Source organism: Amia ocellicauda, chromosome 20 (assembly GCF_036373705.1).
Source record: "Amia ocellicauda isolate fAmiCal2 chromosome 20, fAmiCal2.hap1, whole genome shotgun sequence".
In the NCBI taxonomy this organism is placed as follows: Eukaryota; Metazoa; Chordata; class Actinopteri; order Amiiformes; family Amiidae; genus Amia; species Amia ocellicauda.
The window spans coordinates 18,354,491-18,628,330 of record NC_089869.1 but is presented as its reverse complement, the minus strand read 5'-3'; the positions used below and the strand labels follow the sequence as shown (position 1 = coordinate 18,628,330).

The following is a 273,840-nucleotide window of genomic DNA, read 5'->3' as shown; positions in this document are numbered from 1 at the left end:
GGAGGAGGTTCACCCCAGTATTTACATTTGTGCATTTATTCTGAAATATTCTGGAACAGCATATTATCTTTTTTTTTTTTTTTTTACATAAGCTAAAAAGTCTAAACATTTGATTGTGCCCAAACTAAATGTCTTCAATCATATTTGTTTGTTTTTGTAATCTTTATTAACAATGAAAGATAAGAAACTCCCCCCTTGTCCGAAAGCTCTGGTCTTATGAATTATTATCAGCAGCGGATCTGCTGTGTTGATCTATACCATGTTATATTAAAATGTAAGTCATAGTAAGTTTGCCGGTAATTGAAACTAAACAGAAGTTACATGGCTGGGTAATATGCAAGACTCTTACCAGATTGAAATTTCCTCCACTGAGATGTTTGAAACATGGATTTACAATGTACTTTCAATGTACACAGCAGGGTACTGTGGCACTTATAAAAGCCCTGTAGGTGGATGAATACATACATACAAACAAACAAACATCAGATTGAAAAGCCTTGTGAATCATCAAGAAAGATTCCTGGTGGAAATATTTTTAGCAACATCTCCACATGGCCTGATAACCTTACTACAGGGAACAGAAAAAGACAGATTGTGGTTTATCTGAGGTTCCCCTGCCTAAATGAATTCAGAACACACAAATCACAATAAATCATTTCTAATACAGGCTGTGAGAATTTTCTGAAGATACAGTTCAAAATAAAAATAAAATCAGAGACAGATCACTTAAGAGAACTAGAGACCCAACCTGCGATATCAAATCCTGGTTTGCTTTCTTAATGTGCATTTATTATCATGCAGCTCAACTGAAGTTGAGTCATCCCATGCATATTCCTATGAAGGCAATGAGAATAATGTTTGAGTCAGTATATTACATATGCAGTACATGAAGGGGGTTATAGAGGCTGAATTTCAGACACACTGGGGAATGTACACATCTTTATATGTACAAACACACAAACTGGACATGATATAAAACACAATTGGAATATAGTGGAAATACATGAAAGGTTAATATAATCTGATTCCTTTTTGCATGTCCAGTAAAACATCTGAGGCCAATATGTCTGACTCAGACAATTCTACAGCTGACCTATTAAGATCTAGACATGTCTAGACCTCCCCCATTGTTTTCATAGCTACTACAATCTACTCACTAGAGAGCTATTTGCAAGGATATAGAAGAGGTTCCAGGATAGTTTAATATCTCTGGGCTAATATATTAAGGAGTCAAAAGTTATTGCCCTGCTAAAAAATATAATAAAATATTAATTTTAAGTGTGTGAGGTTCTCTAAAAGTGCATTTTAGTGCATGCAGCTTACATTGCCATTTATTCTCCATACTGTCATATAAAAGGAATTATATCCAAATTCATACAACACTGGAATGTTTTATCCCATGTTAGAAAATAGATTTTGTAGTTTTACAAAAGAAAGACCATACATGATACCCAGATAATAAACAGATCAGAAACATAGTGACCTAAACAAAATCTGGGCCATGTGGAAAATTCTTTAATCATAAAAAAGTGAGACAACAGATTATATAACCATTATTCTCACCGAACAGGTAATCTCAATATTTGTTTTCTGGTATCAACTTTTTTTAACCAGTTTTTGAATATCAGAGAAAAAGAAACTCGGATCAATGATGTGTTTCATTTAATCGTATTTAAAAATAATATTACAAATGATATGTTCATCAGCTGAGTACCTCACCTTACTGGAAGTACATTAATAATGAGATTACATGGAACATCTCAGAACAAACAATCTGATCCTCGGGAAAGCTAATTAAAAATCTTTTTCCTTTACACAAGACCTTTCTTCTGCTAAGGAGAACATAAAGCTGAACACATAGCATACTTACATTTCTTTCTGAAGTGACTTTTCCCATCATTATTAGTGTAATTAAAACATTTTGTTGTTGTTGTTGTTGTTGGCTTGTTATTGTCTTAATACAAAGCTTTAACATCTGGATTACTAGAATAGAATAATAAATATATAATATAGCATCCATTACAATACATATACACACATATATAAAAAACATATTAAATTAATCTTAATTCACTAATATACACAGCATAGGCTAGATCACTGTTTTTCAACATGTTGGTGGGTATTAGTTTGATTATTATATTTCTTAGCAGACACCCATATCCAGGGCAACTTACAAATGTTACAATAAATCACATTATTGTTTACTTACAATTACCCACAAATACAACTGGGTTTTTACTGGAACAATCTAGGTACAGTACCTTGCTCAATGGTCCAGTGGGTTAGGGATTGGGATCAACATCAGAACTCAGCGGAAGTGACATATGTTAGGATGCATGGGAGTCATACATTAATTCATTAAAAATTGGTGCCCATTATCACACTAAGGACATTTCTGATTATCCCCCAAATTGTGACATATAAAAAGGATGAACATTCCATGTGCAATAAGCAACATATTATTATTCTCAATGTTGATTAAAACGAAAATATAATAAATCTGTACTCAATACATGTTTTGTTGGCGGGTGCCGTAAATGACTTTATGAAGTGAAACTTGTGTGTATCCTGATTTTTAAGGTGAATGTTTCTGAACAGTTGGCAGTAAGAACACCATATGGCTCTAGGATCATCTAGACAGCTTGGGGGAGTTCAGCATTTTCCCCAAACACATATAATACTAGATCCTTTAAAACTGAGGGGACACCAGGACAATCTTACTGAAATACAACCAAGGAAGGGAAACTGAGCTTACACTATTGAGTAACATGATATAGATAGATAGATAGATAGATAGATAGATAGATATCATCATCAGCAGCAGCCTAAATGGATCTACTGCAGGATGAAGGCCTCCCCAAGATGTTTTGCTTAGTTTTGTTTTGATCTGTAGCAGTCTTGAACACTTCTTCAGCAGTTGACGTGAAGCGGTTTGTAGAGATTGTGTCTTCTTCATCAATCAACATTTATTTATAAAGCACATTTAAAAACAACACAAGCTGACCAAAGTGCTGTACATCTCAGATACCCAAAAAACACATAACCACAAATAGACAGAATACAAAACTCATCAGATGCATCACAATGGAAACTCCATACATCTAAGAACACTCATATGCAACCATTCATGTACTTCTCTGCATTACTGTAGATATATTTAATAAGAGTTATATAGGTTTCCTCAATGTTTAGATTTCTTAGAGCTCTGATGACTGATTTTGTCAGAGAGAATGCTGATCTATCTATCTACCCACTATATATCTGTATATTTTTCATAATGACATTTGATAAAACCGAGGAAAGTAGATTTTTCTTTCTTTAATATTAAGTATATACACATACATTTACATACCCAATCATTAAGTACTTTAATTATGAATTATGATACGTAGATAAATGGCAGGAGAATCACCAGGTCGTATATAATAACCTCAGTTACACAATGTTTTTGCACTGTGCCTTACCTCCGCCTAGCGGGCACTGATCATACCGGCTTCGCTGGGATTTATCACCAGGAATTAGGTCGCTTCCAGCTATTCACCATCTGATTCTTGCACAACAGGGTGAAAATGACAAATTCACAATTGTGATTTATTTGAATAGCTTTCCATGATATATATAATTGATTTAAATTGGTTCCCACCTTTACAGATTGCATCACAATGTTGTACTGGTTCACGGCGGGCGGAACCTTTGTCACGTCAGTGGTTCTACCCCGGCGTGTTTAATGTGACACTTAGTTTCTATTTTGTGCTTTACTTCCTGGTTCTAGAACGACTCGCTTGACAAGCGTGGAGGTGAGTGTCACACGTCAAGATTAGGGTCACATGCCCTGTTAAGCTACTCTTAATTAATGAATGTCAACATGTATCTGTTCATATAAAACGGTCAGTAATAATACATGCATTAAGTCTCTCATCTGGTTTTTAAAAAGATGAAGGCGAGAAGGTCATGTGTTGCATCTGTGTAACCGGTGTGACACAGTGAAGGGACAGGGTGAAATTCGGGCCATTGCAGAGATAAAAATGAAACGAAATATTTGTCATCGGTGAATAAGAAACATTATTAAAATATGAATTTAGTTTGGGCAATATCTATTCTGCTCATACCCGCATACCAGTGTTTTACACGTGGATGTTTTTGAGGGGTTAATAGTAGAAGAGTTCTTGTTAAAAACCTAATTTAAGACACATTTTCTGAAACGAAACCATTTAAATATTTAGCATTAAAAATATCCAAATTATATAATATTTAGAACAACGTTCAAATTTGAGTATCAGAAGATCTTTTGCATTTGACAATATGTTTTACATAATATAATACATATTGTGATGGTAGTGTGCAAGTTAGTGGCAATATTTAAGTTAACAGTAGCATGCATCAGTGATAGTAATATCAGGTAAGGTTAGTGACTGTCATACTATGTATCTAAAAATAGTAGTACTGCAGTATGTAGGTTAGTAGTAGTAGTGTATGTGGGTTACAATCTAATATGTAGTGTAATGAATAACCCTTTATGCATGACCATACTTTTAATACTTTCTACCTCTGCTGCGTACACAAACAGTGCATTAGCTGATGCCCAACTTGTTTTTTCCAATTCCAATTTGCATTTACGTAACCTGCAGCTGGGGTTGATCCTCAGAAAAGTAGTGTAACTGCTAGTAATTTAGTTTGCGTATCTTCCTGTGTTTGTTGCAGGTGACTCTGTATGCTTTTTATTCCTGTTCACCAGCAGATCTTCGGAAGACAATGGTGTTGAAAGAGATTCCCGCTGAGAATTTTACCCGGCCTCTTGGTCGCAATGAAGTTATTGGCTTAATCTTTCGTCTGACAATATTTGGTGCTGTAACGTACTTTACTATCAAGTGGATGGTAGATGCAATCGACCCTACACGAAAGCAAAAAGTGGAAGCACAGAAGCAGGTATGATAACAGCGTTTGTGGTACTGAACAATAGTTTTTAATGATTTTATAACCTCCACCATGGAGCCATGTAAACATTGATTAAATACACTGGTAAAATGTCAGTGTTTAGAGAGATCCAGTCACTAAGATCAATTGTAAATATCCTAATGTGTCTATACATGGTTCATTTAGGTGGTTAAACTTTACTATATATCAAAGATATTTTCTGCTGTCAGAAGAGACCCCTTGTGCCTCCCGATCCCTCATTTCAAGTCTTTTCTTTTGTCTTGCAGGCTGAAAAGCTAATGAAACAAATCGGTGTGAAGAATGTCAAACTGTCAGAATATGAGATGAGCATTGCAGCTCATTTGGTCGACCCTTTGAGCATGCAGGTAACTAAAGGTTTGAAAAGACTTTAAATGTTTCAGTCTCAACCGTGAATACTTTTAACTGGTTTTGCAGTAGCAGAACACAGGAAGCAATGCAAAGGTAAGCAGAAGCCAGCTGTTTACTTAATGGGACATCTCCAAATAAATGCCACATTTAAAACGAACACTGTCAAGGCACCAACGCTAAAGGACATTTGTACAGGTTAACTAATATTGACCTTTTTTTTTCTGAGTAACATACAAAACCAATGGGAACTGAGCCTCAAATATGTTCCAAGCTGAGACTTGTCAATCTATGCCTCCTTGTGGGTGATACGTGGCATTGTTGTGTAGTCCAGGATCTCTGCCAGATAGTGTCAGCAGAGAGTTGCATTAGAGCGGCAGAGAGAATGTATTTAAGTAAGACCAATGTACAGAAAGTTTTAAAAGCCTCGCATTCACTGACTTTGATCAGTATCATCTGTTCAGTTGTTTAATCGATCATAGGCCAATAAGAGAGTGTTAATTGAATACAGTCTTATCTGGTTCCTTGAAAACTGAAGAGTGAAATTGCAAATGAAATCTGTTCTCAGATCACTTGGAATGACATAGCCGGTCTGGATGATGTCATCACCGAACTGAAAGATACTGTTATACTTCCCATCCAAAAGAGGCACTTGTTTGAGGGATCGCGGTTGCTTCAGCCTCCAAAAGGTGGGAAGAGAGATGTTTTCAAAATCAAATGTATTTATTTCTCTGTTTATGTCTCATTTTGTTGGGTGCAGTGGGCACAAGCCTCACATGGCCCTGTATGCCCACAGAGCAGGCGATGTAAGAGTCACGTTCCTCCCTCGTTGTCTCCCAGGCGTGCTGCTCTATGGTCCCCCAGGTTGTGGCAAGACTCTGATTGCCAAAGCCACGGCCAAGGAAGCCGGCTTTCGCTTCATCAACCTGCAGCCCTCCACCCTCACTGACAAGTGGTATGGAGAGTCCCAGAAACTTGCAGCTGCCGTTTTCTCTCTAGCAATAAAGCTCCAGCCGTCTGTTATCTTTATTGACGAGATTGGTAAATATATATATATTTTTATTTCTGTAAGGTAATGCATGTGTATATATATGTATACAAATTATTAAAGCATGTATTCACATTTACTTTGTCGTCACAGTTTAGGAAGAAAAAAAACGTATTTAATGAATAATTCCATTGTGTGTAGAACAGTGAGGGCCAGGTTTGACATCACTTCCTGTGACCCCCATTCTAGATTCGTTCCTGAGAAGCCGCTCCAGCTCGGACCACGAAGCCACAGCTATGATGAAAGCTCAGTTCATGAGTCTGTGGGACGGGCTGGACACCGACTTTAACTGTCAGGTACGTCCTTGATGTTCACCATTAACGCTGTGGCTGGTTGTGCAGGCTGGTCAAATTACTAACCTCTCCATCAGTCAGCAAGCAGCTCAGACTCCATTGTGACAACCCCTCTCTCTGTTCAGGACACAAGGTGGCACAGTTGTAAAACATGATCACACAATAAATGGATTCTGTAGTTAAAGGTTGCAATGAAGTACACATGAAGTGCCTTGTCAGCCCAGCTCCTTGGATCAGCTTTTAGATTTGAAGTCACTCTTGTCTTTTTTTGCTTGTATCACACAAAACATCATGTTCAAAACACTTCAGAGTGAAGAAACTTACATAGGGTTTCACTGTACCTTCACTGTGTTTCCCAGGTCATAGTAATGGGAGCCACCAACCGGCCCCAGGACCTGGACTCTGCGATATTGAGAAGGATGCCAACGCGATTTCACATCAACCAGCCTGTGAGTGCAAGTCTGCCCACCAGGATCTCCACAGAATTACAGACATATCTGTTTATGTTTACCACCGGGTGCCATGCTTAGTGGTTAGAAGGAATGCTCCTTTTGCAAATGCAAACCAGCAGATGTGCAGTCAAAATTAGTCAGCATTCGTTATTGCCTAAGAGCAGGTTACTCTTGGTTATCTATGTTTCTTATTAACTCTTATAAACAGAAAGTGAGCAAACTGTTTGACTTTGCATTTCATTTGCTATTAGTTGGTTATCAGCAACATTTTAGTTTACTTCACTATTTCACTACTATTTCAAAGCCTCTCAATAATTATAATAATAATGATCTTTACAGAATCTGAGGCAAAGGGAGGAAATCCTGAAACTCATTTTGGAAAATGAAAATGTAAGTATACTCTGTTCTATTTTAAGTTAACTTACTATGTGTGTGGAAACAACTTCTGTTCCATTATGATGTTTCCATTTTAAACTCAATCTATATAGTTTGTACATCTGGTAGCATTTTTGTATTATTATTATTATATTTCCCCTCCACCACCACTAGTAGCTTTCTGGTGGTTTCTGTGTTCATAGGATTGCAAGGCTCCCACCTTCTCATCTGCTTAAAAGAGAGCTTCCCTTTACTTTCAGGTGGAATCCATTGTTGACCTGCGTGTCGTCGCGAAGGAGACGGATGGGTTCTCGGGAAGCGACCTTCGAGAGATGTGCCGGGACGCTGCCCTGCTCTGCGTCCGAGACTTTGTCCACAACAGTAGCATTGACAACAGGTACAGTGCTACACACTTCTCAGCCCAGCTCTCTGTCCACTTAGGGAGTGTTGGCATCTGTAGGAGGCACTTAGGAATTTAGGAAACTGGCACAGACCGTTATTCACATATACAAATGACTAGCAATCATCACGGAGGGATATGTGTGTATTGTACTAGATAGGCTTCATTAAAATGCATGCCACTCCAATACTGTTGTTCTCTTTCTCTGAGTTTTTGTTAAGAGCTGTCAGAAATCGTGTTAAGAGTTTTTGATTGATTTCTGTTTCAAATGTGGAATTTGACTCCCACCTTTAGCACCACTTTTTGACACCGTTTGTGTATTTTGGTTTAGTCAAGAAGAGGACTTTATCCGGCCGATCCATCAGCGAGATCTCCAGAAAGCGATCGAGAAGATGAAGAAGTCAAAAACCGCGGGCGTACAAAGTGTTCTAATGCACGCTGCCCTGGATTGAACTGCCTATGCCTGGGCTGCCTCTGTACAGGGCAAATTACACTTTCAGGGCAAGCTTGGGAGTGGGGATGGGGAGGGAAGATGCTTGTTATTTTTAATAATTAAATTAAGTGAACAAAATGTAGTACATTATTGAAGGAAGAGCTAATGAATCAGTGGTGAGGGAGGTACTGCAGCTGCTCCTTTTTTGGACAGTTCCAGTCTTATAGAAACAGGCAGCCGTAATTAGGCCTCTTTTCATGAGCATTTACTTCTGCTGTGAACCCTTTATTCATTCCTTTGAAAGGATTCGTGTCTACAATGAAAAGTACTGTATAGGATGTCACACAATTATATTTGTGAGTGATAGGGTAGAAAAAGGTTATATTTCTTCCATGCCTGGCGTAACAATCACTGTGCAACAGGAAGGAAGTGACGGGGGGGGGGGGGTGCTTATACAGTTACTTTGCATAGAACTGTAGGGTGGTATTGTGTGATTTGTGTATTTGTTTGTTTTGTTTTTGTTTTTGGTCATCCAATTGAAAGATGTTTTGTGTGGAAAGTGTCTAAGATGGCTCCAGTAAAGACATCAAGTATTGTAACATAATTCTGTGGTGTACAGAACTTACAGTCTTGTTTGTCTTGGTAGCAGAGGATTTTATGTTATTGCAACAATAGGAGAAGGTACAGAATTAGACCTCGTATTTCACTGTTATGGTTGTGGTGGTTCATCCGGTATCAGATTCCTGAAGGCTTTTGAAATGCAAGTTAGCATCACTGCGAAATGGCCTTTTTTATTCATGAATTTTTTAGGTATTTTTTTAGGAAGTGGTATAATTTCAGGTAGAAAGTTAACTTTGAACAAGATAATGAGTACGGGTGGGGAGGGTTACAGATAATTGAAAGCTACTGGAAAATGCTTCTCATGCTTAGAAAAATCCTATGCTTTACAGGTTCTGTCTAGTTTCCTCTAAGCCTGGTTCAAAATTAGTTAATCGGACAACAATTTAGGGAGTGTTTCTACATAGAAAATACTTCAGTTTTTGAAGTCCAAGCTTGAAGAGCTCACTAATGTACATACCTGTAAAAAATAGATTGAATTATTTGCCAATTCACTTTTAAGAGCATTGCTAAAACACCTTTTCCCCTTATTTTTTATTTTATGTGAAAGTGAACATTTCATTTGACCGTGTAAGGATGTACTGCTGTTCTAATAAAACGACAGTCGAGCCATGTCCTTTCTTCGTTCTATAATCTACGTGTTACACAAGCAGCATAGCAAGCTTGTGCAGATTTGATTCACAAATCATTGAATCATTGTTCCTGCCAACTCGGGTTTCAGGTCAACCGAGGAAGGTTTTAGTTTTCCTTACATTGTGCAAGTCTGTGTTAAATGACTCTTTAATGAAAGGCTAGCCGGGTCAGGGCAGGTATTTATTAACCTGAATTCTGTACTCTTGTTTTGCCATCTTTGCTTTGTGTGTGTGTGTAGTGTGAGATAGGGCCTCACATTAAAATGGCCCTGCCCTACACAGTGAAAGCCAGAGATATTGTGTATGTGGAACGACAGACTCGGACAAAACCATATGTTCAGGACCATGCAAAGTGCGACACGCTTGTGCCGAGTGGTGATTTACAGCACGGCCCCGAAGCACGGCCCAAGATCATTTTAAAGTGGACGTTTTGAACAGATGACTGTGGTGAACGCCCTCTTGGAGAGCCCTGCTGTATTCGGTCAAAATTGCAGTTTGTTTGCAGCCCACCAGCTGTGACTCCCAAATCATAAATCAAACGGTCACGACTTCACAACTCCTCGCTCACAGTGAGACAATCCCTGCTAGATGAGAGCACAGGGTTGGGCCGTCTCCTGCTGAAACTGAACTGAGTTTACTGTAGGCTTTACTGTTCCCTGTTCATAGTGTTTACAGGCATTAGATGTTTCCAGGATAAACTGAACTTCCTAGATTTCATTGTGTGTGTACAGTTAAAATAATGTCACAGGGAGGCCTGGTGTTCAGTTTTTAAGGGGCAGGATATAATTAGTGTTGTCATTGAGGGCGGCAATTGTTACAGTTGTCACATTATTTGTACATTCAGTTACCCATTTATACAGCTGGGTTTTTACTGGTGCATTGTAGGTACAGTACCTTGCTCAAGGGTACAACAGTACCTGGGATTGAACCCACAATCCTCTGCTTCAGAGTCCTGAGCACTACTCCACATTGTTAGCTTTTTTTAACTGATAGAAGTTTTGTAAACATAGTGACTGAAGGGGTTAAAACGTTTAAAAATGCATACGGAAGTGATTGCAATGTCACTGGGAGTCCATTTTTATTATCAATGCTTATCTGTGTTCTTGTGAAAGGACAGGAACATCTCCTCGCATGAGTGACTGACACGGAAAACTTCCAATGATTATTTTAAATATCTTTATTTTAAACACTGACTTCAGACAGAATACAAAAATCAGACTATGACGCACTTTAGAAAAAGGAAATATTAAGGCACAAAGTTCAAATTAAATAAATATGTTTTTTCTTCATAAGATTTTGGATTCATGTGTAATCAGTACCAGTGATGGTCCCGCTGCACAACAATACAGCACAAGTGGGATATCAGATTTTTTCCCATAGACACTCAGGGGCTCTGTTCCATGAGCCGAATCCGGGTCATCCAGGAGCGAGACATGTTTTTTTCAATACCGTAAAATACCATCTGGTCACAGCTTTGGAAAGCACTTTTAAATACATGAGGTACAGTAGTTATTTTAAAACAAGGTGACATAAAAAGAAATGGACACGTTCATGATGTGTTGAAGGATATGTGCGTTGCCCTTTTTCACATGTTTGATCTGTGCAGAGTTTAAGGGTTCAAGCAGGGAAATGATGGGCAAGATCATAAACACTAATTTGCATAATCTGCATAAGACCGAGCTCTGGGACATGGAAAAGTAGAGGAAGCATAAGTAAGTTACTTTACATTTGTATTTTATATTTCATATGAGATCCCTGTGCTCCGAATCTGTCTGCAGGCAAGAAGGAATGTAAATAAATTCAAGATCAAGATCTGACTGGCTTTCAACTTGGTTTTCAGCAGAACCTGCTAAACCAGCCGTCAACACGTGGGACTCACAAACTAATTGAACGTGTGCGTGAGGAGAAGAAAACCATCTCTCACGCCACAGTGAGATGAGGAATTGTATGCAGTAAAAAAAAAAAACAATTATATTCTAAACGACTCTTGGAAAAAATAAATAATTTGCCGTAGACTAATTTGCTGTCAGACACGTTAAAAAAGAGCAGGATTAATCTGTTCTCTCAACTCCTGTGCTAATGCCTCAGACTGTAAAAAAAACATTCATAGGTACACATACAAAAGACAGAATAATGAAAGAAAAGTGGGTTAAAATAGAGAAATAACTACATAACTGGTCATTCATTACAGTTCAGCTACAGAATTAATCTGCCCACTGTTTTTATATTAAAAATGACTATAAAGGTTTACAAATTGAATAATTATCTGTCAGAGCTATAGACCTTTCTATGAATCGAAAGTTACTGGTCTTTCTCTAGAGAGCTGTAGTATTCAGTCAGGATCTTCCAAGCTTTGGGGGCCATGAAGCCGTCCGGGGGATTCTCGCCTGTCCTCGCCATCTTCCTCATCCGGGTCCCAGAGATGAAATCAAAGTCACTGTGACTGGAAAGACAAGCAGGGTGTCAGTTAATGTTGAGAATCCAGCTGAATGTTTGGACAGTCACCGTACGGACAGTAGTCTACACGCAATGTCTTACCGTTCTTTATCATAGAAGTCCATGGCTTTCTTGCTTTTGTTGTACGCAGCGACTCTGAAGGGGATGATCTCTAGCGAGGTGAGGCCCGGGGCCATGGTGAGCACCTTCCCCCCGTGCGTGGGCTCGTACAGGTCCTTCTTGGTCTCTGGGTGGGGCATCCCCGCAGGGTCACGGCCCACGATATAGAAGTTAGCTCCGGCAATCATCCGGGCCCTGCAGTGCCACTGAACCTGAAGATGAAGCAGAAAGAGGGGTTCGTTCTGTCTTAAGAATGAGGCACTTGGTTGATATATCAGTGCTCTCCTACAGCAATATCATTGATTGATACAGGATGTTTTGCTACTATTATACTTCTTACCTGACTGTAATTAACAAGTACAATCAGAAATAAGAATCTAAATCCAAGTTAATCCAAGCTTGGAGAATCTCTTTAAGATGCTGAGAATAGTCTCCAGGATAACAAGCTTGTCTACATACACCACACTAGAAATACTGCAGAAGCCAGGCATTGTGGTTTTACATTCCATGCCTTGTGTTTTTAAATGTATTAAACCTGCTGAGCTACTAAAGAATGTTGAAGTGAGACCAACCACCTCAAAGGGAACACACCACAATCCTGAAAGTTTATCTGTTGTCACGTCAGAATATCCCTCACCCGATATCATCTCAGAGAAAGGAGTATTAAGTGAAAGTTCAAGCATTGCGTTAGACGTATTAAGACTTCGGTGAAAAGGGACCACACCGATTAAACACATTCCACATGCAATGTTCATGGCTGTGCTTCTGCTGCTGTCTATTGCTCTCCTGAAGCGGCCCTTATGTCTCTCAGTGGCCCTGACACGGCGACTGACCTCGGTCGGGCCGGCGTACATCATGGGCGAGGGGAAGATGGCCACGATGGTGGAGGCGGGGTCCAGAACGCCCTCGTCCAGCACGGCGGCGTGTTGCTTCATGCGCCAGCTCAGGGGCACGTCATCATCTTTTGTCCAGCCCCCCAGTGGGTGAAGCAGCAGCACTGGGTGCTTGTAGCCCCTCTCCAGCAGCCGGCGCCTCGTGTCCTGCATCAGCAAGGCGTGCCCGTTATGAACCGGGTTTCGTAGCTGGAACGCAAAGACGGCATCTGACAGAAAGATAGATTTCTGTTAGGCAGAGCACAGGTTTGTAGGCCAGCCGTGGTATCGATGTAGCCTTCTGCATCTCATTTTACTTTTACGGCTATTGTGTGTCACAATATGTGAACAATTATATTAATAACACTGCAATTTAATATGGTGTTACGTTCAAAGTCTGTGCAAAATCTATTCATTGTGCTGGATTTTGTGGCGTGAAGCCCAAAGAGCCTGAGATCAATTGCAGCATTTTACGGAATGGTATTTTAACTCAGAGAATGTTTTTCATGAAATTGCACGTAATTTAAACTATAAACAAACTGTCTATAAACAAAATCTGCACAAAAGGCGATTCGTTCAATGCACTTTAGATCTTAATTCCCCAACAGGAACTCCAGATTGAACAGGTCTGATTTCCACAGCTCCGCCCTCCTCACAGTACCTGCTTTCATCTCTTTGAACTTCTGCTTCAGTTCTCGCGGAGTCAGCCGGTAATGGTCCAGCCCATCGTTCCACTTGATTCGTTCCAGCACTTCCAGTTCCCCCCCGACTAACCAATCGCCACTTTCCATCACCATCTGCAAAAGGACATGTAAACACAGCCTCATTATCCTCGAGTCCAGGACAGCGGCCCGGTGCTGGGAGTCGTTACCCCGCTGGGCAGATTCTTACACTCCTTTTCCTTGCTAGACAGTTTCACAAAATATATTCCTCAGTAATGATGAAATTAATTTGATAAAGACTAAAATGTACTTCCCCTTTTAAACCTAAACAATGTGCATACCTTTTATTCAGAGGCCTTAAGATTCATGCAAGGGTTAGTAGCATTTTGTGCTAACACCAAACCAATGGGCAGTACCTTGATGAAGGGGTGCTGGGAGCAGGTGGTGCCCCACTGCCTGGCACAGCGCTCTTCTTTCCTGTGTTCATAGAAATCTGGGTTGCGAAGAATGGCCACCCTGCGACCTTTGAACACCAGGGCAATCGCATCACTGCCGCCCAGACTATCTTTGTTCTCCGTAGACACGGGCAGGACAATGGGCACAGAGAGATTGATGGTCCCACCTGCAGATGTAACAGCAGTTTAGCAATGTCTTTTTCAAAATGTACTTCTGGCTGGTGGAAATAATTTTAGAAGAAAGTTGAACCTACAAGCACTTTCAAGTTGACAGTGAAAGCTTTTTAAAAGTCTGAAGTGATCTATATGGCATATGTAAATATGGTAGCAAAGCAAAGTATATTACAAATACATTTTAACGAGTCTTTTAAGGGTATATGTCGAAATTAGTAACACTTCTCTGTAACATACACATTTCCAATTAATTAATCCCAATATTAATCCAAATCGGCCAAAGTAGTAAAATGTAGCAACGGCTGTGGAATAAACAATATAGTTGTAAAGTATAAAATAGAGTAGCTTTATTTGTGCACAGAATATGGACTGCCCCCTCACCGTCCAGCAGCGTGTTGAAGTGCAGGACCTGCAGAAACTCCCGTTCTCTCATGAAGCCCTGCAGAGGAGTGGCCCATCCCTCGGCCAGCACCTGAACCCACTGCAAGTCCAGCTACCAGGACAAGAGAAACCACACAGTCAATGAAACAGACTCGTTTGGAAGACCAAAGACCTCAGATGTTGATACAGAGCTGCACTCGGTCATACGATTCTTAACTCCTTCACACAGTGCAGCTTGGAAACTATTTTGTATCAATAGATAAATCATAATCAATCCATCTGAAAATCTGGGGAATGTAAAAACAATAAGAAAGCAATACAACAGCCAGCAAGCTCTGAGAGTCTGTACCTCTGTGATCTCCAGGGCGGGCAGGGTGTTGGCTTCAGCCAGTGCCAGGTTCATCATGTTCTCGGGCACAAACAGCTCGTTCACTTCCTCGGTGACCCCAGAAGGAACAATATTCTACAGGGACACAAACATGTTTCTTCAATGTCCTCCTCTGGGTTAACCAATCTTACATTAACACCAGACAGGGTCTCCATACTTCTTAAGTCTTAAGCAAACATTAACAGCTCCATTAACAATGTCTTCAGCAAAAAGGATTCTCAAGGACTCTGTGTTGGACACAAACAGAGATACTTTCACAATCTATCTCCGTTCTTTCCCTTTATTTTGGTTCCAAATGTATGCACTTAAAGTTAAATAAAGTTCAAAGACTTCAAAAGGTTAACAGCCCCAAGGACACATCTCTCTAAAAACATAAAGTCCTATAAACTAAGGGAGCTCCTAAACTCTCAAACAGCAAAAGAAAATAGTACAGGGGTAATACACCTATTGATCTATGTTTTTGGCAGCAGACAAAGAGGAAAAGGCAACATATTGAAACAGAGAACATCCAAACTACACATCAGACACAGAATGACAACAACACGCTTTACAATAAACCCCCTAAGCATCCATCAATACTTCCATGAAGTGGGCATTGCTGGACTATAGGAGAATGTCAAAAGGCACTACAGTTGATGGTAGCTCGGCTCATATTCATAGTGTAGAAGGTGCCTATCAGGGCGATATGCATACCTGGTCCTTCAGTAGCTTCACCACCTGCTGGATACACTGATTCAGTGTGGTTTCTCCAGTCTTTAGCACCAGTTCAGGAGACTCCGGTTTCTCATAGTCCGAATCAATGCCAGTAAAGCCTGGATTAAGAAAGACCAGAGTTCAGTCCGTTTGTTGGGAGAAACCCGCTGAAAAGTGTCACCTTCCACACTGGAATTATTTGAAATTCCCCGAAAGTCTCTTATGAAAATTATTCTGTGAGAAAAGTTGCTTGAATGCACAATTAGAAAATAATATTGCAACGATTCCCTGTAATGTACAGCAATTTCATATGTCAACTAACCTTACATGTATATAACAAGTATGCAAAGCGTGTGTTTTTGGTCAGTTTTCATCAAAGCAAATGCAGGTTGCTGCCGCAGTCTCAGTGTTGTACCTTTAATCTCTCCAGCTCGGGCCTTCTTGTACAGCCCCTTCACATCTCGACTCTCGCACACATCCAGAGGCGCATCGACAAACACCTCGAAGAACGGCAGGCCGGCGTTCTCGTGGATCTTCCGCGCATCGTTACGATCCTACACACAGACGACAACAGTACCATCAAACTCAGCTTACGATTCCTCATCACTTACGTGCAGGAGAACACAAGTTTCCACACTCAGGATATTGTGCCTCGGACAATGCCAGTCTTTAGAAAAACTAAACAAAATGCCGGTAAACCTGACCCCTTTGTTCTGGTCTTACCTTGGTGAAGGGGGAGATGAAGCTCGTGATACAGACAAGGCCAGCATCTGCAAACAGCCGGGCCACCTCCGCCACTCGCCTGATGTTTTCCTCGCGGTCGGCGGAAGTGAAGCCCAGGTTCTTATTTAGGCCGTGGCGGATGTTGTCGCCGTCCAGAGAGTAGCAGGGAATGCCATGGGAAACCAGGTACTCCTCAAGAGCAAACCCAGTGGTCGTCTTCCCAGCTCCCGACAGCCCTGCAAGAGTAATGCAAGATCTATAGTAATATATATAATTATGTATTGCCCACTACATCCCCAGCAAGTTCTCCCAATGTTGTTTTCCAGCAGCAGTGCTCGATGCTTACCAGTGAGCCAGACGGTGCAGCCACGGAAACCCCCTCTGGTGCCCACGACCTGGCCTCTCTTACTGCGACTCACATGATGGGCCTGGTAGACAACGTTGGTTGACTTCTGAAGATCCTGAAAGGAAAGAACATCAGATATGGGCAACTGGGTCAACACCAGAGAACTCATTTTACCTACTGGTAAATTTGAACTGTGATGAGAAAGGATTTATGATAGAAAACATAAGGTTGTCTCACAGTTTCAACGTAAAGTAAAATGAATGTGGGTTATGGTGCACCGGTTATGAAATGTGTGTCTTGCCTAGTTTTAGGAGAAGGACACTTGCAGGTATTACATCGTTTAATACATAACATCCACAAATCCACACATCCCAGAGCTCTACACAGTCCAAAACTCCTTTCTACCATTAGTACAATTATTGCACAACTTTTGCAGGTGTCTTCCCACTTGGCTTACTTTCAATGTCTGAAGAACTCAAAATACCAGATGTCCAGATGGTGTGGCTTAAGGAACAACTTTTTATTTCTATGTAAAATATAGTACATTTACATTAATGTGTTTTCAAAATGATCTACACCTAACACCTGGGCGCATAATCCCTGAGGCTGTAAGCATCTTAACGAGCCCTGTGTGATATAATTATGAGTTATGAGTTAAACATTATGAGATTTTATATTCTGTTCTGTAAGACTTTAATGAAGAGGATTACTATATAAAATACATCTGCGACCCATGTTACATGTTTATTCAACTGCAAGTAAAGATGAATTACCCAATATAAAATGTATGACCTATCTGAGAAATACAGAAATGCACACAAAGTATTTATGCACAGTAATGCTGAATATGTAATAAGCTCGGACTGGCCCTGTTTTTTTTTTTTTTTTAAAGGAATTGCTCAGGAGTTTCTTAAACTCACCATAAACTACCAGTATAATTTGGGGTTTGCTTAAAAACACCTTCAAAGATATACACTGGATATGATTGTAGTTATTCCTAAGGCCTATTTTCCAGGTTTTTAAACTAAGAAATCAAAACAGAGAGACGACGAGCGAAACAGTGCATGTGTGTTTCAAATGTGGGCCCTGCCAGCTGTGGCCAGGAGTTTCCGTGGGGCAGCACACGGATGGCACGGCGCCCCGGGGCAGGGTGGGAAGGGGGATCATTGCTTCCCCACTCCGCAGTGGCCCCCGTGGCTGGTCAGACGCCAGCCCGTTCGCAGTGCTATCAGAGGGGACTGTGTCTGCTCCCTCACAAAGGGCCTGCTGTCTGTGTTCTCGGCTCACGACTCGATGATGGAGGATGTGTGTGCTTTGTCCTCACCTCCGTCGACCCAACAGCGAGGTTGTTGCAACCAATAGTCGATTATAATAACTGATGGAGAATTATGCACTGATATGTACATGGGGACCTATGATAGGCATTAAAGGGGAAGGCTTTCATAGATCACGTCGTTTGAACACATTCTTAATCACAGTCCAGCACCAGGTAAAGTGCCCATTTAGTCCTAACACTGGCTCTTTATTGTGCCCAGAAGAATACGACAACGATACGGTGATAAACCAAGGAGTTAAATCCACTATTCTTGTACAATGTAGCTTCTGTGCTGGAGTCAAATGATGATGTGGCAGTTTCAGCGCCCACCCGTCCGCCTGCCCGCCTTCCCCCCCAACTCCCAAATACCCAGTGCCACTCTTTCACCCCATGTACACACAGGCAGCAATTATTTATGTTGGCCCTCACAGCCATTACTCACCAGACAGTAGGCCCGTTTATTTACCAGATTCAAAAACCTCAGCCGTGCAAATTAGAGGAAAACTTTTTCTTTGTTTTTAATGGGAAAAAAGGCCTCAGTATTGAGGTGTACTTCTCTGGCGTATGACAGAATAAACCAGCCCATACACTCAGACCACTGAACAAGGAGGCATTTAGAACAGACAGGACACAGCTACGTTTCTGCCTAGTCAAATAAAATGAACACACCTCTTGTTAAATCTTAGGACAGCATCCAATCTGAAACCCAGGTTGAAAGATCTGAATTTTTTCACTGGAATTCTATTACTACAATGACTGAGTTTTCAGTCTCTTTAACGAAAGGAGATAGTTTTCATCTGACTGCTTCTGCACAACACACAGATTCAGTTCCAATTTGCTGGTGTATTCTTGAGATAACATCTGATGTTAATATCAATATTGTTCTATCAATGACGTTGCAACAATTAAAAAGGACAAATAGAAATAATGGGTGTCTCTTCACGGAAGCCTTTGTTGAAAATAATTACATTAACTGTTAACTAATAACAGAGCAGTTTGGGGGGAAAAAGTTGTACCTGCTACGTCAACATTTTTTGTCATAAAGACCACTAGACATGTTTGATTATCGTTCCACAAACGTAACTATATATATTTCTTTCAAATAAATGATATGTAACATATAGCCGGCTTTCTGTACAGAAGCCTTCATAGGGAGCGAATATTCTACATATAATTTAGGATGTAAAAATCACTCTAAAATTAAAGTCTGACGACCTCTTCAAAAGTGTCACAGCAAGTATTCCTCTTTCAACTTGAATATTTTTGGTTTGGTTTCACATCTGACTGTCATACTACACCACAAAAAATATAAATGTGGGAAATCTCGGTGTGCATTTAAACAGAATGACCATTCTATATTCTTCATGCTTTCTGACAATTGCTTTGAATAAAAAATGTAATTAAAAAGCTACCGTAGTTACTAAACAGTTGCCCAGTGACATACTCTGAATACGAACAGTACATTTTACCTGGACTCCAACGTTAAACTGAAAATTAAAAGGATTATGCGCGGAGACAATGGGAGCTCAGTATGTACGTCTATTTTTCTGTGACATAAAAATTGTGTGTTATGTCTAAATAGAGCTTTGAACCTATGAAGACAATACAACAAAACTACCAAGCTGGACTATTATAGAGCTATTTTATATTTCAAACGAGAATCTACCTCTTTCTTTACCATAAGAGGTGACAGGAATAAGAAAATGAAAATGAACATAAGTGGGAATCTGGGGAAGTTCCTAACTATAGCATAGTAATGTTTGCATTGTAACGGCCTTTAGAAAATTAATACACCATCCTCCAACACGTCACTCCTGTTTAGAAACTACCAAGGGGGCTCCAGCAGAGCCGAGCAACTGCTAGAGCATCGAGGAAACAAATAGGCCCATTCATCCCACAGAGCTGTGGCCCCACAGCAGAGTCTGGGGAAAACTAACTTTCTGCATCACATTTCATGGATCCTTTTCCACTGTAGCAAAGGATATCTAGGCTTCATTCAAACAAATCTCTACATTAAACTACAGATCCTCAAACAGCTACACTGTGCCTGACTATCAGACAGTTTGTATGCAAGCAATCCCTTATTTGTGTGTCCTTTTTCAACGTATTTGGTTATTTTGATAAATTAATGTTTAAAAAATAAATAAGATCTTTATAAGACTTTTTCACAGACGAAACCATGATGTGGATTCTGGCAAACTACAACTTAAAACTCCCGCGCCTCAGTGCAGCAACCTCACGGCATTACTAAAATCCCCAGCCCCTTAGTGAGGTCTCAGGATCGCTACAGAAATAATCAACAGAACTATTGTAAAGTCAAAGTCACTGGGTGCTGATTTAAAGAATCCAAGGGTTCTGGATCACATGTCCATAAGTAGGTGGAAGCCCAGCTGGCACTTACTGAGAAGCAATTATTTTACACTTATTAGGCAAGAAAGCAATGCTGAACAGTACTAATGCCAGAGTTTATGTTTTTCAGCAGGAGAACAATGCTTTCTTCAAATAAATCTTAGCAATAACCAAATCCCATTGACGCTCACTCTGCACATGCTATTGAACAATTCTCTAGGCTGTACCAGGCTCTCTTGTATCTGTACTTTATCATATACCTGCTGCACTTTGATATGTGTTAAATATTGAACGCAGCTATAAACTGCATATAGAGTTGGGGAGCTAGTAATTATCTTTTGAACCTTGAACAGAAGCTAGCGTGATTTATTGTCCCTCAATCATAACATGCCTTATAAACTTCATGGAAACACTTTATTGCAGTTCATGTTTTTCACTGCTACTGCGGTTTAGTCTTTTTCTTATTCTCAGTTCTGTTTTTGATCCATTTGATCACACTGCTAGGAATTATAGGTTCTGCTCCCCTGAGCTTTAAATCATACTGACCTGGAAGAGAGCAGTTTGTAAACCCGGGGGAAATATTCATGGCCGAGTACCTCAATCATATCAGGTGCTCCCCAGGGTTCAGTTCCAGGGCTGATTTTAGTTTGCACTTATGTTTCCATTGGATTAGGTCATTATTTGAAGTAGGCAGTTCATCTACAGGTTTTGTTCCAGCTTTATTTTCATATAATATGAATTGTGCATTCCCTCCCTGGTTATTTCTGCATAGGTTGCCTTATCTCAATCTTAGGAAAGGTCTTGCAAAAATACATGACGCAACAAGGTTTCTCACAGGCCACAATGAGAGTATATGGCCTAAATTTATTATAAAAGCCTCACTTTTATCAAAAACAACTATACAAATGTATGAAACAAATATCCCCATATCCAGGAATAATTATATCAGAATAAAATGACATTCGTATACTTAATAGGATCCTTGCATCACTTAGTTATTAATGAACATCAAACGAGCACGATGGATCGAATGGCTTCCTCTCGTTTGTAAACTTTCTTATGTTCTTAATTCTTTAGCAGGAGTTGCTTTAATCCGATCTCTGTTTTATTTGCTACCACTGAACAAATACCATTCCTCTATTTAATTAGAAAATAAATAGATCTTATAACACAAATTAATAATATAAACAAAACTGTTTGCCCCACTGTCCGGGTTACAAGGATGTAGCAGTTCTGCATTGCAGCAGTTTACTTTGTTCCACAGATGCATCTTTGCACAATCAGGTTACAGATCTGCTGCTCAGCATTCACCTGTTACTGGTAAATCGATATTTAGAGATGAAAACTAGGCAAGAACAATAGTTTACAAAAATCTCATATTGATTTAATGAGAAAACTATTAGCATACTAACCAATGGCATCTAATCCTAAAGGGGAAAAAGCTTTAAATCGCACAATAGCATTTATGTACTTTAAAAACAATGTGCAGCAGCAGAATTTGAATGGATTAGCAAACATAATAACATTCCTGCTTTTAAGAAACAAACTGTCAAATGACATGTAAAATCCAGAGTCAAATTACAAGCTTGAGTCATTGCTTCCTTACATTTGTTTGACAAAGAATTGCAAAACTCATGGTTCATTCATAACTTTTCCAAAACTCATTCTGTTCAGCTTGTAACGTTTTTATTCCGATGTTTACCATAGGGGTCTCACAGAGTGGGGCAAGGGCAAGGTGATTTGTTCAAAGATTTCAGAATTTTAAATTAAAAAGTGAACGATAAAAGCAATAATCAAACAGTGTCAACATGCAATGTATTGATAAAGGACTACAAAACAATATTTCATATCAAGAATCAATAGTGCAGATTGAAGAACGCCCATATCCGATGTCCTTCAGAGATCTACAGCTTTTCAGTAAAAAAACTAAAAGGTCATCTTTCTAATAAATACAGTGCAACTTAAGCATTGCATTACGAACACAATGTCAGTTACCTTACCAATACACAGCAAATTAAGTGAGTTAAAGGCCTAAAAAGAAACGCTCCCAAAAGTCAGCGAAAATAAGTTACAGTCTTCTGCTGTGCATACTTCTCCCTGTGCTCACAGTCCAGGACAGTAAGCTGATGCATGCACAGAGCCGGTCGATGCCAATGAATATCAAATAGGAAATACCAGCACAGCCCGAGGTACCCAGGGGAGAGAGCTGGACTCAATGAGGCTCTCAGACTTGGACACCATGAACACACTGTTAGTCTGGGGCACACCGAGAGCCCTGCAACTCTGCCTGTGACATGGTTTTTAAAATGTGAAAATAAAATAAGTCATATTAAAAAACACCTCAAGAGGTCAAGTGGTACGTTATCTATTAAATGATTGTAATAAACTGTATATCTACGATACTATTGTTAAATCATTAAACCTACTTCTTTCATGCATTAGACTGATGCAGGACAAACAGCAAAACTGTATTCTGCATGTTGCCTTTCCAGATGTTTTCTCTGGAAGAAATGTGAACAAATAATTGCCTCCAAGACGTCAGCCTACAAAAGTGGATTATGACTATTGTTATTTCAGCATTATAAAGGATTTACAAAAGCCTGATATAATTACATAATAAACATTGTGTTAATGCTATATGAATCCTAACTTAAATCTAGTTGTTTCCACAGCTGTACAGGTAAATTAGTAAAGAAAACTATTGAAACTTCACTAGCTATTCTGTATTTCCACCCCCCCACCCCACCAATGATTTGTAATGTTTAGCTGAATAAGTATTCCTGGCATCCAGGAGAGAAAGTTGAACAAAACTTCTCGTCTGCAGAAGTGCATCTCTTTTTCTATTGTATGAATACATCAATAGCTTTCTCTTGTCATGTGATTGATTGTCCTTTTCCTACAGAAGTGCTGTGCATGAAAAGCAGCCAAAGCCACCTCACTTTTTGACATCACTTTCACACACCCAGGTTTAATATTAGTGAGTGCTAAGACTAGTCTGCGAAACCAGGCCACACAACCCCCCCCCCAAAAAAAGAAAGTGTTACAAAGTGTCACAGAAGGAGGCTGGCGATCACAAAGTTGAGGAATTGGACAGATTCCCTCTTTCTTACCGTCCTTTGCTTCTTGACTCCAGACATGTTGCACTGGGCTCTTTCTTTCCCTCGGACCCCTGTACTTCTGAACCGCTGCTCGGGGTGGCTCGCCTGTTGGAAGTGCTTTGATGAGTTGCTGGATGTAAAACGCAAAGCAGAGGGGGTTTAAAAGGCTTCAAGACACGTAGCATTTCCCTCGTCCTGCCTCCATCCCTCCTCCTCCATCCGCCAATCTGCATAAACACAGCAAAGAGTGAAGCCGACGTCAGCCGGGGGGCGGCCGCTTACAACACATGCTCTCTATCTGATCTTTTTTATATTTCTAAGTAATAAAGAGAGAGAGATGTTGGATATTGGATGACACACAGTAGTTACCCAAGTGGGGTGAATAGTTGTAGCTTTTATGGAGGAATTCGTGTTGATCAGCGTTGGTGGCGGCTGATGGCGAATTCCAGATTAGCAAAAAGACAATAAAGCAGCTATTATTCATTCACAGTATACCATACACTGACACAAATACAAGGCAATATGATTTTGGACAGAGTTTGATATGGGTAGGAGTAAAAAAACTAAAACGAAAAGCCGTACTGTGTTTCCTATACTCAGGTAAAGTATATAGGCTTTTATGAATGGACGATAATTACATTGACACAGCAGCTGTAAGTTTGAATGTAATGAATGGAAGAATGCTGCAGTGCTCACTGGGTGTGTTTTGCAAAAGAGTGGTAGTTCACATTTTTGACAATCATGTTGTTATCTAAGCATGTGTGGGCTATCCTTGACCAATCCCTGCCAAAGTCTTTACCGATAATCCAAGTATTACAAAAGGTGTTGCAGCAAATTGACTGACCTTCAAAAAAAAAATCAATTGAAGTCAGTATGAAACCAATTCAGTTGCACCCATGAGGCAAACCCTCACACCCCACTTGCTCCCACCTAAGTAATCAGTAGGTGAAACATCCCATCATTTACCAGATGTTCACAAATAGGAATTTTATAGATGCGGTGTGAGTTTTGACTTCATGGCTTCCACTACCTGAACTAACTTACTACATGAACAGATGGGATAATGGCCTGCTTACCAAGAGCCCAGGCAAAGGTTTTTGATCCTAACTATACATAGCATGGTTAAATGCAAGCTTGTTATTATGTGTACGTGATATTAATATAAGTTTAATAATATAAATACACACTTAAAAAATGAATTTACATTTCTACTGGGGCTTCCCTTGGATTTAACTGGAGTCATCCGACCTTTAGTCAAAAGTGTTTTATTTTTTGTAATGACAATTAACAAACAAACAAAAGACATGCCGTTCATTATTTTATTATGTTATTGAAAATAACAACACAATTCTCATTTTATCAATCCATCACTTCACATCCATCATCTCAGCAGCTGGGGTTACTTCAGATGTGACGCAACCGCCTGTGTGCCCATGATTGTGCAGATGTCGCTAACATGCTGTTGGCTAGTTGTTGTGTACAATCACTCCTTTGATCAGGTTGAACACAATCGTGTTTTTCGTAACACACTTCCTTAATGCTGAAACACTTCATAGAAGGGATGAAATCCATTTCTCAATCACATCAGTAAATTCGATGATTTTGTCTTCTGCAAAAGCACAGCACCCATCTAGTTAACCTGTACTAGAACAGTGACTGTAGCTCTCTACAATTATCAAAAAATAGAACACATCTTCATCAACTAAAACCACTTTCAATACATATTTTTTAAATGGTAAAATATGAAAACTTAAAATGCCAGGTATTCATTTTTAATCATATTGTACTAGCTGAAAATAATGCCAATGACCAAAAAGAAAACAAGGCAATTCAAAATGTGCAGTAATATACTGAAACATATTATGCAATGTAAAATATTCTGTTTTTGGTTCTTTTTAATTGGGCAACGCTTTATAATATGAAAACATAGCCATTTCGTTTTGTATGCCTAAATAAGAGTCACAGTTTTTTATGGAATGTTTTCTTGGCTTTTCTGGTCCAAGATATCTTTATCTGTTTTCACACGACACCATCTAAACCCGGGTGGAGTGGAGCCTGTTTGCATTTACATTTGCCTGGTGCTACAATACACGGGTTATGATTCACATCGAATACACAACGGCTGGAAATCTCAATCCCGGCTTCAGAGTGTCGCCTCGTGTTGAAAATGACATAAGAAAGAACATCAGAAATTTTATAATTGAGAGGAGGCCATTCGACCCATCACACGCGTTTGGTGTCCATTAATAACTAAGTGATCCAAGGATGCTATCCAGTCTATTTAGTCAAAGTGAAAGAGCTTAATTTTCCACCCGGTGTCTCCCAACTAGTGTTTAAGCCGCTTTTGTGTTCAAATGTGTAGTTAAAAGCCTTAAACTGCACTGTTTGTTGAATGTAACCTAAAAAAAAAAAAACAATTTCAATGAAAAAACAGCTCTGGAATATCTGAATATAAAGTGCTATGTGTTAATCATTCACGCATCTGCACCTGATGTTATGCACATGTAAACAGGTTCTTTTGACAGTTTCTGTAAAACGTTACCACTTGAATTATCAAAAAGCCATCTGAAATTAATATTGGGTAAAATGTACTGTGAGGGTATATGTGTTTAACTCAAATAATGTCTCAAACTAAATCAGCAAGTCCACCCAGATTAAATAAAGCACCGTTCTGTGGCTCTTGTGGGGTCAACCCTAGAAACGGGTGGTTTGAATATGGGTGCGTGGAGCCCTAAAAATAATAGATACAATGTTTGTGTGTGTGCGTGTGTGGGGGGGTGGGGTAGAGTAGAGTTTGCCTTGCAGACAAAAACACCCTTCTCACCAGAACAATAGCACATAGCTTTGTACGTTTACAGCTCCCCACAACCAGAGCTATTCTTGCAGGAGTTTGTGGAGAGCTGGCACTCCTTCTTAAAGTCACAGCCCTGCAGCAGGTCCCTGTAGAAGTCTTTGACTGTGTCGTACTCCGGGGCGGGGTCGCTCATGTGCGGGAACGTGAGGGGCTTCTCGTTGAGCAGCAGCTGTACCCGGTGGGTGTCCCGGCAGCGGTGCAGCACAACCAGCAGGTTGGAGGCATAGGGCACGATGCGGCTCGTGCGGAAGGTGCGTCCCTGCTGCAGCGCAAAGTTGTCGGAGGTCAGCGGCATCTCGTCCTTGAAGAAGCCCATGAGGGACAGCAGGGGGAGGAGGGTCTCGGCGTGTCCCACCTGTACGGTGGCGGCCTCGGAGACGTGTCCATTTCTGAGCAAGAAATGCAAGGAGAAATAGGATCATTATCATTGCAGTGGGACTGTTCGGGCAGATTCTCACAGCAGCCGTGCAAGTGTCATAAACATGAGCAGTTTTGTTCGCAGCTCGAATGGAGTCTATTTTTGGTGACCAAGAAAGAAAGAATCGGATTAAATTGACTTTAGTTTCAGAGTTGATGCCTCCACATATTGTGGTATTGACACTTTTGGCTAGCCCACAATAAATAAAAGCACTTTGCACTCACAGTTAAGATTTTTCTCTTTCCTTTGGTTGTGAAAAATAAGGAAATGCTTGAGTTGAGCTATCAATTGATGATACACTTGCCACAAACTGCTTTGTTTCTCAATTATCCAACACCCCCTACCTTTAACTCTTGAGTAATAAAACACATGGGTTATAACACACAATGTGAAATTGCAGTGCAACTTCCTCCTAAACCTACACACATTGTCAATTTACACAACCTAGCTAACCACTTCTGCTTAACACGGTCTCCAGTTTGCCAATGCACTGAACAAAGGATTTTATAGGAGAAGATAAACAGATAATATCACAACAATGCACCTGTTACTTTTTTTGATAATGACCTATATATCTTGGGATAACAATCCTTGGTTTTCTAATTCATCACATTTACAAAAATACATCTAGCAGCTGTGTCAATTTTAAAAGTTAAAGGACGATTATAAATGAAAGTGATATAACAGAAAACATCCGTGGAGGTCACTTACATATTGTTAGAAGGTGTTTAAATGTGACCTTTTAACAAAACTTTATTAAAATATGTAAGTAATTAATTCCACTTGTTGCATTGACCAATGATAAGCAGATAAGAGGAAAATGTCTTGTCCAACACTGAGAAATAAGATGCTAATATGACCAACAATAAAAAGAAACACAATGAAAGCAACTAAAAAGAACATTTACAATATATACTTTTAGTTGATTATATTATATATATATATATATATATATATATATACATACACACACACTCACCTAAAGGATTATTAGGAACACCTGTTCAATTTCTTATTAATGCAATTATCTAACCAACCAATCACATGGCAGTTGCTTCAATGCATTTAGGGGTGTGGTCCTGGTCAAGACAATCTCCTGAACTCCAAACTGAATGTCTGAATGGGAAAGAAAGGTGATTTAAGCAATTTTGAGCGTGGCATGGTTGTTGGTGCCAGACGGGCCGGTCTGAGTATTTCACAATCTGCTCAGTTACTGGGATTTTCACAACCATTTCTAGGGTTTACAAAGAATGGTGTGAAAAGGGAAAAACATCCAGTATGCGGCAGTCCTGTGGGCGAAAATGCCTTGTTGATGCTAGAGGTCAGAGGAGAATGGGCCGACTGATTCAAGCTGATAGAAGAGCAACTTTGACTGAAATAACCACTCGTTACAACCGAGGTATGCAGCAAAGCATTTGTGAAGCCACAACACGTACAACCTTGAGGCGGATGGGCTACAGCAGCAGAAGACTCCACCGGGTACCACTCATCTCCACTACAAATAGGAAAAAGAGGCTACAATTTGCACAAGCTCACCAAAATTGGACAGTTGAAGACTGGAAAAATGTTGCCTGGTCTGATGAGTCTCGATTTCTGTTGAGACATTCAGATGGTAGAGTCAGAATTTGGCGTAAACAGAATGAGAACATGGATCCATCATGCCTTGTTACCACTGTGCAGGCTGGTGGTGGTGGTGTAATGGTGTGGGGGATGTTTTCTTGGCACACTTTAGGCCCCTTAGTGCCAATTGGGCATCGTTTAAATGCCACGGCCTACCTGAGCATTGTTTCTGACCATGTCCATCCCTTTATGACCACCATGTACCCATCCTCTGATGGCTACTTCCAGCAGGATAATGCACCATGTCACAAAGGTCCAATCATTTCAAATTGGTTTCTTGAACATGACAATGAGTTCACTGTACTAAACTGGCCCCCACAGTCACCAGATCTCAACCCAATAGAGCATCTTTGGGATGTGGTGGAACGGGAGCTTCGTGCCCTGGATGTGCATCCCACAAATCTCCAACAACTGCAAGATGCTATCCTATCAATATGGGCCAACATTTCTAAAGAATGCTTTCAGCACCTTGTTGAATCAATGCCACGTAGAATTAAGGCAGTTCTGAAGGTGAAAGGGGGTCAAACACAGTATTAGGATGGTGTTCCTAATAATCCTTTAGGTGAGTGTATACGCACACACAAATACAAATATTGCTCCTTATTAGATTTCTATTTCTTTCACTTTTCCTTTCACATAACTATGTAACTAGTGTTTGTATTTACACCTGTTTTGCACTGAACTTAACTATTGTAATATTTCTGCTTGACCTTTAATGGTCTCTTTATTGCACTACGATAGAATAATGCAGAGTGTTTTGTTCTTGCTTTTTAGTCATGTTTACTCTTATTGGACTAAATCGTGTTCTTGTTATGAAACCATGGCTTGGCATTGCTTCCATGAGACTTGATTATGCTTCAAATACTGAAATCAGCATGACACGTATATATTTAACCTAGTCTAAGCCCCTGGAATATGAATCCGAAGAATGTGAACAGGTAGCATGAAGCTACTGCACTTTGTAACAGTAAAGTGAAGTAATACAAATCTGCTTAGTCACTGTTTGCTTAAGGTTTGCATATTTGTTTGACACTAAACAGGGCACTTCAAGTGTGGCACGGTGCCAGGAAAGGTAACCCATAATGAAAGGTCAATTGCATAATTATACTCTCAACATAATACATGAGCTGGGTGGAGGGATTTACCAATAGAACTATTACTGGGAGCCTTGATGTGTTGCTTAGAGTGTTAAAATAAGGCATTTGTCTGTTTTTACATAAGCAACTTGTATCAATTGAAAGGTTAAGCCTCAACCAAAAAATGGCAGCTTTGAAAGCGCTTAGGGTTTCAGGATATTGTGCATTTTGCTTCCTGGGGAGCAAAACAAAGAAGAATAAAACTACAAGAGTATGGGATTTGTCTTACTTGTGGCAATTTGGGTACGAATAACATTCAGCGGTTCTTTGCATTTACCTGTTACCTTGTGTATGTCTTGTGTTGAGTTTGTGTGTAGAATGAGTTATATACACTTCCTTGCTTTCCGAACCTGCCTATTAATCGGGCCGTGTGTACATCCACACACAGTGCTATGTTTTTTCAAAAATGACATTTTTTCTGCCGTCGACAAATCATAAGTTCAAATAAGCTGTTTATCTTGATTGCTTTTTGTTGTTCTTGTCTCTCTCATATATACATACAAGAGATTGCATTTGATATGTAGAGAAAGTTTCCAAAATGTTATCAAAACACACAAAGAGGAAAATAAGGGCTTTAAATTAGGGGCTGGAAATTAAAGCATCCCCAAATAAAAATGTTAGTTTGAATTAATAGTGATTTATCCTTTAAAAAGGTACACAAAGGAAGATGTTATGTTTTAGTAACAATGTTCCATAATAGAGAAAAGTTTTAATGGGGGGAAAAAATCTTAATATTGCATATGTTAGTACTGGAATATGGTGAAATATCCTTACTTCAGTTCCTAATAATTTCCACTACTGTTGTGAAACTGTTTCTGCTTGGGTGTAACCTACTTCTTTTATTAAGAAAGCCTATAGATGAAATTGCAGATGATTGCTAGTGTATTAATATTTAAAGAATCCATTCCCATCAATAATCCAGATCATAATTTGATTTTAACACTTTGTAATACTGTATTTTATGGTCTTGCAGGTTTCCAGGTTAATAGAACAGTATGTCATAAACAGAGCGTTATCAACAAAAACATTATAATTATCAAGTCGTGCTCATTTGTATAACTGCGTTCTGGTTTCTAAGTGTAAAGAATACTCCACTGAGAACAGCCAGTGATTGAATGGCTTGGTGCCTTATTACATCACACTCAAGGAACTGGTGGCCACACTTGTCTTACTGTGTTGACTTTCACTGGGTGATGGTAATATAAGGTATATTTTCCAACCATGGTGTGTCAATTAGGCCTACGTTCTTTGGCTTCTCAGCTAAAGACACCCTATGCCTATCATTCAATAAAACATTTTGTTTCTGCAAAAATGAAGCTCAAATTCTGGTTCACATTTTACAATGACTGCCCATAAGATGCTTTGTAAATTATGCAATACCCCTGGCAAACAGAAGTTGTCGAGTGTAAGAGCAGTGTCCTTGGGCATGACCACCTGACAAACATTGGCCATCTCGGGCTGAACTGAGGCAACTAAATTACCTTTTAAAAGTCTACACACACACACACACACAAGGTTAATCAGACATTATTTAATTATCTGCTTCAGTTCTCTTTACCTTGGAGCTTTGGTCAAGTACTTTTCGAGAAGACTGCTGTGGAAGAATGTATTTGAAGTAAAATAAATTAAAATAAAAAGAAGATTGATGTGTGTCAAAATATGTACAGATGTATCACTTATATACAGTTGTACCCAACTCACATTCTGCTCTCATTTTCAGCTCGATCTAAGCGTCTGAAGAGGTCATGAAACAGAGGGCAGCTGGATTTACGGTTGATTTCGTAACCATAGCCCCTCTTCCAGTATTGCTTGAGGTCATTTCGATATTCCAGTACCTGGCGTTCAAAAGACAATGAAAAAATAGTCAAAATAAAATGTTTATATGTAGTATGATACAGAAAGAGAGTTATTTTAAACCAAGGAAATGTGTAGGTCAGTAAACAACAACTACAAGACATCAAGGTAATGCCATCTAGACATATTTTAAATCTGTCTACTAGAAACTGAGCACCAATAATGTACAATGGGTTGCTCTTCAGCAGAATGTAATTTAGAAAAATACTTTCACAACACAAACACCTCATAAATGTCTGAAAATCAAAAATAAAACAATACAATGAATGCTTAGAAATCATTGACTAATTTCCACTTGTCCACTTGGCCTTTAAATGTTCTTACATACATACACTATGCTCCACCTGAGGAACAGTCTTAGGGCACACTAGTATATTTTAATACCTTGGCATCTTCCAGGTCAAAAAGATTGCACCACGGAGAGTTCACCTTTTTGATCGCAAACTCGTAGGAACACAAGTGAAAAGCAGCCTCAATCAAATCTGTAGGGAACAATATTAGAAAAATCCCAGACTCGTGACCAAATTTAGTTTCACATGAAGAACAGTGTGGTACTTTAAGACCAATCTTGAATTATGCTGAACACACAATATTAAGCTAAACTCAAAGTTGAATATTGTGAACAATGAAGTGTAACACATTAGTGAATAGCACCACCTAGTGGAAAGCAATAGGACATGACACATTGGGGTCACAAATGCAGTTCAGATATAATTTATCACTATTTCCCTAACCTATACATTTACAGAATAGATTCAGTTACTCTACACATATATTTGTTTTAATTACTTTAGATTAAATTGTATAAAGTCTAATTTTAATGTAACATGTTATGGATGGCAGCGAATTTATAGCAACCTTTTTATTATATTAATCTAAAGATACAGGGAACTGATGAAGATTGTTAAAAAAAAGCTTTGTTGTGGTGAAGAATGGGTTTAAATTAAGTGATGGAAAAAGTTGTGTAAATCAAATCTCTGATGTGTTTTTATTCCAGAAAACGACGAAGTAGAAGCACCAGTAGCAGTGTTTACCAGGGGAAATGTCACTTTCGAGAATTTGCAGCCTGTCTGCAACTTTCTCCTGCACCCTCTTCATTTCTGACTTAGACATGAACAGGTCCACCTCTATCAGAGCGGTCTTGTTCTTCTCCACGTCCTCCACAAACTTTTTGCAGTGGTCGAAGAATCGCATCAGGTCGTCGTCATGCTGAGGCAGGCTGGATGGCGGGATGTCTGCAATCGATATAGAAAAGAAATGGATTACCAACAAGAATAAAACACCCCTGAACAAAACAGAATAAGAATATAGTCCATCATTATAATAATATGGGCTGATATGACTGTTCAGGACTTACTGCAAAGTTACCCATTAACCTATCTGATACACAGTGATCGATACCCCAGAGATAACTGCAGAGAGCATTACTGAGGTTGTGCCAGAGTGCAAAGTCTGCTGGAATAGAAAATGTACACAAATATTTGAGCTCAATGTATTTATTTTGCAGAGAAAACACATTATATTTCCATTTCATTAAATCAGACCTGTCTTTGATATTTCCAAAGCAATTAACATGTTTTATGCATTCATATAGATTTGTGTCCTATTGTGAGACATTGTTAAATGCACATCATTTTTGTATTCTTTTTATTTATGCATTAGCAGATGTCCTTGTGCAGGGCGACTCACAAAATCTGAGCCATACAAAGTGCAATAATACAGTGCAGTTAAGGCATAATACATTTTACAAATTCAAATTTACACGAGTGCACACGAGATATACAGTAAACAATATAGAGGGTCTTACATCCTAGATTGCAAAAGCTGATGAGTGCAGACAAGATGTTAAGTCACAGTCAAAGGGCAGGGAAGGGGAGCATAGGGGCAATCAAAATGCAATACGAGTACTAGTAATGCAATGCAAGAAGTATGACCAAACGTTGCAAGTACTGTCCGAGAAGATGTTGCACCTTCATCTCAATGCACATGACTATGCATGCCGTGTTGCATACCTGTCCCATTGAGCTGCCACAGAGCGGTCAGCCCCTCCTGGAAGGCGCCGATGCTGTCCACACACCTGTGCTTGGAGCTGGTGATGAACCTCAGCCGGTCGCTTAAGAGATTGTCCTTTGACAGCAGCGTAGGAAACACGGTGGCCAGTCTAACAGCCAGATTCCTGTGGTCAAACTGACCCTTCTCCACTAGCTGCCCATCCATGCCATCGTGGTACCACATCTCCCACTTGCTCCTGATCTCCTGCAGCCAGCCCTCGCCAGAGTCCCGGCTCTTCTCCAGCACCAGCTCGTACAGCTGCCGGATCTTACGGACGTTTTTGGCGGTCGGGTACCGTGTGCCGTGCCTAATGACCGCCGTGACGTGAACCGGGGTGCAGTCTCCATAAGGGAGATGCGCCACCGATGTGTGGACGGTCAGTATGTTGTTTATAAGGTCCGGGTTCACTTCTTCGTACCGGGCTTTAGTGCCGAAATATTCTGCAATGGCCGGTATGTCTGGCCTCCTGGAGGTGCCGACCACTGCTGTGTTACAGGCCGAACAAAACCGTGCCAGAGCTAGACCCAAAGTCACCAGCACGGCGCTTCGTTTACACGTCAGAGCCATGTTCGCCGTTTTGTATTAAAGAGAAATACTGACCGGTGTATTACGACCACTGCGTGTTGTTGTTCATAACCGGCATCTCCGCCTGGCGGAAGCCAATGGCAGACGGGCCAGGCGTGTGTTGTGGAGTTGCAGGCTCTGACAAGAATAGGCCAACTGAAATAGTTCCCGGGGTTAGCGTTTGCGGGGGAAATAGGTATTGTCGTATGTATGGGTTCATTAAGGTTTTCGTAAATATTATAGGCTTATACTTCGAAGTGGAAACAACAAGAATAGCACTGAATGATGACGAAGCCAATTTAATGTTGAAAGATCGTCGCCATTCGCTGGGATAACCCAAGAGATACTAACTGTCGGCCATATTTTGAGTGTTTTACGTCTCAGAGGTTCTGCGCATGTGTGTAAGTATAGGCTACATAGCACGCCTGCTATAGGCTTATATATACTTTATACAGAGGGAGAGAGAGAGACAAGGCGTGCTTTGGAAAATAAAACTTGTGGATCGAAGCAAGTGGAAACATCCTGGGAATGCCCTCATCCCATCCAGCAGTGCATCTATGTAGGGTGATCTATATATACTATGGACATTTAAGTAACCTATTGAAATATGGAGCTTATTTCATGCCATTCATTAGAAATAAATATATGTTGTAATAAAAAAATTAATTAATGTGAGAATGAAAATGCAAAGTTTTACACTAAAAATCCCTATCCATAGTAAGTACTGACAGTGTTTGCTGTCAATTGTATCACAGCCCCTGTAGTAATGTCACTGTCTGCTTTATAGACAATACAGACAAATTCAAAATACAAGCAGACCGCATTACTGATTTGCATCAAAACAATATACCTTTCCATTGTCTTAGCATACAGACTACTGGCCTAATCTAAAACCACAGTAGTATCTGCAATGCTGACTTCTGTCCTGAATTCTGAATGACTTCTTGACTTCAGGCTGATCAAAAGAAGAAGTATGCTTCTGTTAAAAAAACTGCTTTGTCTGCATGTTCCCATATGAAGATGTAGTTACTGAACTGTGTTTCTTAATGTATTTCACAATAATTTGTAAGTGAATCACAATTCAAATTATTTGCACATGAACTAGGTGTAAAAGTGTTATAGTCTCTGTTTAACTACTGTTTCAAAAGTGATAAAAAATGTGAAGTGGAGGTGAAGGAGTTGTTAAAAAAAAACATGGTAAAATGACACCTTATCGCTGCTTATCCTTGTAACGCAGTCGCGACTCAAAAAACAAAATCAATAGAATCAATAGATCAATAGAAATAATATCAGGTAGGTTTGTGCCCCACTACGCTACTATATAAGTTAGGTATATGCACTTACAGTTTGTAGTTTAGTAATACTAGTGTATGTAGGCTACAATGCATTAGTGTATCAGTCATTAGTGTATATCCCCTGTATCAGGCGGTATATCAGTCAGTCATTAAAGTGTAAAGGACTGGAGGCATTCCTAGGGGACAATGAGTGTGCAGTCTTCGGCCAATAGGCTATTCCCACTTCAAATATTACAAGCAATTAATTTGACAAAAGTGAAGACATTCATTTATACCTGATTGAAACTGTCAGGAAAACAAAACAGAAAATAATTTTAAATAGTCCATTAATTGTCCATTGTAATTCCTATTCATGTCATTCTCCCTTTGTTCTGGATATGTTAGTTTTACTCCCTAGAAATGAAACAGGAAATTATACTCTATGCAAATTGACCAAGTTGTGGTCACAGTCATCAAAGCTAGCTTACCCAGCTGTTTGTAACTCTTGCTTTTAATAATATTAATAAAAAGGTCTTTCATTGAAACGGGAAAGCTTTTTTGTACAGACAAGGGATGGACTGTTATGATTACTGTGAAGCATTTGTTTGTTTATGGTGAAAAGAGATAGAGTATTGTCAATTGTTTCCATGCACAGCTGTGTGAAAGCATCCCAGAATGTAAAATGGACTTACAAACCAGAGCTAGTAATTATCTAGACATTGCACTATATTGTCCTTTTGCTTGCTTATCTTATCGAATGTCTACAGATGACAGATTTCATGTGATTGTTTTTAGTTATTTTATTTCAAATGTTATATTTTAAAAGTTATGTGGTTTTACAATTCAGACTAAACTGAATTCCTGTTAATTTACACACGCCTGTCTATATTCAGTCATTTATCCAGGCATTCAATAACATTTGTTGTGTTTTTCTTTTCAGTTATATATTTGGTGAAGCCTAGATAAGCAACAGGAAATAAACAAGCATGATAAATTAAATGATTCATTCTCCTCCCCTGTAGTTCATTCCAGCCATATGCAATTGGTTGATTTGTTGTTGTTGTATTGAATGCTTAATAACAAACAATACACTGTGACAACAAAACAAGGAGGGGGGTACCATGCTTATGCAATACAATATAAAAATAACATATCACAAATCCAATATCCCTTCCTAATAAAAACAAAACAGATGGAAAAAACAGGGATTGCTAAAATTAAATTGTCTTAGTAAAACATTTGTATGACTTTATTTGGTGTCATGCCCTAAATTCCAAACTAAATGTATTAATGTTATGAATATGTCATTTCCCTGATATAATTAACAGATATTGCATGTTAATATGTGCAACTAACACATAAGTATATGTTTTGCATATTTGATTTTTAATACAGACAGACAGTTCTCAGCCATGGGTAAGGGCAACTCTTATTAGTTATCCTATATTTATATGGCATGATCCATACTGTATTCCAGTGCATGTCGGTGGAAGAGGACCAGGGAGAGATGCCTGCTGCGGACATGGGAGAGGAGACGTCCAGCTCGGCTCGGGAAACGCGATCGTCTGCAGCAGCACTTGGTGACGTAGCCTCGGCCAGACAGACCCTCCTGAGTCTGCGTCATCGGCGCGGTGGATTGTGGGGCGCGAAGGGAACCCCCCCTACACACCGAGCAGATCCAGCCGGAGTGATCCGCCCACCACATCGATGGACTCCGGGCTGTTCAGCAACACGGCGGCTGTAAAAATAACCCCAACTCTGGAGGTAAACACAGTCCTGTGACAATCCGGTTTAGCGGGCGCTTGGGCGCAGGGGAGAGTGAAGCGGCGCGGCTGACACGGCGCTGATGTGTATGAAGCAGCGCACGGTGAGTGGAGCTTTGATTATGATGAACTCTTCATGTACATATATATGTTTTTATTCAGCTGTACATGTACCATCAGCCCATACACATAACCCGATGTGTGCTCACGATAGAGGAAGGGAATTGTGACCCTTGGTTTTTGGAAAGTAGAGGAAAGCGCTTGTGTTTTTAGAAACTGGACTCTTACTTGGTGGACATGAAAATACTCTAAACATGGACATCGCGACTGAAATGGCATTTTGCAGGGGAGATGTCGGAGCAACACAACTACACGTCAAAGATGTGAGAATAAATGGTTTCTTAAAATAAACGTAGCAGGGTCTTTATTGCATGGGCGCACTGAGCAGATCGCCTGCATGCATCTGGTCGTGTTATCTCTGCACACACGACTGTGTACTGTCAAACACATGCACTGTGTGTCCTGCTGATGGACCTGTGAGGAGACCTAGGAAATCAGCCAGATTGCACCGCAAAGTGCTAAGTAATAATTCACGTGTAGTATTATTATTGTTGTTGTTATGTAATATTTCTTGGTAATGCATGGTCAGTAAAAACAAATGTATTTTCTCGACATGCAACAGTTCCACATGCCTGTGCGTTTGCATGTGTGCGCACTTCAAATGCACGGATTGATTCAGATATGTGTATTGGTGTTTTTATGTTGTTTTTTCCCCCTGCTTTGCAGCGGATTAATACGAGCTGAAACAGGCCTTGAAGCCTGTGGAAATACAGCCCAGTTTCTATGCTGCTTTGATTTGTAATTTGGTGGAGACAGCTTTACTGGTGTATCCTATACACGGCAGTATACCGCTGGAGGTTGCAGTGCTTTAAAGCTTATTTATTATGCATTAAATACTGATGATAATAAAAATATGAATTACAGTGGAGGAGAAGGTCTTCCACCCTAGTTGTACAAAATATATGTATAATTCATTAGAATGAGTCCTTTAATTAGATTTTTTCCCACTTGAACTTTCACAACATATTTTACTTTAACACCCTCTACATGTACATGTATATAAGGATCTAATACTTGTTATATTTATACGAAAAATCAGGATACAGTATATCCTTAATCTGTAATCACACTTTTAAATGTTCCAGTCAACATACCTAGAGGGCACTGTACCTTTTATCAGCAGCCTACTAACTGTTGAAAAGATTTATGGCAGTGGCTGAAATTCAGGTCTGTTGGACCATCTTTGAAGTGAAATCCAGTAAGCACTCAATTATTTGTAACTCAACCAAATTACAGAAGTCTTTTTCTGTCATATGACTTTTAAATCAATTCTTTTTTTAGTTATTTGCTGAATGACTGCTATTACTTTCCAACAACAAAAATGTTGCTTTGAAAAAATAAAGCCTAATATGTAAGGTTTCTTTATATTTTGGTGGGTTGACATTAAAGCTTATTGCAACAAATTTGAAAGATCAGTATACCCCCCCAAAAAACTGTACCAGCCTTTGTTTTTAAAAACAAGCAGTAGAAGTTGAGTGATATTGTTATGACTGTATTTTTTCGTCCAGGTTTATTCTTGCTGAAATAATTAAGTGTAATGTGGGGTTAAAAAAATACAATGTACTTGGTTATTCTTCATTATGGGATTTGAAGTTAATGGTAGCAGGGAATTAAACAGAACTTTAATTGCTGTGTTTCTGAAAATACCTGGTGAAGCATATTGTGCTGGATGCAGTTAATGCACCTAATGAACCAGTTACCAGGTTTGCCTACGTCTCTTGGGTGCTTATCGTCCTGAGTACTAAGGTCCCCATACAAATCAAGGGCAGAACGTAATTGGATTGTGACTGAGCTCATTGAATGTGCTGTACATCTCTACCTGTACACAGTGCTACAGTGAAAAATGCCAAAGCTCTGCGTTTGTGGGGTTGCAATAGCAATACAAGTCTTGGAAATTCCTAAGAGACTGTTTTAGAAATGTGAATGTATAGTAGGGATAAGAAGTGTGGTTTGGATAGGGATTCGAGTCTATACAAGTTATGTAGGGTTTACAATCTTCTGCGTTCAAAATATGGTAGTTGTTTTGGAAAGAGTAATTCAGATCAGGGGTGGTTTAGTCTGTCGATATTTGAGGATGAAAATAACCGCATGTGACCTGGTTTATGCTATATATTGGTTACTGCCAAGTCGCATGAAACTGAATTTCTACTGCCTGGGAATTGGATAGTAAACCATGACAGTTATTTTTACCCTTGGCTTCGAAAGAAGTATGATATGTGGAAAGGGAAAGATGAAGAAAGCCCTGTATGGGTCAGTACAACCAAAGCAATAGGAAGTTCTTTTTGATTCCTTTTGAGAGATGCCATGGTTAAGTTTGCGTCGATGGGATATTGATAGTTTACAGTCCGATTCTAGGGAGAACTGTGAAAGTCTAACATGTGAACCTCTGCTACAACATACATCTATTATTGTTCAAGTCACATTGAGAAAATTGTTGAACAGGTACTAGCCTAATCACTGTGCTTCAACTAATCACTTTAAAGCCTATATAAGGTGAGATAGACAGCTACTATTATCTTCTTAATATAGCATGTACTGGTCAGAGACCCAGCTCTGATTCGAACTTTGTCTTGGGCACAACATTGAGTTCTCCACACCACGTCTTTGCGTGGATTTGTTGCTCTGCTGGTGGAGCTGCGAGGTACGGAGAACTCGGAGTTCTGCCCGGTTCTAATCCGAGCGGGGGCTCCAAACTGCACGCGCTAAACTAGCAAATGGGTTTAAGATTTTCAATCTTAAATGCTTTAAAGCAAAACTGTGTTTGGCTGTTTGTGTTCTCGTTACTGATCTACAGGGACTATACTCAGCTGGCAGAAAGAGTTGTGTGTCTGCTTAATTTGCTGTCTATGATCAAAGACCGCAAGTAAGATTTAATTAGTTCTTCTCTAAATAGTCAATAATGTACCTTTGGGATGTGGCATTGTTGAAGTACCCTCAATGTATTCCTTCTTAATTTTCCATAACTTTTGAGTTCTATTTCAGTTCAGCCTTGCTCAGTGCAGATTTTTTTTGTTTTTTGTAGAGTGCACGTTACTTTTATTCTTTTGCAGATATACAACTTATATCGTATAAGGATAGCCTATATATTGTTTAATCTGCAGCCGTCATGTATTACATCTTGTTTTTGGAGACATAGATGGATATCATACTTGGATATAAGCAGTGATCTAAAATGAATGGTTTAGTTTAGGGTTCAGACTAGACTAAGTGGGATATAGGAATATAACTAGAATTAGGGTCTCCATGTTTTTCATATGGATTTATCGTGTTTTTTTGATTTATGCCTTTTGGACATTATCCAGAGTGCTCATTCTGAACTCGCTAGGGAAGATAACATGATATGGGTTTGCTTGCCTCCCTTCCCTCATAATTGAAAACACATGGGAAATTTCACTACAGCTCACATGATGCGGCCTAGTTTAATTGGGTTTGAAAAAGCTGTACTGTTCACTGCTGTTATATATACTGAGCAAACATAAAGATGGCAACATGTAGGCTACATTCTGTTAGCTATGAAAGTAAATGGTCTGTTGTAATAACTATTTAATTCAATTAAAGGTTGCTTTTCAATTTTCACTAGGTTTTTCTCTATTTTCAATTATATGCCATGATAATGATTGAAGCAGAACTTGGAGCAGCTCACTTTCTGTCAGGCAGTTCAATAGTTTTAGGTACGTTTCAGGCACTTGGCAATCAATAGTATAATGGAGTGGCTTTTTACATTGTCATAGTATGTCTTCCAATTAGATTAGAATTCACAGAGAAATCATTTGTCACCCTTTCTTCTAAGCAAAAGAAGATAATAAACAACCATCGTGCCTCACAAACTTGAAGGAATAAGGTCAACCATTTTGGAATGCACTCTTTCATTTGAACGCGGTGTTGAGAATTGATAGTCATACATACTTTTTCTCTTTTTGATTGTACAAATACAACATTCCTTGGTACTGAAGTGAAAAATACAGCAATTAAATTAATTAATTTAGGCCTCTAGACGTAGGCCACTGCCGATCACTGCACAATCTATTTGCAAAATTGAGTTTTACTTAATCTCTAACTGTGGTTTAGTTTAGTGATTTCTTCATTAATTTGGTATCACTTCTGCCTGGCACTGAGTCACTAGTAATTAGTTACAGTTTTGCTTCTGGTTGGTTTCTTTCTGAATCATCACTGGTCTTTGTCAAGGCATCATTTTCAACATCTGTCACTGCCTTTCATTTCCGGGAGCAGGACAGCACACTATTCACTGCCTCCCCCATGGCCCGATGAGACCAGTATGGCGAGGGTTAGGATTGTTGAATATGAAACATTTATTTCCGCCATAAATAAACCTTTACAACTCAAACTATGTCTGTAGATCTTTTAAATAATACTATACATCTGTATAAAATCAAGATACTCTGTAATTAATTTACATTTGGAAAGAAGTGTTTTTTGTGCAGAATCTTGTGAAATCTTGGAACAGATAAGGTGTCCTCCACTGTCTGAATCATTGCCGAGCTTATATTTTTAAATTTAGAAGTCCTTATCTATGTAGTCATTCAATATTGTTAAATATTTATACTCAAGTGGCATTTGTATGCAATGACACAAGGAAGAGGACAAAATAACCTTGTTGGGAATGAGAATTGGGTTTGGCACTAATGAAGGTATTTACTCCCTGTATGCAGCCATTATATTTTTTACTAATTGTACCCAAAATGTCATTGCCATGTGTCTGAGTGATCAGATGTAATTGCTCACCCTTTCTTTGGATTAGGAGTTTGTGTTTTTGGTGGATTTAGGCAGTTCAAATCCTAGACTCTACTTGAAACTGACACAGGGCAGTTTGAGCTGTGCTAGTGAATAAAGAGATGGGCTCTGCAGGAATATATCCAATTACACAATTGCTTGCAAACACAAATCAATCTCTGGGATAAAACAAAAAATTGCTAGTGATTGAGCCTTATAATCACATGACTTAGCATTGGCAAGAAGGCTATGTAGTGAAATCGGACATGGAAATATTCTTTTCTGAGCCATTGAAACTTGGCAGCTAGACGTAAGGGTCCAGCTTAGTGTCTGTGAGGACAACACAGCCACTGCTTAGACCTGTCATGATTTGGCTCTCGCATACATGGCGTCATATTGTTTTTTGGCCCTAAGCATAAAATGGGCCCTATCTACAGCTGATGCAGCACAGTTTGAATTTGTCATGAGGAGAGGGTTATCCTCCCAATGAGTCACACTGATGTTTGTTTCCAAATTTGTATCTCAAATTTTATTCCATCTTGTATTGGTTCCAATTGTGGTTGACATAAGATTATTTTTTATTTTTTATTGATTTATTCCAATGTTGACTGACTTCATTCTGCCAATTCTGTATTTGCCTCCAACAGTTGCCATGCACATAGACTATTATCTGCTCTATATTGTATATGTCTCTGTTGTAGAGCTTGGAGGAGTTAGTTTGGCTGTTGTTTTTGTTTGGAGCTTCAATAAGGTTTTTATGGCTCTTTGTTTTCCCCCACCATTTGGACCTTCTTCACAGTATTTCAGTATTTGCCTGTTGAACCAATATTTCCAGTAAAAAATGTAAAGGAAAGGGCTGGGTTTATTTCTGAACACAGAGGAAGTAACATACAACATAAATAGGTCCCCTTTTTTTCTCAATTGTAATTCGTCCTCTGTGCCCTATATTTCCCTGCGTCCTCTCCAGTTATAGTAATCCAATTCACAATTAAGAAATCAACACATTACACTTGGACAAATTAGAAAAATAAAAACGAATTATGAAGAGTGTAAAAGAAATGTCGAGAGATATAAACATCAGAGACATCACAATCGCAAAGCATTTCATTAAGTGAATGCATGCAACAATATCCACCTAGTGTTCTGTACACTGACCAACTTGCAGTTTATCTTTGGACCACAACGTTCACAATAGACTGACATTTATCATCAGAAAAACACAGAAAAGGAAAGTCTGAGATTAACAGCTATGAGATGGTGTCCTCCAGTAAAAAAAAAAAAAAAGGAAGAAAGGAAAAGGAAAGAAAGTCATGAATGCTGATAAGACATTTGTTTGTGCTAATATCCCATAATATGTTAAACTACATGCATTTCTGAACAAACATTCTAAATGCAGTTCTAAATTCTAAATTACAGCAGGAGGTCAATTGAGAGAGGAATATCTACCCCAAATTCCTTATTTGCAAGTCAAAAATTGTACTGGTAAAGATGTCTGACAGTGTATCTATAGTTACTGATGAGTCTACAGTTGCAAAAGATCAGTCTATTTTGCACACTTTGTTTGCTCTCCAATCACTATTGAATACCGTTGGACTGAAAGTAATATTAGCTGATACAGTTAATCTGAAGTCTGTGAATTACTCATCGTTGGCGCAGGGTGTTGTGAAGTGTTTAAATGCCTTTTAAGTTAAATTTAAGTTTAAATTTTAATAACGTGACTGGATTCGTCTCAGATAATACCAGTTACCAAGGATCAAGGTATTCAAGGTTTACTGCCAAATTCAATACGTTTGACTTGCAATGCCCGCATAATAGTTCTTGCCAGCAATAATCTTGGCAAATATTTTGGTTTAGCCTAAACATTGTTTTAAACACCACCTGACACAAGCAATCCAACAAGAAGGCTGTGCTTTACAGTTGCCACCTGAGCCGTGCATAACAAGATGGGGCACTTGGTATTCTTCTGCTGAATATCATTGAAAATGCATCTGTTTGCATGCAGGCTTTGTATAAAAGGAAATTAACATCACGCCTATCACTGTAATGTTAAAGGAAGCAAAGGAAATTGCTTAAAGGTGTGCAAAGTTTAAAATTTCAACTCTTGTGACGCATGGAAAAGCACTGGTAGATCTGATTCTGTGTTTCAAAAGCTGTGAATTGATAGTCTATCAAACATATAATAAAGTTACAGAATGAATACATATTGGGCAATGGCACAAGGGGTAAATGGTACAGACGCTGCAGTCTCGGGACGCCCCGGCGCAGAACTGCGGTGCTGGCATGCAAGTCGAACACTAACAGTATTGGCTGAATTTATATTCGATACACGTGAAATAAAGCATCTCAATGTTTATACATTATGAAGCACTTAATCACTTGCAGTAAATTTGGCAATTAAAAAATTATGAAGGGGGTGTCGATGAGGACCGAGAATCTCATCTGTACGTGTATGTATATCCGGTATAAAATATGAGTCGATACAATGTAAGTCAAGACGCATGTTGAAGCAGAAGCGTCTCTATGCGAAACCATCATGATAATTTGAGTAAACCACAAACACTTACATTAACTGTAAACAAGTTATTGGAGAGCTGAGAGATTTCATTACAAACACCAGTTTAATTGACAAGAAATTACTATAGTTAAGGACAATTTATTGTCTCCACATATTACTCGTTCTCAACACAGTATCTGCTTTGTCTCTCCCTCAAAACACCACCACCTAGGAAACCGAATATACCGTAATTACACGTATACATGGAGTATTAGAATAATGAACGTTAAAACACCAACTGCAGACTCTGGGGCTGATTTTTGATTAGGTTCACTGCTTATTTTATATAATTCTAGTGCCAGATACACTCATGAAATAGACAGAAATGCCTGGCAAAGCCCCCTTGGAACCCCCACCAGGGATTCATCCATGGACCCAAAACCCAAACCCCTGGCCTAGGTTGTAGCGCCTTTGGCACTTCTGTTGGAAACAAAACTAACGTGTGTGATGCCCTCTTGCAGCCATGCACGGCATAGCAAGGTTAGCTAGAACAAAAAGTGCACTATTATTTTAGGTATTATTCATTGATTGTGCTGCTGTTCACTTTATTTATTCATTAAATCTTGTCTTTTTGTATTGAGAGCTAAAGTAAACAACAGTGAGCTACTTATATTTCTTTTCAGGTAGCTAGGTAGCTACAGAGACTGTTTTTATGTATTAATAATTTACTTGCACTTTATATTGAGCCTATCAGGGAGCACTATCCCAATATCAGGACTCCAGGTTAACATAAAAACAAAGCAATAAAGGAGTTGTTATTTGAAGTATATGCATACTGTATTGTTTTCTGGTGGGCAGGTTGAGGAGTGTTGCGCATACGCATGCAACAATTTTAAGTGTCTTTAGCTTATGCTGCTGATGTGCTACTCAAAAAAAAAAATTCCAGTGTTGGCAGGACTGAAATACTAAAATATGTGGGCATTTCCCATCTAAATTAAAACATTAGATTTGTGTACAGTTCAAAACCATCATAAAAAGCCCCTCAATTTCCATTGTCATGTCAGCAGACATTGGACCAGATTAAATTTAAGCAATGTATTTTGAAACTATACAATTACACTGACAATTAATTTTTTTCTTCTCTTTCTGAAAGCTAGAGCACTATCTGTCCCTCATTTGTCAGCATGTCTGTGGATCTTTGTGTTATTCTGCTTTATTGTTTCTTTATCTGCCATCTTTACAGTAAAATGTTGTGCAATATAATGGAAACATAAAGCAAAACAAAAACAAAATATCTTTTTCTAAATGCACAGAAAAAAAGCTTAATATAAGCTGCACAAATGAAAATTGGTATATCATGATGGAACCAGCAAACTCTGGGATCATTTAGCAACACAAGTTTAAATTACCATTTATTGTTTATTCGGCTTAATGATCAATTGCATAGAATTGAAAGCAGCGAATTGGAGATATTTAGTATTGTGTACTAATTCTGCAAGTTTGTTGTTAATTAACCCATTATTAATAATAATATTATATAATATACCTAACAATATATAATGTTGACACAAACTCTGAACTATAGAAGGGAGTCTTTTTATTATACTTAACCCAAATGTTAAGGTTACTGTGTTCTGGTGTCTTTAGTATTTACTAATTTCAGTATAGTTGAACCCTGGGGTACAGGCTATTCATCAAGGGGTTTACACCGAATCGTAGTTTCTGACACTCTTTCTGTATTGAATAAAATACAAATTAAATTTAACATGCGTATGTCACCGTGCATACAGTTTATTGTGAATAGTGCTATTACAGGAAGGTAAACATGTTTCATGCAAGTCAAATCAATACATATATATATAAACTGTGTGCCTGTAAAAATAAATAAAAACATGATTACTGTTCGGGATAACTTATTTTAAACTTCAATGGAATGTTTTATCTTGTTTATATGGCTTACCTGTAAAACTAAAAAGTAGGATTGTCATTCAAATCTATATACTTGTAGCAATGTGATGTCATCGATAAGTTATGCAAATTACCACCAACGAACCATCGTTCGGTAATGTGTCCGAACCTTCGAGGGTAAAATCTGAACCTTTGGGACAGCCCTAACTTCAACCCGGATCAATGCAAGATGAAACCATGTGTTATTCAACCAGCTCATAACTTTCTGATGACCGTATGGATATTCAACCCACAACAAGTTTGAATCTGGAAGCCCTCCCATTTTATTCTGCTCCAGGATTTGATGCTGACTGTAAATCAGAAATTGACCAATACTGACCACATGCAAAAGAAAACACTAGTAGAATGATTTTTTTTTTTTTGTTAGTTTTAGATTAAAGCTTAAGCATTATTCCCAATTAACTCAAAAGGCTAAAAGATCATTTGTCATTTGTTATCAAGTTTGTAGATGCTGTAAGAACTTTTTTTCCTATGGCCATGTTTTTACTGAACAACATCCATCTGTGAAAGAAGGCAGAGTTAACTAACTAATGCTTAAATTAAATTGCAAAGTTTAATGCAAGGGACATTTTCTTTCATGAGACTGTAAGTGACGTGTGCTGGCTGCTTGTGAACAACCTTGCACCAGTGTTTGTTATCATTGTAATATGTTACAGCACTGATGTTTTCTGTAAACTGTTTCAGGAATCAGTGCTGTCTTTTTTTTGTACTCTTATGATGATAAATTGTGTTCCTACTAGTAAAGACATTCGTAATAAAGGTATGCATGACGAAATAAATATCCACTTAATTCGTGAATGTGCGTTAATGGAGTGACAATTTGAGATAATTAATGGAGAAGTGGTTTAAGTAAGCAGACTACAGGATCGCTTTGTGGTGGCAGGAATTAATTGCAGCCTAAGAAAGCATGTAACAAGACAAGAATTAAGATCAGTCAACAACCCAGGAAGGGATACATCATGATTTAATGTTAGCATGGAAAGCGTCCACTGTATAGCTAATGAGCAGAAGAGGAGAATTCAGTTTAAGAGATGCTTTTTTGCTGCCATGTGTGCCCTTAAATCTGAGCAAGACTCGCAGCGACGGAGGGAGAGAGAGAGATGGTGATCCTGGCACCAACCCTCCTGTCAGAGCTCTGTCATTCATTTAGCACAGCCAGGGGAAAACCGGTGATAGATCTCACACTAGCACATTACTGCTGAATGGAAATTCTTCAGAGCTCTTCCTGATCAGTTACACTCTGGTGTCCAGGGGAATCTTGTCACAGTCTTGCAGGGACCATAGCCTACCTTGCGTTGGCAGTGTGAGAAGGGCCACCATTACGTAGGGTTTGGACGAGTGTAACTTTTTTTTAATCTGAAAACTTCCAGCAGTTTTATATATATATATATATATATATTTTTTTTTTTTTCCTCTCTCAAGCCTCTGTTCTCAGTACTGTCAGTGAATATTTCCTGTGAATGAAGGTGAAGACAGAGGTAGCTTCTCATGTTCTCTAGGAGGTACATTGAGTTACATTTAGGGTTGCTTAAAGGGTATTGTTCTGAATTACATTTTGAATTACATTCAAGAATTACATTACATTCAAGAATTACATTTTGGTTAGGGTTAGAGCCACCAGTAAACATATGCTTTTGTTAACTGAGTAGAAAAGCAATACTAACCTTAACTGAATCGGGTGTAGATTTGTACAGGGTGGGGTTCGGGCTTTTGCAAGGGCTTAAATTGGTGTAGGTAATTTATTGATTTTGCACAATAGTGTATAGTGCCAAACCCTGGTTGTGAAAGTGTGGCATTGTTCATGATTTAATCTTTTTTTTTTTTTTTTTTTTTTAGGATGCATATCTCTAACCAAATATTGTTGATGTTAAAATAAATGTGTATTCAAATTATTGCATTAGTAGATGGCTTAATTCCAGCATGAAATATTTTTTCTCTAGTTTCTGCTTGTGGAAAAGATGGCTTTTGGATAGCATCGGAACACAAATAAGGAAACAAAATTTAAAATAATAGTCACGCTTGTCCAGATCTAACTTGATGAAATCTGAAATATAATGTCCTGTTAAACAGATTGAAACCTTTTTGCTACAGGTATGTGCCCGTTGCGAAATGCTTTGTTGCATGAAAGGGACCTGTTGAAGCCCCACAAGGGAAGTATTCTCCTGGAGATTGCTTCAGATTAGTGTGCAACTGTGGCCTCTGCTCCGTGGGAGCCCTGATATTCAGGAAACAGTGAAAAGTGGTGCCTCTAGGTAAAGATGAGTCATCCTTGGACAGCCTGGCGTGCAGCCCAGTACATTCTCAAACGCTGTCTATTAAATTCCGCTTTGGTCATAGTTTATATTAAGAATCGGAAGACAAAAGCTTCAACATGGACCCAAATGATTGCCAAAGGAAAGACAATGAAAGTGTATGCTATTTTTCAAGAAGTGTAAAAGAACTACCAACCTTGAAAATGATCAGTATGGGGCAGTTTCTCCATGTTGTGTGTGATGTTGCTGTTTTTACTAGACCAAGGTAAATTGTTTTGTTAGTATAGCTATAAAATGTTTTCAAATTTGTCATTATAGCTTAGGTTGGGCCTAGACCTATTGTTCAGATACATTTGGAAATATAGCCTAGTTTACCAGTTAACTGAAAAGTATTTTTGGAAACAAGGAATTAACAAATAACACTTTCTTTAGCAGTATGACGATTATATAGCCCTGGAGCTCTGCTTTGAATGATTAATAACTAAATTCCCCCCTGTGGAAGAGTCAAAACTTGCCCTTCTCACTGGATAGCCTCTGCTCATGTTATGTCATTTTAACCCAGTGAAACATCTCTCTCTCTCTCTCTCTAGTCGTCTCTGATGTAGGCTAGTAAAATTGTTATAGATCTGGACTCATGAGTAGATCACACTATTCATTTGTTAGTCTTAATGCTATTGAAGAAATAGATATTTAAAATATAATTTTCTTGAAATACGGTTCAGTGAGATGTGAAGTGCTTGAAGTTTGTCTTTGTGGTCTTGCACATTTAATCGATACAGCTATAATACTGTTTTCATTAGTTTGTGTGTTAATTTAGCCCCACACATTAAATATTTTTGTACATATTTATTCCTTATATATATATATATATCTATCTGTATGTAATTGATGTGTGTCAGTGCATGGTTTCCAGGGCTCAAAGGGTCTTCTGTGATCAGTGAGCAAGAGTCTCTCGGATCTTTGTGATGCTGAAATATAGTATTAAACCGTTCTTGTACAGGGCACTACCCTTCCCAGATACATTACTGGTAACCTGCACAGGACTCGCAGGTCTGTTTATTTCTCTAATCGCGTGATGAACTGTCTGTATTTCCAACTAGCCACCGTGGAAGTTGATTGTGTAATTGCGTTTATAAACGGGTATAAAAACTGGTAGATTACGTCATTTAGCTTGTTGAGCTTTAGGCTGAAAGGAGGCAGCTGTTATGTATTGAGAGAGTTAATTCTGGTTCTTCAGGTTATGTTAAATTGAATTATGATAAAGATCCGCTGGAGTGGGCTTACATTAGGTTAAATATGAATATTTAATCAGAGTTATGATGGCATACTGTCAAGCCATTGTAGTGTTTTCCTGCAGTGAAGGAAATGCAATATTTTAATTTGATGAATGTTAAAGTAATCCTTCTCTGCTCATTTGTTGGTGATAGATTGCTACGAACACCAGGCAGTTGTCATGACACACACTGTGGAGTTATAGATGCACATTTGTTTTAAAATCTTGATGTTCTCATGTAAAATATTTGAAATAAACATGTTTTGTTCTCCCCAATGTAATGGGAAACGCATGGCACGCAGAATTCAGTATCCCCACAGAGGCAAAACTAGATCAAATGGCAATTACTTTTTTCTTCACATTCCTTCATAATTAAAAAAAAAACATAGAAAATTTGGCTTTTTATAACCAGGCGTACCAATTTAGAATCCCTTGCAAAATGCATTTGGTCATTACCAGGTGAGATTCGTACTTGGAACATCACCTGAGCTGCATTGAAGTCAGTCCTCCTTCCTTAATCTGACTGCAATCGCTTTCCTAGGGTACTTTATTTACAAGGACAAGGAAATGCTGTCTGCAAAGTAGCCTCTTTTAACTGACAGACAGACCTGCAGGAGAAGAGACATTTACACTGGGCTACTGATTAGAGGTTTTGGTGTTCAAGCACAGTTTCTACATTGATTTAGAAACACCAGGCAGAGACTTTTTTATTTTCCTGAATAGAATAAACTCAATAAATCACTTTTTTCTTAATTTAGTTCTAGGCATTACACTAACTTGTTTTGTATGTCTATCTAAAATGACCAGGCTAATAACTGTGAGATTAGTATTCTGTGTGCGATTATCCAGACTAGCCTACTGGGGCTTCTAATGATCAGTACACAGCAATTTAGAAATAAATCTTTTTTTACTGTATCTCTTTGGTTATCTTCCATTGATTTACCTGCATTTCAAACATAAAATTGAACTGTTGGTTTGCAATAGTTGTCTACATTGATGTAAATATACAAAGATTGAGAGATGCATTGTAAAGCTTTTTCATAGCTGTAGGAAGAAACTGACATATGGAAAACTACCTTTGGACTGTGGAAATTATTAACAAGACTTAGAATATAATGCATCACGAAAATGTATTTTTTTCCATGCTTTTTATACTTTTTAGTAAACCATGCAGGGAAGTGTTCTTTAATTCTAAATGTGTTACACCTTGATTAATATTAAACTATTATATTTGGTGTGTTGTCTCCTGATCTGGTAGTATAGAGGGAGCTAGGTGGATGACCTTTTCACTGGTAGGTGAACGAGCTGTTACTTTAGAGCTTTAGATATCTATTTTATTCAAATAGTAATCATATAGGAGTTGAAACCAGATGTTCTTTAGATGATAGCAGACCATTTGTTATCTTATTCTTACAAATGAAGTGTTGCTTAACAGTAGTGTGGCTATTTCACACTTCTGATAGGCATGCATTCACTAAAACATCCTCCTGAAAAGTCAGCTTTATTTATCAGTTCCTCTGAAGAGCAATGGAGCAAAAAGAGCAAGCATTGTAGCAATAGTTATACTGTGTTTCAGAGTTACGGGTCAAAAATATAGAACTCTCTGTAATGAAATGCTGATTAGGTAGCCTTAGGTACTGAGCCATATGCTTGGATTCTGTATCTGTAATCATTTTACTAAAACATCGGTGGGCTTATTTTATCTTTTCCTTTTATCTGTAACACATTTTTACAATTACCAGTAGAAATAAATTCAGTCTTCAGGGACAAAAGAGGATGTTCTGTTTTTTAATGTAAGAATAGAATTGTATACATTAATTGCAAATGTTATTTAAATTAACAGGGCATTGCAAATCATTGTTTTTAAAATCATACAGCAAAATAATTGTGATGCTAGTCTCTGTAATTACCTTTGGGGAGGTGCTTCTAGAACATTCAGTGTCTAGAACTAGCTTTACCAGCAGCAAGTTCCAATTCTGGTTCGGACTCGGCTATGTGCATTAAAAATATTTACTCTTTCCTTCCAAATGTGAGAAATACTTCCAGAAGAGGAATGTTTGTGACAACATGCGTTTAATCTTGGTGACAGTGGCTTTTGTAAGCAGAACACATAAGTCTCAAGTATAATGTGATTATCAATTGCTGAGAATGAACAAATTACATTGTCTTCTGGAGACATTCAGTGCCAGTGTTTTTAAAGCACTTTAATTGAGCCTTAGTAGTTCTTCTGCCTTGCCACCCAGCTTCAAGAGATTAAAACATTTCCTACAAATCTTAGAGACAGTGTTTCTTATTTAAGGATTGTTGCTGTTTACATAAACAAGGTTGGGGCTGCATATTTAGCTCTGGTTCTCCATGTGTATGGATGGGATTAGTGCACGCCTAATATAGAAACTTTTCCACTGTCTATGGGAGTGGAATATTTGAAAACCTGAATTTCCTCCAGGATTACTCGATAGCTAAATAGTGCTAAGAAGACATCTGTAGTTGGCTATTTACTCTTTCCTGTAAATGTTCTGACCATAACATTGAAATAAATTTGACCTGGGAAATATTGACTACAATTAAGTGGTTAGATGAGTTATCTTTACAGAATCAAACAAAGATATTGAAAAGATGACTACTTATCATGGCAATGGTTTTGTTTAAAAGGTTCTAGGAATTTTGTTTCGGCAGGGAAATAAATACATCTCGTATTGATAAATAAACTCTTTTGATATAGCCTAGATGACAAAATGGAAGCATTAAGCCCCTATGTTAAAAATAAGACATGGATGTTTTTGAAATATGCAATTTTACAGTTAATTTTTTTTTTTTCATCCCAAAGAAACAGGAGTTGGTGTTTTCACTTAACCACCGCTTACTTATTTACCATGTTCAGTTCCCCTGGCAGTGCTGTTTTGCATGGTTATGGTACTTTGCAGCTTGATGGTGCTCCTGATAAGCATTTCTTCTGCTAATCTATATATAACTCTTATGAATGCAATACTTTAGCTAACACACCTAAAGGCTAAGGGCCTTGCAAATTAATAACTGTGCTTTATTCAGTGTAACTGCGTTGTACATCCAATTTCACACCACATGCAATAGATACGTAAGGTCAGCGTCAGTGGTATGAACCTCAAAGGTACAGTGTAAGACTTTATTTATCAGGCTATTTATTACACTACACTTAGCACAATACACATTGTATTGTTCACACTATTACTAATAATTCTGATAAAAACAGTAATAGTTTTAAAATGGCTTTGCAGCTTGAATGATTAAATCTGTAACCAGATCTGTTTTTCATTCCAAAGCTGCCACTCTGTTTTACGTAATGTAAAGAAATACGCCTGGAAGTACGTTATGGTAAAATTGTTTTACAACAAATGTTAATTTGGTGAATTTTAGAGAACATATCTGCATATGATCCCATAAAGTCTTGTTTCACTGCTGTCTCTAAGCACAGATCTTATGTAGATTTATTTAGATGCATTTTTTTTATCATTGCTTATTGGGTACTCTGCCTGTCTGTATAAAGGTATTATAAGATAAAACAAGCATGTCTGTGGAGCACATTCTTAAAACTAATTCAACCTGTAATGGGGGACTTGGTTATTTCCATCTTCCTGTTTTATCTGGTGATGTATAGGTATGTACGTTGTCGTTTCTGTATATTACATTATGCCCTCAAATATTTTTAGGGGTCAGTGGTTTACCCTGAGTATATTCTCTTCTAACCTCTCTTGTTGTTCATCTTCATAGCTTGCCGTATACATATACATATATATATATACATATACACGTAGCTTAACACGTAACGCAAAACTAAAAATGTTCTCTTGTGTGTTCAGTAATTCTTACTATGCCCCCTTTTTGTAATGTGCATTAGCCTACTGTTTAATTATTGCCTTCAAAAGGTAACGTTTTGTATGAATTGACCATATGTAAGAAACTAATTCAGTAAAGACCATGTTTCATTACAATTGTTCTGTTTAGGTTATCATGCTTAAATATTTTCTTTAATGCCCATAGGTTGTGGACCTAATTTACAAATACTCTGCATGTTGTGAAACATGACCCTGTGTTTATAGTGATTGTTGTCATCTTGTCACTGCTCCACGTTTCCTGTATTTATCGGAGATCAACATGGCCAACATGTTTAACAGCACTTGAAAAGCCCCTTCCAAAAATGGCTTGAGACAGTTGTCTCTGAGTTGTCATTTGTCATGAGGATGCACCTGTGATGCCAGTGTCTGCTGAGTACAGACTGGTCTGAGGCTTCCAAGAAGTACTGCTCAAATATGAGGAAGTGAAAATGTAATCATAAATAGTGGTGGGAGGGACACATTGTCATAGAAAACTGACCCACTGTAATGAATGGAAATATTTGAATACCCACAGAAAGATTTAGTTTTATTTAGTGTGGGATAAGAGAGAACCGGAGTCCTGTTCCTCCTGCCGTATCATGTTCCTGGCGGTTTCACAGGGCCTCACAGTGGACTGCTGTTATCCTAGTACACAAGCAGCGATAGACAGGATCTCAGTGTGTTCGCCCCAGGTGCAGATCACATTTATCCTGCCTCTCACCCAAATTTAATCAAAAGCTTGACCAACATGGCAAAAACTAAATCCACACGTCATTTGATGGTGGCGTTACATCGGCCAAAGGCAACAAATGTACAAACACTTGGAGGCTGTCATCAAGTTTTGGGCTTAGATGTTGCAATCATAGGGATGAGTCAATGGTGTGATTTAATCTGGTGTTTTGATTTAGGCAATTTCCAGTATACATTTTGCTGGAAACACATTGTTGTTCTGGTCTTGCTGGTTAATACATTGTGCTTGCTGGTAATGTAACATTTTTATTTCTGGTTCAATTTCAGAATGCCATTGTACATAATAGATTAATTATGTTATTGGTTACTTTAAGTATGAGACTATTATTTTATTTTACATAGTGTTAAACAAAATCACCCTTAAATCTTGTATTTGTATGCATTTAATTTTAATATACTAAAAATAGTTTCAAGTGTACAAAACAAAACGACGCGAAAACAAAAATTCAATTGATTCAGTACATTTCTTGCTTATTTTAATAAAACAATTGGTTATCTGGTGCATTGGTTTGTGGGGCTGTTTTGAGTTTTTGTACCTCCTGAACCTGTCTGCTTTAAAAGGCATTAGTACTCATAATTTATAAAACATTCAGACAGCTTGAACTGCAGTAGCCAAACCATTGAAGTGTTGGTTGTCTTTTTTCGGAGCATTTAAAAAATCTATGTACAGTACTGAGGTAGAAATGTCTTATTGTGTACAGCAAGAAATATATCTCAATCAAGTCATGTAGGCCTATAACTTGCTTTCTGATACCGTAAGTGTGTCGATTTCTAGCCCCTTGGAAGAGAATATGCAAGAGATAAGAACATTGATTCACCAGTAACAGGTTGAATGCTGAGCAGCAGATCTGTAACCTGATTGTGCAAAGATGCATCTGTGGAACAAAGTAAACTGCTGCAATGCAGAACTGCTACATCCTTGTAACCCGGACAGTGGGGCAAACAGTTTTGTTTATATTATTAATTTGTGTTATAAGATCTATTTATTTTCTAATTAAATAGAGGAATGGTATTTGTTCAGTGGTAGCAAATAAAACAGAGATCGGATTAAAGCAACTCCTGCTAAAGAATTAAGAACATAAGAAAGTTTACAAACGAGAGGAAGCCATTCGATCCATCGTGCTCGTTTGATGTCCATTAATAACGGAGTGATCCAAGGATCATATATGCAGAAAGTTTGATTGTCTTATTATACACTTGTATTATTTTGGACATAATATTATATTTAAGGGACATCTTTCTGTGCCAAGCTTGTTGAATGGAAATCACTTGGAAGGACAGGTTAGATTCATAAAATGAAACCCGGACTCTCATTTGCTTGTCTTTCCCCGAGATATTAATCCAACATTACAATGTCAGCATTTACCAACTCTAACTTTGATGAAACCTTCACCTTCCTGGCAGCTGTAGGGCATGGTTTATGTCATTGCGCTGACAACTCCAGACAAAGCAGCACTGCAAGAACATTCTGTGCATATCCTCGGGTCTCGGAAGTTCAATGCGAGTGTGTGCGCGTAATCCAGTGAGTGTGTTGTATTGTCCCTTCTTGTGCATTCAGTTCCAGGAAATGGGGAACACAACAGTGCTACCCTGTTTCAAATGGATATGCAATATGTAAGATGTGTTTGTATATGAGAAAATGTAGAAGCTGCACTAGTGACTTTTTTTTAATGGTTTCGTAGCTTACGGTTTTTGTTAAATTACAGAATTCTGGAGTCCCATAGCAGCAATGTTCAGTTAGGCGGTTACAGTTCCACAGGGAGGCAATACTTTTGCTTTGCTTCCTTGGGGATGGGCATTAATGCGTAATTTGTCTCTCTTCTACAGTTGTTCATGGCACAATCTGACTAGAACACATTTACCTATCTTCCTGCAGTAACCCCCATTTCTTTGGCACAGTGCTTTAGTAAATGTCTAGGCTATTTGAATTTTATTTTAATTTATTCCAATATTCTAAATGCTTCAGATTTTTAGGTTCAAACCATTCTGGACTTCCTCATCCCACCCCTCCACACACACACACACATGTACAAAGACATAACAAACATGTTATTAGAATATTTTCAACTTAAAATGCCTTTTTTTTTTTTTTTTTTTTTTTTTTTTTGCATGAATGTGTCACAGTATGCATTGTCCTCGATGTCACTGTGAAGTTCTCCATAGGAAGAATGTCAGAGGGTGGCATAGTTTGTGGAAATTTATCTTGCACCTCTTCAACGAGATATTCAGATTAGTTAGTCTGTTTTATGAAACTTAAACCACTTTAAACAGTGTGGAATTTGATGCGCATTTCCCGTTGTGCAAGTTAAAGGGGCATTTTAGAAATACTGGTATGTGAGGTAGAACAAAAAATGTAGAATGTTCCGGCTAGACGACAAGATTACAAAAAGATGGAACCTTTAAGCAGACAAGGCAACAACCCATGTAAGGGATGAAGGAGTATTCAGCAGACCACATCACAGCAATTGGCAGGGAGGTGCCTGGGAGGCATTCAAGTGGTGGACAGAGACTATTTTCAGTTTAACATGGCTATGAATTGGATGTGCAACCAGATCTGTGTGGAAGTTAAATGACTTAAAAGCATGACAATTATTATTGACTTTATTGGCCATTTCAGAATAATTAAATTTGTATTTTATTAAATACAATGAAATGAAGATTCTGAATCTCTCCCGAAACAGACCATTGAAAAGCTTAATTACTACCTGGAAAGGCTAATTGCCATCTGTCTGGAGTTGGATAGGGAGATTTAAGTACTTTAAAAGGTCATGTTTAGATAATGGTTTTACAGACTGATTTCTCTGGAGTAGGTTTTATTTTTTCAGCACGGGCTAAAATGGCCTCTCAAGAATGACATTCAGTGCATTCCCACATTTGAACAAGCATGCTAAAAACCGGGCATAGCCTCAATGGAAAAGTGCTTAACGATGTTGATGGTAGGAAAAGGACAGACGGCATGCATAAACATCCTGGTGTAAAATCAGGTCTAACTCTTTCTAATACAATATTCATGTGGCAAGATGGTGGAAATACTCTGACAAAAAAACCTTACCTCCACACCCTTACTATTACACCTCACTCTTTCTTTTTTGCATTAAATATTCATGAGATTTTCACTGACTGCAAAGGGATCTTTCAGGTCAAACTGCTCATCAGCTCGTATCTGTAGATACTGTATTTATTAAAGTTACACATTTAAAAGCCTATTGAATATTGATTGCGTTTGAATGCAGCTTTACATAGAAGGTTGACTAATATCAACCAGTTCAAGACTCTTGCTAAAAACTCCATCTGACTTAGTCAAGGCTCACCTTGGGGTGGGTTCAGAAAATGTTGGACTATTGGTTTCATTCAAGCCTTGGAGAGTGTCCAGAAAGAAATCACAACGCCTTTGGATCATGTTCATGCCATTTTTAAGTTAAAACCAGTTTTGCCTAATGAAGAAAAAACACATGTAAATCATGAAGTATCACAAATACATCAGGATTTTTATCTGAAAAAGGGATAGAGAATTGATGACTTGATATGAGTTTATGAATTTGGCCCTTTGTGTTTCGGAAATCCTAGATGTATGTTTTGAGAGATGGAAGAAACCACACACAGTACACTCACCTAAAGGATTATTAGGAACACCTGTTCAATTTCTCATTAATGCAATTATCTAACCAACCAATCACATGGCAGTTGCTTCAATGCATTTAGGGGTGTGGTTCTGGTCAAGACAATCTCCTGAGCTCCAAACTGAATGTCTGAATGGGAAAGAAAGGTGATTTAAGCAATTTTGAGCGTGGCATGGTTGTTGGTGCCAGACGGGCTGGTCTGAGTATTTCACAATCTGCTCAGTTACTGGGATTTTCATGCACAACCATTTCTAGGGTTTACAAAGAATGGTGTGAAAAGGGAAAAACATCCAGTATGCGGCAGTCCTGTGGGTGAAAATGCCTTGTTGATGCTAGAGGTCAGAGGAGAATGGGCCGACTGATTCAAGCTGATAGAAGAGCAACTTTGACTGAAATAACCACTCGTTACAACCGAGGTATGCAGAAAAGCATTTGTGAAGCCACAACACGTACAACCTTGAGGCGGATGGGCTACAACAGCAGAAGACCCCATCGGGTACCACTCATCTCCACTACAAATAGGAAAAAGAGGCTACAATTTGCACAAGCTCACCAAAATTGGACAGTTGAAGACTGGAAAAATGTTGCCTGGTCTGATGAATCTGGATTTCTGTTGAGACATTCAGATGGTAGAGTCAGAATTTGGTGTAAACAGAATGAGAACATGGATCCATCATGCCTTGTTACCACTGTGCAGGCTGGTGGTGGTGGTGTAATGGTGTGGGGGATGTTTTCTTGGCACACTTTAGGCCCCTTAGTGCCAATTGGGCATCGTTTAAATGCCACGGCCTACCTGAGCATTGTTTCTGACCATGTCCATCCCTTTATGACCACCATGTACCCATCCTCTGATGGCTACTTCCAGCAGGATAATGCACCATGTCACAAAGGTTGAATCATTTCAAATTGGTTTCTTGAACATGACAATGAGTTCACTGTACTAAACTGGCCCCCACAGTCACCAGATCTCAACCCAATAGAGCATCTTTTGGATGTGGTGGAACGGGAGCTTTGTGCCCTGGATGTGCATCCCACAAATCTCCATCAACTGCAAGATGCTATCCTATCAATATGGGCCAACATTTCTAAAGAATGCTTTCAGCACCTTGTTGAATCAATGCCATGTAGAATTAAGGCAGTTCTGAAGGCGAAAGGGGGTCAAACACAGTATTAGTATGGTGTTCCTAATAATCCTTTAGGTGAGTGTATGTCTCAATTTGTAACTGAGCATGAGTTTGAAATGTATTGTTTTCCTTATTAAAACCAACAGATTTTTGAAGCAAACAAACTATAAGAGAATTTGAACCTATATAATGCTTTGCTTTTTTAAGCCAGAGAAAACAATCATACAAAGTCAGACATGAGAACAGTAAATACCTGTCAAAAGTGCAGCAACTCAGACTCAATTGAAGGATATCAATTTTACACTAAATAATTACAAGCTTGATGACCATTGTAAAAGGATCTTGAAGTTGCTTCAATTACTACAGTCACAATATGGATGAGACGTACCAAAAGGATGTCATTGCATATATTAAAATAATATAATGAATATATAATAATACTTTTACTGATGCTTAACACTACCTATGACTGTAATGTTGTTTGAAACCATGAAAAAAGCAAAGGTATATTCCAGTTATGACCATTAAAAATCTACGTTTAAACTTCTTACAGGGATTTTAAAACTGGCATTGTGAAACATTTGTGACACTAAATTGTATTTTAGTTTTCTGTTTAGGTATTTAGTCATTCTTTGTGTACATTCACCATCTTTTGGTGTTTGAGTTTGAACACTAGTTTTTTTAAGATTACCTCTAATTAAAGTTGCTATGTTAATGTTTTGAGTGATCGTTTTTTCTTGTGCGAATGGACACATTTAAAACAATTTTTTTTTTCAGTTTTCTTAAACTGCTGTTTCGTAGCATTTGAAGTGCTTTCAGCCATTTAAACAATCGCGGTCAATTACCAGTCTGAGCTTAGATGCTATGCTTCAGAAAAACTTGATACTTCATTTTAGCTTTGGGTGGCTTTTACTGTTGAAGGCGTGGATGTGTTTGTTTGTGTGTGCATGGTTACATGTATATATGTGTGTGTGGTTAAAAAATTAAGCAGGCATAGGGTTTGTGGTCTGTAGTGCAAAACAGTTGCCATGGGTACACCGGAGTCGGATAGCTGTTTTCACAGTGAAAAACAGTATTTGGACCTCAAGCAGGAAGTGTTACTTCACACAGCAGGGTTGTGTGTGGGGGGACTGCTCTCATTCCTTGATGCAGAGTTATGACTCTAAACTTGGAGTTTCTCAAAAGACAGAAATTAAGCATGTTCCTTGTATTTACCAGTTAATTTAAATTTCTTGTACTTACAGGTCGAATTGCTCACTCTTTCTGAAGTAAGTACGTTTCATTACTGTTCTGAATATGTGTACATTTCATGTTTAAAGTTTGTCAAATCCTCTGCAACAGAAATATTTATATAAGATGCACAAAAACTCTCCCCTTTTGAAAATGGCTTATAGGTTTCAATAGAATGTCATGTATACCTATCTGTCCTTATCCTGTTTATTCCAAACTGTTAGTGTATCCTATACCTTCTAAATGTTGTCTATAATGCAAAACCAGGACAAAGCCAGCTGGTGTTCTTACTTTGGTTTCTATAGTAATAGATAGTAAATAGGAGTTTTACCGACCTGTGATTGCTCTTGTCAACAGCACAATATTCATATGCACTGCATTTGAAGTGGTCACTACAGCGGACTGAACTCTATTTTATCTCAAAATGTGGATCCATCATTTGCACATTTTGTTCCCAGTGTTCCTGTTTTGTTAATCGGATGGAAATGAAAACAAGCGCTCTCTCTTTATTTTTTATTTTTTTAACTGAACTGACCACAGTGAACCCTTTTTAAATACTAAAACAAAAGTGGCCAACTGTTTTTGCATCTGGACCAATGTCACAGATTACTTGTTTCTGTGCAGAATTTAAAGCTTGGTACACACACTCAAAGATGCATGCATGGCACATAGTACCATTGATATCGGTATATAGATTATTTCCTTGTATTTTGAAATATGAATATTTGTGTCGGGCCGAGGATTTGACAAACTTTAAAATATGACAAAATATGTTCAAACAAAACCATAAAGAAAAGCACTTCTGTGTCGGAAAGGGTGAGCAATTTGACCTTTAAGCTGCAGTAAGTGGATGGGACTGATCTTATAGAGCCCTGGCTGTACAAACAGATATATTATATATAGTTTTATTGAAGACCAGGGAGGGGAAATGGCTTGCTCATGGCTGAATACTGTTCTCTGGAATTCAGATTTCAACACACACGCACACACACACACTCACACACGCATGCACGTACGCACACACACCTCTTTTCTTCACGCCTGCTGCTGGGAACAGCCTTCAACATTTCTTGTTATGCAGCTAATCATTTTCAAATACCCATGCCTTTTCTATACTGTTCACTATATTCATTCTACCTGGTACATGCCATTCAGTCATTGTCATCTTTCAAGTACTGTATTTTTAAGAAATGTAAAATGTGTAAAATTTCAGTTTTACATATAATAGCAAGACACCACAGTTTTGCAATAATTTACAAATCATGCTCACTGCAGAGAACAAAATCATGAGTCTTAGCACTGAAATAATTTCACTGGTTTCTGTGGTTTTGTAATGTATAGCCTAGCCAAGCAGACAGTTCACAATGAGGAAATTGTCAAATTTGCCAATTAGCATCTTTATTCTCTATGATAAGAAGGCAAACGTATTAATATACTTATTTTATTATACAGCCATGATCATGTGCATTATACAATGAATAAAATACAATATTCATGTCTAATCGGTCATGGTACGATGCATTGAAGTGCAGCAGTAAAGCAATCTAGACCATCAATTTTATTTTTATCTGAATTGCTTTCCTATATATATGGCTAGAAAATGTATTTTGTTGTGAGCTGTTTGGCGTAGGAGCATGCTTTCACCAGCAAGACACCATTCCTTTTTGATATTATTTATCCACCATCAAATGGTTTGGATGGTGGCAGTGTTTCGTTGCTTTTTTTCAGAATGCTGCTTTGTTCTCCCTGGGCTAAAGTTGTTACTGATGATGGATGTAACAGGATTGTTTGCACCACATATTCTTACTCCACCTCCAGTTGACCAACTGTATGCTACAATGCATCTCATTCAGCAGATGACAAAGAACAACGAAGTCCTACAACAACTACTGGTCCGAGAAACGGCTGCGCGCAGTGTTTCACGGTTTGTTAATGAATAAAGTTTCTTTGATTAACAGTATTGTACTGGAAGCATAAACAGTATATTTCATCTTTGGTAGCAAAATGCTGACAAAGAAACACTTTAAGTACATTCTTGTAAGCAGATTAAATCCTTAGAGAGCAGGTGAGTCTGACAGATAAATGATGGATATCTTCAGTGCCACTGGGAGATGGTAGTGTTCATTTTTGAGGGTGGGTACATTCTGTGATCCAGTAATGAAGGGGCAGCTATGCTAGGATTACTACGGTCATTCCTGCAGGCACTGCACACTTCTAGATCTGTTTGATATCCATCTCCAGATTAATATTTCAATAGGGGATATGAACAATTACCTGAGGCAACTTGTACAAAAATGTAGTAAATTTATTGAAATTAATAATTTACAGCAGTGACGAAAGCACTGACTTGTATACATATTGGCAAATCATTAGGAACGGCCAAAAAAAAAAAAAAAAAGTTTGAATAGAATAAATGGTTTGACATTGTTTAAAGGGAATGTTTATTGCCCATAATGTTTCCTATCCCTAATAGCTGGCAAATTGTTGTGGCTTTAAATTATTAAGAAGAACTCATTAGCGAGTCAATTTTGTGGATTGTTGTCGTTGTTTTGACTGAGGATATTGATTCCCGTCTGGGTAGGAAGACAAGCCCCCCAGGGTTATGGTACAGGAGTTACCTGAGGCTCCAGCATGTTGTGTAATTTGCACAAGCTTTGTGTATTCTCCAATAATAAAGAAAAGTCTTGTTTTATTGGATTTCAAGATCCCCTAGTTTAGCATCATACTGCTAAACTTCAGAATTGATGTCAGACTTTTAGAAAGTTATCTGCCATTGAAAACAGGATAGGTATATTCTTTCAATGAAGATCATACTCTGACACTCAGGTCTCAAAACTGAGTGAAACTGATTCACAGAAAAACTACATGGTTTAATCCTAGTTGGATTATATTATTGACACAATCTCCCAAATGATTTGGATTACACAAGACTTTGTGGTGTCATATAGTCAGACAACCGAAATTACATCAGCATTCTCCGTACTTGTTCATGCTGTGTGCTAAAGTCCATCCAGTGGAATCAATTGATAGATTGTGTTGTAATCATTGCATATAATGTTGTTCTAGTCTTCTGCTTTGATTGGTGTTTGAGAACCACTTCATTTTAGTGGTTTCTAATGACCAGAGCATGCTTAAATGCTTCTTGACTAGTTCCAGCAGGTTTCTACTAGAATACCACTGCTGTGATAATGAGACTAAGCCTACACAATATGTAATTATTATAATTTGTGTAATGCCTACTATTTTCATTGCCAACAGTGTAGATGTCATCCAGCCATTTTGGGATGTGACATCTGATGATGTAGTGAAGTTAACGGTACTTAATCAAGCAGAAAGAAACATACACAGCTCAATACAAAACAAGTGGGAAAAACCTTGGACACCTTTGGAACATAATAGTCTAACTTAGATTTCATGCATACATTTTTTATTGGTGGCACTGACTGTTGGACTCACTCCTATATCATAAACAATGTGTTAAAATTATACTGGCCATTTTTAGTGATCAATCTTGCATATCTTTACTGTTCCTTCTGTTTTTGCGTAAGGCAGGCCTGCTCAATCAAAAACTCCACAATTCTAAGTGCAAGTCGGACTCAATGAGTGTTGGACAGCTCGAATGGCAACTGGATGATGCATTTCTCTCCCAGGTCCACTTTAAATGGTTTGCAAGTGTCACTTAGGAAGCTTCAGATACAAAAAGGATTCTCATTGTGGGATTCTCCTGTGAGGTGTTTATCACTGAGGATCTCTGTTATTGGAGGCCTTTGTATTGCTGTTTTTTTAAGGCAAGTTTGATGCTGCTGGTTTGTTGATCATGTAGAGTGCCTATAGGAAGTGTTCACCCCCTTGAATATTTTCACATTTAGTTGTGTACAGCCTGAAATTGAGATGCATTTAAATGAGAATCTCCACCCCTTTGATTTACACCACCTATTCAACACCTTGATGTGGCAAGACAATCTTTATTGTGAAACATCTGTTAATGAAAACTAAAATGTCTTGGTTAGAGAAGTATTCACACTCCTGAGTTGTTGGGAGAACCAACGTTGGCAGCGATTACAGCTGAGAGTCTTCCGTGGTAAGTGTCTACCAGGTTTGCACATCTGGGTTGTGCAGTATTCGCCCATTTGTCTTTGCAAAAATAGTTAAATAAGTTAAATTCAGCTCAGGGCATGAGAGAGTGCCCATTTTGCATGATAAATTGAACTTCCATCAGGAGGAATTGTATCATGGTCAACATTTGATAAACAACATATACAAACAGAGTGATCCATAACCACTAATACACAGGTAGTTTGATTTAAGATATGGTAGTGCTTCTAGGTATTGATTTTTCAGTGTATGCAAATACATAGATGCTGATATCAATGTAAATTAAAGTTGTATCTCTTGTCAGCTTGTTCTTTTGCAGTCTCTAATATGATATTACCATTGGACTATATCTGCACTAAAAATTGCAGTATTTCTTCCAGGTCAGAAGGCGAAAATGCTTTGTTTTTTAAAAGGTAGTTACTATGATGGAAACTCACCATTGTGTCCTAACCGGGTAAATATTTATCTTGAATGGGAGCAAAGGAACGATTCTGTTGCTGTGGTTTCCTTGTCTACACAAACTGAAGCTTTTGACACCACATCCATTAGGTTACATGTATGTCATTTAATATGCTAATAATAATAGAAAGTTGTAGAATTAAGAGCAGAAACATTTAAATTATGTTTTGTGATTTGAATTCACAACTTATGAGGCATTTATAGGAGCACTCGCGCACTTCTGATTCTGGCACAGTGTACGTTTAATTGTGGTTGTTGGATGGAATGCTAGAGCCATAAAATCCCCATATTCTGTGGGCCTAAGTGTTACGTTTAGTGAGTCGGAAAAGGCATCGGTGCCTTAATAAAAATAGCTAGTTTGTTGAAGAAAATCCTGCAGGGGATGGAGTAAAGTAATACAAACGTGAGTTGAGGGTCTTTTTTGATGGATATAAGAGATGTTCCCATACAGGTCGTCTTTTCATGTAATAGGATCTTGCAGTCGATTTAAATCCTGACTTTCAGAAAGGTTGTTTATTACCGTCACTGGTTGGGCAATGGCTTTTAATCAGTCACCTGTAAAGGTCATATTTGAGAGAGTAAAGAGTTGGCAAGGTTATAGAATAGCTCATTTATGTGCCAAGAGACCCCCCCCAGCACACACACATGACTTTGTCTCAGTTAATGACACTTTTTTTGTTCTTTGTTCTAAAAAAGCTGCCAGGTACACTGTAAGGCTATAATATTGCTTAACCTGTAGGTCTTCCTAAGTCCCAAGTTATTAAGTTTCTATCATTCTTCAATGTGAGTATCTAAATATAGTATATTTGATCAGACATTTCACCTGAATTTTAATTCCATAGTTACCGTTTGTTATTGAAACTGGTTTGAGAACAGAGTACAGGAGAACATTCACTGGGACGCAGCTCTCTGCATCTGTTTCCAGCGAGGAGGCAGCTGTGGCACAATTAAGACCAGTCACTCTCGCTGGATCATGAGTCACGGGCTGAGCTCAGATCGCCTTGTGTTTGCTCATGTGGGTAAATGACAAACTGCTTGCAAGCTGTTTTGCTTGCTACTGTTGCCAGCTTATTTAGCTCCACACAATGATGCTCTTGTCTGAAAAGATGTGCAGTGGGTTTTATTCTTCTGAAATGAGTACAGAGGTGAGGTAAAGTCTTAATTTGACAAAGGGCTGCAAGCATGTTTTTTCTTATTACTGTTCAAATGTGCATGATGTTAAATGCATTTTATCACTGATGTACCCGCTATGTATACAAGAGTTTTGTAATGCCTATTATACTGCCTGATGGGTAAGACAGCTTGTAAACAACTCACTGGCTCCATTCACAACAAGCATGGTGTCATCCGATCAGTAAGTTAATTAAACTATCAACAAAAAAATAAGGTCAGCTGGTCATGTGGCCCAGTCGCCTTCTGATAATCCTTTTCCTATCCACCTCTTTGACGTGCTTTTAGTAAAGCCTAATCGTATTGCAATCTGACAGCTATGAAAAGACACTGGTGCCACGAGATTTATGGGATCCAGTACAAGTGGCGGACATCCAACAGTTTCTCTTCCAAAAGAGGGGAAGAGAATCCTTAGCTTGTTGTCTATTACAAAACAAGTCAATCTGTTAAAAAAAAAAAAAAAAAAACTACATTTGCATCTGTTTATCTTAAACATCATTCTTTCCTTCACTTTCCTTTTTTTAATGATTGCTCAGGATTTGTGTTGCTTCAAGAATGTTTTATACTGGAAAACCAAGACTGAAATGGGATGAATTGCCATGTGACTTGCTACCACTGCCAAGTATCCTTGTGCTCTTGTTTCTAAGGCTGGATTTATGGTTAGTGGCTGTTAGAATGGCATAAAACGCCAAAGGCGGCACTGATATTAAGTGGGCAGCCTCCATGGGCCCCAGAATAGGGATTTCTCATTATCCAAGGAAAAACTCACTTATCATTCACTGCCATCCTTTTTCAAAGACATTGTTTAGGGGCAGATAATGACATCAAGAGCTTATTAATTCCTTTACTGTTATCGAGAAACATAGCTAACTTTACAGATAAGGTTTATTTGGAAGCATACACATTTTACCACTTTGTCTCAGACCGGGCTCCAGGGATGTGGTGCCAGGTTTAATGCAGGCACATAATCTGCCCGGCACACTAACAAAAGTTGACAAAAAATAAGTATCCTTGGCTCCAGGATCACATATTTGGCTATAATGGCAATGTGTTGTGTCTAAAGAATTATTTACATGCAATAAATTGTACATATGACGTATGTTTGAAATACATTTTAATGTAATTGATCAAATAACAAAAAATATATATTTCTGTAGATGTATGTTCCAAATATTTGTCTTTATTTAAAAATATGTGGAATCTTGTTCCAGTAAATTAAACGTATTTGTAGTTAATCTTAGGCATTTAAACTGAAAACATTGGCGATCTTCTGCTGTGATAATTCTCAAAGAAAAAGGTCTGTGTAAACGGAATACACATTCTCAGGTGTAAATATTACAGCATATCAGGTTGAATTTTGTGATCCGACGCTCTTTTATAACCAGATGGCCTTGATTGTTAAGAGAGGAAGTATACACGTAGGCAAGGAATAAACTTAAATTACAGTAATAGAGGCTCTGGTGTACTTTTCGTAAACCCATCAAACAACTCTGGTGTCGTGTTAATTGCTGTCCCATAAAAACATCCATACTATTTTATTACAAACATTAGGCTATTTAGTGCATGTAGTGTCTGAATCAGCTGGAATTACTTGAATCATTCTTCTTTTTGAATGTATTTTTTATTTTTGAGGAAATGTATTTGATACTACAAAAGAAATTCAAAAACAATACATTTTCCAGGCCCAATTGTTGTGGTGTGTTAAAGGAAGCTTGATATGGAGGAAATCCAAACTTTCAGTTGTGTTGTCTGTCACTACGCACACAAGGCTTGCGCTAAGCTGATGGAGAGAAAGGAACTGATGGCAGGTTTTATATGATTTTCAATTATCAAAGTATGTCACACTCTTACAATACTGCTCCATAGTAAGTTGCTTTTACGGTTTTCATTTTTTTGTGGTTAGCGTACAACTCATAAAGGCCGTATAATTTGTAACAATGCATGGTTTATATGAAAAGTGGAGTTCATTGTAAGAGGTTTATGATGGCTCATGTGTGAAATGTTACCTAGCAACATACAGTCAAATCTTTTTTTCTTCCCCTTCATGCTTTAGTGCCAGGCGAGCTCATAGGAAACTTGTTAACATGACGCTGTGATGGCTGAGCTCACTCATCTGAACAGGGAGCTTTACTAAGTGTTACACATTATACAATGGAGGGAAGGCACTCCCTCTAAAACCTCTAAGCTCAGCCCATAATGACTTTATCACCAAGGGAGGGGGTGTGAGGGGGACACACGCCATGGAAAAGTTTAGCATATTCATCCAACATCTGAAACTGAGCCGCACACTAATGTTGTGTTACTCATCTTGATTAAAGTAAAAAAAGAGATTGAGGCTCGGCAATGACGACCGAAATATATGAGGTACCCTTACTGTGTGCATTTTGTAGTCATTCGAGTAACTACCAGAGATATGAAGAAGAAACTAGGTGATGTTGTTCTCCTTGCAGGCCTATCTCTTATGTGTGTTTCTTTTGTAGAAGGTGCTTACATAAAACTAGGATCCAGTCTGTACATTATTATTTTGCTTCTTCTTCTTATTAACCCATATTTACTGACTGGATTAGTTGAAATCCCTTTTGATTTATTTTTTGGTATTTTATTGTGGACATTCCTTATGTGAATGAGTCATGTTTAGGAATAATATTAATAGTTTCCAGGATGTATTGTCTTTCTTGTGGTGTGATGTAATATGCTTTGTCACAATTTTCCAAATAGCAGTAGAAATAAACATTATATATATCATTTCAATTTGAATGCTAATATAATATTTTGCAATATATTTGGATTAAACAGCATTAGTCATAAAGAAGAATATCCCTCAAGAATCCTTTCTGGGTTACTAATACTGTAATAGTGCAAGCACTGGCTTGTTCTTGGGGGATTTGTCTTATTTATTAATCCAAACCCAGCATGGTTTGAAAAGTTGGAATTGCAGACATTGTAATGTGATGCAAACAAATAGATGGCAGCCTGCTAAATTTACTTACTCTGCAGGAAAACTATTCAGCTGAGTGGAGAAATAGTTTTCTTCAGTGCTGTTATCGTTACTCTTGCAGTTAACACCTTTCGCTTTCTTTTAATTCTCTTACATTCAATTTTATCCTGAATTCACTCCACTGATCGTTCTATTCACATGAGTTATGCACTGTGCATCTAAGCTTTCCTGCTGGGATTTAGTTTTAAGGTGTTTTTTTGCATCTAGGTAAACATTTATTTCTGTAGGTCAATGCACTAGCTTGTGTACCCCTGTTTTCAGGAAGTGTGTTGTACATTTATTAGAATTAACTTTGGCAGCTTGTGAGAATAGCTCAGGTTAGATCTAAACAATGACCCACCCAACTAACGTTCAATTTAAAACCTAATACTTGGTGGCACTTCTCCATGCCAGAAGCTTATAGGCTATGAAATGAAAATCTGCACAGAAAATTAGGTTTGGAATTTGTGATTTATGGGTGGGTCAGATGTTTTATTTTATCCAGGTCAAACTGTACTTATCAATTGGGGCAGCTGTTGTTTAGATTTGCTGTGATAGTAATACACAATGAAATAATACCAAAATGAATAATGGAAGACAACAGAAGGTTATGCAGTGATTTTAGTTGTATTTATTTTTAATGAGTTTGTGATGTTTTAAGAGGAGTTCAGAGTGAAAACTGAATTAGAGGGTTAAACACTGCCACAAAAATGATGAAGAAATGGGGCTGGCTAATTAAGCAGCAACCTGCCGGGCTGAGGACACAGCGAGGTTTGGCATGGACTTTCCTTTCCCACGCTCCGCACTGTTCTTTCATCTCCAGCAACCTGAGCCACAAGGAGCCTCTGGGATTTAGAGTCACTGCCCTGCAATATGAAATCAACACTGTCGCTGTGAAACTCATTGCTTTCTGATAGGACCTGATTGTCCTCTTTTTTAATAAAGAAAAACTCTTATAAATACAGTGGGCAGTATAGAATAGCTACAAATAAACAAAGGAATAACCCTTGCTAGTGAGCAGGCTTTGTGTAGAATTAGTGCTGCCTTAAAACTGTCTGCTTCTCACTGAATGGCCCATATTAAGCCAACTGGAAAAGTCCTCAAACAGGGCCGATAAACCCAGAGCAGCTCAACAGTATCACTCCTCATCAAACAAGTGGAGGCCTCCCAAGAAGAGATACAAACAAAAACCTCACAATGCCTACATACACTTCTGTGATCATGATGCCTTCCACCCATTACTAGTAAGAGATTCATATGAGAAGAGCTCAAGGTAATATTATAAAGTAGGTTATCACATTGGAATTTCTCTTAATTGCATATGGTGGCTGTACTGTAAACGGTTGTCTTGCGATTATAAACTGTATTTGCACAACAAATGTATTAATCATGCTACTGATTGCTTGGTTTAATTTATGTAGGCTATTTATTTATTTATTTGTAGCTTCCTTTTTTTGTTAACAGCACATTTTAAGTTAAAGAATGAACCGACTCACCCTTGTTACAGTGTTAGTAAGAAGAGCCAAGCTTACTTTTCCAAACCCCTCTCAGAAGAAAAACACAGTGACAAAGTTGATGAAATAGCTTTGTGAACTGAACCAATACTGTAATATTCATAAGTGATTTGGTGGCAACTAATAAAATCTATTTATAGGTGGTCTGTCCCTCATACATGCTTGATTATTTATTACATATGCAACTCTGAATTAATCTAAATTATTGATTTATTTTGCAGTGGTAAGTAACAGGTCCCACAGGTTTCTTCAGGTATCAAGCTTTTGTTGGAACTCATGTTTTAAACATTTACCCATCCATCTACCTGAGGCACTTCTGAGATTTCTGTGTTCCAGAGCAGGCAAGATCTGTTGATTCAAAGCCCTCATTATGAAGATCTCATCCATTTGAAACTGGGTTAAAGTGCAACACTTCTACAAACTTATTTTCTCTTCTCTGGCTCTGTGAGTTTCTCTCTAGTGAGCTCCGTGATCTGTCACAGCATGCAAGTCTTAAGCATACAGTGTAACCTAACCCTTCATGGTCCCTGCGAGTGTTTACTTTTAGCCTTTTCAGTTTGAGCAAATTTGTGTAATAGTAATCTCACGTTATTGGTGCACGGTATTCTTATCAAGTGAATTATATGCACTGTGAGATCGATTTCAGTTATCATTTTTAGAAGAATGATTGGTCTGTATTCATCCTAACGGCTCAATTGAGCATTAGGGTAAAAGGGTTCAATTGTTTCACTATACTGTTAACAATGATGTACTCTTGTAATCAAGTTCAGGCATCAGTAAGAAGTCATATGAATTGGAAGAAGCATTCAGGAAGTGAAGTAATCAAATTAAATCTTACTCTTCTTTTCAGGGATATCAACGTTTCTGTACAGGAGGCCAATCTGGTTTTAGTTTTCAGTTAGAAAAGAAAGAAGTAAAGGTTTATTTAGTTTCACTCTACGGATGTCTCCATTTATATCACAAGTCTCTGTTAATATGTGAACCATAAATTGTAATAAATTGCTTAAAACAATCTTGACATAATTTGAGAAGCTCTGATACACACATGTACACATTTGTGGTTTGGGTAGATCTGGCAGATCCCACTTCCTTATTCTGTCTTCCCTATTCCTTATTCACCTCCACGTGTTTATCAAACCAGTTGTTGCATTTGCTGCAATCAAGGTTGAAGGTCCTTAGCAGGTAGCTGACTCTCAAAGTCTGTTAATCTTTCTCAATCTCACAACAGTCAGGGCACAGTGCTAAACCTTGATGTATACTGCATCGAGTCTTAACACGCAAGCAAATTTGGGAAACAACATTAAAGGGAAACAATACTGGACTTTGTAGGTAGACAGTCAACAGATGCTGTGGATTAATTTACAGACGTCAGGTAAAACATTTAACATTCATATTTTTTATTTTCATTAAATGGTACTTAATGTTTCTAAGGAGTGTTGTAGTTTCTGGTTCTAAATATATGGTTTTATATGTGGTGTTTGTTTTGTTTACAAAGATATGGAAAATGTAGATTCTTACTTTCAGGGGGAGAGAAAACATTGCTTTTTAAATTATTTAGGCATACTATATCTGAAGATTTAATAAACAAAAAATAAAAGAAAGAAATAAAGAAACAATGATCAATGCTTTGGGAACAGTTTCTTGTTTTTTAAAATCAATATGTTTAGTTTCAGTTTTCTTTTAGACCTTTAAATATTCTCAAAGACTAATGTAAAGCCATACAAACCCTGGTATGTACAGTATCGTATTTTTCTCTCCGGCATCTGTTGTACTTGGCTGTTGAGATTTCTGGTCGGGGAAATATCCAGAAAGTTGTTTATAGTTCTGGTGAGTTATGGCTTCTTGCATTGTTTAATGGTTTCAACAGCCTTGGCTAACTGGTGAACTTTACCTGTTTGATATAAGCTGACTTATGACTGTATTTACTCTGTCCAACTGATTTCCTGGAGTTCCTTGGTAATCATAACTGCATGTTTGTTTTCTGTCACATTCATATTTACCATTCAGCCCTGCAGCTGTTGTAGCATTTGTAGTGTTAAAGATTCTGTTAATACACTCTTAAATATGAATCCTGTCGTCAAGGTGCAGACCATGGTACAGGAAGCTGTGGATTAAACTTCTGAAACTTAATTTGAGGTTAAACCTCACTGTGATGATTTTGTGCAATCATCATTCTGTATCTGGTGGTTATTATACTTGCCTTATCTGAAACAAATAAAAACAAATATTTTAGTTTCTAAATTGCGTAACCAATAAGTAACTTGAAGATAAATTATTTAAATTATTCTTTTAAATGTGTAATCAATTTTTAAACAACATACATTGGAATTATTTCTTTCAATGCACTTATCTGGTATGTTGGCTTCCACCCACCCAAACCCGATCTCCATATCGTTGTTCTCCCTTGCGACAAAGTGAAAAGTCATCCGTTGCATGAAGTGAAATTAAAATGGTCCCATGTAATATTCTCGAATAGCTTGAGCTCGAGCAGTGGTTTGTTTGAAGACATTTTTTTAGTTTTGTACTTCAGAGAATAAGAGAGGGGCTGTGAGTTTACACTGGCTGGAGGGACTGTTCTTGAATTTAATTCAGTTGCATTTCTCTGATCTGCTTTTTAATCTAATTTTCTGCAATTGTCTTGAGTCTGTAGCTGTATAATTAAACCCCTAATACCAGTTGTAGAAACAGATTCGTATATTTTCATTATGCCCTGGAAACATTTAATTAAAGAAATAGTGTGTGTATGTATATATATATATATATATATATATATATATATATATATATATATATATATATATATTTCCTCTTATGTAAGGATCTATGTAAGGGGTTTTATGCATATCACATTTACAAAAAAAAACACTTGCTAATGTTCAATTTGGAAAAGTGTGTGTGTGTGTGAGAGAGAGAAATGTAAGTAGATCGACTTGTGGTCAAATGTTGTGTCTACCTTTAAAACACATCAATGCAGATGGAGACTGGCCAGTCCTCATTTAGAGAAGGAACAAGATTCAAGAGCTGTGTTTATGAAGATGCATAGCTTTGATGGACACTGTCTGAAACTTAGCTAATGTGTGCGGACTGGGATTGCCCTGCATGCATAATGCTGAAGTTATAGTGCTTTTAATAGAATCTTAATGGCACCAATGTGTGACTAATTAGCACTCTGTAGTTCTCTTGGGGTTCTTCAGCACAGTAATGGATGCTTCATTAGCTGTTCTACAATTACTGAGTTCTAGAACAGGACAGGTTTGAGGGTATCGTGATATAACAAAATCATATCCTTGACGTTTAGCATCCAATTCGTCATCCAATAGATGATTGTCTTATGCTTTGTGTTCTGTGTAGTAATCCATATACATTAACTTTTTAATTGGGAACACTAAACATTAAACAATCTCAATTTGTGTGATGTGTGATTCTCACATCTGTGTGTGTTTTAGCTTTGATCCAGTGGCTGGGTGCACACCGAGCCCTTCCACCCAGCTGAGCACTTTGTGTGAAGGTGATTGCGTTAAGAAGGAGGGAGAGTAAATGCAGGAAAAATAATGTGTTCCATATGTGCTCTCTTTTACAACTCTTTGGTGTTTGTAGTTTAATGTTACCCTTTCAATTGTACCAAATCACAGAGAAGATGAATGCAGGTTCTCATAGTTTCATGTAGGGATCATTTAAAATTACAGACTTCCCCACAAAGATATTTCAGAGATTGCTGAATAGATGTCTTCCTTTGATGCACAGTTTATATAACATACTCAACTGACCTCTGCCTTTTCATGTATATGACTGCACTTCCTTCAGATATATTTATGGGAAAAGAGCAGAATGGTAACTCATTAAAGTCACTTTGAAATGTCAATATTAGTGTATACCTACTTACATACACCTGTAAAAATAGTCTGATGTTCCTACAGTGTGAAATGCATAAGATATGCCAATATAGACCTGCAATTTTAAACATTTTGCTGAAATTGGTCCAGTTCATTAGTTTTAAAATTGTGCCTAGTGTGTCATGTGCTGCATAACAATGCTTTTCCATAACAGTAGAGAAATATTCTACAAATCTTATTTACATTTATGCTTTCTTCTTCACTGTGCAGATTTGCAAATTGCCTTTAGGCATCTTGTCTTTGAGACCGTTTTGCAACAAGGTTAAATTGTAGCTAAACACTGATGCACATAATACGATGTCCTTGGTGTGATTGTTCTCATTCTGCATGGCGTGTGTGTGGTGTATGTCCCATTTATGTGTATTGTTATGGTATATCAGTTTGTTTGTCAACTGTATAAATTGGTTTTGTTTCTAAAGAAAGTCTCTAAGTTTCTTCAGAGGTTATAGACCAAAACACACACTATTCTAGGCCCGTTGAATTTTCCTTGGTAAAACCTGTAGCTGGCTCATTTTTGTAAATATAACAGAACATGCTTTTTTTTCATGATATAGTAATTTGTCAAACCTCTTCCTTTAAAATTCCAGACTACTTTCATGTAACTGGCCTTGAATAAATATTGATCACTACAAACTATGAAATAAGACCATTTTGCTACAGAAAACTATCTTAATTCTAATTATATTTAAATTAGTTCCCCCACTTCGTCTCAGTTAGTTGGAACCTTTTCTGTTACACTATGTAATTTTCCTCTCTATCACATAGTACAAAGGGCAAGAGCAAATTAAACATAACATTTGGTAAGATTATATTTAAAGGCTGTGTGTATGTGTGTGCGTCATCATTGAATGGGTGAACAGATTATATATACAGCATCTATACAACTGCACAAATATTTAACCAGTGAAGCACATTGTTACTTAAGTTTCCCAGTAGGCATATTGAATTATATACATGCATGACTTTTCTGGTACAGATCAGAAACTAGACCACATTAAATACCCACAAAAAATGGGTATGTTGGTTCCTTGAGAGCACAGCCTGGACGCATGAAAGTGACTCAGTGATTCACATGTGCTAACCCTACTTCCCCCTGGATTCTGTTGGGGTGTAATAATAATATAAACCAGATTGCTCAAACTGTGATGTTGTGAAGACCGGATTCTAGAGACTCGCCACACCCTGTGAGCACTCACTTGGCACACCCAGCACTCATGTCGGAGCAGAGGGGCTGTGAAATGAAGTGGTGCGTTTTCGGTACCGAATTGTCGCTCCGGTTCTAGAACGCCGAATGCGAATGAGGCGCAGGAACCAAACCTAGAACGCGGGGTTTTCTTCCAAGAAATCGTCACTATAACTTGAGGACATGTGCGATTCAAAGTTAAGAGCTGGTTTATGGGTGTGGATATGTGACTGCTGTGTTACTTTCTGTTTTCAGTATCTCAAAGACGGTAAGCATATGTTTATATGTTTTCGTATTTCCTTCATTTACGTTTGAACTTCAGCATGTGTAATGTAGAAAACTTAATAACGAAAGCTATACAGTGACACTTAAGCGTTACAACTAGCCGGTCAATGTTTGACCTGTACTTTATAATGATACACTAGTTAAAAGGTACATCGTGTTTCCATATGAACAGTTCTTGTAAAGGGTGTGATTCCTGCATCAACACACAAAACATGCGTGTTTCAGGTGAACTTGTATTTTTCACACATGGCCGCTTTTAGTATTTCTTACTTTGTTGAATATATTTTGCATTTGTTTACACTGCTTACACGGATGTCGTGTGCCCTTCGCGGAGAGGAAAACGTGTTTATTGTTAAAACACCCACAATACTTTTAAATGTATATAGATTTTCCCCTTGAAGGAGAGAGCCATCGAGCCTACAGTTACAATGTGACAGGCAGCAGTGTTGTACTGTGCTGTCATGCTGCGCCCTATCAGTCCCCACCACGTTGTCCCGTTTGAGAGGAGCTGCCTTGCTGAAGCCTGCCGTCCCCAAACCGCACGATTGCCTCTCGCACCGCAAATTCATCATTTGCATTCAATGCCTTTTCGATCATTTCAGCCTCTATAATCCGGCCGTTATTATCCGGTGCATTATACAAGGTGTCGTGACGTCAGGGCACAATGTCAAGGCAATCTACTGATCTGAGATGCCACTCATGCCATTAATCTCATGCGGGTCAGAGCAGTCACGCAGCCTCCTTCAACACGTGTGTTTTTATTTTTCTTCCTTTGATGTAAATAACTGGAAACCGTCCCCATAGCCTTCTCTCCTCTCCTATCCTGTAGTAATCTTAAGTAAGTAGAAACCGAGTGCAAATGGTAACCTGTTTGGCAGCTGATTTATATAATTGCATTTTTAGAGGTGAAAGGTTAATTGTATTTTTAATGTAATTGTTCTTAACATGTGCATTTTATGCTTTGCTCACAACCAATAGACAATAGGTCCTGTGAACACTTCCAGTACTTTTGTTTTGTACAAGAATGACTTAAAAATGCAGTTTTCATATGCACATTCCTATTGATTTTGGGTTCTTAGTCATTTATATTATTGCAAATGAATACAACAGTTAAGGTGCAACCCAGATGACTGGTGTGAGTGAAGTCATGTTTTCCATCTCGGCTAGATGTTCAAAATTCATTTCAGAAGTGGTGAATCTGTTTTTCTGGAGTAGTCCGAATGTTTTAGCCTCACTTGGCTTCTCCACGTTCTCTGGACTAAGGGGTGCACCAGAATCGAAGGCATGTTCAATTGTGTGTGTGTGTGTGTGTGTGTGTGTGTGTGTATAGTCCTACTCTCCATTCATGTGTGTGTTTGTGTGTGGGGAGGCTGTAATGATAATGCATACCATATGACAAATGTATCGCACATTTCCCTGGTATGTTGTAAAATATTGAAATAGTTTACCTGGGCTTGGCTAAATATACTTTAATAAAGAAATCAAAGTAAGAAATGCATCGCAACAAACAAAAAAGACTATAAATAAAACATGTCCAAGCTAGTCAATATATTATCAACTACACTAAAAGTATGAAATTAAATGTATTGTATATTTTTTATGGGACCGATTTCAAACCATTATTTTTATGCCTCTAATTCTTGTTATTGATTATTTTTGGTTTCCTCTTCCAGAGCTGTTTCTGGAGCTGTTCAGTGTACAGACTGTCGAGGCTCTGTTTATCTTTCTACTGCATACAAAACAAAGTAAATAGACCTGAAACGAAGGCAAGGAAAAGGTGTTGTCTTCATGAGAACACCCGTACAGTTAGGCCTCTTTGTTAAATATGCAGTAAATAAACAGTATATGATCCAGACCGTTTGATCCATTGTTTAATGCAGAAAACAATTGGGGCTCAAATCAAAATCCCCCTCCATTTCTAAAGTGATAATTTATGTTTATTCAGTATGTTTAATGTAATGGATGTAGTATATACGTGTGTGTTCAGCAATTCTTCAGAACATTTAAAGCTACCTTGGCACTGAATACATAGGAAAGGTTTGTAGGATACACATTCAGCAGTGTTTAATACTGTAATATTTTAAAATGTAGTCTGGCTAATTCTTGGGTACTGCAGCGATGTGCAGAAGTGCAGTGACGTCCTGTACAGCAACTGGAAAGGAAATCTCCCTGTTATTAGTTTATCTTTCCCCAGCATTATTCCATTTGCAACATCCTACAACCACACCATCCAGCACAAGAGGACAGGACAGCCTCTCATCCATTTGGCTTAGCATTACAGGATGTTGATGTTGTTTACAGTTTTGCTCCCTCTGATGTGAGCGATGAACACAGACACTTAGGAAGCGGATGCTGGTGATTGAAATAGATTTTGCCAAAATGGGCCATCATCCATCCAATAAATTTTTCCTGAGCTCATGCCATAATTAGTATTAATTTTTAAGCCCAGGTAACACTCTGGACATTTGTTTTCTGCTAGACAATAATGTAACTGCAGTGAATAGAATATCTTGTTTTACAGTTTTTCACAGTTCACAATAAAGTTTCTGAATATTATCCTGGTTTTCGGCAATGCATTTCAAATTTAAGTTGCAGAATTACATTACAAATAAATGTTTCCATTCCTGTAATAGCCACCTGACCTTGTTTGCTGATTGTATATCTAGGCTATAACTCTTTGAATCTGTTGCCCTAAAATTGCTCTTTTGCTGTTTTTAATATAGATCTATTTTATTTTACCAGGGCAGGAGCATTACTGGAACAAAATGAAGTAGATGCAGCAAAGCAGCACCAGCTCCAGACTTGTGGATTTCTCCTAAATGTTTTAAAGTCTTGCTTTCTTTTCCCAATTGAATGTGACAAACTGGATCCTCCAGCTTTCTGAACCCAATGTCCTTGAAACAGGACAAGCATGGCCTGGGGTGGACTCTGTGTTCCTTAGACCGAGCAATCTGCACACTCACACCCTTCAGCTCCCTTTCCCCCCTCCTCAACCCTGCTTTGAGACTGAAATGAAGAAAGTGGCTATCTGGTCTGCACAAGAGGTGTCCAACTGGCTGACGGAGGAAGGCATGCAAGAATACTCGGAGTACTTTCAGCATCTCAATGGCCAGGCCCTGCTGCAGCTCACCAAGGAAGATTTCAAGCAGCCCCCGCTGTCCCTGGTAACGTCTGACAATGGCCGGCAACTCCTGGAAAAGATTGAGACTCTGAAGATCGAGCACCACATCGAGGTGCACAAGAACGGGCATGCCAATGGCCACCTGATCATGGCCGGCAGTGGAGATGCAGGCAGCAAAACCAAGAGAAATGGCGTGCCCAACGGCTTCCGCAAGGAGATGGTCCAGATCCCAATCCCAGAGCCTGAACGTTCACCCTTCCCCCTAGAGTGGGGCAAGACAGCAGTTGCCTTCATCTATGCACTTACCTGTTTCGTCTTCACCACCATCATCATCTCTGTGGTTCACGAGCGAGTGCCTCCCAAGGAGGCGAACCCTCCGTTGCCTGACAAGTTTTTTGACATTTTCGATCGAGTCGAGTGGGCATTCTCCATCTGTGAGATTAATGGCATGGTTTTGGTGGGCCTGTGGCTCTTTCAGTGGATATTGTTGAAGTACAAGTACGTATGATATATAATAGACACAAAACCTCTCATACCTCTTAAATACTTTGTTTGCTATGATTATGGCTATAAGTGTCTTTGTACAAAACCGCACGGACAGTATAGAGTATTTTTTATAAAAATCTGCATACTAATATATTTAATTGAAAAACAAATGAAAGAAAATGAATGCTTTATTGGAATGTTTTCTGTGTGTGTGTGTGTGTATGTATGTAAATCAAAACACAGAAACCCTCAGTTTACATTTATGACGGATTTTTTATTCAAACTTGTAAATTAAATATAAACATCAAACCAAAAAATCTAATTGCAACAGAGATGCAACATCAACACCATATTAGGTTTATAAATTACATGTACTAAATTTGAGATAATGTGATTGAATTACAGACTAATAGTTGAAAGTATAATTATGCACCAAAGGTTTAACACTATAATGAAATGGCTTAATCGTTTTCCTTTGTAGATCCATCATTGGCCGGAGGTTCTTCTTCATTGTTGGCACACTCTATCTGTACCGATGTATCACAATGTACATCACTACCCTCCCGGTGCCTGGCATGCACTTTAAGTGTTCTCCAAAGGTAAGACTTCAGTTTCTGTTTGTACAGGTTTGAGTATCGGATTTTTATTTTGATTCATTTGTTGTCGCTTTTTGTTTTTGTGCATTTCACAGATGTCCCATACTAACCTGGAAACAACAAGGGTCTTCAGATTTGTATATTTAGTGAATGACACCTAGTTGTAACTGACAAATACAACATTAATGGGTGGCAGGGCACATGTCCTGGTCTGTGTATGATTATACTTAGAAGTCATTGCTTTATACCATCGTTCAAGAATTTCTCAATTTCTCAATTCACAAAATACACTTAGCTCAGTTTTCTTCCATTCCGTATTTTTTTTAAATTTAGAATCTGTGGTAATCTTGTTATAGAAGATCTTTGAGGGATAAGCAGTCCTTCAGAGTGTGCAGATCATGTGGGAAGACTAAAAATAGCTATAAGTACCACTGTTGTTTCACAGTATGCTCAAACAAATATGTGTTTAATATGGGCTAATGCAGAGTTGCAAACCTTAAATATCTGAACTGATACGTAGAAGATAACATTGTACCTTAAATGAAGAGAACGTGCCTTGATATTTTCATATGACATGCTCTGTTGTTTAGTGCTACGATAGAGATAACAGTTCTATTTATTTTAATCTATGCTTAGAAAAGAGTGCTACAGTATGGAAGGAAGTCCTTGAGGAAGCTAAGGCCATCAGCAACTGCATGTGACCGATTAATAAAGACTGGTCCTTTCTCTATAGTTAGCAAAAGGGTTTCCTAGTTAACAATACTGGAGGAAAGAATTACTCAATCGTGTGACATTTTCTTTATATGTTAGTTTAGTTCATTTGAATGTCATTTTATAGAAACAGTGCTGCTGTTGTCAACCATTCCTGCAACAAATTGGTCTGGATAAGTCTGAAAAGCTGCAGAATGTTACTTTATCTCTTCATTCACAGGCTGCAATGACACAAGATAAACCCCCACTGGGCCACAAACGTGCATCTTGGTGTTATTTATCAGACTTGTATCAGAAGCATCTTGAACCCCAGATAAGAGCTTCAGATTGAATAGGATCTGTACAGTGATTTTACAAAACAGCACTCGGATCATCACCAGTTATTCATAACGGTTTGTGAACTTACCCATGTCCTTTTATTTTACTAATTTTGCCTAATTTCTCCCCCCGCCCCAAGCTGTTTGGAGACTGGGAATCCCAGATGCGCAGGGTAATGAAGATGATCGCAGGAGGAGGGTTGTCGATCACGGGGTCGCACACCATGTGTGGGGACTACCTGTACAGTGGACACACCGTCATGTTAACACTCACATATCTCTTTATTAAGGAATGTAAGTATTGCTCAGAGCTGTAATATTGGTGTCCAGTGTTTATATTTTCCTGCTGGCATCAGAAGTATGAAATCCAGTTTCTGATTTTCTCTTCCGCTTATGTGTTTAATCGGCAGTAATCAGAGGGCTCTATTTCATTGCTACATAGTTGTTATCATCTCCCGTGGATGTGTTTAAAAATGACTAAATGGGAGAGAGTTTACTTTTTATTTTGGCTGAATGGTATTAATAGACTCCTTTTGAAATTATCCTCGAGGCTCTTAATTTTGTAAAATATAATTTTCTCCCTGAGCTGCTCTAAAATAAATCTTTTTCACTCCATTACTTCATAACCTATACCATCTCCTCTTTTTGTTTGTGTTTTGTTTTGATCATTTCTAACACGCTGTCCACACAGTACAAACCTTACACACATTAACACCATAATGGAACAATTAATACCAATTGTTTCTTCATTCCAGTCACTCAGTTCATCTGCCTTTTAATTATATGCTTATTGTAGATATTCCAGATGCAGTTTAAAACAGTGCCAGAGTTTCTTAATCCTCATTAAGCCACTGTGTATGCACATGAAGAAAATGCAGAGAGTGACAGGATACTGAGAATGCATGTTGAGGTAGCTAGTAGCAGAATTGAGTTGTCTGAAATGTCTTGAGTAAAGTTTGCTATCTTTATTAAAGAAACCTGAAATATGTCTGCAAAATCTGGTGTGTTTATACCTTTTTTAAAGTAAATATTAATCCTTCAGAATACACTGCATACAATTATTTGGAACTAATTACAAATTAATTAATTCCACAGAAATAACATATGAATGCCTCATGTACTTCCTCTGAGTTCTGATGAGATCTATAAGCCCCAAACCTAGTCTCTAACACTATCCTTGACCCTATCCTTGTAATAAAAGGTGCAAAAGGTATTCATGTGTTGTTCCTGTGGTAGTCATACATAAATTCATTAAGAATGTATGCCCATTATTTTAAAGGTTGACCAATTATTCCATACCAGACTATCTCCTTATTAATGGACTGACTGTATTGTCAAAATATGTGGAAATGTCAGTTCACCTTTATTATCTTAGATTACACTTGTGTAGTGGAACATTTTACAAAACAAGGTCAACAGAACATTATCCTGTAATCTGAGCTGCTCGGTGCAACAGTAGTTACCTGTGTGATGCAGTTTGCTTAATGAAAGAGAAGTTATTTGTAAATGGTTCTATTCACACACACACACACACACACACACACACACACACACACACACACACAAACACGTAATGGAGAGAGGTGATGTTTGTGTTGAAAGGAAATGACATCTGTCTCTTAATGCCGTTGTGTTGTGCACCTCTCCTCCCAGATTCTCCAAAACGATTCTGGTGGTATCACTGGATATGCTGGACGCTCAGCGCTGTTGGTATCTTCTGCATTCTGCTTGCGCATGACCACTACACTGTTGACGTGGTCGTGGCCTACTTCATCACTACACGCCTGTTCTGGTGGTACCACACCATGGCCAACCAGCAAGTAAGTGCTTATTCAGGAAGAGGACACATCTCCTTCCTCAGCATTCCAACCCTAGGTTTTCATTTGGAAAACGTTTGTGCGGGATTGCTTTGTTAGAGTCTATTGTGCTCAGCGAGATTTTGCACCATGGCATCGGAGGGTGAGACTTGGTATGTGGTGTGTTGGAGAAGTGCCAGTAGCTGTGGTTGGATAGCTCTTGTTGTGTAAGAGAAAGCTGTGAAGTAATACTGCATGAACTCATTTTCTGTAAAATATTGGGTTTAAAATAAGGGGAACCTGATATTGCACTACTTACATAAATGTTTAATTGAGATGTATACTGGTTATTATTGTTAAGCTGAATGTAAAGGTATATTTCCACCACCAAACTCAGAACAAACTATTTTTCCTCCCAGTGATGTGTGTGTTCAAATTCAGAACAAGTACCCAACAGCTGGAACACCGTACACTAAGAGCAGCCGTAGTTTGATGTCATCGATTTGTTTTTTAAATATGAGAGTTTTCATGATTCATATGCTCTCTTTTCTTGTAGGTGCTAAAAGAAAAGTCACAGAGCAACTTTTTCTCCCGGGTTTGGTGGTACCGGCTTTTCCAGTACTTTGAAGACAATGTCCAAGGAATCGTACCTCGGAACTATCACTGGCCGTTTTCCTGGCGGGCCCTAATGTCCAGCGTAGCAGTGCGATACACCAGGATAGACACATAGCGGCAGCATTGCGGCTCGGAGATTGTGCGAGTGAGAGTGGACTTTTCCAGCTGAGAGGGGACCCAAAAGACTGCCTGAAGTGCTACAATTTTACCACGAGAAGATGCCATGGCGAACTCCTTGCTATTCCTTTTCATGTTTAGTGTTCACTTTCGACTTGTTCCAGTTCAACTGGTCAGCACTGTGATTTTTATTTTCCAAAGCATTTCATTTTTGAACAGATCAAAACGCGCACTGTAAGCACTAAACCTTTGAGATATTTTGTATTTTGCCATAAAGGTAAGAGAACTTGCTTTATTGTAAATCCGGCTAATATTACAACGTCTGTATTTGTTTTATTTAACTTCCTATACAAATCATTTAATTTCATGTTACTCCCAATTATTGGGTGACAAGCCATTTTCTAGCAAGGTCTACTATGTACAAAAGTTTTTCCTCTAAAATATTAACTGTTGGATTGTGGGAAAATGTGATGAATCTGGAATTTTAGATGCAGGAAGGTTTTCCTTTTCCTTTTTTTTTTTTTTTTTTTTTAAATTAGCCTTTTTTGTAAGTATCCTCACTAAACACGGCAAAGGTGCAAAACGAATTTTTCTAAGTATTTCACAGGTTTATTTTTTAAACTAATGTTTAAAGATAAAAAAAGACTTTTAGATTTTTACATTTTGAAAAGAGAGCAAATGGAGAAAAATCTAGAGTGATGTTTAGTGTTTTCTAGTGCCTTCTTGTCTAGATTGTACAGTCTGTTGGTGGTCTCATATATTCTTGTTTATTTAAAAAAACAATATAAGAGGTACATAATTATTTTGGCTTGAACCATATAAAGGGGATCTGTCGAGGTGAAAGCAGTGACCCGGTTTGCGATGTTGGAGCTTACGAGTGAAGAATATCTGACCCAATAAGTTTTATTAATGTGGTGAATGTAATATTTAAGCCTTTAAGAAATTGGTCTTCCTAAGGCAATCAAATGAGCAAAACCAATCCTCCCCCGAACTAAATCACAATATATGGTTTGTTTATCTGCTTGTATAAATATACAAGTTTGTTTTTCCCCCTGCAGCTGGGGTATTTTCTGCCCTCATTCTTCTTTTCATTTGAAATTCGAATACTTTTGGTTTTATTTGACTTTCTTGAGTGTTGCATACATTATAGTTGACACTACATTTACTTGAATGCCCATATTTGTAACATGTTTTGAAGGTTTTCTGTACTGTTACTGGCACCAGTATGCCTGACAATGAGAATGTCTCTCCTTTCTGGGCCCCTTTCTCTGACTATACCTCAAATTCGCAATGTACACCACCGAATATTAAAAGCTGCTAAAAGTACTGTTAACGGTTTAAGAATACATTAAGTAAGAAATAAATGTCAACCAACAGCACACCCTGCTGTTTGTCAGTGTAAGAGCAGGGCAGATTTCCCTTTTTACAGTATTGCCATCATATCACTGAAGATTTCAGACACTTGTATTCTCCTTTAAGGTTTTCTCTGTTTTATTCATTACAACTAAAATTGTTATGAGTGATTTGGTAGGGTGTTGGCTTTTATTTTGGCAGGCACTTTAAAAAAAATCACATCTTTAAATGTAAAAGTACAAGCCCGAACAATTCTGTTCCAGAGAAATGAATATGTATTCACCTTTTCAAGGGCTGCTGCTGTATTGAGAGTGACACCACTCTGCCCACCAGCATAAAGGCACAGGCTCTGTCAGATGATCGCCAGATGATCGCCACTTTCTCGTGATGACAGAAAATCGCTCTTGCTAAGGAACAACCTGATGAAGTGAATATGTCTTGAAGTAGAATCTTTGGAACATCGTCATTGTCAGACTCTTGTCGCATCCAGAACATTCAAAGGCAGTGTTAGGAAATCGAAGAATATGCTTTGACGACAGTATAGGCTTGACTGATGTTGAGGAGTGAGCTTAATAATTGTAATGACGTTATATTGATCCACTCACGCTTTGTCAAATTCTCATCTCTTTCTATAAATGCTAGGTCAAGTTTACAGATGAAGGAGAAATGTCTGTTTTGAGCAGAAGAATCGCTCTAATGCAGAGACTCGCTGTTATTTAAGATATGACTTCTAGTCCAGTTTCATTAGTATTTACAAACATGCACATGTATGCCAACATTCAGTAATTATCAGCCCTGAGCTCATAGTTAAAAAAACTGTTCAAACTCTGTATACATAATCCACTGAAGTGCTTTTTCAATTGCTTCTATTTCTGAAGGTCCTCCCTAAAGATTAGGCTCCTGGGTTCCAGGAAGGTTTTCATAACTGTCACAGTGTTGTCCTCTCAACTGTTCCTTGTGTTACGGCAACATCCTTTTGATGAGGCTGAATATCCAAAGCATTTCAGCAGTCACTTGGGTAATGTGCAGAAACGGTGTGTGCAAACTCGTGTTTTCTTTGTAAAACAATGACACCGTTCCTTCTCCGATTCTGTATTGAATTCTCCTTCAGTGTTCCACTCTTTAATAGAGGATTGTATATGTTGATTTTCATTAAAGTTTGCTTCTTCCATCTTGATCTACATATTATAAAGTGGGGCCTACAGGCACTAGAGATCTATCTTTATCCGAGATCAGTGCATGCTGTACACTGCCTCTTCTGCCAAGCATCAGGGCTCCTTACATGCATTGTTTTCCTTCTTTTAATGTACTGTTCGACTGACTTTCTCCTTCCGTTGTATACTTGTAATATTGTGTTTGTATTAAGTTCAAGGTTAGAACGGATATTGAAGTACTGACTAAATTAGAATGTATTCATTGATTCCAATAAATGATCAAAATGGACAAAGGTTCTCATCAGATAAGTATGATTGGTTCTCCTGTAGGTTTGGAGACATCTATGGACCGCTTGGTTGGAGCTCTGCACTGCTGCAGTACCTTCTGAAATGACTTAATTTTATAACACTGTTTCTCTGCTTTCTGTCATGTGCTAGGAAAGCCATTCAAAAAGTGAAATTTTAAGTTACCAATTGTTTTAGTTCAGTTCTTCGGGGGGAATGTGCTTTACAAACGTTGAACCCGTGTTACAAAATGAAACCAAAATGATGGTTCACTCTTGACAAAAATAGAAGAATTAACCTCAAATCGAAAGAAAATGTTGTTTGTGACACAATCAATAAGTATGCCATAGAGAAATATATATACAAATACATTATTTTAATATATATTGGACGAGAATAACTTAATAAAAATGCATCAGTTTATGAAGCTTCTGTACATGGTTTTTATCAGACATTTCCAAATTCTACTTTTTCAACTTGAAAGGAGTGCCACTGACATGACGCAAAGTGTTAGGCCGGTAACATTTCATTCTTTATGGAATTTATTATATTTGTGCAGATGATGCATGTAATTTACAAGTGTTGCTCTTTGCGATTATATAGGGAGAGAATTCTATCCATTATTGCCAATTCATAAAATAAATTAGTTTTTTAACAATGAAAGTATATTATAATTATTCTGTATTTTATGTGAGGCAAAGGTCCTTTTCTGTATGTTTTTTTGTCTATGTATACACCAGGTAATATTTGTACGGTAAAACAATTATGGTGAGGGATGGAAAATTTTAAGGCTTTTAAATAAAAGGTGTTTTTGTTTAGTATATGCATATGTGTATGTTTTCTGCCTCCAGTCATTCAAATAACCTTTTTCTGACGATGCACCATTGTCCACATATATGCTTTAATGTTTTATGTTCCATGGCCTTACAATTTATAATACAGCCTGTATTGCCAATTCATCTGCTTATTTCACACAGCATCACTGACAAGATTAATGTAACAGTGTCTGCTGTATTATAAAGACATATTCAGCCATTATTCATTGACATAGGGAATAACGTGTGGGGTTGGACATGATGCAAGGGCTCTGAAAGGTGGAAGAACAATAGGTATGTTCATGGGGAAGTGTTGATTTATTTCTATACTCTATACACAGTGCGTGAGAGCTCCAAAACAACAGGACATACACAAACCAAATCAAAACCTAACTCCTCGTTGGGCCTACACACAACACGGGTCCCTCACAGATATCTAACTGAACAAAAACGCAACACGCATAGCACACAATCTAGTCCGTAATCCATTTTGTAATCGAAAGCCAAAATTCATTCCTGTGAATACAAATCTTCGTCTCACACACTGCCTCCTGCCTCTCCACTTCAGGAGGGTAATATCTTCTGTTTTTTTAAAAGGGGGAGTCAGGCAGGAGGAGAACAGCGGGTCAGCAGGTAATGTCCCTCACCTTGCCACCCAGCATGGCGGCATCACCGTATATAAAGCAAATCCTGTTCATAGATGTATTACAACATATAATGACCTTTTTGTCTGTGTGTCAGGAATGCTTACAATTCATTTTTATTTGATAGCGATGTGCATTAAAACAAATTAGTGCTGTAGAATACACTTATCTAATCATTTATCTTTGAACTATGGTAGGAAGAAATGAACTGCAATAAAACACAAACGTATCTCCTCCGCTCTTGCAGCAGAGGTGTACTGTTCTTCCAACATTGATTCTGTCTCTCAAGTATTTTACCGATTTAATTTAATTATTCAGGAGCACTAGGTAAGTAAAATCTTTGAATATATAATGTGTGTGTCTGTGTATGTATGTATGTATTACATGTATGTATATTCATCTTTATGAGAAGCCTCAACTCCATTGTATGTCTTAAAAAAGTCTTATCTTATTTCTGAGCTTTTTCGAGAACAAGAAAGAAAGCTTTTGATCACAAATTAAAAAATGAATCCATAAAATCTCGTCATTTGCCAAGCATGTTATAGAAGTGGTGACCAAGTTACATTTGAAAGCTGTGGACAGCTACATGCCAAATGCAAATTAATATTTGCGATAAAACATTTGTCCAAGCTACAATGAGTTATTAAGTTATTGATGTATCCAGTTTTCACATCCAGCAGGACCAGCCATGGCTGCTAAGGGTTCCTATTGCGGGTTCAGCTCTCTGGAGATCGCCTTCATAGTCCTGTTTGTGCTCATGACTGGAGTCAGTGTCGGACTGATCACCCTCCTGGCTGTTAGCTGGAATAATGAGAAACGTAAGACTGTGCTATTTCCTATGAAAAATACAATTATTCTGACCTAATATAGGATAGATTTGTGTGTACCTGATGGTGTTAAAACAGGTGTGATTCCTTTGATAGCCAGTAGCTTAACGCTTACCGTGCTTTTTTACCAGCCGCTACTGGGAAAACAAAATCAAGTCCATACTAGTGCTTAAAGTGGGCCCGAAACACTAGTTCTTTCCAGGTTTAATAATACATTTCACACCTGAATATCTGGATGCAATAAGTACATTTATTCCCAAGGGAGATGCTACAGGGATTGCTTAAAATGGCTGTAATGAAGTAATGATATTTGGAGACAACATTCAGCTTTGGCAGTAAATGGCACTCTCTGCATGGCTGTAAAGCAATGTCAGACCTTGTCAGCATCCCAGAGAACCAGTGTGAAACTTTGTGCCACAGGATCCTTCTCTGAAATATCTTCTTCTGCTCCCAAACAAACAGCATCCGATCCCACCGAGAACCCACTTGAGAGTACGTATGTTGTGGGCGTGGGTCGAGCGGACTGCACCGGCCCTGTGGCTCAGGTGCCCCTGGTAAGTTGCAAAAGATCTGGGGATATTTGGTTTATCATTAACTTGTCTAAGGGCATTGTTACCAATAATCTATTTAAATCAAACGCCTGTGTGGCTAATGGAGAACAGCTTCTAGGTCCCTATTTCAATCTCTTTCAGATGGGCTACGCCAATTTTGAGCAAACAGCCGCTGGAATCCACACCAGGCTTTTCAGCCGAGCCTTCATAGTGGACGATGGGACCAGGCGTGTTGTGTTTGTGAGCGCTGACATTGGAATGGTTTCTCAGAGACTGAGACTGGAGGTAGGCGGCCATTCTCTATTCATATAAACCCAAATAAAACATTTGAGAACCAAAGGGAAAAACACAGATCTGATTCTATCCTTTATCTGGATCTGTGGCAACTAAATTCATGGTAATTGTTGAATGACGAGTGGCAAGGCTTCATTTAGGGTTCATCAGATCGGCAATTATTGTATTAACTGGGAACTTCACATTAACCTTATCTTGTGGGACACTGTTGAACCTTTCGCAAGTCTTACTAGAGTTTCTATGGTGGCCTCTTTAGTACACACTTCTTAAGAACATGCGTTAGCTAATGTTCTACAGTAATTAGCTGTAATAGCAATACAAACTGAATTTTATGCATTGTTCTTGTGTAACCAATGCTTAATGTAATGCTTAATGCAATGGTAAATGTAACCCTTCCACTCATGTGAATATTTGTTGTTTTGTTGGCATGTTCTATATTAGGTGATGAAGGAACTACAGCTAAAGTATGGGAACCTCTACAGACAAGACAATGTTGTCCTGAGTGGCACTCACACACACTCGGGCCCTGCCGGTTACTTCCAGTACACCCTGTTCATGATCACCAGCATGGGCTACATCAAGCCCTCCATTCAGGCCCTTGTAAATGGCATTGTAAAGGTACTTCCCACTTTTCGATTTCACTTCCTTACGATCAATGACTTTCATCAAATCATAAGGTTAAAAACATTATCATAAAAATACTGGTAAAACTGTTTACTTACAAGGAGACAAAGTGTATTTGACCATTAATTTAAAGGAAGGGCATCTATTTGAACGACTGTAGGTCCTTACTGCTGATTGGCTATCGACCATACAGCGATAGAATAGGCTGCGCCAAGATGCAACCTAACCTGCTTACTTTTATATACTATTACTGATGCATATTTCTCCTAACCTAAATTGTAATGCTAAGATTTAATTTGTAAAAATTTGAATTTGCCACAAAATTCTGATTTGATTTGTTTTTGTTACCCTTGTTTTTTTTTTGCTACAAAACTATTTTCTGTGCAGAGCATCGATAATGCTCATCATAATCTAATACCTGGAAGAATCTTTATCAATAAAGGACAACTGGACCACAGCAATTTGAACAGAAGTCCATATTCTTACCTGAATAATCCCCCGGAAGAAAGGAAAGAGTAAGGATTTGTACCTTCTTCTTCACATTTTACTAAATAATGCAGTTTAGATTAAGAAACTTTCAAAACTATAAATGAACTTTAAAAACGAACACCTAGAAAAAGCTACAATTCTATAAAGGATCTAGCAGAGACTTTTCTTAGACCTATAATCTCATTAAATGTCTTTCACCAATTAATGGGCTACTTAGTGCATGGAAAGCACTTCTAATAACTGCTGTGGTGATCTGGCATTTCCAAAAGCACATTCAATCCCCAAAGGCATGCTAGAATAATTGAGAGACCTTCTTTCACGTAATATTTTACTAACCAGTCATCTTAGCAATTAAGCAATTAATTTTCTTTAGTAATCATTATGTTATAGACTGGCGAGCACATGGGCCTCTTTACAGTGGAAATCAAATGTAAACATCTCAAGTGCTGTAATGAACCATTCTCTTGTCTGTAGGTATCAATCCAACACTGACAAACAGCTGGTGGTGATGAAACTAACTGACTTGGATGGGGTTGGGATCGGTATGCTGAGGTATTAAAAATGTACAACACAATAGCATTAGACACCTGGGCAGAGCTTTGAAAGCATTTGCAAGTGAAATAGGCCTGGGTTTCATGTGTGTTCCTGAGTTCCTTCAAACTGAAACCCGTTCAGGTCTTTTTATACAGGTGTCCACAAAACCGTAAAGTACATCCAACCAGCAGACATTCCAGCTACCTCTCTCAGAGCACCCCAGATTACTCCTCTGTTCATTGCTGTCTCTATTGCAGCTGGTTCGCTGTTCATCCAGTGAGCATGAATAACACCAACCAGATGGTGAGCAGCGACAACATGGGCTATGCCTCGTACCTGTTTGAAAAAGAGAAGAATATTGGCTTTCTGCCCGGACAGGTGAGCGCCGTAATGTAAACTAGGCAGTGCTTCCCAGTTTTATCTGGAAGATCATTCCCACACTACCAGTCCCTGAGGTGGGGGGTGTGCATGTGTGTGTGTGTGTGCGTGTGCGCATGCATGTGTTGGGGGGGTTGTGTACATTATATACACGATATACACGATGAGCCCCACTCTTACCTATATTTTCAGTTAAAACAACAACATGCTTGTTTGACTTATTTCCTCCCACTTGATATATTTGACCATACTTCAGTTAAGTTAACTAAAAAACAGGTTTCTTTCTCCAGGTGTTAAATGACTTAATTTGTATGCTAATGTTGTTCTCATGTTCGTGTACCCAGGGGCCCTTTGTAGCCGCCTTCTCTTCCAGTAATCTGGGCGACGTGACTCCCAACACCAAGGGGCCCCGCTGTCTCAACACTGGGGAGTCCTGTGAGAATCTCAACAGCTCCTGCCCCATCGGGGGGGTGCGTAGGTCTACTGAATCAATCACTAAAATGAGGGCAAAATGTTTCCTATAACATAGTCTAGCAGAGGCATTGCAATCACGCAGTTTATACTTGTAATTAACTCAGATATTCTGTGTACTGTAATGTTTTAATTTAAATGATTTGTTGCCTGGACTAGCTAAGTCAATTAAAGCAGCTACCAAACAAGCTCAAATAACTAATAACTATCTGCCAGGAATCAGGTAGTTAAATAATCCTTTATAAAAAAATGGATTGCAATAATAGAAATGAGATGCAGTAATATGGTGCTGTCTGAAAGCAATCCACTGAACCTCCTTTTCCCCGCAGAGAGAAATGTGTGTTGCCTTTGGGCCGGGATTAGACATGTTTGAAAGCACCAAGATCATTGGCGAGAACATCTACAAAAAAGCCAGGGTATGATCATTTAATTCATAAATACATAAATTATACTCTGATACTGGTAATAGAAATATGACATAATCATTTAAAAAGATCAGTGTATAAAACAAAGAATCATCCCATCCTTTCCAATTAAAAGACACTTCTCATGATATTCGCCTCTACTTCATCTTCCAGCTCACAGTGCAGATCCACTCGCCAAAGCGCGTTATGATTTTTATTGCAGGAATTGTACAGCAGGGCTCGACAGGAAGTTAATGGGCCTCTCAGTGCCGCCCATCAGTGGGTAAACATGACGGATGTAACGGTCCAGTTCAATAAGACGCACACAGTGAGTACTGAGCACCGCGGAGCCGGACAGCTGAATTACAGGTTCTTGTGTATATTGTTAATAATAATAATAATAAACGTGCATGTTACAGTCCTCCATTGTCAGTTGTTTGACACTGGTTTATCCAATGATGACTCTGATCAGTTTATTTGTTCAGGACGTTTGAGCCATCTGTGTGTTTCCTCACAGGGCAGGACCTGTAAACCAGCGCTGGGCTACAGCTTTGCTGGTGGAACTATTGATGGGGGAGGCGCCCTCAATTTCACTCAAGGTAAACGCACAAACTCAAGCTTTACTCTTCTGCACTTACACATTTATGCAAGGAAACTAAACACGATGGTAGAGCCTAGATGATTATGATGATGTTGGGTAAAGACATTGTAGAGTTTCGCTCTGTAGGGACTGTCGAAGGGGATCCATTCTGGGATGGGGTCCGAGATGCCCTGTTGGGAGCTCCTTCCAATGAAACCCAAGCCTGCCACCACCCGAAACCAATTCTCTTCAGCACCGGAGAGGTAAACTGAAATGTACAAATAATATAAGACTAGTAAGTATGATGTACATAGTATGGTTTATTTTAACATCATATTTCCGTAGTGTTGGTGTCTTTGAGTATTTTTGTTCAAGTTAAAATCACTATCATGTTTGAGAGAGTGGACCAGTTTACAGTGAAACATGTGAATGTCTTCTACACTCTTTCCAGATGACTAAACCTTTCCCGTGGCACCCTGATATTGTGGATGTTCAGATTATTTCCATTGGAAACTTTGCAATCGTGGCGTTCCCTGGCGAAGTGACGTAGGTGTGCTCTGACAGATCTGTGTTGTGAAAGGCCAAGCCTTGGAGACGCTTAATTAAGGAATGAACACTAAATAAATCCAAGGCTTAAAATACTTTAAAAGATATTGCTACAGTATCCCGTCCAATACTGTAAGTGTTATAGATGTTTTCTTAAAGGGAATAGACTTAAAATAACACTGACGCCGATCCTTCAGTGTTGTTATGCATTAAAACAATACAATGCTGTTTCTTTGTATCTTTCTGCAAAATCCAATGGACCTGACTTTAAGTGCCGGTTTAAACGTATTGGTTCAGTTACAAAGAACGAAAACTATTTTAACACTTATTTTTAAGTTAACAGTTTGAATAAATAGAAATATACAGGTGCATACATTAATACAGTTTCGGTTTAAAACTGAACTTCAAATCAGTTTCCTTTGTTGATCCATTTGCATTCTTTCTTTAAGCACAATGGCAGGGAGACGATTAAGGGAAGCAGTCAAAAAAGTAAGTGCTGTAAACTACAATGTGTTTAAATATGTGAACTTTATCTATCTATCTATCTTTTTGGGATAGGACATTAGAGTTTCATATTTAAAGTCTATTTAAGTTGCAGACTGGGCTTTGTTTACAAAAAAATGTTTATTAGAGCAAATCACAGAAAACTTCTATGTTGTTCACTGTCTGTTCAGCATGTATATATCTATCTATCTACCTTTTTAAATTTATTATCCTAGGAACTGGAAACTCGGTTTTATAATCAAGAGGTGGTGATTGCCGGACTGTGTAATGTCTACACACACTACATCACAACTTATGAAGAATATCAGGTAAGGGAATCCTGGGTGTAGCAGCAAGAAATGACAAGCTAACGGTTATTCCAGTATTTCAACATTTAGGAACTTCAGTAAACTTTGACTCTCCTGGACTGCGATCAACATTTAGAGACATAACGATCACGGTGGTGCAGTTGATTCAGTACATATTTGAACATCTGTTACAATAAATAATGCATCCTCCTTTAAGGGGATCTGTCTTGCTCTACGGCTGTGCTTCTCGGATCTTCCTGTATCTGTGTCTGATGCCGGTTTTCTGTGCCGCAGATCCAGCGCTATGAAGGAGCCTCCACCATCTATGGGCCGCACAGCCTGTCGGCCTACATCCAGCTCTTCAGCGGACTTGCTCGTGCCATTGCTGAGGTGACGTAGTATAGAGGTGTACACTGAGTCCTGACAGAGAGTGTATGAACAGGTTTCAGAAGCACAATGCTACCAAGTCATCTATATTTACATAAAATATCTAATTTAAACAAAAATTAATCGTTTACCCCACTTCCTGTAAAGACAAAGTTATCACAGTTGACTTTGGACAACACAGTCTTTGTTCAGTGACTTCCCATTGCCTTTAAACCATAGCAAAGGATACTGACACACTGCAGCAGTTTCTCGTTAACATCAAGGCCCAAACTTTACCTGCATTTTAGTGTCTTGACACAGCTTTGAAAACCTGCCCCGACTAAGTGTTTTGGACCTATGGGACCAGGCTGCAAACCTACCAGGGATTAACAACTCCTGTAACTTTTTGGCAATGTCTTTCGTGTCTTGATCAGGATAAAGTGAGTGAGCTCCCTCAAGGTCCCGAACCCCCCTTCTTCACCAATCTCTTCTCCTTGCTGCCCCTCGTCCCAGTGGATAAAAATCCTGGCAACACGTCGTTCGGGGAAGTCCTGGAACAGGCCCGGCTGTCGTACAGAGCGGTAAGGACGAGGCTCTTGTGTCACGGTTGTGAAAGACTCCATTCAGAGGGGATTTTTATGACCAATCTGGAAGCGCAATGAGAGAGGGAGTCTATTTGTCGGGCCAGATTGTGTTTTGTGTATTCACTTATGCCCTGTTTCATTTTGGGTGGCTTCCTGAGACACGTCAGCATCTTCCAGGTCCTGTTGATAGCCTTCCACCGCCTTCCTGTTGCAATAACAGTACTGCTATTCATTTTTACAGTCAACTTCGATAGTTTAGAAGGGGGCAGGAGACTGAAAAGTGACATAACAAAAAGAAATGCAGACACTACTAATATGACAAATTGACAGTTTCTTGCAGCACACATACACATTGAGAACTGTTACCTTTTGTTCTACCCCTTATGTAAGAGTTAACACTTTATAGCCAATGTTTTATATATATAAGCAGAAAAACTGTTTGAAGTAAAGGATGTCTAATAAATAAATACTTTAATGAAACAACAAGGCAACAACAAAGTCACTAATGTTATTAAAAGTGAAATAAATCACTTATAACTAAACCTATTTTACATTTACAGGGAGAGGTTGTGACAGTCACATTTGTCAGTGGAAATCCCAGAAACTCTGGTGACACGGTACGTAAGTGATTGTTACATCATTGAATCATACACCTATTAATTTAATTTAAGTTTTAAATAAGTTTTATTTTTCAATTATATGAGGAGTTGTTGAAGCTTTTGGTGTTGTTTTGTAAGGCTGGGAAGACTTTCCTGACAGTAGAGAAGTATGAGAATCTGACTCAGACATGGAACATAGTTTACACTGATGCATCGTGGGAGACAAGGTAATTATTCATTTTACTGTAATTATCATTTTACTGTGAGAATGGTTTCTGTGTAGAAACACTACAGTGCAGCAGAATTGGACTGACCTGACACAAGATACTCTCTGTGTTCTGCAGATTTAAGCCCAGGCATATTTGTAGTTAGTTTATATTTTATTTTAGGTTTGGAATACATATTACTGTGACAAAATGGAAATGCTCTGAGATTCAAACCGGTTTTAAAGATGTATATTATTCTTATTATGATAGTAACTGTAAAAACAGTGACTTTTCCAGAAACAAATATTTGTGGACATTAAATATGCCCTATGCTAACCTCCAAAAAACAGAATTTTCCTATAAGGATCATAATGCAACTCTGAACGTGTTTTTGTTTGATACTCTTTTTTCTTTTTCTTTTTTTTTTAGGTTTGTTGAAACTCTGTACTTGTTTATCAGGATGGCCTCTTTGAATAATAAGTTACCAGTTATCTTTCAAACAAGCCTTTTTGATCAAAAACTGCTGAATCAGGTTGTTATTATCTGGACATTTAAAACTAAGCTGCATCACCAGCTAGCAGACTGGATTTTGTTCTTAATGTCTTTCCAAGTGTGTTAATATGGTAATCCAGGCAGGGATTATACATTTCAGAAACGGCAGAGGAGATTAAGTTATGGTAATATTTGCAGCAACATGAAGCAGTGTAGAGTAGGACATGCTTTTGTTGTGTTTTGAATCCTTGAACTCTGACACGGGACGGGTTCAGTCGACTTGTACTTTCATCCCAAACTGAGATAATTCAACTTTCATTTTTGCGTGACTTCGTTTTACAACCCCTCTCTTTCATGATTGATGTAGAGATTTGTTTTGCACGTGTTTGGGGTTACAGATAAAAGAGACTCAGGCAAAGTGTGGGCAGGTGTGTGTGTACGAGCCCGGGCCGTGTGTGAAGGCAGTGAGCTCCAGTTTGGTAGTATTTCGCGGTTTGCACAGGGCCTCCTGTACTGTCCTGTAATAATAATCTGTGACCCCAAACTTCTCCAAGAACAGGTAAAAGCAGAGAGGAGGCTCTTGTCAAACTCTGTAATGATACACCACTGTCCCTACAGGTTTACAAGCTCTTCTGTGTAGAGTGACTGCTGTTATAAAACAGGAGAAACCTCCCCAACCAATACAAAATGGCCGCTCTCTCTCTTTGCTCTGTTCTGCTGTAACAGATTTCACTGGATTAAAGGCAGCGGTGCCGAGAGCAACGCCACGGTGGAATGGCACATCCCTCTGTCAGCCCCCTCAGGCGCCTACAGGGTCCGGCACTTTGGCCACTTCAAAGAGAGGAAGGGCCTCTCCCAGGTGATAACGCCATACAACGGGACATCGAGTGTGTTTGAAGTCTTCGGTTAAAGCAGCTTATACAAACGAAGAAGCGACCCAAACTGGTTCTGGCATGAACTGTGTGTCAGATAAGAATGCTTGTTTATTTCAACTAAATTGTGATTGGAGGTGCATTACTTTGAGGAATATGATCCTGAAATATAAGATATCATGATCCTCTGTGGCATTATGCCTGTGTTTTATGGTGTTTTTCAGTTGTACGTGTGAGTATTAATCTCTCTTGCAGATTTAGACCTAGATACGTAATTTGACTGCGATCACACTAACATATGATTTACATACATAATACATATTACATATTTACATCTCAAAATATAATTGAAAGAAATAAAGTTTGTCAGAATGTTTCATTTTTTATATCTGAAATATTGGCTTTTGTGTTCAGTTATTGTTTGGGTTTCTAAGCCTTTTTTTTCTTCATAGAGTGCTATTCTTGTGATATTGTGACAGAGAGGAAATGAGTCTGTCTTATGTTTTAAATATGACACTCAAAAGTACCTATATGTTCTTAAATATAATTCCGTATAAATATGAAGTATCATAGTTGCCATTTCTAAACATTTTTTTTAAAACTCCTTTTGTGAAAAAACGTCTGTGCAATTTTGTCCCAGCCATGGAATAATGTTACTGCTAAAACTTTAGACACATGAAGTTTATCTGCAAAGATTAATTGTATGAATTGTATAATTAGATGTGTTCGTTATTTAAAAAAATATATTTGACCGTATATATGAGAGAATTTGATTGACAGATTGTGAACTGGATGAACAAATAGACAAGGTCAAACATGGTGTATAAGACATTTATTAATATTCAAGAATCAAACAATAATAAAGAAAAACATTGGAATTATCCCAGTAGTACTCCATGATTTGCAGCACAATGAAGATATTAGTTTCCAGATTTCCAATTTACGTTCATTTCTTTGCTTAATGGTGATTTCTTACAGGTTCTTGACCGATAATTGAGTCACATTGAATTTGAGATATTTATATATCCAAAAAAAAACGAACTCTATACAAATAATATTGCATTTCTGGTACAAAAATAAGTTCTAAGTGCTTTACTCACACTTTAATACTGTTACTTGTACTTCCCGCTCTGGCTTTTCCCCTCGCTTCAGGTTACGAGAAAGTCCGTTATTGACTCCTAAATATTGATTTTGAACTAAACTGTGCGTGTTTAAAAACAGGTGTTCTGTCGAAGCAGCAATCATATAACCAGCATGTGTAGGCCGTGCATCGAGACATGAATTGGATTTAAATGGAAAATGTCCAATGGGAAAATACAGAATGATTCTTTAAGCCATGGCACTAGTAAATTGCAAATTTAATGTCAGATATGTTCTAAAATTTGTATAATTGGTTTTATAAAGGCTCTGAAAATGGTGTGAATGCATAACATTAATCCTCTTAACAGGACTTTGAGTTCCTGAGCCTGCAGGGAAAAGCTTCGTGACCAAGTTGCCATTTTAGTTTAACTCCTAAAAAGGCAACACAGAAACCTTTATCATCGAGGGCTGCTGATCGAACAGAAACCCATCAGTACACGGACAGTAAAGTTTCGCAGCTTATCGGTTTGTTCCATTTTTCTCCTTCTGGTCCACCAAAACATCAGAAAAAAGGAAATATTTTGTTTGGTAAATACTGAGTAATAAAATAACTAAACTAAAGAACTAAACAAAAAAACAGAGAGAATAAAGTCAGCTCTACATATAACAGATAGTTAACTAAAACTTGAGGTTAATGTCTTAAAGCACATGTGCTAATCTTACTAATATTATAAAGAAAGGCAGAAAAACCGCCCAATGAAATGTTTGCCTCATCCCCAGACTCTCTCTGCCTTGCTCTCTAACTGTGTATTTGTACAGGTGTAAAAATTAGGCAGTGTTAAGTAGGACGTTGTACTGCGTTTATGTTGGAATATTAATGAAGTACATTTAAATAAAGAATCACATAGGACAAAAGGGTCGTATTCAGATGGATGCTTGAGGCAGGTTCTCTATGGCGTATCATTCATTTGCAGAGGAGAAAATAATAGTTTATTTTCTGAGAAACTTTCTTTACAGGGAAACTTTTTGTTAAATGTCTGAAATGTCTGTATTTATTTTAGTCCAGCATCTACTTCAGAGAGTTCCAGTTAAAGGACATTCAGGAAACTGGAATTGGCATTTCTCATTCACATTGATAACACCTTCTTATATGATCACATATCATTTTGATGCGTTTCCTGTTACTTTTGGAATCGGCAGCCTGTATATCAATGATGCTGCTTTGAGGGAAAAAACTTAATGTGGTTTACATTATTATACTATTTTTCATCCATCACTATGCCTAACACTGGCATACAAAAGAAAAAGAAAAAACTAAGAAAACATTAAAGTAAGCGTTGTGGTTTTGTAAACATGTTGTACAAACTAACCCATTCCTGAGAAACGTCAAGTAGGACTAAAAGCATTTGAAACTATAATTAAACCATTTAATCATCACATGTATCATTCAAATAATTTGCTATGACTCCACTACAAATGTCAACTACAGCGATCACCAGAATCAAACTAACTCCATTACATCATCGCAGCTTAAACGAGGATCTGGCAGACAGGGTCAATACACGGGAGGCCGAGTCCTCAGAATACGCCGTAGCCGTCTCCACGCGTGGCCACCGCGAAGGCCGGGTACGCCTCGTAGGTCGCGTATGCTGCCAGATCTTGTCCCAGCGACACGGCCTGTTTGAGCTGGGAAGCTGCCACGGTGGCGGCGGTGTTCGCTATTGTATACCCTGCAGCAAAGCGCAAAAATAAGAGGTGAATGAAAAAACAGTTCTTAACAAGTGGGTTAGACATGAAATCCTCATGTAAAGGGTTCAGGTGTGTGGGATAGATCATGACACGTTGAGCGTCACATACCTGGGAACGAAGCAGCCGTGGAGGCCTCGGCGCCCTCTGGGTGTAGACCCAGGATCTGCAGTGCGTGCTCCGCGGCATAGACTTTGGCTTCATCCACGGAGCCACACAGCTTGGGTGGGGTGAACGGGTGCCTGCGAGCAGAAAGTGGCCCTTTAGTGTCTGGTTATTAAAGAAGGAATATTTTTTTAAAGGTAAATGTTATTTTCTCAGCCTACACGTTGGGGTACTGAGTGGCGAGCGCGGGGATGGTCACTTTGTACAAGAACAGCTGTCTCTGGTCGGGGCTGATGGCTGAGTGGAGCTGGTAAACTGGTTGTCCCCAGTTATTCTTCTGGCAGATGTCCTCCAAGATCTGCAACATTCAAACTGAATTATGAAGACGATGATGGTATTATTGTTGCTAACGTGGCACAACTGTTGATTCATTGCAATTAGTCAGCTCTGAGGTGTTCATGGCTGGAGACCATTTGCATGTGTACCTGGGGAGCATGTTTAATGCCTTGAGGTTTCAAAGTAACGGGGTTCATGGGTGTGAGCTCCATGCCGGGCAGCAGGTCGTACAGTTTGTCTTCTGTCCTCTTGTCTGCCTTAAGCTGGTATCCGGTGTAGCCGCGGCCAATACCTGCGTAAGCAAGGTAGCCCCGTCCGCCCAGCCCACGGACTCCGGCAGCCCCTACAGGTACATTCATGTAAATGTCTAGGAATGTAAGAAGGCATTAAATCAACTCAAATCACTGTAGATCAGAAGGAATGATGTCATTGTTGCCCAAAACCTGCGCTACACATGTGGACAGTATTTGGAAGGTTTTTCACCAATAATTCAGGATTTTTTTATTTTTTATTGATTAATGTAATTATTTGTTTATTTGATGGCAGCCGAAATGATGTCACACTTTGTGTATTAAGCAGGTGTGAGTAACAGATTATTAAGGATGTTGACATATATAATAAAACAGATTGGACATTCTCAAACATATCATTGAGCAATTTCTGTACTCAAGTAATGATTATATAATCAATAGATAAGAATGTCTTAATTTATATACATTTAAATCAAAGGCAGTGAAAGCAAAAGTTGAATTGACAGAATATTCATACATATAATTTAGCAATTAGCAATTTTGTTATACACTATACAAGGTGTAAGACTTTTTACAGTAGACTATTCACATTCTTCTAGTCAATGACAAGCTGCGATTAAAAAGATAGCTATAACTTACTATGACAGTAGGAGCTCTCTGGTTCATTCAAGAAACCTTTTATGTGAATCTACAAAGGTTAAATCCATTTCAGATCAAAGTGAAGAACGCCATGTTTGTGAATAAAAAGATGTTATTCTGAATTAGCTTAATTTAAAGACATCAATTAAGTGTTTCTGTGATTAAAATCAGAGAGCAAGTATAAGCAAAGGTCAATAAAATAAACAGCAGCTGAGTTTGTGACACAGCACAGACGAATGGGATACGTTACCTCTCACGGACGGGCTGCGCATGACTCCGCGAGCCCCCAGGTGGGCCTTGGCGGTGGGGAAGCGCAGCTGGCTGGGGATGGCAGCGTAAGCCTGTGGGGCGTAGAAGACTGGAGCCCCCAGGTAGGCGGCGGAGGGGTCGTACACCTGGCCCAGCGTGTAGGTGTACTCCCCCTGCAGGACTGCCCCCCGGCCCCCGGTTCCTCTGGTGTAGCGCACATAGCTGTCCTTGTCCACCGGCTTGGCCAGCGTCACTTCGATGGGGGATCCATCCACCAGCTTTCAAAAAGACACCCACAGTGACTCGAGAGCGATATTCACGACCCGTTATCCGAGCTCTGAAGCTGCTGGTGATTTTAACGATGACAAAATGATTCTGATTGATTTGAACCCAGGATAGAAAAGTAGCTCAACTAATTACAGACTGTTTGGGTGTGTTTCAGATGTAGAATTGTGCCGTGTAATTCTGGCAATGTAAGACTTAATGTGCCGGCTGCATCGATTACCTTTCCATTCAATGCGTTCATGGCATTTACTGCATCCTCTCTGTGGGTAAAGTGGACAAAAGCATAGTCTCTTATCTTCTTTACTCGCTCCACGGCCCCTGCACCTGTATTCATCAATCACAGTAATCTGAGATGATCAATCTGTTCCAGTCGGTGAAAACAGCTCAATGAAAACCACGTGCTGAGCTGCTGTGCGTTCATCATCAATCATGGCATCTCTATTCCCGATTCGCTAACGAGCTGCACCTCATAATTGCCGATGCACACTAAGAAAGTCTGAGGGGAGAGTTGGAAGCCATCAGGTGACTTCTGCAACATCTGATACTGACATTTATAACATGTAGGTGCTCTATAAGGAAAGAAGGTGTGCGTTTAAACATTAATCATGGGGCTAAAATGACTACCCACCTGGTTTGACGCTATTAAACTCCTTCTCGATGGTCTCCTCTGAGGTTGACAGCATCAAGTTCCTCACGTACAGGATTTTAACGGTGGCCATTGTGTCCTCATCCACTTCGACCTCGGGCTCGGCCCAGTCCACCGCAATGGCATGGCCCCATAGTTGGATCCTCCCTAAACACATCCCAGATCATTTATTGTTACGATTTTAACTCTCCCCCAATGATTTTTCTTGTTCATTAAAAAGTAATGTAAAAAATACATAGTATTTTCTTTCACCTAGGTGTGTTATTTCTGTATAACTATAGAGAAATATGTGTAATCATACACAAATGGCCAACAGCCTTCTGTTTGGTGTTATGTTTCTTTAAAAATGTTCTTCCAAGGGTAATATAACTCCAGTATAAAAAGGCCTTTTCGCCTCAGAGGTACGGGCCATTGAGCAGCACTTACAAGAAGGCCAGAGGTTAATTGCTCTTTACTGGTGTGAAATGTTGGGGTGGCAATGGAGTTGCTGGCTAAAATCCTTGGTTTTTGTAGCTTTTGAAGATGATGTAACCGTCTACCAACAGATGTCTGTTGGAGCTGGTCCTCTTTGATGTGTTTATACTAGAGAGAAAAGTTTGTCTTCTCATTATTGTTATAAAGTACAACATTGGAAGTGGAAACAATCAGATAGCCTTCTCTTTTATGCACAGTTGATTACAGCCTAAGTGAGCCCTAAGTGCATTAAACTGTGCCACGTACTCTAGGGATCGATATTGAACCATTAGAAAAAGGGCAGCAGGATATTGGTTTAATTTCTTTAATAAACACCGGGCAGATATAAATTGCCTTCATTTGTGTTTTAGGACCAGGAAGGAGTCTTCTTAACACTTCATTAATGCACTGTTTACATGTAAAATTTTCAGAAGTATTTGGATCCACCACTATGGTTTCTAGGGTAAAGTGACAGGGGCTCGGGATGAGAAAGGGGGTCAACACCCTGTTCCAGTCTCCTCCTGCAGTGTCCTTTTGCAGACTGCTGGGGGTCAGTCCTTAAAGCTGTTAAGTCATATGATAAAACCACTCAAACCACATCCTACCAGAGTTGCAACAGTAGTAGGATGGACCTGAGGTGTAATATTAAGCTATAGCTATAAAAACCATAAAAATGTGTTAAAAATGTCAGTTAAGCTCCCATTCCTCTGTGTGAGGAATAGCAAACCCTAACATGAAAGTCTTGACTGTCTGTAGCCGCTGGGCTCAGAGGCGTACCTGGCAGCAGCTTCCTCCTGGCCATGGCCGCGGCTCGGTGACTCTCGTACTCCACAAAAGCGAATCCCCTGTTCTTCGTCTTGTCGGCCGCGCTGGGGTACACGATCACGTCGATCACACCGTCGGTCACCTTCCTGATCTCAGTTAAGATCTCATCCCGCTTCTTGGTCTTAGGGATGCCCCCCACGAAGAGGCGGCAGTTGTCGACGCTGGCGCACACGCCCAGCAGCCTCCCGTTCCTGGCAGAGGACACAGGGATCTCTTCACCCACAGAGTCAAACAGCACCAGCCAACAGAGTACAATCCCCACCACTGTGTTTTAGTACTGGTCACAGAGAGGCAGTTGTCTTACCTGATCTCATAATTATTTAGTTGTTTCATGGCATTTTTGGCCTCTTGTTTATTGAAGAAAGTTACAAATGCATAACCACGATTATTTCCATTGAAGTCCATCATCATTCGTACCTCATAGATTTTTCCAAACTGTAAAACAAGTGTTTCGAGTGAAGCGTGACAGGATGCAACTGAATGTCTATAAAACTATATTAATCATTTTCACAGTTATCACCAAGGCAGCCATTCCCCCAGAATGCTTTGTGTCTGTGAATTACAGAGAACATGCCGGATAGAACTGCAGGGGGAGATCCTTTTAATGAACAGCATTGATTTGAAGAGACAGATCAGCTTCAAAACATGTGTATTATTATTATTTGTCTTAGAAGAGTATATTTTCTTAACATCTTTTGCCTAAATTATATTTCAGTATGGATAAAAAAATTATCAAACATTCACACAGATAAGGATACAAATACAGCAGCTCTTCATGCACTGCTAAGCATTTTTTCTCCTCTGTCGTGTTTCTTTTTCATTTCAGGGTCAGGGTGTATAAAAATACTGTTTATTGGTTTAAGTATTTTCTTTTCATCAATAAAAACAATTCAATTTTTAATACTTGTGATTAAAAACATTGACATATTAATCCTTAAAATCACTTAAAATTTTTAAAATCTTGTGATTTTTAACCAAACTAAAACAATAAACTTTAAAATAAACGTGCTCAAATCAAATAAAGAAAACGTGATAAAAGCAAAAAATTGCACACCAACAAAAGAGTCAGATACATTGAAAATAAGGGTGTATAAAAAGCTCTTACTTTTTCACAGAGTGGCACTAGTTCATCTTCAAAGAGGTCCCTTGGCAGCTTCCCCACAAATATCTCGCTCCCTCTCTCGGGCGGTGGGCCCTCCCAGCCTGGGGGTGGGCCACCATATTTCCTCTGACCATTTTCCTGCAGAACAGAGGTAAAAGGCTCATATTTTGCACGCAGATGAAGGCATCTTAATGAAAGCAAGTTCCTTAATAAAAGCATTTAACTGAAGCAGGTACCAACTCAAAGCTTGTGTGAATCACACATTACAAACTCAGTACTCAGTCATGATATCATTTCTTGTAAGAATCCACTGTCCACTGCGATTCACAGGTTGGTCAAAGTTTTTATTTGGTTTAGGCCTCCGTTTACTGTAACTTTGAGTTGCTGTGATCCATACTGTTTTCATTTTCAGATACATCAATAGAGAGAGAAAGAAATGAGAGTGCGCTTTGCCATTGTGGAGAATAAACTAGGCAAGTTATGAAGCTGATTATTTTGATTAACATGAAATCTCAAGAAAAGAGCTAATGAAATTAAAAGCAGCTGCTCAAATGTCTGCATTTTATTCCAAGAAAGACACAAAACAATAACATAAACCAGTGCCCACTAAAAATAACAGATATTGTCATGCCTGGTTTCATGCCCTTCCAGTAATGGATTTGCAGAGATGTCTCCCACTATCTCTTCAGCTTTATAAAGCACAGATCACTGTTTGGAGCAGAAAAAGAATTGCTCCATGGCTTAAACTTTTCATGTAACCCGAGTTTAGACTGTCAGCCACTGAGATGGGTTTTCAGAGGGCAGTAATAGATACTGCCAAGGGGGTAAACCGCACTGAATGCTCCAATGCTGGGTGGCGTGACCCACCGAGATGAAAAAGATAGATCTGTCAATTACTCTAGATGTGAGGCTTCCACAAGGCCAGCTCAAACTAATAGTAGTGCTAGCTCTTAACGTGCCACTGGAGTCTGAAAAAAAACGACATACGTGTCATACAGTGACCTCAATCAGACACAAAGAACAAGGAATGGTTCTCTACAATGCATCCCACAATGCTTCGCATCATGAAGCCAGGCAGAGAGAAAAGCACCTGAGTGTTTTAGAAACGACTGAGGACAGAATTCCTCACATTCTCTCCTTTGGCCACTTCAGACAAATACAAACAGTTTTTTGAGCTGAGGATCAAAAGCGCCAGAGTTATTTATGTATTTCTTAAATCATGGCGATATTGAAATACAAATCAATTCCAAGAGGTGCTCAAGAGTCTTTTCAGGTCCGTCGCTGTTATACTGTCAATCATGCCCCAGTAAACGACTGCACTAGCGTTTATCATTTAAGCCATATGAAGGATTCGATGTTTTATTAGTTAACGTGCGACAGAATGCCAGTTTCATACATATGTTGAATAATTAATAATAAATCATGTTTCTATTCTGAGACATTCATGATCTGTAAATCACTAAGCTGCATTGTGTATGTTTTGTTTGGGTTTAATAATAGCTATGCATGAATATATGGGAACACACTCCAGGCCTCGGTGATAAAGCTTATGACCTGACAGGGTTAGAATGTTATCAGAATCTTAAAAGGGAAATACTTATCTCAGCCATATTGTTTCATTTTTATTTATTTGTATTCTATTTTTTGAACAAAGCCCTCTCTCCGTTTAGGTCAGAAGATTTGTAGTAAATTCTGGAAGGTAAAGCCAATATGTATGACTTTACAGATTAAGAATAATCAGGTCATACAATATAAAATCAATGTTGTCAAGGGAGGTTTGACTACCAGAGCTCTGGTAGTTCATAATTGCTTCCTCTTCCAGGCTTTCCAAAACAAGGTTATCCACTAGATGGCAGCATGTACCAATTTTATTCATCTTTACTGTACTATTTACTTTACATAATCTTTTGCTGTTACTGCTTTATTTATTGCGTTTGTGAATACAGCCTTGAAAATAAAGCTTCATATTAGTTCATTTATTTATTATAACGTTGTATTGTTATATTTGACATTTTAGAAGAAACATAATTGAACAGGTGTGGTGATTAATATTTCCACTCAATAACACTGGCCACACTCCATTTCCCAAACAACACCATGCTCCAAATAAGCTACAGACATCACCACTGCTCAATATTTGAAGTCACACGGCAGTTACTTTGTGTTGTACTTTTTGTTTGTGTTTTGCACTTCAGGGCCACCATAGTATTTGAACTCCCAGCTTCACAACACTGACCAGCAGGGCAGTGACGTCTGGTGCCACCATTGCAGACTCCTACCTGAAGCAACTGATATCCTGTACGCTGGACAAGTGAGCGCAGGCCAGCTTCCTTCTGACTGCCCGTCAGTCCATCCCCGGATTTATGATTGGTTTCCATTGTGAGTGATTATCGGCAATAAATCAGCTTAATTAGGGGTGCTCACTGAAATTAAAATCAAAGATTAAAACAGACACATGAATGACAATGGAAAGGGATTGCTATTTGTTTAGATTTCTGAAATGAAAGTCAGGCATTAAGTTGAGGGGGAGGTCTGTGCTTATTTTCCACTTAGTTTTGAAGGATACATTGCTAGATGCAGGGAGTAGTGGCTGCCGATCTCCTACCCTCTCTCACATTATCTTAAAAAGCATTATCACAATCCCTTGCCAGCATTTCAGTCCACATGACTAGACATCCACTTTCAAGATAACATGGGCTAAAATTAAGACTCATTTTTTAAACCAGTCTGTTGCTTTCTCACGGCAATAAACCCAGACGTAGACACCTGCCAGAAACAGAGCTCACTCTGTACTCTTTAGCTAAATATTTGGGCAAAATTTAGGACTGTGACAAACTCTGCAGTGACCTTGTTAAACCCAGTTTCGGGATGTGGAGCAGTATCTGAAATTGATGTGGCATTTCGGCCTCAGTTGGATTCATGTGTTTTTAATTTAATTTCCCTAAGTTATTTTTAAGCATAAGACCACATCTATTATGTATTACATATCACAATATTTCATTACCATGACTGATGTTTTATAAAAAAAAAAAAAACATATAACCTTTTTCTTATCAGTTTGACCTAAACAAATTTTAATTGGATGGCCTCTAATATATAAGACTTCAAACACAATAAGACTGGAAACCCTAAGGAAAACTATTTACAGCTCTACAAAATGTTTTGCTGTTATTGCTTTATTCCTAGGCTAAATAAATAAAGTCAGTTTCTTGAGGCGAGCTCTGCACACAATGAGAAAAAATCTATTTGCATATGAGCAGAACAACTTTCATTTCAAGTCAAGTACTGGTAGTTACAGTTTAGCATATCAAAGCCTCATAGTGCCATCTCAATCAATGCAACACATTATAATGTTATAGACTTTAAAAGACCAACGAGGCGATGATTAATTCATTGAGATACTGAATAACCAATTCCAAATCATTAAAAGATAAGATCCTTATTAAAATATCTGTCATCCTCTGCTTAGCCAGTTTGGATCAAAGTGAGATATTGCTCATTACCTAGTAACGGTCCATCAAACTGTAATGAATGCGGAAGGGCACGCTTGATGAGATTGTCATCAATATCTTCAGACATCCAATTGTCAAAATCTTTGGGATTAACGCTGAGGACAATAAAACAAATGCAGTCTGACGTCAGGCATTCTGATGTCCAGATGTCAGGACAAGCATTGACGTGCTCTACTAGTCTTGTACATGCTGTCCATATCTTCAGCCATCGTTTTTATGCGCTGTGCACTTTGACACTGTGCTAAATGGCTCATCCTGCTGGAAATGTAATGATGGAGTCTAGCAAGAATCCCGATTATTGCTGTCGATGAGCTCCCGAGTCTCGCATTGCTGGTCATTTCATTTTTGTTCCCACACAGACAGAAAGATTGAAGTCTGAGATTTAAGCAGTGGTGTTTTCTGGGTAGGAAAATAATCTATATTTTGAGTTTTATGTGCCATTTACAACATCCTCCTGAGTATGGATACTGCAAGATGATTTAACAGCCTTTTGCCCGACACTGTACTCGCTCTAACAAAGCAAACATTAGTACAGATATTAAAGGTAACATTATTCATTTTTATAGCTGCAACCTAAATCTACAACTTGTATGCAATTGCTTTTGGTCTTCTAATATCAAGTATGATAGAATTAAAGCTGTAAATTGTTTTAAGATCAGGTATTCTGTCCCTGGCAAAAGTGCACTAGTTGCTCAGACTATCTTTGTTGTTGTGTCTGGATAGATTATACATACATACCTTATTCCTAATTTAGTTTTAGTTTCATAGATGGATTTACTCCTATAATTACAGATACCAGTGTGCCCGCACAGCTATACTTGAGAATATGAAACGTGTTGGCATATGTAAAGAAATCGAATGAAGTGCGTATGAATAAAATGTCTAGACGTCCTGATAAAGAGGCCTTTTTCACAAGAACCTCTTTCGTTCTGCTCCCAGCAGACTTGTCATAATGCTTTGTATTACCATGCTTTGTCTGAGATGCTGCACTTCAAAAACAAAACTACATTTTCTCCTATTTAAGGCAGTTGGAAACACAGTGTCATTTACACACACACGCACACGCACAAGAAAAACACACTGATGAGCTCCATTAGCCAACGGTGGTCCTCTTTGAGAAAGCTTGGTTACCGTTTGCATAAGCAAGTTAACTGCAGAGCCGCTTATCTGCCATAGATCAATACCTGCTTTTTGAGGTTTGTTGACCTAAGCTGAATACATATGGTACCGAAGGCCATTGTGTAAACCTGTTTTTGCGTATTTGTGAATCTGCTCCAGGGACGGCTGAACTACAACCCATATAATGGGGAATGTGAACCGAAATCAAAAAGATCTTCTGAATATGATGTTTCATACGTTGCGTTTCTGTATCACAGCTGCATTGTGCTCAACGGTCCACCACAAACAAACTCTAATGCCCAATATTATTTGTAAGAAAGCAAAAATGGGTTTTATTTATGACTCTATGGACAAGCATCAGTCCTTCCCTTATTTTGTTAAAAGCTACTGATATAGTGCTTACCTGATTCATGTTTCAAAGCTTTTGTGTCACGAAATAAAGCACTTTATTTCATTTAATAAATGTAATAAATAATTGTATTTCATTGTTCAGAGAAACCTCCAAATTATACAATTTCACTGTATTTAAAGGTCTTACGGCTAACTTTTAACAACTTATAAAAAAAAACATTACTTAGTTTTCTAGTTCCCTGTTTGTTTTAAAACCCCACACTGCATTTGGACATTTTTGCACGGTGGAGCACAGTTTTAATCAATTGAAACAATATGCATGGTGAGCACTGAAAGACACCAGTCTGAGATCTCTATTTACATGCCCGTTTCTGCACAAACAAACACACAACAAGGCCTGGGCCAAAGTGTTGTTTGCATATAAGGAACATTTTATTTATATGCATTATAATTTATTTTGCTAATGTCTTGCAGGCTCTAACAGGTTTCCACATTATACAAGATTTCCTCCCTGAAACACTGGCAGTGCAAAAAATGATTAATGTTTAACATTAGTTTCAAGGTAGCTGAAAAAAACTAAATGTTTGTGAACAAGCCAAGCTTTGGAAACCATATTTTTAGTTTTGTCTTTGATTTGAATTAATACAGAAGGGCCTCACTACATGCAACATGAAATTATACCAGGAAGAACTGATTAGCATTTCATGTAGAAGTGTGGTATTGTTGTTTTGACATTAATCAAAACTAAAGTAGCTCTAAGCAAGCGAGCAAAAATACAAATGTTACTAATTAATAATGCTTATTTTATAATGCTGGTCTCATGCACATATGTTGCTGAAATGCATTTAACATACATTTCTACAAGTAATTCTATTATAAATGAACCTTTGACTATCACTAAAGGATGTTACAATGTAAAAACTACACTGACAGTAAAAGGCTTACTTGTCTGAATTCAAAACCCAAGATTACTTTCCAGAGATATTTATCCACAATTATATTTCGAAAAACATGAATAATGTATCAATACATTGGTATGACTGCAACATTTTATAGCTCAAACAAAAAACAATTGTAGATCAGTGTCCAGTCTTCCACTAAGACAAAATCATAAACCAAGCATTTAGGTCCAGCGGTGCCAGAGATATTTTCTCTGAACATAGTTTTTTCACAATCCCATGTTTCACTTCACTGATCAATTGAGCCCCATGGAAAACTCCAGTCCCATCTCATTTAAACCTCACTGTGAAAGGTACACTTCATTCAAGCCATGTTCAGTTTCTACCAGGGGGGACATATAGAGAAGAATACAATGCCAGAGAAAAGAAACAGAAAAGTAATTTACCTGAGCAATTTCAGAGATCACCACCCGGAAGAGTCAAACCTTGATTATAGTGAATGTTGCGACGTGTCACTCTGGTGATTCCGTAATCACATCATATCAAACTCCAAAGGTTCACTGTCCTGGAGTTGGTTTACAATCCCAGCAGGTTAAACGTTAACCAGCTCTATCTCTCTCTTCTCTGCAGCCATTTGACCATAAACAAGACCACTGTATTTTAGCTAAAACAAAGAAAACTGAATTCACATCAAGACATTAACAATATGTGTATATATTTGTGTATGTGTTTTATATATATTTGTATTATTAATATACTTGTATTGTCCAATTATTCCAATTTTCACCTTATAATCTAGAAGTAGAATGTATTTTTTGTGCTACTTCATTTGCTTTTTTTAAATGCATGCAACACAAAAATAGACCCTCGTCCTCTTATTTGATCTTTGACAGACAAAATGGAAACTTAATTAATCACTTTTCATAATTTAGCATATTTGGAGGAAACCTATGCATTCACAAAGTATTAAATCTATCTTGTCTCTCTCTCTGTTTATATATTTGATCAATGCATACCACCAGTACTCACATGACTCCGAAACCTGGTCAATAGCACAAAAAAAGTGACAGAAATTGCGAATGACACAAAGAAGCATAGAAAGATGTCTAACAAGAAGGGGTAGAAAAAGAAACGAAAGATCCCAAGAACAAACAAAAATGTGTGACATGATTGAAAGAGTGAAAAGGTTAAAATGGCAAGGGGGCGGACACACCGCAAGAAAAACTGATCAAAGATGCACAAAGGAAGCAAGCGAATGGATCCCAAAAGATGAAAAGAAGACCACGTAAAAGATGGGAAGATTAAATCATAAACTTCACAGGCAGGGAAAAGGAAAGCAGTTGATCGAGGCAAAAGCCAGGCCTTCATCCAGCAGTGGATTGATACCATCTGATGATGATTATATATATAGAACAACCACTTTCTTACTCAATTTAATCCCAGTTAAATAAATAATCTTGGCTTCACTTAAACAATGACTAAATAAAAGAAGACTGTTGTTTTTGTTTGATTTGAAATCAATATTTATTTTCAATGGGGACAAAGTGTAAGCTTACTGTATGTGACATTCAAAACAATGATTTACAGACGTCTCGCTGTATGCAGGCCAGGATCTGTGTCCTATTGAGCCCGACCTCCGCGCACGCTCCAATATTTGCTGACTCACATGTGTTTATTTGAGTTAGATATCGCAAACAATACAGAGTTTCTGTTCTTGATGTCAGCATGCCTCTTACTGGCAAGATTGTGACAAAGGCAAAACTTGCTAACCAGATGCCCAGCCTTTCCCATTGTGAGTGGGATTTCGTTTTTTTACCAGTTAGCTATTTGCGGAAGTACAGAATATTTAATCTTTTAAAGTCACCTAATTTTCCTGTTCAAATCACTGTGGTCTAATATTACTCTTATGTCACTAATATCATACAAAATGGTGATAGAAAGTATTTCAGTAATGGAAGGTTAATCATTGTAAAGAGAGTGAAGACTAGTACTACCTCTATGAGTGATAATGATAATAATAATAATAATAATAATAATAATCTGTATGTTATTTTTACTATATCTGAATATCTGATTAGGGTATGGACATTTTATGGATTCAGTATAAAGCCCAGATCACAGTACCCTTTGTTAATTACTGCAGTTTTAGTTTATTCACGGTGGTATTTAGTGCCCTCCAGTGTTTTAAAAAAGGAATGGCTACTCATATTTCTGAAGCAAAGCCCAAGTCCGTGCGCAGAAACACTGATGCACTTATCCCTTATTCCATGCATCAGATTGGAAAGGTGTCTTGTTTTAAATAAATACCACTGCAGAGATAAAGTAATTTCTCCACAGCACTTCAGCGAGTCCCTGTCTCACAGAGCGCACTCTTTCAGCTGACCTCTTCTGGCTGCTTTGCACACCCAGCGGAAAATACAGAACAGACACATCTGGTACCTCGACAGCTCTGAGAAAAACAAAACCCATTAGAGCTGTCGTTGCTCATATGACTGAAAATGATTTCCTTGCTAATTGAGAAAAAGGTAAATCGCCTATTCAATAACAAACTAATCCTTGTCACTGGAAAATTAAATCAGAAGTAGTCTGAATGGTCTAATTGTATAATGCCTAGGTATGAGAATATAATTATGATTTATTAGATAAGAAATCCCTACAGGCTGTTTTTTATTTTAAGCGCTATGTTGTTTACTCCATCTTGAAGTGACTCTTCTTTCTGATTTGCAGACCGTTTATAGACCAGTGATGAAAGCTATGAGGGACAATGGGCTTGTCTGAAATCAGGTCGCATTCCTGGAGTCGCTGTGATGTCCCGCTGTCTCTGTTCTACATGGAAGCCTGCTCTTATACCATCAGCTCTGACTGGGCTGGTGGCCAAACCAAATAAAGCTGCATTATATCATGCTTTTTGCTGGATTGATTGATCGATTGATTGATTGGGTTACTGATTGATATTGTCCACTGAGGGAGGCAGAGAAACTGACACAATCATTCCTTTTGGGCCATCAGATAGATTAGGAGCAGATCCCTGATATGAAAGGCTCAGTAGTGAACTGACCTCCTTTGATGCTGACAGTGAAATTGCATGTGCAGGCTGAAGGCTGTGTTTTATTGTTGTTTCAAAAGCAGAACTTTCATTTTTATATAAATGAATCGATAGTCAAGTTTGCCTTCTTTGATTTCATTTGGTATGGTTTTGTACGTGAAATCTTCAAATATTCTCAGATTCACAGAAACTGTAAGGCACATCAAATCTATGACTATCCCTGTCTCATTTAATGGCACGTGCTGCTGGCACAACCCGTCATGAGTACAGAAGCATGTCGATGAGCCACTCGACCACATTGATTACCTCACTCCCTCCCCTCACTCTGAGCTGCCCATCTGCTTCACATTATCGCAGGCCGCTGCTTCCATGAAGGGACAGTTTCAAAGTCAGGCTGCGGCATTTGAATCAGTACTTGAGTGGCAGGTAATATCAAGAGTGAGAGGAGTTGCTCATTGTGTCGCTGTGTCGTTGTGCACCCGCGAAATGCTTTTTTTCAGTCCTTTCTTCTTTAATTAAGATATGAACTATTTCAGAATGATATTGTGATGTGATGCGGAGCAACTGAAGATTTGGAAAGTGTGGGAATGCAATTTATTGTCACTAGAGATGTCTGTGACAGATTCATTCCTTTCCAATGCTGATTAATTCAATAATCATGCCAACAGTGATGAAGCGTACAACACTTCACCTGCAGTAAGGATTATAAGCCTGGCCTCACCACCGCTGTATAATACTACTTTAATACAAATACTTTCAACAGTTACACTGTTTTACACTACAGTTTGGACCAGGGTTAGACTTTGGGTTGGCCAAGGAACAGGGTTATATTTCCCAGGAAACGCTGACTTCAATTCGAGGAAGGATTGCAATTCTACTGTGGGAACGTTGATGGATTGGACTGCAGATATGGCATACTTTCAGATCTGATTGCTAAATTAAACTGCTGCCCAGCCCAAACAAGACTGTAGTCTGACCTGGTGAAACTGCGACACACTTAACAATTATTAGGTTTTACTCTTAAAGCATTTTTAAATAACGTCACCTTTCCTAGAGTCATATTTATAGTGTGTCAAAAGGCATTCTAATTGTTATCTCCCCCAGGACTTATTTGTATGAAATGCAAGAAGGATATGTCTTTATTTATTCTCATGATGATGTTAGCTGAAGCTAGGGCACAACAGAGACAATTCGCTCTGCTTCTTAAGATGCACATGAGAATACGCTTTACATATGAAAAGAACAGCCACTCATCCAGGATCCTTTTGTGTTTTATTTTTAATTTTTTGCTGATCCACTGTCTATGTGCAAACTGTGACACACAAGCGGTCCCCAGATATAAATGAAATAATTGAATGTTTGGATCAACTCACTTGACGGGACTTCATCTTTAGAAATGAAGCCAGTCTTTAGGAATTTCTCAGCTATTTAAAGCCTGCTCAGCTGTTCCACTCTATGACAGGAGTAACGACAACAGGGTATTAAATGTGTTGTAGAAATATTTAGGAGCGGTTAGGTGGTGCAATTTACGACATACTTAAATTCTGGCTGCATCTATCTTTAGTGGCTATGAATTTTAAGCATATTGTTAAAATAAAACGTTACCTGGGAGGTACTCTGTTCATGATCCAGGTTAAAGCGGTCAAGAACGTTATGACAGAACAGAACATTAAATGGAATAGAAAGGTAGAACAGAATATTCATTTCTCTATCCTTGCTAATGATCCTTCAATCCTTGATTTTTTCATATCAGTGTTGGGCTGATATTTTCCCATGCATGTACTGTTCTGATGGTCACACACTTTATAAATCTCAATCTTGACATTGCATGGAATCGAAATCTGTATAAGAATATACAGTTGGGTTGAACACTATAAATGTGGATTATGTGGATTATGAAAGTTATGCCATTCATTTTTTCGTTTTGAAATGGCTGTAATCACAAATGCACCAATCTTTATAGCTAAAGATCACCTTCATATAAAGCAGGCTTCGTATAAGAGTTGCTTTTTGAGGATAGAAATACTAAGTTGTCAAAGCAGTGTTTCCTGTATTGATTTCCCTGTTCCGCCTTTCTGTTTATGCTCTCTGCAGCAGTCATTAATATTTATAAGTCCACTTGAAAGTGTGGTGCTGTAAAAACCTCGCTAGTCTTTCAGGTATAGATTAGAAACAGGAGCAAACCGGGAGTTGTATGTTGAGTACATAATCAGCATGGACAAAGGAGAGGCACATTAACCATTCATTTCTTGTTTTAACATGTCCAGTGGGCCAAGCAGTTTTTTATTTTTTCACTAACCGAGAAGCTCTCTCTCCTCTTTCGCTAGATGAAACTGCTCTCCAAATGCTCAGCACCCATTTAAACGAATCGTATTTAGACTGTCACTGGATTCTTGCAGCTGCATGAATATTTCATTTTATCGTCAAAACCAAAATGAGATGAAACTTCTCTCTTTACGACAGCACTTCTTTATGTTAAAATTTGATAGTATAAACCAACTTTGATGTTGATAACTAGGATTGTCTTAATACCTGATCTAGACAGTGATGGCTTCACTTTAAATCCCTTATAATACACTTTGACAGTACACTTAAATGTTGATAGTTGATTGTTGATTTTAGGGTGCAAGTACTGTATGTTTTAATTGTTTTATTGTGTTTAATTATTTCCACGTTAAAGTCTAAACACTTTATACAGCTTTGGGACTGGCAACATCTGTACGAATGCTACAGGCCGAAAGCAGTTTCATTACTAAAACATATTCTGTTGTATTGTATCAGACTCTATATCCATCTCATATTGCTCTAGGCTTTTTTTTTTTCTCCTCTTTGGTTTGAGCGGGAGATCAGTACCGTGAGCACTAAGAGCTGGAGGCCATTTCAGACAGCAGTGTGCCTTCTGTCAGTGTATACCTGCCCCAAGCCCTGCTGCCCCGGGAGACCCTGTAAGGCATCAGGAATTAGAAATGTCCTGCTCAGGGCTGTCACTCTCAGCATCTCAGTCTCCATATGGGTATCGCCAGACCTTCTCACACACTCGTTTGCAGTTTCTCCAACATTGAAATGGTCACATGACACAAATCTAGTCTATCTATAGTAAAGCTTGTCATATACCTGTTCTGTGCCGGTACTAAGTAAAAGATTAAACCGAGATGCTTTGCTGATGAACGCAGTCTGCAGCTTTACCCTCTACAGTACCAATGCACCCTTCATGTTTTGCTAACATCAATTGTACAAGAGCAGTGCAGTTACACACATGTGTATCCATAGTAAGTACAAGTTTAAGTTAGTTTTTCTGCTTCACCTGGTAACTATCTCCATTGCTTTACCTTACAAGTCCAGACCACACTCCTGCAAGCTAGTTTCTACCTAAAATGCTTAAATCCATCATCCGCTTATATAGTATATTTCCACTAGCTGAATAAAAGTATAATTGAGTGCATTAAACATGTAAGCTGATATCAAACTGTGCTTATTTAACCAGAAGGCATTTTCATTTCTAATGGGCAGGGTTGCTATTTGGTCCTCTAATTCCAAACTGGGCTATTTTAGTTTTTAATATGAACTGTATCAATACAATCTAGAAATACAGCCCAATGTCTCAATGTTTCAGCAATATTGTCTCTAGCAGCTGTACTTACGCCATTGAAATGATTTCTCCCTTAAATGTCGTTTTATGGATTGCTCCTGGGTTTGTGTATGAGAGGATATGTCAAGTGAGTCTTACGGACGGCTGCCTCGGAGCATGCCAAAATTATATTTGCCTTCCTCCTCATTTGGTATTCTCTAGCAGAATGAACCATGCCATGAAAAAAAGTTCCGAATTTATTTTTCCTATGTTTTTTCCTGCCTAAACCAATATGATATGTGTGTTCTGACATATAATGTTAATATACACACACATTAGCACAACAGTTTATGTACCAAACCACCTTATAGAGTAAACGTGATGTCTCAAGCATTCAATCCTTTACACTGAACATCTGGAAAACATCTTCCCATGTAGTCAGTCCTGTAAATGGATACAATCTGAAAGGGAGGAGGCAGTCCTTGTAACAACTTGAAAAAAGAGTAACATTAAGTGATGTGTGATGCATTTTTCTGTTCACGTCTGCAGCATGTAATGGGCACCTCTGTGTGTTACTGTGAGACATGATTACCTAAAATAAAGTATTTATTAAGGTAGGAAGGTACCTAATCCTAGACTTGATATGGCCAATGTTAAAAGCTCAGAGCGTATAGTTTCTCTGTTGTCTGCTTTATAGAGCTCACTAGAACAACATCACGGTCTGAATCACGTTGTGAGTGCTTTGCGCAGACAGTACTAGAGAACTGATGAAAAAATGTCTCCATTCGATCCCCAGATAATTGGACAGCTAGAGCAAAAATAATCCTGTTATAGCTTTGCGAACAAAGTGAGAAAGACTAAAAATAAACAGCGACTGAATAAACTGGGATGGCTGAGATCAAAGACAAAATAAAATTAACACATTATATTGCAGACAATGGCAGAATCTAAAAATCATTAAAGCTGTGTACCTCTGTGCTGCATTTACACTTGTGTTTGTGTGTGTGTGTATACAGATAGATAGATAAAATGTATGTATACTTGAAGAACATAGATTTCTGAAATGGAATTGTTCTAATCCATTAATCCATTAGATTACCTTCCTCATATTTGAAGGTGACACCATATTTATTCATCAACACACTTTTAATATTGCCGACCTGAAAGGTTTTTGTAGGATTTAAAGGGCGGGAGACATTCCTGCATCTGACCTCTGTTGACAGTCTTTTACCTTCAGTCAGTGTTTAATGTGTAATTAAAACTGTTTGTCTCATCATGGAAAGCGAAGCCAACTCCTGATATTCAGTGTACTTGTTTTTGCATGGCTGGCACAAATTATCGATCTTGTAAAATGTGGTCTCCTCCTAGAGACCGTCTAGAGTTACAACAGGGCAGTGTGCAAGTATTACAGAAAGAGGGTGACTAATGTCTGCCTGTGTTCTCCTGTAATCTGATCTGTCCCAAGACAATGAATATGCCCCTTGTTTATTCTGATGGGATGTTTGGTAATATTCAAATTAAATGAATGATTCTAGTCTAGAACATTGCTTTAACTGAGGTTCATATTAAATCTACCTTGAATCTACAATTATACTAACCTAATTTTACTATAACACATCTGTGAGTCTATGTAGTATAAACACTATATATATCCTCTCTCCCACAGTTTGGTGGGCTGTATTGTAACTGGTGAAAGTATTTTGTTCAGTATTAACCAAGGAACATGTGACCTACCACAGAACTATGCAGATTCCAAAGTGTTCCAGGCAACGAAAACCTGTTATTATAAGGTAGAGTAATAAAAACTACTGATCTGGAAAAGGGGCATTTGACACCTGGAGCAGCACAACTGCAATGCTGGATTTAGAGCTTTACTTCATGTTTCTGAAGCTATTTATGCTCAGCAAATGAATTTCTCATAAGGCCATACACCAAAGCTGAGATTTGAGCTCTCATTACAAATTATTCTAACAAGTAAGATGAAGGCACGTGTAAATCTGTATATCTTGCTCACATTAAATAACAAGCCATTTAGTGTTTATTGTAATGTTTTATTTGTAATGCGGGAAAAGGGACATAGGGAAGTGCTGAAGTGTTGAAGGAAAAGGGACATAGGGCAGTAAGGAAGTGCTGAAGTGTTGAAGTTTTCTCGGATCTTCACAGTGGCCATTCATTCAGCCTGTTCTCTGTGATTTCGCTGTTCCTGAGTCTGGTCTTTTCACAGAAACTGCGTGTGAACATCCTGAGACGTGTAGTTAGCCGCCGGAAGTCTTTCATTGCCACCATGTGCAGATGGGGGTCCTGCTTCAGTGGCTCGAAGAGGTTGACGGACGAGGTGTGGGGGAACACAGGGGGCATCCCCTGGAGCGAGCCCAGGTCCCGGGACCCCTGCACACAGTGGGGGAGCCACTTGCACTCCAGGTGTTTCTCCAGCACACCAAGGGCGATTTGGAGCTGCCTAGATAGCTGCCTCTGCGTCCAGTCCTGCGGATCGGGCCATCTGAACAGCATGTACAGCACAATCGTCTTCAGGTGGTAGGAGGTCAGGAAGGAAGACTCTGGATCCTCTGGGCTGAGAGACGCTGGCTGCGTGTTGGCGACGGAGAGCATGTGCAGACATTTCAGGTGGCAGGAATTGCTTGGCATCTTCTGAGTCATGTCTCGCAGGAAATTGCCCTCGTCCACACTGAACCACTGGACCCAGTGCTCTGGAGGCCGCAGCACGGGTCCCTGGGTGACCAGGAAAGCATTGGTGCCCTCCACTCTCACTGCGGGCACCAGGTTTATGTACAGCCTCCGGCCTGAAGGATTCTCCAGTTGTAGCCTGCAGGGACACTCCACCCCCCCGAAGGTCACCTTCATTGTTTTTCTTTGGTCCCAGGCCTTCTTCAGTGTACTTCCCAGCCACTGCAGCACCAGGGCAGGCTCCAGGTGCTCCCCGGGGCCCATCCAGTCCAGGCTGCTCTCCTGCTCATAAGGCCTGGGTGGCACACCCTGAGAGGGCGGGGAGGTACTGATTAAACGCACCCTTCCCTGCCCGCGGTAATCAGGGGGGGCCTCCCAAGCCAGGGGATTGCTTGCATCATTGTAGCCAAGCTCCACCTGGAAGGAGAGAGTGCGGGGCGGGTTGATGACCACCAGCATATCATAATCAGGCTCCTGCTGTCTTCCGCTGCTCCAACCACCCTCAAACTGGCTGCCCACACCCACACAGCCTTCCTGCAGCATGTCGGTATACAGCTGGTTTGAGTCCCGTGCCACATGCAGGAGATGTTCCACCACCTTTTGGACAAAACGGATGTCTCTGTCTCTGTCTCCGGCAACACCACCTTTTGATATTATTTTAAGCTTGGCTATCAGCTGCCTCTTGGTCCAAGCCTCTGGATTTGGCTCTACCTCTGGATTGACCTCTGGGTCGGCCTCTGGCTCGGCCACTGACTCTTCTTCTGGGTCGGCCTCTGACTCTTCCTCTGGCTTTTTCTCTGGCCCAGCCTCTGGGTCGACCTCTGGTTCAGCCACTGACTCCTCCTTTGGCTTGTCCTCTGGGTCGGCCTCTGGCTCGGACACTGACTCTTGCTCTGACTCTTCCTCTGGGTCACCCACTGACTCTTCCTCTGACTCGGCCACTGACTCTTCCTCTGGCTCGGCCTTTGGCTCCCTCTTCCACCATCTCCTCCTAGAGCACAGGCCCCAGAAGATTAGCCCACACAGGATCAGCTCCACTCCCAGCAACCAGTGCCTGTGCATTACGTTCTGAATCTTCAAGACAAATTCCTCCCAACTCCAGTAAAGCTTGTCCTCTTCTGGTGCTGTCTGGCTCAGGCTGTCGATCTCCTGGTATAAGATCTGCAGCATGTCGTTCAGATAATTCTCGCGCACTCCATCACGGAACTGTATCTCCAAACCGCGCTGATCTTCCCCCACAGACGAGGGGCCCTGCAGACCACCACCCAGGAGAAGGTAGAGCAGAACCACCAGTGACATTCTGTAACACAGAAACGGAAACTCAGATATTTAGGTAAAGTAAACCCACACAACTTCAGTAATATTGGTTCCAAGGCTAACTTTCTCAAAAGTTTATTTTGACTTTTTTTCTCAATATATATATATATATATACACTCACCTAAAGGATTATTAGGAACACCATACTAATACTGTGTTTGACCCCCTTTCGCCTTCAGAACTGCCTTAATTCTACGTGGCATTGATTCAACAAGGTGCTGAAAGCATTCTTTAGAAATGTTGGCCCATATTGATAGGATAGCATCTTGCAGTTGATGGAGATTTGTGGGATGCACATCCAGGGCACGAAGCTCCCATTCCACCACATTCCAAAGATGCTCTATTGGGTTGAGATCTGGTGACTGTGGGGGCCAGTTTAGTACAGTGAACTCATTGTCATGTTCAAGAAACCAATTTGAAATGATTGGACCTTTGTGACATGGTGCATTATCCTGCTGGAAGTAGCCATCAGAGGATGTGTACATGGTGGTCATAAAGGGATGGACATGGTCAGAAACAATGCTCAGGTAGGCCGTGGCATTTAAACGATGCCCAATTGGCACTAAGGGGCCTAAAGTGTGCCAAGAAAACATCCCCCACACCATTACACCACCACCACCAGCCTGCACAGTGGTAACAAGGCATGATGGATCCATGTTCTCAGTCTGTTTACGCCAAATTCTGACTCTACCATCTGAATGTCTCAACAGAAATCGAGACTCATCAGACCAGGCAACATTTTTCCAGTCTTCAACTGTCCAATTTTGGTGAGCTTGTGCAAATTGTAGCCTCTTTTTCCTATTTGTAGTGGAGATGAGTGGTACCCGGTGGGGTCTTCTGCTGTTGTAGCCCATCCGCCTCAAGGTTGTACGTGTTGTCGCTTCACAAATGCTTTGCTGCATACCTCAGTTGTAACGAGTGGTTATTTCAGTCAAAGTTGCTCTTCTATCAGCTTGAATCAGTCGGCCCATTCTCCTCTGACCTCTAGCATCAACAAGGCATTTTCTCCCACAGGACTGCCGCATACTGGATGTTTTTCCCTTTTCACACCATTCTTTGTAAACCCTAGAAATGGTTGTGCATGAAAATCCCAGTAACTGAGCAGATTGTGAAATACTCAGACCGGCCCGGCTGGCACCAACAACCATGCCACGCTCAAAATTGCTTAAATCACCTTTCTTTCCCATTCAGACATTCAGTTTGGAGTTCAGGAGATTGTCTTGACCAGGACCACACCCCTAAATGCATTGAAGCAACTGCCATGTGATTGGTTGGTTAGATAATTGCATTAATAAGAAATTGAACAGGTGTTCCTAATAATCCTTTAGGTGAGTGTGTGTGTATGTATATATATATATATATATTATATATATATATATATATATATATATATATATATTCTCTCTCTTAAGTGGCCATAATGCTCTTCCGTATTAACCTGGGCCAGTTAGTTTAAATAAAAAACACACATTTCACGATCAATCGTACAGTAACAGCAGCTGCAATATAGCAGGTTATAATTGAACTAAAGTGTGCATGTTTCAGTCATGGCGTTTATGGACTTATGGACGCATTTATTAAACCAGTCCTTGTTTTAGAGGGAAACCCAGATCTGCTGTATTTATTCATTCATTTAACTTGTAAATGGGCACACGTTAACTGAATCGTGTTGGGCTTCACACTGACTGTTACACAGCAGACTGCACACCATCCACAGGACAGCAGCCTGAAACACCTGCAGCTGTTCATACAATATTAACACCATGTGCTGCTGCCGATCCGATGACTGTCCTGCAGGGCGTCCAACAGTCCGCACTGCGCCGCTGCGTGAAACCGTGTTCGCCACGTTTTAATGCTCGGATATGAACTGTAACCGTCATTGTCTCTGTACGTGGATTTCACTCCATGCTGCTAAGAAAACTGTCATTTCTTCGTGATCGCACACGACACTTGAGATGATATCTTGCGACACAATGTATCTGATCTCTTCCCTGTCTGTCTCATCTCCGATCTGAAAGCGCAGTGTTTCTCAGTGGGTGACGGACGCTTAAGCCAGTGAAACCCGTTTAAGCGTCCGGGGCGTCCGCCACTGGAAACGGGCACACGAGTAACAAAGACAATACAGCTATCAGTGCCAGCATTACCCACCAGCGGGTTCCGCAGATACACTCAGGCTAGACGACTGGCCTGGCAAAAACTTTGCGTGCACGTCGACTAAACTGAAATAACAAGCCTTTGCTCCTCCCCTGCTCTCGTCCGCTCTCTTACCTTGAAACTGTGCTGTGATTATTCAACCAGTAATTCTTCTCCTGGTCTCAGCTGCAATTTCCTCTTCAAACTCGAATAGTTTGGTATCTCGAATAGATATGGTATATAGCGAATAGATACGGTATATCTCCAAGCTTCACAGATGTGATGTTGCTCTCTCGTTATACCAGTCCGAATGTCTGACTTCTGCCTTCGATTGATAAACTAACAACTTGTCCATGTGACGTCATAGCCGCTACTGACGTCATAGCCAGCAGTAAAGTTTACTGGACATTGTGTCACGTGTGTCGATGAAGTTGTAACCGGAGGTGTATGTGTGATACTGGCAACTGACCAAGTGCCCCAGCCCCCCAACTGTGCACAGCTGCACCCGTCCAAAAAGTGCCCGATTAAGCGTCTGTTAAAGAAACTGTCCAAATTCATGATTCAATACTCGCAATAGCATTCTCCCATTTGGTTGTTCTGTTTATTGATTTATTTGATACATTTGTGTTCTAGGTGAAGCAATGTATTATTGAAAAGTGCTGTTTAATGATTGTGATTATGCTATTCACTAAAAGTTGACATTGACACTTGCTATCTCAAAGACAACTCCCAAATACTACAACTCCCACTACAAATAGGATGACCCACCCTTTTAGCTAAATTAAGTGACAATAATGTCATTTTAGCCAGTAGGCGCGTATTTAAATCATAGTTTAAAGTATTATTATAAACTGACATATAATTCAAGCATTTGCATTTTAATGAAAACCTACATATAAGTGGGATATATCGCCTTACAATTTCAGGGCTGCGAAAGTACAGGAGGTACAGGAACTTTATACCAAATTTGAGTTTTGTTTTGTCGTTTTCTTACATTGATTGTGTATTGATTTACACCCATGTGCTGCATTTCCAATCAAGCCCATAATGTTAGATGTTTCACACATTCCGCTTCTTCAAGCAATCCGGTGCTAATGGGTGTGTAAATAAATCCCATCCTTACAATTATACACAAGGTGGCGCTTCTTCTTCACAGCGATGACTCCAGTGATCTCACCATGGCTCTCTGCTGTCAGATCATGTTTGCAGTTTATGAACATCCCATGCTGGGTGACTCATGGGTGATGTGTACAAGTGCAAATGTTTTAATACTGGCCTGTATTGGAGTTCATAGAAAAAATACATCACTTATATGTTTAATTAAATACGATACTGTATCGTCTTGAAGAACTGCATTTCTTTCCCTGTGTGTCTGAGTGAACAAGGTCACTGTCTCACTGTCTCACTGTGCTACAGTACTGTGCTATAGTTCAACCCTGATACCTAGAAGAACAGGGTTTGATAAGAACCAGTTTTCACCAACAATTTGGGTTTGATATATGGTACAAACCCCCTTATATTAAACATTACGTGTGCCTTAATTCTGCCCGTTTTGACTGTATACGGGTCTTCCTGAGCAGTGTCAGGCAGAAACCGAACTTGCACTCTTCACGGGACAGACATGTGAGCCTGTTTTCTTTCTTTCCTGTCTGGTCTGCATAAAAGTGCCTGTAGTTTGTAACTTCTCTAAGACTGTTCTTGAGATTTGCCTCTTGAACCTTTTCCATGCAGCTGCTTGTAATAAAAACCTTTTGATTTGAGGTGCATCTGTCTCTGGATTTCTATGACTTTTCAGTTGGCGTCACGAACAGGATGGTGGCTTCTGTGTCCCGGACTTTGGTGCCAGTACAAAGCAGGATAAGGCTGAGTTTAGGATTTTCAATACCACCCTGTAAATTAGTGTTCTGTACAGGTATCAATAGTTGCCAGGGGCACTGTCCCGCTATCAAGAATAAAAGAGTGCAATAAGTCTAGAGAGATTTTCTTTGTGTCCAAGTCAAAAGGATTGGTGAGGTCGTGTCGTAGCCATTGTTCTGCTGCAGTGTGCGGTTCGGGCCTTGCAGTTGGAATACAGAGACTGCAGTGTGGTTGCACGTGCCCAAGTCTGCAATCTGGAGGTATAATAATTGTGTTATACTGACCACGGTATGCCACTGATATGTGAGTGTTTTTGTTTTCCTTGCAGTACAACTACAGTTCGTAGCGTATTGATGTAATATGCGTATAATATCAACAAAGTGTTTCTGGGGCAATATGGGTCTGTGAGTTGGGTGTTAGGGTAGTTACAGCTGTCATTGTCAATCCATTGAGGTGTTACTCGTGTAGCACAGGCCTGAGGTGGATTGCATATTTTGCACTCAGGTGATAGCATAGTAGCAGCTGTCATTGTACTTTCGACCAGAGTGTTACGTGGGACGGAAAAACGGGAAAGACTGGGACACTGGGACCCCAATTTCCACTACTTTATCACCTGCAGTTATATGTGTCCATGTCTGGCTCCCAGCCAGTACTATAGTGAACACATCTCAATGCCTAAATGCCTCAATGGAGAGTCTTCTGTTGGGTGTTGGAATTCACGTTGTGATCTTCACATCTGTGGTGATGTGTTTTGTGAGTGTCAGAACGGGATGGCATTTTATTTTGTTGGATGCTGGGGGATTGGATGTGCACTGTTAGGAGCTGCGTGGGTTGCGGTGCTGGCACATATACTGTTTGTGTAGTGTTATGTTAAAAACATTCAACTCAACTTAAGACTTGTGGATGTTTTCGAGAAACGATTTCCAAGGTTTATGCTAATGCATAAAAAATATTTTAAGTTTGAAGCCTAAATGTTTTTCTGCTAATCTACACAGATTTCCTTAGAGTGCTGATAGTGACAGTGCGCCACCTGCAGGGCCATCTCTAACTTGTGGTATTTACGCCAGTTCAATTCATACTCAAGCTGTAAGTGTGAATGTATGCAATTGTGATTTGTGGATTTGTTTCCTCTTTTTTTTTGTAGAATAAGTCCACTACTGTATTTTCCCTGGGGGTTATTTTTGTTAACATTGTATTTTCCTAAAATACATGTTTATTTAAATTTTCATTTCACAAACTCACATACTGGAAACAAGAAACAAGAATTCCTACTGTACTTTGTGAACTTTGTCAATCTTTATCCTGTGTTCGTTTATGTGCAACAGGCTACATAATCTTTGAATGTTTCATGTTTTATGCATCAGACGCTGCACAAATGGTTGGCGAGCATTCTGAACCGATACCATCGAATACAGCTCAATGCAGACTGTCACGAGTCACAAGCATGGCAGATGGGTACAGGAGGGAGTATGCAGAATGGATAGTACACACTTCAGATTTGGGATTCTGTGAGTTGGCAGAAGCAGAAACACAATATCACATGCGCTCACACTACAATATACACAGTAGCTCACACTATATATCACTACATGAGACATGTTGACCACAAGCCTGTCGAGACCTGGCTTGAGATCTATTTATTAGTTCTGTGACTGGGAGATTGTGCCTCTTCACACTACACTAGGGTCACTCCTATTATGCAGCATTATATTATTCACCATTCTAAAACAATACGCTAAGAATCAACATCATGTTCCCTCTTCCTCTGAGACAATTGCATTTCACTCACTGAGGCCCAGTTTAGTGCCGTGCCCTACTGAAAGCAGCTCGGTCCAACACTATGTATATACTCGAGAATTCTGGTTAGACCGGGGTCACACTCATGCCCACTGCCGATTCGCTGCCATGAGTCTCCCTCATGACGAGAGGGTAGGGCTGTGGTAGCTGTGAGGCACCTAGTGGTTTCTTGTGTCCCCTGTCACACAGTACCTCTACGGAGGTCTACATTGCCAGCCTCCTGGATGAATTACTCATGGGAATCTACATATTTCCCCACACGGACTGCTATCATACCTCCATCTCTGAGACCACCACGAGGATATCACAGCACTAAAGGAGAGACTGGTTTGTCTGGGGTGTAGCAGTTGCTTTTGCATTTATACTGATTATCAATATAGGCATGTGTTTCTGTTTAGGACAAGCATTTGAAAACTACACTTCCTGGTTTACATGCACACATTTACTTTATATTCTGTAGCTGCCTGCTCCCGGTTCCCTGCTGAGGTGGTGAAAGAGATTGTTATCTCCAAGGATTAGCAAAGGTGCCTTGCTCCTCCTGTAAGAGAGATATGTATTTTAGTAGGGGTTTAGATGTGTTTGTGGCTCTTCCATTACTAGAAGTATCCAGAATTGTTGTTTTAAATGTTACTAGGTGTTTGAGTATGCTCTGTGTATGTTCTGTCTTTTTCATAGTGCTCAGGCAGTAATATTATCCTTCAGGACTTTCCAATTTGCCATGTTTTTAATTTCTTTACTGATGTTTTCATTTCTTGAGATAACTAGCTTTACTCGACCAAACGAAAACTTGATTTCTTACTAGGATTTCAGAAACCGAATTAGGATTTGACTGTTGTATTAGCATAGAAACTTAGCACTCCGCTTTCAAGTTTCCATATTCTGCAACTGTGATGTTATTGAATGCAAGTAATCAATTAAGTGTTTGGAAGGATTGCCCTATGACCTCTGTTGGGAAAGTCTGTTGGACAGATTCCCCAATAACACTCTCCTGGGTGTGTTCACCTGAGGCCTCTTGATTATGGCTAATATGACATGTTGAATTATTGTATGAGCTTTCCGTCTTGAATGCCTTGAAGCCCAATTTCCATTTGTGTCCCCGGGTGTGTGTGTCCCTGCTGATCTGGAAAAGCTCCTCTGGTTTAATTTGTTCGATACCTTTCATGATTTTGAAGACTTGAATCAATCCCCACGTAGTCTCCTCTGTTCCAGGGTGAAAAGGTTCAGGTCCTCAGTCTCTCAGTAGGACTTTCCCTTCAGACCTGGAATAAGTCTGGTTGCTCTCCTCTGAACTGCCTCTAGAGCAGCGATATCTTTCTTGAAGTGTGGAGCCCAGAACTGTCCACAGTATCCAGATGAGCTCTAACTAGTGCATTGTACAGTCTGAACATCACTGCCCTTGTTCTCAATTCTACACTTTTGACAATATACCCTAGCATTGTGTTTGCCTTTTTTATTGCTTCCCCACATTGTTTGGATGGAGAAAGTGAGGAGTCCACGTAGACTTCTAGGTCTTTCTCATGCGTTACTTCATCTAGTTCTATTCCTCCCATAGTGTAATTATAGTGGACATTTTTGTTACCTGCATGCAGGGGTGTAAAGTAACGAAGTTTACTTAAGTATTGATTATTTGTGGCTACTTTTACTTTTACTGCACTACATTAATAAACAAAATAATGTACATTTTACTGCACTACATTTCCCACAGACGACTCCGTTACTGTTACAGTAGCTCATTAATATGAATATTAAACCAGCTATAACACCATTCACACGCCAGTCATACATTTTACCATTTGGGAAAAAAAAACGTATTCTGATTGGCCTTCACACAGTAGAAAGGCGGGGTCTATATGACCATTTAGGTTTGCTTTCAAAGTAGTATGCCCACAATGAAAAAAAAAAGTTTTCAGCTGCATGAAAAAAAATAAAATCTAAAGTTAATAATGGGTATGCAAAATGAATAGTTTAGCACTAGTGCTCACAATTGCGTGGAAACTGCATCGTGCCGGTGAGTTTGAGAGTTATGAGGAGGTGAGGATTGATCTGACAGCGCATGCGCACCTGCGGCCACACTGCAGTGCACTGAGAAGTCGTGTTGTGTCGTGGACAGTATTGTTTGCTTTCCGCGATTGGAAATGCATTGTATTGCGTGGGGAAGTGTTATTTCGGTAATTAGCAGCTGTTTTGTGTTGCATTAGATCGATGGGTATTATGCATGTCGCTGTGTAGCATTTTCATAACGTTTTGTCGAGCTGGTTATGAATGGTCCATGCTGTAAAGCGGTGCAGTGACCTGTATTCTTGTGGCAGGTATAGCTCACAAGTCTCATGCATTGCCACTGAAATATTAAGCATTTGCCCCAGACATGTTTGTGGAGGAAGGAACTCGGCAGGTAGGTTGGCCCAAACATCTTGGAGAACTAACCACAGTTCTTAGTTTAGGCAGCCTCAGTTGCTTCTCTCTCGTCATGTAATCCCAGACAGACTCGATGTTGAGATCTGGGGTTCTGTGCGGCCATACCATCACTTCCAGGACTCCTTGTTCTTCTTTATGCTGAATATAGTTCTTAATGACTGTCGCTGTATGTTTGGGGTCATTGTCATGCTGCAGAATAAATTTGGGGCCAATCAGATGCCTCCCTGATGGTATTGCATGATGGATAAGTATCTGCCTGTACTTCTCAGCATTGAGTAGACCATTCATTCTGACCAAATCCCCAACTCCACTTGCAGAAATGCAGCCCCAAACTTGCAAGGAACTTCCACCATGCTTCACTGTTGCCTGCAGACACTCATTTGTGTACCGCTCCCACTGTCCCACTGTTTTCTGCCAATTCTGAGCTGATGGCACTGCTGGACATCTTCCAATTGCAAGAATCATGATGGGTCTCTCATCTGCCGCAGTAAGTTTCCTTGGCCGACCACTGCATCTACGGTCCTCAACGTTGCCCGTTTCTTTGTGCTTGGACAGCACACCTGGAAACCCCTGTCTGCCTTGACATTTCTGCCTGGGAGAGACCTTGCTGATGCAGTATAACTACCTTGTGTCTTGTTGCTGTGCTCAGTCTTGCCATGGTGTATGACTTTTGACAGTAAACTGTCTTCAGCAACCTCACCTTGTTAGCTGAGTTTGGCTGTTCCTCACCCAGTTTTATTCCTCCTACACAGCTGTTTCTGTTTCAGTTAATGATTTAGTTTCAACCTACATATTGAATTGATGATCATTAGCAGCTGTTTGGTATAATTGTTTAATCATACACCTGACTATATGCCTACAAAATCACTGACTTTGTGCAAGTGTACCTAGAAGAATTGATGCTGTTTTGAAGGCAAAGGGTGGTCACACCAAATATGGATTTGATTTAGATTTTTCTTCCATTCACTCACTTTGTATTTAGTTAATTGATGAATATAATCTATTACTATGTCTATTTTTGAAAGCGTTCGTACTTTGCAGTATTGTTTCGCACCTGCCTAAAACGTTTGCACAGTACTGTATATATTTAGTAACATGAGATTCAAACCCAGTCTCCTGCACCACAGTGCAATAGATTACATTATAACAAATCACTACAGGGGCACATATTTTATATTGTTTATTTAGTTTTGTGTTTATTATACAACTCTTTGGGATGTGTGTGTGTCTGTGTGTCCATGTGTATTTGTGTGTGAACAGTGAGTTTGCTAAGAAAACTCAAAATAGGGTATTATATAAATCCCCCAATGTTACCCTTTGTTAATATTGAATACAAATGAAAGTAATTTCCAGATATGTGCCTAAATAACATTTATTTTTGTTGGACGTGGTTTTCTTCAAGATAAAATTTACAAATCATAAAAATAAAATACCTTGATAATTTATGGAAAATTAAATGTTGGATTAAAACATCAAATGAATCTTTTGCGTGCCTCTTCATAACGCTCAAACACAAACACATGCACATTCACTTCATTACTAAAATCACAATTTACTTTCACTTTTGGTACTTGAGTACTCTTGAAAGTAGCTACTTTTTTACTTTTTCTCAAGTACTGTTTGAATGGGTGACTTTTTACTTTTACTCAAGTATGACTTCCGACTACTTTTTACACCTCTGCCTGCATGTATTACCTTGCACTTGTCCACATTAAATTTCATCTGCCACCTGTCGGCCCACAACTGAATATTATCTAAGTCCCTTTGAATAGCCTGTGCTGCTGAGATTGTATCTGCTGAGCCACCTATTTTAGTATCATCTGCAAATTTGACAAGTTTGCTAACTATCCCAGAGTCCAGATCATTAATTAAAAATTAATCATTAATTAATTAGTACTGATCCCTGTGGAACTCCACTAACAACCTCACTCCAGTTAGAAGCGACTCCTCTAATCAACACCCTGTGTTCCTATAAATCAACCAGTTTATAATCCATCTACTTACATTACCCTGAATGCCTACAGCTTCCAATTTGAGGATCAGTCTTTGCTGTGGAACCTTATCAAAAGCTTTTTGGAAATCTAAGTATATCATATCATATGCTTTCACGTGATCTACAGCTGCAGTTGCATGATCAAAGAACGCTAAAAGATTAGTAAGACATGAACTACCTCGTCTAAACCCATGTTGACTATCTCCAAGAATATGGTTTTCATTAAGATGCTCCTCTATTTTCTGTCTAATCATTTTTTCCAACATTTTACAGGTGATGCAGGTGAGACTGATGGGTCTGTAATTTCCTGGCTCAGTTTTGTCCCCTTTCTTGTGGATTGGTTTGACATTTGCTGTCTTCCAGTCAGTTGGCACATCCCCTGTTCTAAGTGTCATTTGGAATATTTTAGTTTGCTGCCTATAAATAATTCCCCTCATTTCTTTAAGTACTGTTGGAAATATACCACCTGGCCCAGGTGTTTTTTTGGTTTTAATTGTGCTAGTCCCTGTAGTACCTCCTCCTCATTTATCCTGATCTCTCTTGGGGTTTGACTGGACTGGTTGTTAACCTGTGTCTTGTTATCTGTTTTATCTTTTGTAAAAACCTCTGAAATACTCTTTTAAAACATTTGCCACATCTTGTTCGTTTTCCAAGATGCTTCCATTTTTGCCCTTTATCTGTTTCACTTCCTCCTTTATTGACCTCTTGCTGTTGTAGTATTGAAAACAAATCTTTGCATTAGTTTCTTTCTATTTCCCTCTTTACTTTCCTGATCCCTTTCTTAGGATCTCTTTGCAGTTCAACATTGTCTTTGTATTTTGTTTTGTCTCTATCCCTTTTGTATGCGCCATAGAACATTTTCTATCTCTTGATTTTGCATACTTCTATTTTTAACCTCAAGGTGTTCAATTTAACACATTTCCCAGCAAAAGGAGACTTATAGTTGTGCATGATTAAAGGCCTTAAAAGGAGCCCCTTAAAGAATTTAGAGCAGGTGCACAATAACCTATTCGCCATAAAATGAATGGATGCATGAATTCATGAATACATCAATAGATAATTGAGGAAGATGCAATTAATATATTTAATACATTTTTATGTTTTGCACATTTTTGGAATTAATAATATTGTTTGTATTTTGAATATGTCGCCTCTTACCAGATGTAATTTATACGTCATTCATTAATAAATTATGATAAAAAACTCAAACTTGTTTCTTTCCTGCTTCCTGTGTGCTACTTAATTAATTGATATTTGACACAATTAGTCCAGCACTTTGAAATGCGTGTCTTGAAATTGAGGGATAGTATTTGTATTGACATGTTTAGTCAAATTATGTAATGTAGCACACAACAGTCTTTTAATTTCTGTGCCAGATTAAGACTAAACACAAAACAAGTGAATAATAATAAGAGCATTTCAATCCGACGCTGCTTTGCTGTGCATTCACATAGGGCAGCGAGCGCAATAGGTTTTAAAATTTTAATACAATAAATCTTCTGAGTTGTTTATTAACTTAATTTCAAGGTTGCAAGGTCTCACTAGGGTTGCCGCCTTTTCACCCGGATAGGCAGGGTCACCCTGTGTCCGAGTGCCAATTAGGAAAGCCCAAAACACAGAACTGTGCAGATTCCAAAGTGTTCCAGGCAACAAAACCTCTTATTATAAGGTAGAGTAAAGAAACTACTGATCTGGCAAAGGGGTATTTGATACCTGGAGCAGCACAATTGCAATTCTGGATTTAGAGCTTAATTTCATGCTTCTGAAGCTATTTATGCTCAGCAAATTAATTTCTTATCAGACTAAGGCCACACACCAAAGCTGAGATTTGAGCTCTCATTACAAATTATTCTAACAAGTAAGATGAAGGCACGTGTATATCTGTTCGCAACTGAAGCATTTTAAATAAAAACACAATTATATATATTGCTCACGTAAAATAACAAGCCATTTAGTGTTTATTGTAATGTTTTATTTGTAATCAGGGAAAAAGGGACATAAAGGAAAAAAAAAGTGCTGAAAAGGGAAGTGCTGAAGTGTTGAAGTTTTCTCGGATCTTCACAGTGGCCATTCATTCAGCCTGTTCTCTGTGATTTCGCTGTTCCTGAGTCTGGTCTTTTCACAGAAACTGCGTGTGAACATCCTGAGACGTGTAGTTAGCCGCCGGAAGTCTTTCATTGCCACCATGTGCTGATGGGGGTCCTGCTTCAGTGGCTCGAAGAGGTTGACGGACGAGGTGTGGGGGAACACAGGGGGCATCCCCTGGAGCGAGCCCAGGTCCCGGGACCCCTGCACACAGTGGGGGAGCCACTTGCACTCCAGGTGTTTCTCCAGCACACCAAGGGCGATTTGGAGCTGCCTAGATAGCTGCCTCTGCGTCCAGTCCTGCGGATCAGGCCATCTGAACAGCATGTACAGCACAATCGTCTTCAGGTGGTAGGAGGTCAGGAAGGAGGACTCGGGATCCTCTGGGCTGAGAGACGCTGGCTGCATGTTGGCGACGGAGAGCATGTGCAGACATTTCAGGTGGCAGGAATTGCTTGGCATCTTCTGAGTCACGTCCCGCAGGAAGTTGCCCTCGTCCACACTGAACCACTGGACCCAGTGCTCTGGAGGCCGCAGCACGGGTCCCTGGGTGACCAGGAAAGCATTGGTGCCCTCCACTCTCACTGCGGGCACCAGGTTTATGTACAGCCTCCGGCCTGAAGGATTCTCCAGTTGTAGCCTGCAGGGACACTCCACCCCCCCGAAGGTCACCTTCATTGTTTTTCTTTGGTCCCAGGCCTTCTTCAGTGTACTTCCCAGCCACTGCAGCACCAGGGCAGGCTCCAGGTGCTCCCCGGGGCCCATCCAGTCCAGGCTGCTCTCCTGCTCATAAGGCCTGGGTGGCACACCCTGAGAGGGCGGGGAGGTACTGATTAAACGCACCCTTCCCTGCCCACGGTAATCAGGGGGGGCCTCCCAAGCCAGGGGATTGCTTACATCATTGTAGCCAAGCTCCACCTGGAAGGAGAGAGTGCGGGGCGGGTTGATGACCACCAGCATATCAAAATCAGGGTCCTGCTGTCTTCCGCTGCTCCAACCGCCCTCAAACTGGCTGCCCACACCCACACAGCCTTCCTGCAGCATGTCGGTGCACAGCTGGCTTGAGTCCCGTGCCACATGCAGGAGATGTTCCACCACCTTTTGGACAAAACGGATGTCTCTGTCTCTGTCTCCGGCAACACCACCTTTTGATATTATTTTAAGCTTGGCTATCAGCTGCCTCTTGGTCCAAGCCTCTGGATGTGCCTCTGGGTCGGCCTCTGGCTCAGCCAGTGACTCCTCCTTGGGCTCGACCTCTGGGTCGGCCTCTGGCTCGGCCACTGGCTCGGCCACTGACTCTTCCTCTGACTCGACCTCAGGCTCGGCCACTGACTCTTCCTCTGACTCGACCTCTGGGTCGGCCTCTGGCTCGGCCACTGACTCTTCCTCTGGCACAGTCTCTGGCTCGACCTCTGGGTCGGCCTCTAGCTCTGCAACTGACCCCTCCTTTGGCTCAACCTCTGGATCAGCCTCTGGCTCAGCCACTGACTCTTCCTCTGACTCGACCTCTGGTTCGGCCACTGACTCTTCCTCTGGGTCGGCCTCTGGCTCGGACACTGACTCTTCCTCCGACTCTTCCTCCGACTCTTCCTCTGGGTCGGCCTCTGGCTCGGCCAGTGACTCTTCCTCTGACTCGACCTCAGGCTCGGCCACTGACTCTTCCTCTGACTCGACCTCTGGGTCGGCCTCTGGCTCAGCCACTGACTTTTCCTCTGACTCGACCTCTGGCTCGGCCACTGACTCTTCCTCTGGGTCGGCCTCTGGCTCGGCCACTGACTCTTCCTCTGGGTCGGCCTCTGGCTCGGCCACTGACTCTTCCTCTGGCTCGGCCACTGACTCTTCCTCTGACTCTTCCTCTGGGTCGGCCTCTGGCTCAGACACTGACTCTTGCTCTGACTCTTCCTCTGACTCGGCCACTGACTCTTCCTCTGGCCCGGCCTCTGACTCCTCCTCTGACTCTTCCTCTGACTCTTCCTCTGGCTCAGCCTTTGGCTCCCTCTTCCACCTTCTCCTCCTAGAGCACAGGCCCCAGAAGATTAGCCCACACAGGATCAGCTCCACTCCCAGCAACCAGTGCCTGTGCATTACGTTCTGAATCTTCAAGGCACATTCCTCCCAACTCCAGTAAAGCTTGTCCTCTTCTGGTGCTGTCTGGCTCAGGCTGTCGATCTCCTGGTATAAGATCTGCAGCATGTCGTTCAGATAATTCTCGCGCACTCCGTCACGGAACAGTATCTCCAAACCGCGCTGATCTTCCCCCACAGACGAGGGGCCCTGCAGACCACCACCCAGGAGGAGGTAGAGCAGAACCACCAGTGACATTCTGCAACACAGAAACGGAAACTCAGATATTTAGGTAAAGTAAACCCACACAACTTCAGTAATATTGGTTCCAAGGCTAACTCTCTCAAAAGTTTATTTTGACTTTTTTCTCTCTCTCTGTCTCTCTCTCTCTAATATATATATATATATATATATATATATATATATATATATATATATATAAAAAATTTCTCTCTCTTAAGTGGCCATAATGCTCTTCCGTATTAACCTGGGCCAGTTACAGTTGAAATAAAAAACACACATTTCACGATCAATCGTACAGTAACAGCAGCTGCATTACTGTCCTGCAGGGCGTCCAACAGTCCGCACTGCGCCGCTGCGTGAAACCGTGTTCGCCACGTTTTAATGCTCGGATATGAACTGCAACCGTCATTGTCTCTGTACGTGGATTTCACTCCATGCTGCTAAGAAAACTGTCATTTCTTCGTGATCGCACACGACACTTGAGATGATATCTTGCGACACAATGTATCTGATCTCTTCCCTGTCTGTCTCATCTCCGATCTGAAAGCGCAGTGTTTCTCAGTGGGTGACGGACGCTTAAGCCAGTGAAACCCGTTTAAGCGTCCGGGGCGTCCGGCACTGGAAACGGGCACACGAGTAACAAAGACAATACAGCTACCAGTGCCAGCATTACCCACCAGCGGGTTCCGCAGATACACTCAGGCTAGACGACTGGCCTGGCAAAAACTTTGCGTGCACGTCGACTAAACTGAAATAACAAGCCTTTGCTCCTCCCCTGCTCTCGTCCGCTCTCTTACCTTGAAACTGTGCTGTGATTATTCAACCAGTAATTCTTCTCCTGGTCTCAGCTGCAATTTCCTCTTCAAACTCGAATAGTTTGGTATCTCGAATAGATACGGTATATAGCGAATAGATACGGTATATCTCCAAGCTTCACAGATGTGATGTTGCTCTCTCGTTATACCAGTCCGAATGTCTGACTTCTGCCTTCGATTGAACTAACAACTTGTCCATGTGACGTCATAGCCGCTACTGACGTCATAGCCAGCGGTAAAGTTTACTGGACATTGTGTCACGTGTGTCGATGAAGTTGTAACCGGAGGTGTATGTGTGATACTGGCAACTGACCAAGTGCCCCAGCCCCCCAACTGTGCACAGCTGCACCCGTCCAAAAAGTGCCCGATTAAGCGTCTGTTAAAGAAACTGTCCAAATACATGATTCAATACTCGCAATAGCATTCTCCCATTTGGTTGTTCTGTTTATTGATTTATTTGATAGATTTGTGTTCTAGGTGAAGCAATGTATTATTGAAAAGTGCTGTTTAATGATTGTGATTATGCTATTCACTAAAAGTTGACATTGACACTTGCTATCTCAAAGACAACTCCCAAATACTACAACTCCCACTACAAATAGGATGACCCACCCTTTTAGCTAAATTAAGTGACAATAATGTCATTTTAGCCAGTAGGCGCGTATTTAAATCATAGTTTAAAGTATTATTATAAACTGACATATAATTCAAGCATTTGCATTTTAATGAAAACCTACATATAAGTGGGATATATCGCCTTACAATTTCAGGGCTGCGAAAGTACAGGAGGTACAGGAACTTTATACCAAATTTGAGTTTTGTTTTGTCGTTTTCTTACATTGATTGTGTATTGATTTACACCCATGTGCTGCATTTCCAATCAAGCCCATAATGTTAGATGTTTCACACATTCCGCTTCTTCAAGCAATCCGGTGCTAATGGGTGTGTAAATAAATCCCATCCTTACAATTATACACAAGGTGGCGCTTCTTCTTCACAGCGATGACTCCAGTGATCTCACCATGGCTCTCTGCTGTCAGATCATGTTTGCAGTTTATGAACATCCCATGCTGGGTGACTCATGGGTGATTTGTATGAGTGCAAATGTTTTAGTACTGGCCTGTATTGGAGTGCATAGAAAAAATACATCACTTGTATGTTTAATTAAATACGATACTGTATCATCTCAACCAGTGCTCTGAATGCAAAATAACTCAACGTATAGGTGGAGGTTTAAAGTCACAATGTATGTGAGCATATGTGTAACTCGGGATACAGGACACATCAATTCATTAATTTCAGTTACAGTGGTTAAGCACTACAAATGACGGTGAGATTCAACCAACTGAATCAAAATCCCCTGGGTGTTTGGATTAACCTCAAGGTGTTCAATTTAATACATTTCCCAGCAAAAAGAGTAATATGGTTGTGCATGATTAACGGCCTTAAAAGGAGCAGGTAAACCAGGTGCACAATAACCTCATAAAATGAATGGATGCATTTTATTAATAAATACATCAATAGATAATTGAGGAAGATGCATTTAATATGTTTAATAAGTTTTTTATGTTTAGTACAAAATATTTGGAATGATTAATATTGTTTGTATTTTGAATATGTCGCCCCTTACGAGTAATGTATACATGTCATTCATTAATAACGCAATAGGTTTTAAAACTTGAATACAATAAACCTTCAGAGTTGTTTATTAACTTAATTTCAGAGTTGCAAGCTCTCACTAGGGTTGCCACCTTTTCACCCGGACAGGCAGGGTCAGCCTGTGTCCGAGTGCCAATTAGGAAAGCCCAAAACACATTTGCACGGATAAAAATGGGACTCCTGATAAAGAGATTGAAATAAAAGGCACTCTATCGATCCTGCGCTCTTTGACAGGTTGGCGACCCAATGCGCATTCAAAACTTGGGTTATTATTTTCCATCCCTCAAATGGAAACCAGTGAGAGCGACTTTCAGATTATTATTATTATTATTATTATTATTATTATTATTATTATTATTATTATTATTATTATTATTATTATTGATTTATTAGCAGACGCCCTGATCAGATTCAATATAACATCTTATTTTGTGCAATATTATTATAAGATAGGGTAAGACGTTTCTTTGGCTTCATTCAAGGGATGCATTCATTCATGCAAAAGCAAGAGTCGATTGGAGTTCAGTATCTTTCCCAATCCAAGGGCTGTGCCTACTAGTACATGTGCGCATATCTAGCACTGAATGAGGAAAACATTGCCTTCAAGAAGCAGATCGAGTTACAGAGCCCTGCGTCACCCTCCGGATCACATGGTAATCGCTGCTATATCAAGGATCAAGTCTGGGATTGAGGGACATGCAGGTTTTTTCTTCTTCTTGTTCTTCTTCTTTGACATCACTTTGTGTTGCAGTGTGATAGATGCTGGCACGGTGGCTGGTGGTGCTGCAGCAGCTCTGATCAGACACTATCTCAGCGGCACAAAGTGACTGGGGGTCTTGGGAGAGGAAGGGCAACTGTAATTGGTTTCTCAATGAAAGATAATCACCAGCTCCCTGGAGGATCTGTGGACTAGCACTCAGCAGATACATCGCCGGCTTTTTTAGACATCCTTTCTTTCTTTTTTTCTTCTCTCTCTCTCTCTCCAGTCAATTCAGCAATAAGGAGGTGGGTTAAAGAGTTCTCACACCGCCCATCAGTGCCAGGTCTTTCTTTCAGAAGCAAGAGGACTCGACCACGGGATTTTATTAGTGTTTGTCCCCCCCCCCCAAAAAAAAAAAAAAGTTTGCATAGGTTGGAAAATGAGTGATCTGGAAGAAGACTTTGCTAAAATCCTTATGATCAAGGAAGAAAGGATCAAGGATTTGGAGAGACGGTTGGTGGAGAAGGAAGAAGAAATCCATGAGCTCAAGAGAAAACTGCACAAATGCCAGTCGGTGCTGCCCAGCGCCCAGATCATCGGACCCAGGACCAGGAGAGCCCAGGGCATTTCAGCAGAGCCACAGACTTACAGGTCTTTCCAAGACCTGACCAGGCAAGCCTTCAGGAAATACGCAAAGTCTGAAAGGTAAGGGTATTTTGTTTGTATTCAATACTGCAGCGAGTTTAGCTGAACTTGGATATATGCTTCTCTTCCACAACACATTTTCACAGTTTATTAATAAAAAAAGACCTGCAACTACTGTATACAAAGAATCATGAAAGTTATGCGGTATATCTGCACAGGGAGCTAGTATACATGCACAGATTGTTCAAAATAATAATGCATACATAAAACAAGCATAGGCACAGTCAAAAAGCTATCACTATGGGCAGAAACTACACACTAAACTTACTACCCTAGGTGCATGCCCATTTTTTTTTTCAATCACCTTTCATTCCCATTAAAAAAACAGAAAATGGATGACGCAGCTTTTAGAGGAGAAAATAACACAAGACCTCAATGAGTTTCATTGATCTGATCCATCATTAAATTCCCACTGGAAATTAAGTAGAGGAAGTACAAGGCATTATTGGCTTTTAGTAGCTGGATGCTCTGAACAGAAATGCATGTTGAAAGATATTTAATACTCCATTAGAAAATGCTCTGTGTGCCCATATGTTTCCATGCGGCTTATCCCTTTTTATTTGGATACTTTTATGTTGTACTTTATTGTTGGAAACTAGCTTAGTCTAGTGCCCCTGCTACAATACATCCAGTAAAGATAATTCATATGTAAGAACCACTTCAGAAACAGCCCAGCCTGGGAGCCGTTACAAAGTAGCTGTATTTTAAATCGGTGCAACATAGACAGTTTCCATGGAGATTGGTGATATTAGAAACTCAACAGAGGTGAATGGACACTTATCCCAAGAGACGAATACCTGTTTATTAGCAGCATGGCCATCACTAACTTGTGATGTGGAATCATAACTGTTTAAAAGAGACTTGGAAATGCAACAACATTATTATTATCTAACCATCATCTATCCAGTTATTATAATCATGTGTTAAAGCTGACACATTAGATAACGTTTAATGCTGCGATTCTTGCACAAACTCTAATAATATCCCATACCTGGTTCATAGCTCTGTAGGCTGTTTTTCACCATAGAGGGGTTTCTTGGGAAACAATATTTTACTGGTGGCATAGCCTTCCGCATGAATTTAATAATTAGCCATATCTGTGACAGTCTCAACCACCTTTGCACTTTATCTACACTGAGCATCTGAGAAATGGTATTGACAATGGACAAAATGGAAACATTTACTTTCAATTTCAATAGTGGTGTGTTCAACTGCACCGTGTTGGACAACTTAATATGGTTCTGTATTTATATAAAACAATATTTTTGCCCCCCCACACCCTTTAGTCGTGTACTTCTGCTGAAACCTTCAGTAAGTTCTGATGGATTTTAAGGCTCAAAGTAGGGAGTTCATTGAGTGACTTGAGAGGCTGCAATAACAACGCCCCCGAGCACATTGTAAACGACAGCTGCTGAAGTTATAGCACCCTGTTCAAAAGCATTAAGGCCCTGTCACCCCTTTAGACTGAAATGGGATGGAGGCTATTCAATTATAATACATGCAGTCAGCTTTTCTTAAAAGCAAAACAGGATTGTATCTAATGTCAATGATTTTATGGTTTTTTTATTTAAGGAAGTGTCTATACCCGCATACATAGGCCTGTATACGTGTATGTATGCTTATGGTTACAGGCATAAATTATTATTTTAAATCTAACAGCCTATTTGTACTTTGTTCTGGTTGTAACAGACTGTATGAAGTCAGATTGCATATGCAGTAATTCATTGACACAGCATGATGTACAATAGTGGCGTTGGAAAGGACGACTTTGAAAGTTTAGGGATCTTTCAGAACCATACATTATTCTAGTTAGGAAACAATCTGCCCTTATATAGTGACACAAGGTGAAACCATACCAGCTGTCTGTGTGAACGGACAATGCTTGAGAACAGGGGATTGGCTTTCCATCAGGCCTTCAGGCATCCTTCTGGCGCTGCTTCTAAATCTGTTGATAAATATTTGATGCTGGCTGGAGTCTGAATGACTAAATGTCTTTTTTTTTCCAGTATTAAGTGGAATCACTTACATATGCTAATAGTTAGGCACATTTATATATTTATTTAACTGTAGTGTCATTGATAGTAAGCAAAAGTACAGCACAGCTTTAAACCATACTACTACTACTACTAGTAATTATTATTATTATTATTATTATTATTATTATTATTATTATTATTATTATTATAAATTGTAGTAGGAGGAATAATAGCTGTAGTGGTATCACCATCAAGTTAAGTAAATGTTCCATATTCCAAGTTAAAATTAACCATAAAACAGTCTCTTGTGCATTCAAAAGCATGAATGATTTTCCATCTTTGCACAAATGTATGCTACATTATCAGGTCATATAATTTTCTAATTCAAGAATTAAATCAAACAAACAAAACAAAAACAATAGCAGTAAGATTTTTTCTTCAGTTACTTCCTGCCACGTTCATGAAGGTGGTCTTGGGTTTGTGTGCACTGCAATATGCTCTCCTTTCAAAGCCTTTGCAAGTCTTCACATTTAGAGTAATTGTGTAGGAACATAACTAGTATAAGTAGCCACAGGGTGGCAGCAAGGTTCTATATTTAATAGTAGTTTTATTTTATTTTATTTGAATAGATGGAGGAATAATGATGTGAATTACCTAACCACTTATTAAATAATCTTCTGGATGATGGTCCAAAATATAGAAGATAAAATAATCGAAATTTAAAACGAACATAATGCTTTACTTCCAGGTTTGAAGTTTTAGATGAATGTGTTATAATACATTTTGTCATTTAAAAAAAAAAAAGAAGAAGCTGCTATGCAAAGTCATGCTTTTTGTTCCTTTGGCTGTTTTGGTCGATTCTGATCTGGTGATAAATCACCCAAACTCTAGATAACCGGCATAGTCCTTAACCTGTTCCATTGAATCAAATGAACACATTTATCAGAAAATGGAAAACTGATTAACTGTAGTTAAATTAATTATTTATCAGAAACATACCTTTCAACAGCACGCCCTGATCCATGTATTTTAGTCAGTTCAAAAGAAAAAGCAACACAACTGGAATTCTGATCATGTTTTAATTCAGACAAGGCAAATTAGTGACAATAGGCTGCAACAGTGACGTCTTTTAAGGTCAAGACTAATGGCTTGTAATATTGTGGGTTAGTATTCCCAAAGCAAAACACTATTTGGCATTTGGCTACCCTATGATGTGATCATTTCAAGGGACATATATGAAATCACGAGCACAGAGTTCTTGCATGATGCGCAATGAGGTCATCTGAGAGAATCAGCCCTTTACATTAATTTTTCAGCATCAGTCATTAATCACATTTCATTCTAGTCATATTTTTTAAAACCTTTAGTTCAATTAAATCATTGTCGGGTCTGTTTACTTTTTTCAGAAGAAGCCGTCTACAGACAGTATTCAGATCGATATAATTTACACAGTAAGGGCCCGCTTTCTTCAAAGTGAAGACATGACATAAGCTCATTAAAGTTACATGGGTTAACTTAGGCTATTAGGCATGGCTTTCTCTCTTTTGGACAATGAGAATTTTTCAAAGAACACTCCTAGAGGAGACGGGAAAAATACTCATTTAAAATAATTGCCAGAAATTGGAAATGTGGTTAAAGTTCACAGGCATAAATGTGACATGGGGAGTGGTGGTAACGTCAATGTATTTAGTGTGATATTATGTATTATTAAAGCACTCAAGTCTGAATAGGAGGGAAATTGAAGTTAGGTCTTATAAGTATTGTACGCCATGTTGATTTTTCACAGTGAATTCTTTAAACTGCCTGAGGCATGCCTAAAGATATTTTATTTTTGTATTTTAAAGATATACAAACAAAAACAATCATGGACTTTTTTGTTATAGAAATAATTTCCTCAAAGGGTGGTTTGGTTGAGATAAAACAGTTCCATTAGTGTTAATATTTGGCACCAGACTGCAGTCTTATTTATCAGATTACAATGCTATTGAGTAACGGATCATGTTTCTATTGATCCGAACAAGAAGCAGTAGGACAGGAAGTTTAGAAAGTGAAATTTAAAGCCCTCGGTTTATATCAAGGTGCTTTCAAGGGCAGGGCGAAGGGAGAAATTGTTGTTTATTGACTGTTTATTGTAATCCATGACTGCATCTTAAAACTGTATTCTATATATTCCATAGTATTATATATGTTTGTTTCATTCATCCATCCATCCATTTGTTTATTTGCTCGTTCTTCATTCATTCATTGATTTATGATGAGTGTATTTTTAAATGCCTGAAACTATTCCTTCTTGTATTGGTAAGTATGAGTATGTTAATCCTCATAGTATAAGAAAACATATTATATTGATGTCTTGGAGTAAGTGTAGGGGTGTAAAGCATTCATAAGCATTTCTGTTTTAGAGATAGCAAGCTAGTAGACTGTAAAGGCATGTTTTACGATATAAGAAGCCCCAGGATGTTACTAATAAGAATGGCTGAGAATAGCAGGTCAAGGAAAATCTTCCCTTGAGAAAGCGAAAAGGTCTGACACATGACAGGAGACTATCCAAAATGTAATTCTATAAGCATGTAAAAGGAAAGTAAGCTTCTCATATATAATTATATGAAATGAATAAAAGCACTAACAGTCTGATTAATCTGTCTTAATTTAAAAAAGGAGGGAAACAATCCACACACAAATTATAGGCTCTCATCCCAGCTCTGTCGTCTATTGCTGCTGTGATTGCATTTAATGATTATATAATAATACAATTTTACGGTCAGCTTCTTAGTGCCACAAAGCCAATGTACCAATTTGGTCCAGCCAGTGCAGTCGGTACGGGCTAAATTAATTGTCTTGGATTGTCTGGTCCGAGGGTATGTTTGTCAATATCGCTATGTTGGTCAGTCAGTGTGTTTTTGTGTGTATGTGTGGCAGCTTCTGCTTTGCGAACAGACCTCCACCTCATGAAATTACAATAAGGAGATGGAGTAGAGGAAAAGCATTAGGTTACTTTATAGGAAACAATTACTTTATATACAGAGGTACCCTATTGAACTGTTACATCATTATATTTTAAAATGAGGGATTTGCGATCATTCAGTTGGTTTTTGTTGCAGTTTATTATCAGTAGAAACTGTACTGATTACTTCACAGAAAATGGGCAGAGGAATAGATGTGCCATTATAATTCCTGTAAGTAGCTTGACCAGCCCAACCCCGTGCAATAATGTCCCGGGTTAAACGTACCCAGATCTAATGATTTTGCTTGAGCAGAGTGAAAGTGCAACAGCAGAAAAAGGAAAAAGCTGATTTTAAACACTCTATTTTTAACACACACAATTCTAAGTTGGAAAGCTTCTCACATACATCTAAAAAGATCAATACAATCACCCAGCGTTTCTCCAAGATCACTTATATACAGTGGAGCAGCATTTCCTGAAGCTGAATGGAAAAAAGTCTCACCTGCCTCTTGGATTATCTATTCAATTATAAAGAGCCAGCCTATAATGTCTATCCTGATTAAGAAATTGGAGACATACCTTGGAGGTCTAAAACAATACAAGAACTAAGAAGAGCTTCATATGGACAGAATAGGAGTACAGGACGGTACTTTGGGGGTGCGTCAATACTTGCAAGACAAGCTAAATCCTCTCAGTTGATTGGATTATTATATCATCATTAAATACATTCACATAAGCGAGGTAGCAACGTTCTTCTTTTATTGGTATGCTGTTGTGATTAATACTAATCATTTAATGGCAATTGAATAGTCAAGCCTCAGGGATATTCGTTCCATCATCATCATCACGTCCTAAGCTGACATTTGATTCATTAAACCCACGTCGATTTAAACTAATAAACTGAAGCAAATCATCGTGTATGGCTTCACAGTGGTGAAGCTGCCTTTAAAACATTATTGATTGATCTGAATCTGAGACACAGAGGGATTTACAGATGTAAGGACGGGAAAAGGGACACTGATTTCAAGATATTTTAATAAACAATTACAATTTAAGCCCACAAACAAGATTACTGAATCACTACAGAACTATGCCCAGTGGAGTGCAGAACCGTGTCCACCAATGTGTGATTCTGCGTGACACTGTGACCCCAAAGTGTTTTGAAATGCAGTTCACATCAGGGCAACAGTTGGAACTCTCTGTGGACAGAGACATTTTCTACATCCCTGGATAGGGCACTATTACTTTAAACTGACATTGTTAGTGTTTCATTTTTCTCCCCCCATAAAAAACTAAAACTAAATCTAATTATAGAGTCTTCAGTGACAGACGAATCTGAAGATGAAGGTTTGTGAACGAGGAGCCAGCTCAGTTTTTCCCCTGCAGGGTTTTAAATGACATTGGTTTGATACAAAATAAAATAATAACAGGCACTCCCAGAGTCACAAACAAGGCTGCAGGGTAAGAAATATAGAAGATTAGATTCGTAGTGACTAGAATAGACAACATTCCTGAGAAGCCTAAACCAATCCCATTGCTTTCTACACATGCTCCTCAAGACTAGAAAGACTTGTGTTTACATGATTATATAGACATATTTAGGCAATAGCACATGTATGCCCCTGTATATTCTACATTCTTCAAAACTGACTCACATTGTACATACAACTTATTGGCATTCATGCACATCTCAGTTTTATTTGTGAAGATACAAATGAATGAATTAATTAATAATTCAGATTAATAAATGCTCTACATTACTACTGCAGGCTATCTGCAAGCGTATTCAATATATGTATTCAACAGCAGTGATGACTGATACAATATCTGATTACCCTGAGGGAACACACTATCTAGTTTGAATGTGATACTGTGTTGAACAAAAGAGCCGTTGGTTAAATGTAGCAGTAAGAAGTAATTTCCCTGCATTTGGAACTTGGAAACCTACCAAAGAAAGACAATTTAATATTACTCTAATTCCTTTAGAGGACACAATATTATGTTCATGCATTTTTCAATATTATGTTGTCTGATAAGGTACAGCTCAAAGTTCAGAGTTTTGTAAGGAATAAAACATTTTATGGGGAAATAAGCTTTTTAACAGTCCTTCAAAAGTCACGGTGTTGACCACAAGAGGGAGCTTTTGATCCTTCTCAGTTTAGCAGTTGGCCATAAACTGCATTTCCAAACCCAGAACTGAGCTCCCACAGTCTTGATTAAAGGCATTGTAGAAACAACTGTGAAACTCATCCAGACACTTTAATAAAATACAAACATTATAGGTCTAATTGAAATCATTAAGCATCAAATAAGAACCATTTATTGGAGAGTCTAGAACCTGTGAATGAAAATAGGCTGATTTGTAAGATTTATTTGTTGTAAACTAGGGCATTGCTGTATTAAAACCCCTTACGCCTGCGTGATTTATGAAACTGTTCAAGTTTTCGATACTAAAACTAATCTTTGAATGAGGCATCACCCTTACGCTCCGAGGAGAAACACAATTTTCCCACTAGTTTTAGTTCATGAGTTGTGAGAAAAGAGACACAAGTTATTAGATTCTTTAGGTTTATCTGTCCCAAGATTTATGCAGAACATCTTCTGAAACTTTTGAAACTGCATTCACTCGGTTCATGAATATTTACTTATAATGCTGATTTCGGTAACTAGCACTTATGGAGCTTTTATGGAAGCTCTCTGGGTAGGCATGTGTTTTGAGTGAGCAATTTAGGTATATCTTTACACAGTATTAATATTTAATTACATCTCAAATGGCCTTGTTAGGTCCATTGGTAAAATATGTTACAGAACTGTCTCACTTACAGAAGAAATGGGTGAAGTGTTGATTTAATAGCCACCCTGCTATATTATTTAGGCCAATTATCCCGTGCACAGTGAAACTACTTAGCTATTTTCCATAACGACTTCATTATAAAACCTGCACCTATTAAAAACCGCATTTGAGATCAACAAAATAGATTTCAAAGTTCCTGGCCATGTTTCCAATCTGCCCTTTTTCATTCGGAAACTGGCTACCAGGCGTGGACATTTCACCTATCTTCATTAACTCAAAATGTGCGACTTCTTTTTTGAAGGGATCCCAGATAATTGACAATTAATTAGAACTGCCAATCAAATCATCACGATGACGTGGAATGCCGCTAGAATTCTCGAATGCTATAGTACTGTTCTCCAGGAAGGATTATTCCCATGCACGACACACATCAATCAACCCAAATCTCCAATTGTCCTTATTCCTTTGCTAGCTGGGCATTCGTCATACATTTAATTGAAGATATTAATATGCGGCTAATCCTACTGGAGAATGCAATTGAACGTGATGTGACACAGCTGTTGGTGTGGGTGTGTGGATGAGCTCATTTGTATACAATTCCTAACCTTGTTTCAACCTATGTTATTGTATTGTTTCACACTTGCTGGTTTACCTAAAGTCTATTATTGTTATTATTATTAATATGATTGTTGCATGTCATCAAATTAAATGTGCATATACGCAACAGCAACAAATCAGAGAGACGGTGCACAGCAGCTGCACTACGCAGCACTTGAACTGAGCTCATTTGCAAGCTCCCAGGCAGAGGCACCTCGGTGTGGGGGGCTGTTTATCACCTGCCCCGGAGAAGGTGCGTCTGCATATGCGCTCCCTCATTGGTCGCCGTGTGCAGCCGCTGCGCCGCGCCTCGGCATCCTTGCAGGAGCTGGAGGGGCGCTTGTGTTCGGCAGCCGCTCAGTCCGCAGCGACCCTGAAAGCACGCCGGACCCCCGCCAGTGAAGCCCACCAAGGCGCCGCCCGTCTTAGTCACGGTGGGCGCGTCGACGGAGCCTTGCAACAAGTCGCCAGCACACTTTGGGTAAAGTTTGCCTGGCTGCCGGCGCAGACAGCACGGACTATGGGCACTTTGCGGGATCTCCAGTACGCGCTGCAGGAGAAGATCGAGGAGCTGCGGCAGCGGGACGCGCTCATCGACGAGCTGGAGCTGGAGCTGGACCAGAAGGACGAGCTGATCCAGAAGCTGCAGAACGAGCTGGATAAGTACCGCTCGGTCATCCGGCCGGCCACCCAGCAGGTCCACAAGCAGAGCGTCCTGCAGGAGCAGCACCGCACCAAGAGGCAGGCGATCTCCGCCGAGCCCACCGCCTTTGACATCCAGGACCTCAGCCATGTCACGCTGCCCTTCTACCCCAAGAGCCCGCAGTAGGTTTTGCGCCCTGGCTGACCTGTGTGTGTGTGTGTGAGATTAGTCTTTTGAAGACATTTGTTTTTGTGCAATGCATGGGTCTCATCCTGCACCTTGACAGGCAGAGCAGCTGGCATTTTGTAAGCTCTTGCATTAGACGTGGTGTAATTACTTTCCTGTCTTTTTCCATCTATAAATGGAACTGTATCTAGTATTGTAGCACTTCTTTTCTCTTGCTCTTCATAGTAACCATGCATGGGCGAATTACTCAACCCCCCCAAGCAAGGTGACACTTCTTAGTACGTTATTCTGCACGTCATACCTTAATTGATTTATAATGTTGTGCGCAGATTAGGTCCTCACCTTTCATTCCTCTGATTCTTTTGTTTAAACTATGTGTATATCTTAAGTGCCATTAATATTAACAACACATTTAAACATGTCCTAGAGTAATACATTTTGTTTGGTTTCCAGGGACCGGGCTCTAAACAGAGGGGAATGTCTCTCTGTACCAGCCACCTGGTCAAGTACACTTCTTAAACTAGATTTGTTTTTCTTCGCATGACCAGATATTTTAGTCATACATCATTGTATGTAATGGAAACATTATACAAAGTAAACTGCCTGAAACAGCATGGGTTATTTGTGTGGGCTATGGCTAGGTAATCAAGGGGTTTAACTCACTCCTGAAACATTGGAAATATTGGTTCACTTAACTGTGTGATTGAAAAAGGGGGAAATAAAGCAGACACTTGTGAAATCCTGAGCTCCCTGTTTACATTTTTATGCTCATCTGGGTTATAGTAATGCGTCTGCTTGCTGAAGCAATCCTGTTTTATGTAGGTTTTCAATTCCTAGCACACTTCCTTCCTCGTCAACTCTGACGTTGTGTTATTTGTACTTGTTGTTCTAACACTACTGGTATGCACTGGTGAGGTAGCCGAACTGTTTTTTTTGAGATCCCAATGATCAGAGTTTCCTAAGGGCAGCAGCGATGGTTTTGAAGTGAATCAATATAGGATTTTTAGGAAACGCACACACACAATCCGTAAAGGCAAAGGATGTAGATTTGCTGCTTGGCATGTGAGTTGCTGAAATTCTAAACATAAGGATTAAGATATAATAATAATTGTCATCGCCATCATCATCCACATCCACATCCAATGAGAACCATATCATAAAACATTGTGTCCAGCTAGATTTAAAAGCAGTATTTTGTGTGTCTTTTATACACACCATAGCAGTATAAGAATGCTAATTAGAGGAACTCACATCTACTGCTTTATGCACCAGCTAGTTCAGGTGCCAACCAGTATAACTTCCAGCTTTCGTGTATACCTCTATTTGAAAATGGGATTTCAAAACCTTTTGGCATTTCTAAGATATCCCAGGCTGATGTTACAATAGCCATTTATCTTACGTCTGACATTAACCAGAGACTAATACGTAAGCAAAAGCTAGCTGACACTTTTATGGTCACAAGCCTAAATCCTAACGGAAGACTATTTTCTCCTCAAATTCATAGTACAAAAGTCAACATGCCCAGACATATAAATGTGGTAATTCAGAGGAAGGGAAAGTATGTTCCACTTTGCCCTGTCATACTCTGGTATGATGGGTTGCCTTTTAAAGTCATTATTATCCACTGCCTGCATTTATTTATTTTGGTTAGGTTAAGCAAATAAGTCAGACATCTGTACGCTTCACATCCCCCAGGATCTCATGTCAAGAAGCGTCGGAGTGTATATAATGAGCGCCAGCCAATTTAGCAATAAAATCAGTAACTAGTGATAAGACTTATTGAAAATATTAGGATTTCCTGCTTCATAACAATTATGTTTCCATGTTGCTTTGTGTATACTGTACTATTTAATTAATGGAGCATTTCATGCCAGTTAATTTAATTGAATGCTATAAGTCATGGTTCATAGCATATACTTAGATGAGATTACAGACGCAAAATATTGTTTTTGTTGTTGTTCATACATTATTTCAGTTTGTTTTTCCTGCATGTATATAGTTTCATGCAATATAGGAGTATATCACAGATTCGCTTTCAAATAAGTTAATAAGTACAAAAAAACTTAATTTCAAATAGGTCTTTTCAGTTTCCTCATGCTTCTAGGCGAAGGAGCTAGAGTTGGCTTTAAGGTTTTATCTTGCGAAAAACAGCAATTGGTATATATTATGCGTTGCCAGCTTTCCCACTGCACTGATTGCTGGAATGACAAACAAGACATGTATTGAATAGATTGGTGGAGGAGTCAAAGGTTAGATAAACACGTGTCTTATGGCAGGTATCTTATAAGTCCTAGAGCTTGGTGTTGATTGTGGCTCTCCTCTTTTATGAATTCAGTCTTTTTTGTTTTTCAGGCTGGCCTGTTTTATAAAATGGAAAACGCCTGTCGGAGAGAAAACAAGATGATTAATTCTAATTATGTGTTGACAACTGCTTCTGTGTGTGAGTGTTGCAGGTCTATTGCAGATGTGCTTTTTCAGATGGTAGCATAGTATTAAAATTCTTTACAAGTTTGATGCATTGCTGTTGAAATTATAAAGAATTAGCTATTTTTTTACACCTCTTTTTTGTGCAAAGTCACTTTCTAGGGTCAAAGCATCTTGTTAATTTTTCAAGATCACATCACTTCCCTTCATGTTGGAATTTATATTTGCTTTTTTAGTGTTTCCGCTAGAGTAGATGCATTTTAGATGGTGTTCGTCTTGAAAATTAGTTCGGGAGAATTAGTCCAGAGATCTCAAATTTTATAGAAGTTTTTGAGCCAAAAGCGATGCTGAAGTGACGGACCTCCTGCTGATGTTGTTAGTTTCTAGTGAACTTGCTGGAAAGTGTTCCTCCGCCTTCTGTAAGGAAACATGAGCAATTCTTACTATCATTTGAAAATGATGTTGCAGTGCCCCCTTCAAACCACTGACACACATAGCCTTATGGCTCTGAAGATAAGTGCTTCCTACTGTATAACGCTGACCTTGCAGTACTGAGCTAACAAAACAATGAAATGTGCTGGATGTAAACCAGAAATCACATGACTTCAACAAGGTAGTTCTCTACTTTGTGTCTTGGCATATTGGTATATCAGTTTAGCTCCCTTAAGCCACAGATAACATTCATAGTTTGTCCCTGCATTCAGTTTTTTTTATTGCATTTCATAATTTCTACAATGTAATTTCACTTTAAGTTGTGTACACCCTACCTGCCGCCCTCCCCCCACCACTCCACACATAAAAAGGGATAAGAAAGAAACCTGATTTTTTTTTTTTTTCTTTTTCTTATAAGCCTTTTCTTATTCAGTCTATATAGACCTGTACATAAAAAGCATTAGGAACTTCAACTCAATATATAGCGGAACTAAAGAAACTGAAAAGTAACAATTAGTTTAACTTTGACCTTGTTCAGCATAGTGCCAAGACCCTGAATAAAACAAAAGTCAAAATGTTATTACTTGAGATTTGGGTAGTCATCTGACAATTTTCTAAATTCCTTTTATATCTTTTAAGAGTACAGTCAGGCATGCTTTATCAATGTTTGTTAAAATGTAGCTCACCTGTTAAAATGTTCTGTGAAAGGTTACAGTAAAATGCAAGTGGCAGGAAGATTTGTCTGTTTTGTGAAATGGTTCCTTGAAAGTACAGTGGAATGAGCCCATCAGGCTCCTTGTTAAAGAAGCATATTTTGTCCTTTTAAGGGAAACAGTCAGCATAAAGCACTCAGACCTAACATGCAGACATGCAGAAATCGTCTTTTACCCCCCAAAAAAAGGAAAGAAAGCGAGGGGAAAAAAAGCTAGACATCCAGCTGGGTTGGATCAAGTATCACTGCCAGTTACCGGATGCCTCTCATAAACAAAACCAGCGGTACGAGCTCTTGTGAAGAATGTAAAACTGTCAGATACCGTTTACTATATTCTAATACAATAACAATCCATCTGAGCAAATGTGATAATAATACCGTTCCTCAGTAAAGGCTTCCAGGTTCCAATCATATCACGCCAATCTTAATATCAAAGGCAATCACGTATGTTCAGGTACCTTATGCAACTGCCTTGTCTTTAATTGTTCTCCTAAGAGGAAGCGATTGTGAGAGACAGAGTTGTTTGTCTTCAGAAGCCAGCCGCTTACTCTTTGAGTTCATATCTCATCAGGAACATCGTTTATCTTAGTTTTTTTTTTTTTTTTTTTTTTAAGAGAAGCTATTGTCCATAGCTTTTAACTACTTGAGATAAAAACAATACCATTTAGAGGAAAGTGCTATATTTTCCTTACTACATAATTCCGCACGTCTCATACTAACATCTGCATATAAATATTTAATTGTAATTTGTATTCTGTCATTTGAAAGGGCTATAGAATACACTTTTTAACATTTTTAAAGGCTGTATAAAGATTAATGAGTGACCACCAGTATAACTGTCTGTCCACATCCTATTTACATATTATCACCCTAATGAACAGGATTGTGATGCACTGTTTAGCCCAAGAGGATGATGCTCAACATTGTTGATCTCGGCCTCATTTCATTGGATTCCTCGCAGTTGCTGGTTGCCATGGTGCAGTGAAATGTACCAACTCTAGCTGATTTTGTTTCTCTCTCTCTCTTTTTAGTTTAAAATATACTGCTCCCATGACACGGCATGATCTGCCAGTTCTGCTAAGTGTGTCAGAGAGGATGCTCTGCTAATTGTTATTGTCTCAAGTGATGCATGCCAATCAAGTGATAGACGGAATCCCATCAATCTAAATAGTGCTTGATAGAAATACTCTTACTGAGTAATGGTTAGATTAGGGACTTTTGGGTCGATTCAATTTATTTCTGTTTAAAACACCAGGGAGAGCCCTAGAATAATTATTTAGACACTAACCACATTAACTTCCATTCCTAGTAGAGCAGGTGAAATGGGCTCACCATGCTGCTAAATAAGTAATGCAAAATATTCTGCTTTTTATTTCCTTATGCACCGGTTATATTTTCTAGTCAGTTCAGATTAGAATGGTTTGAAGTCTGAAAAGAAGGCACCCTATTGCTTTTACAGCATGGTATTAGTATTATCTTTGCTCTAGGGTTGGGTTTAAGGCGTTCTTTTATGTTGTATTATTGAGTGCCTGGCAATGACTAGTCTTTATTTTTTTAATTATGACACCTAAAAAGTTTTGGTCTCTGCAGGGATCACCCTATTAGAGCTTTACGTAGGTTAGGGTTTAAAATTGAGATGAATTCACAATGGCATTAAGCATGTTAGGTGAATTTTCAAAGCTGCTTCCAACTGCTATATGTTTGTAAATGCAGGAGCAATCAGAATAATAAAAGAAAAAAAATACTGTAGCATTCCTTATTTGTTCAATCAAAGTGATACAATGTCTTTTTACCTGTATTCATCCATAAATTACATAGTGTATTGAGTTTATTCTACTGCAAGTGTAACTGAACTGAACTGAATATCATAGGCATTGAATTTTAAATAATGTACTTAATCACTTTACTTTTTACTTTTACTTAAAATGTAGGCTATGTAGTATGTATTTTACTGGAAAGATTTAAAAAAATGATGTAATTTGTTTTCACAGGGAATTTACTATATTGTCTTCTTGTGCACCCTCTGATAATTCCTTAATTGACTGATTTATTTTATTTTTGCAGTGTTCCACAATGCCAGAATTCAATCTATAAAAGTGGTAATTTCTTTTACACATTTGAATTGGGAAAAATTAATCAGGATTTCTGTTTTGAAGGATGTTGTGAAGCTTTCAGTGGCATTATCTCTGCCAATTTTCCTCCCCAAAATTGCAATTCTTATTGATCTTAATTGCACTTTGCTGTGCTGCAATCTGAATACAATTACCAACACAAGTAGGGTTTAATATTTCTTTGGGATTTTTGTGCCTGATTCTCTGAACTGTATCAGCAGCCTCATTGAATCTACAATCTGCATTACTCCTGGAGGATATCTTAACTGAGACATGTAACATACAATTCCCTGTCACTTTCCAGTGTTTGTTTTTTGGGAGAAACATCTGAGTGGAAAGAACTGACCTCAAGACCTAATTTGTTCCTTTTAGTTAGCTGAACTTTGATTCACATTTGAGCAAGAATTAGGCTAAAGTTTATTTTTTAGTAATCTCATAAGGAAATTGAAATCTTTCATAAAGGAAGATACATTTCCTTAACTACTGATCTGAAATATTGCAGTGTTTAACATGTCGATTGTGCAAAATTGTTGTTAATAACACAGGGAGAAAACAAAATATGCATGATTAACATACACCTTTGTCCTGTAATATCTATAGTCTTCATCTTTACGAAGACATAAATCTCTGACATTGATCTATGAGGCTGTAGAGTTTCAATGAATCCAGCTTTAAAAGCCATAACATAATGCAACATTGACTTGCATGATGATAAATGGATGTTGAAAACCAATACTTCTTATCTTGCAACTGAACCACATAAGACTAATTTCCATAAAAACAGTATGATTGTTATGAAGGGGGATCACAGCCAACGCACACTCACAATTTGACTGAGACCTTGGTGGTGTGAGTTTCTGTCTTACGCAGCGAGTCTCCAACACGCATGATATCTGCAATATTTGCTAGTTGTGTAAATGTAGTATTGCATCCGCTAATTTGGCAACAAAAAACCCAAATGGTGTTTGTCGGTTTTATTTTGTGAGGAAAGTCTTGAGCTGACATTGTTTTTTGTTTTTAGTTTTCACTCATACTGCTCAGTACTGTTATTTTTGCATGCAATTTACTTAAGATTTTTTTTTTTTTTGCATTAAGTACATTTTTAATATAACTTTTTTGTGACCTTCTATTCCAACATATTATTTCAAAATAATTAAATATGTCATCCTACAGTAAAGCCTACACTTTTATAGCTTTAAAATGTGACAATTGGCTACAGGCCAATGTAACTATGCTTCTTTTAAATAAATTAAAGTGCATACAGTATCTTGAATGTTTTCATATGCGTTGTATATGAAGATTAATCACATTTTGCTTTTAATGTTGGAAAAAAAAGTCATCCTATTTTAAAACTTAAAGCAATAACTTCATAAACTTGTGAATGTAGCTTTTAACCAGACTGGATAGCGTCATTTAAAATAGACTCCAGTAGTTAAAATATGAGAAGATTGACCATTAGCTAAACCTGAAACTCATACATTTAAAAATGAGGAATGCCTGTATATTAATGAATTTTATATTATACAAAATGATCAGCTCTATGATCGTATTAAGTAAATACTAAAATAAAGAATTCGAAGACACTTTGAAAACTATGGAGTTTGTTCTCCTTTTTATTTTCTTATACCTAAAATGCCTCTTTAATCTGCAAGTTTGCCAGTTCAGATTAAGAGTAACCTCAGGACTCTGCCTAGTCAAGTATGGGCAGAATCGGCTGAAGATGACTCTTGCAGTCGACACAAGCCCGGGCTAAATCCTCTCGTGGATTAATGTTGTTAGCTAAACTCCAATCTGATCTCTAGTGATGACTGACTGAATAAGGCCCACAGTTGTACTTGCCTTTCAAGTGTCTTTTGATGAGTTTGTATTGAGCTGGAAAATGCTCATGATAGCAGTTTAGTCTAATATCCTGTTTGGGTGAGGGTTATTCCATAAGTTGTCAACACAAGAAACTGTCTTTCCATTTAATTGAAGCAGCTGCAGGTGTCTCAGTTGCTTTGTAATGTGTGGCTTGTGTAGGGCTGTGAATACAGAAGTGCAACACGGCATGATAGCCCTTAATTGTACTTGCCATAGATAGTGGATAGTCTTCCAGAAGCTTTGGATGCTGACTGAACACGATGAGCATCTTCTGCATCAGGGGTGTTATAGGTAGCAACTGTGCTTCCCAGATAGGTGAAGGAGTGGACGCACTTAACATGCAGGCAGTGATGCTTTACCTGGAGTAGTCTCTTAAATGGTTGATGAAGGTGTTCATTCTCAAAAACCAATGTGATCTTAATTGTCGAGAGAGAGCACTCTGCAGATTTACTGAACCAGAATGGAACTGTCCATCACAAAGTAATGCAACAGGTCAAATGACTGCCAGTACAACAGGAAATGAATTTGCTAGGAAGGATGGAAGAACTTGAATAAAGCTATTAAAACAAACAAGCAGATGCAGGAAACCTCTGGGCCTAGATAGAACTCAAATCTGCACTTCTGTTCTTCTGTAGCGTGGGAAAGCGCTCCCTCAGGTGACATAAAATACATACACCGTAAATAGATGAAAAAGCGTTTATGCGAAAACAAAATCATCGAATGTCCATTGTTATATCCTCTTTTTGATAGACTATAGGCCTACTTAGAGATCTGGTATACCTTGCACTTTTCCAAAAGTAAATAATCTTTGTGAGTTTATGGAATAGTAATTTCAGGCAGGACATATTTATTACTCGGTAATAAGTGAGCAACAACACCGGTCAGAGTAATTTGTTATTCCAATATCAACTGCCATTTTGGATTGTTTAAAATTAGATATAAAAAAGATTATCTGAAAATTTGTAATTCGAGAAATGCAAATTAATTAATTATTTTAACAGATTTCAACAAGTCCTCCAATATAGATTCAGTCCTTATGCCACTATGTCTTCTGATAAAACCTCCTGGACCAAATCATACCAGACATGGTAGCTCTAGTTAAACTCTGGCTGTATTTCAGGAAGGAAAAAAAAAAACATTAATGTGTGCCAATGTAAATCAGTCATTTTGCAAATTTAGGTTAATTTTACATTATCACCCACCTCCCCCACCCCCGGACTTCTCTCTTCTTGTACAGTGCTGTATAACCGAGGACATGATAGGCAGATCCTTTCAGGCTTTTGAATACAAAACACCCTGGGGAGATTTCTGTCGGTGCTAACTTACCGAGGATTGGTGTGAAATGTACCCAGAACTCGGGGATGTTTTCAGTTTGCCAATCTCTGCATTTCTGTGTATTATCATGGGCTATAATTTCACAAAAGAATATTATTAATCAGATTTTTTTGTGTGGCTCTTTTCACTTAAAAATAAGAAATGTAAGTGACTGCTATCATTGTCTCCCTACACATTTATTTCTGGCCACCAATTCTTGCTTGTGGCTGCTCTGACTATTTTCCCCCCCTGAAAATACTTTATTAACATGACGAAAAACAAGTGCACATATAGGCTGCACATTCAAATTATTGTCATTTATTTATATACTACCATTCATTTTTTGTTAGTTTTTTTGCAGACTCTGTTATAGAAACTAGTCTGAAATAAATGTAAAATCTTTTACATGACCAAATCCAAATAATAATGGAAAAACATGCAAATAAGTCCACAATTACATTATTTTATAAACATAGAAAAAAATAAATCCAAGAGTCTTAGACAAATATGAACATAGGTCCACATTTAGACTGAATTTTCTCTTTTTTTTTTTTTTTTTTAGTTTTAGTACACACAAGCACCTGTTTAAGAAGAAAGTGTAACTGCTGTTTTTTAACATGTTTACTGTACTACAAACTCACAGTGCAAACCTGTATTTAACCTTTGCAGGGTTTGCGATGGCTTCAGAAACGCAAGAAACCACGATTCCCACTGGTCCTGAAATGCTCATTTGGTCTTTTTCGCTGCAGGTGGCCCCTCGGGGATGAACTCTGTATTTTGTTCAGGGTTATTGGGTTCTGGTTCTGGTTGTATGTTGTATTGAGCATGAGGATGTAAACCAAGCGATTAGCCAACTAATACAGTCTGTGGTGTGACATGAAACCTTGCCCATGTAGATCAGTTCGACTGGCACTGTACCATTACATAGAGGAGCTTTGGTAATACTTACAGGATTTAGCATGCATTGTAATTAATGGAATTTACAAATTAGTCAGTTAGTTTGTTGGCAGTCGTTGCAGTCAACTTAAACTTTCAGGTGGCCGTGTTTGAGAAATGCTGACCTAGTACATGTAATAAAATAATGAACAATGAATACTTGACGTAGCTTGTTGGTGTGTGACTACAGTTTTCTATTATATCATCACATAGTAGGTCTATGTAGTATTACTCATCCATGAAATATGAAGCTGCAGTCTCTATTTTATTTCACCATAAGGATGCTTTAATGATAGTTACATCTTGTTTTTCATGTTATGGAGGTTAAAGTAGAGTTCTTTATGACCGCAAGGAAGGATAATTTCCTAAGGCACAGATATAATGTATCTTGAATGACTGGGGTATTTTTATATGAATAATGTAATACAATAATTATAGTGATGAAGAAAATGGCTTAATGTTAAGATCTGTTCAGAGTCACATAGATACTCTATTGTAGATTGTACAATAAGGGAGCCTTTCCAGACAATTGGGCTACAGATTATGGATAAAAATTGCTTATCTTTTTTTTTTTTACAGCACACTGCCAGTTAAAACTGACTCCCCTCCAGGTATTGATAGTCGCGTCGCTTTATTGCAGTGTCAGAGCTGGGAAATGTTCATTGATTTCTCTCCAAATTACAAGTTACAAACCATCTCTTATTACTAAATTTTCAGGGAAGCTCCCCTTCTTTAAGTATGAAGTACTCTGGGACAGATGCTACAGACACTTTTGTTGGTCGTCAATGCATGACTATAGGTGGTATTGTATTGGCCTAGTAAATGTTTCAAGGTATTTTGTGGTTTGACTACACTTTTCTTTTTCAAAACAGCCCTGGGTTTTCAGGGCTACAATTGTTACATGTTATCTGATGGCAGAGGTAAGGTGTATTGATTTGGGAGATTTCTGGTAAATGACAATGTAATTTATCGTAGCTCTCGCTTTCTTTTTCTTCTTTTTCTAACCCCCCCCCCCCCGTTATCTTAGTGAAAGTAATAATCTGGGGATATTCAGGATTGAATACATTTCATTTGTGTTGGATTGTACTTGTACCAAGAACATAATACTGAGAACTATTATGATATAATAGCAGTCATATGCAGCTGTTAAATTAGTTGTATATTTTATGCGCAACTGAAATTGTAGGTGTAATTATGATTATTTGTTAGCATACACCCTTATCCAGGGCAACTTACAGTTTACATAATAAGCATTACAAAAGTGCAGTAATAGATAAGTGCAATCAATACAAAATACAATAAGCATACATCCTAGTTCAGTGAGGTAACAAGTATTATATCGCCGTTCAGCTTACTTTCCATAAATGTCTGTGGTCTATCTGTCTGTCTATCTATATGTATATATACACATACACACATTTATTTTCTTCATTCATAGGTCCAAGGATTTAATCAAGGAAGCAATTCTGGACAATGACTTTATGAAAAACCTGGAGTTATCTCAGATCCAGGAAATTGTGGACTGCATGTATCCAGTTGAATATGGAAAAGACAGCTGCATCATCAAAGAGGGAGATGTGGGCTCCTTGGTGTATGTCATGGAAGGTAAGTTGTTTTGTTCCCAAGTCCTGGACAGACACTAGACCCAAGACAATTATAGGGTCAGCTTTAATAACAGTCCAAGAATCTGCTTTTGTCAATTAATGAAATGAAATAATGTTGTTGCCATGCCTATGCTGATTTCTGGGGGAAACACTGTATTGTTTGGTAAAGTTGTAAGCAACACAAAATACCAACAAAAAGGAGTGACTAGGCATCACAGTATATTCAATCAGAAAGCAAATGTGAAATATTTATTCAGAAGATGAATACAGTTCACGAGCATGCTGCATCCTCTTATTTGAATAACACAGGGCATTTCCTGGAGTCACAGCTTTGTGAGTGAGCCAATGTATTTGACCTTTTATTGTGTTTGGTGGAATACGTTAGTTGTCCGGTGTTGAAAAGCTACTCTGAGTACTAGATGTATTCTTTATTAGCCACACGCACAAATCTAATTTTAAGTATGCTGGCAGTAGGTTTTAGCAGGACTGCAGTAACATAATTGCTTTATGTAGTTGGCCATATCAAAGAAAGATGAAACGGTGTTTGTCAAAGCAGCGTAGGCAGACCGTGTGACTGAAGCTGTGTTTGTATCTTAATTAAAGCTTGCTATTGTTCCACAGGATATTAATATAAAGTCTTTAATGTAATCTTCATTAGTTTAATTAAGCAAGGTTAGAAGTTTTAAATTCACTCTTTTCCAGAAATTGGAAGCGTTCTGCGCTGTTTGTCATTTTCTGTTTCTTATTACCCTTTTTTTTTGGCGGGGGGAGGGAGTTGATATGTGAATGAAAGATCCTTTACAAATCTTGGAAAGGAAAAGATGGGTATATTTTGTAATTTACACTGTAGCATTTCCTACTAAGAACTTTAGATATTTATTTCAAGCTTATTTGTGGATTTGCCCCCATCTACCATCTAACAGCTCATTTTGTTCAGTATGTTCTTTTTTATGTGTTAGATTTAATAAGATTGTCATCTTGTGTGCTAGTTGACTATGAAACAGCTTTTAACATGAAGGAAATGTATATAATAAAAGTCTATCCTGAGTATTTTAGATCAGAATACAGACTCTGTGTATGTGGGTGTTAAACTAATTAATCCTTTTATAAGCTGATGTTAATTAGAGATCAGAGTATAATTTTGAGTTAGTTCCTTACATTTTTCACTTAATTTAAGTTTGGTGATCATATTAGGGTTTTTGAGTCACCAGTAAACGTAGGCTTCTTTAACTTCAGTACGTTTTGTAACTACTGTAATTGTGTTTTGTTTTGTCTATTAATATTGAAATTTGTTTTAGAGAACAGCATGTGGTATGCAAATGAAATACAAATATATCAAAAGCTTTGCAAAAAATGTTGGTGTACTTATAAGTTGATGAAGTAGATGCTCATTAATTGATGGGATTTCTGGATATATACATTTATCAGATATTTTAAAAGGACATTTAGAAATTGCTATACAAATTCTATGTTTTGCTACACAATTAGATTTTACTACAGAGGAAAGTGTAAAGTGACTTAAGTGATTTGTTTACACTGAATAGAAGACCATTATATTGTATTGTTGGATCCACAGCTCCCTAAGTTCAAGATCAGTGACGTCACAAGCTGATTAAAACTCGACAAAGCTTAAATAAAAAATGCAAGTCACATAAATAAGACTATGAATCCAAACAGTGGCTTTGCATAGGCTCTCCGAGCAATGCCTGTGTTTATGAGAAGAATCTGGGTATATGTATGGAGCAGCTGTCCTCTTCGGAGGCCTCGAACGGATGCTGGATTTGATGAATTCCCTGGTGGAAGTTTGGTTCACTGATCTGGTAACTCCTTATCACAATCACAACAATGATTAATGCCAGCTATATTTTTGCATTAATTTGAGTAATAGTTCTTTAACTACACTGCATTCTGTGATTTTTGGGTTGGTGAATATCTTCTAATAAGACCAAAGCTCTAACAACTTCCTATTCTATTCCTATTCTTCTTATAAGTGACTCACGCACAACTGGTTAGGTTAAATTTAAATCGCTTTTATAACTGTTCCATCTTTGTCGGGTTGTAGATGCCTCCAAGGAATAGAGGTATCTAACAGGAAACCAAACTTGGGCCTAGACCAAATCAAAACTTTGCCTACCTGTTGAATTTCAGATTCCACACTTGTGCCCAAATGCAATTACATGTATTGTCATAATCTACTTTCCACTTATTTAAATATAAATGTTATAGGGTACAACTTGTTGTTGCCATTGGCGGGTTATTTCAATGTTTTGAATTGGTGAAGGTATCTTCTACTCCAATATCCAACAAAGAAATACTAGGACATTTCCACTGCTAATGGCAAATGAAATGCATGTGTTATCTTATTGAATTGAGGATACTACACATAGGGGGAGGGGTCTATGTTGTTACCTTGGGACCTCAGTGAACTCAGGTTTGTATAACAAAGCTGCCTATTGGCCACTGTGCTTGTGTAAAGACTGATAAATAACCCACAGTGAACCAGCCTCTTTTTGCCATGGTTTGGGGTGTGGTTTGCAATGGCCCCAGTGTGTGGATGGAGCCCCTCAACGCTCTCCATCAATTCTGTGAAACTCGACTGTGTTCCTTGGCCTCCAGCAATTCTTGCCAGCCCTAAGGGACAGGCACATGCTGGTTTGGACAGTCAACACAGTAGTACTGGCCTACATCAACAGACTGAGGTCTCCGGGTGCCCAGGCTCAATCGCATAGGGGCCAATAGCTGTTTTTATTCAAAAATGCATTCATTGAGGTCCCATCATAACAACATAGGCCCCTCCCCCTTTGGGTAGTATACGCTTTCTCAGCTTTCTCAGGTTGCTTTTGTTTTCACTTTTCAGAGCTAATATGATCAGTAATGGGAAGTGGATTTATTCCTAATCCAGTATTCCTCACATCAGAATAAATTTACCTTGTATGCCCAAGAGAATTGTACCACATAAGATCTAGAAAAATCTGTCAAGATTACAGCTACTTGCACGACTTTTGGAAAAATATAATTTTAATATTAGTGTAACCATTTTTCGGTTTAAAAGTGGATGTTTCATAACTGATTTAACTTGATTTGTTTAATCCTCCACTGCTCATTACTAATACCATTTGTAAACACTTTTGGGAATATACCAAAGTGTAAAAACAAATCTGTGTAGAAGACACACTTCATAAACAATGTTAGTTCATTGTTTCTGTGATCCAAAGCTGATTTATGGCAAGATAAAGTAATCAGTAGGCCAGTCCATATATGGTATGTATTTTGTATTGATTTTTCTTTCTCTGAATGTCCACCCTGAGGACTGACACGCACTGTTAATTTAGCACAGATTATTGACTCCAATTACAGTACCTCAAGTGAGTATTTTCTAGAGCTTAATGGCATAACCACAAACATTATTAGTGAAATGTAATATTGAACAGCTATTACACTTTATCTTCCATGTATTTGACTCTGGTTATAAATTGGTTATGACTTTTTGATGGGGTGGGGATACTTATTGAATTAAGAATACTCTACAATCAAGTCCCCCCAATAGTAATTTATTTTTCCATTTAGTAATATCCTGATTACCCACTTGATACAGATATAGGCTAATAATATAGTTCCTTTATGGGTTGTGTGGCAATTCTTGTTTGCTTTGGTGATTCTCATACTGGAATCGCACCTTCAGATGCCATACGTTTATCTGCTACTTGCAGGAAGGCTGCATATAGGTCAGTATTATCATCTGATTCACGTGGACTAAACCCAAGAGGAGACCTGATTCATTGTTGCTGTGAAATAAGGCTTCTTGGAACCAGTTCTTCAGAAATCAAATCAAATCGTTATAAAAATGAAATTCGGCAGTTTAAAAAAACAAAAACGTTTGTATCTGAAAGGAGAATGTTAATGTTTAAGGGACATCTTTCTTATTCCTTCAAACATAGTGCTGAAAAAGTTTCAAAAGCATTTCTGAACAATATCCAAGATTTTCAATATGTATTTTTAAATCTCTATAAATCCTTTTAATGACATCAGCGTAAGCGGCCTCTGCTGGAAATAAACCTGTCGGATGGATTTTGGAGAATGTTTATGGTTTCAAACCTGTGAAATTGACAGGCACAAAAGACTTTAATGGGTCTATTGAAATAAACATGACGGATTTTCGGTGACATATCTCCGAAAGCAAATGCTGAGTAGAATAATGCTCTAGAACAAAAATAATCATAACCGTAGTACACGGTTTGTAGCTTTGAAACCTTTTCTTCCATCTGTTCTGATTGAATAACAGGTTTTTGTTATCAGAGAAAGTGGAAAATTCATAGCAGCTGCAACAAAATGACCAAAGCAGGCTATCTGGAGTATTCATTACCCAACACAACCTTATTCGTCCAAGGCAGATTCAGACCAGAATACCCCTTTAATGAGTTCAAAGAAACAATTTAAATTCTGTCCGTTCAGCAGTTTCATGCAAGAAACTTTAATTTCACAGAAGTAAACACAACTCCAATAACAACATATGTAATAGGTTTAAAGGGTCATTTGAATGGGAAGCCATCATTAATAAATGAGTGACTTGTCCTCAGATATCTGTGATTTAATGGAGGAATAGACAGAGATTAACAAAGCTAATTATTTAAAGGCAGGTAGTGACAGCAGAAATAAACGTGGAGAATAGGCAGCCCTATTTATAGTCTATGTGCATAAAAACCCAGAGAACTGAGAACACAGGAAATTATCCATTTGACACACATTCATAATGCATCGTGTTGCTTAAAAGGATTAGGACAGAGGTTGATGCCAGACCTCCTAGTCCATTTGATTCCAGGACTCCGGCACAACTAGCTTTTTAATTAACTAACAAATTGGTAAATAATTTTATTACACTGCCATGAATCTGGATATAACAATGATCTGCATCGGAAGTTCCTCTCGATGGAGTCTTTGAATGTGTCCGTTTTACCTCGGGTGACGCTTTGCCCGTAGCTTTATGAGACCAAGCGTCTGCAGACACAGCTGGTACTGCTTGTAGGCAATACATTTTGTGTCTGCGAATTGCTTGGTTCTAGAAGAAATTACCCTTTGATGAAGGAAGCATGGGGCAGAAATAAATTATTTTGCATCAAGTAACAGTTCCCCCATTTCAGTGGTGATATTATTGGGATATTTGTGGTTAATGTCATCTTTTAAATTAATGTGTGTCAACACCTGTATGCTGGACAGCACAGTATTTATTTGGTTTTTATTATTTGGCATAGTAAAAAGTAATCAACTATATACATGGTTAATTTTAATCAGATGCCACGGAAAATAATGAAGAAAATATTAATGAAGACCATGGGTGGCGCTAGACCCTATGCATTTTCTCTCAGCCCCTCTAAAAATAATAGGGATATGAAGTAACCCCCATCCCCCCCTGCCCCCTTCAGCCCCACAAAGCCCCCCTATACCTTGAAGTCCAGAACCGACCCTGATGAAGACCATGAAAAATGGGCTAATACTTTTTATTTTCAATAGGGTTTTTATTGGATAGTCACTTAACAAAACTGAACATCGTAGTTTTCCCACCTGCATTAAGAAAATGGTAGTGGATATTTACACACATTGCAAAACTGCAAAGAGCAGTTAAAGTCATAAATGAAGGGGCTTCATACTGTCTTAACCAGGACTCGGTTGCTTAGCAACCCCAAGAATGAAAATCTTAAATAGTTCATCATCATGTTTGTTGACATTCAGTCCTTAACTTTATAAAATGCGATGGGGTTCATGGACATATTTAGTAATTTTAAATGAATTGAGTATGGGCAGCATGTACAGAAAGATAATTTATAATACACCTATAATAATCATATCATACACTAATGCAGCACAGCAGCACAGCAACACATTTCATCTGGAGAAGCTGAGCTCAGCCTACAAGCTGCAGGGAAGTGGCAAGATACAGTTCATGCTGTGAATATGGCAAAAACATGAGGAGCTAGAATTCACAGGTATATATAAAGTGAACTCGGGAGACAGGAGGCACAAAACAGAGAAAACAAATACATTTAAAATATGACGGGCCAAATCAGCAGCCCAGTGGCCCGCATCATCAAAACAACCCAAAAAGATAATTTATAACGAGGCTTAGACGTCACTCGCACAACTTCAGCTCTTCTAGGCACTCCTTAAACAGGGTGTGACTCCCACACAGGTGGATACTTGACTGATTGGCCAACTATACATAGGGCAGAAATTTGCTACATTGTCACGCCAGCCAGTCGTTCTGTTCAGTCACCTGAACATGTCGTCTTTGAAGGGGAAACCGCACTGTGCTGAAATATATGTATGTATTTGACACAGAATGTCTCTCCGAGGCGAATTACAATGAACTACACTTCAAAATGTGGTCTGGGTGAACGGCCGAATAGTTGGAGGAAAATGAAAAATATAACTGTGCAGTGCTTTCAACCGTGCCATGCATTATTTTGACCCTGCTTAAAGAGTGCATTTCGATCCAAGCTACTGGCTTTATTATCACTTTAATTTCAGGTGACATTTACAAGGAGAGGCTCAAATGCCATTTTAAAGCTGGGGTTCATGCAATTATTGAGTTCAATACAACCTTTAGTGTGACTCTTGCTGATGCACAGGGGTTTCATTTCCAGCGTGTACGTCTTTATAGTACCAACACTGTCTGATTAGCTCTAAGCCTGTCGGTGATGATACCACCTTACAGGAATGCCATTGTTGTCATCAAGCGCTTTGAATTTATGTTCCTGGCAGCCACGGAATCCACACACCATTAAGTCTAAACAGCACGGTGTATGAAGACTACTGGAGACTCCGGCACTGACAGCGTTTTCTTTCTAATATGGGAGATCTGCTGTGTGCTGTGCTGGTAGTACTTTAAGACCATGATTACAGTTTGATAAATGAGACCTTTGTTTTGTAACTAACTTTGAGCCTTTCTGGTGTTCCTCATTGAATATTGAGGTTGATGTTAATATGTATTTATACATATAAAACAAAAATCCATCTAAAGTAGAAAAAATACTTTTCTTTAATTTTTTATTGTGTATAATGCTTACAGTGAAGTCTTCCCGTTTTTGACCAGTCTCCTAATGTAAATGTAAATGATGACTTGGAATGGGAACATACCTGACCATTAATCCGGTGAATGGTCAATAAAGGATTTATGCCATCAAAGTTGTTTTTTTAATCCATTTTTCAGAACTCTATCACTTGCTTTATATTGTTTTGTTGGGGAAATTAGGAAGCAGACCTCTATAGCTAAACCTAAAGAGATGTATGTGCACTGCCTTCCTCCCGGAGAGAGTTTTATCTTTATTGCTCATTGGTCCGATCTGCAAAATTACTTTTATAAAGAGCAATGACATACCAAAGTCTTAATGGTATTAAAGCGCAGTCCTTGTTAAATGAAATTTCAAATCTTCAGTGGGGAAGAAAAAAAAAAAAAGATAATAAAAATGTAAATCTTTGCAGGAATTCGTTCATTTTATTAAGTTTAAATTTGAGACATTCCTTAGCAGTGTAAATGATAAGTGGGTAATTCCCACACAATCTGATGGAAGACATGCCTGAGAAATTATTATTAATCCACACATGCCTGTCTATATACCTTTCTTTCGCAGAGCAGTAGATATTATCAGGCACATAAAAGAAAGATAATTAAAGAGATTACAGTTGAACGAAGCCTGCTAAAAAGCCTACTTCTTGCTTTAATTGTCCTCTGATATAAATGGAAAGAAATGCTCTGCATCTACATAATGACTTGATTTGAAAATGTGACCCAGTCTGAGAAAGACCTCTAATCTGTAAAACACTGATGGGGGGGTGTATGGAAGTTAAGAAACAATACATAAAAACAAAAAACTAAATGAGTGATGCTGTTAAAAGCTTCCATTACCTTGCATGGGCCAGACTGATTAATTATTTTGCCATCGGAAAAGCTTGTTATGTAAGCATTACAAGGAACAGGCCTAACATGCAATTACACAGTGCTCCTTACTTTCTAGTGTATAGTACTCATTTACAAAAAGACAATTACGTATAATGTGTAATTTAACATTAAGTGCACTGGTACATTATTAGATTTGGCTTCAATGGCTTGGTGCCCGGCCTGTGCAGATGGTACCTCAGGTTGATCCGCTGAGCCCGTGAACGAATTTAGTCTAAATTCCAGAGAGAATATTTAGCCTAACGGGTTCCCACTTTTCCTAATACTAAGGAGCCTGTCATGATGCTTTTTCTAGGCACAGTCGTGAATATTGATTTTCCTCTTTGCACTTGGCTTTTGCCAATATAAGCTAAGGAGGAGAGAGTTTGTTGTTAATTAGAGCACTGTTTCAGAGTTCCCCCCTCGAAGACTATTTGACACTTTTGTTTCACAGCAGATAAAGAAGTCAATACGTGCCCAGCTTTGCCATGTGTGAGACTGTCTCGGGTAGTGCAAGTGCAGTCCAGAGGCGAATGGGAGACAAGTAATTAGTCAGTCAGGGCCGGTTTGTTCTGGGGTTGTCCATCGGCATTTCAGATAGAAAGATGAAAAACTGAAAATAATATACCCTAGGTACGCATAAAATAATTTACCTCATGGATAAGAGTAGTGGGTGTGTTTTTATATGGAGGAGGACATTCTTGGCAACAATTGTCAGATCTGTTCTCTAACAAAACAGCTTTTTGTGTGCACCATTGATAATAAGGGGGAGCACCTAGAAACCAGTTACTGGAAGCAGAAGCTGTTTGAGTTTTTCTTTTAGATAATTACTAATAGCTGACGCACTCATAACTAATAAGTCAGTGTTTGTGTTATGCAATTAGACTCGATTGCTTCCCAGAAATATATTTATTCTCATAATGTTTTTTGTGACGTTTACAGTTAAGGTGTGAAGGCACATTCAAATAAAGATATTCATTCTAAGTGGCTCAGTCTGTGCCAGATACAGACATTTGAAAGTATTTCACTCTTAATATTCAGTTTCCAGGTGTATGTAAATATGGTTTAATTAGAAACAATTAGTTTTTTCCACTGCACTTATACATTTTGTTATAGACAGATATGAACAGACATGGCTTTATATGATGAGACAGTAATAATAATAATAGTGATTCATAGGAGAGAGTCTGGAGATTATCATCACTTATACATGTTTTTAGTGGAATCAAATGAATTCGAATCATTTTGCTTTTCTTTACCTTTTTTCAAAGTCTAGTTCAAACCTGCTGTAGGTCCAACACTCACTTAACAAGCCAGTGTGTTAATGGTGCCTGCCTATCTGTGTGAAATATAAAAATATTTGCATTTCTTTTCTCTGCTTTAAAGAGAGAATTCAAAAGTGATTTTTTTCTGAAGGTAAACAAGTTATCAAAGCAGTGAAAACCCTGACAAAAAGCAGTAATTGCAAGACAACCCCACAAACCATTCTGATTAATGGTACATAGTACTGCACTCAAAACTGGATGGGTCACTACAGGTCAGCTAGGTCTTATTTTTTATGAAGGCTGCTCAGAAAACTGTCAGCAAATGCCAGAGACAGAAATATACCTGTGGCTGGAATGTGTGTCAAAACAAAAAATTGAGCTATACATTTATGCACGTGGTTTGAATCAAATACTGTCAAGCAGAAACCTTAAAATGTCTTTTAGCAACAGAAATGATAAAGGACTGTTAAAAACAGGCGGTCAATTTAAAGATTAGTTCTGGTTTTGCACTTGAAACTATCTCAAATGTGATGTACACACCACAAGATAAATTGAAATACAAGTGAAACGCTCACTTAGATTTAGAAGACCTTCTGCTGTGAACAAGATTGTCTTTTAAAATTTAAATGTGAAAGCACAAAAATATCTTCCAACAGATTTAATTGTGAATTCTGTTGAAGACCCAAATAAATGCATGGACCTTGAGCAAGTTCATAATCATAAATCACTAGTGTGACCTGCCAAGAAAGTAGGATAACCTAATCATTCAATTGCAAAGAACGTTATGTTTTTGTTTTTTTCCCATACAAAAAACCATGGTCCAAGTTTCATAGACCATGCCTGGAGATTAAACCAAATTCAGTTGGATTCACAAATGTGACAGAAAAGCTACAAACATAGTAGATACAGTTAGGTCCATAAATATTTGGACAGTGACACAATGGATGTGAAAAGAAACAATCAAGATGTGCTTTCATCTTTAATTTGAGGGTAGTTACATCCAAATTGGGTGAACGGTGTAGGAGTTACACCCATTTGTATATGTGGTCCCCCCAATTTAAGGGGCTCAAAAATATTTGGACAAACTAACATAATCATGAATTAAATTGTGAGTTTCAATACCTGGTTGCAAATCCTTTGCAGTCAATGACTGCCTGAAGTCTGAACCCATAGACATCAGCAGATGCTGGGTTTCTTCCCTGGTGATGCTCTGCCAGGCCTGCACTGTAGTGTCTTTAGCTCCTGCTTGTTCTTGGGGCGTATGACTTTCAAATCCATTGTCCAAATATTTATGTATCTACTATGTTTGTAGCTTCCGTCACATTTGTGAATCCAACGGAATTTGGTTTAATCTCCAGTCGGTCTATGAAACTTGGACCATGGTTTTTAGCATGCTAGTAAATCCCATAGAACATGGTTTTGTTTTTAAATCCCATAAGGAATTCTTATACGCCGTACATTTATTGCATCTAAAGCTGAATGTGATTTTTTCGAGTATACAGCTTAAGATCTCCTGGGTTTTCTGAGTTTGCTAACCAATCATTTGCATTGCTTGCAGTTTGTCTTTTTTCTGTTTAAATTGGCCAATTAAATTGTCCCAGGGCATTTGCGTGAGGCTGAAGTGTCAATTAAATTGACTTCACAAACAGCTGAGGTTAATTTAAAGTTTTCAACTGGCAAAGTGGACAGTAACTAGGTCTAAAGTTATGTACTTGGCAGCTTGGGATTTTAATGGCTCTAAGTACTAAGACATGACTGCTGTTTACTGTTGAACATTAAGGTTGTAGACAAACCCTTGATTTCTTGAATGCTAAGTATCTTTTTGAAAGAGGATAATTAAAACGATAAAAAGCTGTCCATGTCTCAGCGTGGTCTCCATTGAACCCTGACCTGAGTTATATTAAATGTCTGTAGGAGTGTAGGGAGAGCGAAAGTGTAAGTAGAAAAATAATCACATAAGAAGACTGCTGGTTCAGAGGATTAAATGCCCCTTTCTGCGTGCCAGTGAAAATGCTGTCCTCCATAATAAAAACATTATTATAACCGCATACCGGAAAACTCTTTCAAAATCTAATCTTATATAATCCTAATATTTGTCTGATGGGTTTTAATAATAACTATAGTAATACAAACTTTTTTTTTTTTTTAAGTTTATATAATGCACTTTTGGCTATTCATTTATTTATATTTGTTTTGAATTTATGCTATTTCTAATTACAATGCACAGTTAATAACCTGTGTTTTTTTTGGTTTGGTATGTAGTGTAATCTATAGTAGTAAACATTTCTATTTTTTGAATCTTTTAAACTGTATTCTGATCTCTGATTCTGACAGCATATTTGTCAATTTAAACTTAAAATGTATTATCAAAGTGTTGCAGGCTTTTTCTGATGCGAAAATGGCACTGAATTAAAACTAGAGCCAATTTGTAATTTTTGCAATGGTTTCATTAAACTATTCCAGACCATACAGAGAACTCAAGAGATGGCATTGGCTGTATATTACGTTTAATATTCATCTCTTTCTTAATGTGGTGGCTGTGCAATTATTGATAACAGAATAAACTAACAAATATGCAGCATCTAAATAGCCTTTTCTTTTCAACATTCCTGTTTTCATTCTCTCAATGTTTTTCCTGATGAAACCACTTCAGCACTTCATCTCCGAAGTTGTGTATTTTGCTCTTTGATAGCAAAATTATTGCTCATAAATGGTCAGTTTTTACTTTCCTGTAAAACTTTGTCTGTGAATTTGAAGTAATGCAAGTAAATTACATTCCATATAAAGTGGAAATGACTGACGTAAAAGCACCCAGTCATATTGATAACCAATCTCTCATCATGATATGCATAATTGATCCAACACAATGTGTTTTTCCCGCAATGTGGAGCAATGCTCACATGCTGTTGTAATCAATGTCAAATATTGTGTGGTGTCATTTATTACCTACAGATCAGAAACTCTAAATGTTATAAGGGATAAATCCACAGGCAAGATCTGATAACATGTAATCGATGTCACAGTTTTCCCATGAGCAAAACCAAGTCTGGGCTAATGACACTGGACAGAAAAGGTTGTCTTTTATCGTATGTGGATTTGGTGTTGCACGAACTTGAGCTAAAGCTGCCCCGCAATTCTGTCTGAGATAACGGTAATTAAAAAGGACACTTTGAAACTGATTTCAAATTGGCTTTTACTAAGCTTTGGGCTAGCAACTAATGAAACTTCTTTCATTATACCCCACTTGGCTATTAAACCCTTAGGCTTTTTAGTTTGTTTGTTTTGTTTTTTTGGTTGTGTTGATGGATATATGATGAACTGCATTAGCCAATTTCTGCACTGATAAAGAAAATTCAGTTCTTAAAGGCCTAGCTGTCATGTAGCCTCCATTTATATACACTACCGGTTTTAGAACACCCCCATTTTTCCAGTTTTTATTGAAATTTAAGCAGTTCAAGTCCAGTGAATAACCTGAAATAGTACAAATGTAAGTAGTAAACTGCCAGAGGTTAAAATAAAAAGTTTAGGTTTCCAAAAAAAATAATGTACATTTCAGTATTATATACTGTTACTACACCCTCTTAAGCATTATTTGGCAGTGTTACACGCAGCTCCTGTGCATAGAAGTGACACTGTATTCCTACAATGCACACATTGTTTGAAAGCTTATTCTCTTAGCTGCCAGCACATTTCATTCTCAAACGCATCCGATTTACAGTTTGTGTCGCCTGCCGTCATTCAGAGCTTAGGGAGTAAATGTGCAGTATGCTCTAGGGGAGTGGGGGTCTCATTCAGACGGTCACAAATCACTCCATTTCCATCGAATTTCTGTGCAAATAGGCTTGTTTTATTCAGAACAACTTAACGATGAATCCAGTATATATTGTTTGATGTTCTATCAAACAGAGAACTTCAGATCCAATGATGTAAAATCGTTGTGTATTAGTTCACTGTAAACAGAGTTTTCCATCTTGACATGTTGAGCTCTCTACGGGTGTGTGTTGCTTCTACCAAAACGTGGATGGTCTTGTTTTGATCAGTAGACTGTCTGGTTCCAGAATATGTCATCACTGTCCATTTTTTCTGAGATTTTGTATTCCTACTTAGACCAAGTATCCCCCCACCCCCCACCCCCCGGGGGTAAAGGGTTAGATTTTGCTAAACAAAATGATTCCATGATTTATTTTTATCTCCAATTGTTTTTATTCTGTGCTTTAATTTCTGAGAATGTTGAGACATTAAACTGTGTAAATGTCAATAAAAACTGGAAAAATATAGGTGTTCTAAAACTTTTGACCGGTAGTGTATGTTTAATAATAGTTTGACTAATGTGGAGCTATGTATTGACCTTGAGGACAGTACAATTTGCAGCACCAAACCATATATGTGAAGGTTAGTAATCTCAGGCTGTAAAAATTATATTCACCTGGAGGAACTAATTTTGTCATGGAATGTTTTTCAAGTACTATAACGTGTTATACTAAGACAATTGGCAATTGAAGTTTGTATTAATCAATAATACTGTACTTTAATTAAACATCAGACAATGCTACATCATCTGCATGAAATTAAGATGGAGAAGTGGCCTGTCTTTGTATTGAAAAGTTTTTATTAACCATCTCAGTAATTCAGTGTACTATGTACTTAACCGTACATTTGAGGGATTCTCATTACCTGAGACAACATACTTGTGTGTGAAGTTACACTTTTATAACTTTAACTCTGTTGGTTCATATTGTTCAACAATTATTTGCTTTGCAATACATGATATGCTATTAACATCACAATTCGATTTTTCTACATTTCCATGTAATAAAAAATATATTCATACATGTCTGATGGAGCTGCTTTGAATAAAGAAATAAGTTAAATGTTAATGTCAGATATATTATAGTCTAGGTACATTTATAGCCATCTATAATTCTTTTTGAAGTGTCTTTCATGAAATATGGGCATACATATCACTCCAGAATACCATGTTCCGTGAATCTGACACCATTCGCACATAGGCCCTGGAGTGGTAGATGTGACAAAGCAAACTACAAGTTGCAGATATGAAATTCATCCTGAAATATGAAATCTCTTTTTTGCAGTGTGCATTTGAATTCTTCTGATGGTTATTAGTTTTCAATAGTAATTTGCATACGTTTTGATCTCCATGCTCTGTTTTGAGTGTGATGGAAAAATACTTTTTTTTTTTTGTTTTAGAAGGAGAGAGTTAATGTATTTAATTGTGTGGGGGATTTTTCACAGTGGCTATATGGCAAGCCCAGTAGGAGCTGTTTTGAATTTAATGATGGTAGCCTTCTCATTATTATTATCATTATTGTACTGTTATTATTAATAGTTAATCTTCAAAGTAATGTCTGTAACATGGCTGAACACAATATCCCAACACATGCACTGCTGTTTAAACCAAAATGTTTCTTTATTTTTGGAATGGCCCCCCTAAACAGCAGCTCCAGATTATATGCATATTTACTAGATGCCCACATACTTGAATAACCCTCTGCCAAAATCGGTTTTCCTGGCAAACTGCATTCTACCCATCTGTCACCGCAGCAGTGATGGTCCAGAATAAATTCAGTAGTGTAGTTATCAGAAAGCGCTCGACCAAGACTCCTTCACATGGTATCAGCCAGAGATGAAACCTCAAGGGTTGGGAGCCAGACGGGTGTATGTAACATTTTGGCCTAAAATGAATATTATATATCAAATGAAAGCTCTTGATGAGATGTATGTTGTGGCAGAACAGGCCTGAAGTAATGAAATGCATTGAGTGAAGAGGTTAAACTATACAGGGACAAGTACAGGTAAAGTTCTGTTTTTGCTTTCCTGTAAAATGATAAATGTCACTTCTACACCTCTGGTGCTCAACCCTTACTGGAAGCTCCCAGCATCCTCTCTGAAAATGTACTCGGGCGCGCAATTCCTGAACAGTGTTCTTCAAGGGTGCAGCATTTATATTTGTGCAGTCTGCAAAATATGGCCATACTCTTGTGGTCTTCCTGACTTTAGTAGTGCACTTTGAAAGTCACCAAAAATGCTAGTAAATCCAGTATTAATGAATATAAACAGTGCATTAAAATAAAAAAACAGTTAGTAACAGCAACTGCTTATTGTTATGTTCATGCGTTCAGCAAATAGTATACTCAATGCAATGATAAAATTCCTCTGAGAGTTCAAATGAACACCAAAACCACTAATCTGAAGACAGACTATTAGAAACCGCTTAATTGAATGTTTAAAATGTGTTCGGTTTCTCAACATCACGAAGTATAGATAGGTTTGTAAACAATAACCCTGGTAATTCAAAAAGGGTCTTAACACTTACTGTATCTTCTACAGTGGATTATTTATTTCTCCAGAGGAAAAAAATAATGTACTGGTGTTAGAACTGTTCTCAATTTGTGCTGAAAAGATCTAAGTTTTTGTGTCAGCTTAGAAAAACATTAGATTTTAGGTGGATAATATTCTCATGACTTTCAGAATGATGAACAAACTCCCGCATGGGCCTTGTGCGGTTTCCACATTAGCTGCTGCCTGAGAAAGACTCCCCTCTCTGTTTTGTATGTCAGTATATGATATACTCTCAGAGGAAATACAAATGACTAACATCTGCTTAATAAAGGCAAAGAAAAAACTGTTTAAACAAAATAAGTCCTACATAATCCTTTGTTAATCTTTAGTCAGTCAAGGATTTGTTTTGAATTCAAAGTCTGTGAAGCCAAAATATTGAGATTTTTAATTAAGAGTAGATCCTCCACTAGTTTTTGTGTGCATGACTGTATTTGATTACTACTGCGAATGCAATTTAAATATTGTTTTGCTAAATGCCAATAAACCTCAACAGTAGAATATTTCTATAGCAATCCAGTGGCAAACGTTGCTTGCACTGACATGGGACTGTCGGACACAGATGACAATGAAAACAAAGCCTGGCTTGATTCAAGTATAACGTGAAGCATAGAAATGCAACTACATTCAAATCAGTTTGCAAATGACATGTATTTTTAACAGGTGAAATATCCCTGGGGTTTCAGAATGATTATGCTGGTAAATTGCATGGTGAAATTCTGCTTCTGCTACTAGAGGCAAAATCAGCAAGATGGACTAAAGAGCCTCTTCTTCTTTGTAATCTTTCCTATGTTCTTTAATACTTCATTTATTTAATGGAAGCATGTTCTGAATAGAGCAAGATAACTGATACAGTATTCAGACAAGTAGAAGCAACATAAATGGGATCTCAGTGTAATTCTTTCATAATGCTCTCCAATAAGTATAAAACTCCTAAGCCTTTTAATCTGTGCCCATAATCTTCTGTGATACGATCTTAATGATCTTACTCATATTATTTCTGTTGTTGAATAAAACAAAGTATGTTTCTAGAATTTAAAGGAGTGCATTCTAAATGCAGTTATTTATATATTATTAGTTCATTGAGGAATTAAATTAACCTGGTCAATTAGACGGGAAACTTGGGAGAAACCTTCCAGCACTAAAGACATGAGACTAAACTCATTAGAATTAGCTTTCCTTGTTTCTGTTTTTGATTAATGTACATTGTGTGAAACTCCTTGTAACATCTTTGGGTTTAACTTTAAAAGGAACAAAGTCCAGCCTTGATCAAATGAGAAACGCAGTGCTGTGATCTTGCCTCTGGCCGCAACTTGTCAGTGCTTTGCTGTAGGTAGACACCCAGCTGTGTACCGACGGGCATGCTGCCTAAACATAGTGTTTTTCTCCGAGATGTTCTTTCCCCCGAGTTATAGTTTTACAAAACCGCTCTTCAGAATGACCTGTAAATCTGTAAACCCATGTAAACAGGAAAGTTGAACACTGACAGCTTCAGTAAACAAGAGGGATCTGTGTTCAATTAAAAACAACACATTGTTTGTAGCACATACAGGACAGACAGTATATTTCTGTATTTCTGCACGATGCCACTCAATGCACAACAACAAAACCATAAAAACAGCATGTTGCATCAAAATGAGCATCCCCCAAGAAAAGCAGATATTCAAATCGTGTTGGTGATACTTAAATTAAAGAATACCGTGTTCTGGCAAACCACATCAACGCCAGCAACACTCTTCGGTCTACAGCTTTTGCTCTTTTTACGAGTCAACATAACGCAACACAATTTGGACTGACGGTTATGTGTCATAGTTTTGGCAGTCCCTTGGGAATCAAGGGCTTGTTCTTCCTGGAGCTTATTCAACACCGGCATACTGCTCAGTGGAGACATGAAACCAGGTATTACGTACTTCCCAAAGAGAGGAAATGGCGTCATAAAATATGAAACGTTTAAACTGTACTGGCTGATATCAATTGGTCTGTTCTGCAATGAGGGGAGAATACATACCCTATAATTTTAAGCTCAAACCTCTGTCAGCAGTCCTAGCAGAATCTGAGAAACAAGTGTACTCTATACAAAATCAAGCTATAGGGAACATGCAAGTACAAGCAATTAATTGACAGCACCACACTCACACCCTTGGCGATATTTTATAAAACACTGAAAATGCTGTTATTACATGAGGTGCTTATACTTTTTATACAAAGGGTATGACCTCATTTGACATATAAAAATAAAATCTCCTCAAATTGCTTCTGTTTGTTTCACATCCTGTGGTCTGTTTTGGACACAATGGATATGGTAAAAGCCTACGAGGGATAATGCATGATATCATTGGGCTAATCTTAATGTTGTATTCATTCTCTTATTACCATGGTGCAATGAAACCAAGGGACAATCATTTAGGCAAGATACTGCCAACCGAAACACCCTTGCTAAATGCCTTTAAAAATGCCTTTTGTTAATGTATAAAAAAATATTAATATCATAATGAGACTTTAATATGACATTTTATCATCTTCCTAGATGTATCAGCTAAATCACTGTGACAATTGAACGGTTGCACCAATAAGCAGAATTAATTTCCTTCTTCAATACCTGCAAGAGACTTTCCTCTGCTGGGTTCTGATAAGAGAATTAAACTTTGCCTGCTCGATGTATGAATTGTAAGGCAATAAATTCTACCACTGCATCTTCACTGATCTTATCTCCCGCTCAGTTATAATCCATCTAACTGCTTTAGTGCTGGGAGGTGTGGGCTCTGAGGACTAGATATTCTAACTGAAGTTGAAAACATGGGTGAATAAACAATTGATTGATTATTATTTCTGCCTCATGCGTTGCCCTGTCACGATGAAACAAAACAAAACCGTGAGCTCTTGAAATCTAAACCTTAAAATGGAAATGTACAGCTTTCCACAAGGTGTGCATTGTTTTATGGGATTAACCCACATGATGATGGGGTCTTTTGCTTTTATAGTCACAGATAAGGAGCTACTTTATGAGGCAAATACTTTTGTTTTTCTCAACACTGCTTTGATGTAGTAGTCTTGTTCAAAAGAACGTGTCCTTTCAAATTGGTAAGGGAAAATTATATATATTGTGATAAGGACTGAGACATGTTTACTGCAGAAACATCAGTGCAGACTGATATAAATTGAATGGCTGGATTGTTGCCGGTATTTGGTCCAGTCAAGAAGCAATTTGAACCCATTCACACAGTTCTTGGAATATATGATAGCTCAGTCCTGCAAATAATCCAAGGTTAAATGAGGTGCATAGGCTTTCCATAAAAATTAGAAAGAAGGCATTTTTCTGTAGTGGGCAACAAGTTAAGAGCTTTCCATTATACAGTAAGGATATGGTTTGAAAGGCAGTTATTACCAATTCTCGAAATCCATTTTCTTTGATGTACAAAGGATTGAGTTCAATATAGCTATAGGTAAAGGCCAACTTCAAATACACTTATCAAACTGCCAAATTAATGTGTAATGCATAAACAAACAACCACAACAGAAAACATGTTACTTTGCAGAAATATGAAACTCTGATGTTAAGCAAAGCCTTTGCCCAGGAAAGCCACTTAACATTCAGTTCATGTGATTTGTATCCATCTATTTACCCAACATTATTGTAGTATAATATCGAACTCTATTGTCTCTCACCTCAGGTTCACTTATAAGGGCCATGTACCATCTTTATGAGTAATTTCAAAATATAGAGACGTGTAAACAATTTGAAACCAGCAGGCTTTTTCAATGTGGCATGGATATTTTCTTCTCAATAAACTGAGAGAACTGTGTGGAATTTTGTATGTAGTTAACTTCCGTGTAGGTTTGTCACCTGTGCAGTTTTCACTAGGTTTTCTGCTTTGTCCAAATACCAAACTCTTACCCCGACAGTCCAGGTTTCAGCTTCTGTGTCCGACGTTAATGTTAATTACCCCTCATCGAACTTAATGTTGCGTATTTAGCAAATTGAATGTCATCGAAGCTGGATTTGCGTCAGATTTAATTTCAAAGTTTCTTGTGAGGAATATCACTACTTGACATTATAAACAGACACCTCCTGACAGGTGCAAAATCAAATGCCAAGTACAACTGGAAGTGGTGGGTAAGCTTACTTCAAAATGTATCATTTAAATAAATGTGACAACGCCTAGATGAAGAATGAAGAATGTGAGAGAGCAGCTTTTAAACCTGTATCTCTGAGAGAAACATGTGCAATTAACCTTAACAGGGACTAGGGGAGGGCAATAAAAGCATTAGTCTAATTTTAAAAATATGCCCAGTTTTAAGGTGGCAACTGTACTTCTGTTGCTTCAAGCATGTTCAAACTGTCCGTGTTCTGATTTTTCCCTGGAGCCCCCATGGGGACTGTTCTCTCTCCCGGTAACTGGACTTTCATGAGTTTACTGCTTTAGGAATCGGTAACATCTGTCTTTGCATGGCTAAGGACATTCGTAACGTCATGGCTTCATGAAATAGAACCATTTTGTAAATGTTTAGTAAACACTGAATATAATTTAGATGCTCGTGCTTGTGCATCGTATCTATTAATTCTGTTCTGTATATTTTTTGGACACAAGTTTGTAGCAAATTGTGTTAAGCTAAAGTTTAATTTGATTAGCTAATTACAGTTTTAGGTATTTGCTAATGTAAACAAGGAAAGCATAAGTATGTAAGCCATGTTTTTTAAATGAAATCATTTGAACGGATTTGACTGGCTTTGTTGGTAATAAATCAAATTGCTGGGCAGTATGTTTGAATGCCTTAAAGATTTTATGGGGGTGTTCAGCATAACGGCTTATTAATTATGGAAAGAATTGAACATGCAACATGTGCCTTCATCCTTCACAGTACAACACAAACACAATGCTGCATATCATAAATAGAGAAGAAGCCATAGATGTTTGAAAATTCGATCAACACAAGAAAGAAATCCATAAAACCATATTATTGACATTCCAAGTAATATAGTAATGACCTAGTTTGCTTATGTAAAGAGGAGCATGTATTATCAGACTGTTCCTCTTTTCTCCTGTGTGAAATTGTAGGCAAAATATAATTTTTGTTTGTGGTCACATAACACAAAATATTTGCATATGAAGGTTATGTTTGCATTAGGTTATGTGCTGAATTACACAGGAAGAGATTAATTTGAGTAACAATTAATTCCATACAGAAGATCTTTTCTGTATGATGTGACAATGCTGTCATCTATGAGATAATATTGAACCCCTCTGGAATAAAGGAACCTCCGACAGGGTTCTGTAGACAGTGTTATTATGTAAGCAAGTGTTAGGGAATTGTATGCGAGGCCGTTCAAGTCAAAATTACAGCTTTTTGAATATGACATGGTGAAATGGCCATGACAAGTCAATCAATACATTTTTATTTTGTATAGCGCCCTTCGCAGGGTAGCCACAGTGCGCTTTACAGATTGATAAACAAACAAGAACTAAACCGACAAATAAATAAATAAACCATTAATACAATAATATAAATTTGGGTTGAAATGGCTATTGAATATGGTGAAGTGGCTGAAAAGTACAATAGCAATTGGATCAGGTAATAATAGTAACATTTCTAATAACAATCATTATTCTAATAGTACATTTTAAAACTGCCACCCACATTCAGGGTCCTACAGACAAAGAACAGTAGAATGGTAGAGGATTTTGGATTGACAAGTCTCACAAGCTTGGTATAAAATGTAATTGTCCTTTCTTTCTTTTCTGTAGATGGAAAGGTTGAGGTCACCAAGGAAAGCATGAAGCTGTGCACAATGGGACCAGGAAAAGTGTTCGGAGAGCTCGCCATCCTCTACAACTGCACCAGGACAGCAACCGTGAAAAGTAAATGCTTTTTAGTGAATATTTAACATGGAATGAGAAATGTATGCTTTTTTGGTAGCAACAGAAAGAAGGGCATATTTATATATGATGACAAGTAAGTGGTGAGAAACAGGCATTGATTTTGCTATAATTTTGATACCTTGCATGCAGTTGACCTCAAGTTAAAATGTCACTTAAAATGTCAACCAGTATGTATTTTTTGTCGAACAAAGCACACTTCTTGGTTCATTTCCATTTGAAGCCTTCTATATATGAGCATGTTACTATTCTTGAGAGATGCATGCAAAGCCCTGATTTGATTGTTCTTCTGTCAAGGTCAGAATCCAGCATGCACATGTAATGATTATTACTAGCCTGCGGAGAAATCCTTTCCTTGCCGCCTATAAGACGTTCATTTAGTGTATTGTTTTTCAAGAGTTGGGTCACAAATGGAAAATGGGGAAACACATTTGTGCCTGAAGTGTTAAGGTTTGTTTTACAAAGTATACCCAAAGGATGCCATTCCCAGGGAAATGGGTGAAGGGAACATGAAGAAAAACATTGTCGTCTCAATACAGAACTTAACTGAATTGGCAATGTATTTCAAATGTCTATTCTCAACACTAAAACAAATGCAGATTGTTGGAGTAGCAGCTGTTGCATTGTAGAATTCGATTAGGCAATTTCATGTGCCACGACTGCTTCAATTGTTTCCATATCTCAAAAAGGATTTTCTCGTTCCAGACGTTTTTTTACAAAATATTAAAATAACTGCATGGCCTCCTTGAAAGATTGTTGCAGAATTCTGAAACCTTACCGAGAGAGAAACGGTGCGTGAGACTTTAGAGAAGAGGATTTAATTATTCATGTGACAGAAGGAGATATCCCTTCCCTCGCTGAAAAAGCCTGTGCTATGTTTATTCTGTATTTAATCAGTACATACCAGCTGATCATCATTTTCAGTTAAATTTTTAATTAGATGTCCTTCTTTGTTTGACCCGTGAATTAATGTCCGTTTTAATAAGGGCTGCTAAATTATTATGGATATGTTATATTTATGAGGAGATCTAACGCAGAAATGGATGCAATCAAGGCAATGGCGGATAATTGAGCTTATTTAGCAAATTAATATCTTCTACAGAAACCCAGACCAGGCACCGTGATGCCCAATATAAAGATAAATATGTCTGGAGAGAAATTGTTTGTTACATGCTCCCTCCTATGCCGTGATTGATCATGTTTAATTGGAAGGGTTCTTTTGAAAGACCAGTCTGCATGAAAAGGTTATAATACAGTGCTCCTAGTCTTTGATTTTATAAGCCATTGAAGGATCAAATACTGTGAGGCCTTACTTGATTAATCTGTTGCCTGCCTATCACGAATTCAGTCACTCAGAAAATATCCTTAGAGCATGGCTTTATCATTTAAAATCATCCCGGTAAACGTTAGAAAAGTACGTAGACAGAGTGATGTCCTCTGAAAGATTAATCAATGAATCGTCACCGTTGAGTTCCTCAGACCATCAGAGTTCACAAATTAGTATTTATGTGTTTTACTATTACCTCTTAGAATGCAGAAATCATACTCAGATTTGAGGAATGACATTTAAAAAACAGTAGCAGCTATTTAAACACCTATACAGACACTTGTTGCTGTGAAGATGACTGGAGTGTGAAAGCCTTAGTTATGTTCATTAGTGCCTGTGGGTTTGTGCAAGACTTGACAGCACAAGTTTTCTGGAAATTGTCTGTCCGGTATTTGAAATGTGGAATAGTTCAGTTGAAGAAATTAATTAAACCCAAAAGTATATTCTAAAAATTCTGTCTTAGGCAAATACATCATGTTAAGCTCAAATAAACAGCCAATGAACTGCACTAATGTGTAAGGAAGCATATTTTCAATGCGAGTTCCAATTAGCATTTTAAGAGATTCATTGTCACCGTTAGAAAGGAAAAATAGAAATAAAATTGTTCTGAAGGATGACCGTAAAACTCACTGACACAAGCAAAACATTGTCCAGAGCTTTAGAAATGTAGACTATGGTATAGGTGGTAGTAATAATATATTATTGAGATGCGGTTTCCCTGCAGCTCACCAGTCCTCTACAGGTGCTTCAATCTTTTTAAGCACTGTTTCTGTGTCCTGAGGGTTGATCTGTTTCCAATTCCCTCTTGCTTACTTTCATTCACTTTTTATCTTCCTTTCCTGAGGTGCGATTTGACGGATAAAAGCAATTAGTCAGCATTGACTCTACACTGAGTGCACCCATTTTGGGTTGTTAACCCCCCCCATTAACAAAATCATTAACATAACATAACTCATGAATGTATAGCAAAAACATCTAATTGTCAAACTAAATCACACATCACTATCAGTTTTTCAGAAAGGGAGTAATTTCTGCTGAGAAGTCAGGGTTGGTTAGAGTGTATGGATCTGGGATTAATTGCACACAAGTGAAAAATCATCAGATGAAAAGCTACGCATTGCAGTGCTTAAAAACCTGTTTGTTCTTGTCTTGTGGATTAGTCCTCAGAAAACCGCAGGGTGGGATTGCTGGAGAGGCTTCTCTGTGGGAGGTTTTAAAACGCTGGTCATGGACCTGTAACCTGCCTGGGCTCGACTCACTTGCCAAACTAACTTTGAGCTTGTAAACGTGGGGGACATTCTCTCTAAATGAAACGCAGGATTTTGCATTTTAAGGTTGCTGGATTAAAACTCCACTTAAATTGTAGGTATGAAGGGCGAGGGATATGAGTAGGTGCTCTTCTGTAAATCAATTCACCACCTTCTTGTTTAAACGGCCTGCTTTCCGAGTAGTTTGTTGCCATAGAGACAAATCCATCCGGACTATTTATACGGGAGGGAAAGGAAAAAAAAATGCTTCCTGCAATATATCTGCTTGCAGTGCCCTTTGCAAACAGTAGACAAAACAAAGGATATTGCTTCATTAATAGTTGGCTGTGGGTCCTGTCAGGTAAACGTCTTTAAAGAAGATGCAGTTGCTTTGCCTTGGACTTGCCTTGGACTGTAGTTTTAGATTAAGCGCGCAGTGCACGATGATATGCAGGCTGAACAGTTGATAGTCCTCTTAAAGGGGAAAAGCCCAGATTAGCTGGGAAAACAAGTACAAGTCTTTTTGCTGGTTAGAAGTGAGTTTTTTAGTTTTTCGTTTGTTGTTTTTTTTGTCTTTCACTTATTATGGAACGCCACAAACACAAGAACTCGTTCAACTGTTTTTGAAGACGCCTACAGAGCTGTCATCCACAACCGTAGCTTGGCTGTTTGTTCCCTGCACTGTAAACAAGAGCTAGGTCTATCTCTTCTTGTTTCTGCATCTGTTTGTGCTTTCGTTCGTGCCCAGTGGTCCTCTTCTCTGTGTTGAGTTTGAATTAGTTATTGACAATATTACGACGTCCCAAATATGTGTTTATTTTAAGTTCAGAAAACAAGAATGTGAGTAGGATGTAGGTGTGCAAGGTCAATGGAACTGAAGATGTAGTGCTGCAGATCAGGAACTAAATGCTCATAAGGATGCATTTAGTCTGATTCTGGAGTATTATTTTGAGGGATCAGCTATGTTGAGCTACATTTTGCTTAATAATTAAGTTTAGTGGGGCAGTTAGGGTTATATTATGACCCAGGTTAGAGTCTCCAGTGAGCTTAGGCTTTCGTTAGGGTTAGGGTTCTTTGTTTCTACATAGTTAACTGAATTATTGGTGCATTTGTGTGGGCTTAGCTTGTTAAATAATGCTGGTATTGGCTGGAGAAGAGGTTCAGGCTGTTGGTGGAGGTTAAAATGGTTCAGATACCCTGCTAATTTAAAAGTTCAGATAAAATATTCAGAATTGTAATTACTTGGTGGTCTGTTTAACTTCACTGTTACCTTTGCATTTGCTTTGAATATATTATTATTTAATAATGAAGTTTAATAATAATTTTCCAGTTAAATACATGTTTGACATTAAATTAGGATTACATGTTCTTCCTGTCCAATTAGCCAGTGTAGACATTGATCAAATATTGATTTAGAAATTATTAAATACATGCTAAATTAGAGATGTCTATAGAAATCCTTATATATGACACACAATGTAGGTTTTAGTTGCAGAATGACGGGAAAATCCATCCTTGAAAGTTATTCCATTTGTCAGATGACCGATGACATCTTCTTGTCCTGAGATTATTGCAGTTTCTCTCCTGTCAATAGTAAGTGACCATTAGGGTCAATTTGAGATCACTAATTGGTCAAAGGCTTGCATTTTGACATTGTGATTTACATAATGTATACCTCCTGAAGTGGATAAATATTAGTGATGGCTCATTAATTCGCTTTGAAAGGAAATCAATCAGTAGCATGTTTCATCATAAACACATTTATTGTCATTCTCCACATGTTTTTCAGGCTTACAGAGACATCAACCTCTCAGAGCACAAGCATATTATTACAGGGTTCATTAAAGCAACATGAACTTTTAAAGAATTCGTCTCTATATATGTAAACATAAAATTGCTTCAGGGAAATGTTTAACAGATGGAGAAGACAGCTGAGGACAATCTATTGTGATTATCCAGTATCCGAAGCTTGAGGGAGTGATGTAGGATTAATAACTGAAAACACTGCTAATGAACATAATTAGCACCTATTGCTCAAATAATCTAATGTGGGCTCTGCAAATGCAATTAAACACTCTTCTTCAACTCTGTAATCAACTCTTTTTTTTAATTACATTTTTTTATTCCTCACATTATTTTCTGTAATTCCTTTTTACCAATATCACATGACTAATTGCAATGCAGCACACCCATCTGAAAACCCGTAATAAGTGGGAATCACAGAGAAGTCTCCAGAGCAGGGCTTTGAGTTCTTTTTAATTGATTTGTAAAATATAGTAACACTGAAAACCAGTCTGGACCCTTAAACATTTCATCCTATGTCTTCCCATACTAACTCTCCAGCCAGTCCCAGCGTCATGGAGCGCCTGAGACCTCTAACTGTGCAATACAACTAACGCTCAGTTGGTGTTCTCCAACCTTGCCGAAGTGCTAATTTCATCTGTGGAATGCAAAATGTGTTAGGGGCATCTGTGGTGAGGTAAGGTGACCTCCCCATGGCTTGTCTGGGCCAATTTAAAGTGTGGTTTTCCTCTGCAAACCCAGCAACTCAGCGCAAGTCCTAATCCACAAGCTTCTTGATTGCATGACTCACCTCTCGCACACCATGGAGTAGTGAACAGTTTAGACACCAAGGGAATCTTCTTAATACATTATTTATTTTCCACCTCATGACTAATACAGCCTTTCTCAAGGGTGCAGATTTTTCCTTTTCTTTACAGTGCTTCAGCTCTAGTGTTTTGTATTCTCTGAGAGACAAGAACCAGGACTGACCATTGCAACCTTTAGAGCTAGCCCTGAGAAGTCCAGGCCTCCTGTGTGTTTTGTTTGATTTCCTTCTGTGCCATGTTTTAATGGGCTTTTATTCTGCTTTTTTATTTTTTCCTGTTCATTTTTAGTAGGAACCTCTGTGGTCGTTTCACATCAACAGTTAGGATATATTTCCGCTTCTTTTCTCAAGTTCCTTCGTAATTGCTGCAACACATCACATGGCCTGTTTTAACACAGTGGGTTCAAAACAGTTGCCTTGATGCTGTCCATTTCTGATTTCAAGCCCCATTAGTCTGTAAAAAAATTTGCAGTTCATTATGAGGATGTCAGCACTCACGTTCCTGCACACTCTTGAAAACATGTAGTTACATCAAAATATTAAGTATGGAATTTACAAATGTATAGATTATATTTTGCAAGGTTCATTGATGGTTTATTTGAATTCAAAGATGCTTACTCTTATCCTTTTTACCTCAAAATTGTAACTAGCACATGTATAACATAAACCCTGATTTGCAATTCATGTCAGTGGTGATTTGTTAATGTGGTGGAAAATTAAAATTCTGCTAATTGTACTTTTAAGTTTCATTTCTACATATCTGCACAGCTATAGCTTCTGAGGGTCCAAATATAGGGATATTTCTAATAGTAATTCTGTATAATTTATGTATTTGAAAACTAAAGTCACTAACCACTGAAAATATCCTTCTGGAGTCAAGAGAACGAATTGGATAATATATTTGCGAAGTTTCCCTACTTGGATTGTGGTAATAAACGTGGGCAATTATCTCTATCACTTGGCTGCTTGTGTGATTTTCCTTCTTTATTTTTGCCAACATATATATATTTATATATGTATGTATGTTTTTATTTATTAATTTAATGCATAGTAAAGCAGATCTATCCTATTGTCTTATTTGTAGGTAATGCAATGCATTCTGTAAACGCTGTTTTCTGTATTAACTTTTATATTATTACATCCATGTATACATATTAATTCATACATCTGTTCAGTTCCTTTAGACTTCGGTTCTTTTTGTAGGCTTTAGATTTGATTGATTTTGAAATAGAATTGCCAATTCATATCAAAACATTTAATATACATATTTTAAATTGCCGTCAAATAGATTTTCTGTGCTAGTTATAATTTTTAACAGGGCTCAATTTTTGTTGAAGGAACACCTCGAGCATGCTTGGTTAGTCTCTCAGCTTCTTGTCAAGCCTCTTGTTTTCTTCCTTCTGTTGACTACAAGAAGCCTGAATTATGTCCCCATGTCCAGCTGAGTGAAGGAGCCAGGCTTTTATCCACGCAGGAGCAAGTCCTCGATTTCACCTTGTCACATCTCCTATGGAAGGCAGGTATTCAGGTGTGACAATAGCACATCCAGCAACATAGGTTTGCTCTATTGTCCTGCACATCCTTTATCTGATGTTAAAACCAAGATCCTTTCATGGCAGCAGTATGTGAGTAATGCCACAATTGGTAGAGGTTACGCACGCAGCCTAAGACGATGTGTTGGCAGTGTGCATAACGGTTAGAGCTTTTTTGTGAGAACACAACGTCCAGGGCCTGTTCCTCGGACTCCTATGTATACCAACGGGCTGCTCACCCGAGACCACGGCACAGCGCGCGTCAAGGCTCAGACGCACAGTCACAGCAGCGGCAGGAGGTTATAAATAACGGTCTACTTTGCTAATGTGCAGATATCAGTGACACAAAAGGCCATTCCAATGTTTTCCACCCAGTACATTGTTTTCAGTTGTTATATTGTTTTCAAAGAAATGTTCATGCCAAATATGTGTACAATTGGCCCTGAACTACAGTGAGATGAAAGGAGGAAATGAGTGGAGAAAGCAGGGAAAAACTGAGGAGAGTGTTAGTTTATTATGTCATCTATTAGTCATTACAAAAAAAAAGTCACTGTATAGTACACTGCTGGCCTGTTGTTGACATTGTGTAAATGTATACTTTGTAGAAAGAGATTTAGCTATCAGTCCTCCATGTGGGAATATCATTTACTGGATTTAGTAATGTGATTATAACCTGATTAAAACAACAGAAGCACAGATGGGTCACAGCTATTGAAACATTCAAGAAATGCATATTCTCTTCCTACATATGAGATTTCACCTTCTCAGAAGTGGTGCAGACAGTTTGTTGCCTGATGTGTCCTATTGCTGCTATTTGGATTTTTTTTCCCAGTAGTGTGTACAGATAGTACACCGCATCAACAGGTTAAACCATCAACTTTACAAGGCCTGGTATTTTTAGATAGTTCTTAGTTTGCAAAGTGGATATTGCACATCTTCAGAAATGGACAATGCCAGATTTGTCAGGTTAAGTAAAGGGTGAAAAATCCCAAGTCTGCAGTGGCACTAATCAAATTGTGTTGACAGCCACAAACACAGAATGACAAAAGGGAGTGTAGTCGGCCTTTAAAGTATTTTTACTTCTCTCATATCAAACTAACTAAAAATACGTGGGTTTGTTTTTTGGCCATGAGCGCTATAGTCGGCTTCACTGTACCACTTGGAGATCAGTATGAAAAAAATAATAATAATGACCCAGACAATTGTCCTTTTGCTGAGCCTGTCTATCATCCAGTTTTAATTAACTAAATAGTACCGCTAAAGAACACCTGTGATTTTCAGGTTTCGTAGTCCTCATCCGGTTGGCTAACGAGAAATAATTAAGGCAGATTTCAAAGTGGGCAGGCTCATTGTGGGAAACACTTGATATACCAGGTAATGATTAACATTATTACACCATTTGCCAGGCCCTTGCTTCTAATTGTGGTTGCAAAGATATTTTCTTCCCTTTGAGATGCCACATTCATTGGTTATGAAACTAATTACAAACCAGAAAAGCACTTACCTAAAAGAAGAACCTAAAAGTGAAATAAACCAATAATTAGTTTTATGTGTTTATTGTACGGGAGATGGGCATTTAATGAATGACAGTAATGCGCATCCTGACATAAAGTAATTTTGTCAAAACAGACTGATGGTAAAAGGCGATATTGAAATGGCTGCTTTTTGTTTAGAGCTCGGGTCGGCCCAAGATCTAATCAGGTCTTGGCTGAACCATAAAACATCTCAGTTTTCAGCTGGGAAGAAAACGATTGGTTTGTTTGGCTTCAAATATGCACAGAAGAAAATAAAATAAAATAATAAATAATAATGAGAAACCCCCAAACCTCTTGCAGTTGCTATGGCAACAATAACCATAGAAACCAAAACCTGTGGAAGACGAACGCCCGACACGAACCGCAGTCGTCTAAAAAGACAGAAAAAGCTTTCATAGATCATGCGTCTTTAGCAATATGCAGATGATGTGGTGGAGGCAGCGGCAGGCGGACCCTAACACTACACCCCCCCCACCAAACTCACCGAGCGGGCGCTGTCAGGGATGACCGTTTTTGAACTGTGTTGAAATATTCACATCCTTGGTCGAAACAGTGTTCTTCTGGGATTTGTTTAGTGGTATAAATATTGTTCATTAAACTGTACTTACCTTTTCAGAGACTTCCACCAACTTTTGACTTCCATACAACTGTATTGGTTCAAGAGTACTGTGTTGTTTTTAACGGTGTTCAAAAAGCAAGCACCCTGTTCTTATTATACTATTCAAACTGTGTCATTTGAATTCCACCTGAAGCACAATGCCCTTTGCAAACAAATATTTACATCACCCTGAATATATCTGTCGGCCTGCAGTTCTCCTGTGGAGCTGTGAACCGTAAACACTCTGGGCTATTTTTGAAATTACCAAGTCTAATTTCCATTGCAGTTGCTTGTTAAAAAAATTATAATTTTATCAGGTGACGACAGTGAGGAACTTTTCAAGTCAATATGAAAATAAGCCTTTCTGATCTGTCCTGACATGGATTAAAGCCAAACTTGAACCATTTCTATGACTTTTGTCACACTGTTAATCGAGAAAAAAGCCAACAAACATAAAAGCTGAAAAGCAATCGCTATGTAACTATTATTTATTCTATAAAGTGAGTTAAGCATTGAGCTATTTGATGTATGATTTTCTTGAGACTGTTTGCTAACTGAATTTAAATATACAGCCATAGGCCTACTTGCGGAGTTGCTTAGTGTTAGCACTGCTGATAGAGTAGATTGCGGTTTCTGGAAAGTCCCACACAACTGTTCACCATTATTGATCTCATCTGGACCATGCTGGGAAGGGTCAGTAATCCCAATCATGTTACATTTAGGGTTTCCTTTCTGTAACTGTAACTGTTGCCACCAATTAGTTTTGGTGTCTGTGTCACCTCTGGTCATTTGGTTGGGGTGAGTTGAATTCAAAGTATTCTTTTATTTTTCTAAGTGAAGGTCTGACACAAAATTGTAATGAATAACAGCAATTTCTTATAAGCCAGTTAATTATTGAATTCTTCTTACGTTTCTTGTTTTTGAAAAAGACTGACATTCCCACATTAATTGTTGTGCTTTGGCAAAACAAGTCTAAGTCTTTTATGGCTTCTACGCTTAAGAATCTATGATGTCTGAGCTAAATGCAGCTTTCATGGGATATGCTTGCATGAAAAGGAAAAAATCAGGATTCCCATACTAATGTAAAATAAACCTGAACTACAAACACAATAGCGGATAAATCGGTATACTGGTGTGTGTTGGCTTGCATTCAAAGTTCGAATGAAGTTTAAAGTGATCCAATCCAATCCAATCCAAAGTCCTCAAAGCATACGAGCGTTCAATTAGGGAAGTAGCAGGGTGTTGGACAGGAACATGAGGCTTGTTCTTTGAAGAGTCCAAAATAATCCAAAGTAAGAGATGCTGCCTCGAGAGCTATTCATGGGGCCATCCCACTGCCAGTCCTAAAGAAGCAAGAAGTACAAGCATTTTTATGCTGGCAGAACAAGAGATGCTGTCCTGCGTAAGTCTGCTTCTTTCTGCCTGACCCATATATAGTCGAGCAAGAGCAAATTTAAAGGTCGAGTCTTACGGGGGCTTCATATGATGTATTAGCCCAAAACTGCTAGCATAAACTGGTTCTTATCAAACCCTGTTCTTCTGGGGGTCAAGGTTGAACTATGGCGCAGTACAGTAGCACAGTAAGACAGTGACCTTGTTCACAGACACACGGGGAAAAATATGTAGATCTTAATTCTTCTTGTCCTGATCCCTTCAAGACTAAACCCAGCTGGTTCAGCAGGCCTACTCGTATCATTTGAGAAGGACCTATTGTAGTGAGTGACTTTAATCCACATAGCTGTAGTAAATGCTACAGCTACACCCGGAAGGGTAGGGACACAGAATCAGGAAGGAAGCACACCTACGCTTTGCCTCAGGAGATGGCAGGTACATGCCGCCACCTATTCCTCCCACAACTACAAAGCTAATTTTGAAAGGCAGAAATAGAGCTCTCCGTGTTGCTCTTCTTCCCCCCTCTTGAAACGGCTCTTTGATTAGCGTTCCTCCAGCGCACACCAGAGCCACCCTCCGCAGCTGCGCACCAGCTTTCACACCGCATGCATTCGCCCGCAGCCTCGAGATCTGAAGATCACGCCGAAGACCCCAAGGATCGGGGCCAGGAAGCTTTCTGAGGGGCGATTAGTTTGTCTCTCGGCTTTTAATTTATTTTACCCTGCCGGGATTTTGTTTTTCCTCACAACTCGGAAGGGTACTGATTTTTATATCCTCTTTAAGTATTCTGGTGAAAGCAGAAAATATCTGGATAGTTTTGAATAAAGTGTAGTCTCAAAGTGACAAGGAAAGAAAAGAGGAAAAAAGGCATGAGAGGAAAATCTAGTACTTAATTAGTTGCCATAGCAGCGTAGACTAGTGCGCTGTGCAACTAGTGAGAAGATGCCTCTGCCTTTTGATAGAGGGACGCATTTTCAAATTACACAAGCTATGCTTCATTGTAAATACAAAGGATGTACCCTAAACATTTTTTTTTCCAACCTGATATGTTTTTGGTCACGCAGACCAAATTCATTAAAAAAGGAAAAAAGAAAGGGTTCAGAATGAGGCTAAATGGAAACCTAATGAGGCATTTACACTTAAACACCCTTACACTGTGGTTGCGCTCCGATTTTTATATATGTATTAAATGCACATAAAACTTAAATGGTTTACCCAAAAGATGTCTATGCTTTCTGTCCCATGTATATGATTGACTATTTACCAGGTCAGGACTACATCCTATTTTTAAATTCATAAAAAAACAAAAAAAAACAAAAAAAAAACTAAGTTAATTCAGTTAATTAAATTGAAGTCACTGGAGCATACAGTGAGGGGAAAAAGTATTTGATCCCCTGCTGATTTTGTACGTTTGCCCACTGACAAATAAATGATCAGTCTATAATTTTAATGGTAGGTGTATTTTAACAATGAGAGACAGAATAACAACAAAAAAATCCAGAAAAACGCATTTCAAAAAAGTTATAAATTGATTTGCATGTTAATGAGGGAAATAAGTATTTGATCCCCTATCAATCAGCAAGATTTCTGGCTCCCAGGTGTCTTTTATACAGGTAACGAGCTGAGATTAGGAGCACTCTCTTAAAGGGAGTGCTCCTAATCTCAGCTCGATACCTGTATAAAAGACACCTGTCCACAGAAGCAATCAATCAATCAGATTCCAAACTCTCCACCATGGCCAAGACCAAAGAGCTGTCCAAGGATGTCAGGGACAAGACTGTAGACCTACACAAGGCTGGAATGGGCTACAAGACCATCGCCAAGCAGCTTGGTGAGAAGGTGACAACAGTTGGTGCGATTATTCGCAAATGGAAGAAACACAAATTAACTGTCAGTCTCCCTCGGTCTGGGGCTCCATGCAAGATCTCACCTCGTGGAGTTTCAATGATCATGAGAACGGTGAGGAATCAGCCCAGAACTACACGGGAGGATCTTGTTAATGATCTCAAGGCAGCTGGGACCATAGTCACCAAGAAAACAATTGGTAACACACTACGCCATGAAGGACTGAAATCCTGCAGCGCCCGCAAGGTCCCCCTGCTCAAGAAAGCACATGTACAGGCCCGTCTGAAGTTTGCCAACATCTGAATGATTCAGAGGAGAACTGGGTGAAAGTGCTGTGGTCCGATGAGCTGATGCCAAAGAGCTTGATTTTGGTCTCAACTCGCCGTGTTTGGAGGAGGAGGAATGACCCCAAGAACACCATCCCCACCGTCAAACATGGAGGTGGAAACATTATGCTTTGGGGGTGTTTTTCTGCTAAGGGGACAGGACAACTGCACCGCATCAAAGGGACGATGGACGGGGCCATGTACCATCAAATCTTGGGTGAGAACCTCCTTCCCTCAGCCAGGGCATTGAAAATGGGTCGTGGATGGGTATTCCAGCATGACAATGACCCAAAACACACAGCCAAGGCAACGAAGGAGTGGCTCAAGAAGAAGCACATTAAGGTCCTGGAGTGGCCTAGCCAGTCTCCAGACCTTAATCCCAGAGAAAATCTGTGGAGGGAGCTGAAGGTTCGAGTTGCCAAACGTCAGCCTCGAAACCGTACAAAATCAGCAGGGGATCAAATACTTTTTTCCCTCACTGTATACATTTGTACAGTTTTGTTTTGTGACTTTTACACACACTTCATGTTTTGTCATTTATCTTTTGTGTCTTGTTTTTTAACTTTATTGCAATATATTAAGTATTCTTAATGTACACTGCAAAGCCACGAAGCTTGGATACATGGATAGTGTGTTTCTACCCCTGTGCGCAATGTGTGAAGTTACTGTTCTGGCCAGATGGAGGTGTAGATCAAAGGACAATGTAATGCAGGTTTATGTGTCATTGCTTATTCAAATTGTCCAGGGCAGACTACAGGTGTTTAACAGCAGCTAGGAGCTGTAGCACATCACCTGACAGCTAATAGGTCTGATGCAATTGCAGAGGAAGCAATACCAGAAGTGTGTGTGAGCTGGCAATTCATTCAAATTACAAAAAGCCCATCAGAAAGGAAGCAATATAAGTCTTGTTCTATTAGACAGCGTGGTGAGTTTGAATGAAAAGTACCAGGCTTACAGTGTTATGCAAAGATGATGCATAAAACAATGATTATCTGATAGAATATAGATGTGGAAATTCAAAATCTGCCTTTTTATAGAGGGAAATGGGGAAATGTTAATGTCCTGCTACCTTTAATAGCAGGCTACCTGGTTTCCACAGTGCTGTGTTCCACTGAATACACAAACAATTTAGAAAATTTAAAAAACAATATCAATCTTAGCTTCTGAACCTCTGGATGGATAGTTCTGTGTTTATGCATTGGAACTGAGAATTCAGTTTAAATTGATTCTTGATTTGTTTCGGTTTGGACTGAAGGAGCCAATTTAGATTTCACTCATCGAATTTAATCAGTGGAGTTTCTCTACTTCTCAAAATGATTTCTGGCATTGCCTTAGACACGGTTACTTTTTAATTTGATCGTAATTTCCCAGCATCACTCATCCAAGAAAGTGTCTTGATTTCCTTGGCCTGAGCCATAGCAAGGAAAAACAAACTAATATATATATATAATTTATATTATATATATATATATATATATATATATATATATATATATTACAGTGAGGGGAAAAAAGTATTTGATCCCCTGCTGATTTTGTACGTTTGCCCACTGACAAAGAAATGATCAGTCTATAATTTTAATGGTAGGTGTATTTTAACAGTGAGAGACAGAATAACAACAAAAAAATCCAGAAAAACGCATTTCAAAAAAGTTATACATTGATTTGCATGTTAATGAGGGAAATAAGTATTTGATCCCCTATCAATCAGCAAGATTTCTGGCTCCCAGGTGTCTTTTATACAGGTAACGAGCTGAGATTAGGAGCACTCTCTTAAAGGGAGTGCTCCTAATCTCAGCTCGTTACCTGTATAAAAGACACAGAAGCAATCAATCAATCAGATTCCAAACTCTCCACCATGGCCAAGACCAAAGAGCTGTCCAAGGATGTCAGGGACAAGATTGTAGACCTACACAAGGCTGGAATGGGCTACAAGACCATCGCCAAGCAGCTTGGTGAGAAGGTGACAACAGTTGGTGCGATTATTCGCAAATGGAAGAAACACAAAATAACTGTCAGTCTCCCTCGGTCTGGGGCTCCATGCAAGATCTCACCTCGTGGACTTTCAATGATCATGAGAACGGTGAGGAATCAGCCCAGAACTACACGGGAGGATCTTGTTAATAATCTCAAGGCAGCTGGGACCATAGTCACCAAGAAAACAATTGATAACACACTACGCCGTGAAGGACTGAAATCCTGCAGCGCCCGCAAGGTCCCCCTGCTCAAGAAAGCACATGTACAGGCCCGTCTGAAGTTTGCCAATGAACATCTGAATGATTCAGAGGAGAACTGGGTGAAAGTGTTGTGGTCCGATGAGACCAAAATTGAGCTCTTTGGCATCAACTCAACTTGTCGTGTTTGGAGGAGGAGGAATGACCCCAAGAACACCATCCCCACCGTCAAACATGGAGGTGGAAACATTATGCTTTGGGGGTGTTTTTCTGCTAAGGGGACAGGACAACTGCACTGCATCAAAGGGACGATGGACGGGGCCATGTACCGTCAAATCTTGGGTGAGAACCTCCTTCCCTCAGCCAGGGCATTGAAAATGGGTCATGGATGGTATTCCAGCATGACAATGACCCAAAACACACAGCCAAGGCAACGAAGGAGTGGCTCAAGAAGAAGCACATGAAGGTCCTGGAGTGGCCTAGCCAGTCTCCAGACCTTAATCCCATAGAAAATCTGTGGAGGGAGCTGAAGGTTCGAGTTGCCAAACGTCAGCCTCGAAACCTTAATGACTTGGAGAGGATCTGCAAAGAGGAGTGGGACAAAATCCCTCCTGAGATGTGTACAAACCTGGTGGCCAACTACAAGAAACGTCTGACCTCTGCGATTGCCAACAAGGGTTTTGCCACCAAGTACTAAGTCGAAGGGGTCAAATACTTATTTCCCTCATTAACATGCAAATCAATGTATAACTTTTTTGAAATGCGTTTTTCTGTATTTTGTTGTTGTTATTCTGTCTCTCACTGTTAAAATACACCTACCATTACAATTATAGACTGATCATTTATTTGTCAGTGGGCAAACGTACAAAATCAGCAGGGGATCAAATACTTTTTTCCCTCACTGTATATATATTTAAATAAAACAGACTTTTGTTTCTCAGAGTATGTTCAGATCAATGTAATAAAAGCCTGAAAGTAAATCTCTTATGCTTTCAAAGTAAAACATCATCAACCTCAATGAAAAAGGAATTGCAGAAAAAGCGGAAACAAATAAAGTGGAACAAAATAAAAGCATTTAGTGGTATTGAACATCAACAAGATGGTCCTAATAGCAGAGTGAGACAAAAGTTCTGTTACTGCATTAAATCTGCCGAGTTTTTGTCAGTTTTTAAGTGGACATCATTAGGCATCTTTGCTTATTTTCTCATCTGCTTTGTTTCTGTCACTATTCTTGTGGCAGATTTCAGATTTCCTGTGGTGAGGGAAAGCACCCCAGTCTGAATAATTGCTTTTTATTATTTTTTTAACTAAGAGTATACATTTGCCCGCCAAGATAGATCATTGCCTGCCAAGTATTATTAATTGGCACAGTGGCAGTCTAGATTGGTTGGGGGCCAAATATATATATTTTTTCATAACAGCAGGAGAAACCTTAACAATGCTACTATACCATCCTTTGAGATTTAAACCCAATCACAGCATTTGTGGAACCTGCTAGTTAGATGAAGATGTGTTGATCTGCATGTTTTTATATTTGTCAGGAACCAGGAAATTTCAGCTGAAGCAGCGAATGCCTTTAATTTGACAGCATTTAATTCCAGACAGGTTGGATATTGCAGTCTGCTAAGCAGATGCACAGAAATCTATTGGCTTAGACCAGGGATGGCGAGCCTGTGCCACCATGACCAACGTGGCATGCAGAGCCGTATAGGTTGGCACACCAAGTGAGCGACTATTTGCGTTTTTTTTTCCTTGTCAGCCCACCCCTCAAGTGTCTAACCTGATTGGCACTTCAGAAAACCAGTCAGTATATTTGGCAGTCACGGCACCGGCCCCAAGTCATTGAGCAGCGCTCGCGTTATATTGTGAATATTAATGGTTTAGGTCGGGCTCTTGTACGCAGATTTTCGTAGTTATGCACAGAACTGCAGAATCCTCCGCTCCCATTGGTGAAGCTGCGCAGATCCGCACAGAACTTGTGAAAATCTGCACTTCACGGACAAGATGTTATTGTTATGGTTAGCACGCGGGGCAAAATCATTTAGTTAACAGTTATCTCCTGTATCAAATGGAGAAATGGCCACAATCATTCATATTTAACACTCTGAGAATTTAAAAACTTCATAAAGTTTGTAAAAGAAAGTGTAAATTCTCAAAAATAAATAAACTATATTACTTTGATTACATTTGTGCACATTCATGCTCACGATAGATTGATACCACTGCATTATTTTATCTTAAAACATAAGTGCCACACAATGTATATTAATCTACCAGTTATAGTTATTTTACAAAATGTAAAAGCAGTAGATATTTAAGTAAATATACCTTGAAAAAATGTTGAAAGGCACATTGGTAATGATTGAGTGCAAGTGCAAACAAAATAAACAATATGAAGGATTATTAATGCAGCCAAATGAACAAACTTCTTGTGTTTAACAGCAGGGCAATGGGGGAATCTGTGTTACTTGGTTTTGGGGGTAGATTGTGATTTTAATAGGGGTTTTAAATGTACTTTAACTTTATAATCCTCAAACTTAATGTGTGATGAAATGTGATTCATGCATTTTACTGCACTGTATCAATACTGCAACATTTAGATGATGTATTCATTGTATGATGCACTTATTCTTTATTCTTTAATGTTGTGAAATGCTTTGGCATGGTGTTCCACTATATATAATTAAGTTTGATTTATTTAATTTGAATGAAGATTAATGATTCTCATTGTCAAAAATAAAAAGGGCTAGTGAAGTGCTATTACTATTGCTTTTTTATATTTGTAAATTGACAATAATCTGTGAGCAAAAAGGGAACCTGCATATTTGGAAAGAATATGTGCCTCGCTTCCTTCAGCTTCATATGCCACAGCTGCTCTTGCTCTCCAGACTACAGAGGGATATGGGGGTGGGTTCAAGGTGAGGGGAGGTTGGCAGTGGATGCAGGGTGGGAGTTATCTGTCCATAGTTTTTAGATTTTTCTGTATTGCAGTTTGTTTTGTTGGCATGTTTACTTAATAACAATTACAAATATATATGTAAAACAAAATTAAAGTTTAGCCCCTGTATAAACTTTATATCCCTAATTTATCATTCATTGGCATTCATTAGCCAAAAAAAATTTGCCATCCCTGGCTTAGACAGTACATTGATTGTATAGGTCAGTTTAAGTTTAGGTTTCAATCAAGAACAAAACCAAATTAAAAGAAAATGAAGAAAGTTAAAATGCCACCTCAATATTTTCCAGATCTTCTTATAACTCACCGCAGTCTTAGTGTTTTGTATCCTGGCCTTCACATCTCTTGCTAAACATTTTTCTTTGGCCAACCAACTTCATATGAGAACATGGAGAGAATTTTTCTAGTAGGACCAATTCATTTTATAAAGAGCCAGGCTTCCACATAGCATTGAAGCACGTTTGTCACTGTTCATAATCATCAGCTGGCTGAATCCTTTCACAGGCTGCTGTCGACACCATAAGTGCATTGATTAATATTAGAATTCAGATTGTATTACTTTCCCAAAAAATTATTTTGACAAAATTTGCTATATTATTTTTGCCCCTTAAGGGTCAACGTCCGCGCTTTTCATTTTGTTTTAAACTGAAATATGCACTATTAAATGTTCCATCATATTAAAAAGCAAAAACGAACTAATGGAGTAATTAAAAAAAACTTTGACCCACCTGCTAATCAAAACTTGGTCAGTGAAAAAGTTATCTTATTAACTTATTAACTAGTTACTGACAAACCCTTAGAAATGTGAGATACAATCAATAAGCATCCTTTAACGCGAGTAAAAGATTCAGTAAAGAATAAACCTACAAATTATTTTAAACATGTACAATAAAACTCCTAAGGTCTTTAGAGACGCACTGAGCTATCCTCTGACATTTCATGCAGCAAACTGACGTTCAAGTGATGAAAGCCCCCATTAATTACTGTCTAAAATACGTCACAGCTATCAAATGAATTGGCACTGCAGTGCACCCATACAGATGCCTATTCTCTTGATCTATTGATCCTTTTAAACATGACATGATCAGTATTATGATTGTTTATCATTGTCACGAAAGGGAGCTCTTCTGAAACACTAGACTCTAAGATCCACGTAAGAGCTGCGCTGATGGACAAGGCTGGCGCAGAGTTGAGCTGGACTGCGTCTCCTCTCAGTGCCTCTGGAGCTCTAAATTAATCGCGTCAATTGCTGTAAAAAGGAGGGATCCTTGGGGCTTTGGGGAAGAAATATGATGGCACTTATCATTTGAATGAGGAAGTCAAACATTCAAACATCCCTCCCTTATTATTATGCCACTGACTGTTTTTGTATGTACAATATTTGCCCAGTACAGTGTCAAAATACTCCATATACGACACACAGCGTCACAATATATATCAAACAAAAAATACTAAAAAATCTTTCTCTTTTAATACAGCATTTGAACATTCTGTCTCCAATTAATCCATTGGTGTGAAAGTGTACGGCATCTTCCACAGGAAAGCATGTGTTGAATCATCCGAATACCTCATAGGGGATCCTTTAATTTCCACACGGTTGATCCTCCCTCTGTCGCATCCTATCTGAGAAAAAAGGAAATCATCAAAGCTGATTTGTGGATATTATAGCGTGTACACTCTAGGTAGCCTGTTGCTGCCTTTTTAACAAGCTGTCATTTTTCATCACAGTTGTGTAGAGATAAGCATGCAGGTACAGCAGGATTGGTGAGAGTCTCATTTTCATTAATTTAGAAACCAAATGGAAACCTAAATTGTTTTAAGACGCATTCTTGTGACTTAACTGAAAGAAACCTGGAAGATGAATAATTTTAGATTTTGAACTGATTGAGTAGGAAAGATCGCAACACATAAAAAGGTTATTAAGGTTTTTATATTTTAAATTGAATGAACATAAACTTGTGTCTTCATCCAGCTATTGCATAAAGATATCATTGTGATATCTACTCACTAAGATGTTCTCTACAGAGGCACTTCAGTTTTCTTAAGAAGTTCAATGCATGTCTGCTCTTGGTACATCCTCTTGTTAAAGCTCATAGTACCTGAGTACATTAGCTAGGGTTTCATATTGATACACATCTTAATCCTAGGTGTGATAATGTCGTTGAAAGGTATACATTGCCTTTTTCTTCAACAATTTAAACCTAAAGTAAAACTTACTGGAATTTTCTGTGCTTTCTATAGGGATTACAGAAAAATGGTATATGTGAAGTTCTAGGAATGAGAATTTAATAAATAGCAGAGAGTGATTTCTTACTATTTATGAGTCAAACAGTGATGAATGACAGAGATTTTCTTGATGCAATTATTATCTAGTTCATATAGATGAAGAAGCATGACATTCATTTAAGGAGAATGTTAATGAGAAACATTTATTACCAGGGTTGGTGCCTGTGGCTTGTGAGAAATGAAATGAACAATACAAAATGCTACATTGTTTGTTACATGGTACAGCTATTATTACACCTAAAGGCAAAATGATGATGGAACTTAGAATATTCACTTTATTCTTGGTGATTAAAGTTGTTGTATTATTACTATAATAGATATTATTAGAATACATTGGTGTTTTCCGATAGAAATAACAAAAAAAAATGTGCCCCATGCAGACAACCATTTTTATCTACAGTAGGATATGTGTGTGTGTGTGTGTGTGCGCTTCAAACTAATATTTGGTGTGCATCTTTACAGTGTTTACTGTGACCTCCACCTACATTTTTAGAGCTTTATGTTACTGGAGGGCATGTGATGGAAACAAGGAAGATTGATTGTGCACCAGTGACATGTCATTTTTATAGCAGAGCTTTTAAAACCATTATAGTTAATGGAAAGGTAAGAAACCATATTAAAAGAATAATTGCACCAATTTAGTTCTCAGAAGCTTTTATAGAATTTCAGAGATTATTTGGGTTTCTTATTTTCATTTTGGTTGACCTTCATTTAAAAAACGGTTGTTATTAGTGTTCCTATAAATCATGTTTTCTGGCTGTTAATCAGTTGCCACACATTTTTCATACAGCATTTATATCATGTTTTCTGCTTATGCTTATTCTTTTGATTGAATTTCACATGATGGGTGGATGTGGAAAAATCAAAGTGATGTAAAATATTTACAAATGTTCAAAAAATGATTTAAATGATGCTTGGTAATGCCGATCTTGAGGAAATACAGTGTGCATGGCACTAAGATGTGTAAGCTATAGGATGCTCCTTTTAAAATCGAAAGTACTTAATTATATTTGCGATTAATAAATGTACACTACTATCTGATGTATACACTTTCTGTTCCATGCATTTCGAGTAGAGGCTGACATCTTATCGAGTAGCGAAGTGATACATTTGCCTAGATGCGCAGTGTAACAGATTTTATGTCTCTTGAAATTAAAATAGGAGCAAAAGATGGGAGACCTTATTTAGCTTTGCAAATAGATGTAGCACAGGAAAGCTTCTGGGATTTAAAAGGCTCTCGAAAAACACATTTCCTTTTGTCCGCTTGCCTCCCACAAATGGGTTTGCAGTGGCGCTGCAGTTTTCCGGGGGAGTTTTCTATCCCACTTTCAAGTTCTCAGGCTGCCTTGGTCAGCCCCTCTCTCTATCTGTCCTCCCTTGATGAATCAAAAGAGGCTTCCTTTTTATTAAGTCCCATCTCTGCTTCAAAGCTGTCACAGCAGATCTGGTGAGACATCTTTGCCCCCAGCATTTTGGAGCGGCTAGGTTTAAATAGCTGGGAGGTAATTGTCAGAAAGAAGACCCAATTTCAGCGTCTGGATTCAAATTCAGACTGCACATTAATTATGGAATGTTCTATGTTCTATGAATCTCTATATTCGAAAAGTAAAGGCGTCAAGTCTCAAGGGTGTAGGCGTTTTGTTTTCTCACAACTCCTTTGGTTAACCCACTATTTAAATGAACAAGGCTGCCATACAGAGTTGTTTGTTATTAGTTGATTTTAAAGTGTAAAGGAAAATCCTTTTCATTTATTTGACTGTTGCCTCCTTTCACTTAGACACTAACCAGAAGATATTTCTGAGCTACTGTGCCTAAGGGTCACCTGATCCTTGACGGTCTACAGTGGGGCCTTGAAACTCACTGACTTATTACAGCACACTCCAAATATAAGGCTAATGTTAAAGGTCTGAACATTGAGTTTAGCTGCTGCGTTCACATTTCTTGTTATGTTTAGTCCTGTGCCATCTGCCTTACTGTGATTTAATGAGAACATTTACAAGCATTTCCTTAAGGCTTACAAGCAAGAATCCCACAACAGCCTTTTTCAAGGAGCATCAAGGCTTTGATGACCCATTGGTACAAGATGCCTCATTTATCTTACTACATTCCTACATCTATTTGATCTAGTTGAAAGCATTAGGCATTTGCTTCTATTAAGAACTAAAACATTTTTTATTGCAGTGCACTTTCTGAAAAAGAAAATACTCCTGTCCGCCCAAAGAGACGGCCAGACGTGCATTAAATCTTCTTGCAAGGCAGCTATCTTTTTTTAAAACAAGTTTCTGTCTCGTTAAATAGGGGAGTGGACACAGTGTATTAAATATGGCAATGAAATAAACGCGTGGTAAGACGCATAACAGGCTAACACACCATGTTTCCACTCCAGGTTTTAATCGAAGCATATTGTCAGGTTGACGACAGTTTTAATGAGCATGTTGAAGATTTTTTTTTTTTCACAGGTGGTTTTGTTTCCCTCCTGGGACCGTCATTTGATAAGCTGACTTAGCCAGCTATAACATATTTTTAGCTCCGCCAAAGCAAATTGTCAACTCGGATTTCTCGCAGAAGTTAGTGCAGTGCAATCCTGAACACTTGTGTAAGTTAACACAGCATGGCCTACCTTGGCAGCTGCAGACGTCTGATTGAACATGACAGGAAGGGGTAACTAAACCTTTCTATCCCAGGATCATGTACATGTTTAAAGAATACACCAGTCAGTCATAACATTATGACCACCTGCCTAATATTGTGTAGGTCCCCCTTTTGCCGCCAATACAGCCCTGACCCGTCGAGGCATGGACTCCACTAGACCTCTGAAGGTGTGCTGTGGTATCTGGCACCAAGACGTTAGCAGCAGATCCTTTAAGTCCTGTAAGTGGCGAGGTGGGGCCTCCATGGATCGGACTTGTTTGTCCAGCACATCCCACAGATGCTCGATTGGATTGAGATCTGGGGAATTTGGAGGCCAAGTCAACACCTTGAACTCGTAATTCATCAGACCAGGCCACCTTCTTCCATTGCTCCGTGGTCCAGTTCTGATGCTCACGTGCCCATTGTAGGTACTTTCGACAGTGGACAGGGGTCAGCATGGGCACCCTGACTGGTCTGCGGCTGCGCAGCCCCATACGCAACAAACTGCGATGCACTGTGTGTTCTGACACCTTTCTATCAGAACCAGCATTCACTTTTTCAGCAATTTGAGCTACAGTAGCTCGTCTGTTGGATCGGACCACATGGGCCAGCCTTCGCTCCCCAAGTGCATCAGTGAGCCTTTGCCGCCCATGACTCTGTCGCCGGTTCACCGTTTTTCCTGCTTCTAATACATCAACTTTGAGGACAAAATTTTCACTTGCTGCCTAATATATCCCACCCACTGACAGGTGCCATGATAACGAGATGATCAGTGTTATTCTCTTCATCTGTCAGTGGTCATAATGTTATGGCTCATTGGTGTATATTGTAATATGTTAATGTCTTCCATACTGGTTTGCAAAAATCTGATTTTTAGAAGACAGTTAATCATGTTACATTAAGTACAGAGGAGAGGGCTATGTGCTTCATGCTGGGAATCCTATAGGTGTGTCTGATTTCTATTGTCAGTCCTGTTCTCTTTGTTGAAATTCCTCTGGGCTTTTGTTTATACCAACCAATTAGTATTGCTCTTGACCAACAGTAACCCAGACTCACACCTGGGTCTCTGACTGAAATTATGAAAATTAAAGGATTTAAAAGTATCCTGTCACTTAGTCTTTCTTAAAATAAAATGTATCCCTTATTTGTAATCTTGGAAGTTCATTGAAGTGTTTATTGATGTTCATTTATCTTGGTGGAATTAAAAAAGTCCATTTAGAATTTTGTGAAGCAGTACGTGATTACATACAGATTGAACAACAAGCTTTTGTTTTTAATGCAACTCTCTGTCTCAATGCATTTTTCAAAAGTGTGGGAATTCCGTCAGAAAACAACGGGGAATGTAACAGTGACCCATATTATGTGCATAAGAATGTGCTTCACTGCATACCAAGGAAACAAAACACTGTCTGCAGTTTATCATATAGAGGGCCCACATACTCAAGTATGCAATTACTATAAGGCATATAGAACTAGAGGACATTGATGATGATTTTTTTTTTAAAGGATTTTCACTGATGGTCTAACATTGTTCAGATAGAAATGTCATTCTGATTTGTATTATGTTTTAGGGGATGCAGCACTAATAAGTAACAAATAACTTGTTATGATTGTATTTACCAGCTAAAAGGCACTGGGTTCCTCTCTAGAGAATGGGGCTTTGGGGAGCACTCTGGCATGGCTTCACTTTCTGAAAATAACCACAATAGACATCGCCAGCAGAAAACTGTTAACATCATTAAGGGGGCTGTAATCAGGCTTAAGGTGTGGAGCATCACTCAGCCCGACAGAGTACATCCTTTTAGCAGTGCAGCTCTGAACAGAAACAGTTTATTACTAACGGGTTATGTTCATTAAACATAAGGGGCACTGGGGGATGTTTTTGTTAGTCCATTCTAAATTATAGCTAAGGGACAAACCGCTATTCAAAAGAAGTAACAGAACAGGCACTCAGGGTTAATGTTAGTGGTAAGACCATCATTCTACATCAGCATTAGAGGCTTTTTGTGTCCCCATTCTAGTTATTTTTTGGGGGTTATTAAGTCTATTCAGTCGCTTTCAAGATGCCAGCGATGTGGTTGAAGCCGAACATTTGGGAACATTCAAAAATAGACTGGAAAGTATCCTTGGATCACTTAGTTATTAATGGACACCAAATGAGCATGATGGGGCGAATGGCCTCCTCTCAACTGTAAACTTTCTTTTGTTCTTCTTATATACTTTCTGTCTGACTTCACTTGCAGTTGCTGTAGATTTGGCCCTTTATTACACTGAGGTACTCTGGCAACCTTATTATTTCTAATTTGCAGACTTTCAGGGGGAAAACTGACAAACCCAATTAACAACAGCAGAAGTTAAATATATCCTGAATAAAACATTGATCTTACTTGGAAGGCATTTATTATCCTATGAGGAAAACTATTCTGAATTTGACATATCAAGCATCAAGTCTCAGTAGAATGTAATGGGTAATCAATACCAATTTGTTGTTTGGCCTAGAGAACGTACCCTGAAGTTTCAATTACCTAAAAATACCCACAATGCTTTAGTCTATTTCCCTGTCTTGCACCTACAAGTCCCAAAATAATTTGTTTAATTCAGCCATGAATAACATTAACAAGCATGCAATCAATAGCATGATGAGACCTGTTCTTGTATTGAGTGTTCGCTGCCGATGTTTATGGAAACTTGCTCGGCACATAGTGAACCTTGAACTAATTTAATTTATAATGTGCAATGTTTTGTTTTATACAGATATTGAAAAAAAACATCTCTAAGTTCTGTATGAAAATATTTAATTTTCAGGTTTGCAAATGCTGTATTGTTTTGAATGTAAGGCAGGATAGAGGTTTAATTATAACTGAGATAGGCCTAATGGTTTGTTATAAGAAAGTGTTTGCTTCCTGACATGGCTACAAGGAAGCAGTGTTTTGATATTGGGTGGTGAATATTCATCACTCTGGATCACTGAATGCTAACAGCTGTGAACATCTGTTGTGTCATGGCTTTTGGCCAAAAACATTATTGTCTTTGTAAACATGTTTATCAGTCCAGAGTTTGTCATTTTATCTCTAATGAGAATTTAATAATTGCTTCAGAAGTTACATTTACCTGTTCACTGAGAGCAATGTGCAACTTTTTTCCTTGCTAAAATGCTAAAATTAAGTATAAGACTGTAGACATGGATATTGACAGATATAGATTTTAGAATTACACACGTGATTCTACAAGGGTAACATATGCCAGTCCCACTGCGACACAGCCAGTAGTCAAAATATGCGCTTCTCGTGTAGAACAAGAGGGGCACACTCAATCAAGCTGTTGTTGATGTTAGGATTAATGGCATAGGTCCTAATGAGTGTGAAATACAAATATCATAATGAATATTTAAAAGGCAGCAGATTTAGCACTATGATTGAATCTTCTTGAGCATGCTGGATGGAATGTTTCCATTTGGAAAAGTTATGAAACTATATATAACCAACTATAAGCCAGCTGGGGAATATTTCCTTTGCCTCATGGTTTCAGTACAATGATAATATGGTTAACATGTGGTTAACCAGTTTAAGGCATTGCAAAACATTTTCATGCAGCAGATAAATTCCCCATAATGTATGGAACTCAGGCATGGGGATTGTTTATTTCATAATGAAGAAAATCATGACCTGATGTTTTGCAAAATTAATGGAGATATTTGGACATTAAAGCACTAATACTAAGATGTTATTGTTTCACCAGTTTAATCTATCCTCAGATTGAATGCTGATGTAGAATGATATCACTGCTTTGCTGCAGTTTATATAATAAATGATGTTCCCTTATGCCAACAATTAAGAAATCGGACATTTAACATGGAGTCATAGATTGTACAAATTCTCTCTAAAGGCCATATTTTTTCTTTTTTTAAATGGGTCTTGTTTGACTCTGTGAAAACCTGTTCTTCTGGTTCCCAGGATATTCTGAAATAATAAATCTCTCACATAGCTTCTCATGGTACAATAGCCTCATTGCTTCTTAAAAAAGCACTTTTTCCACGTGTGCCCCTTCAACTCTGTCAATGATTTAGGACATTTAGGGGATTCATGAAGAATTGGACAGTCATTTGTCAAGTCTAAAGCACTCAACTTATTATAGTTATAATAATGGAAAATAAAATCTGAATTCAATTAAATATATATTTTTTTAAAGAACTCTTGACTATTGTTTTATTATGATCAATATCACAGTAACCATATTACAATAAACACAAGTGTAAAACATTATTTGGTTTATGGAGAAAATGTTTATGGCTTTTCTACAACTATTGAGTTTTTTCTCTGTGTGAAAGTCAATTTTAAAACTGTTTTGTTACATTCCCCTAGACATCAATCTGGTAACAAAGTCTGAATGGCAGCTTTTAAATCTTCATTGTTTCTCTGTGAAGCAATAATATACAATTTTTGTGTCATCTTTTGCCTTTGCCAGATTGGAGCTACCGCACTCATTATCACAAAAATAAAACCTAATGTAATGCAGATGTGCAGCTGACACGGCCCTGCATATTGAGCTATACAGCAACTGGATTATGACAGTCCTGAAGATATGAGGATTGTGACAGATTCAATAGCACCAATTAAAATGTATCTGTGGCAGCAGAATCCTTGTGAGAGCGGCTGGCAGGAGCTGCAGTGTGATTGCCGGTTGTGGTACGCACTGGAGGGGCGGTGAAACATGGGTCTCCTGCTGGCCACTATCATTATGTGGTCTCTTCTATTGTGATCCTCTCTGGTAGTGGGCAACTTTACGAGTGTTGCAGTGTACTGACGTTACAAATAAAGCCTTTGACCCTGTCATTGTGTTAAGCCATGTACAAGTAAGCATTACTGTAATGGTACAGCTGATGAAACTAATATAAAAATAATCCCTGAGCTTCAGAAAATAAAAGGCAACGTTGGATTTATTGTAGAAATTCAATCAAAATGCGAAAATGAATGATTTTATTAAACATGCTAGGTCATGGTGTATAGATGACAGCCTGGTTTCATGTAAACAGGAATGCAATCTTTTCAGCATCAGTTTACTTGCTTTTATTAGTTTTATTTTGTTGCATAATTGCAAAGAAAGAGAAGCCCGGAAGATATCTCCAGCGTTATATGACCTTGGTCTTGAATTTAAAATGCAAAAGCAGCTATCTCTCTTGTAATACTCAAAGTTCACGGCCAGCTGATGTTTTACATGTAAATGTAGGAGTCTGCGATGTTGTTGTATTGCTATAGTTACTTGAGTTGTGTTGGACAGACTTTGACCACTGGAGTCACTAATTTTAGCATTCTGTTATGAGAAACAATATCTCCACCATGTGCTGGCCCTTCTTTTACTGATGGAAAATATACATAGTATCAAAACAAGTAGATCATTTTAGCAATGTGCAAGTTCTTTGATTATATTTAATAATATTTAAAACCATATCTCCTTTAATATTTAACCATATTTATAAATGCATGGCATTGCATCTTTTCCTAATATGATTTTCTTTGCACAGCAATCTCATGTGTCAGACTTTCAATGGATAGGTCTATTTAGTTAAACTCGAAAGTAGCATTTATAATGAGCAGATAGTGATCTTTTGCTTATGCACGTACACGCACATTATTTTGCATTTAAATGAGTCTAAGGCATCATATTGCGGTTACATTTTGATCCGGGCTAGAGTTAGGGTTTTCAAACGAGTTCTAGAGTACCCCCTGCCCTGCTGGTTTTTGTTCCAACCGAGATCTTAATTGCTTAATTGAATCCTTAATTTACCTAACAAAGCAATATACCTTTCAATTAAAGAAGGGCAGGGCAGGGGCTACTCCAGGACCGGTTTGAAAACCCCTGGATTAGAGTTACCAATAAATCTAGGTTTTCATTAAGGTTAGGCTGTTTGGGATTAAAATGGTCCAAGTAACTATAATATACTCGCCAGTCTTTCCTTTTTGCTCTGCATTGCGGTATTACGGTTCACAATTAAGAATCTGAATATAATTTCAGTGTTTTGCTTATTTATTGCCATATCTGTATAACTGAAGATTTTGACATTTTAGAAATAATTGACAATAAGAAAATATGGAACATGGTAATGCAGAAAATGTGATGGGTTTTAAGTGTGGATGCAGGTGAAGGTAGAAATAATCTTACTATTAAGATTCTGAATTAAATGCAGGTGTGAGAACATTATTAAGAGTCATATTTACATAAATCATGCTTGAAAACGTAATTGCAGTTCTTTGGCAGCCCTTGCAGTCTTGCTTTTCTTATTCTTTAGTTTGTGAAGTATTGGGCTCGATTTTAACTGGAATTGAATAATGTAACAATATGAGATGATGTCTTTGTTATTGGCTTATCATGCCAAACAAAAAGCAGGATTTCTGGACCTGAATTGGTGATCATGGGCACAGGCAGTAATATTGTTGGAGGTTGAATATCAGCCCACAAAATACATGAAAGAAGGAGCAAATGTAATAATCTGACCCATAATCCTGATTGCTTATTATTTTCCAAGACATCGCTGTATTACGAGAATAATAAGGATTCAGATTGTTCAGATTCAGCTCAGTTTTGCCGTCTGACGCAAACAATTCCTGGCAGCTCATAAGAAGGCTCCGATTTAATGTTATCTCCGTGTTCTGTCTTTGCGGGAGGAGTGCCTGTGAATGTGAAAGAGAAACCCCTCGAGACCCCATCTCCATGTGCACTTCTCCTTACAATACAACTTTATATTGTCTGAGACCGTAGGATGTCAGTGTCAGAGAAGAGAAGGATGCCGATTCATACAAAACACGATTCTGGGAGAGTATTCACTCTGAGCAAAATTGTGTGTTGTTTTGCCTGGATTCATTAGTTTCCAACTGTCATTTCATTCTTTGATTTTCACATCATGTTATTATGTACTAAGTAGTTGTAAGCAGCCAGCACTAGGGGTGAGTCTAATTGGCAAAGTGTTGGGAGTGCAGGGGTGTAACATTCAGGGAAGGATAATAGTTGACGGGAAGCTGTGGATGAACCAGGAAGCCAGAGGACTGTCGGAGCATGTAAGGGTGGGCTGGTTAGAAAGCTTCATTTACAAATGGAGGAACTGACTCAGCACCCAGTTTCACAATGCAAACTGTTTATTATGGGAACTGTTGTTGTTGATGCTTTTGGCTCCCCCTAGTACCATCCCCGGGATCGCTCCATAATCCTAATTAGTATGCTGCCGTCCTTTGAGATGTACAAGCTTTTGATGTATGGCTACACTAATACAGGGAGTTGAAAGAGACTGACTTTATAATTAACTTGGTGTGAAGCTGTATTCAAAGACAATATCACCTTTGCCCTGGTAATTGTACTTGTTATGTCACAGTAAAAGGCAAAAGCTGCCACAGGTAATGAGAAAAGTTGAGTGACAAGGATCGTATTATACTGTTACTGTAATTGTTGTGTTTTTCTTCCTTTACATTAGGGATGTGATTAAAAAAAATCCAGCCAGCTATTCTTCTGTAACTCAGATTCAGACTATCTTCAACTGTCATCAGGAAACACTCGGGATGCTTTCAATAGAAGAGGCAGTGAGACCTGAGCCTCATTTACCAAGGGGTTCTTAAAAGTTCACACACAATGTGCATTAATACCATGCTGTAACGTGTGCCTTATAAATCACTAAAGGAGATGCCCCAATATTAAATGTGTCCTATTGACATTGGCCTGCCATTAGCATAGTTTAAGAAGCCTTATCCTAAAGTGAGTGTTACAATTTAGCACAGCTCTTGTAAGTATTGCATATCAAGTACAGTCTCCAGTAGCTTAATTATAATGGAATTCATATAGAGCTTTTCAAAGACCCAAAGACTTAACTAGTGTCTTAACTTACCTAATAAACAGCCATCACCATGTATCCCATCGTTATAATGGGTGTTTAAGGAGGAATGCTGTTATAGGCATCGTGGTACTTCATTTTTATTTACAAATGTTGTTATTCTGATTACAAATGTTTTCTTCACAACTGTGCATGGGGAACAACATGAAATGTAACGTGCAGTGTGTTGATTGAATTCGTGTCTATTTTGGGGTCTTTTGTTTCGATTAAAGGTTGCATCTGTGCACCTGCTCCTTGCCGAGACGTCTCCCATCGAGAACATATTACAGCACATGAAATGCTAAACCTCTTAGCTTCACACGATATTGGACAAGGACAGAAGTTTCTTAGTCGCACCGCAGAACTAGGGATTACTTTGACTGCTGAAGCAAAATGAAACAAGACATAGCTAATCTTACATGAAATATAGTGAGCAGGCCTAGTCACAGCTGTGTCGGAGCACGCCTTCTCTCTGAGCGGCAGGCCGTTTTGACCATGACACGGGTTTTGGTGCTGCTACTGGAAGAATAATTTCCGATTAAAAAGGGCCTTCACGCAGGGAAGTTGCAAGATTTAGAAAGCTTTATGTTAAAGCAGAGCCTAATCTCATTTTAAATAACTGCAGTGCTATCTATATCACTTATTTCAAGTCAAGTTATCAACAGACCGTTTATATTAATGCATTAGACTGATGTGATGCCAGCTTTGAGTGTCATGGCCTAGATACTGAAAGATTAAATTCAGGAAGTTCCTAAACCATCAACTACTATGTTTGTTTGTTTTTGAAACATGTTCACACTGTGCCATGCTATATATGGAGTGATGTTTTCGCTTCTGTTTATGTGATGAACACAGGATATGCACACTTCAGAGTAGCTTAATGATTAACCCCACCTCCTTCAGTCTCTATGGTAATATGCATCTGTCACTGCCTGAGTCTTGCAGGTTTTCTACTGTCATGTTTACTTCAGCCATTGTTAAAAGTACCTGGACAGTATTGCTCTCCATTTCCTGATTCGTATTCGGATTGTGTGCTGTTTATTTGATTTATAGTGTTCTGAAGCTCTACTGCTAATGATCAATAATATATTTGTTACATTGCCTTTCGTTCCCCTCAGGGAGCAGAGCAGTGGGATTTGTGCAAAACAGGGAAAGTGCATGATCTGCTACTGTAGTCAATTTCATATATTTTATTACGTAAGTTATTGCTAATCATCATTTGAAAATACCCCATGGTTCGCTCCTGTAGACGTTGAAGCTAGATACGCTAAAGCTTTAATGTATCTAAACTACCAAAACAATTAGCTAAAATTAAATGTATTCTCTGGCGTTTAGGCTTGATTACAAAAACAAATTGACAATGATGCGCAAATATGTTCTTAAAAGTGATGTCAATTTATTTGCATCATGCTGAGTGTTTTTTAAGTGGCTGTTATTCTTTGAATCTGATAAAAAGGCAGAATTGTAATGTATGCTGTCTGCTGTTAAGTTCTATGGGGACAATGAAGCTTTTACTCTAAAGTTACGGGGGGTTTTCCCCAAAGCACCTACTACTATCTGCATTTATGTCTCTACATGTATTTCTTAACTGTCAGTTGTTAAGTAGATTTAGAAAATGGTAATTATTTCAGGTAATTGTGCAGATTTACATTTAATGTTCACCAGTACAACTACCACTTTCTTATAATCAATATTAATAGATCAAGGTCAAGGAAATTCAGTGGCAAAAATATGAATATCTATTATAATATAGAGGTAATGGTCTTTGTGTTTTGTCTGTTTTAGAATCTTAGTGACGGAGTGAGAATGTTGATGTGGTTCATTTATCAATTAATAAAAAATAAAGAAAGAGCTTGACAATGATCAAAGTGCTCATGTCACCACTATTAAACAACTCAGTGCGATAGAAACCTTTTATCCTTGCACTCAAGAGAAGTGCAAGCTTTTCCTTTTGACGGTGACAATTCCAATGGACCCAATGGTAAAAACTTTACAAGTTTACAGTGCACAACTTCTCTACTGTGAAAGCTGTAGCTGTAGGGAACATAATTGGAGCCTGACTACTGGGTTTTGTCATTGGAAACCCTGAGCAATTTAATACAGTGTCAACCAATAACCTGCAGTGAAATAGGTCTGAATCAGATCTGGATGGCAGTTGAAAGATGTTGGAATTACTGATCCAAGAGGAAACCTTCACCCAGCCAAGCTAAAGCAGTGCAGAATCTCATATTAAAGTGCCCATTTTCTTATCTTTATATGGCCCATAAAGAACAGCAGTGGTCAACCTACTAATCTTACTTTTTCTGGAGACTTAAGTTGAATACAGGTATAACTAATCTAAAATATCAATAACAGAATTCATAACAATTGCCCCTTAGGAAAAGGAGACTGAAGTATTAGTCAGTAGTTGTGATGTGATCATTGTTTAATTGGAGTTACTTGATTGACAATGTGAGGTTTTGGACTAACAACCAGGTCACAAGGTCATTTGAAATCTTGTTTACTTTATAGCACATTATGAAACGGGCACATCAATTAACATTCACCTGGTTAATATTCTTTTGGTTTGCAGGCACAATGAATTAATTGCAATGCTGTACGGATAAACCAAGCCTTGACATTTTAAATGACTGCTCATGAATATTAATACACTTTCAGAGTGATTAATATTATTGTTTTTTCTGGCTAATTAACAGTATTTTGTTGTGTTTCCAGCTCTCACCAACGTGAAGCTGTGGGCCATTGATCGACAATGTTTCCAGACGATCATGATGAGAACTGGGCTAATCAAGCATGCGGAGTACATGGAGTTCTTAAAAAGGTTGGTGTGTTTCTGTGTTTTCTGCACATGTGCACAAGAGTAACTTTCTCTCCCACTTGTTGTCTAATTCGGAGTAACACCTGCTGCTATTCAGTCATCTCTGTCAGCCAACTCCCAGCGATCGTCTGTTCGGCCCGTTCGGGAAAACACAGCTCCCTTGCTTTCATTCCATTATCAGCACATGCATTTGCATAATCGTCTATCTCCAAAACGGGAATGCTGCCCGAAATGCTGAAAAACATATTTTACATATTAAAAGAAGATGCATACATTTTTGCGCCGAGACGTATCTGATAAAAAGAAATTTTTATCAAAGCAGCTCAAGCATTGTTGCATAATTTATGCCCATCTTCAGGTCTGTGACGGTTAGCTGTAACAAGGGCCAACTGCTATTTGTGGCAGGTGTCAAGGGATACATTATTTAAATGACACGGAGAATATTAGTTCTTTACTTGTACTTTTTTATCTAGAAGCAACCTAGCAATGTGTGCAAAAAGAACTGTATGGACTGGTTTAATTATTATTTATCTCTTCTGATTTTATTCCCAGTGGAAAGCATTTATGTCTTTCAGCAATTTATAATAATCCAGGGAACACTGCCACTTTCTGTCACTGTATTTCTTACATATTCTTGCATATTTTGTATATATGTTATAACAAAGTCTCTGTGTAGCATATCATTCATCACTATATATATATATATATATATATATATATATATATATATATATTTTACTTTCAATGCTGACAGATTAAATTGAATAGTCAGTAATTGTGTAACAACTACAGGAGATCTAACAAATCATATCGAACAAATTTTACAGTATGTCGGTTGTCACTCAAGCAGCACTCCCCTGCTGGCTTTATACAGTGACACGGTCTCTCTTTTTGCCTGACACAAAGGGCTCATGACCTAACTTCCTTTGCATCGCATAGCAGCGGGTTGCACGGAGGGGGGTGTGTTGCAAATGCCCAGGCCAATAAACACTCTGTCCACCGGAGATGTAATTCTCGGGCTCCCAAGGCTTGCAGGGCAGAAGGAACTCGACTCCTGGAGCCCTAGGAGGAGACAGATCCGGTGTATAGCTGCTGCTGCGAGCTCTCTGGTGTCACCTCACTAGAGGAGCCCCTCTGGGTGGATGGGATCTGTGCAGCAGACCGGGGACACAGCTGGGCCTGGTGGCTGTAAGAACAACCCCGTTGAGGGAGAGTGTTAAGCACAACATGGATCTTAATCTAATTTGTTAAAAATTAATTATTTAATAGCACATAGTAAACCAATATTTGCTGCCCATAAAAACATTCCTATAAGACATTACTATGCTTAATTCAAACTATTTTATGATCTACAATGTTATGCAAGTAACATCTGGTCTTGATACAATAACACAACCGAGTCCTGAACTTCACAGATTAACCAACCAAAAGCTTTTTTTCTCTCTATTGTTAAAATATAAAGAAATCACTCTGCAGAAAGGCTAGCATACACCCTCATCATCCTCTGTATTAAACCAGAAAATGCACTACCTAATGCACTGCAGAGTGCTTTCAGGCACAGGGACGGCAATTCTGTTTCTTGAGAGCGTACCTCAGCGGTGTCTTCTGATAATTCTGACTCCTTGATTACTCAGATTATTTCAGATAGATTGGGGGGTAAAGTGTGATAATAAATCCCAACTAGATTAAGAGTGTATAAGAGAGAACTGTAAGAGGGGAGAAAGTAATGTCATGAGAACAACTTATTTCTCTCTATCTCAGGCTTTGCATTCGTGAGCGTGTGTGTCTGTGTGTGTTTATGGTTTGTTCTTGACTGGGATCAGGCTGGGAAACAGTCACACAGCAGGTCAGACAGTGTGTGGAGCCAGTCTCGCCTCTTTCCTGTTCTGAAATAGATCTCAAGACCAAGATTTCATGTGCTAATCACAATATCTCTAGCACAGGCTCTCTGTTGCACTTTACTGGAAGTCTTTTGTAGGATGATGTCAGATTCAGGAAAAGAAGCATTGATTTAAATGAAGTCAGCTTTTACTGGTAACTTAAGATGCCTTTTGTGGATCACAGGGTAAGGAAGTGAACACGGGCCATTTTGTGGAAATCAATAACTTTTTTCTCTGCTTCCCTTTCAAAATGCTAATGGAGGCAGACACTAAATAAGTTCTCATCTGATTCTGTGAAGATTTTTTATTTTAGACCGTTGGCCAGGGTTCAAGTCATCTGCAGCCATAGGGTTTATTGTTAATTTAAAATAGAATGAAAATGCAAATAATAAAAACATGAAATCATCATTTTAAGATTAGCTTAAACCTGTGCATGCGAGAGAGGATTTTTTTGGGCGTGATATTTTGTGAATATTTGCACTTAAATTAGTTTCCTTAGTAGCACAAAGTAATGGTCCTTTACTAGCGGTGAATCAGGAAAAGGCCTCCTGATAATGAGATCTTCTGTCAGGAGAAAGAAAACATTAAAAGCTCTGCCAGGCTGCTGGAGCCATTGTTTTCCTTACGGCAACCCCAGCTTGGGAGCTGAGCTTCTGTTTAATCTCACTTTGTACCGCTGCTTTGAGTGAGGCTGACGTGTATCCACACTCCCTGCTGATGGTTTTCCTGACGCAGTCTGACTTCCCTTTATGGACCTTAGAACAGTTTCAATTCTTCGGGATGAGTGTTAAGCCACATCTACCTTCATCTGATTGTTAAAAAGAAATACATTATATATTATTATAGCCTTACCCAGGGTGACCTTTCACATGAAACCGTTTCAATAATAGTGCAACATAAGCCAAAGTCCTCTGTCCTTAAATCTATTACTCTAAGACAGAATTTTGGGGATGCTATGCTTACTGCAAACATTATATTATGATCTACTGTTATGCAAATATATCTTAGTAAATCACAGTGCCCCTGCTACCACTACACTAAGACCACTGAGTAAATGCCTGGACACAGTCTGATGTAATGGTAGAGAATAGAGGGGTGCATTTAAGGTCATTTAAGGCGTGGCTTTCGAATCTGTCACATAGGAAGTCGGGACAGTCTGAGATTAATGACACAAGGTAAGGATGTGACAACCAGTGTGCTGATAAGGGCCCTGTGAGAATGTCGTTATGTTAATGAAAGATAAGAAATGGCCTTTTTTTAACTCTGGTTTCAATTACCCCTTGAAATAACAGTGTTGCTCTTGGTTTCATGTTTTACATCTTTCTCCCTTGTGGCAAGGGCCATGTTTATATAATACAAAAGAAAGCAAGACGAGAACAATCTGTGAAATACAGCCAAGTGTAATCTATTTTATCAGTGCTGAACTCCATGGTCAGCATGTATGAGTGTTGGACGTCTGGAGCGACGTGCTGCTATTCACATTGATCACCATAGCTGCTCATTGATATCTGCATTTTCTCCGCTTTCCTTTGTCTTGCAGTGTTCCAACATTCCAAGGCCTTCCAGAGGAAATTCTTAGCAAGCTAGCCGACGTCCTTGAAGAGGTAAGCACCGCACGTCTTTTTTTGGAAACGGAAAATGCTTCGGTCTCGGAAGAGCACCATATTTAGCAAGACTTCTCGAGAAAGATAATTTGGAGCAGTAATCTAATTGTATATCGAATGGCCATTAAGATTAGTCTTGTTAGTAGCTGTTCACAAGTTTAATAAATGTGTGGTTGAAATTAAAATGCACGTATTCTGTCCGACCTTTAAGATTAAGGATAAGACCGTGGCTTTTGCTAGACTTCAGCTATGTTTCCCAGGATCCTTCCATTGGGCTAATGGCTGAATTTCTATTGGGGTAACTCGAACAGAATAAGCTGCTTAACATTTTGTTGTTCTCCGATGAGGCTTTTATCAGGGCTTATAATGGGTTGGTATTTTAACATCATTCCCAGCTCAAACTCTACACCAAAGAACATCGAGATCAATAATGATCGACTGTCCATTTGTCTCAGCAGAACAGGAGCGGGTCGTCCACGTTTGTAAGCTTTTTTCTGATGTAATATCTGTCTGAATAGCTTTTATCACTTCAATGCATACAATCTTATCTAGTGTTCGGAGATTGATATCCCCTGCTGATACCAATACATGTTACAGACCTAACAGCAAAGAAGTTTTCGATGAGCTGAAGTAACAGTTGTATAAATTTAGGAGTTTGGTCATTTAGCAATATACTGTTCCAACAGCCACAACTATAATGTTATAAGTGTTTGACAGTTGTACTTGGGAATCTGTTTCAGGGAGAAAATATTTTGCTTTTTGTTAGTGACAAGTGCAAAAGTTAACTTCAGAAGATTGAGTCATCAATGAATGTAAAGTGATTAAAATGAAACTGCCTTTGTGCATTTGCATTTTTGTTCCTGTTGTTTTTCAAACCACAGTGACCTGCTTAATTTTTTTGATTGCTCAGCAGGCTGCTATTTAAAATCAGTCAGCCATTTAAGCATAATGCATTTTGATTGCTATATACAATTGTTTTGAGAAAAGGGGGTAAAAATGGTTAATATAAGTAGGTTTGAAAATTATATTTTTTTATTCTTGTTATTGCCACATTCATTCTTTATTCATTCAAAAACAAAAAACTTTAAATATATTTGAGAGATTTTCAAGTATTAAATTTGTTGAAAAGTATATTTCTTATAAATTAATGTTTTTCATTATATTTATCAGCCCTTACTTAATATTTATGTGTGTGTGACGGTGCTGGGGTTACATAGATACAAAGAAAAATGTATTTTCTGCATGTGCAGTCTCTTAGGAGAATAAAATGTGGTCCTGATGAATGATTTGTGTATGTACTACACAATTTTATTGAAAACAATTAGCAGAAATGATATAGCCTATACTAATGTGTTTTGCTGGCATTGTGAATGTATGATTTTCTACTTATTCACCTTATAATAGCAGTGTGTGAATTAGATTGCTTCTTTTAAATACCCACGAGAACTTATAGTTGTATAATTATACGGTATGTGTTATTAAAACCTAATTATTTAGGTTATTATCATTTTGTAGATAAACCCTTCAGCGAAGATGCCGGTGCGACCTTGGAGAGTCAAAACCCTTAAGTGTCAATTGGTGATCAGAGAAACCTTAGATATGCTAAACTATGCCATCACATTTTGTTCCACCCTTTATGGCTTTGATTTGAAAATGCTAGATGTATATTTAATAGGTTATATTAGTAAGAGGCAGGCATCACGGCAAGAGGAATCTAAAACTGTTACTTTTAAAAGGCTTTTAAAAAGCACCACTGGCTGTATCCACAGATGAACCGAGCTCAATCTTTGAAGAATAATCTGTTCGTTTTCTGATAGTTTTTATAAATTCAAAACTTGACCAGGATTAATTCACTTTAAAATATATCAGTGTTTATGTATTCCCAAATTACTGCATAATGATTTAAATAGAAATTTGAAAGGAAAGTAGACTAGGATCAGATCCATATGAACTGAACAATTTCCACTCTTCTCTGAAATACAATCTGCATAGTAACCCAGTGTCTTTTTCTTCTTGGCTATACACATAGAACATCTGTAGTCTAGTAAAGTCTTGTGTAGGAATTTCAAACTAACCTGATATATGTGTAGCTGTTGTATATAGATGCACATGCCTGAAATATGTATCTGACACTTTAGACATGCTTCCTGTTTTGTTGAAAAAGAAGATGTGAAGTTTGTGTGGTAGCAAATGCGGGTCTATGTAACACGAATAATGTCAACCATATGAAACAGCTGTTTTATCCTGAAATAAAGGAAAACTGAGATCTGGATATTGAAAGATGTCTACAACACTTAAATGACATCCCTCCTCGGGTGCTTTCTGTTAACTGTCAGTATGGGATAATACAATTTACTTTTAAATGCTATATAATTAGGAAATTATGATAATTAAATGTTTGACTGCAGAGCAAATTTATCTTGCGGCAAAACTGAAACCAAAAGAGTAATTAAACAGTTGGCTTTCAAACGACTCAAAGACTGAACGAGACTATTCTTCAGTAGAGAGAGTTGGAAAGCTGAAATGTCAAGAATGAGGAAAATCATGACTTTCTGTGGAAAGGGGGGTGAGGGCACCTGATTCTGAAGGCTTCACTGGTATTACAGGGTAATCATCCAAAAATCTGATCATTTTAATTGAATCGCATAAAATGTAAGCAGGCAAACATAATGCATCTTATGACATATCATCATCGTCGTAGAGTATTTAATTTTGAGCCTTTCAGACATCCACTTATACCGATATGACTGCCATTGTACTGCCTGGCATCAAATCTCACACACAGAAACAGTGTAGAGGTCATACAATTTACTGTCTGTGCTTTTTCTTTCATGATTTAAATAGCTTTCCCTTGATTGAAATAGGGCTGCTTTACCATCAAAAATAGTGTATTGGCCTCTGAACTCAATCTCGGGAAAATATTTCTCTGAAAGTCTGTGGGGTATCGCGTTTTGAGCTTTGCATCGTGGACCGGTTTACCTGCTGGAGTGCAACGCCACTGCCGTGTGGCGCGTTCCTTCTGTCTGGGTGACTATGTGCATGCACAGTTTGTCAAAGCACTTCTGCACTAAAGAAGATGCACGTTTAATCATGTGTAAGCACGCTGCTGTACAGTCCTGATGTAAACCAGAAAGGAATGGCAACATCGAAGACCTCCCAGGAGTGTGTGGATTGGCAGTATGTGAAGAATATTGCAATGTCGATAAAAGACTTACAATCAGAAGTGCAAAGACAGGACCCTATTACAGACATGGAATTATTTATAGTGTCACAGACGGGATACCCAGGGCCCCTGCTGGTGCCTCATGAAACACTAACACTCAGACTTTCCCTTGATTCTACCACTGTACAGGGACATGATTTTCCTATGACTTGACAAGATATATGGGTTATCAAGCAACACAGCAGGGCTATAGCAGTATTTTAATTCCCAAAATGAAATTATAAATCTTATATATATCTTATATATAATTATATACATCTTTTTATATAATTGTAAGAACTAATGGGTAACAAAAACTTTATGGTTAAATAATGATAAATATGTTTGTGCCTGGACATGTTTTTAATTGTAATACAAAAAAAGAATACATGTTTTAAATTAATTAAACAAACAGAAGTGGTAATAACAGAAGGATTGATTAATTGAAAAGTTTTCATGCATCTATTAGCATCAAGGAATCCCTCGATTTGAGCTTCTTTTCAATTTGCTTTATTAAAAAAAATCGCTTTATTAGTCTCATCCATCTGCTTATCCTGCAACATGCCATGAAGCAACAGATCAGAATATCCTTCCCCATCTCCCCCTCCCTGGACATACTTATCTGCTCAAGGGGTGGTTTTTGTTGTTCATAATGTTTCTCCATCCATCTCCATTTTAGAAGAAAATGACAGGATTGAAACATGCTATTTGAATATCAAACACGTTTTAACCACTGGGTTTGGTCTGTTTGTTGCTGGATGGATGTGCAGTGGAACTACATATTGAACACCATCTGCATTGTGTTTTGTGTTCTTGAGTACTGTGACTTATAACACATTTCTGTTTTATGGAAAATCACAGCACCCAAGGGATATATAGCACACGGTGGAATCCATTTTATACCATAAGGGGAGAGGGTGGATGTGGGGGCTAAGCTTTGGAAATGGGCTCCGGCGACGTCCCCTCTGTCATTTCTGAAGGGCAGTATGTTTCAGTGGGAAATCTTATGCTCTCTTTGTTTATCTTTATTGAATTAATTATGAAGCTATCTCCTCTACTTAAGAGATATGTATTGTTAGAATTAAATCTAGAGTTTGAAACCTGTGATTGAACATCTGCATGTCTCCTGCAGCATCCGAAAACCCGCCTTTCCAATTTTCCTTTTCAGGCAGATGTGCACACAAATTAAACAGCTGCTGTTTTTAAAGTTTGTCAGTTGAAAGTGGCGTACCTCACGTTACACGGAGAAATAGAATCGATGTTAACTTGATTTGATTTATTTGATTGGTTTGTGAATCGGGAACAGTTGACACAAACAGTAGCAAACTAAAATGTTTATTAATTCAGCATTTGTTCAGGAAATGTCACTAATTTGCTTTGTTGTTTTAACAAATACCTGTAGAACAGTGTTTATTGCTTGAGTGGTCTTTATGTGGATTAATTATTTTTGTGTGCTTACATTCAAATACCATAATAAATATAGGAGTGACAATAATTGTAGCCTTTAGAAAAGTTCCCTGCTTTATTTTAAATTCTAGACATCTGGGCCCAGTTTAGCAGTGGGCGGGCCATTCCCACACTGCTCTCAGAGATATGAAATGCTTTGTGTCAAGGGTTCATATTTTTCCATATTGTGTGTGTGAGGGACAACAGAGGGAGCTTCCAGCCAAGCTCGTTTTCTGCGACCCTTTCTGTTGAAATGTGCCATCTACCTGACAGATGTGAACTCTGCCATATAAAGGTTTAAAAATACTTTAAAAAAAAATCACTCGGCTGGCACCAGTCAATACGCTCGAGAAAGATCACAAGATTCAGGAGAAGAGCAAGTTTCAGATAGATGGTAGTTGATTCTGAAATGATTTCTCTCTATGAAAGGAAGGAAATGGCATCTGTGAAATTGGATGCGCTTGATCTGGAAGTAAATTAAGCACAATTTAAAAAGCTTGAGTTATATAGGGTATATTATTCAGGGAAATAAAGTTTAATTTAACGACAGTATAAAAAAAAAGACAGGAGCATTTTAATATAAGCTTGTACCCAATGAAAAGGCTAAACAAAAACACAGGAATAAAAATAAGTCTTACTGTATGTGCAAAAAATCTATTCACACCTAGAAAATCACATCCTGGTCTTACAAGATCACTGTCCATGAGGAACCTATCTGGGAACTTACTTATCTCAAGATCTGATGAGGTAATTTGCTTCCTGTCTTCCCTGACTGCTGTCAGCACCTTTTGCTGTATTGATCTCACTCACATTTCAACTTCAGTCCCCTAATGTGAGATATTATGTCACCAAGGGGTGATGACAACTCCATTGTTACTCCAGAGTCGGCCAAGAGCTGTTCTGGAACTGAGCCACAAAAAGCAGCAGGAAGGGGTTTTGCAATGTGAGATCAGACCCGGAAAAAACCCAACAGATTAAAGTACTTTACATTTTAAGAGCTGACTCTGTGGCCGGGCTGTGCTGTTACACAGGATTTGTTCCAGCTGTTTTTGGTAGCTTAATTTGAGGGCAAGTGGCAAAGTCATAGGGGGTACATAAAGTATCCACATTTTATTAAGTCAGTTTTGATTTCAATCTTCTCAATTTTAGCACGTCAAGATTTGTATAAGGAAAGCTGCGTAGTCCTGGCAATGCTGCCGTAACCCAATGAAACTAATAATTGGTTGAGCCTTCTCATTCCAAAATATGAATCGCAGTTGGGGAAACTCTCTTACTGAACTGATGTTAAATAAGCACCCATGGCACAAACGATTCAAATACCATGTAGCCAAGTAGCAATGTTGGGAAAGAAAGGGTTAAAACACTTAGAATGGAAATCTTCACAACGTGTTGATATGTATTGTTTGCAGTCATTCATCTATATATGACAGAATACAACTATAGGTACAAAAAAATACTTTTCTTTTTACTGATGTGAAAACTAAATTGTGCATTAAATAGAGGAGAGAATCTCAGTGCTCCCCCGAGTCGACACTTCAGAGATCTCCGCATTGAATAATTCATAAGATGGGGTCCTTTATCCTGCAGTGTATTTGCAGCATCTGGAAAAATCTTACTACTATCATGTCAAAATATGAACAATGGCATAGCCCTAGGACCCACTACTGGGCACTAAAATCTATTTTGTGAGTAAATGTTTGAGTTTAAAATATCTGCCTCATATTTAAACACAATGGTTTAAGAGTACTGCACAGACTAAGGAAACGTGACTTTATCAAAGAATGACATGAATGTATACCTCTATGACCTGAGGGTAAACAGGCCTGTAATCCTTCAGAGTTTGTTAACAACACTATAGTAACATTGTTATTTTAACAGTCCCACTGTACTGCAGGAAGTGTAAATATCGAACTGTGTTCAAAGCAGTACTGTACAATACCATCTCGGTTCAAGTATTTATTTTATTTCAACCTGAGTACAGAGAGGGAGAAGCTTGTTAGGTACGTGTGATACAGTACATTATACAGTTATCTCTTCACACCAACAACCTAGGCTCTGGCACTTTGCCTGTAAAGGTTTCATGTCCTTGCACACAATCACTGTGTATATTGATTGGGTTCAGAAGAGGCTTTTTTGCTAAGACAAAGCATTTTTACCAAAAAAATGTACATCTATTCATTTCCTACCATGTAGAACCTCACCAGACATTAAATGTGCTTATCCTCTCACTTCACTGGCCCTAACCAATATTTGTTTTAGTTAATTCACTGACAGACAGGTTTGTACATATTGCAGTTTAGAATATTTCTCAGTGGTGTCCATTTGGTGATGAAAAGCATCATATATTACTGAAACCTCTTACAGTAGACCTTTCTAGGGCTTTGACCTTTAGATTTCGGTTCCAAGGTATGCTGTGAATCATTAGTTCTAACCCAGTGAACAGTCACGTCACATGGCCATAAAGTGTACCATGCAGAACAAATATGCAAAAGAATGTGACTTCTGTATATCTAAATCATACAATAGTGATGGTACTCTGGACAAGCAACTCCCAATGGAGCATGCAAGACTGAAAAGAGCAAAGTATTTCATCTGCATAACATCACATGCATATAAGTTACTAAGAAGATATATTTTCATGAAACATCACACAGAACATAAAGCCAGTTGGTGCTGAAATGGTGTCTGAAAAGACTTGTCAGAACTGATGGCTGAAAAAATAACTGAATCCACACATAACTCCCCTTCTTTTTGAAGCTGATGTTGGTTTCGGTTTTCCATCCTTTTTGCAGTTGCTAATTATCTTCCATTGTTCTCTGCCTGTATGTGAATATTTCTAATAAGATAGTTTAGCACTCAAAATATTTAGTCATGCTCACAAGATCTATCGTGCACATAAAACATTAAGTAATGTTCACAGGAAAATATGTGGAGCGTGGATAATGCTCAGTTGTGCTCACAATAAAACTTAAGCCTTTGTTTTTCCTCCCCGTCTCGGTAGAGGTTACGCAGATATCAGTCTGAGAGAACTTCTTCAGTCTGTGGAAGTTGAACTCGTTTTCCACTAGAAAACATTGCGGCGACAGACTGAGTAGAGAAGCAGGTTAAAATTGAGATAAATGACCTTGTTTAATTTTCAGCCTCAGTGGATTAGGATTTCATCAGGTGTTAAAAGCGAACATAAGGGCTGGCAAATACTGAATAATGCCAGTGATGAGATTGTTGATTCTGAAATGACATTTACTGCAAAAAAAAAAAAAAAATAAAAAAAAAAAAAAAAAAATATATATATATATATATATATATATATAATTTGTGATGTAGAATGGGGTGGTGGGACCAGAGAGCATCTGGTACTTATTTTAGAGAGAAATCTACCTGGCTGGGGTGACCTGCGGAGAGAGAACGCCACGATGCCTTCAGAGATACCAACCAGGCTTTTGTTAACGTTAATCATGCTGCTGTGGCAGGATGGTAATCCTACTTCATGACTTAAGCAATACTTCAAGTACCCTCTCAGGCCTGTAAGCTCCACAAAGGCCATCTCTATAAACACACTAGCTTGCCATGAGTGACAGATTTTTTCTCTCTCAACAGACGCACTACGAGGATGGAGAGTACATCATAAGGCAGGGGGCCAGGGGAGACACGTTCTTTATCATCAGCAAAGGGAAGGTAAGGGTTTTATCAGTGAGACACACGACGTTATTAGAAGTGATTCTGGAGACCCAGGAGACTGTGCTAGCTTTGCCACCTTTTGTTGGAGCAGAGGTTACCACATTGCACATTCAATTAATATCACTATTTGAACTGCCTTTGCCTTTCTCTTTCTCCACTGCCGTGTAATAGTACATCCATTGCAGTCCATTCTGTGCAGCCTGAAATAATGTATTTCAATTAATTCCTGACAGGACATGTAGGATTTTTTTTAGCTCAACTGTCAATTTAAAACAAAACAAAATAAGAGGATTTGCGATAACTGTACTATCATTCAATTCTTTGATCAGTTTTGGACATGTAAGTAAAGAAAGGTCCAGAGAGGAGCAACAAACACCTATTCTTGGGCTTAAATAAATGAAGTTTGAAAAAAGAAATAAACCTATACAACTTTGAAAGAATTAAGGTTGGAGGGGTGGATCTAATCATAAAACATTTATCTGGTTCACGGCAAAAGCACACTTTTTGACATGGGCCCAGGCTGGCTTCTCGGCCTTGAAATTGCTATTTCTTAAGTAAGAGGACTTAAGATAATGAAAGAAGCATAGAAATCCTAAGTCCTGAATTTCTAGTCTTAATACTACTTAGTTATTTCTGAAAGACATCGTTAAATCAGCTGTGTGCTCTGACAGGCAAGTATGTGAATAAACTGAGACCATAAAAACTCGGTCTGCCGATAATCTCATGTTTAAGCAAGAACAAGGCTGACCTTAATTTCTGTGCTAAAAAAAGATTAGATTGTTCCAAGTGTCACTGTGTTCACAATTCAAGTTCAGGTTCCATGTCTGGACAAGCTCTTTATAGGAAGGTCTGAGGAGGACAACTGCAGACTACATACAGGATTTTAATCATTCCCAACCAGTTGAAACTACAAGAACAAACATCCAATAACAATGACATACATTTGTATTCAACATATTCACGATCAAGAGCTCAGGCCAGTTTCTCAATGGTCTTTTAAGTTTGTCAGATATGTCCCAATTAGTAGAATTCATTAAAGAACCATTTGAAGAGCAGACCTGATTTCTCTAAAATACACTATTTGGTATGTAAATATTGATGCGTATGAAGACACTAATCAATCTTATTGTAAATAAACTTGATTTACTGAATGGGATATGCAGCTGACAATGTGTTAGGTTGTTGAAAGGAGAGCATAAATGAATTTGAGATAATACATGTAGGCTGTATTATATTAAGCTGCTATATTATGTGATATAAATGTGATTCACCCTGGGACATAAATATTTAAATTACATTGCATTTTCTGTGATTGAAATAAAAGGAGTGAAAACATTCAGAGAACACAAACACCACCAACACACCTGGTGCAGATTCTGTCAGAACACTACATAAACAATGGCAGGGAAACATCTCAAAATAATAATAGCAACAGTTGAAATTCCCTCCATTTCTGCATCACGAGATGTACTTTAGTAAGCTGCCTAGCTGCTGTTCATTTCAGGGTCCCTCCAGTGTTGTTCGAATGACTATAAATACACCTCTCTCCGATACAGTTATAGTTTTTATGACCTCTGAAGACACAGAGCGCACATTAATTCTCTTGCACGTGAAACAGATAAAACCTGCCACTTTCTCCTCTTGACTCTGACAGGTGAACGTGACTCGGGAAGATTCCCCCAATGAAGAGCCCGTGTATCTGCGCACGCTGGGGAAAGGAGACTGGTTTGGGGAGAAGGCCCTCCAGGGGTAAGATGGTGCTTTGATGAACTATGATCCCTAATCCAATATCACATGACTGTGTTCATTAGAAAGCAGTGTAGATACTCCTCTTTCACATCTGTAAAACTGCCTATTCACCATTCATGATGTATATCAGGGCACCTAATTAGGGCATTTTCAGTTTGCATAATCTGACGTTTAATGAATACATTTAAAGTGGAACAAAACTCAATTGTATAGCTTTCAGATCAAACGCAACACATGCTGAGACATACACCGATCAGCCATAACATTATGACCACTGACAGGTGAAGAGAATAACACTGATAATCTCGTTATCATGGCACCTGTCAGTGGGTGGGATATATTAGGCAGCAAGTGAACATTTTGTCCTCAAAGTTGATGTGTTAGAAGCAGGAAAAATGGTCAAGCGTAAGGATCTGAGCGACTTTGACAAGGGCCACACTGTGATGGCTAGACGACTGGGTCACAGCATCTCCAAAACTAAAGCTCTTGTGGGGTGTTCCCGGTCTGCAGGGGGTCAGTACCTATCAAAAGTGGTCCAAGGAAGGATAAGCGCTGAACCGGCGACAGGGTCATGGGCGGCCAAGGCTCACTGATGCACGTGGGGAGTGAAGGCTGGCCCGTGTGGTCCGATCCAACAGACGAGCTACTGTAGCTCAAATTGTTGAAAAAGTGAATGCTGGTTCTGATAGAAAGGTGTCAGAACACACAGTGCATCGCAGTTTTTTGCGTATGGGGCTGCGTAGCCGCAGACCACGGAGCAATGGAAGAAGGTGGCCTGGTCTGATGAATCACGAGTTCAAGGTGTTGACTTGGCCTCCAAATTCCCCAGATCTCAATCCAATTGAGCATCTGTGGGATGTGCTGGACAAACAAGTCCGATCCATGGAAGCCCCACCTCACAACTTACAGGACTTAAAGGATCTGCTGCTAATGTCTTGGTGGCAGATACCACAGCACACCTTCAGAGGTCTAGTGGAGTCCATGCCTCGATGGGTAAGGGCTGTATTGGCGGCAAAAGGGGGACCTACACAATATTAGGCAGGTGGGCATAATGTTATGTCTGATCTGTGTATATATAGCTCTGGGCAAGCAATAGGAGAAGGTATATTACAGGGGTGGTTAACCCTGGTCCTGAAGAGCCGCAATCCTGCAGGATTTCCAGGTCTCTCTTAATTACCAGTCAATGGATATCTTGAACACAGGGACGTTTTGCCTAATTAAGACCCATAATTGGTTCAATTAAGCAGTTCACTTTCTGGATAAAACAAAAACCTGCAGACCCTGCGGCTCTCCAGGACCAGGGTTAGCCACCCCTGGTATATTATATAGATATCCTATAGAAACAAAGACATAACAATAAGTCATTGAAACACAGGAGAATACAGTTTCGCAATAACAAAGCTGCCTTCTGTTTTCTGTTTTGTTTTTATCTGTGTCCATGACAGTAACTTCCTGATCTGTGCAGTGTACCATTCAGTCCAGCGCCGATGAAAAGACATGGACGTAGCCGATACATTCTAACAGCATTTTAAAGGGGTTTAATATATTGTGGTATTATTGCTGAAGCCAGCGTGTCAGATGCGATTGATTTCCCGCTGATGTGATAAAGAGCCAGTCCTCTCCCCTCCTCCGGGTGTGTGTACCATCATGGTGTGATCTATGATTAAAAACAGTGCAGACATTTATTTTTCTCTCAAAGTCAAGTGAAACTAAAATGACACGTCATCTGATCTATAAATTCCTAATGCAGGACCAAACAAAATGTAAATGGACCTTAATTTCAGTGTATAATTATATGTTATTACTGAAACTGATTAAGCAAATGTCTTAATTTAAAAGGCACAATCCTGCAGGGATGCCTGGGTACATAGCCAACAGGGACATCTTGTGGGTAAATAAGGCATTACAGCTATGATGGAAACAATGCTTCAGTGAGTTTATATATAATTAATCAAAGTGTGATTAGCAGTGCCTGAAAAGCAGAATATTTTCATGATTATGCAGTAATATGAGGTTAGCATTAAATCGACCTCAAGATGCCAGTATTGCCATTACCAAAGTATAGCTATAATGGCTTCTGATATTGAGATTAATGTATCCCAAAATCAGCATAAAAACTGGTCACTAATGGGATTCTCTTAGCGACTGCAGTGACTCAGCAAAGAAAAATAACTAGGTTTCATTTTTTAATTCATGAAGGCAGTTACAGGTTCTTGTTTTTTAAATATGCTCATCAAGGTCTTGAGGAAAAGTCATCCTCTTTCAGTTTGACACATTCAGCGGTTCCTAGCACTTCGAAGTCTTTATTTAAATTGCCACTATTCTGTTTACAATTAGAAGCAAAATATCACACCAAATATAAAGCACCAGTTAAAGATCAGACATACAAACAAAGGACAAAAGCCAATCAGTCTTTTTTTTTTTTAAATTGAATCATGGACAATACATTTGATAAATCTCTAGAAAGTGCTTTACACAGATAAATGAGCCAAAGTATTATGTAACAATAGGGAGTAATATTGAAACCACTATTACCCAGAAACTCTTAACTTCTAAAGTTCTCTAGTTTGCAATTTGTTTGACAAGCAAAATCAAGAATAATGCAGGATATCTCCTGTTTTTCTGCCATACACTCACACATCTTTGATTTTAGCAGACAGACCAGATCATTACAATTTACACATTTTCTGAAACAGGCGATAGCACCTATTATTAAAACCTCAAGACAGTATTTTTGTATGTATATATATAAGGTCAACACAGTGGAGAATGAGACATTATGAATCCATTCTGAAGATACCATAAATGCACTATGCTGATTAAACATCAATGTTGACCTAACCTAATGACAACAGATTGCTAATGGAGAGTAAATTTGTCTAAAAGTGCCTAAAAGTATATATTTACAAATAAACCTGCCAAATATTCATACTGACTACAAGTACTTACTGAACTAACAGCTACAGCATTATTTTGATGCTACTTTAAAAGCAAAATACCACCTATTGTGAGAATTATTCTATAAAATGAGGAATATACAGTACAGTATTCAAATGGTTATGAATGAATCCGCTTCTCTCAATGGGCCCAAGGGACTCTGGGTATTCGGTATCCTACAGTATAAATAGAGAGAGCTGGAGAGAGAAACCCAAGCTTCTGTCTGGGAGCTTCTGCCTTCTATCTTACTAATTATTTCATACCATCCGATTGCTTACCATCACAGTAAAGCGATGAAAATACAAGAGAATAATCGGAAAAAGAAAAGCTATTATTGGTTTCTAAATCAAACAAGGTCAATTATGTGTTTCTCATTCGGCTTTTTTCTGTGCTATATTATGTAATGTGGCAAATACATATTCATTATGTAAGAGGGGATAGGTGGTGTACTTGTTAACCAGATATTGAATGGCCAAATAGATCTTAAATTGACAAACTAATGAAGGCAATGATAGCTGTAGTTAATCAATAAATCAGTAATTAGCAACCTCATCTGAGATCTTTTTGAAATGTAATTATTTACTGTGCTTGTAGGATATTGCATTATTCATCGAAGCTCAGAAAAAAACACACCTAAATGAGAAACAAATCAGGTGATGCTAATTAGATTTTAGGAAATGGCCCTTCTTATTGCACAGATAAATGAAGTATCCCTGGTAGCTGTAATTGAAGCTTTGAATTATGTTAATCAGTACATTTCAATATGTTTGTGTAATACTAGAATTCCATGCTTCCATGTTCGGGAGTTGGAGGTTAAAACATTTAAAATCGACTCACTGGATACAAACGCAGCGCACAATGCTTTCCTGACTGGTGCCCATGGAGCACAGGGTACATCATATCTAGATTCCTGATGCCAACGCAGACCTGTGAACCTGAGCTGCACAGCCCAAACATGTGACACACCCACTGCGTCAAGTCAAGTCAAGTCCCAAGCACAGAATCAGAACCCAGGGAAGTGTACCGGGAACACGCTCACAGACACAGGAGTCATGTAAACATGTAGCATCCGCAGTTAACATTCTCACCTGAATGCTTTAAAACATTGGAGGGAGGTCACCGTCACATTAACTCCAACTTCCCTCTGAAGCACAGGGACCGGTTACACTCGCTGGTGTGATTGAGGGATTACACTTTTATTTTAATATTAGTTTGTTCATTAGAAAGTTGACTGAAAGTGCTTTGCTTGAGCTTGAAACACATGAATATTATAGTGCAGGGATCCATCCCTAGTAAGGATTTCAATCTATTGATACTTCTTGTGTGTGTTTAAAGCCACACAGATGCTTTTAAAGACAGAAACCACAGAAACTGTTCTGAAACCACATATTGGATAATCATAAATGGTTTCCTATTAGATTTATATTATAATGGGTCTTTATTTCCTTTGTACATAAGTGAAGTAAAGTGCACCCTGAAGTAAACCTATTGTGTACATCTACAGACAGTTTTACATGCATAGTAAGATTATTATTTATTTGTCAGGCTGCTTTTGATCTTAAACCTCACTCCTCTGTTTTAATTATAAGGAAATCCAGCTGATTAGCATGTTTAGCAAATCAATTGCTCCTTTAATAATGGTGCTTTGTTCCCCGCAAGTCAGCGTCTTTGATCTTTAACAAGATTTACAAATCAATGTGTTTCTTTTTGGTAGGCAATTACAAATCGTCAAAAACAATGTCAGGATTTGGCCTCTGAGAGAAGCATGCACAACCAATTACCCTAAGTAAACTTTACAAAAGATTCACCTGATAACATTTGGAGTTTAATTAGCGGATTTGAAAGTCAACAGACTAAGAACTGGGCGTGAAGTAACTGCTTCATATTTGCTTTATTTAATTTGTTTAATAAATTCAGGAAATAAGGAAACTAGAACATTTTCATACATGGTTAAATATTTACAAAATATTAGTGACTAACAAAGTGCTACAACACAACTACATTTCAACCACATAGCCTAAATGTGTGTGAAGACTTGGTCTGGTGCTTTAAATAGATAATCAGTTAATTAGAGTAGTTTTCATTTAGCTGTTAACAATACTCTCTTTTTGCCTCCTTTCCCCTGACATAAATTATTAGATACCAGTGAAAATCATGGAAAATGTATTTTTAACATATCTCATTTTGTATTCATACCAATATACAATACATGTTTTATTTTATTTTATTTTTTTATTTACTACTCATGATCGAGAGCAAACATTTTCAATACAGTTGCATTTTAAAATATGTACAGTACAATGCTTGCACAATGGTCTCTAATTTTCCTTAAAGGTCTCTTGAAACTCTAAAATGCCATTTGACAGATTACTCCTGGGAGTCATATGTTTTTTATTTCTTTTCGTAACAATTATTGCCTTAATTAATAGAGGTTAATCTGATTGGCATTGTTTGAAGACTCCTGTGTAAGGGTTGGGGTCTCTCTAGACTCTCTAAACTTTCGCACATCTTTACACGTGGAAACTTAGTTTTTTTAATCACTAAAGAAACCTTCCTTGGGGAATTTAGAGTGAAGGGAACATTTCAGCATTTGCTGAGATTTGGAGGCCAGAGATGCGTTTCTGGCTCAGCTAGACTGACAACACTGACCTTTTCTTTCCGGACCCCCTTTTAATTCTTTTCTGTCTCCCCCTGAAGGGGTGCACAGGTAATTTCAGCGGCGTGTTTGTCTGAACATGCTGTTTGTGGTCTGCTTGCCCACACATTTCAATAAAGCAGGCAAAGTGAAGGTGCTGCTGTGAAATGTACCGGAAAAGTATAATGCTGGACGACTGCCTGTCTGAAAGCTTTTGTCGCAACGCCCCAGGAATACCACACCACCCACCTTCGCTAATGCATACGATCATGCTTGTTCATTGACTCGCAGCATTAGGAACGGTGAGATCCGGAAATCCCTTTGTGGTTAAAGAAGAAAAAAAACTACAATATAACGACATTCTATCTGTGAAATGTTTGTTTTTCATGTTTATTTAGATTAAGCTGATTTAAAATCCATGTTTGTTTATGGTTACATACTCCATAGTGGATATAACTCAGATGTACTGTATAGTTAGCACAGAAAATGCAATGCACTCTGATTGAACTTATGCACAATAACATTAATTACAGTAACTGTTATACATCTGATATGCTTATATTACCTAGTGTGGCGTGCAGTGTATGCGGCATGCAATATATATAAATTCTAAAATGGGCAATATGGCATTTTCCCTCACAGGACGAGCATTTATTTTAGCTTCTTATCATCCGAGATGCGTCTTGTCACACTGGGAGATATTTCATTTCATGCTGCTGCAATATAACAGATTTCAGACGTCGATCAAGGTCAAGGTTGTGCATATTCACAGTGCCTATAAAAATATGCTTTAAATATAGCCATGTGACTTGATATGAGTCTATGTCCAAGTCTTACTAATTGACAAATGGAACTTCTACAACATTGTGAGCTTTGTCTTTATACATAAACCTCCAAACCTGTGTTGTCATGTAATGTGCAAAAGCTCAGAAACGGAAGTTCTTTCCAACGTTGGATAGTTAAAGTCAAGTTGAGATGCACATTGAGTGTATAGAATTGACCGCAGTGAAGGGGAGGTTTGCATTCTGTGGTAAGCAGTATGTGAAGAAAGTATATTACAAAACACAGCGTCTATCAAGCAGGATCCTGCCGACACTAAAGAAAACAGACAAATTATATTAATACTGTCTGGAAGTCATAGCCTCCTAGCTTAGCTGGCATGGCTCAAAGTACAGCTGTTGGCACAATCTGATGTACATTTTCTAGGTTAACAAGTACACATGTAGAAACTTATCCAGCTTATACAACAGTGCGAGCTATTCGGTGGGGGCATTGCCAAGCCACTGATTTATTACTTTACAATGTTATTTACATCTACATCCTACTCTCTTTGTTAAAGACAATTAATTGGTCTTATTAGCCAAGTCATCGTTTACATTCACTGAGTTACCAATGTATGATAATTACCAGAAATACACCCAAGTAAATGTCCTTTTAGTCCGAGTTAAATTTGACTGATAAACATCGTTCTTTATGGCGAGATGATCTCTGAGAGCTGAAATGACACTAATGAAACTGATGTAGGCATGGCTTTTAATTTGCAGAATGACTACTGGCATTTGTTTGAAGGACAAGTCCAGAACAGGTGAAAAAGGCAGGGTTCCCCATTGCAACTCTACAAATACATGAACCCTGGTCCCTTCACTACTTGAATCACTTTCCATACTTGCATGACTATTTTTAAAACAAGCTTATTCAGCAGAGAAGCAATAGTTTATTTACAGTCAAGACTTCGACAGAATTTTCCATTCACCTTTACATAAGAAAACTGAAGGTGGATTCTAGATGTGTAAAAACAGAACATGCCTGATTTGGGATATTTTTATTGCCGTTTATGTATTTCTCCACATGAGTATATCAATCACATTTTGATCTTTTTTTTTTTTTGGGGGGGGGGGGGGGGGGGGGGGGGGGGGAGCTACAGAAACATTATGAAAGCATCCTTAGTGTTGACAGATTACATAATACAAGAAATTAAGTGAGAAGACCTCTTTCACCTCTTGCTTGCCCGCTCAATGACCTGTTAAGAGGGTTAGCTGTTTTCCTGGTATATTGGCCCCCCAATGTTCATGTATTTTTAAAATCAAGCTACACATTTAAAGTCGGGGGTTAACAACTTATACACATGACCTCTCCCAGGCCTATTCCCCGAGATGTGTTCAGATGATTGAAGTTCTTCAAGCTCAAGCTCAAGCTCACAATAATTGTCATTTTATTAATCTTTTGTACAATAACCCTTCTATACGCATTGAATGACGTTCTTCTTTGGCAATCGAGGCCATGGAAACTCTGCTATAGACTGAACACAGTGCCTTTAGAGCAAAGGAACACATGATATTACTTTTCATACAATGCAACAGACATCAGAACAGCTTCAGAGCAGAGTGCATCCAAGGAAAGTGATAATTTGTGCAATAATAACCTTTTGAGGTCCTAAATAACTAGTTACATGAGGGTTGTTTTTGCATGCTTTTCATCCATCAATTTAAAACTGCTTTACATATGAACGGAAGCTGGGGATAATATCTTCCGTGGAGATTAAAAAATATTCTCCAATAATTGCTATTCATTTAAACTAATCCATTACAAGGGGCAAGAGCCAGGCGCAGTTTGAGCATTGCAACCCTCAGCAAAACTTAGATGCCATTCAAAACAGGAATATATTTTAGCAGGCATGGAAAGGGTCTCTTTAGTTGCATCCAAGACAATAATTATGCTCCCAGGCAAGAGATGAAGGGAACCCAATCTTAGCTGGAAGTCCAGTTAGCACCTAGCAGGTGTTCATATTATTGTTCCTGCTCAGCAAAGCCATATATTTTCCAAAATGTGATGACAGTGATGACAATGGGGACAGAATCTGCTACACTAGATGCCCCATGCCTCTGTGGACAAAGTGTCACTGATGCGAGTCTTTAATCGCTCACTCCACCTCGCTCCTGTGTGACTTATGGATTGTGCTTTGCTTGTGCTTTGCCACACTATCGGATTGAAGCCTCTGCCAGCTGCTGTGACCTTTGAGGAAGCAGGGAATCCAGAGCTGCCAGCGAGGAGGAGAAGCGCAGTGTTAGTCCCTCTATAAGACCGCGTGGCTGTGCTCCGAGCGCTGCAGTGTGTATAATCATCAGATGGACCTGGACTCAGTATGGATTGCATAGACTCTGAGACGGACACGTCTGACTGGGACGATTCCTCCTCGGAATATACCAGAGACGATTCCGACGACGAAAATGAAAACTGTACAGAGTAATGCTTCTTAATCTTTTTTGTAATGGAAGCTACAGCAAGACATATTTAGACATTCACAATCTCCTGGAGTACTGCCTTATATATATATTCCAATTTGCAATATAGTGAAATTGCCTTTTTGATTGTTTTCTTTTCTGCATTCTATGTATCATATATAAATATAAGCATTAAGAGTTTATTATGCTTTCTGTGACTGTCTTTATATGGGATTTAACAATATTGTTTTCTCAAGTTAAGATAAATAAACAGGAAATAAAATTGGTGGTTTTGGTAGAGTTACTGGATGTAAAAAAAGATTTACATCAACGACACAAAATGCACACTATCACATCTGATGCAGGAAACTTTGACCTGAGGCACGACTGTTCAATAGGCATTTAGCTTCTTAGCTGCGGAAAAATAAAAAATGACACTGTATAAATGAATCTAAGAAAATACAAGTTAATAGCAATGTTGTAACCATAATAAAGTAGTTACATTTTCTGTGCCCTGGTAAAATATTTGAGCACATTTTTCCACAAAAAATCCATGTCCATGATCCCGTGTCCGTGACCAAAATCCAAGAGAAGAACAAGGAAGATTCAACTTTAGCCTAATGTAGAAATGTATTTACGTATCTTTTTTCTTAGAGGAAAACAACAAAAATATATGAAAGTATGTTTGCCCTTAGATAGATTAAATATGTCAGATGAAAGACTGACGCTTTTATTATTTTTCATAACAGGGAAGACATAAGAACAGCCAACGTCATCGCTGCTGAAGCTGTGACCTGCCTGGTTATTGACAGAGAGTAAGTACAGACACTGTACACTTCCACTGGCTTATGTTTGTGTGTTTTTTCTACAACTCTGTATTGTACGAAGAAGTGCAGCAATACAAACAAAAACCTTTGCTTGAGTTTCATAACACTACAGATTTGAACTCTGTGTTCCTTTTTCTTTTCTTTTCAATTTTATATTTAAGAGGTCTTAAAGAGAGAGAGCTGTGAAAATCATTCAACAGCATTTCAGTGCTTTAAGAAACAAACAAATCAATATGGAAGTCAATTTATTTGACTTGATATGACCCTAGGTTTCATGTTTTTATTTTTAAGGAAGAAAGCATGCATTAGAAGAAAGTATGTATTAGACACGACTATTAAAAACTGCTGGTGCACACTTAAGTGCGCAATGAAGGCCAGCCTGATTTAAGATAAGATTTATGATGAAATTGTGTGCTTCTATGTGAGAGTATCATTTGTACACTGTGATGAATTGTGGTGTTCAATCCATGGGAGCTCTGTACACACAATGCCCTCTGTGCCAAAGCTGCCAGGCTCCGAGGCTCCACTTAAAAAGGATTTCCTGAAGCAGGCGAGTACAGAGAGGGGCCGTTGCCAATGCAAGAAACGAACCACTAATTTTTATCACAGAGTCCAGATGAAAGGCTAATGGCGCTACTCATGAAGACTTGCTTATTTTGGCCGCAGCTTGTTGTCCAGATGCTGCCATGGTGTAAACGATTATCAGATTCATGTGGAGGTCCCAAACTGGCACACCATGGCATGCTAATCAAGATTTGGGATTGGGAGCTGTGGCAACACGTCCACCCAACATGTTCCATTAAGGATTTTTGTTGTCGTCTTTTTTTGTGGTGGGCAGGGAGGTTCCTAAATGTGTTCGTTGGGAGTCTTAATTTGTGCCTAGTCATTATCACATTGACTGATGACAAGAAAGTCCTCAGTTCTCAGCAACTGTGTCTCTTGGTGTTTTAGGGAGAAAACCTCTCTCTCTCTCGCAGCAGCTGTGATCTAGTCCCAAGTTGTAAACGTCTTAACATGAAATATCACAAGGGTGATGAATACAAGTTTAAAGTGACTGACTGCTTACAGTATATCCATTTGAGTAAATGCGCATAGAGGTTATCGACAAGGAGGATGGAAACAGTAACCACAATCACACAAGAAACAAAACACAAACAGCACCTGGCATCTACTCTGATGATTAGTCAGCTGCACACAAATAAATAAATAAGAATTTCACATCATGATTTATTTTCTGTGCAACAACAGTCTGTAATATTGATGATTTCCTAATGAGGAAACCAAATGAACACAAAGATGTTTGTTCTTATTCACAACAATCAAATGGAAAATTCATTCTTTACTGCTGTCATAAATATCATACAAACCATATATAAATTACATATTTTAAAACTTGGCCTATCTATATCTATATATATATCTATATATATATATATATATATATATACACACACACACACACGTATAAATACATCTACGATTTGTTTTTTAATTATTTTGGAAATCGGAACTCATTAGAAGAACATCGAATGGCTGTATTGACCTGCCCTTATTATTGGACTCTGTTGTGGTAATCAGAGACCCCAGCTTCTGATGTACTTTGCTTTGGTATGCAACAGATGGCAGAGGGCTGCATGATAAAATCTCGTAGATGTACAGCCGAGCTCTCAATAATGAAGAGCCTCCAATGGAAAAGGAAAATAGATGTGTTTTGTTCTATTGTGCCATAAGAATATCATCCATCTGTATATCACGAAGGACAATTTTAATGAATTTCAGGTTACACTGCCCTATGAGCCGGCTTTGCTAATCCTATCGCACCTGCTGCTTCCGAGAGAGAACCTGTAGGAATCACTCATTTTGCCAGTGTATTTTCATTTCACTGAATAAAAGTGGATATGTGCAATACCTTATAGAAGGAGGGCAAAAATGTATTTTAAAAATTGAAAAATGCGAAATATTAAGAGACAAGATTATCATTTTATTACAGAAAGGGAAGGAAAAATTTAAAATCTAAGTTTGGTGTCATTCAGTGGTGTATTTATATTGTACAATTTATATATTACAACCATGAATATGAATAAAAAGAAGGAAAAACTGAGATTGTTTCCAATATAAACACATATATGACCATGAGTTATATTGTATGAGGTATATTAAATGAAGAAATGGCAGCAGAAAACTATTTTTCTTTTTAATAATCTGTCATAGCCAGATTACGCTCTCCAAGCAGAGATTCTCCGGGCGGGCTGTGGGCTCCTGCTCGCATCGATCATAGAAAAATGGTTTCTAAAGCAGTTACGTAAAGGTAGCCTTTTGTTTGTGCATCTCTAGACTTGAAGTGGCCTGTGTTATGGTGATTTAAATCTTGCAGCCTAAAGTTTATCCACACAAGTCAGGAGAGCTTTGATGTGTCGTATGTGAGATCTGCCCATTGTCTTTAGGCTTTAAGTACTGATACAAAGGATGTGCATTAATAGAATGCAGTCGGCTTAAGCTCGGCATCGAATATCGTTTTTGTTTTTCCCCAGTTAAATCCACAAAACTGCTTTATCAGTCATTTTTCAAGAACAGGTTTTCTCAATAAGCAGGGATTACTTGTAGTATGCATTTCATTATGTTAAGAGTTTTGTTTTCTTCGAGGTGAAAATACTGTGTTTTGTAGTTTCGTAATTGTCTAGCGGGACATTGATTAAGACAGTGTTATACACAAATGTTGCATTACACGGTTCCTCATTTAATGTTGTTTTTGTTTGAAATATTATAGAATATGGGTAAGGAACACACTGTGATTTTCCAGACCTAACAGGACATGCAAACTGCTTTTAAAGCTGTTTTGAGTCATAGATGGGTTGCAGTGACTCTAAATGTGTTCTTTTTTAAAGTTGCTTAGTTATGCTTGGTTTCACCTTGCATCTGGGCAACACAAGGATCTCTGAATAGTAAGGTTTAACACATGGCACCGGCTTGCTGTGTTTAATGTGCCTTTGTCATAATCTGTTTTCTTTCTATTGCAATGTTTATGTTTTAATGGCACATGATATACAAATATTTCTTTCTTTCATTTTTTCCACAGCTCTTTTAAACACTTGATTGGGGGGCTGGAAGATGTTTCCAACAAAGCTTATGAAGATGCGGAGGCCAAGGCCAAGTAAGTTACTCATTTAGTAAACTAGCCATTTACCCCTGCATGTGCCCATATCTATTGCAATATGCAAGGCAGATTTTGTCATTTCAGAAGCCATATTACACAATCTACCAGGGAACACATGTAATTTGGTCTCTAAATCGTGAAAGATGCCTGAGAAAGTCAAAAAAGGTCAATCTGTGAATCTCTCCTGGAGGAGCTGCACTCTCATTAATATCTCTGAGGTAAACACTACACAACAATGTACGCAGCTCTTGGTAGTCTATTGCCAACAAAAGACATCTGTGTGGATGACAAAAATAAACGGTGTTAAATGTAGAAACAAATGCCAAGCTGTTTGTAAATTGAGACAAAAGGATGGTTCAGGCCACTGTTCTACTTTGCACTTGGCTCCCATCTCTATGCTAAGCAAATTGTATATTTACTGGATTCAAATACAGCCAAGAGCTCCTTGTGGGTTTATGGTTAGAAAAGTACATTTGAAAGTCAGGAAAAAAACTGGGCACAGTTGTCTTTGCTCACAATGGCAGGTCAAACACTGCACTGGGAAGCTTGATCTCCTAGAAGGCATGACGCTCTCCCCTGTGGACTCCCGCAGAAAAACACATTCAGAACTATATAAAGTACAGCAATAGATCCCTGATCCCATGGACTAATTGTATCAATATCAAATGTCAATACTGACAACACAGACGGTCCAAATGCAACTTTTGCATAAAACACTAGTTTTAAACACCTGGGTTGTATGAGAGCGCATGCAGGGCATTGCTCCGTCAGTGAATGCAGTTACAGCTGATGGGGAGTGTTGTGCGCAGTTCTTGCCTGACTGCTGAGCCAGGCTTCACCGGTCTAGAACATGTCTGGGACGGCCCTCTGTACTGGGAGAGAACCGAGCACTGGCACGATGGGAGGGATCTCATAGCTGGCACCTGATCGAGTTTGCTGCCTTGATTTCTGTTGCCTTCGATTTGCACGTCTTTATAAAACTGTGATAATCCTCGATCCCGCATCCAAAAGGTTACGATAAGCAGGATACCGGCCAAAACAGGCCAACACCAGCTCCTCTGGTCATTCTCAAAGTGTGAGATGCTCGAGTGATTTGGTCTGGTGACTAAGTGATTAGATATATTGTACAAAGCTTTGTCCAAGACAACATTGTGGATTTGTTCTCAGTTTGTGTTCCATTTACAATAGTCCGTTTTTTTTTTTTTTTTTTTAAATGCCACTTTTAACAGAATCTATGGAAGGGAAATATAGGCATTGGACTTTGTGTTATGGATTAATAGAAAGGATTTTGCTGTAAAGTTAGATAAAACTGTAGTTGCTAAGATGTGGCTCATTTAGAAACCCAATCCTAAAGCATACAAAGAAACAAACATGCATATTCCTTACACATATACATTTAACAATCAACCGAATTAGAAAGTCATTAGAACAACTGTGGTTTTATGGTTACGGGTATTATTTTGTTTATTTTGCAATGGGTGGAAATGCACAAACTCCACCTGTATAACTTTTTAAATGGGAAAAAAGGCATATTAATAAAGAATTTGTTTTATAACATTATGCTACAATTTGTTTTCTTTCAAACCCATACAGACTGTGGTTTAAATATTTCTTACTGGATTTTTTTTTTTTACATACTTTGGTTTCATTACATCAATGCATTAATGTGAGAGAAGCTCCTGCTGGCAGCAGTAATAAGCCAAAAACAAAAAGGCAGAAAATATTTGTAATTCGATACAGTCTGATGAGCGTGTTGGGGAAAGATTTGATTAAACAGATATAATATTGCATATTATCTTACTTTTTCATTAGCTAATTATTTAATTTGATACAATTTTATATGATCCCTGAATATGAATCTATCCACTATACAGCTTCTGGACAAAACCTCAGCATTATCTACTGCATTAATATAACCTGTAACATAGTGTGTATTTATTTTTAGTGATCAGTGTACTATTCACAATTTGGTACTCAGAACTGAATTAAAAGAACTTCCTTCTGAAAATGAATCTTGCCGTTTGTATTGCGCTGCACAGTCCAGTGGCAGGGCGAGGCCAGGGAACACGACACTCCAGTCCGGTCGGTACCTCAGAGAATTGAATTCCCAGTTCAGAATAAGAAAGAGCTGCTGTTCCAGATGTCTTCCATCAGAGCACCAGGAAGCAAGTCACTGGGGTCCACTTACAAAAGAGTCAGATGTTTTACAGTGAAAACTGCAATGCTCTTCAAAAGGAGAAAGAAAAAGACTGAATGCAGTTCCCACACACAGTCTATCTCAATTAATCACCATCTAAGTGTGAGTGTGTGTATATATCCTGTAACTGAATAGTCTTAAAGCAGGAACAGAATAATAGAATTGACGGAGAGTGCTCTCGTTTGGTAAGGGAAGCTGCAACCATCTGTCCTTGGTTGCCTGAGCACAGTGACACCTCTCACCTCGGGCCCAGGGGCTGCTCTCCAGTGAACTGGTCCTGCTGCCGATTGCAGTTCACAGCAGCTCTGCCTGGTGCCCCAAATGGCTTCTCTCCATTCAGGGAAATTATGGTTGTAACTGCTTATTCATTCCTTCATGGCTTCCACCATTTTCTCTTGGAATTGTTATTTTCACCCTTCTGGTGACACTGCCGATTCCACAGACTGTGGCCGGCTTGCCCTGCATTGCTGGAGGTTTCCCAGGGTTAAAGACCCCACTTTAGACACACGCTTCTGTGATGGATCTGTCTGTCAGTCAAAGCAAATCAATAGCTTCTCTCAGCAGAGCAGCGCTGAAAGCTTTCTATCGAGCAATGGCTCCATTAAAAACATTCTTGCCATAAAAAAACAGAAGTACAAAAATACCACTCTTAGTTCTAGGTAGGAGATTAAACGCCCCAGGTCAAATCCAATCTTTCTGTAGATGTTAAAGATAGCAATTTAAGACCTCCACATTTATGTGGTAAAGATTATCACTAACTTTATAATTGATCTTAGATTTTTTTCCTTGCGTCTCATTTTTCAAAGACTTTAATACTATCATTAAAAATCCTCTGAACCCATTTGCCAGGGATTCAGCTCTTCAAAATCTATACAAGTCTGCCCTCTGGTGGTAAGAAGTTAAATGCTCATCTTAAACTATCCTCCAGTTGTAATCTTTTTTTTTTTTTTATCAGAAATTACTTGAAAAATATAGTACATAGTAGTTCACATACAATCACCTAACAATGAATGTAATTTTCTTGCTGTTAAATTGAGATTTTCAACTCTCTTCAGTTTTCAGTTTGCATTTTGAATCCTACGGGAAAGATACTCAAACTGAGAAGCCCAGTGAGGACCTTCAACAGCAAAGGGTTACAAACTACCATTTCAACACATTATCCATGTTTAATGAATGAATTAATATAAATTTGAATATTAACATGATTTGCTTATACAGATGTTTGTACATTTGTACATTACACTTTTAATGACAAATTAAATTGCTGCCGTTATAAACAACAAATCTATATTTAACCACAATGGAATATGCTACTTTTCAATACAGCAACACAATTTGAAAACCATATAGGATATATTTAGGAAATCTGGATTCATATGTACTGTATACAGGTGCTACCTGTGACGAACAGTCAGTATTGCCTCCTGTCCTATATGAGCAGCCTAGTTTATGAAGCAGACAATACCACTGCACAGTATCGAGTGTGAAGGGGAAATCGGCGATGTGTGCTTTGTGTCAGCGCCATGTGTCACCCGCACAGCTTGGCATTGTAAAAGCAAGAATAAAAGTTGTCTGGCCCCTTTGGTGGATATACATAAATATGCAAATTCAGCAGGTCACGATCGAGGCTGGCAGTTTCTGATCCTTTCTTGTAAAGTGTGATTCAGCTCTTCTTCACAAGGCTGTTGTTGCCATGACAAACACCCACTGACACAAACACTCCCGTCTTCTGCGTCCCGATTAGAAAGACAGGCGCCATCGAGTGTTTACAGGCTGCTCCGAGCAGATAATGAACTTGTGCTCTATAATTAGCTGCTAACTAGACTGTATACAAACAAATTGTGGGGCTGAAGTGTGAAACTCAAATACTGGAGAAACACACTGTTTGGTCATTTACAATAAGTGTTTTCATACAGAATCTTAATTACATTGTTACACCTGTCAGACATATATTTATAAACAGCAAAACTATGTTAAAAACCCTACATTATTGTTGGTGGCTTGCTGAGATGCATACCTTGAAGTCTCTGAAGTAACTGCACTCACAGAGGAATAAATATAATCATTAAGATTTTAAGATGGAAAAGAAATGCATGCAAATCGTCAGCATATTGCTTGTGGATGTCAATTCCACATTCGCTTCAGTTTTCCCTCTACAAACCCCCATTCTCTGTTCTCGGACATTATAAAACCAGTCGCTTAACCAGCATTAATAATGAATATCTTATCTGAAGACAGACACCCAGCAGGCGCAGGGATCCCACCTACTTTTGTTTGGGATTCAGGGCAGGTTTAGAGATGTAGTGGAGTAAGATAAAAACTATGCTATAGACAGAAATGTATAATTTGTCAAAATAAAACCGCATCGATATACTCTGACACTACAGATCCATCATCAGCTGTCAAAAGATTATCACAGATTTGTCAAAAATCATGTCTTCTTGCTAATCGAGAAAAGCATGACAGCGCACCACTGAGCACTGCAGACTGAGCTGCCATCCGCTTCATGGATGGCAACAAAGTGCAGTTATAAAAAAAGAGGTTTAATTCCACCATTTAAACTCGAGACAAGGAAAACAAATCCAACCATTATATTTGTATGCTTAAATTGATTATTGTGTAAACTAAGTTGTTCTGGATGAGGGCATCTGCAAATAGATCATTTGTAGAGGTTATGAAGTCAGATTTGTTTTTTAATCAAACTGCTGATGATTATGAACATTACTTTACATCCCGAGTTAGTTTTGAAGCATTTATGTATTGTGTTTTAATGTGCATTCATCTGAAAGCAGCTGCATGAATTCTAAACAGTTTTAAATGTACATTATTTTTACACATATATAACACAAGAGATTGGTACTAACAAAGAAAAGGAAAATCTATACAATTTGGCACAGAAGGCTGTGTACATTATTAAAAGCCTCGTGGCCTGATGCGCTTAGTTAAGCTTTGTGAAGTGTGACATGTTGCTAATTACTGTTTCAGATGTAGGGAATCGCCTCTAGAGGGGGCAGTTCTGCAAGCTTTGGCCACTATATTGTAGGAATCAATCCAAACCTGGGAATAAATGTACTTGTGGTAATAATGTGTTATTCTTTTAATAGGCATGGCTGTTATCTCTGTCATTGCCGATATGTGCTTATATTGTTCCCAGAAATTACATTTTCCAAATCACATGATTACATACAAGTCTTCAGCATGAATAGGCTGAAATAAATTACTTTTCATACACGTCTTTTGGAGATTATTATTAAATGAATATTAATTTCACACAGCAATAATATTGTATGATTATATAGATAATAGCTTCACAATAAGAAATAAAACCCAGTAAATATACAATGTTTCAATACTGAAGAGCCAGATACATAAGCATATTATATTTTAGGCTTTCTGTGGCCATTCCACACACATTAACATATCTGACTGTACTAATATCTTTATGAAGAACATGCTGCCCTTTCTTACATAACTCTGCAGAGGTCAGTTGGTTGAAAACAACTCCTAATTGACATTTCAAGCTGTTTCTTTGCCGGCTCTCCAGTCGCGCCTCCCCCGCACAGCCTGAGAGAAACCCCTGTGATCGTGTTACTGGCCCGTGTCAGTGCACTGTATTTGCTGTACAGTCGAGCATACCCACCCCCTGCAAAAAAATACTCAGATTCCAGATATGCATTTAAAGCAGAACAGTTGAGGTGTTATCTACCTATCTTTGCACTCAGCTTGGGTCACTTTAAAAATGCTTCTTTGCAAAGTTCCTATGCTTTAAATTGGGACCCGTGCTGGGCTTTCTTCCTGGCGTGCCGAGAAGGCCGTCTGTTAATGGACCAGCTTGGGAACAGCTGGTATATAGTTACAGACACGTGTTGATTTTCTGAGAATCATTCTGCATAAACAGCTACTATTTCTACGGAGACTGGAAGCCCTTGATCCACTGTCGTGTCAAGGATATATTGTTTGATGGCTTATTTGTAAAGGACAACACAGTGTATAAACCTCTCTCGCTGGCTGGCAGTGTCATCACTGGGTATGTGACAGAGGAGGTAGCAAAGATGTATGCTTGTTTATTGATTACAGAAGAACTTAATATTTATCACTATAGGATCATCGAAACCTTTTATCAGTAACCTATAGAGCTTGCCCGTTGCATCGTCTGTAATCCTATTTGGAAAAAAAATTGAAGCCCAACTACAAAAATGTCAATAAGGTTTTTTCATCAGGAAAAATGTGTGATGCAAAGTCAGGGCTGAGAGGTTAAGCAGAACAAAATCAGATGTGACAAGGCAATTTTTAACTCATGCCCGTGGCGTGGAATAGCATGTCCTCAGGACTGAGCGCAGGTGACGTCGGGTCATGGAGAAATAATTGTAGCGCCTGTTGTTTCATGAGTAAACCTAAGACAGCTGCCTTCTTTTCATGTTCATTTTGGTTAGGCCCGCTTTTTCAACGTGTTCAGCGTTAAATAAAGCAAGGCTCAGTGCTTGTTGTGTTTGTCTGGTCTCTGTGTCAGACTGAAGAGGAGCATGGTTTACTATGGTCCTGTCTGTTGTGTATTTACTCATTTTTGTGTTGTACTTTAACTTTTAAAACATGGCAATCTCATTAGAATAATAAAGTGGTTGTGCTGCCTTCTTTCACATATAGATTTTTTAAATAGTTTTTATCATTGATAAATGCACACTTGATTTTTTTTTTTTATGAGATATGAACATTTGGGCCTTGGCCTAAGATAATCAACTTAAAAACATTAAGTAATATGTTATAAATGATAATCATGCTTAAAACTATGCTTACTAACACTGATCACATATTATTCAGATTTTACAAACTTTGCAAGTGTGTTTTTAAGTGCAAACCCAAGACCATATCACAACCTGCACTCGTTATGGCCTATTGTAGTGGAGTTGAGAGTTGCAAAATGACACACATCTGTTTAATATATTTTAGGTATGTTCTTGGAATATATCCAGAGGAAGCTGGGTACAATGGCTTATATTGCCCAGACAGGTATTGATTAGTTTGATGCAAAATTATTGTATAGGCTTAGTTGTTTTTGGTGCTTCAGTTTCATTTGATTTTGGCGCTTCATATTGTTTTATTTTCTAATAACGTTAGAAAATGTTTAGGTATTGGGGGAAACAAAAATTAAAACAATATTTTAACACCAGCAATGTGATTATTCACCTAGTCGATAAGTAGGGCATATGGGTTGGGCGACACACTGGATTTTAGTAGCAGCATCTAGTCTGTCACTGCGCTGTAACTTATATGGGGCGCAAGATAAATGGCCCTGTTTACTCACCCCTCACAGCCACTTAAGGCATTAGGGTGAGCATAGGCAGCTATGTACAGCATCTGTTCAGAGGGGTCAAAGGGCAGACTGGTGACTGTGGTGACCGTAAACACACAGATTCTGGGTATCGATCAATTCAAGGATGTCCACCAAATAACTTGCATATTTTAAAACAAGAGATTTGCAGGGTACCACTCTTAACATCAATGATACAATTCCATTATTAATAATATCGGTATCCTAGCAAGTCTGCAGGCAGTCTTTATAATCACCGCGTAGTCTATATTCACAGTTTCAGACGAGTATTTCTCTAGCGGTGTTTCAGTCTGCCTGGTGTTCTGTGCACCACTGCCTCTGACACACCATAGACTGGGAAGATAAAGCCGCTGAAATGTCAGCTTCATTCGCGATATCCACTCTCTCAGGGCTTGGGGGGATTAGAGGGCAATGGCAGAAAAATATCTACACGTCTTATGATTCCGCAGCCCCAAATCTCCAGCAGTGAGACGTCGCTAGTGCCAATATAGTCACAACGCCGGGAATGACGGGCAGCCTGTAGCTGTACCTCGTCTGCACTGTGGGTACAAATGCCACCCTCTTTCATGCCATGTCTGGGCTTAGCTGTCCTCGTCTGACTGTCCTCAGTCTAACTCCGTCGGTTAAGCTGAAAGTTTAATTTTGGGTCGACCATGCAGACGCAGAACTGAGCGGTCTTACTTTTTGCCCGAGCTAACAGATCCACTATCAGCCTGCCATTAAAAGCGTGGACAGGATACAGTTAAATGTGATCAGACATGCTCAGAATTCTCCTAGATACTTTTGGACATGGTTCTGTACAAAACTCAGGTTTATACTTATTGAAAGAAATCCCATAACAGTGAACAATGAACATATTGTATATGGGGATCAAGATACTTTTAATGGACAACTTAATAAGTGATCATTGTTCATTACTGGCATCTTATATTCTTAAGTGCATAATGGAGATTAAAAAAAAAAAAAAAAAATCCACTTTAGTTTTTTGGGTCATAAGACAGCAGTTGAATGTGAAAATACAATTTTGAACTTTATAGAAAAGAAAATGCTAGAAATTGATACTATTATTATGTAAGACATCCTCATTAACAGATAGGCAAAATACATTCTTTCCAAAGCACAGACCTATAATGAGTCCTGACCGCGCTGCTCCCGTGTATCAGATGATACGCCGCAGAAGGTTGAAGGTGAAACACAAGGCCATTCACATTCACTGGGTTCCTTTTTCGGCAGGCAGTGTGAAGACAACCAGTTCTGCTAAGAGGAAGGACCTCAAATGGTGTCCAAGTTCTAAAATAAGCCCAAGATTCGATAAGGGGGTATTTTTAGGGGCTTGTTCTTGCTGGGAACTACACTTGCACTTGTTTTGGCACTGAGACCATCCATGTGTCAGGATCGCGTGTGTGTGCCAGGCAGTGTCTTAAGTCCTCAGTTCTCTCTTCAGTCTGAGCTTGTTAAGAATGAAAAACAAAAGCAAAAACGTATTATAGTTCAAATTGTAGTTGGACGAAGGCTATAGCTTAGAACATATTGCTTTGCACAAGAGGTGCATCGCAGTTGGGCTGCATTGTGCTGCCAGTTAAAGTATTGCTTTTTTCCTGGAGATGTGCCTATCTGTTGCTACTGTTCCTGCTTTATGACTTTGTCATTTCCAGTCCACTGTACTTAGCATGCCTCCTGCAGCCCGGTGGGAGCAGCCTGCCTACAGAGCGAGTCTGAGCCACTGAAGAAGGCTTTATTCTGTAAGGACAACTACATCAGGCAGCCAAGATGTAAACAGAAAAACTTATTGTAAACTTAAGAAAGATACAGGACTTTTAATTTTGGCTTTGTGAAACACGTGGTCTTCAATTTATATTCAGAAATTGAATACAGAAACCTTAATATTACAATAAGCATCATAAAGCCAATTTCCTGCATTCCTTGGACCAAAGCTGGAGAAACCATGCGTGAAGTACATCCACAGCTCCCCAAGAAGGAGAGGGAGCAGCGTGGTGGGGTCCCTGCACACTCCCACCCCAAATTCATCCCGATCACTTGCTACATCCACACATCAAAAAAGTTTCCTTTTTTTCATCTTAAAAAATGCAGATATGAAGCAGAGAACGCCTTCTTCTCCAATCTAAAGTTGGTCGATTTCAACATCATCGATACTCTGGGAGTGGGAGGATTTGGCCGCGTTGAACTGGTAGGCTTTTAAAATTCGTATTTTATTCCTCTTACATTCTCTCTCTGTCTCTGTCTCCATCTCTCACTCAAGGGTGCTAGTGATGGGGATGCATGATTCACATTAATGGGCTTTCTGAAAGTAGGAAGCCGTAAATCCTGTCATCATAACCATGAATTAATTGTGTGGTTGAAGTTATAAAAGGTAATCTCTCTACATCCAAAATCTTACAGAGGCTCTCATAACTACCCTCTACGGGACCCACAGAAACATTTTTGTAATTGGGGAAAAAAGTCAAATAGTTTACCTTAAGCATGAAGTCAAGTACCTGGTGGTAAACACATGACTAAATCAAATAATACACAAATGTGTAGTTGTTTCTTATGTGTAGAAATTACTTAAGCAACTAGTGAATTCAAAACATTTTATCAGTCAGTCTAGGCATTATAAATTGCTCCTTTTACTTTTCCCTGAGATGCCTCCTGGCCTCTTGTAGATTAAATGTCAATAACATTTAAAAATACTAATTCAATCCCCACCTTGTCACACCACCAGCAGTCTGCTTTAGCTCTTCCTCAAATACTTTTATGGAGCTCTGATGTGCAAGTGCCAGGTCAAGTCGGAAAATGGCTGTGGTCTATTTGAAGGTAATTTTCCGCTGAGCAGACGGCGCTGATAGTGTCACGATTCCATCGATGTCGCTAAAATAAGGATCAGGAGGGAGTGCCGAGAGGCGAGGCTTTTACGATGCAAGGGAGTTGTTGACACATTTAAAAATCAGGGCGTCTGTCCCATATAATGTACACTGCAATATTGTATTGATCGAGGCAATATAGGTGGCACCTCACCCTGCAGACACTGCCCACACAGACTTTAATGGCAGATACCCAGCTGGTGCACAGTAACTGAGGTGTCAGACCCACTTTCGATTACTTCTTAATCGCCTTTGGTGAAAAGCAACATTTAGATTTTTTTTTAATAGTATTTCTCTCATAAATTACACCAATGAGCTCTGAAGTGCACGGTCTCTCCCACAAAGTCAGTTACTGAAATGAATTAAGTATTTGGCTTCTTTTTTCAATTGAAGTGTAATGCCACAATATTTCAAGAGATATCATGAAATGCCTTTAATCGTCAATCTGAGATGCCCTTGCTGCTTGCATTTGAGCATTAAAAATACAGGACAACATCAACAACAGAAATCCAATCATAATATCCTTCTGGCAATGTATCCCTTCATTAGTCAGTCACTGGCTGGTAAAGAACTGTCTGTATCAAAACGTGCTGCTGTCTGCAGGCAATATCCTAAAAAGTAAAATAAAATGAAATGCCTGATTAGCTTTGTGACAGGTATAATTTACCATCAACACAGCAGAGTAAGATTAGAAAAACATTCAGATTCACACTGCTCCTGAGACTGCACAACATAGTGCTCTCGGGAGTGTTTGCTGTATAGCGATGAGGCAGAATAGTTTCAAAATCTATAGAAATGTGACTTTAGACAATAAATAAATGTACAATAAAAAACTTCACCTCGAGGTGAGAGAGAGCTGTATTATGCCAAGAGATTTTCCATTACATTGTGTAGGTATCGCAGCAAAGTAATTACTGAAAGTCATCCTTTGAAGTTAAAAAGTTTGTACACCAGTTTTCAGCTACCTGTCCTAGCAGTCAGTGTTGTAATGGGTTTGATGGTGATGCAAGACTGTGTGTGGGGGACAGGGTTTTCGACACTGGTGCAGTGCGGTGTCTCTTGGCAGGAACGTCAAAGAAAAGCCCTGCGGTGTAACCTAAAGAGGAACTCCCGGCCCACGGCAGCTCGCGCTTATTTTAGGCACTGCGGCACTGGGAGTAAAAACAAGTGTCCCCTTGCCGGGGGCATCGTGTTCACGCTGCCGTGCTTATTGCTAGACAGCAGTGATCGAATGACCTCCGACACCGACTGCTCCAGGAAACACAATGTGAAAAATGCAGTTCCCAGCAAAAAAAACTATCTTGGGGTTCAGCCATATTTATGGGAGGATTGCACACCAGTCTATTAGAGGAATGAGTGGCAGCACAGAAAACACCACTTTAAACCTCAAATGCTAATGTAGTTATGGCAAGAAATTATAGGGCAAAACAAACCAAGTAAAAACCCTGCCTGTCCCTTTCTTAGGTGCAGCTGAAAAGCGATGAAGCCAAAACGTTTGCAATGAAGATCCTGAAGAAGCGGCACATCGTGGACACGCGGCAGCAGGAGCACATCCGCTCGGAGAAGCAGATCATGCAGGAGGCGCACTCGGACTTCATCGTGAGGTAATGGCCGCCACATGCAGCCGGCCTCTGCGCGCGGAGGGGAGACATGCGCTGCCGTTCCCAAGATGTAACAGCCATGGAATCTACAGAACTGCGTATAAACTACATTTTATATACTGTATCACGTCATACGGTATTTAGTCAGTATTACATCAGAGTGTGAGAATCTGCAAAAAGCAGCTGCTAATGAGTGTTTTAATGACAAAAACACGGCTCTAAGACATGCACCTGGCGCACGCTGCGGGGGAGCTCTGATCCTGCTGAACACTGACGGGACATTGCTGCCAAAGAACAATGAAGGACAGCTGCAATGCCTGTAGAAGCTGCTCGATTAGGGGAAATGTTCTAGAAAGAAGAAACCTCTGCAGGACAGACAGATTGATGCAACAAAACAAAAATTCTCAAAATCAATCATCACATCCACACTTTCTTGTTGTTGTAATAGTGTATTCCTCCTTTTATTTGGTAATGAGCTCACAATGGACAGAGAACAGATGCATCCCCCACATGTAGCCACAATGTCTAGAAGATTGTGTTGCTGTTTTACAGGCTGTACAGGACCTTCAAGGACAGCAAGTACCTGTATATGTTAATGGAGGCTTGCCTTGGAGGAGAGCTGTGGACCATTCTCAGGGACAGGTATGGACCGCTCGAAAATAGTGTGCTTAACGGACTTTAGACCTACTTTAATTAGCTGAAAAATTTTAACCACTTGAATCTCAAATAACGATGGATCTTACAAACATCATTTACATCTTCATCAATAATCTTTTGGCTCTTTATTACTTTTGCTCGTGAAGTAAAATAGTTTTTTGGATTGAGACCATCAAGCCTGACATGTGTGAGTGAGTGCACAGGCCTCGCAGGACCGCTGTATTGAACCTGCGCTCTCTCTCTGTTGGCAGAGGTTCGTTTGAAGACGCAACCACTCGGTTCTACACCGCCTGTGTCGTTGAAGCTTTCGCTTACCTGCATTCCAAGGGCATTATCTACAGGGACCTGAAGCCAGAGAACCTCATCCTGGATCACAGAGGTTATGCAAAGCTGGTAAGTAGGGGGTGGAAATCAAGAAAAACACATCCGTATGAAAATACAGACAAGTGAATGTGTGTGAATCCTGCCTCAGTTCTCAATCGCTCTGTGTTCCTATAGGTTGATTTTGGTTTTGCCAAAAAAATAGGATTTGGAAAGAAAACGTGGACTTTCTGTGGGACTCCGGAGTACGTGGCCCCCGAGATTATCCTGAATAAGGGCCACGACATCTCGGCCGATTACTGGTCACTGGGCATCCTGATGTACGAACTTCTGACTGGAAGGTACGACGCAACACAAACACGTCTTGCACAATTGTAGTATCGCATATTTATTTTCTTTATTTGTAGTTATTTTAGTTTAAATGCTGAAGCGAAAATAACTGAAATTTCTGAGCAAAGTTCCTCCCTGAGAACAACCCCCAATCATAAACAAACTCGGCGCCAAATAGTATAAAGCTGTTTGGAGTTCAGTCAAATGAAAGAATATCGAAACAGAAGAATAATGATTATTCTTTCTTTCAGCCCACCTTTCTCGGGCCCTGATCCTATGAAAACATACAACATCATACTGAGGGGCATCGACATGATTGAATTTCCAAAGAAGATTACCAAAAATGCTGCTAATTTAATCAAAAAACTATGCAGGTGAGTCTTGTGACAATAAATAATTCCCAGTAAACAGGATCATCGACCATTTGATATGTTTTTATATGCCTAATGCTTCTCTCTTTCAGGGACAATCCTTCTGAAAGATTAGGAAACTTGAAAAACGGTGTCAAGGACATCCAAAAGCACAAGTACGTTTCCACCGAATGAAAGGCTTATTTTTTTATGACACAATTACTATGTATGTCAGTTCACCTAGGCTGTGATGTACTGTCTCTCGATAGCATGGTCTGCTAGCCTCCATATCTCCATTACCCTCTCCAGGACCAAAACAAGCGCAGTATTTCATGAACTAAAAGTCTGTTGTGCCCTGTGGAAATGAAAACTGCTTAAATCAGTGTCAAAGCCCTGTTCTCATGCTACCTCTGTTGTGTTGTGTTAATTGAAGGTGGTTTGAAGGCTTTAATTGGGAAGGATTGCGAAAAGGAACACTGACACCTCCGATAATCCCCAATGTAAGTACAATATTTGATCTAATACCTTGACGCACCCTAATTCTAATATTGAAATCTTATACAATTCTTGCTCAGAAATGTATTTCATTAGTTTTTACACCAAGCAGAATGTGTTCGTATTCCTAACAGCAGTAAAATACAATTAGCAAAGGTAATAACTAATTAATATGTTTCAGGTGACATCTCCCACGGACACCAGTAACTTCGACAGCTTCCCTGAAGACAATGATGACCCGCCTCCGGACGACAACTCAGGATGGGACACGGATTTCTAACCCCATTTCCTCAGCCTGCTTCTGTATTGCCTAGGACAGCTTCTGCAGGACAAAGCTGCGAGCAACAAACTGTAACAAAGAGGGGAATTAAAGAAAAGACGAAGGAAAAGTAAAGCTCTGGGTCACCAAGATGCCTTCACTAATGCTGCCCGGGTTACTGCGGTGGCATTAGACCTTAAGTTTAGGTAACAGCAGGGCTCCTTCAGTGTTTTACCTTCACACGTATTACTGCGCTGGTGGTCCTGGGGCAAGGCCGATTCTGTTTGTTTGTTTGTTTATACCTTAGCAGGAAAGTAATGTTTCTTTTGCTGCAAAATCCTGCTCTTCTTTACACCTTGTTTGAAAAAGAAAAAAAAAAAAAAAAAAATGGAGAAGTACGATATTTAACGCCAGTATTCCTCTTTGTCTTTCGGATGCGAGGACTCTTCGATGTAAACTGCAGAAGCGGTTGATTTATGATCCTAGCTGCCTACAGTACTGATCTCGGGATGCTCCCGTACGTTGGCGTGAGTCGAGCCACCTTCGCTCTCATGCCAGGACCACAATGCGATCGGACCGCTCGTGTCAGAGCAGTTAGGACCGTGTACTCTCTCTGAAGTGCTCATGACGAAGCTGAATGTGTTTATTTCTGAGTCAGTGGAATATATATAAATGTGTTTATCTCTGGTGTGTCAACACTGATCTTGAAAGCACAAATGTTATGTTTTTGATTTCCTTTCTCTACTAAGGGTTGTGGAACTTATGAACACAGCTGAGAAGGGCATTGTTATTGAACACTTCGCCACAGACCTGTGTCACGGCCTTAGCGCGGGCCGGTCGCTCGTGCTGGCAGTTGTGGGTCAGAATATGCAATTTATTCATGTTCAGCAATGCGTTTAGAAGGATATCCAGATGCTTCAAATTGAGGATATAATATCCCACATCCCTAGAACATACTACATGCTAGTTTGAGATCACGCTAATTTAATGACATTTAATTTAATGGCGAGTGAGAACTTTAATATGAAGAGAAGATGTAATGGTGTTCCTGAATTGACACTTAAAAATCAGGCAGAATTGGAAGTCTAAATTGAGAGGCGTGAAATTAAAAAAGGACTTTGTGCCGGGAAATGAATAACGTCTTACAGATCTCCAATTCACACCAGACTCATGTGGTGTCGCACATTTTGAAAGCTCAGCAACGAAGAAAAATCCTGTACGGAATTGATTATAATGTTAACAAATTCATCTTGATGAGAGTTTTACAGACGTGCAGTCTACGCTTTACCACCAGGTGGCAGACTGTTACAGGAGTACAGGACAGGATCTGATAAAAGATCTATTTATTTCATGATGACAGAGCGGTTATAAACTCAAGTATGTTACAAGAGCACCACCTGCCTAATCAGAAGATCTTTAAAGGCGGCACAGAAAAAACTATTATCTTATGTTGGAGTTCTCTTGTGGGGAATGGTGACAGTTATTGTTCAGATATACTTATGCTCATTTCAGCTGATCAACAATGGTAGCATTTACATTTAGTATTTTTTATATTTAAATTTATTCTAAAGGTGACACTTAGAAGCTGGGTCCCAGTCATTTTGAGTGTCCGTTCTTTTCAGTATAGATGTACTTCATATTGACACAAATCTGAAACTGAATGACCGATGTGCAATGAAAGTTAAAAGAATTCCATATTCTAGGTGCAAAAGCTCCATCATTTACACTGTGCTGGATTAATAAGTGTAGAAGACTTATTCTACAGTAGGACCACAGGTAAATGTGTGTGTAAATAGATAGTTTAGTGTCAATATTTTGTGATACATGTACAACGTTTTATTTTTAGAGTATTATGGCATTATGACTTCATTTGAATATTTGAGACTCCGTGCATTGTCTTTGGTTTCATCAGACTTGAATGATCTCATATTTGTTTAACATTATCAACTCAAAGACTGTATTCACTCCCACACTAGTTTAGACTCATCCATTACCTGGCTGTTTGGCATTGTTGCAAGTGCCTTAAATTGATGGCATCCAAAAATAACTTACAAATTTGGTGTAATGCTGCATGACGAAGACAAACACCTCAAAATGTTGTCCTTTCTTAGCTTGCTGCTTTTTTACGGTTCTTTCAGCTATTTATAAGCCTTTCTTACAATAAAATGTGACTTTCAAAACATTAAGTGATTCCCTTATTTCTGTGGCTAAGCTGTAAATCTGTTAATTAGATGCTGCATCATTTCTGTGAAATGTATACTATTTGTGCAGGTTAACTTAAACAAGTAACTATACATCCTACTGGGTTAGATGTATTCCTAGTTTGCTGTGCAGTTGTGATTGGCTGCCCCGCACATGCAATAAACACAAGTGTGCACTTCAATGAATGTATGCAGGCCATGACCTTACGTGAATCCTTTAATGATTCAGACTCAATTAAGATATTAAGCTGTATACCTGGACTACCCAACATAAAGGTGCTGCCCCATTTAACACTGAATATGTTTCTACAGTATAAAAATACATCATAGAGTAGTATAATATATGATTTACATATTACTGGGTAGTATTTCTAGTAGCTTGGAGCAACATATTCATTGATATGTCCACAAGACATTTATGCTACAAATTAAGTGAGTAGGAATGTAAATCTCTCGTTACCATAGTCATTTTCTTTTGTGAGAGATATCGGTGCAGTACATTAAAGTCTGGGATAATAATGAATGTGATTCATATCCTTGGGTAACAGCTCCCTCGTTCAGACAGTCTGCGTAGGATTGCACAGTGCAGCTAGAGAGATAGGGTTCTCTCAGTGCTCTGTTATTAAAGCATCCTAAAGGGACAATAATAATCCACAATTTGAAACACTATGCTGTGTACAAGCATTGGAGACTTTTTTAAGACTGTAAACCGGAGGACTTTCCACAATATGAAATGGATGCTATTTACGGTGAGTAAGAATAATCAAATGCATGAAATTGTAATCCAAAACTACTCCTCTTAAGGGGCAGTTTTCAAAACACGACAGAAGTGTAGCTCAATCATGGCTCTGCACAGCATAATAGGAATATTGCTTCAAGTTACTTTCTTGTATATGCAACTCAGTTGTTCCAATATGTTTCAAATCACGGTGAAAACCTCATTTACATCCTTGACCACTTGTCTGCAATAAAGCAGTCATATTGCTGGAACTAGAAAAGAGAATGGCAGTTTCAGCACATCATTTTGACCAGAAAGAAGTTGCTTTGTCCAGTGCACAATAGCTACTTGCTGTCCCTCGATGTGTTAACCTGTTTCAGGCTATTTTGCTTGCTGTAATAGTTAACATATACATGTCTTTCCCCCACCAAAAACAAAACAAAAAAACAAAAGTCATACTGTGGTTATCATTTGCACTCAACGTTGCCTAAAATATTTATTTTGTCTAATAAGCTACTTTTTCATTCTGTTCTGTATTTTTCGCTGCAACTTTCATTGCAGAGTGCCTGTTGTATACTTTATAAAGCTAAAATAAAGACAAGTTACTTTTGGGTAGTGCTCGACTGCATTTCATTTTATTCCAGGCCTCTACTCTGAGCCAAATGAGTCTCTGTCCAAACATTGTACTTAATATATCCCAATCAATAGAACACCAGAGTCTCAAAGTTACATTACAGTTGCACACAATCACTCACGCATTTCATTGCCAAAAGTATTGGGACAAACCCACCAGGACCTGGGAAATGGCTGGGATTACCCTATGTCTGATGCTTAAAAGGACTCCTCTTCTGAAACACTGCTCTGGAATACTAACATCATCCACCATTTAGAAATGTATCTAAACTCTCTCCTCTCCCCCTGTGCTCAATATAAAAAATAACCCCATTATCCGTACCATGCCGTGTATTTTCTTCCACGCGGAGAGCTCCGCAGCTATGAAATTACTCTCCAGAGGAAGCGCTCTCAGGGGCAAGGCCAGGACACATTGATCAGGGTCTCGGGACAGCAGTGTGTTACAGCAGCTCCCATGCAATTACTGTTCTGGGAACAGAATTAGATTTCTGCAGCTGGCTGGCCACAAGTGTCAGCATTATGTCTCACAAGAAAACAAGAACCATGGGAGCTGAATTATTGATCACATTTCTTCATAGAAAGACATTACACTGCACATATTTTGTGATTTTTTTTTTTTTTAATTGAGGTCAATCAGCACAGCAAATGAAAGTGTTTGAAAGTGCGGCCTAGACGTCTCTACACCCTTAATGGTGTGTAATGGCTTTCATGGACTTTAATGGCAGGCATCACTTTTAACGTCTAGGAAGAACCACTTACATTTTGACACTTCTATGAGCTATATCACATGAACGACTGTGCTAGAGCCGTGCCCTTAACCAGGACTGTGACAGGTTTATGGAAGGACCCGTTTAAAGAGTACGAGCCCTGATTGTTTGCCCACTGGTACAGCACCCTGGAAAGAAACATGTTTGTACTGGAAATGGTTCAATGGATGCCAGATAACCCCTTCGGCCGGAAAATGGGATAAAGACAGCAGGAGTTCAGAACTACCACCATATGTCATGTCCAAACTCATTACACACAGTAGAAGTTAACTTGATAAGGGGCTACAACCAAAACTAGAATCAAGAGCAGTAACACGCCTCTTTAATGAGCATGTTCTCTCAAATACCTATACAACCTTTCTATACTTGAAGATAACTTTTACATAAATAAAAATAGATGCATTCCAATAGAGCAATTAAAAGTATGCACGGTTATTATAATGCACCACTAATACGCATACCATAATAAAACGCGTATAATGCTAATCAAAGCCGTTTGATTAATTCATTAAACGCATCCTTGGTGAATCCGATATAACCCCTTACGTCGAAAATGATTTAGGATATAAGGAAACACTCCAAATGACTTTAAAATCTGTATTTGTTGAGACAAATAAATAGGAAAGGACAAGTAGATCTGTTCAAATGTAGTTCAGTACAGTCCACTAGATGGAGCAAAGTGCGTACCTGTCCCTGTAACGCTGTACCTGTGTCTCTGCCTCTCTTTTCTAATGTTTAATCCATTCCGCTCCTCTTTTAATTAAACCCAAATGACTGTGTATTTATTCCCCACTTTACAGACGTGGCTAACCAGTGAGGCTCATTGTAATGTGAATGGATTAGGCAGCAAGCAGGCATTTCCAAACAGGATTACCTGGCATCCAACCAGATGCATCGGAGGAGCACAATGCTTGTGAAAACCCGCTAAAAGCCGAGCAAACGGACTGTTTGTGGAGATGCCATGGCTGCTGAAGTCTGATTAAGACACGGGGGTTCAGTTGTGTTTGATCTCTCCTCATCAAAGGGGCCTTCATTTTACACTACTGTAAGCACTGCTAAAACAAAGCCCCAAGACCAAAGCGTCGGCATGAATGCTGCCAATTCACGGTTAATGAAGTGTATTGAGCGTTTGTCTTGTAGTTGCCTATTATAACCAACCCCTGTCAACAGCATCACAAAGCCTTTTTATTTAGGAGGTTATCCGAAGTATTTGGCAGACATGTTCTTATAAACTGTTCAATCGTTAGTGCATCCCGTGGCTGCAAGCCTTTGACCGTGCAGGTGCCTTTTTATTACCAGGGGGGGTATTTATAAGGAGTTTATTGAAATCCAAGGGGTCATCAACATGTTTATTTAAGGATGCGCAAATAGCCCCTTTATGGACGCGTCATTACATCTAATGACAAACAAAGCAACATGTGTATAGTGTGTGTGGAAAACTGCGCCCTAAAATGTCAATGATGTTCATGTCATTCATATTCGCCTAACTTCGGTGAAACTTCGAAATGATTGGAATTGGAAGCCGATTACAATATTGGAATTATCATTCTATTCTTATTGATTGCAACACACATACTACAATGGTTATAATAAACACCTTCACATGCACTTTTAGCGACACCTTATTCGTTTGACACACTTTCGATATGTGACGCCACAATACTTGTCTGAATTAGTGGGGGTTATCCACCTTACCTTGGTAAATTCGTTAAAAAAGTATTTTCCTCTGCAATATGAATGTGCAGACACATGCAACGCTGTTAAGCATGCGCAGCAACATTATGTATCTTTTAAATGATACATTTGGTTCAAACAGCTATATCCAACAAGAACTACTTACAACCAAGTCAACTATTAATAAACTAGACTGGAAATAGACTGTTATTTTAATTGCATTTGAGGAAGATCAATCCAATAACAAGACGCTTCTTCCCATCCACGCCAGGCAGAAGACGACGGAATGGCAGCTCTTGCGTTGGAGAAAAATGCCTTTCAAGTCGGGCTCCATGCTCGGGTCTATTCATTTATTTTTGGGACCGAAGTTCAGAGAGACCGATGCGAGTTGCTTATCGCGAAGTGCTAATCAAGCCGTGTTTGTTTTAGAGCACTTAGGCTGGATGATAATTAATTCGGTAAACTTTTCACTCCATGTGATTTGCATATCCGCCTTTGATCTCCGCCGCTGGCTTAATCAAGTGCATTTCAAAGTTCTCCCATTACAATTACGGATCAAATGCTGCTAATGGACCGAAAATGACGAATAACCATCCATTACAAACTCGCAGGACAGTCTGGGTTACCCAACTTTTTTTTTTTTTTGCCCAGACATGTTATTTAACAGTTATGCACTTCATTCAAATTTCAGTCTGACACACAATTCGCTCATATAGGAAAATACCTGTTGTTTGATATGCAAATTAATTATTCGGAGTCAAATCAATTAATGTATTAATCGAATAAAGCATTGGATTATCCAATACAGCTTAGCAGCACTCCTTGTTTTACATACATGTGCATTAAATACAAATAAACGGGCTCCAAAATGAGATCATGTAGCCTATTTTTTCAAGCAGCTTAGTGTATAATAATTAAAGATTGAGCACAGTGAGAAAAGTACATTACACCCAGCTAATGTTGACAGAAAATAGGAAAAAACAAGTGCCATAAGCCTTTTAGGAGGTCCTCTTACAACTACCATGGGTTTAATGATATCCTTTAAATCCTGACTAAAGCATGGGCGCTGCGCCGAGATGTTTTGGTGCGTGATTGATGTCATTTCATTGATAATTATATATCAACATGATTGTGAAATCCCAGGATGAGAATTCGCTTCCAATGGGTTCGTTTCTGTGGGGAGCGTCATAAACCCCCATCTCTTTGAAATTTCATCCCTGTCTTTGTTAAACATAGCTAGGGGCGGGAATGCAAACAACTGCACATGTATAAATCCGGCACCAGGACGCCTGGATCTTCAGAAAGTCGGCCACGAACTCCAGCTGAAGGCTTTCACAGGACTATACTGCAGGCAGCCCGACCGCACTGCGCTTCTTCTGCCACATCGCCGTTTCACCGCAAAGCTCGACCATGCATCTGCCTGTACCTGTGCTGCTGGCGGTGTGTTTTGCCCTGGGCGGGCACTGTGATGCCGGGCTGTTCAACTCCAATGCCATCAAGAACCTGCCCGGCGGAGCCCCGAACCCCGGGCACCCGGTCAGCGCCAGCCCGGACGTCATGACGTACGACAGCGACAACAAGAATGTGGCCATTGACACCTACCAGGTAAGCACCGTTTAGCAGTTACTCTTACACAAACACGTTTTAATTCTTCACCTTCATGTCAAGATCTGGACTTGTACTGTATTGTAGTCGACCACATCTATTCTCCCGAGCTATCCTACTGTGTAATCCAGCCTGCATCAGATAACCCTCTATGGAAATGGCTTTAAGAAATGGTGCCATTGCTAGAGCTGCGGTTGTTGCAACACCGTGCACAGACAGGCATGTGTGCTAACTGCGCCTGTGCGGGCTTCCTCCCGCAGAGCTACACTTGCGCGGAGGACGAGGAGTGCGGCGCCGAGGAGTTCTGCTTCGGGTCCCGGGGGCTCTGCCTCTCCTGCCGGAAGCGGAGGAAGCGCTGCGCCCGGGACGCGATGTGCTGCCCGGGGAACCGCTGCAGCAATGGTGAGCACCAGCCGGAGCACACTGCACTCATTAGCCTGAGCTCCTCCAGAGTGACGGGGCAGCCTAAGCTCTTAAACAGGCATAATCTTCTGCATTCATCCTTGTGTGGTGCAGCTCCACACACTTGGGCAATAACCAATTTGATCTCTTTCTTGTGTGTGTGTGTGTGTTTCAAAATAGCAGGGTGCATTTCACATTAAAATGACTGACGTTTTCAAGCAGCACTTCTTCTGAATGTGTGGTTTCAAAGGGATGTGAATTGAGTTCTCATCATTTTAACCCTGTCTTTGCCCTTTAGGAGTGTGCTTGCCCGCTGATGCCGATGCAACGTTTCATGCTGGCATGGAAGAGAGTTTTCCTGACAGTTTTGCACCAGAATATCATTCCACCGTGGAGCCCCATCCCAGGCAAACTACTGTCCCTGCCAGACCGCAAACGCTTAAAGGTACGGCTGTGGTTTCACTAGCACAATCTATATACATTTAGACCTTCACCACAGAAAACGAGTTGCATGTGCTATGGGGAATGTGGATTAAGTTTAGCTTGTACCAATTCAAATTTCCTTTCAAGGTCGCTAAACTTTGCTTTGATCTTTCCAGGTCAGGAAGGCGATGTGTGTCTGAGGTCCTCTGACTGCTCAGATGGCCTGTGCTGCGCTCGCCACTTTTGGTCCAAGATCTGCAAACCGGTCCTGAAAGAGGGACAGGTGTGCACCAGGCACCGAAGGAAAGGCACCCATGGTTTGGAGATATTCCAGCGCTGCGACTGTGGGGATGGTCTGGCCTGCCGGACGCAGAAGGGAGATCATAGCAGCAAGTCCTCCAGACTGCACACATGCCAAAGACACTGATCACTGCCTCCTACACGGCAACAAGAAGATGTTCATACGGCCCTTGGAAGGTTTAAAGACTGATGCTTTGGTTTTGTCGGAGCATTTCAAATGCTAGAAGAAGAGTTTACATTCTCTGTTTTGTTTTTAATGGCAGAGAAGTGTTGATTGTTTCTCTTTTATGGAACTCCAGCTTCACATGAATTGCAGTAAATTACTGTATTGTAAATATTGAGGGTGGCACTTATGTTGTAATTCTGTTTATGGCAACACAAGTATTTTATGAGAAGGTGCTGCGTGGGTATCCTAAAACAAATTCTACCATACTATTGTATATTTGTAAACAATGTGATTATATGGATATTTAGAATCTGCTATAAATGCCTTTATTTTTTACATGAAATAAGAAATGTAAAGATATTTAAGTGTTTTATTGAAACATAATAAAAAACCTAACTAATGAACTTAAGTCTTATTTTTGACCCCCCTCCAGAGCCATTATATAGGGAAACAGAAGTATTAATTACCTCTTAAAATAATTGTTACAAATGTAATCAGAGCCTTTCCACATCTAGTTAGAATTTAACAAATACACGTTCCAGAGTATTGCATGCATTTTGAAACCACTCTACATTTCTATATACCATACTGAGAAGGACATTAATAAACCTTAAGTCCATAAGTGTATGCATGTTTGCAGATTAACCAATCAATCCTCTTGATGGCATGTTCCTATTTAATGCCCTTATCGTCAACTTAATGATCTTTAGTCTTGCATTTTCTGCCAAAATTCAGATTTATCAATAGGTATACCGACTGGTTTCACTGTGGTAATGAAGATGCTCCTCATATTTTACTGTGTCACTTTGACAGTAGTTGGTTAGAATTCACTGGACACCATATGGCTGTTTATAGAGGTGTTTGTAAAAGTATCAAGCATCTCAGGTGAGAGGCCCTCTTGCCACTTTCATTCATTGCTACTGAAACATCATGCCTTTCCCCTTGAGAAACCATATGGTTTAGCATATGGGAACATGGTTTTAAAATCTCAGATTTCTTCCAATGCGCTAATGATCCTGAGGTTTGGTGTCATTGGATACATTATTTGAAAAAAAATAAAAAATAGTATTTAAAGTATTTATGGCATCTTAAATAGGTTGTATAACTAAGAACATCCAACCCTTTCAAACAATTCGTCCGGAAAGGATATCTGTGACAACATATTGAAAAATATAATGTAATGATTGTGAGATTTCCAAAAGCTTAAGTAAGTTGATGTTTACAAGTAATCTGGAGAGAATATACAAGAAATCAAATATTACATGAACACTTTTAGTCCATATCAACTCTATTCACAGGTTCGTTGGGCAGAATACAATATAAACAAGAAACACATAAAACTGTAGTATAAAGTATTCCCGTCCTCCTTTAGAAACAATGTTATTCGGTGCTTCATTTAACCGAGTTACAGGGTATGTAAACATTCGATTTCCACCCCATTGGTGGGAATACCAGTCTAATATTGCAGATATTTAACTCAGCTGGAATCTTTTTTAATTGACTGTTTCAATGTTCAACAAAACATGACAATCTGTAATTAATAAATTAGTATATAATAATATTTATTAAACCAAACAAATCACAGAAACTCAAGGAATGGTGAGAACACTTCATTGTATGCTGAAGGATTAAAAATTGCTCATACATGCACATGGGGAGTTATGTGTGTGTGGGGAAGGCTGGATCACGTTAGATTTGCCAGGCCTGGTCTTGTTCTGTAACACACACACACTTTTGTACTTTACATTTCATTTTAAAATTTGTTATGGAGATATATGGCACTTTCAAAAACTCTTAGGTTTACATCATATTGCCATACAAACTTTAACCATTTTAATAGTTGTTCTCGCATATTTAGTGCAGATCTTCGAAACTAAAAGGTATCACACACACTTTCATTGACTTGCCCTTTTTAGCTGTCTGTTAGATTTTCGTCTTTAAGAACGTATTGTTTAAGTTCCACGGAATTCCTTCCTCTTTTTAGGTAATTAGAAACTCAAGAGTTTAAGTCTTTACTTCAAGCTGTCAAGAGAGACAAAGCAGAAGGGTAGGCATTTCAAAGCACAGGATGTACAGTTTGCAATTGTCTCTTCTACATGGGCAACATCCTAGACTACAGAGTCTCCCCTTGCTTTTGTCAATACTATCAACAACTGAGAGACCCAAAACATCTGTGGTAGGAATCTCGACCAACACAATAGTGCAGAGGAAACTAAAAACCACCTGCTAGACATACAGTAAAGAAGATAATTCTTTGGGGGGAAAAAAAGGGAACAGGCATCTTTTGGATTCCAAGGGGAGTCGGAGCTATTTGATCTGCTCCCCTTAAGGGAAGCAAGAGTTACTGGAGCATGTTTTTGGTATTCACTCATAACTAATCAGCAAACATCAGGGTTAAAGGATGGATTTCCCTTTTTCTCTAGGGTCAATAAAACAGCAATTCAGCTCCAGTGAAAAAGCAACACAAGCGTGAATGTTTACAGACTACCTCAAAAGCTAAACTCCTTTGAAGTTCTAATCAATCAACTCTCTATTGCAAATGGTATTTTTTCTCTCCATCAAACTCCCTGTGGAGTCTGAAAAACCAACAAACCGAATAGTTCAAGACAAACTCAGTTCAATTATGCTTTTAAAAATATGTTCTGAGCTGTTATACACTGTTGATCTTTAACTTCCATAACACTGTTTTATTGTTTTTGCAGAGATGTAATGTGCACAACATAAAACGAATAAGCAAGAAAAGAAACAAACCAATAAATAAATAAAAGCATTTATCCTCACTTTATAGATTGTTTAATGTGCTAACAAATATACATTATGTATGTTTTTGATTAAAGATGTTTAGTAATTATTAAAATATATATATTTTAAGGAATATGTTTGGTATGAATAATTTTAAACCGTTATGTAAAGATCTATGAATTACCATATTTCTACTCATTGTATCTTTCCTCTTGATGCATCTTATCAGAAGACAATACAATGGTCAAGGTTTCTTTCACATGTAATTAATCACAAATTAGTTTGTTTTACTGAAAAATCTGAAGTTTACTCTGTACCATTATAATCTCTTCCAGTTTTCATCTTTGATACAACTGTTCACTCTAAGGGAAGTGTAGCCCATTTACTGGTCTCCACAGGCACACAGTAGGACTCTCCCATTCATGCAAAGGTACAATTAGACTATAAGGACCTCTTACAATACAATGATCAATTTATTGACAGTTGCAACACTCTGGTGCTGTGCTTTTTTGTATCTGCTTGGAGCAGCCCTAAAAGATCAAACAATTCCAAGCGAAAGAGGACTGACAGCAAAAAAAAAAAGACAGTGACCAAAGAACGTGTGCATTTGAAAGACGAAAGGTTAGGGTATGCTATGATCGGAGACTTTGATCTTCTGAACATTAAACTGATATTGAATGCAAACTGGTAATTTAGTCCAGGCCAAAACAAAAGAAACAAAGAGCAAAGGGGAGATTTATTTATTTTAATTAAAGCATTAAATTGTAAACTGATTCTGTCCCCCTGACGTACGATGCTGAAATAGCTGGAGATCTATGAGAAGAACAGATCACCAAGTTTATCTTTTACTGCACAGGTCTGCATTTACCTATAAACAAAGAGCATAAAGGGAATTGTCACTATCTAGCAAAGCCTTGATCGGACAGCTTGGAAAAATGTATTTGTATGTCTCATTATTGACAACTGTTAAACTCAGCTTTTGGTGCAACAATTCATTACCATAAGCATAAGCAATCTGTGCAGGAAGAAAATTTGAAAAATATGGAAAAAAACAAGAACAGAAATGCATCATTACCTCCTTACAATAAGGATTATGCCAGCAATACAAGCCTCATATATAATTTGTCCAACTTTGTGGGGGATATTAAACCTGATTTATGCATCCAATTAGGATTGTCTGTTAAATGTCGTGGAATTTTAGATGTCTTCTTTCCTTTCTGCGACTGAGTGTCTTATATTTTGGCTGAGGCGTCTTGGACAGCCTCCTGCCAAAGTGTCACTAAGCTCCACCACAAGCATTTAAAGGCTTCATATCAAAACACCATAACCTCTGATGAGCCAGCTGTTCTGAATTTTCTCTCCAGTGTACGCAGTGATGGCAGTGAAATGAGAACCGTGAAGCTGCACTCTTGAGTTGCAGTCACTCTTTACCACTCAGTAGCCAAGCACGGTCGGGTGGATTGACCTTTGGGATAGGTTATATAGTCGTGTCGATTTACGTATTCCTCAACATTCCTTAAAGCGACAGACGGGTTTTAATTAATCCTCCTACTGCTAGTTGTTCAGTTTATGCGCTGAAGGCGTTCATATATATATACACACACTTTTTTTTTTTTTACATGTTACCTTTATGTGTTGCGATAGGTATGTATGCCCAAATGATCAGAGCAATAGTAAATTAGTACCATAATAAATAAATAAGACAGTACATTTTGCAATAAAGTGCATTTTAATCTTACTAAATATGTTTGGATTTTCTTCTGAGGCCATAGATGCTGAATAATGAGGCCTTAAGTGCAATACTGGGAGAAGTAACTTTAATCTTTTAATATCACTGCACAGGTATAATATAAGAGAAGGGCCAAGAACAGTTTTTTTTTTAAATAAATAAATGAAGAAATGTAGCAATTAAATATAAACAGGCTTCTGAACCAATACAATTTAAAATGTGTTACAGAGTAACCTGTACTTAATAATATTCTTGCATTCAATAATTGTACCTGTCACCATTTTTCTGGAAACCCTGGAGACCACGTTTCCTGCAATGGGTCTCTTAAAAGAGTAAACACATTATAAACTATGTAGCAGTTAGTAAACATTACACAGTTAATTATTCATGCTGTGGCACTAGAGAATACACAAAACAAATTACAATGAGAATAGTGCCAACATGCACATTTAATGTTTCACACGAGTAAAAACCATATCAATTTCTGTCCACAACACAACTCTACAGGAGGATAAAATTAAGCTGCATACTTTTGTACTGTCCAAAAGACACAAAGAAGAAACAAAATGATGAGCATGCATGGATTTGGGATGGACTATACTAAACTATACTATACTAATGTGGAAATCAAACACCAAATTATGATCCTTATTGACTCATGTTTAGTATTAAAGCATTTTTGTGGCGACTCTGTAGTTTCTGTCCTTGTTGGTGAAGACGTTTTATCCACATCAGACAGACAAACCAGACTACAATGCACCACAAAAGGGACATTAGAAGTGGTATACTTAGCGCTTTTTACATTAGTAAGGAATATTTTAATGGCGATATGTGATATGAGATCACACATTTTGGTTACCATAAAAGGTTAAGAAAAGGGGATACACAGAGAAAGAACATACATTTGAGCAGGATTTTTAAAACCCAAAAAGAGACGCTATAATAAGCATGTATTACCTGCCTGCAATGTCCTTCCTCTTATCTAAACCTTTGGTGTTTTTGGCGGACATTTAATTGGACCCTTCCCCGGTTTAGGTGGGGTTACACAGATGCCTTAACCTCTAATTATTTTATTTTGTTGAGCTTTAAGCAGGTGTAAAATATGAAAGATTCTCTATTACCTTTCTTGTGATGCAAGGATAACATCTACAGGCTTGGCATATAACCTTTCCAGCATTTTCTAAATTAACATATTACATCAATAAGGATATGCCACAGTATCTGTCTTTAATTTAGGTAATGTGGATAATTAGGCACCACCAAGATTGCTGCCTACATCTCATGTATTTCTACCTACTTCTGATGTTCGGATCAAAGTAATGAAAAAGATAGCTTGACAGGGCAGGAAAAAAAACACCAACTGGAGATATACGTGATTATTAATTAACTCTCCCCTTCCAACACTTAACTGCTCATAACCAGAATCATATTGTATATGTTCACTCATGAATGCTTTCTTTAAATAACCAACTAAAACATATAACAAATAGTGAAAAATGAATAGATCTGTGCATGTTACAAAAGTCATAACCATTGCTCTATTCTGTTTTCATTTAACTCTGTATGCACCTATTTCACTTTGAATCTGGAATAAGTAATACTAGACTAATCAAAGGTTCTGATGAGATTTAAACATCAGGAACATTAATAATCTATTTTTTCAAGACCAGATTTACTCAGACGTCATTTGGGCAGGTAAGCAGTACATGTGTTATATAATCGTGAAAAATCCAATGACTCGAGTTTCTAAATGTGTTTAAACAGTTGTGTTACTTACAAATAAAAACAACCAGGACCACAAAACACAGCCACTCTAAAGCTCATTGGAAAAGAAGGCAAAAACCTTTGTGAAGTGTGCACCTTTACAATGGGTAACCCTCTCCTAATACATACACTTTTACAAGCACAAATCTGACTGCACCGCATGAAGATTACAGACAGTGATATCTGGCTTTAATGTTGTTTGGTGTCATAGATTCAAGCACCTGGAGAAATAGAAAATCATCCATTATTCATGGCCTGTATGAGGAGACAGCTGTCTGAGAAATCAATGTACAAAAGGTGAGGAAGGGGTGATAGCAGTCTAAGACCTGTAAAGCTCCAAATCAAGGCTATTTTCTTATTTAAGTGCACATTAATATACACAGCACCACACATACACACTGTGTGGTCATCATCAGGAAATCCTGTTGTACAGGGATTCCTGCCCATCCCTAGGACACAATCTGTATAAGGTATGGGAAGATAATTATACTGATAAGACAGTGGTAGAAAAATGGGCTTCCATAGATAGATTACATTTGATAGAGATCATTCATAGACGGCCTATGCATGCTACATGTGGTTATGGTCCATCAACTTTCCAAACCATGGTAGGAAAGTGTTGGCCTGATTCATTTGAAGAAATTCAGAAGCAAGGCTTGAGGTAATGGACAATTTAACATGCAAACCTTAGCGAAACAATAAATGCCAAAAAAATGCTGGTTGCCTACAGCCTAGATTACTTAATCAAATGTCTTGTCTTTTGGGAAGCCCTTCTTAGAGATCTTTATTGGACCCAACTGTCTGATTACTGCCTTCCTGCCAAACAGGCGCTAGCAGTATACCACAGATATGTTATGAATTTATCAGCTGGCAGCATCGAGTCAGTCACAATAACAATGACAGCCAAAATAACAGATGTTCTTCATTTTGTTGTGTACAGTCAAACTATGGAGCTGATTCTATGCTGCAGACTCAAGGAATTGACAAAACCTCTACATCGTCTATGGTTTACGTTGCAAATTAAGGCAACAGTTTAAGCATTCATTTTTTGGAGGGGATGGCGAAACTGAAATTATGCTTAAAATCAATCAACGGATACATATTAAACTCATAGATGATTTATTTGTGGACAGACCACTGCCATCACTCGCTATAATAGGAGTAAGCATTTTTCATGAGCACAATCATTCTAGTTTTGAAAGCATATGCATTTTATTATAGTATTATTACTAATGGGAACGTGATTAAAATGCAGAAAATCCCGCAGTGACGAATGAGCCTGTCCCAGCTTTACTGAAACACTGAATACTCAGTGACCGAGAGTGGATTTGCATACGTGTGCGTGGCCGTGGCACTGAAATACATGTGAAGTGCAAATGTGTCACAAACAGAATCTGAGTTGAGGTCAGTTCTTTTAAGAAACAAAACGCACGCAGCAATATAACCCCGCTACATTTTTAGCCATGATAAACTTCTGTTGTTTTTAATTTTTTTTAAACATTATGAGCAGGGATTGCATTTGCACTGTGCTTTTCATCGGCTAGCTACGGCTGTAACTTCAGATTGTACTTCTGTCTCATTGGCACAACACAAGAGCATTTAGAGTCAATCAAATTTATCATTAACTTACGCAACTACTGTATAGAGTGGAAACTTCAAATGTCTTTAAATAATTATTTAAACATCAGCCTAACAAATACTATCTTTCCAGCAGCATGCGTCAATAGCTCTTGGCAATTAAGCTAGGAATAAGCAGGTCCTCAAAGGAGCCGCCATAATTCCCTCTGGAGATGTGAGGTGCTTTGACTTGACTCATCCTTGTTTGTTCAATTAGTTCTTTTAAGGCCCCTAACCTCTGGGGGGAAACAAAACACAGGTGCAACTTGACTATGTGGAGGAAATTACAGCATTAGGATGACTAGACATTCCAGTCAGTTTTTAAAACCACTGTGGACAATAGGATGTAAGCCAGTTATAGTTTTCATAGCTCGATTCCACATGAATGTGATATGGTGTTGCTCATATTATAAAATGAATGTTTAAATTGAATTTTACAGATAGATAACAGATGCAATTTTAATTGTAATTACACATATAAATCAATATTGTTTTTACCATAAGTGCATTTTCCAGATAATTCTATATAAAAATAGGATAATTTGTTAGTACAATTTGTTGAGTATTACAGTCAAATAATCACAAATCGGTTTATTATAGGCATGCAATAAAAGTATTTATCTGATTACATCAATTACATGGATGTTTCATGTAGCTTGAAAAATGGCAGAGTAATTTATTTTAATGAGTAAACTTTAAAAAACAAAAACAATAGTTTAATGTTCCCACTCTTTTCTGTGGGTTTGATTGAACAGAAATAACTGCCTCCAAAATGGGTAAAACCTACACATCATAGAAAATGATAGTGGTCACTTAAGCCCCCTATCCTTCTCCCTCTCTACCTCTCTCACATAAAATACATAAAAGAGAAAGTATTTGTGCAAA

At 38.6% G+C, this 273,840-nt stretch overlaps 8 protein-coding genes across 17 annotated transcripts; 5 read left to right on the top strand and 3 right to left on the bottom strand.

Annotated features, from left to right (window-relative positions):
• Positions 1-3,715: 3,715 nt before the first annotated feature.
• atad1b (ATPase family AAA domain containing 1b) lies at positions 3,716-9,535 on the top strand. Of its 2 annotated transcripts, none has more exons than XM_066693944.1 (10): positions 3,716-3,800; positions 4,742-4,929; positions 5,205-5,303; positions 5,873-5,993; positions 6,145-6,345; positions 6,542-6,648; positions 7,005-7,094; positions 7,437-7,487; positions 7,733-7,869; positions 8,204-9,535. In XM_066693944.1, the coding sequence occupies exons 2-10, from the start codon at positions 4,756-4,758 to the stop codon at positions 8,322-8,324; spliced, it is 1,101 nt and encodes a 366-aa protein (XP_066550041.1). In that variant the 5' UTR covers positions 3,716-3,800; positions 4,742-4,755; the 3' UTR covers positions 8,325-9,535. The 2 variants fall into 2 exon arrangements, with proteins under 2 accessions (XP_066550041.1, XP_066550042.1); XM_066693945.1 differs by having other exon boundaries at positions 3,734-3,800; positions 4,739-4,929.
• Positions 9,536-10,714: 1,179 nt separating this feature from the next.
• On the bottom strand, positions 10,715-23,734 carry papss2b (3'-phosphoadenosine 5'-phosphosulfate synthase 2b). Its single transcript, XM_066693943.1, has 12 exons — positions 23,580-23,734; positions 16,806-16,920; positions 16,460-16,695; positions 16,152-16,290; positions 15,737-15,855; positions 15,005-15,118; positions 14,656-14,767; positions 14,062-14,267; positions 13,645-13,780; positions 12,945-13,213; positions 12,094-12,323; positions 10,715-11,998 (listed from the first exon to the last, which is right to left on the bottom strand). Exons 1-12 carry the CDS (start codon positions 23,604-23,606, stop codon positions 11,857-11,859), a joined length of 1,845 nt encoding a protein of 614 aa, XP_066550040.1. The 5' UTR covers positions 23,607-23,734; the 3' UTR covers positions 10,715-11,856.
• Positions 23,735-24,872: 1,138 nt separating this feature from the next.
• LOC136715813 (multiple inositol polyphosphate phosphatase 1) lies at positions 24,873-34,194 on the bottom strand. Its single transcript, XM_066693190.1, has 5 exons — positions 33,462-34,194; positions 32,484-32,684; positions 31,834-31,931; positions 31,297-31,430; positions 24,873-26,810 (listed from the first exon to the last, which is right to left on the bottom strand). Exons 1-5 carry the CDS (start codon positions 34,066-34,068, stop codon positions 26,420-26,422), a joined length of 1,431 nt encoding a protein of 476 aa, XP_066549287.1. The 5' UTR covers positions 34,069-34,194; the 3' UTR covers positions 24,873-26,419.
• Positions 34,195-36,974: 2,780 nt separating this feature from the next.
• Positions 36,975-87,465, top strand: sgms1b (sphingomyelin synthase 1b). Of its 3 annotated transcripts, none has more exons than XM_066692862.1 (6): positions 36,975-37,206; positions 78,834-79,710; positions 80,180-80,297; positions 81,463-81,616; positions 82,976-83,142; positions 83,675-87,465. In XM_066692862.1, the coding sequence occupies exons 2-6, from the start codon at positions 79,103-79,105 to the stop codon at positions 83,846-83,848; spliced, it is 1,221 nt and encodes a 406-aa protein (XP_066548959.1). In that variant the 5' UTR covers positions 36,975-37,206; positions 78,834-79,102; the 3' UTR covers positions 83,849-87,465. The 3 variants fall into 3 exon arrangements, with proteins under 3 accessions (XP_066548959.1, XP_066548960.1, XP_066548958.1); XM_066692863.1 differs by lacking the exon at positions 36,975-37,206 and adding an exon at positions 71,895-72,102; XM_066692861.1 differs by lacking the exon at positions 36,975-37,206 and adding an exon at positions 75,635-76,074.
• An 852-nt stretch (positions 87,466-88,317) lies between these two features.
• Positions 88,318-98,104, top strand: asah2 (N-acylsphingosine amidohydrolase 2). 2 transcript variants are annotated; one of them, XM_066692888.1, is made up of 21 exons: positions 88,318-88,428; positions 88,782-88,919; positions 89,391-89,482; positions 89,621-89,764; positions 90,215-90,391; positions 90,785-90,912; positions 91,361-91,438; positions 91,678-91,798; positions 92,143-92,268; positions 92,599-92,685; positions 92,897-93,001; positions 93,191-93,272; positions 93,401-93,516; positions 93,705-93,799; positions 94,249-94,288; positions 94,519-94,611; positions 94,885-94,980; positions 95,391-95,537; positions 96,101-96,157; positions 96,278-96,366; positions 97,564-98,104. In XM_066692888.1, the coding sequence occupies exons 2-21, from the start codon at positions 88,790-88,792 to the stop codon at positions 97,745-97,747; spliced, it is 2,187 nt and encodes a 728-aa protein (XP_066548985.1). In that variant the 5' UTR covers positions 88,318-88,428; positions 88,782-88,789; the 3' UTR covers positions 97,748-98,104. The 2 variants fall into 2 exon arrangements, with proteins under 2 accessions (XP_066548985.1, XP_066548984.1); XM_066692887.1 differs by having other exon boundaries at positions 88,779-88,919.
• Positions 98,105-98,526: 422 nt separating this feature from the next.
• On the bottom strand, positions 98,527-112,377 carry a1cf (apobec1 complementation factor). Of its 5 annotated transcripts, XM_066692890.1 has the most exons (13): positions 111,754-111,969; positions 108,930-109,033; positions 107,706-107,849; positions 105,430-105,564; positions 104,629-104,759; positions 104,277-104,515; positions 103,029-103,193; positions 102,621-102,724; positions 102,117-102,393; positions 101,126-101,343; positions 100,862-100,998; positions 100,647-100,777; positions 98,527-100,519 (listed from the first exon to the last, which is right to left on the bottom strand). In XM_066692890.1, the coding sequence occupies exons 3-13, from the start codon at positions 107,802-107,804 to the stop codon at positions 100,368-100,370; spliced, it is 1,788 nt and encodes a 595-aa protein (XP_066548987.1). In that variant the 5' UTR covers positions 107,805-107,849; positions 108,930-109,033; positions 111,754-111,969; the 3' UTR covers positions 98,527-100,367. The 5 variants fall into 5 exon arrangements, with proteins under 5 accessions (XP_066548987.1, XP_066548986.1, XP_066548988.1 ...); XM_066692889.1 differs by lacking the exon at positions 108,930-109,033 and having other exon boundaries at positions 111,754-111,957; XM_066692891.1 differs by lacking the exon at positions 108,930-109,033 and having other exon boundaries at positions 101,126-101,319; positions 111,754-111,947.
• Positions 112,378-140,091: 27,714 nt separating this feature from the next.
• prkg1b (protein kinase cGMP-dependent 1b) lies at positions 140,092-258,396 on the top strand. 2 transcript variants are annotated; one of them, XM_066693947.1, is made up of 18 exons: positions 140,092-140,390; positions 160,758-160,924; positions 182,220-182,333; positions 215,379-215,484; positions 218,902-218,965; positions 227,211-227,288; positions 228,946-229,040; positions 238,583-238,648; positions 241,737-241,811; positions 251,432-251,528; positions 253,666-253,805; positions 254,355-254,444; positions 254,711-254,852; positions 254,958-255,121; positions 255,362-255,484; positions 255,574-255,636; positions 255,894-255,960; positions 256,137-258,396. In XM_066693947.1, the coding sequence occupies exons 1-18, from the start codon at positions 140,125-140,127 to the stop codon at positions 256,233-256,235; spliced, it is 2,016 nt and encodes a 671-aa protein (XP_066550044.1). In that variant the 5' UTR covers positions 140,092-140,124; the 3' UTR covers positions 256,236-258,396. The 2 variants fall into 2 exon arrangements, with proteins under 2 accessions (XP_066550044.1, XP_066550043.1); XM_066693946.1 differs by lacking the exon at positions 140,092-140,390 and adding an exon at positions 148,875-149,526.
• A 5,073-nt stretch (positions 258,397-263,469) lies between these two features.
• dkk1b (dickkopf WNT signaling pathway inhibitor 1b) lies at positions 263,470-265,507 on the top strand. The gene is made up of 4 exons (XM_066693564.1): positions 263,470-263,812; positions 264,073-264,214; positions 264,513-264,659; positions 264,814-265,507. The coding sequence occupies exons 1-4, from the start codon at positions 263,618-263,620 to the stop codon at positions 265,062-265,064; spliced, it is 735 nt and encodes a 244-aa protein (XP_066549661.1). The 5' UTR covers positions 263,470-263,617; the 3' UTR covers positions 265,065-265,507.
• Positions 265,508-273,840: the final 8,333 nt, after the last annotated feature.

Excerpts from the sequence above, each read along its gene's own strand:
- sgms1b (XM_066692862.1), top strand. The coding sequence starts at position 79,103 with ATGAAGAAAGTGGCTATCTGGTCTGCACAAGAGGTGTCCAACTGGCTG. Across the intron at positions 80,298-81,462 it reads ACTTTAAGTGTTCTCCAAAG|CTGTTTGGAGACTGGGAATC; the intron begins GTAAGACTTCAG and ends CCCCGCCCCAAG. Across the intron at positions 81,617-82,975 it reads ATATCTCTTTATTAAGGAAT|ATTCTCCAAAACGATTCTGG; the intron begins GTAAGTATTGCT and ends CTCTCCTCCCAG.
- atad1b (XM_066693944.1), top strand. The coding sequence starts at position 4,756 with ATGGTGTTGAAAGAGATTCCCGCTGAGAATTTTACCCGGCCTCTTGGT. Across the intron at positions 5,304-5,872 it reads TCGACCCTTTGAGCATGCAG|ATCACTTGGAATGACATAGC; the intron begins GTAACTAAAGGT and ends ATCTGTTCTCAG. Across the intron at positions 7,488-7,732 it reads TCATTTTGGAAAATGAAAAT|GTGGAATCCATTGTTGACCT; the intron begins GTAAGTATACTC and ends CTTTACTTTCAG.
- asah2 (XM_066692888.1), top strand. The coding sequence starts at position 88,790 with ATGGCTGCTAAGGGTTCCTATTGCGGGTTCAGCTCTCTGGAGATCGCC. Across the intron at positions 89,765-90,214 it reads CTCAGAGACTGAGACTGGAG|GTGATGAAGGAACTACAGCT; the intron begins GTAGGCGGCCAT and ends GTTCTATATTAG. Across the intron at positions 92,686-92,896 it reads ACATCTACAAAAAAGCCAGG|GAATTGTACAGCAGGGCTCG; the intron begins GTATGATCATTT and ends TTTTTATTGCAG.
- LOC136715813 (XM_066693190.1), bottom strand. The coding sequence starts at position 34,068 with ATGGCTCTGACGTGTAAACGAAGCGCCGTGCTGGTGACTTTGGGTCTA. Across the intron at positions 32,685-33,461 it reads GTGGCAGCTCAATGGGACAG|ACATCCCGCCATCCAGCCTG; the intron begins GTATGCAACACG and ends TATCGATTGCAG. Across the intron at positions 26,811-31,296 it reads GCTGAAAATGAGAGCAGAAT|AAATGGACACGTCTCCGAGG; the intron begins GTGAGTTGGGTA and ends TTTCTTGCTCAG.
- dkk1b (XM_066693564.1), top strand. The coding sequence starts at position 263,618 with ATGCATCTGCCTGTACCTGTGCTGCTGGCGGTGTGTTTTGCCCTGGGC. Across the intron at positions 264,215-264,512 it reads GGGGAACCGCTGCAGCAATG|GAGTGTGCTTGCCCGCTGAT; the intron begins GTGAGCACCAGC and ends TTTGCCCTTTAG. Across the intron at positions 264,660-264,813 it reads CAGACCGCAAACGCTTAAAG|GTCAGGAAGGCGATGTGTGT; the intron begins GTACGGCTGTGG and ends TGATCTTTCCAG.
- a1cf (XM_066692890.1), bottom strand. The coding sequence starts at position 107,804 with ATGGAAACCAATCATAAATCCGGGGATGGACTGACGGGCAGTCAGAAG. Across the intron at positions 102,725-103,028 it reads GTTTAATAGCGTCAAACCAG|GTGCAGGGGCCGTGGAGCGA; the intron begins GTGGGTAGTCAT and ends TGATGAATACAG. Across the intron at positions 100,520-100,646 it reads CACGGCTGCTTCGTTCCCAG|GGTATACAATAGCGAACACC; the intron begins GTATGTGACGCT and ends GCTTTGCTGCAG.
- prkg1b (XM_066693946.1), top strand. The coding sequence starts at position 148,967 with ATGCGCTCCCTCATTGGTCGCCGTGTGCAGCCGCTGCGCCGCGCCTCG. Across the intron at positions 182,334-215,378 it reads CAGGACAGCAACCGTGAAAA|CTCTCACCAACGTGAAGCTG; the intron begins GTAAATGCTTTT and ends TTGTGTTTCCAG. Across the intron at positions 241,812-251,431 it reads GATGCGGAGGCCAAGGCCAA|ATATGAAGCAGAGAACGCCT; the intron begins GTAAGTTACTCA and ends TAAAAAATGCAG.
- papss2b (XM_066693943.1), bottom strand. The coding sequence starts at position 23,606 with ATGTCTGGAGTCAAGAAGCAAAGGACG. Across the intron at positions 16,696-16,805 it reads CTGCACCGTCTGGCTCACTG|GGCTGTCGGGAGCTGGGAAG; the intron begins GTAAGCATCGAG and ends TTACTCTTGCAG. Across the intron at positions 12,324-12,944 it reads TGTACGCCGGCCCGACCGAG|GTTCAGTGGCACTGCAGGGC; the intron begins GTCAGTCGCCGT and ends CTTCATCTTCAG.